The 288,358-nt window shown below is 38.8% G+C and overlaps 14 protein-coding genes across 25 annotated transcripts; 7 read left to right on the forward strand and 7 right to left on the reverse strand.

Moving 5' to 3' along the window:
• The first annotated feature begins 4,849 nt into the window (after positions 1-4,849).
• On the forward strand, positions 4,850-7,452 carry LOC139940544 (carbohydrate sulfotransferase 3-like). The gene has a single exon (XM_071936851.1). It carries the CDS (start codon positions 5,164-5,166, stop codon positions 6,526-6,528), a length of 1,365 nt encoding a protein of 454 aa, XP_071792952.1. The 5' UTR covers positions 4,850-5,163; the 3' UTR covers positions 6,529-7,452.
• Positions 7,453-24,956: 17,504 nt separating this feature from the next.
• On the reverse strand, positions 24,957-27,816 carry LOC139934554 (carbohydrate sulfotransferase 3-like). Its single transcript, XM_071928817.1, has one exon. The coding sequence runs from the start codon at positions 27,413-27,415 to the stop codon at positions 26,258-26,260; it is 1,158 nt and encodes a 385-aa protein (XP_071784918.1). The 5' UTR covers positions 27,416-27,816; the 3' UTR covers positions 24,957-26,257.
• Positions 27,817-45,563: 17,747 nt separating this feature from the next.
• On the forward strand, positions 45,564-47,624 carry LOC139940702 (carbohydrate sulfotransferase 3-like). Its single transcript, XM_071937071.1, has one exon. It carries the CDS (start codon positions 45,613-45,615, stop codon positions 46,927-46,929), a length of 1,317 nt encoding a protein of 438 aa, XP_071793172.1. The 5' UTR covers positions 45,564-45,612; the 3' UTR covers positions 46,930-47,624.
• A 6,902-nt stretch (positions 47,625-54,526) lies between these two features.
• LOC139941768 (carbohydrate sulfotransferase 3-like) lies at positions 54,527-58,296 on the reverse strand. Its single transcript, XM_071938386.1, has 2 exons — positions 58,130-58,296; positions 54,527-55,608 (listed from the first exon to the last, which is right to left on the reverse strand). The coding sequence occupies exons 1-2, from the start codon at positions 58,294-58,296 to the stop codon at positions 54,537-54,539; spliced, it is 1,239 nt and encodes a 412-aa protein (XP_071794487.1). The 3' UTR covers positions 54,527-54,536.
• A 4,259-nt stretch (positions 58,297-62,555) lies between these two features.
• LOC139940575 (carbohydrate sulfotransferase 3-like) lies at positions 62,556-65,869 on the reverse strand. Of its 2 annotated transcripts, XM_071936909.1 has the most exons (2): positions 65,806-65,869; positions 62,556-65,290 (listed from the first exon to the last, which is right to left on the reverse strand). In XM_071936909.1, exon 2 carries the CDS (start codon positions 65,235-65,237, stop codon positions 64,029-64,031), a length of 1,209 nt encoding a protein of 402 aa, XP_071793010.1. In that variant the 5' UTR covers positions 65,238-65,290; positions 65,806-65,869; the 3' UTR covers positions 62,556-64,028. The 2 variants fall into 2 exon arrangements, with proteins under 2 accessions (XP_071793010.1, XP_071793001.1); XM_071936900.1 differs by lacking the exon at positions 65,806-65,869 and having other exon boundaries at positions 62,556-65,462.
• A 1,044-nt stretch (positions 65,870-66,913) lies between these two features.
• LOC139934581 (B9 domain-containing protein 2-like) lies at positions 66,914-74,152 on the forward strand. The gene is made up of 4 exons (XM_071928864.1): positions 66,914-67,052; positions 68,546-68,669; positions 69,156-69,281; positions 71,990-74,152. Exons 2-4 carry the CDS (start codon positions 68,582-68,584, stop codon positions 72,298-72,300), a joined length of 525 nt encoding a protein of 174 aa, XP_071784965.1. The 5' UTR covers positions 66,914-67,052; positions 68,546-68,581; the 3' UTR covers positions 72,301-74,152.
• A 472-nt stretch (positions 74,153-74,624) lies between these two features.
• Positions 74,625-105,576, forward strand: LOC139934590 (cation channel sperm-associated protein subunit gamma 1-like). Of its 2 annotated transcripts, XM_071928876.1 has the most exons (24): positions 74,625-75,005; positions 75,978-76,182; positions 78,159-78,481; positions 79,565-79,805; positions 80,585-80,882; positions 81,739-81,813; positions 83,584-83,688; positions 84,736-84,801; positions 86,498-86,648; positions 86,971-87,085; positions 87,881-88,045; positions 88,903-89,030; positions 89,381-89,585; positions 90,214-90,351; positions 91,578-91,695; positions 93,066-93,178; positions 94,568-94,708; positions 96,190-96,346; positions 97,604-97,763; positions 100,464-100,646; positions 101,577-101,679; positions 102,430-102,574; positions 103,108-103,194; positions 103,888-105,576. In XM_071928876.1, exons 1-24 carry the CDS (start codon positions 74,965-74,967, stop codon positions 103,977-103,979), a joined length of 3,555 nt encoding a protein of 1,184 aa, XP_071784977.1. In that variant the 5' UTR covers positions 74,625-74,964; the 3' UTR covers positions 103,980-105,576. The 2 variants fall into 2 exon arrangements, with proteins under 2 accessions (XP_071784977.1, XP_071784985.1); XM_071928884.1 differs by lacking the exons at positions 100,464-100,646; positions 101,577-101,679; positions 102,430-102,574; positions 103,108-103,194; positions 103,888-105,576 and adding an exon at positions 99,076-99,144.
• Positions 105,577-107,519: 1,943 nt separating this feature from the next.
• On the reverse strand, positions 107,520-192,437 carry LOC139934604 (ubiquitin carboxyl-terminal hydrolase 34-like). Of its 5 annotated transcripts, none has more exons than XM_071928927.1 (76): positions 192,243-192,437; positions 188,768-188,858; positions 187,888-188,455; positions 185,651-185,701; positions 184,784-184,933; positions 183,463-183,530; positions 182,719-182,911; positions 181,839-181,897; positions 181,375-181,453; positions 180,172-180,390; positions 179,195-179,351; positions 177,503-177,633; positions 176,278-177,128; positions 175,075-175,331; positions 174,087-174,208; positions 172,997-173,124; positions 171,104-171,193; positions 170,710-170,808; positions 169,822-169,904; positions 169,215-169,369; positions 168,273-168,386; positions 167,812-167,911; positions 166,834-166,996; positions 166,172-166,298; positions 164,909-165,208; positions 163,716-163,901; positions 162,423-162,551; positions 159,419-159,628; positions 158,355-158,423; positions 157,374-157,451; positions 156,729-156,815; positions 155,679-155,870; positions 155,339-155,447; positions 154,150-154,274; positions 152,831-152,971; positions 151,763-151,959; positions 150,262-150,382; positions 149,794-149,977; positions 148,765-148,928; positions 147,267-147,479; positions 146,025-146,081; positions 144,159-144,236; positions 143,157-143,251; positions 142,235-142,398; positions 140,949-141,154; positions 139,892-139,945; positions 139,156-139,260; positions 138,812-138,952; positions 137,893-138,006; positions 137,651-137,731; positions 137,271-137,353; positions 136,413-136,494; positions 135,354-135,440; positions 134,477-134,551; positions 134,062-134,256; positions 133,081-133,230; positions 132,032-132,136; positions 131,522-131,669; positions 130,770-130,867; positions 130,131-130,212; positions 129,494-129,579; positions 129,062-129,145; positions 128,464-128,570; positions 126,900-127,077; positions 126,213-126,370; positions 124,437-124,515; positions 122,893-123,019; positions 121,658-121,765; positions 120,890-120,994; positions 119,608-119,729; positions 118,638-118,761; positions 117,754-117,833; positions 115,904-116,041; positions 114,042-114,176; positions 112,525-112,723; positions 107,520-111,941 (listed from the first exon to the last, which is right to left on the reverse strand). In XM_071928927.1, the coding sequence occupies exons 1-76, from the start codon at positions 192,289-192,291 to the stop codon at positions 111,427-111,429; spliced, it is 11,154 nt and encodes a 3,717-aa protein (XP_071785028.1). In that variant the 5' UTR covers positions 192,292-192,437; the 3' UTR covers positions 107,520-111,426. The 5 variants fall into 5 exon arrangements, with proteins under 5 accessions (XP_071785028.1, XP_071785004.1, XP_071785020.1 ...); XM_071928903.1 differs by having other exon boundaries at positions 166,157-166,298; XM_071928919.1 differs by having other exon boundaries at positions 185,651-185,704.
• A 111-nt stretch (positions 192,438-192,548) lies between these two features.
• Positions 192,549-199,278, forward strand: LOC139934655 (galactose mutarotase-like). 4 transcript variants are annotated; one of them, XM_071928995.1, is made up of 8 exons: positions 192,549-192,630; positions 194,124-194,323; positions 194,955-195,109; positions 195,581-195,790; positions 196,882-196,963; positions 197,328-197,469; positions 198,348-198,522; positions 199,143-199,278. In XM_071928995.1, exons 2-8 carry the CDS (start codon positions 194,137-194,139, stop codon positions 199,218-199,220), a joined length of 1,029 nt encoding a protein of 342 aa, XP_071785096.1. In that variant the 5' UTR covers positions 192,549-192,630; positions 194,124-194,136; the 3' UTR covers positions 199,221-199,278. The 4 variants fall into 4 exon arrangements, with proteins under 4 accessions (XP_071785096.1, XP_071785087.1, XP_071785105.1 ...); XM_071928986.1 differs by having other exon boundaries at positions 192,603-192,699; XM_071929004.1 differs by lacking the exon at positions 192,549-192,630 and adding an exon at positions 192,835-192,972.
• A 3,497-nt stretch (positions 199,279-202,775) lies between these two features.
• Positions 202,776-225,597, reverse strand: LOC139934646 (uncharacterized). 2 transcript variants are annotated; one of them, XM_071928964.1, is made up of 13 exons: positions 225,491-225,597; positions 224,233-224,968; positions 219,130-219,277; positions 215,757-215,893; positions 213,838-213,973; positions 212,849-212,950; positions 210,391-210,521; positions 209,774-209,880; positions 208,495-208,651; positions 206,980-207,084; positions 205,708-205,866; positions 203,776-203,871; positions 202,776-202,912 (listed from the first exon to the last, which is right to left on the reverse strand). In XM_071928964.1, the coding sequence occupies exons 2-13, from the start codon at positions 224,500-224,502 to the stop codon at positions 202,844-202,846; spliced, it is 1,617 nt and encodes a 538-aa protein (XP_071785065.1). In that variant the 5' UTR covers positions 224,503-224,968; positions 225,491-225,597; the 3' UTR covers positions 202,776-202,843. The 2 variants fall into 2 exon arrangements, with proteins under 2 accessions (XP_071785065.1, XP_071785074.1); XM_071928973.1 differs by having other exon boundaries at positions 225,402-225,491.
• Positions 225,598-225,752: 155 nt separating this feature from the next.
• On the forward strand, positions 225,753-235,314 carry LOC139934634 (uncharacterized). 2 transcript variants are annotated; one of them, XM_071928941.1, is made up of 2 exons: positions 225,753-225,968; positions 231,085-235,314. In XM_071928941.1, exons 1-2 carry the CDS (start codon positions 225,891-225,893, stop codon positions 233,035-233,037), a joined length of 2,031 nt encoding a protein of 676 aa, XP_071785042.1. In that variant the 5' UTR covers positions 225,753-225,890; the 3' UTR covers positions 233,038-235,314. The 2 variants fall into 2 exon arrangements, with proteins under 2 accessions (XP_071785042.1, XP_071785050.1); XM_071928949.1 differs by lacking the exon at positions 225,753-225,968 and adding an exon at positions 228,308-228,468.
• Positions 235,315-235,481: 167 nt separating this feature from the next.
• LOC139934673 (uncharacterized) lies at positions 235,482-260,306 on the reverse strand. Its single transcript, XM_071929027.1, has 16 exons — positions 260,185-260,306; positions 257,330-257,449; positions 256,207-256,282; positions 254,349-255,570; positions 252,236-252,378; positions 251,791-251,873; positions 250,767-250,900; positions 249,559-249,652; positions 248,671-248,807; positions 247,898-248,094; positions 245,283-247,078; positions 244,423-244,505; positions 243,718-243,854; positions 241,906-242,078; positions 239,872-239,956; positions 235,482-239,047 (listed from the first exon to the last, which is right to left on the reverse strand). Exons 2-16 carry the CDS (start codon positions 257,368-257,370, stop codon positions 238,898-238,900), a joined length of 4,551 nt encoding a protein of 1,516 aa, XP_071785128.1. The 5' UTR covers positions 257,371-257,449; positions 260,185-260,306; the 3' UTR covers positions 235,482-238,897.
• Positions 260,307-260,465: 159 nt separating this feature from the next.
• LOC139934680 (lactoylglutathione lyase-like) lies at positions 260,466-266,971 on the forward strand. The gene is made up of 6 exons (XM_071929039.1): positions 260,466-260,644; positions 261,486-261,568; positions 262,548-262,688; positions 263,322-263,392; positions 264,135-264,224; positions 264,746-266,971. Exons 1-6 carry the CDS (start codon positions 260,576-260,578, stop codon positions 264,835-264,837), a joined length of 546 nt encoding a protein of 181 aa, XP_071785140.1. The 5' UTR covers positions 260,466-260,575; the 3' UTR covers positions 264,838-266,971.
• A 12,692-nt stretch (positions 266,972-279,663) lies between these two features.
• LOC139941109 (uncharacterized) lies at positions 279,664-280,353 on the reverse strand. The gene has a single exon (XM_071937582.1). The coding sequence runs from the start codon at positions 280,351-280,353 to the stop codon at positions 279,664-279,666; it is 690 nt and encodes a 229-aa protein (XP_071793683.1).
• Between the last annotated feature and the right edge of the window lie 8,005 nt (positions 280,354-288,358).

Consider the following 288,358-nt stretch of genomic DNA (forward strand, 5'->3'; position numbering starts at 1 on the left):
TACTGGCTATAGTCAGGACCGTAAAAAAAGTTACACTGCTGATCCGTTTTTAGGTAGGAGTCACGTCAGCTTGACCCATTTCTGGTTCATCTTTACACAGATTCCGGGCAAGCTACATTGACACAGAAGTGTGTGGGGGGGGGGGGGGGGTAGCAGGTGGCAGCAAGTAGAAAAGGAGTGACGGATGCTCATTGCTTTCGATTTGGACACAGTTCATTGCGCAGAGATAAGTGTATACTGAAAACATCCTATGTGTGTATTAATATCACACCTGTGCCGTCGGGGTGATTGTGTCTTCTGTTTGTTCTTGCGCTGTAATCGCAACTGATCATCTCGTCTGGCTATATCCTTTCGTCAACCGTTCATCTTCAGACGTGTATAGGGCTAAAACTTGCTTCATATAGGAGAATGCCTCGGAGCATAAATTATGTCCTTGCTCCTTTGCTTAAAGGCACTGGACACTATTGGTATTAACAAGCAATGGAGAGCTGTTGTTAGTATATAACACATTGTGAGAAACGCGCTCTTTTTGAAGTAACATTAGTTTATGTGAAAGAGTTTTCACTCGAATATTAAAAGACCTCGGGGATGAAGTATATTTTATTGGGCATCTGCAAGCACACAAATTTGTGCAACAAGGATGTTTTGCTTTTGCAACTTCAATTACCCATTGAGTCATAATTTTCACAGATATGTTATTTTATGCCTACCAATAATAATTGGGACACTGGTCTTTGACAATAAACCATTAGGCCACAACCAAAGGTGTCCACAGTGCCATTGAAGAGAGCAATGACAGAGAATGCAGACCACCATCAGTTGCAGGTTATAGAACTTACATATTGCTTTTCATTTTGTGTTTCGATAAAGCAAAATTAATTACTTATTATTCATAAATAGCTCAGACAGTTTTGCTATTCCTATTGGTGGAGAGCGCGTCACGTGGGTGTGTATAAACCTTTTTTTATGACCAGTAAAAAGTGTTGAAACATGGGCGTGACACGCGAGCTTGCACCTGTGCTTATAAGACAGTTTCTTCATTCCTATTGTTCGAGAGCAATGGCCGGGACAGTTTGTGCCACATCAAGCGATACGCGCGACGCGCATTCCCTTATAAAGAGTTGTTTACCCGAGGGCCTTACCATTTCATAAGCTGGAGGGCTAGGGGTGTTGTGTTGAAAGAAATAATTGAACAATTATAATTTTTTGCACTTATTTTACTTTTTGACCAAAAAGTGTTGATGTTTTTTGACCGAAAAGGTCGTTGAATCGGTTTTCAACTAGTGGTTTATACCTTCCGAGGCCTGGTTCTTGATAATTTACCTCGACTTCGTCTCGGTAAAATTATCAAGAACCAGGCCTCGTTAGTAGTGTGTAAGGCGTATATGACCTCCTTTTTTTAAGGTGGATCATGATCCACAGGTCGTGTGGATCATGGCGCGGGTGGGTCGTTGTAAGTAGATTGCCAGATGGGGGTGTGACGAAGACCCCCCCCCCCCTTTTTTTCACAGTAAGACGATACAATGTTGAACTTTGATATATTATTATTACTATTATTAATATTATTATTTTTTTATTACGATCAAGTATGAATTTCACATTTTTCGACCCAAAGAACTAGCGTAAATAACACCCCTCGACCAAGAGTGTACGAGTCCAGTAGTTCTGTTGTCGTCTGCTACGTTTTCATCGTGTTCGAACTTGCCCTCAGTTGTCGGACCGTCCAACAAAGACCCGAGCGGAAAACCCAATTATGTGTACGTACCATGTTATGCTCTGTACGGACTAATTAAATTGACGCGTATATTTTATATCCTAGGTTTCTGAAAATGGTCATACCCCCCCCCCCCCGTTTTATGTGAAGATTAAACGTTAAATTAATAGTAATGGAGTAAAGTGTGACAATAGAAACTAATATTATCCTAATCTGTAACCATTATTGCCCGTGGCCTTCAGTTCGTGTACACAACCCGCGATGACCCTTGATCACTAACCCATCTGGTAGTCAATATATGACGTCACAACTGATTGGTCTACCAGCCAAACGTGTCAGTTCTTGTTCCCCATACCGTGGAGCTATCTTTGTTTTCTATAACTCCATGCCCACATCATGTACCACCATCGCTCGGATAGGGTCTGTTTACCTTTGCCAAAAGGGACTGCAGTGAAAACAAGAATACAAAAACAAACACAAAGGTTATCACTTTTTGGACCAAAAAACAACAACACATTTATTCGGTTTATAACACTCCATTAACATCTGCTTATAACCGCCACAATACTTAAATTAATTGTACATGATGACCCCCCCCCCCATTTATGACAAGAACTTTGAAATCTGTCGACTGAACTTCGTTCACATGGGGGTGATTGATTGGACCCCAGCGACCCGCGCCTGCCTATTTTGAAAACTTAAGGAAAGACATTAACAGTATATTTATTTTGTTATTTGTTTTAAATTTTGTTTATTAATTTATTTAGTTCATTATTATGTTTTTACTCATCATGTTTTTTTTTGTTTTTTTTCCTTGTTATGTGTGACGAGTTCACTTATTCAAGCCCTCATAGTATTTACAGTTGATAGAATATTATGCTTTAACAAACTTCCGTTTATAATACTGTTCTACTTGGGCGTGTAGAATTAAAGAAAAAAAAAACTTTCATCATTTAAACATAAAAAGTTTAGCATTCTTTATCGAAAAAAATTCAGTATTTTCGTTGGACGTCTCCCGCTGTCCTCCTCTTCATTTTCATAAGCACTATCGTCTGATGATAAATCACTACCGTCGTCTTCCTTCTCCGACTCCTCTTCATCTTCTAAATCGTCGCCATCCGTTGATTCGTCACTATCGTCTTCACATAATTCCTCCTCCTCCTCCTCCTCAACTTCTTCGCTTTCAAAAATATTATCATCTGTTGATTCATCACTATCGTCTTCAAGAAACTCCTCCTCCTCCTCATCTTCTTCATTTTCATGGCCATCATCATCTGTAAGTCCATCACTAGCACCATCTTCACGGTCGTCCCCCTCCTCCATCACGTCTTCATTTTCAAAATCATCATCATCATCATCATCTGTTGATTCATCACCATCGTCTTCATGAAGCTCCTCCCACTCCACGTCCTCGTCTTCAGAATCCTCCCCTTCTGTGGATTCGCCACTAGCATCTTCGTGGAGGTCTCCCTCCTCCTCCTCCTCCTCCTCCTCCTCCTTATGATTTTGAAGGTGTTTCTTCAAATTGTTTGAAGTGGAAAACACCTTATCACAAATAGGACAAGCTTTTGATTGGCTTCCGATACTGGGGTGCTTGTGTGTCTTTCGGTGTCGTTTCATATTGTCGCTACGCGAAAAGCTCTTCCCACAAGTCGGACACGAGACCTTTACCTGTACGGGTCTAAGCAAAGTGTTTAGACGCTTCGACTCCATGTTAAAATCAGTGAGATGATCCAAGACGAATGATATAGTCTTCAAAGTGTACACCGACCACCAGAAAACTTTAAATAAGTCGAACCTGTATGGGTCTTACAACTTAAGATTATAAGGTAGCATGGGCTCAGGTCGTTGTCAAGTTCGTTTGTCGATTGTTTCGATTGCTTGACAACGACCTAACCCCATGTTACCTTTTAAAAAACAAAAAAAACATGATGAGTAAAAACATAATAATGAACTAAATAAATTAATAAACAAAATTTAAAACAAATAACAAAATAAATATACTGTTAATGTCTTTCCTTAAGTTTTCAAAATAGGCAGGCGCGGGTCGCTGGGGTCCAATCAATCACCCCCATGTGAACGAAGTTCAGTCGACAGATTTCAAAGTTCTTGTCATAAATGGGGGGGGGGTCATCATGTACAATTAATTTAAGTATTGTGGCGGTTATAAGCAGATGTTAATGGAGTGTTATAAACCGAATAAATGTGTTGTTGTTTTTTGGTCCAAAAAGTGATAACCTTTGTGTTTGTTTTTGTATTCTTGTTTTCACTGCAGTCCCTTTTGGCAAAGGTAAACAGACCCTATCCGAGCGATGGTGGTACATGATGTGGGCATGGAGTTATAGAAAACAAAGATAGCTCCACGGTATGGGGAACAAGAACTGACACGTTTGGCTGGTAGACCAATCAGTTGTGACGTCATATATTGACTACCAGATGGGTTAGTGATCAAGGGTCATCGCGGGTTGTGTACACGAACTGAAGGCCACGGGCAATAATGGTTACAGATTAGGATAATATTAGTTTCTATTGTCACACTTTACTCCATTACTATTAATTTAACGTTTAATCTTCACATAAAACGGGGGGGGGGGGGGGTATGACCATTTTCAGAAACCTAGGATATAAAATATACGCGTCAATTTAATTAGTCCGTACAGAGCATAACATGGTACGTACACATAATTGGGTTTTCCGCTCGGGTCTTTGTTGGACGGTCCGACAACTGAGGGCAAGTTCGAACACGATGAAAACGTAGCAGACGACAACAGAACTACTGGACTCGTACACTCTTGGTCGAGGGGTGTTATTTACGCTAGTTCTTTGGGTCGAAAAATGTGAAATTCATACTTGATCGTAATAAAAAAAAAATAATAATAATAATAATAGTAATAATAATATATCAAAGTTCAACATTGTATCGTCTTACTGTGAAAAAAAAGGGGGGGGGGGTCTTCGTCACACCCCCATCTGGCAATCTACTTACAACGACCCACCCGCGCCATGATCCACACGACCTGTGGATCATGATCCACCTTAAAAAAAGGAGGTCATATACGCCTTACACACTACTCTCGTTGGGATTAAACCACTAGTTGAAAACCTCTTCACCACACATTGATTCCCTTTTTAATATTAAAATGACGGGATGCGGTGTGTGGGCTGCGCCTGCAAATTAGTTTTTGGATGGTTGTGTACACTGTAAATAAAACCAGCTGCGACACCTTATGCTTGGTAATTACACGATATCTTCCAAAACGCCGTAATTACATGTTATTGGTATCTTCTTAATTTACACTTATTACAAATCGCCATGTTAGCCGGTAGTGGTGTGCTGATGTCACAGTTTGTATTTGTATTTCGTTCTGTGTGAGAAAAACGTTGTGACCTACCTCCATGGTTCAACTTCGACTTTTTAAGTGAGACCACAAAAGATCACACCGGAGACGATGGTCTTCTGCCTGGATCTTAAAATGGCTCTACAAATCTCAGCTTCTAACAATCGCAAAGTATTTATAGTTGGAGTAGCAGGATTTTTATCAGCAACGTTGATATTTATGCTCGCTGGTGGTGCTACGTGGCTGGATGATGCAGTTTTCAAACCTCAAGTACGGCAAGGTGACTACGGGAGCATGAAACTCGACCGAAACAACGGACGTCACATTAAGCCTACCGTATACCGGGCTGTATCATCGGGAGTAATTGGTGATGGGGAGATCAAGGTGACGGAACCCACCACATTGCGAGACGAAACAGCAATTCCTCATATCGATTTTCCTCAAACCCAGAACAAACCCATGACAACCGAAGATACTCAGAGCGGTGCGAAGATTATTATCTTAGCATCAATGAGAACTGGATCTTCCTTCGTTGGTGAGATGTTCGGCCAAAATAGTGACATTTTCTACCTTTTTGAACCCGGCCTTGCACTTCAGACCACTCTCCATCAACGAGGTGCTGTATTCTTACAGCCGCTTCACATTGATTTGTTGGACAGCATTTATCAATGTAACTTGACTGGTTATGAATATTATTCAAAATGGTTATCGAGGCAGGTTCCGAAACAAATTTTAAAGAAAGCCCCCGCGATGTACAGAGTGCTGTGCTCCAAGTCCAACAATTCTTCTCACTGTGGGAAAGTTACACCTCAGCATTTCATGCAAATATGTATGGATTTGAAGAAAGTTGCGATCAAATCAATTCGTATCTCTGATATTGGAAGTCTGTTACCGTTGATCAAAGACAAGAGGATCAATCTGAAAGTGATTCATCTCGTTCGTGATCCGAGAGGGATGATCGCTTCGCGGGTGCTTGCCATGAACGAAGTCAAGAAAACGACGGACAAAGTGGAATCATTTACGGACGGAACGAGGGCAGCACTTACCAATTATTGTTGGAACAATTTGCACAACACGGACGTGGGGAAGAACCTGCCCAAATTCCAAGACAACTATTTACTCCTGAGGTACGAGGATGTCTCTTTGGATCCACATGAAGCGGCTCGACGCATCTATAATTTCACTGGTCTTGGTGCTGTTCCTGGGAACGTGTCCAGGTGGATTCAAGAACACACGAGTGCTCACGTAGCCGGGACTTACTCCACCTCACGAGTGTCAAGTCAAGTCTACCAATCTTGGCGCTCTAGTCTCAGTTTCCCAACTGTTAAAACCATTGAGGAAGTTGGAACCTGTTCTCAAATGATGCAAAAATTTGGTTATCTCCCAGCTAAAGATCAAGAACATCTGACTAATCTAAACATCTCCCTTTTATTTGACAAAGTGCCGGATGTCAATCGGGATATGTACGTTTTATGATTAACTTCGTGTAGGAATCGTTACTGACTGTGTTTAGTTTAGGTATAGGGATATATGCTTTAAGCTATGTTGTACAAGTTTTTTTACGTAATAATCTCACAGTTAATGTTTACAATCATCTGACTAAAACCTAAACAGCTCTCTTTTATCTGACACTCTGCCTGTTCTAAAACAGGATCTTAAAGTCACCTGGAAGTGGTATTTTGTCAAAATAAAGCTTTTGTCACTAAAATATGTGTTTTGATGAGTGGAATATGAATAAACAATTAACTAAGGTTTAAAAAAATCAGTTTCCATGTTATTTACAAATTTGAAAAAAGCCCGACCCGAGAGGGCGCTGTTCGTGACGTCAATCGAGGCGCGATGAATCGCATGCAGTGCCAAAACAACATAGTGACGCTTGGCGCAAGCTAAAAACATGCCCTCAAAGTTGAAACAATACCTGATTTTTGTTCACGTTAGGCAAATGCTCCGTTAGGTTCGTTATGTCTTTCAGGTACCTTCTTCGACTTCCCCACTAGCTGGACAAATTATTGGGATGACGTAATGTTTTAGAAAAGAACTTTTCTGTTCATGTCAAAATGTGCAGTGTATTCCGGATTTTAGAAGCACGACGGCTCGAATGAAGTGTTTGCTGCACAACGCTGGAAAAGACGTCGGACTGGACAACTTGGCAAACTGACACCATCTTTAGTTGTTTTGCTTCATCCAGCAGCAATACAACTGGTCGACATTGCCGGAAAAATGCAAGAAAAAAACTTTTTCAAAATGTACAAACTAACGACTAGGACTTGAATGTACTTGCCCGTACTTGTGTTCGATGTTCGATCGAGGCAAAGTCTTCCTCGATTGACGTCACAAAAGGGGTAGGCGGAGTCACCCCACACAACTTTATTTAATTTTTTAAAACTTATAAATCGTTTAAAAAATGACTCAAAAAATTATTTTATTGTTCAGGAATATATACTCTATTTCCAGGTGCCTTTAAGTTCACCTTCATGCAAAAGCGGTTTTGTCTCTTCATTTTTCAATTGACACTGACATTTAATTTCCGACGTTGATGCATGCGATTCCGTGAAAAGGTATGACTGTATGATTGGTATGTTTTGTTTTAAGGACTAGTTGGTAAAGCCCCAACATGTTGATACAATAACAACTCTGTGAAAATTTGTCTTCAATTGGTCACTCGAAGTCGAAGTTGCAAGAAAACAATTAAAGACACTGGACACACTTGGTAATTGTCAAAGACCAGTTTTCCCACTTGGTGTATCTCAACATAAAATGCATAACAAAACAATAAACATTTGAACTCAATTGGTCGTCGAGGTTGCGAGATAATAATGGAAGAAAAACCACCCTTGTCACACAAAGTTGTGTGCTTTCAGATGCTTGATTTTGGGACCTCAAATTCTAATTCTGAGGTCTCGAAATAAAATTCGTGGAAAAGTACTTCTTTCTTGAAAACTACGTTACCTCAGAGGGAGCCGTTTCTCACAATGTGTTTTACTACCAACGGCTCTCCATTGCTTGTAACTAAGTATGTTTTGATGCTATAAAAATTATTTTGAGTAATTGCCAATAATGTCTATACTGCAAGACAAAACTACCATCGTTGCATATAGAATTAATAAATTGTGTGCTTTCAGATGTCAGAGATCCAAATTATTGTCATTAGTTTGTTTTTTTCTTGGGGGAATAATAATTTTCTCAAAAACTCTGCAGAAAGCTGGTGCAACTTTGAACGCTGTTCATGTGGATTGTTAGTATTGGTGCAAGACGTTTCACGTTTTCCTTTCAAGCACAGCGCGGCCAACTCACCAACAGCGCCTGCACCGACTCACCTGATGAGTGGACTAAGTCACTGGACGCTAACTATACATGTATTGGTAATGAATCAAAATATAAGCATACAAACTTACTTGATATCAAGCAGTTGGAGAGCTGTTGTTCAGACATGTAAACATTGTGAGAAACGGCTCCTTCTGATGTTACATGAGAAAGAGGTTATTTCTCACTCAATGTTTAAAAACTTCAGGCCTGAAGCCCTTTTAATAGGCATCTGAAAGCACACAAGTTTGTTCAACAAGGGTGTTTTGTCTTTCATTGTTCTCTTTCAATTTCGTTGACCAAATGAGTCACAATTTACATAATTTGTTATTTTATGCACAATGTTGTGATACACCAAGTGAGAATACTGGTCTTTGACAATAGGCCTATTACCACTGACGCAAAAGATTGCTTTATATATACACATCGATTATTAGTGAAACTGTATTTCTGCGGAGCTTTTGGTTTCGTGGCAAACATAATAAAAATGCCACGGTTAGCCTTAATTGGCTGCCCATTAAAAAGTATATAGGCCTACTTAATACACGTCTTGTTTTTGAGAGGAAATTGAAAAAAATTGTTTTTATTTTTATTTTCAGAACTTCCTTCTCGTAGAGGGTATAGAGTAAGTGTAATGCGAAAGACCAGCCCCCCCCCCCCCCCGGAAAAGAAAACAGTTGAAAAGTTTCGAATGGATATGCGTGAACATAATATCAATTGTTTGGTGTTTTAAACGTTTACTTTGGCATGATTATGCATTTGCAAATCGTATTCAGTCGTCGTCTTAGCCTGTTTCACTCTACTGCAGGTGGAAAGCTCTATCCAAGCTGTCTGTTGCCAATTACTCTTTGGAAAAATAATATTATTTTAAAATAAATACAAACAATCTGTGAACACAAACCACAACTAAAAATAACAAAACCAAAAACAAACACCATAAATTAGACAAGCAAATAAATAAATAAGTAAATATTAATAGTTAATTAAAAAATATAAATAAAAAGTATTACTAAATAAATGCATAAATAACTAGACATTAAGTGTTTGTGAACAAACACGAAGCTGTTCCGTGTTGTTTTGCTTGGATTATGTGCTTCATTGCCCAAGGAATAAATAACTGAAAAAGGTTTCAAAAAAGTTGTGTAGCTCTTGTTATAAAGTCTTACTTCCCGGTTGACCCGTAAGTAAAGGTCAACGTGGGCCCACAGCTACCAAAGATTAGTCTGCAATGCCAAGGAGTCTATAAAATCGGTTGTGTATATCTTGATATATAGTCCCACTTCAGGTTGACCCAGAAGTAGAGGTCAACTTGGGGTCACAGTTTTCCAAAGCTAATATTTATTGCCTTAGAGTCTATAACTGAAGTTTGAACATTAGCTTTGTACTTTTTTAGATATGGGCTCTGTGGTGTATTTACGTGGAGAAATACTTAAATGTCAGAGTAGCCTAGCACACAATAGCTGCCATTTTGAGAAGTGGTTTATTCACATAACCTTTGACCTGTATACATACATGGACTGTGCACTACATATCTATATATTCATGAGCCGTTCATAAAGTAGTGCCACAGTGATACATTACACTTCCTCCTCACTAATTATGAAGTGATGTAAATGTTCAGCAGTTTACTTTTAATTATTCATAAAGTTCTGGAAATACACATGTAGTTTGTTGCACTTCTTATATCAGGATAGTAAGAATTCTTGTTTTGTTTTGCATGGCATTTCTTTTGTTTTCTTTTAACATAACACTGAACTAGAACTATCAACTCTAATTTGGAGTAAATATTTTTAAAACAAACATGAGAAATAAATCAACTGTTTAAACATGAGTAATAAATCAACTGTTTCACTCCACTTTGCTTTGTTTCTGTTCTTAAGACTAAAGGTTCAGTTTATCTGGAGGTTTGCGTTGACGTGATGGATAGCGATGTTCACGCACTGGGGACCTAACTGGCACTGGAGTTTTAGGGTTTTGTGTCTCTTCGTCATAAGAGGGTTGCGTGCCTGTTGATGGAGTTGTCGCTATCTCTGGTGCTAGTTCTTGTGGTTGATCAATGTCAGGGGTAACACCTGTATCAGAATCCAAAATCTGGTCGATATGTCTGCGCCAAATCATATCTGGCCCTACGCGCACTTCATACGACAGGGGACCGTTTCGAGAGTGCACAACACCAAGAATCCACTTTTCTCTGCCTCGATAATCGCGAACTGAGACTGTCTGTCCAACCTGAAGCTCTCGTGTTGTACTAGCGGATCTATGTGCAGCTGTCTGGTCCGTTTGTTTGTCACTAACACGGCGGCGAATGTCCGGTTTCAAAATATCCAAGCGAGATCTAAGCTGTCGCTTCATGAATAGCATAGCAGGCGATTGTCCTGTTGTACTGTGAGGTGCACTTCTGTAAGCAAGAAGAAAGTTAGCGAGTTTTGCTGATGTTGATCCTTTCTCCCCCGCCATAGATTTTAGAGCTTGTTTAAAAGTCTGTACAAATCGTTCAGCCAGCCCATTGGTTGCTGGATGGTATGGAGCAGATCGGATGTGTTTGATACCATTGCTCTTGAGGAAAATTTGGAATTCCTCAGACGTGAACTGGGGCCCATTATCGCTAACAAGCTGTTCGGGAACTCCATTGCGTGAGAAAATGTCACGAAGAATATCAATGGTCTGAGTTGTGTTCGATGATTTGGTACATACAACCTCTGGCCATTTTGAGTGTGCATCCACGACCACTAGGTACATTTGTCCAAGGAACGGTCCGGCATAATCAATATGGATGCGTTGCCATGGGGTCGTTGGCCATTCCCATGTATGGAGTGGTGCTGAAGTTGGATTACGCTGAACTCTTTGGCATCCAGAGCATCCTTTGGCAATTTGTTCAATATCATGATCAATCCCAGGCCACCAAGCATAGCCTCGTGCGAGTGTTTTCATTTTCACAACACCGAGGTGCCCTGAATGTAACTCATCAAGGACTTTCTTGCGTAGCTTGGACGGAATTACGACGCGTAGTCCCCACATAAGGCATCCCTCATGTACAGAGAGTTCATTTCTGCGTGTATGAAATGGTGCAAGGACGGAGTCGTGAATGTGAGGCCACCCTTTCATGGTATACTCACGAGCCTGGGCGACTGTCAAATCATATGCTGTCTCTCGAGCAACTTGTGAAGATGTCACTGGCAAAATTTCGAGTTGTGAAACATAGAGAAGATTATCTGGGTCACTGTACTCATGAGTGACCTCTGGCAATGGCAATCTCGACAGTCCATCGGCATTACAATGCTTCGCTGTATTTTTGTATTCAATGTCATAGTCATGACTCCCAAGAAATATCGCGTATCTCACCAATCGTGACGCGGAAGTCGCAGGAATGCTCTTTGCAGGGTTGAATATGGATGTGAGCGGTTGATGGTCTGTAACCAGCGTGAATTTCCTTCCATAGAGATAGTTATGGAATTTTTTAACACCGCATATCAGTGCTAAGGCTTCCTTATCAATCTGTGAATAGTTACGTTCTGCCGAAGATAGTGTGCGTGATGCGTATGCGATTGGCCGCTCAGATCCATCTTGCATAACGTGAGACATCACAGCACCCAACCCATATGGTGAGGCATCACAAGCTAACTTCACCTGTAGATCTGGGTTGTAATGTGTCAAAACTTCCTTAGAAGTGATCAGAGTTTTGGCCTTGTTGAATGCATTTTCACAGTCTGCAGTCCAAACCCATGGTTTATTCTTCTCAAGCAGTCTGTTGAGTGGGTGCAGTATAGTGGCCAAATTCGGTAGAAAGCGGTGGTAGTAATTGATGAGCCCAAGGAATGAGCGCATTTGGCTGACATTGGTTGGTTGTGGGGCATTGTTCACTGCGTTGACCTTGTCCTGAGTCTTATGTAGTCCCTCAGCGTCAATCTCATGCCCACAGAAGACAACGCGTTTCTTGAAGAACTCACACTTTGACTTGTTGAGTTTTAATCCGCGGTCATCAAGAACATTGAGGACTCGCTCGAGGTTGTGAAGATGCTCTCTATCATCACGACCTGTCACAATCATGTCGTCAAGTATGCACTGCACACCTGGAATTCCTTGGAGGATTTGTTCCATAGTACGCTGCCATATGGCTGGGGCGGATGCTACTCCAAATGCAAGGCGATGCATCTGAAAAAGTCCCTTGTGTGTGTTGAGTGTCAACAATTTACTTGACTCATCCTCCATAACCATGTGTAGATATGCTTGAGTCAAATCAAGCTTGCTAAATCTTTGTCCACCTGCGAGTGTTGCAAATACATCTTCAATTTTAGGCAAGGGGTAATGGTCAATCTTTAAGTTCGCATTGACTGTAACCTTGAAATCACCGCAAATTCGAACTCCGCCGTTTTTCTTTGGAACTGGTACGATAGGCGTTGCCCATTGACTTGTGGCAACTGGAGTTATTATATGTTCACGTTCCAGTCTTTCTAGTTCCATCTCAACTTTAGGTCGCAGTGCATATGGCACTTGTCTTGCTTTGAGAAATATGGGGGACGAATTGTCTTTGAGCGTTAGTTTCCCTTTAATGCCTTGTAACTCACCAACTTTATCACTGAATAGCTTCTCATGTTTCTTGAGCAGCGAGTTGAGGTGAGTGTCTCTCATATCCATGGAGGAGGTTCTCATGGCTAAAATACTTGGCCAGTCCAATTTTACTGTAGCGAGCCAATCACGACCGAAGAGGGGAGGACCACCTCCTTTGACAACGTACAGTTTCTGTGTACAACTCTGTTCTTTGTACTGGACATGTACTGTCAGCAATCCTGCAGGGGAAACTCTTTCTCCTGTATATGTTTGCAACTTTACTTTTGATGGTTGCAGAGTTACTGTCGGTAAGAGTTTTCGATAGTCAGCCATTGAAATGATCGAAATGGCAGATCCTGTATCAACTTCCATGGTGATCGGGATATTGTTGACTTTCGGTGTGACCCATATCGCTGTGCTCATGTCACACCGAGAATTTACATTGTTGATATTGACTCTTCCGATAAAAATTTCATCATCCTCCTGTTCATCATTTGGAATGTTCTCCATGACTTTTGTTGACTGCGCCTTCCCCTGGTAAGTATGCTTACGTCTGTTTGTATTAGGTTTGAACGTTTTGTTCGAAGGGGTCTGTGGTGGCTTTGAACGACATGCAGGCGCAATGTGGCCTGGTTTCCCACAGGAATGGCAAGTTGCGTCTTTAAATCGACACTGATCTGGGCTGTGATTTGACCTTCCACAGCGGTAGCATGAAGCTGAAGATTGGGAGCGTGATTTCACATTAAATTTGTGAACAGTAGAATCAGGTTTTAACTGCTGACGAAGCTCAACTGCATCCTTAGCAGCTGTTTCCATTGCAGTGGCCATTTCCAAGGCTTTGTTTAGTGTTAGTTTTGCCTCAGCGAGCAGTCGCTTCTGGATACTCCCTGCCCGTAACCCACACACAAATCGGTCACGGAGGGCATCATTCAAATAGTCACCAAAATTGCAATGTTCAGCAAACCGTCGAAGTTGAGCGAGGTAAGTACTGACGCTCTCACCCTCAAGTTGTTCTCGCTTGTGGAAACGAAAACGTTCAGCGATGACAAGTGGCTTGGGTGACAAGTGTTGTGTTAAAATTTCAACTAACTCCTTGTATGTCTTTGTGGATGGCTTGTTTGGCGTAGTTAAATTTTTCAAGAGCCCATACGTCTTTGGTCCAATAAGGCTGATAAGTGCAGGCACTTTCTTGGCTGCTGGGATTGAGTTCACATCAAAATATTGTTCAAGCCTTTCAATATATGTGGGCCAGTCTTCCTCTGTCCCATCAAAGGGATCAATTCTGCCAATCATTGATGAAGCCATGATCTAGAATGGTAGCTCAAGTTCACAGAATTACATGTAACAGCAATCGGCAATGCGTACGCCACACGAGTAGAGATGAACTGTCAGATTCAGTCTATGTGTATATGTACATACCCTCACTGGTGTTGTAAAACGGATCAAGATTCACTCCAAATTTCCACATTTTATGCAGCTACCCTGGCGAATTTGTACATTAAATTTGTACTCTTAAGATCACAATACTTAGATCTTTAACATAGCAGGCTAATAATCCCATCCTCGTCGCCATGTTGTGGTGTATTTACGTGGAGAAATACTTAAGTGTCAGAGTAGCCTAGCACACAATAGCTGCCATTTTGAGAAGTGGTTTATTCACATAACCTTTGACCTGTATACATACATGGACTGTGCACTACATATCTATATATTCATGAGCCGTTCATAAAGTAGTGCCACAGTGATACATTACAGGCTCACTTCCGGTTGACCCGGAAGTAAAGGTCAACATGGGGTCAAAGTTGTTTCAAACTAATCTTGAATGCCCAAGGAGTCTATAACTGAACAAAAATTGATAATCTGTTGTATAGTTCTTGAGATATGGTCCCACTTCCGGTTGACCAGGAAGTATGGGTCAACTTGAGGTCACGGTTTTTTAAAGTTAATATTTTATGCCTAAGGAGTTTATAACTGAAAATATTTTGAAAATCTGCTGTATAGTTCTTGAGATATGGTGACACTTACGGTTGACGCGGAAGTAGAGGTCAACTTGAGGTCACTTGAGGTTTTGTCAAATTAATCTCCAACCCCCAAGGAGTCTTTAAGAACAAACAGTTGAAAAGTCGGCCGTGAAGTTCTTGAGATATGATGCTGCAAAGATTTCCTAATTAATATGCAAATGAGGGTCACTGGTGGTTAATTAATAAATAATCTTAATATGTTTTATGATAGGAATTAAGCTAAACATCCTAACGCTTCCATTTGATATTATTTTACGTGTTTAAAAACACATATTAATTTGTAAGATACTCCTTTATTTTCCTACTCCTGCCGATAGGGGGCGCTCTTATAAGACATTTCAATTGCACGACTTCTGCACCGTAATGTCTGTATCTGACTCTGTATTTGTATGTGTACGTCGCAGAGACCAAAACTGTCATAAAATGTCAAGCTATAATTTCCCCTATAGAACACGGCCCAGTTTTATGGCTCTGTCTGCTTCAACCAAACTCTGCCCATTTATTATACAACCACCATTCTTCGCTTACTTTGCAGGCGCTGAAATATCTGTGCAACTAGTTCAAAGCAAAGATTACATATGATAAGTTTCACCGCGTACAAGCAAAAATATCCCTGCTAAGCTGTGAAATATGCTTTATGTAAGCGATAATATCCGCGCTTCTGATGTGTCAATTCTTTGCTTACGCAGTGAAGCAGAGTCAAATTGGACCAGTTTCACAAGATTTCCCATCATGTACTAACAATCTTTTTTGACTTTACATGTTTGAAGTGTAGGCCTTACCAAACCTACTCACAGGGCAAAATTACATGGTTCTTATGACCACCAAAGTCTGCGCTTACGATCACCATTTTCCGCTTACTGTGATGTGCAAGCTTGGAAAATAATGTGCGAGCTTGGAAGCACACAAACAAAAGAAATCCCTGCTATAAGCAGTCTATTTCGCTTGACGTAAGCGTAAAAATCAATGCTTCAGCAGATTACTGAATCTTTTTTCATTAAGCAAGTTCCCATCATGACTCGACTAGTCGAAATAAAATACAGATTCTCAAGATTTGTGCCGCTATGTGCCGTAAAGACAATATTAATTATGTTGCGAATGGGTGACTAGTGAATTTTACTACTCGACTAGTCGCACCTCAAACCTGACTACGACACTTGTCGAGATAAAATACGGATTCTCAAGATTTGTACCGCTATGTGCCGCAAGGGCAATATTAATTATGTTGCGAATGGGTGTGACTAGTGAAATTTACTACTCGCCTAGTCGTACCTCAAACCTAACTACGACACTTGTCGAGATAAAGTGCGGATTCTCAAGATTTGTGCCGCTATTCCGCAAGGGCAATATAAACTAGACATTAGGTGTTTGTGAACAAACACAAAGCTGTTCCGTGTTGTGTAGTTCTTGAGATATGGGGGTCACAAAGTTTATTTTAAATGCCTGAGGAGTCTATAAGAGTAACAAGTTTGAAAATCGGTTGTGTAGTTCTTAAGATATGGTCTCACTTCCGGTTGACCAGGAATATAGGTCAAATTGGGGACACGGTTGTTCTAATTTTATTTTTGATGCCTAAGGAGTCTAAAACTGAAAAAGATTGAAAATCGGTTGTGTAGTTCTTAAGATATGGTCCAACTTCCGGTTGACCCGGAAGTAAAGGTCAACATGGCGTCACGGCTAGCCAATGCGAATGTCCAATGTCAAAGGAGTTAATAACCAAAACAAAATTGAAAATCGGTTATGTAGTTCTTGAAATAAGGTCCCACTTCCGGTTGACCCGGAAGGAAAGGTCAACGTGGGGGTCATGGTTTTCAAAGTTAATATTTAATGCCTAAGGTGTCTATAACTGAAAAAGTTTAAAAATCGGTTGTGTACTTATTGAGAAATGATCTCACTTCCGGTTGACCCGGAAATAAAGGTCAACATAAGGTCACAGTTTTCTAAGTTAATGTTTAATGTCTAAGTAGTCTATTACTGAAAAAAGTTTGAAAATCGGTTGTGTAGTTCTTGACAAATGGTCCTACTTCCGGTTGACCCGGAAGAAGAGGTCAAAATGCAGTCACGGATTTTCCCCAACAAAATTTAATGCCTAAGGAGTCTATAACTGAAGAAAAAAATTAAATCGGTTGTGTAACTCTTGAAATATGGTCTCACTTCTGGTTGACCCGGAAGTAGAGGTCAAATCGGGGTCACGGTTATCCAATGCAAATCTATCATGCCTAAGGAGTCTATTACTGAAAACAACTTTGAATTCGGCCGTTCACTTCTTGAGATATAGTGCTGCAAAGAAAAACTCATTAAAGCTTCTAATTACCATAAATTATCACGTGATGACGTCACAGTTTTAAAATTGTGTTTTTCATACTAACAAATTTCATAAGGTACACGATGGTGTGTAACTTACCCCAATCCAATGCCTTTTAAAAAAACCTATTAGAACGTACATCATTTTAACGAAAACCCTGAACCATCGTAGGATTCCAATGTATGCCTATTGGTTGTGTACAAATCCAATGGAGTATGTCCACCACACGGTTAGGAAAAAAAATAAACTGCGCCAATAAAGTATCTAAACACTTACAAATAGTCAGATTTATCGGAACCTGAATTAGTATGCCAAAGAATAATTATTCATTTCTATTCACCGTTAATTTCTGCACATTTTGACACATCTTGTGTTGCGCTACGATGTTGTTTAGTGGATTTATGGACACTTGAGTGGCTTAAGGTCGAATTTCAAAAGTTGCAAAAGCCTCTATTCACCCCAATTCCAGAAGGGAACTCACATAAGCATCACACTCAGACAAAATCAAGACAAAAGACACAAACTCGTTTCGTTTACTTGACCATGAAATTTATGGCCGTATCTTTAACTCTAAAACTGCTGATATCCTGTCCTCAATACTTGGTGTGTCCTCCATCACTGTTAACGGCAAGGAGTCGTCTTCTCATACTCCAAACGAGACATCTGATCTGTCCCTGGTCAATCCCCTGCCATTTCCTGATCAGGATGCGTCGCAATCCCTCGAGAGTGGTGTCAGGCTTGATGGACTTGTTCACTTTCTACTGCTGCAGAAGCCACACTCGGGCGGCCACTCCTTGGCAGGTTGTCCACATTTCCCTGAGCTTGGTAGCCATTCCACCATTTTACTGACCGTCGCTGGTGACGTTCCAACTTGATGAGCTGCAGCTCGAATCGACATACCGGCTTCTATCAAACCAACGATCCGTCCTCTTTCCTGTTTGGTCAGTTGAGCCATCTTTCCTGTTATCTTGAAACACCTTTCCCTGTCTTACCATAATCAGGGATTCTGGCTCTTAACCCATTTTGTTGTATGCCTCCCATCTTTGACCCCTTTGCTTGGTTACTGACAATTATTGCTGATGTTCATCGCAACCGATTTATCCAAAACGCGACAAACAAATCATTTATAAAGGGCGGGCAAAAGAAACGCTGATCTTACTCGTCACAATACAACGATTTAGCTTGAATAGGGGCTTTTGCAACTTTTGAAATTCGACCTTAAGCCACTCAAGTGCCCAGAAATCCACCAAACAACATCGTAGCGCAACACAAGATGTGTCAAAATGTGCAGAAATTAACGGTGAATAGAAATGAATAATTATTTTTTGGCATACTATTTCAGGTTCCGATATATCTGACCATTTGTAAGTGTTTAGATACTTTATTGGCGCAGTTTACATCGATGCCATCATCAGGACAGCGTGGTAGACTCCCCTCAAGTAAGTCCTCAATGCAAACAGGTCCACACTGTATTGCAACCACCCATAGAGACAGTGTACAACCACATGAAAGCAAATGCACGCAGTTTAGTGACTACATCCAGAAGTACTACGTTGTACCGATGACGGCAAGATTTTAATTTATTCGTTAATGATAGACGTCCCTTGATTGGTTTTAATGAACGGAAACCATTATTTTTAGAATCAGTGTATTTTTGGACACAAAATATCAAATTCAGGAAACAAACAGATAAATAATTTTGAAGTTATTAAGTTTTTGACCATTTAAATGTTGACATTTGAAGAGCCATTGTGTTTGTGCACAGACACAAAACGTGCAATACATGACGTCATGGTGATGTCGTCCGGATTTTAAGGCCATGGAATAGTTATACAGTACCCACAAAGTACAAAATTGAAGAAAAAAATTGCGATCGGACGTATAGTTTGTGAGATATGGCAATCTAAAGATTGGCTAATTAAATATTCATGTCGTTATAACTTAGTTAATTAATTATTTAATTTATGCAAATTACATTTAACTACAACTTCAAGACCTTAGCTTTAATATGATATATGGTCTGACTCTTTTGTACTAAGCTAAGTATTTTTTTTCGAATTGACAAAATGCGTGTACTAATCCAATGGCTTTTTGAGAGAAGGAAAGAATAATGATAATAATAAAAACAAATAAAAATCTTGATAAGAACAATAGCTGTTCCGACTGAAAGTTCGGAACAGCTAATAAAAACAAATAAAAATCTTGATAAGAACAATAGCTGTTCCGACTGAAAGTTCGGAACAGCTAATTATGTTGCGAATAGTAGTAAGCAACACAACTGGTTCACCAATATAGTCGGGACAAATTTTTAATTATGTTGCGAATGGATGTGACTAGTGAAATTTACTACTCGACTAGTCGCACTTCAAAACTAACTATGACACTTGTCGAGATAAAGTACGGATTCTCAAGATTTGTGCCGCTATGCCGCAAGGGCAATATTAATTATGTTGCGAATATTAGTAACCAACACAACTGGTTCACCAAACAGGTAGTCGGGACAAATTTTGTAGTCGATGTGTGGACACGATTATAACGGAGTAGAGAAAAACAGTAGTCGCGACTCAAATAATAACTTGTAGTCGCGAGTTTAACACTAAAGCACACTAGTCGCCCCTGCGTACTTTTGTCTCAAGTAAAGCACGGTTTTTCCTGCGAACGCAAATCAAATTTTTAAGTCACTGTTTTCGCAGTGAAAGTTTCGCAGGAGTTGAGCACAATTAGTCAACTGTAGCAAACTTTTTGATGCGAATTGTGACGTGAAGAACACATTCCATGCTAAGCTGTAAAATACGCTTAGCGTAAGCACAGTTCCCTGATTACGTAAGCGCTGCGATTCTTTCCTTTAAAAGCCATTGGCCCAGGACCAAACTACATAATAGCTTTTTACACAAAAAGCAGCTTAACGAATGCCTCATGTTCAAGTTGTGAATCCAGGTGTTCTGCTCAATTTCTGCAATTTTGTAAAGCAAAATGTTTTGCCTGTTTATTATAAGCAGCTCTATAAAACTGAGCCACTCAACCACCAGAGAAACGATCAGCATAATAAAATCTCTGCTTTTGTATTCCTGTCAAGGAGTTTTTGTTTGTCGATCGTGGTCTAGTTTCCGAAAGTAACGCGAAACACTGGAATTAGTTTAGGCAATTGGTCCTCGGCGCAAACAAGGTGACTTTACCCGTAAATCATTCCAAATCCCGGGCGGTCTATTTTCGTCGTCTACGCTCGTCGCCTGAAACGAGCCCGGTGTCATGACAAAAACTGTCCGCTGGCAATAAGTGTCCGCTCATTAGCTTATTGTGTTCTGATTGGTCAAGCGTCCACGACGTCACATTGCTTATGGAAGCTTGCTAAATAGTGTCCGCGGTTAGCGTGCATCATCATAGCGTGCCTTTTTAACCTTTTAGTTTTAGTTTTATTTATTATTTTTTTGTAACGCTTTCCTGCTTGTGTTTGAATATAATATTCGTATTATTTATGATCATTTGGCACTTTCACAATTCGTACTTTTAACCTTCACTTTTTAATTACTTATTAAGTAAAATAGTAAATACTAACCATGACATACTTTTGACGGTCTTGTCTTTACTTGAACGCTTTCTTCGTTGTATTTTATTGTAAATAATTCGTAAGAACATTTTAGCACTTTCACAATTCGTACTTTTTAAACCTGCACTGTTTTCATGATAAGATACTAATCTTGACATACTTTTGAGTGTTCTGTTCGTTTATTTTTGGGGGCTTGTATTTACTTTTAATATAAATCAGCACTGTGCAGCACGGCGCCCGGACACTTTTTGTTGGGCGGACACTATTTGTCACGTAATACATGCCAAATAGTGTCCAGGGTCTACTGCGCATGCTCAGCGGACACTTATTGCAAAGATTATTTTTCTTGAGACGGCTGAGAAGCTTCCATGTCAGTCAGCCACTTCTGTTGAAGTTCTACCGAGCGGTGATTGAGAGTGATCGTTTGGTGGGGCAATGCAACAGCCGATGACCGGAAGCGTATCAGCCGGATCGTTCGCACCGCTAGTAAAATCATAGGTTGCCAACTTCCATCACTTGATGAACTGTATCTCTCTCGAGTTAAAAAACGAGCCCTCTCTATAGTAGATGACCAGTTTCACCCAGCACATTCCCTCTTTCAGCCCATGCGGTCTAAGAATCGTTTCCGTTCAATTAAACCTGGATCCAACCGTACTTTGCAGAGTTTTTATCCAACTAACCATGACATACTTTTGACGGTCTTGTCTTTACTTGAACGCTTTCTTCGTTGTATTTTATTGTAAATAATTCGTAAGAACATTTTAGCACTTTCACAATTCGTACTTTTTAAACCTGCACTGTTTTCATGATAAGATACTAATCTTGACATACTTTTGAGTGTTCTGTTCGTTTATTTTTGGGGGCTTGTATTTACTTTTAATATAAATCAGCACTGTGCAGCACGGCGCCCGGACACTTTTTGTTGGGCGGACACTATTTGTCACGTAATACATGCCAAATAGTGTCCAGGGTCTACTGCGCATGCTCAGCGGACACTTATTGCAAAGATTATTTTTCTTGAGACGGCTGAGAAGCTTCCATGTCAGTCAGCCACTTCTGTTGAAGTTCTACCGAGCGGTGATTGAGAGTGATCGTTTGGTGGGGCAATGCAACAGCCGATGACCGGAAGCGTATCAGCCGGATCGTTCGCACCGCTAGTAAAATCATAGGTTGCCAACTTCCATCACTTGATGAACTGTATCTCTCTCGAGTTAAAAAACGAGCCCTCTCTATAGTAGATGACCAGTTTCACCCAGCACATTCCCTCTTTCAGCCCATGCGGTCTAAGAATCGTTTCCGTTCAATTAAACCTGGATCCAACCGTACTGTGCAGAGTTTTTACCCCACAGCTGTTCGTGTTCTAAATGACAGGTTTAAATCATGAATGTCTATTTCTGATTTTAATTATATCGTACTATTTTTATCTTTCGTATTTAGCCTGTATATTGTAATACTTTTCAGAGTTGTTTATATTATATTTCCATCTTGTAAATGGTTAATTTTTAGTGTAATTTGTATATAACATAATATTTTTAGACACGCAAAACCTTGTCTTTACTTGAACGCTTTCTTCGTTGTATTTTATTGTAAATAATTCGTAAGAACATTTTAGCACTTTCACAATTCGTACTTTTTAAACCTAATCTTGACATACTTTTGAGTGTTCTGTTCGTCTATTTTTTTGGCTTGTATTTACTTTTAATATAAATCAGCACTGTGCAGCACGGCGCCCGGACACTTTTTGTTGGGCGGACACTATTTGTCACGTAATACATGCCAAATAGTGTCCAGGGTCTACTGCGCATGCTCAGCGGACACTTATTGCCAGCGGACAGTTTTTGTCATGACACCGGTCAACTCGGTCCCAAACCAACTCGGTCCCAGTCATACGTTGACAGTTTTTTCACTAATTTCTCAAAAACTACAACACCACAGCAAGTAATATTTTAAGGGAAGCTTTCAACTATCATTATCTTCAAACTGTTTAAGTTTAGTGTAAATCTGTGGACACGATGGTGTGTCGTCGTCGTCAAAAACCCCTATTCAATTACGCACGTTCGTTTAAACGAAATCCCTAAACCTTCGTACTTTGTCGCGTGCAAAGTATATGGGCCCGGAATTCGGTTAGATTGTTATGGGTCCTGAACGATGGTAGGAAAACAGAATGAGTAGACTTCGTCTTAAGAAGTCACAACTCATGATAGTTACATACTGTATGGCATTTACCATAGAGAATGTTTAACAATAACATGGAAGTGACTGCATCCAGTTATATTCAAACGCGTAGACTCATCTCAAGAAGTCACAACTCATGATAGGTACATACTGTATGGCATTTACCAAAGATAATAATATTTAACAATAACATGGAAGCGACTGCATCCAGTTATATTCAAATGAAGATTACGTGGTTAATTAATTAAGATTCTTAATTTTTTTACATTTAGAGTAAAGCTTATGTTCTAAGCTACAATTTGGTATAATAAACTCACTCTTTCGTATTATGGTTTGGGAGATTAGGCTTAAAGAAATATAAAAATAAAAATCACGACAGAAACAATACCTGTTCCGACGGTAGGTCGGAACAGCTAATTAGAAAACAACATGTAAAAAGAAATAAAGCAACAAATAATACAATATATATGGATGGATAAACATAAAAATAGGTCAATAAATAAATAGACAACTTGATAAATTAACAACACAAGCAAAAAAAGGTTAGTCAAACAATCTCCTTTTCCAACATAAATACTCTTACATAAATAAATGGATGATTAAATATGAATACAGCAATCAAAACAACCAATCAATTAATAACCAAACAATAAAGTAAACCAGAAATTAGACAAGCAAATAAATAGTTAAATAAATTTAATTAAAAAAATGATTTATCTATCTATCCACCCATTCATTTATAATGTGACGGCTCTGTGCAGGATAGTGAAACAGCGCCCTCAAGAGTCCGGAGGCGACGGCGACGGCCGACGGCGACGGCCGACGGCGACGGCCGACGGCGACGGCCGACGGCGACGGCCGACGGCGACGGCCGACGGCGACGGCCGACGGCGACGGCCGACGGCGACGGCCGACGGCGACGGCCGACGGCAACATCATCTAACCCTACTATAACATCAGCCTTACATGTCCGTAAGGCACAATGAGGTGCCGGGTGAAATCCACTTAATGCCTCCAGCCCTCCACATAGGGGATTGTTGGTTGCCATTGCCGATGATGATACACCTCGCGAAGCAGTCAATGGAAAGAAAGATATGTAACTATATAAACTAAGACCAGCCAAAATGCTCTCTCAATGTAAAATAGAATGAAAAACACTCGTTTTGTCCGCCAATACCACTATCAAAAAGAGCCATATGGCGGAAAACGGATACTTTTAACTCGATTTAGAGTTAAGTTTTTTTCAATTTCACTCAGAAAGAGTGATACAGATTGACTTTCACTCTCAACAGAGCGAAAATACCACCACTCGGACAAGAGAATGAAATTTTCACTCTTTTACATTTAGAGAGTAAAATTGCCACATGTACAATATGTGACTGGTTTCCTGTTCATCGTTTGCTTATATAGCAGCAATTGTTAAGCAATATTATGTTTAAGCTGCAAAAAATGTGCCCATTGAATACCATAAATTTCCGGATTTTTAGTGGTGAAATTTTGCTGGTCTTTTGTATGATTTTCAGCCCTTTGTATAATATAATCCACGTATTCTGTAAGTGGAGGAGTTGGCTCCAACAAAGTCAAACACAAGTTTGTCAACTGCCTCCTCAAATAACACACAGGTATAACATTTTCAAAACTGGTATTGATCAAAACTAAACGAGGAAAAATAATACTTTTTAAAAAAGTGTAGCCCAAACCACAGACGAATTACCCTAAACTTAACCCAGTCAGTATGGTTTTTCAAAGGCATAATCCCGTTTGACATCCGACACATTGTCAGATAAAAGGGAGATTTTTTAGATTAGTCAGATGTTCTTGATCTTTAGCTGGGAGATAACCAAATCCTTGCATCATTTGAGAACAGGTTCCAACTTCCTCAATGGTTTTAACAGTTGGGAAACTGAGACTAGAGCGCCAAGATTGGTAGGGCCCCCCCCCCAAAAAAAAAAAAAAAAAAAAAAAAAAAAAAAAAAAAAACAAAACGTTTATACATGTTGCTATTCAAGGCCAGAAGAAGGAGTAGTAGTCTGATATAACAAAACAGAAAGTCAATAATCAATAATGTGAATTTGTAAGCGGAAAATGACACAATACGGCTCTTTCCAACTGTATTGTGTATCCTCATAATATTATAATATAATAAGCCCTTATGCATATATATATATATATTTTTAAATTGATTATTGAGGTTTTGCAGCTACGCGGAGGTGTTGTAATGATCCCAATCGACACGTGATGCTAAGTGACAGCAACACCTGCAGTGGTTTATTTATAATGTGCGTGTTGGGGGTAGGATAATGAATGAGGCGGTTTAGGTGCACTTGGTTTATTTACACAATACAACAACTGCAATACAATCTGTTGCCTAAATAAAGTTCAGATATAAGCGTTCAAAAACGTTAAACCAAACTATTATTGTATATCGTTAGCCCGTAAATATTTTTTGGTAACCTTTATTTGGCGACTGGACACACAAAATGGCGGTCGCCACACGCCCCATGTTTATTTGTCCGCTGCCACTTATTATCGCGGTTACCAACCACGGTGCGCCTCGCCCCCGCAAAAAGTTTATATTTTGGCCTTTAATGTTGTTATTTAATACCAATATACATCATAAATAATAGGCTAATGTCTTACTTATAAGAAATTCACAAACTTTTGCCAAAAAGTTGATACATCATTTTGCTACTGTGCAAGGCCTTCCATCGGCCTATGTCTCAAATTACACTCACAGGGCCCAACTTTATATAGAGCTTAGTAAACTGTCTACACAATTGCACATTAAAGACGAAGGTAGGCTAGACTAGCCAACAAACCGTGCCACCTGATCAATTTGTGACTAGTTTCCTGCTCATATTGTGCTAGCAGCAATTGTAAAGCAACAATCTGTTCCAGCAGATCTATGAAATTGGTCACAGATCTGCTTCCAAAATTCTTTTGATTGGATTTTATAAACTTCCGTTATTTTAGTGGTGAAATTTTGCTGGTCTTTTGGTACATGATTTTCAGCCCTTTGTATAATATTTCATCCACTTATCCTGTAAGTGGAGGAGTTGGCTCCAACAAAGTCAAATAAAACACAAGTTTGTCAACTGCCTCCTCAAATAACACACGTGTATAACATTTTCAAAACTGATAATGATCAAAACAAAACGAGGAATAGAACCTTTTAAAACGTGTAGCCCAAACCACAAAGAAATTTCCCTAAACTTTAACTCAGTCAGTATGGTTTGTCAAAGGCGTATATATCCCGTTTGACATGATCCGGCACATTGTCAGATAAAATGGAGATTTTTAGATTAGTCAGATGTTCTTGATCTTTAGCTGGGAGCCAAATCTTTGCATCATTTGAGAACAGGTTCCAACTTCCTCAATGGTTTTAACAGTTGGGAAACTGAGTCTAGAGCGCCAAGATTGGTAGACTTGACTTGACACTCGTGAGGTGGAGTAAGTCCCGGCTACGTGAGCACTCGTGTGTTCTTGAATCCACCTGGACACGTTTCTAGGAACAGCACCAAGACCGGTGAAATTATAGATGCGTCGAGCCTCTTCGTGTGGATCCAAAGAGACATCCTCGTACCTCAGAAGCAAATAGTTGTCTTGGAATTTGGGCATGTTGGTCCCCACGTCCGTGTTGTGCAAATTGTTCCGACAGTAATTGATAAGTGATGCCTTTGTGTCGTCCGTAAATTTTTCTAATGTGTCTGCCGTTTTCTTACCTTCGTTCAAGGCAAGCACACGAGAAGCGATCATCCCTCTCGGATCACGAACGAGATGAATCACTTTCAGATTGACCGTCTTGTCTTTGATCAACGGTAACAGACTTCCAATATCAGAGATACGAATTGATTTGATCGCAACTTTCTTCAAATCCATACATGTGCGCATGAAATGTTGAGGTGTCGTTTTCCCACACTGTACCTTTTTTTTAGACGAAATATCTGGCTTGGAGCAAAGCAGTTTGTACATATCCGGGGCTTTCTGTAACAAACTTCCCGGGACCAGCGTCGATAACCATTTTGAATAATATTCATAGCCAGTCAAGTTACACCGATAAAGGCTGTCCAACATATCAATGTAAAGCGACTGCGAGAATATATCACCTCGTTGGCGGAGGGCAGCTTGAAGGAATGTGCCGGGTTCAAATAGGTAGAAAATATCACTGTTTTGGCCGAACATTTGACCAACGAAGGAAGATCCAGTTCTCATTGATGCTAAGATGATAATCTTCACACCGCTTGGAGTGTCTTCAGTTGTCATGTGTTTGTCCTGAGTTTGAGTACAAAGCGGGAACTGTCTGGAACTCTGAAAACCAATGTGAGGAATAGGTTGGTAAGTGGTACCATCCAGCCACGCAGCACCACCAGCGAGCATGAATATTGACGCTGCCGATAAAAAGCCTGCTGCTCCAACTAGGAAAACTTTACTAACGTTTCTAGAAGCTGAGAATTGTTGAGCCATTTCAAAATCCGGTTTCAATCAAAAAAAATAAATAACTAGAATTTAGTGTTTGTAGAAACAAACACAAGGTGTTCGGATATCGTCAAGGTCAGCGTTTGAGTCAATGAAATAAGTGTTGTTAAAAATGCAAAGATGTTACGCACAGTGAATACGGGTGGGTTTTACGCACAGTGAATACGGCTGGGTTTTCGGAGTGAATAACTCGACTGCCTTGAGCAAGGCTACATGGTTCGTTGAATATAAAGGGGTTGGTTGTGGCGACAACAACATTTTTATCCTTTTGACAACCATCATATATAATGTAACTTCACGGCTGATGGTTGCACTTTGGTATTGTCACTTTTCAACTCGGCTCTACGTGCTGTCTGGTACCTTCCATACATACATTTTGTTGTGAAGATTTTAATTGTGTAAAGGCTTATAGTTTGATGAATAATATAACGAAAACAAACTTTTATCCTTTTGAACTGAATTCATGATTTATTGTCTCATTCTTCTCACGTAGCTATTTAGTAGGGTCAAAACGTGAGGCCAGTAACACTTTTTTGCAAGTACATGTACACCATGTAATGTTAGTTGGACGCAGTTTGCTAACAGCCATTTTCCTTTTTTAAATAAAATCAGTAAATTAATCATTTTGCTTGTTACATAAAATAAAATTGAAGAGGATGCCTGAACTGACTAATACAATCGGAGTTGGACGAGGTGTAGACTTGATTCAAGTCTTAGATTGTGTAATAGATGTTAAATTTGCATCGGGGATAAAGAATATTAATTTTGGTTTTTACCCATACACCGATGTGTGTTACCACTGTATACTCAGTACTTTCCCGAGTCCTGTGAAAAAATATCACAGGCATGTTACTCGGATGGGATTCGAACCCACGACCCTTGCAATTCTAGAGCAGTGTCTTACCAACTAGACTACCGAGGTTGCCCGGCAGCTAGAGGCAGTTCGAATCCTATGTTTTGGCAGCGGGTACCGCAACGATATAATAGATGTTAAATTTGCATCGGGGATAAAGAATATTAATTTTGGTTTTTACCCATACACCGATGTGTGTTAGCACTGTATACTCAGTACTTTTAGATTGTGGTTATTCTTCTGCATCCCAGGCACAAAAAACGCCCCACATTATTAGCGATCACGCGGGCCCTAACTCGCAATCTCAAATTGCAACGTGTGCAGGCTGTGTATAAGTAAACTGTTAGTCGACTTGGTGAGGCAAATTATTTCAGTAAGTGGACTTAACATTTTATCTAAGTCGACTTGGTGAGATAAATTATGTTATTAAGTCAACTGATAGTTTTGAGTAAGTCGACTTAGCAAAATAATATGTCGGTTAGTAACTGGTTCCACGAAATAAGTCGTCTTGATGAGATAACGTATGTCGGTAACTCAATATGTTGGATGGCACTCCTGGAGCTCCGTATGTGACCTTTTGCCAGTCAAAACTTATCAATGGAAAATCACGCCATGTGCACGCACATGGCACTGGCGTATAATGTGTAAACAAGTCTGAACAAGCTATAGTCGCGAGGGGTATGCTGCGTTGGGCATAAACACTTAAGCCAAGAAAATATACAAATGCTTACTTTTGAACCGTAAGACAAGTTCAAAATGGGATTATGTCTGCGATGCGTTTACGGAGTTTTGAATGATGATTCCGATGATGTATTAATTGTAAGAATTCCCTGTGTATATCAGAAGTTATGATTTTATATTAATAAAAAAAACTTTGAATGACCATCATTCAAGAACGGTTGACGTCATCATGACGTAACTTAAACGGTTTCCTCTCCTAATAAATACCTATCTATGTGTGAAGTTTCAAGTTCATACGGGTTTGGAAAAGGTGCTTTTGTTAGCGGACAAGGTATTTTTGGGTTGGCCGAACAAACTTAAAAATACACTAGAGATAAAATTTTTGTTAATTACAAAAATACGGTGTTCGGTTGGGCGTTACGTGATGACGTAGTTCAAAAACATTGAACCATAAAGATGACTTTTTCTACAACGTGTCGTTAATTTTTATAGTTAAACTTGTGTCACAGTTTTTAACGACTCCTTTTTTTCTTCACAAATGCAATATTTTTGTGTAAGATTGGCTTTAGGTTTTAATTTGCAATTTATGGAAACCCTTTTGAAATTTAGCTACCTCCGCACGGGATGATGTACACAGATTTGATAATCAACAGCGCCCTATTTTGTTGGACAAACGAGAGCTCTGTTGGGATTCCCCCCAAAACGTTTTCGCCATATGATTTGTACACATTTTAACATTGTTTTATTGTAATTTAATACCTGATGACGTAATTAGGCCTGTGGTGTCTTAAAAACACAAAGGTTCAACTATCTGTTGAGTTTCAAGGTTCAAATCGATCTCAATCTTGAGTTATGCCGTAGATCAGCTCAAAAGTTGTTTTTTTTATGAAAAAACACGAAGTCGAACTTATTCGTTGAGATACAGCGAAAAGCAAATGTCTTTTTTCAACATTAAAACCTTGTCATGACCTAATCAATGACGTCATCATTCCAAAAAATGGCGGTTTCATCTACTCACTATTGTCTATGACATAGCAAGTTTTAAGTTTGTACAAGCTTTACTTTTGTTTAAAAGCTCAAAAGTTGGGTTTTTTTTTATGTAAAATACACGAAGGCGAACTTTGACCCAGGGTAACGACCGGAAGTTAAGGTCATACGATTTTTGGCGTTAACTTTTCAAATGTTGTCCAAGTCTTTATCTATCCGATACCCAAGTATGAACATCATAGCTATTATATTCGTTGAGATACAGCGAAAAGCAAATGTCGTTTTTCAACTTTAAAAACCTTGCCATGACGTCATCAATGACGTCATCATTCCCAAAAAGTGGCGGTTTCATCTACTCACTATTGTCTATGTACATAGTAAGTTTAAGTTTGTACAAGCTTTACTTTTGTTTAAAATTGCTGGAGAAGGTTCGCAGGGAAAGAAGAACACGAGGAAAAAAAAAAAAAAACGGAACAATAACAATAGTTGTTCGGCTGTTGGCCGAACACCTAAAAAAAAAAAAAAAAAAAAAAAAAAACGAACAAAAACAAGAGGTCTTCGGACACCTTAATGAAAATCTAGATTGTTTTATTTATTTGTTTGTACTAAAGTTTTGTTTAATCCGGCAGTTTATTTTAGCAAGACCACTCCTAATTGCTTGGGCCTTATACTTTAACCATTCTGTTTTCTTTGAATGTTTTGTATTGTAACATCCATGTCTGTGCATGGAGGTAGAAATAGATTAGTTTACGTAACGTCCTTTCCTACTAAAAAAAGTTTAAAAGGGCTTATGTTATTCCAGAGATTTTTTTTCTTCAAAGTATTTAAATCAGAATAACTTGGATAGTTGTTTTAACAAATAATCAAAACAATTGATGATTATGCTAAGTTCAAGAAGTAATAGATATTGTAATACTGACGTGAATTCCGTGGGCCCAAAACGCCCTTCACCCGGGGGGAGTGGTCGATCGATGTAACGTCTCGATTCTTCTCGGTGTTTAACCAAAACATGTCCAATGTTCGTCATTTTGTACTGTTGTTTTCTCAAATAATTAAAAGTCCCATGAATCACTGAAGTAGGTGGCCATCTCAGCGAAACTTCGTCTTCAATTCCACATTGACCACTAAGCCATCAGAAGGGTAACATTTGAACAATTTGACGCCGAAGATTGAGAGGAAATCGTTTTCGCAGCGTTCTGCATAAATAGAGCTTTACAGGTCTAAATAATAGAGCTATATAGCTCTATGCATATCACGCTATGGCACAGAGTACAATAAACTTGGCAGCATGCCACCAAATAAATTATGCCTAATACACTACACGTGTACGCCACACGTGTTACGCACAACCAATGGGGAAATTTCGTAGTTCTTTATACATGAGATTATGAATTTTCAAACTCGATTTTGAACCAGTAGACGAGATCAAAATGGGATCATGTCTGCGAGGCATTTACGAAGTTTTTAACGAACTTTCCGATGATGTGTCGATTGTAACAACCCACCATGTAGATCAAAAGTTATGATTTTTTGAAATAATAAACTTTGAAAATTCATAACTCAACAATTGATGACGTCACCATAACGTAACTCAAACGGTTTGCTCTCCTAATAAATATCTAACTATGTGCGAAGTTTCAAGTTCATACGAGCTTGGGAAAAGTGTTTTTGTTAGGGGACAAAGAAGATTCAGAAGAAGAAGAAGAAGAAGTATCAATAAAAAAAAACCGAACAAAAATAAGAGGTGTTCCGGGCTGTTGGCCCGAACACCTAAAAAAAAAAACGAACAAAAACAAGAGGTCTTCGGACTCGAGTCCGAACACCTAAAAAAAACATCAACAACTGGTTTAGCGGGTTTCCCATTCAAGTACTGACCGGGCCCGAGGTTGCTTAATTTCACTGATCGGACGAGAACCGGTGTGATCGACGCAGTACGGTAGTAGTCAAAACAACAATGTATTTTTGACGAAAATACACAAAAAAATCTTATTTGAACCAGAAGACAAGGTAAAAATGGGGTCATGTCTGCGAGGCCTTTACGGAGTTTTTAACGACCTTTCCGATTATGTATCGATTGTAAGAATCCGTCACGTGGATCAAAAATAATGATTTTTTGAAATAATAAACTTTGAATTTTTATAACTCAAGAATGGATGCCGTCATCATAACCTAACTAACACATTATTCCACTCCTAATGCATATCTAACTATGTGCGAAGTTTCAAAATCATACGTGTTTGGAAAGTGTGCTTTTGTTCGAGGACAAGGGACGAAGAGAAGAAGAAGATGAAAATCTGGATTGTTTTATTTATTTGTTTGTACTAAAGTCCCATGAATCACTGAAGTAGGTGGCCATCTCAGCGAAACTTCGTCTTCAATTCCACATTGACCACTAAGCCATCAGAAGGGTAACATTTGAACAATTTGACGCCGAAGATTGAGAGGAAATCATTTTCGCAGCGTTCTGCATAAATAGAGCTATACAGCTCTAAATAATAGAGCTATATAGCTCTATGCATATCACGCTATGGCACAGAGTACAATAAACTTGGCAGCATGCCACCAAATAAATTATGCCTAATACACTACACGTGTACGACACACGTGTTACGCACAACCAATGGGGAAATTTCGTAGTTCTTTATACATGAAATTATGTATTTTCAAACTCGATTTTGAACCAGAAGACGAGATCAAAATGGGATCATGTCTGCGAGGCATTTACGGAGTTTTTAACGAACTTTCCGATGATGTGTCGATTGTAACAACCCATCATGTAGATCAAAAGTTATGATTTTTTGAAATAATAAACTTTGAAAATTAATAACTCAAGAATTGATGACGTCATCGTGACGTAACTCAAACGGTTTCTTCTCCTGATAAATATATAACTATGTGTGAAGTTAGAAGTTCATACAGGTTTGGGAAGTGTGCTTTTGTTAGAGGGCAAGGGACGGAGATGTATTTTTGAAGAAAAATATGCAATTGCAAAATTTGACCCTCCGGTACGAACGGAAGAAGGGGTCATACGATTTTGACGTTAACTTTTCAAATGTAGTCCCAGTCTTGATCTATCAGATGCGTAATTATGAATATCATAACTGTAAAATTCGAAGACATATAGCGAAAAGCAAATGGTCACTTTTTGAACCTAAAAACCTTGTAATTCGACACCTGATGACGTCATCATGACGAAACTAAAACGGTTTCATCTACTAATGAATATCTAACTATGTGTGAAGTTTCAAGTTTATGTGAGCTTAGCAAGTATGTCTTTGTTAGCGGACAAAAACCACGGAGAAGAAGACGAAGTAAAAAAAAAAACAAAAAAAAAAACCCGAACAAAAACAAGAGGTCTTCGGACTCGAGTCCGAACACCTAAAAAAAAAAAAAAAAAAAAAAAAAAATAGATATAGTGTTTGTAAAAACAAACACTAGGTGTTCGGCTGTTGTTGGGTCAGTGTTTGAATAAATGAAACAAGTATTGTAAGTATCCCGTCAAATTACAAAGAAATCAAAACCAAAGCGTTTTCTCGATGTGTAAAGATTTTATGGAAAAAGCATCAAAAAGTGTACATTTCAACCTAAAAGCCTTTAAATAATGCCTTTTCAAAGCATTTTACAGGCTCTTCCAGTTTAAAAAGGTCAACAAGTTAAGAGAAGGTCACCAACATACCCATTTTTGTGGAATACGTGAGGCCCTTTTATATGATGTATAGATTGTCAAAATAGATTTTGTGTTTGAGGACACGTGAACTGATGAATAATGGCGACTGGAGAAGAGACTAACTAACCAGAAAGGAAATGTTTGTTGAAAACGCCTTGAAAACAGACTACGTACGTAAAGCCCTTTCATATCATGTATAGATTGTCAAAATAGCTTTTGTGGTTGAGGAAATGTGAACTGATGAATAATGACGACTGGAGAAGAGACTAACTAACCGAAAGGGAAATGTTTGTTGAAAAGCCATGAAAACAGACTACGTACGTAAAGCCCTTCCATATCATGTACAGATTGTCAAAATAGCTTTTGTGGTTGAGGACATAGGAACTATGCATAATGACGACTGGAGAAAAGACTAACCGGAAAGGAAGTGTTTGTTGAAAACACCTTGAAAACAGACTACATACGTAAAGCCCTTTCATATGATGTATAGATTGTCAAAATAACTTTTGTGGTTGAGGATTTAGGAGCTTAATGCATAATGACCACTGGAGAAGAGACTAACTAACCGGAAAGGAAATGTGTGTTGAAAACGCCTTGAAAACAGACTACAAAGGAGGCTATTTATAGGAGAAGAAAAAAATAAATACAAAAATAAACAGTACAAATTTTGGTCGCCACGTGGTCTCCCATCCAAATACTGACTGGGCCCGATTTTGCCTCAGTGACCGGACGAGAACCGGTGTTATCAACGCAGTATGGTCGTAGATAAAACTAATTACTTTTGAAGAAAACTGACATTATGTTGAGAACGCCTCGAACGCAGACTAAAACGATCAAAACGTGGTGCAGAGCGTGACTATGCTCCTCAATGCACCGCATACTTACACGTGGTGACCGCAATGCACCGCATGCTTACACGTGGTGACAAAGTACATGTACATGTAATCGTAAAATCTTTACGCGCAATCAATGGGGGAATTTTGTAGTTCTTTATACATGAATTTTGATATTTTCAAGCTCTCTTTTGAGCCGGAAGACAAAATAAAAATGGGGTCATGTCTGTGAGGTGTTTACGGAGTTTTAATTGCCCTTTCCGATGATGTATGGATTGTAAAAATCCCTCATGTAGATCTAAAGTTATGATTTTTTTAAATAATAAACTTTGAATGAGTGTATCTCGTCAACTGATGACGTCATCGTGACGTAACAACGTTTACATCATCTACTGGTTATTGTCTACCTGTGTGCAAAGTTTCAACTTAATGCAAGCTTCGCAATTATGCTTTTTCTTGCGGACAATTGACAGCGAGAAGAATAAGAAAACCCCCCCCCCCCAAAAAAAAAAACTAGATATAGTGTTTGTAGAAACAAACACTAGGTGTTCGGCTATTGTTGGGTCAGTGTTTAAATCAATGCAAAAAGTGTTGTTAATAGCTCGTCAAATTGCAAAGAAATCCGAAAAGGATTTTTTTGAAAACGCCTTGAAAACAGACTACGTACGTAAAGCCCTTTTATATGATGTATAGATTGTCAAAATAGCTTTTGTGGTTGAGGACATAGGAACTTATGCATAATGACGACTGGAGAAGAGACTAACTAACCGAAAGGGAAATGTTTGTTGAAAACACCTTGAAAACAGACTACGTACGTAAAGCCCTTTCATATGATGTATAGATTGTCAAAATAGAATGTGTGGTTGAGGACATAGGAACTTATGCATAATGACGACTGGAGAAGAGACTAACTAACCGAAAGGGAAATGTTTGTTGAAAACACCTTGAAAACAGACTACGTACGTAAAGCCCTTTCATATGATGTATAGATTGTCAAAATAGCTTGTGTGGTTGAGGATATTAGGAGCTTATGCATAATGACGACTGGAGAAGAGACTAACTAACCGGGAGGGAAATCTTTGTTGAAAACGCCTTGAAAACAGACTGAAGCGAAGCTATTTATAGGAGAAAAAAAAATTAAAAACAAAAATAAATAGTACAAATTTTGGTCGCCAAGTGGTCTCCCATCCAAATACTGACTGGTCCCGATTTTGTTTAACTTTAGTGACCGGTGTTATCAACGCAGTATGGTCGTAGATAAAACCAATATTACCGTTGAAGAAAACTGACATTATGTTGAGAACGCCTCGAACGCAGACTAAAACGATCAACACGTGGTGCAGAGCGCGAAATGCTCCTCAATGCACCGCATACTTACACGTGGTGACCGCAATGCACCGCATGCTTACACGTGGTGACAAAGTACATGTACATGTAATTGTAAAATCTTTACGCGCAATCAATGGGGAATTTTGTAGTTCTTTATACATGAATTTTGAAATTTTCAACCTCTCTTTTGAGCCGGAAGACAAAATCAAAATGGGGTCATATTTGGGAGGCGTTTACGGAGTTTTTAATGCCCTTTCCGATGATGTATTGATTGTAAAAATCCCTCATGTAGATCTAAAGTTATGATTTTTTGAAATAATAAACCTTGAATGCGTGTATCTCGTCAACTGATGACGTCATCGTGACGTAACAACTTTTGCATCATCTACTGGTTATTGTCTACCTGTGTAATTTCAACTTAATGCAAGCTTCGCAACTATGCTTTTTCTTGCGGACAATCGACGAGACGAAGAATAAGAAAAACCAAAAAAAAAAAAAAACACGAACAAAATCAAAGAGTTGTTCGGTCTGTTGCCCGAACACCTAAAAAAAAACGAACAATAACAAAGAGTTGTTCGGGCTGTTACCCGAACACCTAAAAAAAAAAAAAACGAACAATAACAAAGAGTTGTTCGGGCTATTGCCCGAACACCTAAAAAAAAAAAAACCGAACAAAATCAAAGAGTTGTTCGGGCTGTTGCCCGAACACCTAAAAAAACCTAAAATTTAGTGTTTGTAGAAACAAACACAAGGTGTTCGGATATCGTCAAGGGCAGCGTTTGAGGCAATGAAATAAGTGTTGTTAAAAATGCAAAGATTTTTTTTTCTCGATGTGTCTTATGGTAATTTAGCATCAAAAGGGTTGTTGCTCAAACAACTAACAATTAAAGGAACACGTTCCCTTATGAGGCGCCAAGTGTAAACTTATTATTTAACGCAACTATTTACAACTATCTCACCAAGTCGACTTACAGAAACTAAGAAGTTGACTTAACAGCCTGAACACGCGTTGAGATGTGTGTGTATCAAACCTTGCGCACCACTATGAGAGCACTCTTTTTCCTAGTCTTTATATTGATTTTTAACTTTACGTTTGCGGGCTAAAACTAAATGTAATACTGTAATGCCCCTTTAAATGATGTTTGACCAGGCAAAGATATAAAGTAGGTTCCAACGGTTACAAAATATTAGTATGATTAGCCCGTGCTTAGCCCGCTCATGGGGGTTCCATTGTTTGTGATTAAATTTACTTCATTATCATTATGTTTGACAACTTGGACCGAGCACCTCTGGGTCAAAAGATGTTTTGGAGTTTTCTTAACTTTACAAAATTATGATGTCACTTAACCATTGCTTCGTCCTTCGGATGGGACGTAAAGCCGTTGGTCCCATGTGTTATGTAACGTATATAAAAGAAACCCAGTGTACTTATCGAAAAGAGAAGGATTTCGCCCCGGTGTTCCCGGTCCGATCGGCAGCAAAATTGCGCCACAGCACCTTGTAAAGCATTACATGGTGCTACCAGAGTATTAGTATGATTAGCCCGTGCTTAGCCCGCTCATGGGGGTTCCATTGTTTGTGATTAAATTTACTTCATTACCATTATGTTTGACAACTTGGACCGAGCCACTCTGGGTCAAAAGAATTACGGATTTATTTTAAACACATGTCATGACACGGCGAAACGCGCGAATACGAGGGTGGGTTTTCCCGTTATTTTCTCCAGGCTAAATTTTCACAGGTTTGTTATTTGATATAGAAGTTTTGATACACGAAGTGTGGGCCTTTGGCAATACTGTTTACCGAAAGGGTCCAATGGCTTTAAGTCATGTTTGACGCCTTGGATCGGGCACCACTAGGGCAGGAGATGTTAAGGAGGTTCCAAACGATACATAATTAGTATGCTTAGCCCGATCGTGGGTTCCAGTATTTTCTTATTTGATGTAAATAACATTACATGCGTTAAAGGAACAGTTTGTCTTGGATCGGACGAGTTGGTCTATAAAAAGCGTTAAAAATACATAATGGTTGGAAAGATGTTGTAAAATGATCCACACAAATTTGCCTCGAAATTGCGTGGTTTTCCTTTTACTTTGCGAACTAACACGGTCGGCCATTTTTGGGAGTCATAAAAAACAGGATCTATGGAAAAGCTGAAAATAAAAACCATGACGAAATATACCATTGTTATTCAATAGAGACGTATTGTAGTCACTTTGGTTGGGGAGTGAGGAAACTAGTAAAACACACATAAATCACAGTGCTGGCTGGGACATAATGTAATGCACCTGGCAAATCTATGCATGGATATTCTTTAGAAGGCTTCGTTTGTTTGAATATATTCACATGGTTCGTTGAATATAAGGGGGTTGGTTGTGGCGACAACAACCTTTTTATCCTTTTGACAACCATCATATAATAATGTAACTTCACGGCTCATGGTTGCACTTTGGTATTGTCACTTTTCAACTCGGCTCTACGTGCTGTCTGGTACCTTCCATACATACATTTTGTTTTGAATTTTTTTCATTGTGTAAAGGCTTATAGTTTGATGAATAATATGACGAAAACAAACTTTTATCCGTTTGAACTGAATTCATGATTTATTGTCTCAATCTTCTCACGTAGTTATTTAGTAGGGTCAAAACCTATTTTGCAAGTACATGTACACCATGTAGTGTTAGTTGGACGCAGTTTGCTAACAGCCATTAACCTTTTTTAAATATAATCAGTAAATTAATCATTTTGCTTGTTACATAAAATAAAAGTGAAGAGGATGCCTGAACTGACTAATACAATCGGAGTTGGACGAGGTGTAGACTTGATTCAAGTCTTAGATTGTGGTTATTCTTCTGCATCCCAGGCACAAAAAACGCCCCACATTATTAGCGATCACGCGGGCCCTAACTCGCAATCTCACTTTGCAACGTGTGCAGGCTGTGTATAAGTAAACTGTAAGTTGACTTGGTGAGATAAATTATGTCAGTTAGTGGACTTAACATTTTATCTAAGTCGACTTGATGAGATAAATTATGTTATTAAGTCAACTGATAGTTTTGAGTAAGTCGACTTAGCAAAATAATATGTCGGTTAGTAACTGGTTCCACGAAATAAGTCGTCTTGATGAGATAACGTATGTCGGTAACTCAATATGTTGGATGGCACTCCTGGAGCTCCGTATGTGACCTTTTGCCAGTCAAAACTTATCAATGGAAAATCACGCCATGTGCACGCACATGGCACTGGCGTTTAATGTGTAAACAAGTCTGAACAAGCTATAGTCGCGAGGGGTATGCTGCGTTGGGCATAAACACTTAAGCCAAGAAAATATACAAATGCTTACTTTTGAACCGTAAGACAAGGTCGAAATGGGATTATGTCTGCGAGGCGTTTACGGAGTTTTGAATGATGATTCCGATGATGTATTGATTGTAAGAATCCCCTGTGTAGATCAGAAGTTATGATTTTATATTAATAAAAAACTTTGAATGACGATCATTCAAGAACGGTTGACGTCATCATGACGTAACTTAAACGGTTTCCTCTCCTAATAAATACCTATCTATGTGTGAAGTTTCAAGTTCATACGAGTTTGGAAAAGGTGCTTTTGTTAGCGGACAAGGTATTTTTGAGTTGGCCGAACAAACTTAAAAATACACTAGAGATTGAGAGTTTGTGAACAAACTCAAGGTGTTCGGTTTCCGGGAGTAAATGCCTGGATTAAAAAACAAATATTACACCTTGCTTTGTTCTCAAGATTTGTAATAAATGATTCAAATTACAAAAACTGTCAAAACCACATGATTACGTCATCTAGTAAAAGTGTATGTTTGGTGACGTCATCTGTAATGTTTGTTTTAAACCAGACCTTTGCCAGACTTGTATGGTGTGATGGTAAAGCATCAAAGGATGTTTATTTCGACCTAAAAGACAATAAACCACGCCCTTTCAAATCATTTCACAGTCACTTCCCGTTTAAACAGGTCAAAAGGTCAACGAAAGTTCACCAACATATCCATTTCTGTCAAGTACGTAAAGCCCTTTCATATGATGTACAGATTGTCAAAATAGCTTATGTAGTTTAGGAAATATGAACTTAGGAAATATTGACTGACGACTGAAGAAAAGACTGTAAGGGGCATGTATGTTTTAACCGCCTTGAACGAAGACTATTCTTCATGAAGCTTTTTCGCGCTCTATTGATAATATTTTTTTAAAAAAAGTGAAAAAAAAAAAGTGGATAAAAAATAATGATTTTTTGAAATAATAATTTGAATTTGTATTACTCAAGAATGGATGACGTCATCATGACCTAACTAACACATTATTCCACTCCTAATGCATATCTAACTATGTGCGAAGTTTCAAGTTCATGCGAGTTTGGGAAGTGTGCTTTTGTTCGAGGACAAGGGACGAAGAGAAGAAGAAGATGAAAATCTGGATTGTTTTATTGATTTGTTTGTACTAAAGTTTTGTTTAATCCGGCAGTTTATTTTAGCAAGACCACTCCTAATTGCTTGGGCCTTATGCTTTAACCATTCTGTTTTCTTTGAATGTTTTGTATTGTAACATCCATGTCTGTGCATGGAGGTAGAAATAGATTAGTTTACGTAACGTCCTTTCCTACTAGAGAAAGTTTGAAAGGGCTTATGTTATTTCAGAGATTTTTTTTCTTCAAAATATTTAACTCAAAATAACTTGGATAGTTGTTTTAACAAATAATCAAAACAATTGATGATTATGCTAAGTTCAAGAAGTAATAGATATCGTAATACTGACGTGAATTCCGTGGGCCCAAAACGCCCTTCACCCGGGGGGAGTGGTCGATCGATGTAACGTCTATATTCTTCTCGGTGTTTAACCAAAACATGACCAATGTTCGTCATTTTGTACTGTTGTTTTCTCACATAATTAAAAGTCCCACGAATCACTGAAGTAGGTGGCCATCTCAGCGAAACTTCGTCTTCAATTCCACATTGACCACTAAGCCATCAGAAGGGTAACATTTGAACAATTTGACGCTGAAGATTGAAATGAAATCGTTTTCGCAGCGTTCTGCATAGCTATATAGCTCTATGCATATCACACTATGGCACAGAGTACAACAAACTTGGCAGCATGCCACCAAATAAATTATGCCTAATACACTACACGTGTACGCCACAAGTGTTACGCACAACCAATGGGGAAATTTCGTAGTTCTTTATACAAGAAATTGTGAACTTTCAAACTCGATTTTGAACCAGAAGACGAGCTCAAAATGGGATCACGTCTGCGAGGCATTTACGGAGTTTTTAACGAACTTTCCGATGATGTGTCGATTGTAACAACCCATCATGTAGATCAAAAGTTATGATTTTTTGAAATAATAATCTTTGAAAATTCATAACTCAAGAATTGATGACGTCATCGTGACATAACTCAAACGGTTTCTTCTCCTTATACATATCTAACTATGTGTGAAGTTTCAACTTTATATGTGCTTGGGAAGTGTGATTTTTTTAGCGGACAATCGCCGCTAATAAGCAGAATGGACGATCACTGGAGCGTGCTCTGCTGCACCGCTAATACACGTGCAATGTTTATGCACATACCAATGGGGATTTACGTTGTTCTTTAGACGTGAATTTTGAAATTTTCAACCTCTCTTTTGAGCCGGAAGACAACATCAAAATGGGGTCATGTCTGTGAGGCGTTTACGGAGTTTTCAATGACGATTCCGATGATGTTTCGATTGTAAAAATCCCTCATGTAGATCAAAAGTTACGATTTTTTGAATTAATAAACTTTGAATATTCATAACTCAAGAATTGATGACGTCATCATGACGTAACTCACACGGTTTCTTCTCCTAATAAATATCTAACTATGTGTGAAGTTTCAAGTTCATACAATGTTTGGAAAGATGTTTTTGTAGGGGGACAAGGGACGTACAGAAGAAGAAGAAGAAGAAGAAGAAGAAGAAGAAGAAGAAGAAGAAGTATCAATAAAAAAAAAAAACCGAACAAAAATAAGAGGTGTTCCGGGCTGTTGGCCCGAACACCTAAAAAAATCTGAAGTATACTCTATTATACAAATATTGAGTGGCTCAGAGTGGAATGGGAGGAATATTATCGCAAGGTAAAATTTGGACTGTTCCATTTCACGAGGCTCCTCGTGAAATGGAACAGTCCAAATTTTACCTTGCGATAATATTCCTCCCATTCCACTCTGAGCCACTCAATATTTGTTTTATATAACTGACAAATAGATCCTTGTCATTTGATGTATTTTAAAAGTATAGCCTCACGAAAAAAACAAGTTACTGACAACCAAAAACCATATATAGCGCCGCGTAGCGGCAACAATGCACAAATCGGATCACAACCTTTTGCACAGGTGCTTCTTTGTCTTAGCAGCGGCGCGGCGGCGCTGTACTCCTCAAAAACATTGGGAACAAGGATGATTTTAACTGTTGAATGGGAAATGCTATTCCCCATGGGCGAATAGGTCTTTTTGATCGCCGTTGCGGATGGGAGTAATAGTGAATGTCACGTGTGAAGTAAGTTCCACCAATAAAATGACAAGGATCTGTAGGTCAGTTATATAATACTGAATCACCGTTTTTTGCTCACTAGAATCAGTCATCCCCAGCACACACAATTTGTATTGATGAGTGTATGCACTAAACAATACGCCTCTCTTAATACTCAAAACGAGGCGATGGGCGCAGCCACTGAAAGCGATGGGGGAAGTGCGCTCATAGCCTCATTTTGGGTAAGAATTATGACGTCATGCATAAGTATTAAGAGAGGCGTATATCCTCTAAAAGGCGCTCCCGCGACCGGCATAATCCGCGCGAGTCCACTGAATTCCGCCAGCGCACCCCATATTACATAACACGAAGCATGAATATATTGCGTGTACAGCGTATGTACACGTCATGTACATGTACGGTTACATTACATTGTACATGTATGTGAGTACCAATTAACCCACACCTGTGACGTCATGCTATCGTTAAATCGCTCCATTTTTTTGAACGAATGGCGCGATGAGTACAGCCAAGGGCGTCGATCGCTACTGAAAAGTGGGGGGTGGGGGGCGGGCTAAATAATACCTTACATTATTTTCACCCATACCATTACCTTTACGTTAAGATTCTGTGTTACACGTCTTCCCTACCTTTTGTTTTACAAGGAGGCGAGTTACAGGGGGTGATTATTAACAATAACATCATCCGATGGAAACCGAGATTCTATCAAATTCAAACATCGTATGCACAGTCTTTTTTAATTATAACAACATCGCGAAAAGTTATTGGGTAAAATTCTGAGAATTCTTTATGTTTTGTTTCCTTTCTTTTTCTTTTATTTTAAGATATTTTACCTTCAAATTACCTACATTTTTTTACCGCGTAAGTATCAGCTGACCTGAGCCGAAATTCCCGTCCGGCGCAATGGCTCAACGCAACCCCTCTCTTTCACACCATTTTAAAACATTTTGATTTATAGGGCCTTTGTATTTGCTATAGCTGTCTTTATTTAATATGTTTACTTGTATATACTGTTTTTGTGAACGTTATTGTCTTTGAATCTTGGCCGAATAAATAGTATTATAATAATAATAATAATTGTCTTTAGAATAGCTGACCGTGCAGTATGTTGTTCTTCTCGAAGTTTGGAGTCGAGTTTTGCACATTGATATCAGGTTGGATTCTTCAATTTAAGATTTTCAGAAGCAAGGTTGTGATTGGACACTCATGTTGTCTAAATTTATCTGTGCTCTTCTTCTTGCGAAATCCCTTTGACACAAAAGCCTCATCTCAACAGTGGGCAAGCCGAGTAAGACTTTGCGGAGCACTAGCGGTTGGTTGATATCCATTTTGCTTCTTTGACAACTGAGCCAAAACTGCTCGGAGCTGCTCCTATGGATTTTAGTGAATTATTTTGTGCCTTGTGTGATTGTAAAATAAAGGTAAAACATTTTGCACGCACGTGCACACACAAACTTCCGGATGCATCATGTACCCAAACTTATATCGTCTATTGTCTGTATTAAAGAAACGGAAATAGGCCCCAAATACCATTCTGAGCGTGGTCCATCAGAACCATGATCAGAATAAAGATGAAATTGAAGAAGACATTTCACCGTTTGTCCGCAATTCTTTTATTTGAACAAACATTGTAATAATATCAAGAAAATTATGTATTTTTTATACTTTGTTTAATATTTTCTAATGACAGTCAATAAAAAAGTGGGGGACATCTGATGCTGCCCCCCCCCCAGTCTGAACCCCCCCCCCAGTCTGAAAAGCGGGGGGGGGGGTGCGTCCCCTACCCATCGATGCGCTTGTGTACAGCACCCATTGGGCAAACGGGTCAAATTGTCCACATCGCACCAGTCGTGCAAAGAGCAAGGAATAAAGTAAATGACGTTTTTTTTACACCATTTTTCTTAACACAGGTTATAAGAGCTGCGCATGTATTACAACGAAATGATCGTTAAGACTTCCTACAAGTGAACAGTATTAAACTTACTTGGAACACAACGAGCAATATAGTACAAGAGATGTTGATAAAACAAAGTGGGGAACGGCTCCCTCTGAACATGGAGGTAGTTTTTGAGAAAGAAGTAATTTCTCGCACATAATTTCTTACACAAAGTTGTGTAACGATGTGTTTTTTCTTTCATTATTATCTTGCAACTTCAATGACCAATTGAGTCTAAATGTTTCAGAATTATTATTTTATATGCATGTTAGGATATTCATTCCTCCATGGATACACCATCTCCACAGACACACCATAGAGAAAGGTACACCAAGTGGGGATACTGCTGTTTTAAAGGTGTCCAGTGCAGTGAAATCATTGCTTACAAGGCATATTGCTTTTAAAACCACAACCAGTCGTGGTTCGTGCTTCGTGGAGGTGATGATTATTTTGTGTTATAAAGCAAAACAAACTAGACATAATTGCATTTGTGCACAAATGCATAGCTGTTTCGTCAATAAATTTTCAAATTCTCAACTGAATTAGATTTTTTGTGTGTCTTCAAAGCAGTTAGCCCAATTTGGCATATGTTTACCATATGTTTAGTTAGCAACTGATGACTTCAAGGTGCAAAATTAAAAGAAATGTTCTGAAGGATTCTAATAAAAAACGAACAAAAACAATAGCTGTTTCGCTGCGCTACTACGAAACAGCTAATAATACGTGACATTCTTGTGGACCATGCCAGCAAGTTTTGGACTTGCTATGCTCCCATGCGATCATGGAGCAATACATCTGGGCCCAATTTCATAGAGCTGCTAAGCACAAACATTTGCTTAGCATGAAATGTCTTCCTTGGATAAAAACAGTATTACCAACCAAATTTCTATTTTTCACATAATATTGCTTGTTACTAGTATTCAGCTGTTGTTTGCTAATCCTAAAAAAACGCGTGAAAATTTGGCTGGTAAAAGAAGAAACATCATGCTTAGCAAATTTGTGTGCTTAGCAGCTCTATACAATTTGGTCCTGGTCCTTGCCCCACCAGCTGGTTTAACTTTACGATATCTTTTCACACTTCGCTTGATTACACATAGGCTATTACATAATGCTCTGTTCGCAGGTTTGCTGATTAAATGCCGAGTGGACAGATAAACAACACAGCTTGCAAACGTGGTTCGGTGAAGAAACTGTAAATAAATAGTAAACTTGCAGTACACGTGTAAATCTCTTTTGTGTGAAGGTTGGCTCTGATTTTGAAGAACGTGCTGCAGGTGCTCGTTCGGTGTGTTGAACTCCAGTTGTAACGTAACAGTGATCACACCCGAACCGTTGCTCTCTGGAGTCTCTAACCACATCTTGAAATGGCTCGTCAAATCTCAGCTTCTAATAATTGCAGAGTATTTCTAGTTGGGGTAGCAGGTTTTCTATCATCAGCGTTGATATTTATGCTCGCTGGTGGTGCTGCGTGGCTAGACGGTTCAGTTTACCAACCCCATGGACGTCACTTAAGGCCTACCGTGAACCGGGCTGTATCATCGGGAGTTGGTGATGGGGAGATGAAGGTGCGAGGACCCACCACATTGCGAGACGAAACAGCTAATCCTCAAGTCGGTTTTCAGAAGTCTGGACAACCCCGACTTTGTACTTCTATTCCCAAACCCAGGACAACCGAAGATACTCCAAGCGGTGCGAAGATTATTATCTTAGCATCAATGAGAACTGGATCTTCCTTCGTTGGTGAGATGTTCGGCCAAAATAGTAACATTTTCTACCTTTTTGAACCCGGCCTTGCACTTCATACCACTCTCCATCAACGAGGTGCTGTATTCTTACAGCCGCTTTACATTGATTTGTTGGACAGCATTTATCAATGTCACCTGACTGGGTATGAATATTATTCAAAATGGTTATCGAGGCTGGTTCCAGAAGAAATTTTAAAGAAAGCCCCAGCGATGTACAGAGTGCTGTGCTCCAAGTCCAACAGTTCTTCTCACTGTGGGAAAGTTACACCACAGCATTTCATGCAAATATGTATGGATTTGAAGAAAGTTGCGATCAAATCAATTCGTATCTCTGACATTGGAAGTCTGTTACCATTGATCAAAGACAAGACGGTCAATCTGAAAGTGATTCATCTCGTTCGGGATCCGAGAGGGATGATCGCTTCGCGGGTGCTTGCCATGAACGGAATTAAGAATGTGACGGACAAAGAGGGATCATTTACGGACGGAACGAGGGCATCACTTATCGACTACTGTTGGAACAACTTGCACAACACGGACGTGGGGAAGAACCTGCCCAAATTCCAAGACAACTATTTACTCCTGAGGTACGAGGATGTCTCTTTGGATCCACACGAAGCGGCTCGACGCATCTATAATTTCACCGGTCTTGGTGCTGTTCCTGGGAACGTGTCCAGGTGGATTCAAGAACACACGAGTGCTCACATAGCCGGGACTTACTCCACCTCACGAGTGTCAAGTCAAGTCTACCAATCTTGGCGCTCTAGACTCAGTTTCCCAACTGTTAAAACCATTGAGGAAGTTGGAACCTGTTCTCAAATGATGCAAAGATTTGGTTATCTCCCAGCTAAAGATAAAGAACATCTGACTAATCTAAACATCTCCCTTTTATCTGACACTCTGCCTGTTCTAAAACAGGATATCTACGCTGTGTGATAAACAAACCACTCTGGGAACATGCGCCATTTTGTGTTTTGACACTCGTAAGTTCACCTTCATGCAAAAGCGGTTTTGTCACTTCAGTTTTCAATTGAAACTGTTATTTAATTTCACTTTGATGCATGTGGTTCAGTTGAAAGGTAGGACAATAATAAATGACATGTACTTTTTGTTTGAAAGACAAGTATCCTCGCTTGGTGTGCTCCAACATGTGGGCAACATATAAAATTGGTCACTCGGAGTCGAATTTGTAAGAAAGCAATTAAAGACAAAACTAATAAACTGTGTGCTTTCATATGCCAGAGACCCAAATAATCTATTTGTTTTTTGGGGGTAAAAACAACAGATTTCTTAAAAAGTATACACGTCTATTTTTCGAGTAGGGTAGTTGACAAAGTTGTTTTTTATTTACCGTAAAGGATTCGGGTACTTAACTTTTTCAAAATGTCCACAGATTTACATTGAAGATAATGATAGTGGAAAGCTTCCCTTCAAATATTACTTACTGAGGTTCTGTAGTTTTTGAGAAATTAGTAAACTGGTCACAAAATAATTTTTGTCTCAGGAAGACGAAAATTAAATCCCATTAACCAGTTATGATTATACCATAATCATCATAGCATATCATAGCATAACTGGTTAATACTACATACTACTATCATAATCTTTAAACTGTGTAAGTTTAATGTAAATCTGTGGACATTGTGTTTTGTGTTAGGAAAAAGTATATATACCCTTTAAGAACACCTCTTCTCGTATAGATGGTATAGAAATAGAGTAATATTGTAACATCATTTACAGGCACTGGCCACCTTTCGTAATTGTCAAAGACCAGTCTTCTCACACTTGGTGTATCTCAACATGCATACAATAACAAACCTGTGAAAATTTGAGCTCAACAATTGGTCGTCGAAGTTGCAAGAGAATAATAGAAGAGAAAAACCCTTGTCGCACAACTTGTGTGTTTTCAGATGCTTGAATTCGAGACCTCAGCTGAGGTCTCGAATTCAATTCATTATTTTAGTGAGAAATAACGTCTTTCTCAAAAACTATACTTCAGAGGAGGCCGTTTCCCCCAACGTGTTTACACAAGCTCTCCATTGCTCGTTACCAAGTAATTTGTTATGCTAACATATATTTTATAAGTAATTACCAATAGTGTCCCCTTGTATAATGCGAAAGACCAGCAAAATGCCCCCAACAAGTTGAAAATCTTCGAATGGAAATTCTTGAACATATATAAATGTTTTGGTGTTAAAATGTTATGGATACTTTGGCATGGTTATGCATACATGAACAAATCGTACTATTATACTGTAGACCTTATTTGTATACAAAATTACACTGCAAAAATTGAGGTGTTCAAATTGACTGCCGACAATATTTGTAAACAAAACTACACCACAAAAACGGAGGTGTTAAAATTGAAACCGTGTTGTCACATTACAAATAAGAGGAAACAAAAGTGTACACCATGATGGTGTTAAAGCCATTGGACACTTTCGGAACAGATGTTTTTTTCTAAAGTTCAAAGATTTACAAATAACTTACAGGGTTTACAGAAGGTAATGGTGAAAGACTTCCCTTGAAATATTAGTCCATAAAATGTTTTACTTTTTGAGAAAACATTAAAACAATATCAATTCTCGATATCGAGAATTACGGATTTATTTTAAACACGTCATGACAAGGCAAAACGTGCGAAAACAAGGGTGGGTTTTCCCGTTATTTTCTCCCGACTCCGATGACCGATTGAGCCTAAATTTTCACAGGTTTGTTATTTTATATAGAATTTGTGATACACTAAGTGTGGGCCTTGGACAATACTGTTAATGAAAGTGTCCAATGACTTTAAACTAGCATTTTTATTAAATGCGATTTTATTGTTATTATTTTACCTCCTGGTGTTAAAGGCACTGGACACTATTGGTAATTACTAAAAATAATTTTTTAGGATAAAACCTTACTTGGTAACGAGTAATGGAGAGCTGTTTGTAGTATAACACATTGTGATAAACGGGTCCCTCTGAAGTAACGTAGTTTTCGACAAAGAAGTAATTTACCACGAATTTGATTTCGAGACCTCAAAATTAGATTTTTGATGTCTCGAAATCAAGCATCTAAAAGCACACAACTTCGTGTGACAAGGGTGTTTTTCTTTCATTGTTATCTCGCAACTTCGATGACCAATTGAGCTCAAATTTTCACAGGATTGTTATTTTATGCATATGTTTAGATACACCAAATGAGAAGACTGGTCTTGAACAATTACCAATAGTGTCCAGTGTCTTTAAATTTGATTCTGTCTTGGGTGTATAATATGTCACAACACCCGTGATGTCCATTAAAAAAAAAACTTTTTGCAGTGTACGCAAAATCTGGACCAAATTTTATAGATGGGAAAGAAAGAAGCACCAAACCAACAAAAACACTCATTTGCCCGGGAGGGGGGGGGGGACAAGTAGAAAAACAACATTATGTCTTGATAACTTGCACCACGGTCTCTTTGGTATATCAATATAATCGTATTTGAGAGATTTCGAGAAGTACATTTAGAAACGCTTGTGTCCATGTACATGTACATCACAACGCATTGCCTTTGGACAGCCATAGGACTTAACCGAAATCCCATTTTATTAGTTTTAGATAATATCAGTCTTTAGAGAATCCACAAAGGAATTGTGTTCACAACAGAAAAAGTATATGCTTTAATTAAACTCTTCAAATTTGTGTTGGTTGGTAATTTTGACTATTCAAGCATACGTCATAGTTAACATAGTGACACGTCCAGGTTTCTGCTCTTCAGATTGTGCACTCTCTATATGTAAAAGAGTATTTAAAAAATAACTCGTTTTGCCAGCCATACCACTCTTGCAAAGAGCCATATGGCGGGCAACTCACTTTTAGAGTGAAAGTGGGTACTTTTAACTCGAGTTAGAGTGAAGTTCGTTCCGATACCGCTCGAATGCCAATACAAGAGTGAAAACCACTCGTTTTGTCCGCACTACCACTCTTTCAAAGAGCCATATGGCGGGCAACTCACTTTTAGAGTAAAAGTGGGTACTTTTAACTCGATTTAGAGTGAAGTTCGTTCCGATACCGCTCGAATGCCAATACAAGAGTGAAAACCACTCGTTTTGTCCGCCCTACCACTCTTTCAAAGAGCCATATGGCGGGCAACTCTTTTTAAAGTGAAAGCGGGTACTTTTAACTCGATTTAGAGTGAAGTTCGTTCCGATATGGCTAAAAAAGAGTTAATCATTGTTTACATTAAAGACACTGGACACTATTGGTAATTGTCAAATACCACATACCAGTCTTCTCAGAAAATATGGCGCGCTAAAATCGTGACCCTTGAGCTCTTTCCGAGGAGCGGTGACGTCACTGCCACTAAACATCCTGTTCAAAAGTGTGATCGGGGCCGGATTAAGCACTGGTGTAAACGTGACAATGGATCGTGATCTACGGTCGTAAAAAATGCAGAAACTCAATCCACCTTTCTGGATCTAGTGTAAACGCGGTGTATCTCAACATATGCACAACATAACAATCCAGTGAAAATTTGAACTCAATTGGTCGTCAAAGTTGCGAGATTATAATGGAAGAAAAAAACATCTTTGTCACACGAAGTTGTGTGCTTTCAGAATCAGATGTTTGATTTCGGGATTTAGTAATTGAGGTCTCGAAATCAAAGTAAAATTTTTTAGTGGAAAATTCCTTCTTTCTCGAAAACTACGTTACTTCAGAGGGAGCCGTTTCTCACACTGTTTATATACTAACAATTATTTTGAGTCATTGCCAACAGTGTCCTGTGCCTTTAAGAGAGCATGTTATCGTTTGAATGGTCATTAAGTGATGATTGAAACAAAATGAACCCCTGGTACTTTCAAAGTTTGGTTCGGTGAAGACTATGGTTTAAAAAGTTCTTGGGTCGTGTTGAATTCGAATAAAGTTATATGTAGGCCTACACAAACTGTTGTGGAATATTGTTCGCTTTAACCATGGAGGTAGGATTAATTTAACTATCTGTTGTAGTCTTTGTAATACCCCCAGGGGTTTGACCAATCAAAACATCGTCTGCATGCTGTGTCCACACACCTCCATGGTCTACACGAGTAGGCCTATTGCTTGTGTATGTACTTGCATGTTATGTTGGTGTAGGATTTGAGCCTCGTCGGAATTTGGCATACGTATCTCTATGTGAATGAATGTAGGTCAAAGGTGAAGATACATGGCGACTAGAGGCCAGTCTCTGGCGTTATTCACGAGCCTCGAAATATGACGTAAGATGTTCAGGCTAGATCTATGACAGCGTGCAGAGCCGAATCTATGACCAATCAGTCAGGAAAAACCGTTAAGAACGTCTTGCAACAAGACTATGACACGATTCGCGTGTACATTACATTGGTGTTTTTAGCCATTTAAAAGAAAATTCATGTGTAACGGATTCCATTGGTCATTTTTTCCCTCCATGTTTTGTCAAACAGTATCTTAACGACTCCACAGAGCAGTCCTTGCTGACAATGTACATAACAAACACCTGTATCAAGCGAGGAAATAATTAGCACTCATATCTATTGACATTCTTCCTCCATAGATAAACCGTAAAGATAAACAAGATGATATAAGTTGGTTTTAATTATCACTAAACTATCGCTATCCCCACTATCGAACAACAGCGGGCGCTGCAGGGAAAACTTCCAGACTAGTTCAAACATGGAGCTATAAAAAGCTGAACCATGCCTAAACCATTGAGGCCCAATTTAACGGCTCTGCTTACCGCGTAAGCAAACAAGCGGCGCTTGCGGAAAGCAGGGAATTCCGCGATCACAAAAACACACACAAATTAATTAATCCACAATGTTTCGACTTTTGAAGTCCCTTCGTTCGAGCTCCTTCTCTTCCTTCCTCCATGATAACACTAAATACGTGTAAAGCAGCTATGTACACATGTACAATGTATATTTGGTTTGCGGTAACACCATGTGTGTATCTACTTGCCAGGTAGAGTTGTTCTGGGGAACTGTCTTGCTTTATTCTACTGCCGTGGAGTAGATAATCGGAGGTTCGGGAGACTTCTCAGTTCTAAAAAGAACTGTCCTGCTTTTAACTATTACCAGGGCGGATGGTATAGAAATTAGACTGGACTACTACTTTAGCTTATAAGATCGTAATTAACTGTACTGCCGCGGAGTCAGTTCTGAAATAGGTCTCAACGTTTCGACTAGCTTGCTCTAGTCATCGTCATTGACATGTACACATACGTACGGTACACATGTACACATACGTACAGTACACATGTACACATACGTACGGTACACGTACGGTACATGTACGGTACATGAGTACTTTCCGAGTGTTGTTTGAGCCACACGCACGAGGTTGAAAACACGACCGTACTCGTGACTACGCTATACTGTTCTCGCTGTATGTAGCCTTGAATCAATGTTTTGTATGACAAAGCAAGACCCCAGCAGCCTTCGTGATGACGTCATGCAGTTCCTCCATGCATGGAGCTCCATGCTTGTGGGAACTGCTCAACGTATAGGTGGTATTTTCGCGATCCCCAGTGGTGAGTGCCAATGAATGGGTCTGGAAAAGTCGTCATATTTAAGTATGACCAAAAGGGTAAAATCTTTCGGGGTTTTATGTGACATAAATAAAGTACCATTCTACTTTTAATCGAAAAGGAAACCGCAACAGATATCGCTCCAATCTCAAACAGAGAAGGCTACGAAAGTTTGCAGAACCAAAATATGAATAGTATAGTTTTTACACTTACTATATCATAATGAAGTCGTATAGTGCCAGCGGAAAGGGGGTGAACTTTCTTTTTCACAAATATTTGTTGGCAGGCTCCTACCCTTTTTCCGGCAACCGACACCCAAAATGGCGGCCTCCACACGCCCCACAATATAGTGTTCGGCGCAAATTATAATCTCGCGGCTGGCATGTCAACCACGGTAGGGCTCACCAAAAAAATATAACAGTATATAGTTTGACAAAAATTGCTATCAAATTAATAGCCACATAATCTAACTGATGATTATATATGCTTCAATCCAAAACAACAAGTACAATTATACATGTTTATACGTGTATTTTGCTACTCGAGGCCAATAGGTCTGCATATGTGGACACGCAGTCAATAATCAATAATGTGAATTTAGAAGCAGGACACACAATACGATGGGTTGTAATGATAATCCCTAATCCATATTTTTGTGGAATTGATTATTGCGGTTTTGCAGCGACGCGGGGGTGTTGTCATTGAATTTCAATTTCAATTTCAATTTACTTTATTATCCACGATGGGAAATTCATTTCGGCCTTTTATACATCAAATTTACAAAAACGATCCCGATCGACACATGGTGCTAAGGAACAGCATCTGCAGAGATTTGATTCTGTGCGTGTTGGTGTATAATGAATAATGCCTTTTGTTCTACTTGGTTTACAATAATGAACTACAACGACTGCAATTCAATCTGTAACCTAAAGTTTTAATAAGTAAAGTTCAGAGTAAAAGTTACAATATAAATAATAAGCGTTCAAAAACGTTAAATAAACTATTATTGTACGTTGTAAGACGTAAATATTTGTTGGTAACCTTTATCTGGCGCCTGGACACACAAAATGGCGGCCGCCACACGCCCTATCTGTCCGTCGCCACTTATAATATTGCGGCTACCAACCACGGTGCCCACCCCCCCCCCCCCAAAAAAAAAGGTTTTTATTTTGGCAAACAATGCCAAATAATGTCAGTTAATACTCATATAATATTATAAATAATAGGCTAATGTCTTACTTATAAGAGCAAACTTTTGCCAAGACAGTTGATACATCATTTTGCTACTGTGCAAAGCCTTCCATAGGCCTGTTATGTCTCAAAATTAAACACAAAGGGCCCAATTGTATAGAGCTTCAGCAAACTACAGCAAAATTGCACATTATAGACGAAGGTAGACTGCAGCCAAAATACCTTGCCACATGATCAATTTGTGACTAGTTTCCTGCTCATATTTTGCTAGCAGCAATTGTTAAGCCATATTTTATTCAAGCATCTCTATGAAATTGGTCACAGATCTGCTTCCAAAATTCAGTCGATTGGATTTCATAAATTTCCGGTATTTTAGTGACGAGGAAAATATAGAACCTTTAAAAAAATATATAGCCTAGACCACAGAGAAATTACCATAAACTTAAAGTCACACTATTGGTAATTGTCAAATACCAGTCTTCTCACTTGTTGTATCTCAACAAATGCGTAAAATAACAAACCTGTGAAAAATTTAGCTCAATTGGTCATCGAAGTTGCGAGATAATAATGAAAGAAAAAAAAAACCTTTGTCACACGAAGTTGTGTGCTTTTGGATGCTTGATTTCGAGACCTCAAAATCTAATTCCGAGTTCTCGAAATCAAGTTCGTGGAAAATTACTTCTTTCTCGAAAACTAATTACGTTAATTCAGAGGGTGCCGTTTCTCACAATGTTTTATACTATCACCATCAACAGCTCACCATTACTCATTACCAAGTAAGGTTTTATGCTAATAAATTTTTTGAGTAATTACCAATAGTGTCCACTGCCTTTAACCATGACAGTCAGTATGGTTTGTCAAAGGCGTATATATCCCGTTTGACATCCGGCACATTGTCAGATAAAAGAGAGATGTTTAGATTAGTCAGATGATCTTGATCTTTAGCTGGGAGATAGCCAAATCTTTGCATCATTTGAGAACAGGTTCCAACTTCCTCAATGGTTTTAACAGTTGGGAAATTAAGACTAGAGCGCCAAGATTGGTAGACTTGACTTGACACTCGTGAGGTGGAGTAAGTCCCGGCTACGTGAGCACTCGTGTGTTCTTGAATCCACCTGGACACGTTCCCAGGAACAGCACCAAGACCGGTGAAATTATAGATGCGTCGAGCCGCTTCATGTGGATCCAAAGAGACATCCTCGTACCTCAGGAGTAAATAGTTGTCTCGGAATTTGGGCATGTTGGTCCCCACGTCCGTGTTGTGCAAGTTGTTCCAACAATAATTGATAAGTGCTGTCTTTGTGTCGTCCGTAAATGATTCTACTTTGTCTGCCGTTTTCTTGATATCGTTCATGGCAAGCACCCGCGAAGCGATCATCCCTCTCGGATCACGAACGAGATGAATCACTTTCAGATTGACCGTCTTGTCTTTGATCAACGGTAACAGACTTACAATATCAGAGATACGAATTGATTTGATCGCAACTTTCTTCAAATTCATACATGTGCGCACGAAACTGTCATGTGTCACACTCCCACAGTGTACCTCAGACGAAATATCTGGTTTGGAGCAAAACAGTTTAAACATATTCGGAGCTTGCTGTAACAAACTTTTGGGGTCTTGCGTCGATAACCATTTTGAATAATATTCATAGCCAGTCAAGTTACACCGATAAAGGCTGTCCAACATATCAATGTAAAGCGACTGCGAGAATATCTCACCTCGTTGGCGGAGGGCAATTTGAAGGAAAGTGCCGGGTTCAAATAGGTAGAAAATGTCACTATTTTGGCCGAACATCTGGCCAACGAAGGAAGATCCAGTTCTCATTGATGCTAAGATAATAATCTTTTCACCGCTTGGAGTATCTTCAGTTGTCATGTGTTTGTCCTGAGTTTGAGTACAAAGCCGGGATTGTCTGGAATTCTGAAAACCGAGGTGAGGAATACATTGGTAAACTGTACCATATGGCCCCGTTGCACAACCAGTGAGCGTAAATATTAACGCTGCCGATAAAAAGCCTGCTACTCCAACTAGGAAAACTCTGCAACCGTTTCGAGAAGCTAAGATTTGTCGAGCCATTTTAACAGTTTCGGAAAAAAACAAAGGTTCGGGTGTACTCTTTTAGTGGTCACACTTACAACCGAAGTTCTATACACACCCAACCACGTTGTTGCTCACACTAGGAGAAACAAACCCAAGCGATTATGAGCGATGAGCGATGTTGTTTATCTGTTAGTATAGCCTGGTCCCCTGACGGACGGGCATTAGTTTTACAGATCCAGCGATATTATTGGTTACAAAATACATGTATTACAGTACATGTACATCCATGCAGTGATATTTTAAATACTATGTATCGCGCACGTAGAATTTGACTGCAAAATTAATGCGAGATCAAATGTACATCCGTACCTGGGTATTTTTTCAACTGGAGTGCTGTCCTGTCCTGTCGGCCTGCTCACAGAGGCGCAGGTAGAAGAAAGGTACAGGTCGGACGGAAACCAACAACCTAGGCTAGATCCCCTGCCTGTGATGTGACAATACACACCACCATCATTAAAAATTTGCAACAAAACCCTATTTTGCAGATGTTAAAACAAAATTGTGCAGATTCGTGATCATTACGACACCCCCGCGTCGCTCACACCCCAATAATACTCAATAATAAACAAAGAAAATATTGATTAGGGATTATCATATCATATTTGAATACACAATACAGTTGGAAAGAATATTCTTTCCAACTGTATTGTTTGTCCCGCTTATAATTTCACATTACTGATTATTGACTTTCTTTTGTGTTCCCATTAGACCTATACTGGCCTTGAGTAGCAAAATACATGTATTAAAAAAGCCTCGGCAAGAGTATGCCCTTCTAATAAAAGACATTTTCTAAGTACATGTATATTGTAATGTTAGTTTTGTGTTCATCAGTTATATTACATGGATATTAATTTGGCAGCATTTTTTGTCAAATTATCTACCCTCGTACTTTTTGGGGAGCCCTCTCGTTTTTGGCATGCCAGCCGCGAGATTATAAGTGGCGGCGGGCAAATAGTTGTGGGCCATGTGGCGGCTGCCATTCTGTGTGTAGCTTGCTGGAAAAAAGGTTGTAAAATGTACCAACAAATATTCACGGGTTTGTGAAAAAGAAAGTTCACCTCTTCTCCCGCACCATTCGACTTCTTTATGAAGCAATGTACAACACTAGTTTATGGACGCTTATAACTACTTCTATTGTAACCTTGACTCTGAACTTTACTTATTAAAAACTGTAGGCTACAGATTGCACTGTTGTAATTCATTATTGTGACAAAATAAAACAATGACATTTATGATTTATGGACGTGGGTCGTTGATCATTTACAATAATAGGCAAAGATCAAACTAAGGCAGTGGGGAAAAAGAAAAGTAACTAACTAAAATAATATGCCTAATACTTGTGCCGGCTAATGGGTTGCTATAACATGTAAGAATTGGTAAAGCAAAATACAAAGACGGTGATACACAGAAGAAGAAAAAAATAAAAGTTCACAGATTTAAAAATAACTTACAGGGTTTACAGAAGGTAATGGTGAAAGACTTCTCTTGAAATATTATTCCATGAAATGCTTTACTTTTTGAGAAAACATTAAAACAATTATCAATTCTCGATATTTATTTTAAACACATGTCACGACACGGCGAAACATGCGGAAACAGGGTGAGTTTTCCCGTTATTTTCCCCCGACTCCGATGACCGATTGAGCCTAAATTTTTACAGGTTTGTTATTTTATATAGAAGTTGTGATACACGAAGTGTGGGCCTTGGACAATACTGTTTACCGAAAGTGTCCAATGGCTTTAAATAAGAGCAAATGACATCATAATGTTAACCTACTGCCCCCCCCCCCCCCAACTGAAAGCCAGCCCCCTGTGGCCCCAACTGAAATATTTCTGGCTACGCTGCTGCATTCCCCCAAAAATCTTCAAAAACGAAACTGCAATGTACAACAGAAAATTAATGCGCGCAGGACTTCAGCAGAAACATTCCCACTTTAGTTCAACTGCAGAACTAGAGAACTTCCATCAACTGATATTGATGTATGCAGGAAAGAGATTTGCTTATTCACCATCACCAGTGTACAGAGTGCTAGTCTTGGTGCAAGACGTTTCTCGTTTTCCTTTCACGCACACCGCGGCCAAATCACCAACAGCGCCCGCTCCGACGCATCTGACTTAGTCCACTCACCGCCTAGCCTAAACACTGACCTATCAGTGAGCCTGAACGTCTGACGTCATTCTTCGAGGCTCGTGAATAACGGGGGAGACCGGTGTGGCGGTTTCAACTTTCCGCCGTGTTCAGTTTTCCAAATGACCAAATGATAATCTTCACACCGCTTGGAGTGTCTTCAGTTGTCATGTGTTTGTCCTGAGTTTGAGTACAAAGCGGGAACTGTCTGGAACTCTGAAAACCAATGTGAGGAATAGGTTGGTAAGTGGTACCATCCAGCCACGCAGCACCACCAGCGAGCATGAATATTAACGCTGCCGATAAAAAGCCTGCTGCTCCAACTAGGAAAACTTTACTAACGTTTCTAGAAGCTGAGGTTTGTTGAGCCATTTCAAAATCCGGTTTCACTAAAAAAAAGTATACTCTATTACTGAATTTGCTCACTAGAATCAGTCACCCCCAGTACACACAATTTGTATTAAGGAGTGCATGCACCAAACAATAGCCTCTTAAAAGCGCTAGCTCCAGCCGACATCTACGAACGTTTTGACCGCACCATGCAACTAATTTTGTGGTGTCACATCCGAGTCGTTCCTGACCACTACATCCTTTGTATAGTTGTTGTTATTACAGAATTGAATGACAAAGGAAACGAAATGTCGCACTCTTGTTGCCTGATAACAGTGCCCTTGTGGGAAAACCAGGTCGTTCTGACAATCCTGTTTTTACTGTCTCGAGTAAAATTTCGGTGTGTCAGACGCCCAAAATATTTCACAAAACTATGACTGGAAAAACTATGTACACTCAGAGTTCTCAATAACTTGAGTTCTCAATAACTAAAAATCGTCGAGGCTGACAACAGTCCTCTCCTCGGGAATCTCAGATGGATTCTTACACACCTTAATTTTTCTCCCGTGAAATTAGCCCAAAATCCCGCGATAAGGTCTCGTGACAATAAGGCCTTTTAACACGACCTCCCTTTCGAACCAAAATCTCCGATTCGGAACCGGTTCCCAATCTTAAAGGCAGTGGACACTATTGGTTATTACTCAAAATAATTTATTGTCATCAAACCTCACTTGGTAACGAGTAATGGGGAGAGGTTGATAGTATAAAACAATGTGAGAAACGGCTCCCTCTGAAGTGACGTAGTTTTCGAGAAAGAAGTAATTTTCCACGAAATTTATTTCGAGACCTCAAGGTTCGAATTTGAGGTCTCGAAATCAAGCATTTAAAAGCACTGAACTTCGTCACGTGACAATGGTGTTTTTTCTTGCATAGTTATCTCGCAACTCAGACTACTAATCGAGCTCAAATTGTCACAGGTTTGTTATTTTAAGCATAACAAAATGTTGAGATACACCAAGTGAGAAGACCGGTCTTTGACAATTACCAATAGTGTCCACTGCCTTTAAACACAAAAGAGCTATCGGTCCGATTCGTTATTTAGTCTCAAAAAAAGTTTGGTAAACTTTACCCTATAACAAAACTTGAACACAATCAAAAGAAATGTCATGTCATATTTGCGGCGCTTTTGGCCATCACTATAAAATCCTTGTTACTCGTGTGCTCTAGTATTAATTAAGTACAACTGCAAACTGAGGAAAACCACAGTAATTCTTTAAAGTTCATATCACTCTAAATAAAAAAAAAGACACTGGTTCTGGGTTTTTGAGGAGATTTTATACATTTTGGCTCAGTTTTGGAATTGGAGAAGTGCCTCATAAAAACTGACGGCAAGTCGGTGAGGCAAGTCGGTGAGGCAAGTCGGTGAGGCAAGTCGGTTTTTTTTTGGGGGGGGGGGGTGAATTAGAAAAAAATCCAAACGGCTGACACGCACAAAAATTGACGAGAAATCCGTAGTTTAGTGGTCTGAAAATATATCTGCTTGGTGTTCAAGAGGTTGAGAGACCTTTTAAATAGTTTTTGAGTACTGATTAATATTTAGTATTATTTTAACATTGGTTACTGAGAGGTTATTAAATTGTACACAGTGGTGCACCCTCATTGACGATCCTGCTTTTCGTTGTGTGTCATAGAGGGCGCTATAATCTACTGTTTGGGATGCGGAAAGTCTACTATCGGAAAGTCTATACTATCTGGATCGAAACGGAAATCAGACAGATCAAACCGTATTCAGTTCGAGACGTTCAGTGACAGAGAACACTGCAAAAACTGGGCTGTTGAATCGACACCATGATGGGTATTGTCACATAATTTTAGATACACAAGAGAGAATACAAATAAACATCGTAAGGTGTTAAAATAACACATGTTATTGTGTTGGCAGAAATTAGTGTCATTATAACACCCTAGTGGGTTAACTTTGGATTTTCTTTTCTGTATCTAATGTGACAACACCTGGTGTCGGTTTTACCACCCCGTTGTTTTGTAGTGTGAGATGTGTATGGTATACCATAATGTGTATAGATCACAACTTGTTCAGTTGGAAATGACAGTTATCGTGTTTGGTTTGCATCGAGTCCGTCTCGGGAGCATTTCATGTTTTTCTGTACATCAAAATATTGTCAATGTCGTTGTGCATTTCAGTGAGAAGTTTGTTTTTCTTTACTTCCTCGGGGTACTTTTGTAACACAAAACACGATAATATCCACAGATCTACATTCAACTTACAAAGTTTGAAGATTTAATGTGAAAGATTTGTTCCAGATTTAATTAAACTTTTTAACACAACAACAATGTGGTTACATTTGAATAGTCGTGTTCCTTAGTGGGTTAAGTAGTGTGTGCACCAAGTATCGTGTTGAGATTTGCCATGGCAACGATGTTTCATAACATCGTAAACACTGTATTACTTAAGTACAACAATGGTCCATTATTAATTTACACATGAGTCGTTTAGAAAACACCATCTGCATTAATACTTAATGCCTTCATTAAATGAGGCATATAGGGCATATTTGGTAATTGTCAAGGACCAGTATTCAGCTATCCCAGTATATTTAAAGGAACACATTGCCTTGGATCGGTCGAGTTGGTCTTGTAAAAAGCGTTTGTAACCGTTTGTTAAAAATTGCATATGGGTAGAAAGATGTTGTGAAAGTACAATATAATGATCCACACAAACATGCCTCGAAATTGCACGGTTTTCCTTTTACCTCGTCGACTAATGACGGTCGGCTATTTATGGGAGTCAAATTTTTAGCTCCCATAAATGGCCGACCGTGTTAGTTAGCAAAGTAAAATGAAAACCGTGCATTTTTGAGGCAAATTTGTGTGGATCATTGTATTCTACTTTTAAAACATCTATCCAATCATATGCATTTTATAACAAACGGTTACAAACGCTTTTTATAGACCAACTCGTCCGATCCAAGGCAACGTGTTCCTTTAAGCATAACATTACAAATCTGTGGAAATTTGGACTAAATTCGTCATCGAAGCCGACAGAGAATAATGAAAGAAAAACACCCTTGTTGCACAAAATAATGAGTGTGCTCTCAGATGACTGCAGCTGAAGTATTTTGTTATTTGAGGAAGAAATTACACCTCCTTCTAAATAAACTATACTTCAGAGGGAGCCGTTAATTTCTCACAATGTTTTATGTCAACAGCTCCCCATTGCTCATTGTTATGCTAAAGTAATTACCAGTAGTGTCCAATGCCTTTAAAGACCCTGTATACACCTTTGGTAATAATTTTATTGTCCAAGACCAACGTATAAATATGAATAAAATAACAAACCTGTGAAATTTTGAACTCAAACACCCTTGTCGCACAGCACTGTGTGCTTTCAATTGCCTCCTGAGGTCTCGAACTCAATTCAAATAATTTATTTTAGTGAGAAATTACCTCTTTCTCAAAAACTGCGTTACTTCAGGGAGCTGTTTCTCGGGAGCATTTCATGTTTTTCTGTACATCAAAATATTGTCAATGTCGTTGTGCATTTCAGTGAGAAGTTTGTTTTTCTTTACTTCCTCGGGGTACTTTTGTAACACAAAACACGATAATATCCACAGATCTACATTCAACTTACAAAGTTTGAAGATTTAATGTGAAAGATTTGTTCCAGATTTAATTAAACTTTTTAACACAACAACAATGTGGTTACATTTGAATAGTCGTGTTCCTTAGTGGGTTAAGTAGTGTGTGCACCAAGTATCGTGTTGAGATTTGCCATGGCAACGATGTTTCATAACATCGTAAACACTGTATTACTTAAGTACAACAATGGTCCATTATTAATTTACACATGAGTCGTTTAGAAAACACCATCTGCATTAATACTTAATGCCTTCATTAAATGAGGCATATAGGGCATATTTGGTAATTGTCAAGGACCAGTATTCAGCTATCCCAGTATATTTAAAGGAACACATTGCCTTGGATCGGTCGAGTTGGTCTTGTAAAAAGCGTTTGTAACCGTTTGTTATAAATTGCATATGGGTAGAAAGATGTTGTGAAAGTACAATATAATGATCCACACAAACATGCCTCGAAATTGCACGGTTTTCCTTTTACCTCGTCGACTAATGACGGTCGGCTATTTATGGGAGTCAAATTTTTAGCTCCCATAAATGGCCGACCGTGTTAGTTAGCAAAGTAAAATGAAAACCGTGCATTTTTGAGGCAAATTTGTGTGGATCATTGTATTCTACTTTTAAAACATCTATCCAATCATATGCATTTTATAACAAACGGTTACAAACGCTTTTTATAGACCAACTCGTCCGATCCAAGGCAACGTGTTCCTTTAAGCATAACATTACAAATCTGTGGAAATTTGGACTAAATTCGTCATCGAAGCCGACAGAGAATAATGAAAGAAAAACACCCTTGTTGCACAAAATAATGAGTGTGCTCTCAGATGACTGCAGCTGAAGTATTTTGTTATTTGAGGAAGAAATTACACCTCCTTCTAAATAAACTATACTTCAGAGGGAGCCGTTAATTTCTCACAATGTTTTATGTCAACAGCTCCCCATTGCTCATTGTTATGCTAAAGTAATTACCAGTAGTGTCCAATGCCTTTAAAGACCCTGTATACACCTTTGGTAATAATTTTATTGTCCAAGACCAACGTATAAATATGAATAAAATAACAAACCTGTGAAATTTTGAACTCAAACACCCTTGTCGCACAGCACTGTGTGCTTTCAATTGCCTCCTGAGGTCTCGAACTCAATTCAAATAATTTATTTTAGTGAGAAATTACCTCTTTCTCAAAAACTGCGTTACTTCAGGGAGCTGTTTCTCACAATATGTTTCATCAACAGCTTGTCTATTGTTCGTTAATACCAAAGTAAGTTTATATGCCAACAATTATTTTGAGTAATTGCCAATAGTGTTCAGTGCCTTTAATTATTCCTTCCAGCAACTTCAGGATTCTGTGACCGGAGAACAAGTCCTCGCCTATGGTGATTTCCAATGCCTTGAGATTGGGCGCTTTGGGCTATTACAACTGTTTGTTGTTTAAATTAAATATAATTGGAAATATATTTTAAAAACAATAAAAATGATAATATCCCTTGATTATGTTTGTTTTATGTAGTTTCATGACAGAGCGTGGTCCGCTCTTTTGTAGAAACAAAGTGTTACTGGGTGTATTTCAAGAGACAATTTGTTGTTGATGATAAATCACTCCTCACATTGTTTTTGTTTTTGCACGAACAGCTCTTTGACAACAACAAAAACAAGGAGCAATTCCAAAAAGCAACATTTGGAGAGATTTTGAAGGCAAGATGCCCCAACATTGATCTTTTCACCTCAGTCCATAACCGTCTGTCCCTCCCGGGGGTTATTAGATTTATATAACCCAATCTTACTTAGCTCTGATCAACAAACCCAAACTACTTCAGCTTTAATTAGTCATAATAATACTAACTTCGACTTTCCCCTTCCAACATACTTCTTTCGCAAACAATACCAGACTACTGACAATAAAATGCGCCGAAGAAAGAGCCTTGAAATTTTGAAGATTAGTCTTCAGTCATGACATCACCTGTGACCCAAATGATAATTTTGAATTAATTTCATGAGTATTTCTAAATAAAATTTAGTGGAGCCTAAACGAAACAGCAAGGAACTATAGTCCTTGTCCTATATGCCTGAACTAAACACAACACTATCAGTCAGATGGATTGTAAGCTACATAACGTTTGTCATATAAAGTACATATCCTGATTGACATCCGGCACTTTGTCAGATAAAAGGGAGATGTTTAGATTAGTCAGATGATCTTGATCTTTAGCTGGGAGATAGCCAAATCTTTGCATCATTTTAGAACAGGTTCCAACTTCCTCAATGGTTTTAACAGTTGGGAAACTGAGACTAGAGCGCCAAGATTGGTAGACTTGACTTGACACTCGCGAGGTGGAGTAAGTCCCGGCTACGTGAGCACTCGTGTGTTCTTGAATCCACCTGGACACGTTCCCAGGAACAGCACCAAGACCAGTGAAATTATAGATGCGTCGAGCCGCTTCGTGTGGATCCAAAGAGACATCCTCGTACCTCAGGAGTAAATAGTTGTCTTGGAATTTGGGCAGGTTCTTCCCCACGTCCGTGTTGTGCAAATTGTTCCAACAATAATTGGTAAGTGCTGCCCTCGTTCCGTCCGTAAATGTTTCTACTTTGTCTGCCGTTTTCTTGATATCGTTCATGGCAAGCACACGAGAAGCGATCATCCCTCTCGGATCACGAACGAGATGAATCACTTTCAGATTGACCGTCTTGTCTTTGATCAACGGTAACAGACTTCCAATATCAGAGATACGAATTGATTTGATCGCAACTTTGTTCAAATTCATACATATGCGCATGAAATGCTGAGGTGTCATTTTCCCACACTCAAATTCAGACGAATTACTTGACTTCTTGGAGCAAAGCTCTTTGTACACACTCGGGGCTTTCTTTAACAACTCTTCCGGAACCTGCCCCGATAACCACTTAAAATAATATTCATAACCAGTCAAGTTACATTGATAAATGCTGTCCAACAAATCAATGAAAAGCGGCTGCAAGAATACAGCACCTCGTTGATGAAGAGTGTTATGAAGGGGGAGGCCGGGTTCAAAAAGATAGAAAATGTCACTATTTTGGCCGAACATCTCACCAACGAAGGAAGATCCAGTTCTCATTGCTGCTAAGATTATAATCTTCACACCGCTTGGAGTATCTTCGGTAGTCCTGGGTTTTGGAATAGAAGTACAAAGCCGGGGTTGTCCAGACTTCTGAAAACCGGTGTGAGGATTTTCCGTCACCTTGATCTCCCCTTCCTCACCACCGCCACCAACCTCCGGGGGCGATACCGCCATGTAGACGGTAGTTATAGGCATAACTTGACTCGCACGGTGTTCTTGTGGCTGATTCATAACAGCAGAACCATCCAGCGATGCAGCATTTCTGGCGATCAAAACAAAACACGCTGTCGATAAAAAAACAAACATTCCGATGACAAAAACCCTGAAGTTCTTGGCGATTTCTCGAGCCATATTTAAGATTCAATGCCAACTTATCAGTTCAAGGGATAATAATTTTGTGATCACCATTTCCAACTCAATCCACGGTTGTTGAAGCCAGACCTTCTTTGTGCAAGAACGTACCGTGAGGACTATACGTCCTCTGTTTGTGTCTTCACAATCCAAACAGACCAACGTCAGAGTGTCGACTATCTGTATACATTCAGCAATGGAGGAAGGAAGAAACATCAATTACACTCACTCACACTGCGCCAGAGGTGTTGCTTATCTATACAGTAAATCAACATTGTTAATTTGATGCTTAAAGTAGACCTCATGACAGCATATAGAGCAAAATAATAGCAAATAGCTATATTATGCGAGCAAGATGTCGGTACTGCACTTAGCCATTACATGATAATCGGCCTAATTAAACCCCGAAGATACATACATCTCAGCATTACAGAGCCTGTTGGCCTACCTACTACGCTGTTTATATTGAGCCTGATGATGTAGAACAGAGGCTAGGCAAGTTGACGTTCATGTAGCACTTCCCGGGAAGTGCTACATCCCCCCTTGTGGATGGTTCATCCATCATTAATGAAACAGAGACAGGACGTTCATTATAACACGTGTCACTTGTCGTAAAGCAATTCTGACACGATGCAAAGCCTTGATTGAAGGGCCTAATTATAGCAAAAACGAAATTCGTGAGATTATTATTAATAAAAGTGAGTTCCATATGATGGTAGAACATCATTTTTATTTCCTATCGCTTACAAAATCACGCCGCACGGAAATTCTCCGTTCCGGCATACAATGTACGTTATACGGTACGAGTTGACTTGGGTACGAGTTGACCTGGGTACGAGTTGACCTGGGTACGAGTTGACTTGGGTACGAGTTGACTTGGGTACAATATTTTGGGTACGAGTTGACTTGGGTACGAGCTGACTTGGGTACGAGTTGACCTGTTTCGAAAAGGGAAGTAGGGTAAGCGTTTTAGAATGCTCAGCTTCAGAGAAAGGCGCTCTGCCCAAAGACACAGACCTCGAAAGTGATCGTGGTATAGTACTCATAGGCCAGTGCGCGCTCTAGTTCTTATATGGTGGTACTGTACTCTACCGGTGACACTGGTGGTGGGATGGGTCACGGGGATATTTACTAGACTGGACCCCTGTCATAGAGTTATATATAAGAACTAGAGGGCGCACGAGTGATGCTTCGTGCACAAACGCCACGGGACCGCAAGATGACAAGCGCGTCATTCTGCACGCGCGTTGAATATGAAATACACGTTTGAGGTTTTTTTTATTGAACGCTCACGCGATGCTGTTTGTTCAACTTACAAAGTGACCGCACAAACACACGCTGTGAGATAGCTGTTTTGTCAACTTAGAAAATGGCCGCCTGCTCGCATACCGGGGCGCGTATTATAGGCCAGTGCGCGCTCTAGTTCTTATATAACTCTATGACCCCTGTTATTCACGAGCCTCGAAGTGTGACGTCAGATGTTCAGACTAGGCAAAAAATGTGTTCAACGTATCTGTCAACCAATAGAGGGCGTGCTTTACATCTCCGACTGAAAAATTGTTTACATTCAACGCGATACAACAGCCAGCAGGTAAAACTCCAATATTATATCCCACCCATTACTCTGCCTAGTTATAAAGTTAATAAAGGTCCATGATTAGAGAAATGCAGCGGAATAACGCCGTTTGTATGTTGGTAAGTCAGCCAGGGTCCGTTCTTTCTGTACACATTAAAAACGAAAAAAGTTGACAATTTTCAAATGTAGAGTGTGTTGTGAAGTTGTGTTCACAGTGTTGGTCATGTTTGTGTGTGGACAAGTCGACCTTCTCACATGGACTGTGGAGGTAGAACCTCTCACCTCAGACTCAGAGACTCAGTTGATCATCTGATCGAGGTAGAATTGGATCATAAGATCTAAGATGGGGCTCTGAAAAGTTTTGAGCTAAAAAAAAAGGAAAAAAAAAGAAAATAAAGACAGGAAGGAAGCCATATGAAGATTAAGATTAAGAAAACATCTTTATTAAATTAAATTAAACTTTAAAGGAAGGTTTATTGCGATTCAGAACCGCAATGCGTTGTAACCTGTAGTTTGAGAAAGTACAAGCATTACAATATTACTTGCTGAAAAACACACTAAATGTTTGGCTTACAATTAACCAACTAAAGCTGAGCTGACACAAAAGGAAGACAGCGCCTTAGTCTAGTGCACAGTGGTTTTGAGCCATGGAGTTCGAGGGGCCTAACTCAAGCAATTCTTTTTTTTAGATTTATAATAATATTAGGGCCTGTACTGTAGTCAGATTTATGTATTTCACACTAAATCAACCCGAGTTCCTTTACAACTTAAAACATACGTCATAAAGAGTCAAATGAGAAAAAAAGAAAGAAAAAAAGACATGCACAGGGTATGTACATTACATGTTACCCTTATGTAATTAAAACAGCCGAATGGTACATTAATTTAAAGCCATTGGACACTTTCGGTAAACAGTGTTGTCCAAAGGCCCACACTTCGTGTAACACAACTAATATATAAAATAACTAACTAATAATATATGAAAATTTAGGCTCAATCGGTCATCGGAGTCGGGAGAAAATAACGGGAAAAACCCACCCTTGTTTCCGCACGTTTCGCCGTGTCATGACATGTGTTTAAAATAAATCCGTAATTCTCATGGAATAATATTTCAAGAGAAGTCTTTCACCATGACCTTCTGTAAACCCTGTAAGTTATTTGTAAATCTGTGAACTTTTTTTTTTTTTTTCCGACAGTGTATAATGGCTTTAAAGCCATTGGACCCTTTCGGTAAACAGTATTGTCCAAGGCCCACACTTCGTGTATCACAACTTCTATATCAAATAACAAACTTGTGAAAATTTGGGCTTAATCGGTCATCGGAGTCGGGAGAAAATAACGGGAAAACCCACCCTTGTATCCGCGCGTTTCGCCGTGTCATGACATGTGTTTAAAATAAATCCGTAATTCTCGTTAATAAGAATTGATATTGTTTTACTGTTTTCTCAAAAAGTAAAGCATTTCATGGAATCATATTTCAAGAGAAGTATTTCACCACTACCTTCTGTAAACCCTGTAAGTTATTTGTAAATCTGTGAACTTTTTTTTTTTTCCTGTACCGAAAGGGTCCAATGGCTTTAAAGCAGATCTTTTATTTTTTTCCTTTGGACAGAGCATTTTCACCCGATGATGTAATGAGCTAGACAGTATGGCAGAGGTTCATGTTATTGGTGAGATCATCGGGGCAAGTGGATTTCCAAACCATAGTCTTTTTTGTAAATGGGGAATACATGCAGGTAAGTTTTTCAATTCATCTTCTTCTTTGTCTTGCTCCTCTTGCCCATGCCCAGGCCGAGGACACTGCCGTCTGGGCAGCAACAGTGAAGTTACTTCAGTTGTGCCTGGCCTGGGCTTTCTTTTTACCTTTTGTCAGTGAAGCCTAGCCCCTGGTTTTCACATATTTTCCTTGAGGCAGTCTGCCCAACAACTGACAAGGTCACTTGCCCAGCCCCAAGGTTGAGTTCATAGAGTTGTCATGATCTTGTGGCATATTAAAGCCACTTTTCGAACCTCTGTGAATAAAGGCTTTGCAACAAAACATTGAATACATGCCTTGAATTTCATTCCTGAAGGGACACAAACTTTTCTCTGGTAAGGGGTAGTTGTATTGAACCTTTGCACAAAGGGCACCACAGCAAAAGCACCTGAGGGGCACCACGGCAATTGCTGTGGATGCTGTGGGTTGTTTCGAGGCCTGACACCATTCCTTCCATTTCTTTTAGGTGGTGCATGGAAAGTAATAGCTGGAGCTAGAGAGGGGCAGACCCAGGTAGACCTCCCTCAGAATGAGGCTTTCGCTGCCTGGAGTCATCCTATCGACATTCATTTTGCCACCAAGGGTCTTCAAGGTACGTTGGTTGTCAATATTTTTCTACTGTCACAGAAATTAGGGATCTTTCAACTAGGCCTGGGCGACTAGTGAAAAAAGCAAAGCCCGCATTTTCATAAGTAAATTATATTGTCGTGAATAGTCAAGAGCGACACAATTGGTTCACCAAACAGGTAGTCCCGTCTTTTTTTGTAGTAGCCTGTAGTCGTGGCAGCCAGATTAACCGTGTATTTGAAAAACATAGTCGCGACTCAACTAAGAAATCAATAGTTGCCACTACGACACTAGTCGCCAAGGCATGCTTTCCAACATGCATGACTATAAGGACCAAATTCAAGGCTCAGCAGAGTTTTGTAAAAGTTAACTGATGCAGGCTTAAATGCAAATAGCCACCTTGAATTGCGTGCTTGAGTGGCCATTGGGTTTTGGCAGTGCTTCGTGTTGTAATGTGTGGCTCACTAGCCTACAGGAGTTCATGAAGTGATTATGTTTTAGTTTATTGTGGCTGGGCAGTCATAGTGTTACCTTTACTAATCGGTTTCACGGTTTCATAGAGAAACAGAAGGTGTTATGGATCCAATAAACTATTTGATTATACCTCATACATATTCATGACCGAGAGTTGAGTTCTTATTGGTCCATTCATCATCACGTGCCAGGTGCTACTTTTGCTAATTACCAAGCGCGCACGCGAGTAGTCACACACATGGGAAATGCACATGACAAGTAGAATAGCGCCCGGGCGCTATTCTACTTGTCATTCGCAATAGACTGTGCAAGTCTCGCGCAGTCTCGCGCGTATTTGAACTTCCGGGACCTTTATTGTCCCAACCTTTACGTTGGGGAGATTTTGTTTCGTCCATTATTTTAGTTTAACGTACCTTATGACCATAGAAAAATACATATGTTGTTGTAGATGTAGTACTAGTTAACAATAGAAGTACAAATAAATTCAACAAAATAACGAAGAAAAACCTATATTTTAACTTGACTTCAGGTCAAGTTACTTGACAAAAATTAAGAATTTGTGCCCAACTCCGATCGAGAAACTGGGTGAAAAGCCTTTACATTGGTCATTTAAGCGTCAGCTTCCTGTTTAAACTGCGTCACGCGATAATCTAACGCCCTCGCGACCATTGTGCAACCGCGTAAAACCCAGCTTTTGATAATTTCACAATCGGGCGTAGATTTGCAACAGGGGATTCAAAAAATTTAAGATCAAATAAACATCCTTGTCCCAGAATTTTCCTTTTGTCTATACATAAACTATAACCGATTAATTGCACAAATGCTTAACAAGCTAAGACTAAATTGAACAAGCTCTAATGAGTATTTTTGTTGTTCAAATTCGGTATTTTTAATAATTTAAAGCCTAGATTAGATTTGATTTGATTTGATAACAAACAAGTTTTTCATTTGTCAAGTTTTCTCGCTCCGGTGCGCGCGAGACTGGCACAGTCTATACCATTGTGGGACAGGTCAGCCTGGGCGCTATTCTACTTGTCATTCGCATTACCTGTTACGATCGTGGTACTGTTTTGTATACACGCACGAACATCGCTCTTTAGCGGCGACATCCAACACATGAACAAACTTATCATGTGCATTTTATTTCCCAGTCGTCATTTTTCCTTGCTCCAAATCATGCTCCGGTAACTGAATATGTATGATGTATAGTAGAGGATTCTCGGTATTGGAAGTTGGCTCTTAGTATTGGAAAATGACCAACTAGTTCCCTCGGCTTCGCTTCGGGAACTAGATTGTCAACTTCCAATACCTTGGGGAGCTAATATCACCCTCATAATGTCACCCTCAAACCATGGTATATTTGTTTTATTAGCAATCAACAAATTGCCTGTTTATTTAAGCTTTGAACTGGACCATTATAATGACTCTTTCAGCATTCTCCCTCAACAGTTGTCCACTGGTCACATGTCTTCTTCTGCTTATCGAGTCCACACACCAGCTAGAATGGAACATTGTGTTTCAGCCAGAACTGAGCACAATCTTTGCATTTTAGTTATTTTCATTAGGTCGCCAGCCTCGCATTTCTGCTCCAGCTGGAGACATCTGAGTTGTTGATCCATAAACTAAGTTCATAACAACCATAGACACTTGACTCCCACCCAAAAGAAATAATAATCTCAGAAATTCTAACAAACTTTGCTCAATCAACAGGTACAAAAACAGCCCAATTCCATCTCTAACCACACTTCTCAACAGTTGAAATTTTTACTACTTGTTTTTTTTAATGGAGCTGGAATCCAAGTATTTTGTCCCCCTTTTTATTCGTTTTCCTTTTTGTACATAATCGTTATTCAATTTATTTGTCTGTAAAACACTTCCTTTTTTTATTCTGAGGAATTCAAATTTAAGTGATCAATCAAGCACGTCGTTGTACCAGACAAAATTCAAATCTGACACGCAAACGGCTCATTAATTACTCACAATTGGTTTTAAAAAGGCAAATCTTACCTGTTAAAAGTGCAGCTTACCTCTTCGTCTTTTCATTTCATGTCATTTAATTCGCCAAACATTAAGTCCAAAGACAAACAAAATATTTTGTATACAATGACAAAATTGTGCCTGCCAAATTGAAATTTATTGACAACTGAAATTATTGTGCAAACAATTATATTAAGGCATTACAATTGTCCAGGTTTATGACAATTTTCAAAAATAATTTTTGTTTACACATTTTTTTTGTAAATTCAATTGAATTATTAGGATGGCCAAAGCTGAAGTTTGAAGTGTACCATCAGGATGACTATGGACGCAATGAACTCTATGGGTACGGCTTCTGCCATCTGCCTACATCCCCAGGCACACACAACATTGAATGTGTTACATGGCGTCCCACAGGCACCTCCAGAGAGCAGATATCGCAGTTCTTCATCGGCGGTGCCCCCCAGCTACGCAATCCTGACCTGGTGCACAGCGCTGAACGATATGCTTTGAGCACTTCAGCGATGGGAAAAGTCCACTTGCAGCTCGGCATTATCTTCAGGAACTTTGACCGGTACGGTGTGGAGTGCTAGGGATTGAAGGAGCACTCTCACCCAGTAAAGATACATCCACTCGGACCTGGAATTACATAAAGGCCAAGGAGGTCATGACCTCTGTTGCCCATGGTCTTGACCTTGGTGCCCCTTCAAAAATTTCCCATTGACTTTAAGAATTTCAAATGGAAGTGCCCTTTGCAAAATAAACTTGCCCTTTCAAAATGTTTAAAAATGAAACTCCAGGCCTGATGACTGTTATTAGCAAGATCTGAGGAATTGGATTCACTTTGGAGGTGAATTTTAGAGATGAAAGGCTAATGAAGCATGGACTTCATCATCATCATTTGGACCTCGGTCGACCATCATCATTCTTGATAAAGACAGTTAGTGGTGTAACTACCTGGCAGCAAGCAAGTTCTTCAGACATTTTTGTAGTTCATGAGGGTTTTTTAACTCATAGACACTTTGGAACTACTGTGTTTTTATGCTGTTTGCCAGTAGAGAAATCACCTAACATCACAAGGCCAGACAGCCACTTCAAAGTAAGGGCCACACTACGGATTTACAGTAAAACAATCAAACGGTTCTAAAACCAAAGGTACACTTTGCCTTTTAAGCTCAACAAAATGATGCTCACAAGAATAAGGCTTCATGCTTAAATACCATTTTACATACTGCAAAATGTAACTGATAATCTGCTTAGTTTTGCCAAGCAGTAAAAGTATAAACAATATTATTTTCTGCTAAGCTGCTCTGCAAAAATGGGCCTATATAATGTCTTGTTACTGGACCAGGAATATTTCTGCAACATATTTTATTTATTTCTTGTTTGATATTAGCTTGACTTTATTAAGGAGTAGGTTTGGAATTGTAAAGCATAGGTGTAAACTGTAAAGTTCTCACAATAATCTGTCTGTAAAACACGAGTCAGCAGGCTGGTTTTATACTGCAGTAGGCAGTGTCTTACCAACATCATCATCATCATCATCATCAGTTGGCTGCACAGCAGGCGGACTCAAACTTTTCCCATTCTCTCCCGTCTTGTGCTATTCCCTGAATCTCAAACGGGGAGAGCAGAAAATCCAGGGAGACTAATCTTCCGATGTACTCGGGGTACAGAAGCGCGGACGACCTTGACCGCACCAAGATGCAAATTTAACATGTACTATATTGTTGCCGTACCCGCAGCTAAAAACATACTATTCTAACTGCCTCTAGCTACCGGCAATCTCGGTGGTCTAGTTGGTAAGACACTGCTCTAAAACGGAATATTATTTCTTCATCATCTTTTCCACACAGTTATCTTCGAGCCTACACAGGTCACATGTTACGTGTGAGAGTCCCTTGGTGTCTTTACCGAAAAACATGAAAAAAATAAACACATTTTCTATTTGTATGACTCAAAAGAGTCATATACATGTAGGCCAAAGGTTGTCAGGCACAAAGTGTACTTCACCAAAAGCAATTTCTTGTACAATTTAGTTACATGAGTGTGTGTAAAGCACTGTATACTCGGTACTTTCCAGAGTCCTGTGAAAAAAAACCAGGCATTTTAGTCTGCATGTGTAAATGTAATTACTTGTAGTGTATTTCACAGAAATGCTTATTTAAATATCCTCATTTAAGAATTAATAGTAGCCTTTGTTTCAACTGTTTAAAACAAAATATGGAAAAACAAATAAACAATTTAAATTCAGAAATGAATGGTCTATCAGGTTTTTAGAGTACTCTAGTGCAACACTGCCTGAAAGAAACACAATGTTAAACAATAAATTATATTTTATGTACCGTTATGGGTTCATTTTGAATTAGAGTTAGAGTGATGAAATAGAAATATTGTGTATAATTTATTTGAATGTGTATTCAAAAGCAACAATAAATCACTATGAAATTGCAGTTAAAGTTTGTTTTTCCTGGAATATTTTTTTATGAGCTGTTGGCCAAGATGTTTCTATTTTCACAATTTGACTCCTTAAGTTTCTATTAATACTAGAAAATCATGTCATGCAATCCTTGTTATACATTCTGTTTACATTTAAATATGGACATCACACTGGGATATAGTAGGATTAAACAGCCCCCCCCCCCTATCCCGCCCCACCCACCCACACAACTGAAACAAAAAAAAGAAAAAGTGTGCAAACTATTGGACATGATTCAAGTCCCGTTCTTGTGCGAGAGGACCTAGGCATAAAATCCGCCGTCGATATGTAGCAGAGTTTTCTGATGGGACTGAAAATAGAGAGATTCTCACGGGATTGGGACTTGAGTCAAGTCTAGCAAACACTGTGCCAAACAAAAGAGTACTGGAGTAGAGAGTGTAAGTTTACAAACACCCACACCGCCGAAACAGTCAACCAATCACGAAGGTATAAAACTTTGCTTGATGGCGGCATGCAGCACATCTTTTCCCTAAAAAAGTGTCAAGATGTTTGCGTGTAAATACGTTTTTCATACGGACGCATTGTATTGTATTATTGCGGATTGAGCTTGTAGAGAATTCAAGAGATATCGACGATCCATGTAGAACCGGTTTTTAATGTTTGTTTGCAGCAAGTAGGCCTAATCGATGCCCATTAAAAAAAAATGTGTCAACGAACAAAGAATAATCATTGTTGTAACTAATGGCATGCATTGACGTACGGGAGTAAACACAAGGATAGTGACTGATTAATCCTAGCTACCGTAAAATTCTAAAGGATGGCAACTGCAATACTTTCATCTTGTCTGATAAAAATGAGGTAATGTACAATTTAAATATAATTAATAAATCGCACAGTCGCTAACAAGGCACTACACTAACTTTCCGTTACACTGGCAGAGTGGCAGTGGTGTGTGTGTCAGCAGCAGGTAGTAGTCAGCAGTCAGTGGTTGTCACTGTCAGATTCACATTACCACTGCACTTGCACTTGCAGCAGAGTGTAAAAACTGTATCAATATCACCTCAATATCATAATCATGTATATAAGCAGCAGTGTGTTCTCATATTTATTTGCATTTTCCCTGTTTATTAAATCGTCATGTAAGTAAGTCATGTTGTAGTTATTAAATTTAAAGTATAGACCTGGTCGTATTATATAAAAAATATTTAAAAAATATATTAATTCAAAATAAAATTAAAAGCCTGTCATTCCATGAATCCTCTTCTTCAGCATGTTCAGAGGTCAATTTCATAGAGCTGCTTAAGCAAAAAATCTGCTTAAGCACGAAAATAGCTGGCTTTTTTTACACATGTTACAGGCCAAAATGTCATGCCATGTACATTGCTTGAGACTGGTATTTAGCTGTTGATTACTTAGCATAACAATTGAGTGGGGTCTTGGACAATAATCTGACTTTACTAAGCAAGGAATTTTTTGCTTAAGCAAACATTTTTGCTTAAGCAGCTCTATGAAATTGGGCCCAGGAGTTCAGCCTTATGATATGAATGTCTCAAATAACCCACCGCACCTACAGTAATTGCTGATGAGGTGCCCTGGGCTTTTGCTGTGGTGTCCCTTTGCAAAGTTCCAATACAAGTTTACTACATTTTCCTCATAGAAGTGCCCAGAGGAAAATTGCTGTGCCCCTTCAAGTTCAAGAGTTAAGTTTAAGACGTGTTAATATAGCCTAGGCAACCTGTATGAACTATGACTGTGACATTGACAGAGTTACTAACTTCCCAATGTTTGCCAAAGACAAGTTTGTTATCATTTGTTTTTACTTTCATTTAGCTGGAGTATGACACTCACATTTGTTGCGATTGCAAGTCTTTTAATGGACTACACATTAGCAGTGTGCCAGTGGCAAGTTGAAGTAGCCAGACAAGACAAACCATTCACGAGGAGTGCCTTTGTACAAGACAGACAGCCACTAGTTTCAATGTCAGAGTTCTTGAGCAATATTTCTGTTGCCAACATGGGCTCGTCGGATGCAATGGTAAGAGTCCTAGGTCGCTATCATAATGATCAAAGCAGGCCTTTACAGTGGCTGTGTATGGAGTCGATGGACTCGCACCCAGTTACTGCACATGAACGCTGGCCATTGATCAGGTATAGCCAACGTGCATGCAAGTGCAATTGGGTATTAAGAGTTCATATAGTTACAAATAGAGGCCTGCTATATGATCATGGACACAGTTCCCATTTAAAAAAAAAAATTAAAAGTTCAATTTTTTTCTGTTCAGACACAGAATACTCACCCACAAACAATTAAAAAGATAAAAGCAGTGTTGTCAAGGCCCATACTTCGTGTATCACAACTTATATATAAAACAACAAACCTGTGAAAATTTAAGCTCAATCGGTCATCGGAGTCGGGAGAAAATAGTGGGAAAACCCACCCTTGTTTCCTCACTCTTCGCCGTGTCATGACATGTGTTTACTATAAATCCGTAATTCTCGTTGTCAAGAATTGATAATTGTTTTAATGTTTTCTCAAAAAGTAAAGTATTTCATGGAATAGTATTTCAAGAGAAGTCTTTTACCATTACCTTCTGTAAACCCTGTAAGTTATTTGTAAATCTGTGAACTTTTTTTTTTTTTTCTGTTCCGAAAGTGTATATAATGGCTTTAAACCAGGTGTAAATAAGAATCTGCGAGGGCTGGGATAGTATTGTGTTAGATTCACCCCTTAGTGAAAATTTAAGCAGTTTGGGGTTGGGTGATGTTGAGAAAATATGAAGAATGGACTAAGTATGCCTGACGAGAAAGGGATTACATGCCATTTTTTTGTAAAGAGCTTTTTTCTAAGTTTTGTGCATGCTATGAGAACCACTTTCCTGCTAATTTTTATGTTTATATCTTCATTTACTTGCCTGGACCACAGGTTCAAGCTAAAGTTGAATCTTTAAACCGATTTCTGCTTTGGTGAAATGAATACACTAATTAATGGAATCAATGTGTGGTGAAGAGGTTTAAACCTAACAAGGCCTGGTTTTTGATAACTTTACCGAGACAAAGTCAAGGTAAATTATCAAGAACCAGTAGTTGTAAACCGATTCAACACACTTTGATTCCCATTCATAATACCTTTTCGGTCAAAAAAAATCAACACTTTTTGGTTAAAAGGTAAAATAAATGCAAAAATTATAATTGTTCAATGATTTCTTTCAACAAAACACTCCTCCAGCTATGAAATGGTAAGGCCCTCTTGTAAACAACTCCTTTAAAGGGAATGCTGTGCGCGTAGCGTGTATCTCGTAATGTGGCACAACTGTCCCGGCTGGTGTCTCCACAAATAGGAATGAAGAAGCTTTCATAAGCACAGGTGCAAGCTTGTGTTCCACGCCCATGTTTTTTACCACTTTTTACTGGTCTTAAACAAAGGTTTCTCACACCCACGTGATGCGCTTTCCACCAATAGGAATAGCGAAACTGTCTGAGGTATTTATGAATGATAACTAAGACAGCCCAAAAAGCCCCAAACCATGTCAGAATAAATATTATAAATGGTTGTTTGATTATGGGTACAATTTCAGAACTTCAAACTTATAATAATTATAGGAGAAATAGCAGCTTCTCCCCACCCCCCCCACCCCCAATACTAAGTAAAGAATCAAATTTAAAAAGTATGGGAAAGCTAAAATTAGCCACACTTATGTAGCTGTCAAAAACAATAGGTCTTACGTTTGAAACACTGATTATTTTCACGGATTGATTTCTAAGAGTTGAAAAAGAAAACAAAACTGACGACGTGAATACAAGTTTTCACTTTTAAGGGGCTTGCCTACACAAAAGTCTACAAAAAATGTATATATATTTTTTCATAATTGGAAGCAAATATTTATACATTTTACCTAAAGACTCATTTTATATAACAATATATAAACAAAATACATTGATTACTTTAAAATATTATTTGTGGAATGTTTTCGATGTCATGTTTGCCTATTTGTTTGTCTACTCCCCATGCAGGACTATTTGTCATATCCATATTTGTTATATCTCCAAGTATACTGCAATGGTTATCCATCACCTAGCGTTGGCAGAACGGTAGCAGCATCCGGTATAAATCCCACAGTAACTTTGACTTACTCCGAGCAGTCGTTTGAAGGAAGTTGCTCAAATGTTTTAGAATACACCTTGCGTGGCGCTCTAGTTAGCACCAATGATAGCAATCCACTAGCTGTCTTGAGCAATCCAGCCTGGCTAGTGCCTCTGTTATTTAACAGCCACACTAGATCGATACCAATCTGTGTGAGGACTGGAAGCACAGGCTATGATGTTGAGCCAAAAAGGTAATACATTCTTCATTGATGATCATATAGTTAACATAGTGTTCCATCTATATGAAACATGCTTCTTTGCACTCAATTTAAATACACTACAAACAAATTCTGTTCAAGTCTTTAAACTATATTTAAAGTTAAATAGACAGTACTTCAAATGGGAATGCCTCAAACCCCATATAAACAGTACAATTTCATTTTACCACAAAGCTACATGTTGGTTTTTCAGTTCTGATTAACCCTAGCAGTTCCCTGTATCAAATATGAGTAATGCTCGACCTTTTTTACAGGAATTGCAAATAAAAATCGTAGAAACAAATGGCTGTAGTCAAAGCATAGTAAATTTTCAAAGCTGACTTCAAACTTTATTTGTTGGGCATCACAACTTAAATTCTCACAAAGAACAGTAAAATTTCATTTTACCACAAAGCTACATGTTGGTTTTTCAGTTCTGATTAACCCTAGCAGTTCCCTGTATCAAATATGAGTAATGCTCGACCTTTTTTACAGGAATTGCAAATAAAAATCGTAGAAACAAATGGCTGTAGTCAAAGCATAGTAAATTTTCAAAGCTGACTTCAAACTTTATTTGTTGGGCATCACAACTTAAATTCTCACAAAGACGTGTTGCATTGTAATAAAGACAAATGCATTTTAAAAACACAATCCGGAAAACTCCCCATTATTTTTCACATAATTTATCAGGATTTTCCACTGATGGGCCCTGTGTCTTCAGATTTTCATGATGGAGAGAGGCTAAATTGCTATCACAGAGAGTCGGAAAACCACTAAAATGCAAAATCTTGCAATTCTGTAATTCCAACCCAAGAGAACATCTATTTAACATTTTCATTTCCGTACAATCTCACGACTGCTTTTAAGCAAGCCTTGAATTTCACTCCTGAATGGGCGCAGCTGGTGAGGGGCATTGTATGAGAAAAATATAAATTTGTATTGGAACTTCGCAAAGGGCACCACAGTAAAAGCGCAGGGCACAATTGACAATTGCTGTGGGTGCCGTGGATTATGTTGAGGTCTGGTTTGATTTCAAATAATAATACTGACTGTGGTTGACAATAACAATTCTCATAGGCATACTATCAGCTTGGATGGTTTCCATGAGGTACATCCCAACGGCAGCCAAGACTCAACAAGTGTCTTAGGTACAAAGGTACCCATGGAGAACATCTCCAGGAAGCTGCTGGCTGGAAGGCCCTACCAAGTTGGTCCAATCGCCAGTAGTACACCTACAAATGTCTTTGGTGCTGGGATCCCTGACTCGTCAGCTGTGATTCTCAGTAATGATGACTTGATGTCGTTTGAAGCTCTCCAGGTAAAAGACTTGGGTTCTTTTAAGAGGGGGTGCGGAGAAGGTGTTTGCCCTTTCAACAACAATTGCATTTTGTTTTCTGCTTTTTTTTCTTTCATCAAAGCAGTGAAAACTTACATAAAAAATAGTTAAAAAACAGTCATAATAATTGTGAGATATAATAAAAAACATGCAAACTTTCCAAAACAAATGCATCTTGTTCCACCATGTAAACTCAAAACAAGTTTTATAATCACTAAGGGAGGTATTGTTTTTTAAGTAAATACTATTTTCATTCAGGTTAAACGAACTTGAGCTCAATGTAGAAGTTAATTTTACTGTTTATATTTATGTTGGAATTGAGCACACAATTAACAAATTATTTGTTTTTTCTCCCTGTGTAATAAACCTCTAATTTTTAGTTGTTCTTGTAGAGCTGCCAACTCTCCCATATTCTGCAGATTTTCCCCTAAAAATAAACAAATCTGTCCATGTTCTGATGAATAAATTTACCAATCTCCCTGATTGTGTGACCTCTTTGTTGAATGTAATTCTAAATATCTTCCTGATTGCAAGATGCGAATGTTGGCAGCTTTGCGCTTAAACACAATAGTTTATATTGACTCTTACATGTACATTACTTATCCAAAAAGGTTGGAGTATTGTACACTTGTTTTTACTGTTTTTATGCAACAAATTTTCAATCATTTTGCCAATTTGTGCTTGAATGAAAAATTATCTGTAACTCTGTATTCATCGATCCAATGAGAAATCCGATAACACACAATATTTTCCTCTTACAGATTTCTTTGCCAGATGAGGATGATAATTTATGCACCAGCCTTCCGGTTAGTGGTCCCCTCATCAAGCATGTCTTAACCCTTCCAGACCGGATTCTCTTTAGTACGATCAGCGGTTTGTACGAGGCGTTCGGACAGTACCAAGATACGACCATGCCTGCGGGGATGTTAAGGAACACCCCAGCTCGATGCTATGAATGGATGATGGCCCCTACTCAGAGCAGAACGGCTGAAGTGTACATACTAGCTCTAGGAAAATCTGATGACAAACAAAAAGTCTTTGCTGCTCGCGTCCAGTCAGGTATGTATCTGGGGCCATGGTTGGCTCGTGTGTAAAGCGCTCGCCTCACACCACGGTGGCCCTGGTTCGATACCCGGCCAGGGCCATATGTGAGTTGTGCGTTTGGTTCTCTGATGTTTCACAAGGGTTTTCCAGACCATCCGAAGGGGCCCTTGCATACCTACTTCTCAAACACAAAATAGCTGCTACCTTTGCAATTCAGCTCTTCGCTGCGAGTCAGGATGATTAGCCTCCCAAATTATTTCTCAAATCCCTCCAGGAAAATTCTTAACTTTGATGGGGTATATAGATTGAGAGGTCAAGTACAACTAGAGAATTATTTTTGAGAGATTTCAAAGTAAGAATCTAATAAAAATAATATTAATAACATGCATTTATAGCATTTAAAGCAATCGCACAACATCGGTAAACAGCCCACACTTCATTTATCACAACTTATATATAAAATAACAAACCTGTGAAAATTTAGGCTCAATCAGTCATCGGAGTCGGGAGAAAATAACGGGAAAACCCATCCTTGTTTCCGCACGTTTCGGCGTGTCATGACATGTGTTTAAAATAAATCCGTTATTCTCGATATCAAGAGTTGCGACAAATTGTGTAAATGTTTTCTCAAAAAGTAAAGCATTTCATGGAATAATATTTCAAGGGAAGTCTTTCACAATTACCTTTTGTAAACCCTGCAAGTTATTTGTAAATCTGTGAACTTTTAATTTCTGTTCAGAAAGTGTCTAATGGCTTAAATACAGGGCGCAAACGAGAGCTTAATACAGGGTTTCTAACACTGAAAACAAAATCTTCTCAGATGTGGCCCACCAAATAAACTAGTATTTTTTCTATATTTTTGTTGCCTCAGGCATGATGTTAGATTTTCAGGAACTGCTGGATGACAGTGGAGGAGGCGTTTGTAGTGTTTTAAATCAAACAGAGAGTAAGTGTGAAACAATAATAATAATGGTGTTTTTATATTGTGCCATGCCTGTCATAAGAATGATTTTATGAGACCATAATACAATACCTTGAAAGAGATATTTGGTGAGATGTTGCATTGCTACCAGACCATATGCCAGAAACACCGGGGCAAACCTAGACTTCTGGACAAGTCGTTTAATGGTCTGTTACTGTGAGATAGTCCAGTCGTGGTGGTAATGGTTCAGGTTTCCGCGATCGAATACTGTTCTCGCGCACGAAGCTGCTGGCTGCCGTCCACTTCTCCCCCATATGGGACTGCACATCAGCACGATCCAGCAGTAGTTGCGGGAATCGTGGAGAGAGTCGAAGCGCTTTCACCGCAACAGACATTTAACGACTGATCCACAAGTCTTGGGCAAACCCCTTTCCTTTATGATAAGTGTACTGGGTTCTATTACGTGCATTTCACAAAACACAAGACTTATATTTACATCCCATCCAAAAGGATGAAGCAATGAGGTTATTAAAGTGTCTTGCTGAAGGTCAAAAGGGTCATGAGCGGGACTTGAACCCACACTTTGTTGATCAGAAACACTGGAGTAATACAACATGCTGTTGACTTTATATGGCACTGGATTATGAAGGACTGGAATCAGTAATTTAATTATATTTATAGATTCAAGAAAATGATCAGTTTCTCATGTAAGGTATTGGAAATTGGCTATTGACTGTTTATGGCACTGGATTTAAATGACTGGAATAAGTAATTTAAATATTTCTTATTTAGATTCAAGAAAATTATCATTTTCTTATTTAAAGTATTAAAAAAAAAAAAAAAAAAAAAATCAGCCAGCGATAATTGCTATTTAATTAAAAACTAACAGTGAATCATTGTGGGGATCCTGACATCATTTCACAACCATCAGCCACATACTGTGTACACATAATTTTGCATGTTAAACATGTACATTGTGCACTGTCTGTGGCTGTTGTAGGTCTTTTGTTTTGATACAGCATTATCTGAAACAAATTATTTCAAAGAAAAAAACAAATTTCTGCAAGCAAGTTAGCCAATTTTTGCTTTTAATGAACAGAATTGTGTTGAAAAGTTAGAATCGAATAACACAAACAGACTGTTAACTGTAGCCATACACTTCCAATCTCCTCGTTTGTTCGATCTGTTTTATTTTTCTGGGGATAAGAATGCTATCAACAGTTATTTTGTACTATAAGTTGTAAAGTTTCAGAACTTTTTGGGGTTAATATGCTTTTTCCATTTATGCATCAACTCTGGAATCATCTTCCTACTCATTTTTGCTGATCTCCTTTTAGCTTAAAGGAACATTACAGAATTGGTTTTGCTAGCAAAAAAGTTGCTGGCAGTGTAAGCACTTTATGTAATCCACCATATACATAAACTGACAAACCTGTAGAAATTTGAGATCGATCAGCCATCTGGGTCATGAGAGAATAGTGTAAAACCGATTACAAATGTTGCATTGCATCGATGCCAAAACAAGTGTGAAGTTAGATTTTTTATTTCTCATCAAATATGAAATTTCAGACAGAACTATTTCAAGGGATGTTTTCTACTATCATCATCATTAGACCATGTAAGTTTTATGTAAATCTGTGATCTTTACGATTTTTGTTTCTTACCATGTCTGTACCGTTCCTTTAATGTTAATAAGTAAAAACTGTCTGTACAGCGTTTTGAAGTTTTTAATGTGAGGCGCTATATTACGATAAATTATTATTATTATTATTCCATTAATGTTCTTTGTAAAAGGTACTTCTTGTGAGATTGTTAGCGGCACTGTCAGTGGGACAAAAGATCAAGAGTTCTTGCTACTTCTGAAAGGAGATTCAAGCTACTACATTGTGACGTATAATGGTAACTTTTGTTAAAAAAAAACTATTTTTGTGAATTTTTACGCACAAGCCAACCATGGCCCCAGATACATACCTGTTAGCCACTATGTGATAGTAATGCAGTTTAGATTTTTTATAGTGTTACGATTTCTCCAAATATAAAAATCACAACTTACAAAAAACAGGCCTGTGATTCATCTTTGAGAGGGCAAGCCCATTTTTTAATTTTTTTTCTTCAAATCTTAAAATATATTGGAAACTTCTGAAGAGGCACGATGCCAAGACGAGGGGCAACAGAGGCTGTGGACTCCGTGTAGTTTTTGTTCTGAGGTAACTCTGAAATAACGTAGTTTTTGAGTTAGAGGTAATTTCTCACTCAAATAAAATACTTCCAAGCCGAACTAAATCAGAAGCTTTTCATTGGGCATCTGAAAGCACACAAATTTGTGCCACAAGGGTGTTCTTTCATTATTCTCTTGCAACTTCGATGAACAATTGAGTCCAAGTTTTCACAGATTTTTAATTTTTGTTTGTATATGCACATATCAGGGTACACCAAGTGAGAATACTGGTTTTTGACAATTACCAAACGGGTGTCCAGCGCCTTTTTTAAACATCTAGTTTTTAAGAAGTATTCTTACATAGTGTGCCTGCCTTGTGGACCCCATTGCCCATCGGTATCTATTGTTTATAACATCTATCTCTGTAGTCAAATCAGCTGTTTCTCCTTGTTTCAACCCATACAAGTTCACATTTTTCATTGTGAATGTCTTGTAATTTTGGTATCACACCTGTCTGAACCTTTTATAGATGCTTTTATCCACAGACTGAACCTTTTGGTTATAAGTAGAAACATTTTCATTTTTCCTCCTCAGTTTAGCATTCTCCATCTCTATTTTAGGTATTAGTGTATTTCTTTGGTGTGTACTTTTTATTGAATTTATGGAGATTAAATAAAATAATAACAATAAAAAGCACCCATTAATTAACTACACGTACATAAATTTATGATTTGGTAAACAAATCTTGAAAATTTTAATTTTTTTGAGATGATGTGTTTAACTTTCAGGTGGCACCCCTTCACGTCAATGGACTGTTCTGAGAAATTTCTCCAGTAGCCAATTAGCGAATGAAGGTAATTCTCTGGTTGTGATTCGGATTGTACTATTGTTTTTAAAGCCATTATACACTTTCGGAACAGAAAAAAAAATAAAAAATCACAGATTTACAAATATAGACAGGGTTTACAGTAGGTAATGGTGAAAGACTTCTCTTGAAATATTATTCCATTAAATGCTTCACTTTTTGAGAAAACATTAAAACAATTATCAATTCTCGTTAACGAGAATTACGGATTTATTTAAAACACATGTCATGACACGGCGAAACGCGCGGATACAAGGGAGGGTTTACCCATTATTTTCTCCCGACTCCGATGAACGATTGAGTCTAAATTTTCACAGGTTTGTTATTTGATATAGAAGTTGTGATACACGAAGTGTGGGCCTTTGGACAATACTGTTTACAGAAAGTGTCCGATGGCTTTAATAGGTAGTACTTCATAAACAATAGTGTTATATGAAGTTCAATTCCTCCATCCTGACCACTCCTTATCAATCCAATCTCATTTTCAAATGTGGAAGTTCATTATTAAGGGCAGAACACATGTACAATTACAATTTGTGACAAGTTATTTCCTGTTGAATTGGGTGGGTTCAGAATTTGACATGGTTTGAAAAGTATTCGACTGTCATAATTTATATTATGGTTCGAATATGGATTGCTAATGAGAACCATAATTAATATTTAATTAAATAGTTCTTCCTGGGTAATACCATGCAGTCTTTAAAGGGATCCATTTACTTGATGAATTGTGAAGCTGCAGCAATGAGCTGGTTTTAGTTAGTCTGCCCCCCCCCACACCCCGGCTTGTATATCCCTGCAACCATAGACCTCCTATTGTTCCTCTTTTGTTATAGGTCCCCTCTGGTTTGAATGTTTATCGTAACCTACTCACTCACACACACACAATTAAAAATGGATCATGACATTCTTTCTGAAATTGTACAACCTGCTGCAAAACCTAATTTCATTTTTCATGACCGCTAAATTGTAGTTTTGTTCCACCTCTAAAGACACTGGACACTATTGGTAATTGTTAAAAACCAGACTTCTCACTTGGTGTATGTCAACATGCAAAAATAACAAACCTGTGAAAAATTTTGCTCAATTGGTCGTAGAAGTTACGAGATGATAATGCAAGAAAAAACACCCTTGGCACACGAAGTTGTGTGCTTTCATATGCTTGATTTCGAGACCTCAAAATATTTTCTGAGGTCTCGAAATCAAATTCGTGGAAAATTACTTCCTTCTTGAAAACTACGTTACCCCAGAGGGAGCAGTTTCTCACAACGTTTTGTACTATCAACCTCTCCCCATTACTCGTTACCAAGTGAGGTTTTATGCTAATAATTATTTTGAGTAAATATCAACAGTGTCCGATGTCTTTCATAATATCCCTAATCTCACTACAGACCTCAAATTCTTATTACCCGCTGGTGGCTTCTTGCCCATAACCATTGCAACTGTGCATTTACTTTTTAACTTTCTTTTGGCTTTGTTTGTTGGTTTTTTTTTAAAGGTTTTTTTTACCCCTCCCCTTTAATTTTTAAAACTCCTGGATCCTATCTTTACTAATTATTCCTAAAATGAAACTGCAGCATGTCCATTTTTACAAATTAAGTTAAACATCAACTTATAATTAACCAGAAGGTATAACTTAAATTAAAAAATTTCCGATAAATGCTTATTAATTTTTTCCTTTCATCTAGGTACAGGTGATAATGAAGTAATTCTCAACGCTGTTGAGCAGGCAGAATCACTAGTTGATAGAGAGACCATCCCATTGCACCTGAGGGGAGTAACATTCAGTGGAATCATCTCCTCTCAATTGTTTCTATGGGGACGGAAACTTCTCTACAGGTAGCAGAACAAACTGCTAAGTGATTTTTAATTAATACTAATAATACTAATATTATAGATCTTAAATTTGCATCGGGGATAAATAATATTAATTTTGGTTTTTACCCATACACCAATGTGTGTTACATAGCACTGTATACTCAGTACTTTCCCGAGTCCTGTAAAAATATCACAGTCATATACTTTTTTCAGAACACAATCTGAGTGGACAAAAATGACGAGCAAGAACTGGCAATGAGACCTAAATTTACCCCTTTTGTAATTTTGTTATTTATTAAATTTTATACTTCTTCATGAAATCTTATTTCTACTTTTGTTTCAGTCCAAACGCAGGAGAGTGTCTTCAAGTTATCTCTGAGTACACATCGGACTCTAATATCACATTGTTGACGTTCACACATGGCACAGGGTTTGCTTTCATGAATGAGCAGCATGAGGTATAGGGTTGTTTAATTACTTCACAAAGTTAACAAACTTAAAAGTAAATGTAGATCTGAGATGGTAAGCGTGCCAAGAGTTATTAATATCAGTACTGTTATTAAGTACAGAGTAGCCCCATCAGTGTAAAAACACTGTTCTCCTTGGGGACCCTGTAGAAAAAGCAAAACACAGAACAATGGGAAAACAAACAAATAGAACAAACCCCATAAAAGCAACAACAGCACACCACCCGGATGGGCCTAATTTCATAGAGCTGCTAAGCACAAAAATTTGCTTAGCATGACATATGTTGCATTTTGCTTGTTACTGGTATCAGCTGTTGTGTGCTTATCCTTAAAATCACATGGAAATTTGAATGGTAATCCTGTTTTTATTAAGGAAGAAATTTCACACTTGGCAAATTGTTGTGCTTAGCAGCTCTATGAAGTTGGGCCCAGGAACAAAAGCAGAGAAAACTTGGAAATCTTGGATATGTGACTTTTTGTACCACCCCAGCCCCCCTCCCCCCCCCCCTCTCAAAAGAAAGGGAGATTTATAATCCTTTCCTTATATTTGTATTTCTTGTTTTAAGGATGAAACAAAAGTAACATTTCTGGTAACTTTAAATTTACTTCATTAAACTTGTGGGCCTTTTTTGTAGTTTTAACCATTTCAAACATAGGTACCATATAACGATTATTATAACAAAAACCCATGTTTTAGTTCAAACTACTTGGTGAATATTTAAAAACAACTTTATTGTTGTTTTTTGAACTAAAGAGTCAGTTTTGCCAATTTATCCCATAATGTAGGTTTGGTATGGTGTGGCAGCAGAGACTGTTGTTCTCAAGCTTTTGAGGCCCTCGTCAGGATATTCTCTTTATTCTTTCCTCGGTGGACAAATCACACCATCGGACTTCCACGAGGAAGAACAGACACTCGGTATCTTCTTTGATGCAGACAATCAATTACAGGAGGCAAGTGCATAAAAGATGTCCCTGGTAGGACATCATCAGTAACCCTGTTTAATAATATTAATAGTAATAATAATAATGTGCCTTGAACACCCAGCAGGTTGGATATGTGCGCATTACAAGTCTTATTATTATTATTATTATTATTATTATTATTATAATAACCAGTTTTGATATAGTGCTTTTCACACAAGAAGGGCGTCTCAAAGCACTTCCAACATTATTACCCCTGGACACTGGGCCTCAATTCATTCCTTAAAACCATCTCAGCTTCTTGGGAGTATACAGCATGTGCAACATTAATTATGCGCTACTCGGCTAAATCAATTACAAGAACCATCTCTGCCCTCACAGGTACCCATTTATCCCTGGGTGGAGAGAAGCAGTCAGGTGCCATGACCGGGATTTGAAAACCCTTACTCTGCTGAACAGAAGCACTATAGCTTGAGTTCGGTGCTCTTATCCGCTCGACCATTTTAGTTTTACCCTTACACCGAAGTGTATAAGCACTGTAAGCACTGTCAGATAGATCTTTTCAGAGCGCTTTGTTCAACACACTTTGATTCCGGTCTTGTAAAAATAAATTCTGGTCCAGTACAAATTTTGAGCTACGAGCCCAGCCGTCGATTTCACCAAACTCTTCCTAACTTAAGATTAATCTTTAGACTTGGGACGAGTCCCAACCCTGCACTGTAGCATGCAGACCTAAAGATTGATCCTTAAGTTAGGACAAGTTACTCGTCCTAAACTCAAGTCTAGATTATACCTAGCGTTTCGTGAAATCGTCTGCTGCCAGTCTTGTAGAATTTCAACAAATTTGATCGCCCTGCCATAGATTGGTTTTACAACTTGTGTTTCAGATTATAGCTACAGTAAACAATAGTACAGAGAAGTTGACGATCATCAAACGAGGTCTTGAAGTAGCTGATATAATAGAACATGAAGAATGGCTTCTAAGGAAGGAGGAGTTGAGACAAGATGACACCGGGTGAGTAGTGTTGGCGTCAGACTTAATAAAGCTAGCAAATTTTATGTAAAAATATCAACTAAAAGCCCTCCCAGCCATGTTTAATAATTTCCTTCCAGTTTATAGTCATGATTATAACACATAAGGGACACTGTTCAGGGACGCTGTTTCCGTGGCAGACCACAAACCACCTAATGTGGACATCTTGTGCTGGGACTCTGGCCTGCAACGGGAGGAGCTACGTACATGCAATGGGAAACCAACGTGTTTGAAGGGCCATCATCTGATGCTCCACATTATTCATTAGTCCCGATTGCAATTATTAACACTAATAAATTGAGAGATTTTTTAAATTTTCTGTCCTTCATCAGTTCCTTTGAGATGCCACCCCCATGCCCATTTGAGGTGCTTCGGTTTGAGTTCACCAACATCCAGCCGTACTCCAGATTGAAACAGTATAAGTTGGAAGCGCCGTATGTTTCATTTAACGACAGGCTTCATACGGCGGAGTCTTTGAAGGTCTATCAAGCCATAGTGCACGTTATGAAATCCCTGGATGAAAATGCTCCTCTGGAGGTAAACAATTTATAAGTTGGGGAGGTGGTGCTTTCTGCTCTACCAGCCGGGCTTCTGATGGATGATATACCCAAGCCTACATCCGTATATGGGCTGTAGGCCTAAAGGAGAAAACCCTATTTTATCCTCAGGAGTAGGTGGCAACGGCCCCCAGAAAAAGAGTTGATTGCCAGCCCACACCTTGAAGTGGCCTTCAGGCCTTGTGTGTCTGGCAACTTGCATAAAATAAAATAAAAAGGAAACAGAAAACTTGCAGGAATGAGAAAATTCAAGTTTTTTCTTCTTTCTAAATTCAGATAACTTCATGTCTGCCTGGTGACAAAGACGCTGGTTCAAGTCCTGCCCGAGTAAATTTGTCTTTGTTTAACCAAAAAGTATTACAAATTTACCCTTACTTTCCCTTTATTACTTGCTATGTTACCATGAAGTTAACAGAAACTACTAATGTGTTTTATGTGTGTGCGGAGGATAAACAATTTCTTACATTTGTTTTTCTCATCTCCTCTTCCTACTGCGACTTTCTTATCACCTGACAATTTTGTTTACTCCCCCCACTCCGCAAGTATGTGGTACTAGGAGGCCGTTCCCAATTTGTGCAATTCCTGGCATTCAAACTTCTTAATTTCAGGTGAATGAGTTGACCAGGTTTGATCCCGTGAATGCTTGGCGTCAGAGTAAACTTCCACTGATGCCCTACAATGACTACATCTTCAGGAACCATCTACTAGAGTCTCAAATAGCTATATCCCCATTGGAATATCTTAAGGTACTGGCATACCCTTCCTAATTTGACAATTAGGGGCTTTAGTTTTAATTTTATCGCGGTTTTTGTATATATCATTTGTGTATTGCTTTTATTTTTACTTGCCATTTTTTTTTTTAATTTTCATTACAATTTTGAAGTGTGTTATGTATAGTACATGTATATGGATGGTTATCCTTTTTATGAGGGCACATATTTTTTAAGATAGTTTTTTTAACACTTTTGTCCTACCCTGGATGGCCTCTGCTTGTTATAATTGTATTGTCCGAAGAATTAAAATAAAATGAAATAAAATGATTGTACTAGCAGTGGTGTATCTATACAGGCTGAGTCAAAAAGAAGTTGACTGGGATTGGTGATGTTTTCCAAATTAAACAAATGACCATACAAAGTTCAGTCAAGCATATATTTAACAAGTACTCTCTCCTGCTTATTAGACAAAAGAATGAAAGAAATTGATCATTTTTAAGAGGAGTTATGTCTATTTTAATCAAGGTACTCATTTTGCAAGCTTTCCACGGAATACTTGACAAAACAAATGAATGACTTTTTGTTACTCTTTGCTTCTTACTCTATGATTAGAATCAGTCAAGCATTAACATTCCATTGACAGAAAACTTGAGTTACTATTCCATGGACAGAAAACTTGAGTGCTTTCAGTAAAACAGGCATAAAACTTCTCTTAGAAATGATCAGGAAAGAATGCATGGTTAATATCGACAAGTGTGTAAAATGAGTGGGAAGCGCCACTGCCGATGATGTCAATGTTTTTGTCACAAGGCCAAAAGTTAAATCTTCACAGATACGCAGACAAGAGGGTACATTTATTGTGGACTAAAACAGTAGAAAGGTTTCAAAAACACAACTTTGCTTTTAATTTAACAATTTTTTTTATTTTTTTTATTTTAAAATGCGTAAATGGTGATGTTAACGTTCAGTAAACCTCTGAAATGTAACATTCTATTTGTTCAGTAAGCTTCATCTCAAAAAGAGGATATTGTTGTCCAATTATTCAAGAAGTTTTACTAGTAGTTAGTTGCCAAAAATTTTAGAAGGCTTCAGCTTTTGAGAAAGACTCTTCTGATGCCTCTAAACAGTTTTTTTAATTGTTTTTTCTTACACTCTTAGACATGATCAGAAGCATGAGTTCATTTTCTTGAACATACAAACCATAAGTATAAGGTATCAAATTAACTGTAGTAAAATGGCTGAATTTGTTAATATTGCAGTTAAATGATGACATTGATGTTGAGGCAACTTCTGTGATGCCGGAGGAAATCTTTCTGGATCGTTGTGAGACCTTTAGGTTCGCAGTATACCTCACCGCTACAATTGCTCAAGGAAACGGTAGGTTTTTAAAAAACTTATTTTAATTTTTTTTTTTTTATGAGAGATCGCCTAACATCACAAGGCCAGACGACCACGTTAAGGTGAAAGCTACACTTAAAGCCATTGGACACTTTCGGTAAACAGTATTGCCCAAAGGCCCACACTTCGTGTATCACAACTTATACATATAATAAACCTGTGAAAATTTAGGCTCGATCGGTCATCGGAGTCGGGAGAAAATAACGGGAAAACCAACCCTTGATTACGCACGTTTTCACCGTGTCATTACATGTGTTTAAAATAAATCGGTAGTTCTCAATGTCGAGTATTTATAATTGTTTTAATGTTTTCTCAAAAAGTAAAGCATTTCATGGAATAATATTTCAAGAGAAGTCTTTCACCATTACCTTCTGTAAACCCTTTAAGTTATTTGTAAATCTGTGAACTGTTATTTTTTTTCTGGTCCGAGAGTGTCCAATAGCTTTAACTGCATTGGGTTATTGATTCAAATTAACTTTAGTGAGGGGCCATTTACCACCTACTCCTAGAGCTGGAACAAGATTACCCTCTTTAAAGTCTGTAAGAATTTAGGCATGGGTATCATTCACTAGAGCCTGGCTGGTAGAGCAGAATGCACTCAACTTTTTACAATCAACTAGTCTGATTACCTTTTGGCTAACACCATTTTTTATCGAGGTTATACATCAGTGCCCAAATTCTAAGAGCTGCTTAAAATAAGATGCTTAACTTAATGTTCTGCTTAGCAAAACTAATCATGATACCAGTCACAGATATCCATTATGGCTGACAGCCTTAAACTGTTAAGTAAAAATGTTTAAAATTTTGTTGTGATTAATTAGATCTATGAGTTGGGCCTGTATTTGTTTTCAGAGTAGCCACAAGTTAAAGACAGTGGACACTATTGGTAATTGTCACTTGGTGTATCTCAACATAGGCTCAAAATAACAAACCTGTGAAAATTTGAGCTTGATTGGTCGTCGGAGTTGCAAGATATGAATGAAATAAAAAACACCCTTGTCACACGAAGTTGTGTGCTTTCAGATGCTTGATTTCGAGACCTCAAAATCTAATTCTGAGGTCTCAAAATCAAAATCGTGAAAAATTACTTCTTTCTTGAAAACAGATAAAACTTTGTTACTTCAGAGGGAGCTGTTTCTCACAATGTTTTATACTATAAACGGCTCTCCATGCTTGTTACCAAGTAAGTTTTTATGCTAAAAATTAATTTTGAGTAACTACCAATAGTGTCCACTGCCTTTAAGCAACAACTCATTACAGCAATACTTTCCATTTTTTTCCCTAAAGTTTGTTCTGATGATTTTCTCCACTTTACAAAGTTTTGACTTTCTTGCTTCATCACTTTACAGGCACATCCTCTCTAGATGACCTGCGGCTTTCAGTGCTTGTGTCCGATAACAATCTCCTCCAAGTATCCACCAACAGGGAGGTATTTCATCTCAACAATTCCGTGAAGTATCAGGTAACAATGGACTTCAGAAAAATACTAACACCCCCCCCCCCCCACTAAGAAAAAAAAAGAAGAAAAAAAAAAAGAGTTAATTGGAGCCCACACCTTCATGCCTTTGTGTGTCAGGTGATTAGCCCCCCCCAAAAAAACTGTGGTCCATAATTCTTTTTTTTGCTAACATGAAATTTAAAAGCTTGGTTTTTGAGCATTATGTTGAATGAACTGAAGAAGAGAGAACAATTGGGATTGAATGCAGTAATACAAATCCAAACATGCATTGTGCACATTTTATTGGTATAATTATATGACCACACTCACACACCTACATTCTCTCTTGTATTATGCAATAAACACTTACCTGAAAGCAAAACTAAAAAAAAACTGCAAAAATTTAAGTGTATTTTTTTCTTCAAGAAAACAACAAATAATGATTTTTTTTTACGGAATTTCCTCCATGGGTATAGATGGACCTTTTTTCCCCAGAGGAAACTTTTCGCCCCTAAGTAGATATACACAATCTGGCCCTTTTATACTATTGAATGTAAACAGTACAGTTTTGTTTTATATTTCTGGTTGTAAAATCAAGGATGCCTCATAACTAAATCATTGTAGCTAGCAAGCCTGAGGAAACCTGTAGACAAGGATGTTTGCAATGTGACCAAGAAAAACCAGCGGAAGTGTTCTTGTTTTTTTTCTTTACGTACAACCCAAAGCTTGATGTCCTATTCCAAAAACATCAAGACAAATATTGACAAATCATCTTGCCCAAGACCCACAACCGGGACTAGAACTGACATTACCTGCTGATCAAAAACTTGGGAGCTTGTCTGAGTCTATAGGATTTGAGGCATCTCATGGTGAGGTATCAATATATTTGGTTTGTGGTAACACCATGACGTGAACCCCTATAAATAAGCACACTTCTCTCTTACTTCTTCAGTCTCCTGATGATGACTAGAGCAAGGTAGTCGAAACGTTGAGACCAATTCAAGAACCGACTCCGCTGTAGTACTGTTAATTACAATCCTTTAAGCTAGGGTAGTAGTCCCAGCCTATTTCTATACCATCCGCCCAGGTAATAGTTAAAAAGCAGGGCAGTTCTTTTCAGAACTGAGAAGTCTCCCGAACACCCGAACAATCTGCTCCGTGGTAGTAGAATAAAGCAAGACAGTTCTCTAAGAACAAACTCTACCTTGCAAGAGTGCACACATGGTGTGACCGCAAACCAAATATCTATTGTCTGAGTCTGTTAGTAGCTTAACTGCTCCGGCCATGACACTATTATCAAATAGCTATGGATCATGCAGGCACTTGATGACAACACTACTTATTTTAGATTAAACTTGAATTTTATGAATCTAACAAAATATTCAAATATTATTTGTTTGTTTATTCTTTGAGGTGGATCTGGCAGATAGAGGAAACCTGGGTAGCCAGTCAGTGCCTGGTGTTGGTTTAAGACCAGTGTCAGTTACATTCAACGTATGGAACTCTCCCTTCAACTGTTTCACTCATGATGTTTATAGCGGCAATCAGTTACAGGTAATGTACAATGCTATTCAGGCTCGATAATTTTTCCTACAAAGGTTTGATTTTTGATTTCTTTTCTTTTGCTATTGGGAAAAATAACAAAAAGTGTGTGGTTAAATTGTTTGAAAAGTGTTGAAGCCCACACTACATGTATACATGCCTTGAAATCACCTGCGTCACCCATGCAGCAATTGCTGTGGTGCCCTATGCTTTTGCTGTGGTGCCCTGTGCTTTTGCTGTGGTGCCCTGTGCAAGGTTCCTGTACAAATTTACATTGTCCTCATAGGGGTGCCCCTTACAAGAGGAACATGACGAGGGCTACGTTCAAGGCCTGTGTGTAGTAGGGCACACCCTGTACTTGATAAAATGTTGCTGTGTTTTTTTTTACAAAGACAAAATATCTTGCCTGTTATTGCTAACTACAAAATTGCTTCATTTAGAAATTGCTTCCTAACAAAATCATGTTTTTACTTTACATGAAAAATTTTGTAAAATTAGGAATGTGTACTTTGGACCTGAAACAATGTAAATATATTTTTTCTGTGCTTTTTAATTACAATGCAATTTGAATATTAAAACGAAAAGTGAAAATTGTAATACCTGAATAAGCCAAAGAAACAAAGGAAGATGCATGGTTTTTGAATTACACTACACAAGTTTAGTTTTAAAGTTGCTATGTCAGATTTTTGGCCGATTTGACCCAAGTTTTGATTTAAAATTCAATAGGTATTTTGATGGGGGTCGAGAAAGTTACAAGCTTTCATTTGAGCCATTGCTCGAAAAAGTCCGCCAATTGTTAGTAGCAGTGAAATAAAGTGCTCAAAATTATGCTCAACGTTTTAAATTTTTGCCATGGATCCTGACCATTAAAAGCAAAAGTTAAACTTTTTTTCATTAGAGCGGGTGATACTCTTTGAAATACCCTTCACTCAAAAAATTTGGGGCCAAAAATATATTGGTAAATGTCAAAGACTAGCCTTCACAGTTGGTCTATCTCAACATATGCATAAAATAGCAAACCTGTGAAAATTTTAGCTCAATCGGTCATCGAACTTGCGAGATAATATTGAAAGAAAAAAAACACCCTTGTCACACGAAGTTGTGTGCGTTAAGATGGTTGATTTCGAGACCTCAAGTTCTAAACCTGAGGTCTCGAAATCAAATTCGTGGAAAATTACTTCTTTCTCAAAAACTATGGCACTTCAGAGGGAGCCGTTTCTCACAATGTTTTATACCATCAACCTCTCCGCATTACTCGTCACCAAGTAAGGTTTTATGCTGGTAATTATTTTGAGTAATAACCAATAGTGTCCACTGCTTTTAAAGGAAGGTCCTAATGTCCATGATGAATATGATGTTTGCAGTGGTAATGTGTTTCTGTTTTGGGTATGAATGAATATACCCCTGGAAGTAATACAAGTAAAGTTTGAGAAAGCTCTAACGCGGTAACAATTTGGCACATTTCAGGAGCTGTGGTTTTATTTTATCCACAGGGAACCAAAAGTCTAAGTGTTCAACTGGGTTGCCCTTCTGGTAGACATCTAGTCTTTGACGTTGATGGAACATTCCAACAACTACGGACGTCGTATGCAAGTATATATGACTGTCCGATACCAGATCCCAAGTATCCATGCTTCTATTACAAGCAAGGTAAGGTAGATTCGTGATGCCCCTTTGCACCAGTCAGGCACTAATGTCTTGGAAAAATTGAAATGGCGATGAAAGTGAAGACAACTGACACATCAAGGCTTGGTGTCAGTGTGATTTGATGTCTTAAAGAGCAAGGGAAGAGCAAAATTCAATTTTGTGATGCACTCCATTTCCAATAGAGTTCTCATGTGGGTTGGGGAATAATGAAAAGTCTCTACCCTCACATTAAAATGGTACAACTTGCTATTGTATTCAATACCATTCCAGTGCAAAATTTGTCAATTTCCAAATAATATGGGCTTACTGAAAGCACAGAGTTGGTGCTTACGGAAACAGGGAATTCTTTGCCTACAACAAGCGTATTTCACAGGGTTAGTGGCGAATTTTGGCTACTGCGCATGCATACTCCACGTTACCAAGCACTCTACGCTTGCAAGGCTAGCGGAGAAATTCGGTCTTGCACGTAAGCGGGGAATCCTGATTGTACATGCAGAATTCTGAGAAAATCTTTTGCATAGGGGTATTTTGGTTCATTCATGAATTTCAATAAATCAAAACGGCAAAGAATTTGAAGTGTTGGCTGTTAAAAAATTCCTCCTTGGAATACGAAGACCATTAGTTATTATTTGTCGAAATCCAATGATGTCATTTTTAAAATTTCTCTCTGAAAAAGTTGGATGTTTTGGATTTCAACATATTTTGCACTGGAAGGGTATTGAATACAATGACAATTGATCAGTTGGAAAATGAGTTCATCACAAAAATGAATTTAACATTTCCCTTCCTCTTTAAACGTTGTGTACATGGACAAAATCTTGTAGGCCATAACTAGGTTATTTGAAAGCTCTTCTTTTCATCAATCGAACTAATCTGGCCAGATTTTAGTATTGGCATGAAGTGCCGGCTTTTGGCTTAGCGAGGCCATTTATATTATTGGCTGTATACTTCTTCAACAAATAAGTCAACCATTAGAGTAAAAGAAAGTTCATCAGTTTTGGGGTCCCTTTTGGCACCTTTACTACATCGAAGGTAACTAGAATTGATATAATGATTACTCAACCCATGTCAGTTACTGCTTTAAATTATGAACCCAAAACCTATTTTGAAAATAAAAATGCTCCTATCGCCATTTTCAGAAGAATTTTTGTTCTTCTTTTTGATTTTGTCTCATTCTGTACAGCGCTTTGATCTTTTTGTAAAGGCGCTTTTTTTAATACCTTTTATTAATATGACTTATCTGTGTTTGTCACATTGCAGAGTTTAGTCCTGTTTTCCGCCTGTTGGATCTAGCAACAGGGAGATCCAGTTTGTTCACTGGGCAGTATTCAATGATTGTGATTGGTGGGAGTGTGGACAATCCAACCAATGCAGAATACTTCAACAATCAACAGATCGCTCAGTATAATGTACAAAATGGGTAAGCCATTAATCCATTTTTCAAACTATTTCTGTGACGCCACTGATGAAAGTGTGGATTATTTTTACGAATCTACACTCAACTGTAGACTCGTAACGAATCTACACTTAAAGGATTCGGGTACTTTTTGTAACACAAAAAACAATAAACCACATTAAGCTTACACAGTTTAAAGATAATGATAGTAGAAAGCTTCACTTATAATATTTCTTGCTGAGGTGCTGTAGTTTTTGAGAAATGAGTGAAACAGTACCCAGAATACGATTTACTTCCTAAAATAATTTTCGACTCCTGAGAAGAAAATTGTTTTCATGACTTGTTTTACTCATTTCTCAAAAACTACAGCACCTTAGCAAGTAATGGCTTTCTACCATCATTATCTTCAAACTGTGTGAGTTTTATGCAAATCTTTGGACATTGTCTTTTGTGTCCAACAAAAAGTACCCAGACTTTTTAACTAAAGATTTGTACAAACTACAGTGACTACTATAGGCATAGTTCAACTTGATGATTGAAAGATAACATGATGTAAAAAACTCAGCTTCAATTTCCAAAAAAAATTTCAAGTTAAACAATTTACTTTAGTAAAAACTCACATGTAAATTGATCAAAACATTGCACTTGATAATTTTGCAAGCACTGGAAAATATGCTTATAAATTTTGCGACATAATTATAAACGTGACCAAAAGTCATTTGACAAAAGTACAAAATGTGGGGGAAATAGTTTGTATCAGAGAATAGACTCTAAAGTGTAGATTTGTTACTACAATGTACATTCTATACACGAATCTACACTTTCTCGTCCATTCTCCTTAATATAACGTGCTGCACTGCATGGAGTCTAGGGGTCCACCCACTAAATAAATTCACATAGTTTAGGAGCAAAATTGGTTGTCTGAATATATAAAAAAAACACTCATTTGAAATTGTTGTCACAACTTTCTTTCCACTTAGAAGTTATATAGCTAACATATGAAATCAATTTATTTTTAGTTGCTGACAAGGAATGAACCAAATTTTGCCAAATAAGAACTCAGCTTGAGCTCCATGTAGGCTTTGGTACATGTAAATTGACTGGAAAATTGTTATGCGACTAACCATGGTTTTGCCATGTATACCTAAAAGTTTAAGTTGCTGACAATTTATACGTATCCTGTTGGATACTCATTTTTAAGAGCTGGGTGTTGCATGTAGAAAATTTTTTCTAATTTTTTTAGTTAGAGGAAACTTTTGAATTGTGACTAGTTAATTTTTTCTTTGTCCTTTTTGTGTAATGTGACTGACCGCTTTCACAACGTTATATCATCCAGAGCACACTAAAAGCCCACAAAGTTTTTATAATCATCACTTCAAAGCCTTGGGTGACAAGTACAAATCAGTCTACAAACTTAGTGGGAAGAATATCTCACACAGAACTACTAGCACCAAGATCAAGAAATGACACAGAAAAGTGTAAGGCGACTGACCATGGAATCGCCCTTTCAATAGACCTTATGCACAGGACGTCATTTCAGTAGGGCGCCCTCACCTAGAGGTCAAAAGGAGGTTGTTCATTGGCCAATCATGTGCGCCGCGCGTGCAAATCTGTGCGTTTTGATTGTTTCGTCACCGTTTTTCCACTAAGATGGCCGCTGGATGACGTCAATGCATAAGGTCTATACATGTAGCTACATATAGTTTCGTGAATTGCAAAACGATTGATGTTATTTTCTTCCACTAATGTTTTGAGAAACCTGTTTACTTTGAAGTATAATGTAGTCATGGAAAAGTATATCCTTTTTTTATTTCCCCCCCAATTTGAATCGAAGAAGCATAATCGAAGCATAATCGTTCGGACAAAATTATCGCCCCCGATTTTTTAGGATATCTTAAAAACGCAGCCACATTTTGAAATTAAATTTTCACAGGTTAGTATTACTATATATATTTATCTTTTTCTTCCAGTACGCGCTAATCCACTAATCAGAAGCTCGAACTACTAGGGGGATACAAACATATATGCTACGACCTCTGTTTTATATCCTACTTCCTCTGTTTTTATTACACAGTGCGTATTGTGAAATGTCATTTTGTCACGCTCCGTATACGGACAGTGCAAAAATTACATTCTGAACTTTGTGCGCGTGAACTAACACTCCTAAGTTTTAAATTTTGCACGTTGCAAGTGGGACTGGAAGATAAATTCATTATCACACTTGCGCTTGTGAAATACGAAAAAATATAGCGCGTCTGCGTCCCATATCCAACTCGGTCTTCAGCCTCGTTGGATTTGGGACGTAAGCGCTATATTTTTTTGTATTCCACTCGCGCTTGTGTGATAACTTATAATATTTATATAGGGTTAAAATAATCAAACGGCTCCCTCTGAAGCAACGTAGTTTTTGAGAAAGAAGTAATTTCTCACTCAAATATTAAAAGAATTCAGACTTGAAGCATTTTATTTTAAACTTGTGCAACAACTGTGTTTTTTCTTTCATTATTGTCTTGCAACTTCGATGACCGATTTAGTCAAAATGTTCACTTGATATTTTAAGCATATGTTGGGATACACCAAGTGAGAAAGCTGGTCTTTAACAATCACTTAAAGGTGTCCATCCAGTGCCTTTAAGTATTGAGGTCTACACTATTTTTCTTCTTCTTATTCTGACTTCTTACTAATTTCCCCAACATGTTTCACCGTTCCTCCTCTCTTTTCCAGATCGGGACCTATCATATGGAAACCAGCCGATGTAAGAAGTCACGGTAATGGTTCAGTTCCGATCTTCACTCATGAATACAGTGGGATTCTCTGGAACTGTGAGCAAGGATCGCCATGCAGCAGTGTTCCTATGAACTTCCCCTGGCCACCAGAGTACTACTTCGTCATCCAAGTAACAAACAGGTACTTATATTCAGAAATAATGCCTTGATCTGGTGAATCCCACGTTGTGCTTTCTTTTTAGGTGTTCAGGCCAACAGCCCGGAAGACCTCTTTTTTTTGTTAGTTTTTTAAATTTTAATTGATACTTCTTCTTCGTCCCTTGTCCCCTAACAAAAGCACCTTTCCAAAACTCGTATGGACTTGAAACTTCACACATAGTTAGATGTGGCTAAAAACTAGAGTGCTTGCTATGTGAACCAGAAACACCGGTGTTATAACCCCTATACATGTACCCGGTACTCTCCATGATAATTGTTCTGGGGTCGATTTTACAAAGAAAGTGCTAAGGACTAGTCTTAGGACCTTCAGTTATTAAAAACTTAAGGCTAGTCCTAAATTAGGATGAGGAGTAACCAACGTTCTTACTTGAGATAAGACTATAGTCCAAGGTGAAATCCACCCTTAGGTACTTTTACATATGGCCTATTATAGTACACAGGAGCTACGGCTTAATACATGTAATATCACATCCAAAGGACAAAGCAATAATGGGAAGTATATCCTGCTCAAGGACACAAGTGGCACGACTGGGACTTGAACCCCGCACTCTACTTGTGGTCATAAACACCAGCTGTCGATTTCGCCAAACTCTTCCTAACTTAGGATTAATCTTAGGACTTGGGACGGGTCCCAGCTTTGCACTGTAACATGTAAACCTTAAGATTAATCCTAATTATTAGGACTAGTTACTCGTCCTAACTCGATATAATCCTTGGCAATTCATTAAATCAGCTCCAGCAGTAGTCTTAACCACGCGACCTTGTTGACAGACATAGACAAAGTTCTTGTTTTGTGATAACATTTGCACATTCTAAATTTTCGTTCTTTGGACAACTTACTCAATTGAGATTGTGGTTTTGTGTTTCCTTTCTCCTCCCCCCCTTTTTATAGAGATGTGGACTCTGACTCAACCTACTGTGAATATACCACGCAGTTCACGATAAAAGTGCATGGATTAGAACTCAGTAAAAATGATTTAGTGATCATAGTTGGGGTAAGTATATAACTAGCGGTCGCAAAAATCCCAAAAGTGGGTCTTTTGAAAAAAAAGGCCAGTCTCAGGGAAGCGTCCTCAGAAAAATCAAAATGAAGATTTTCTTTGTATGTAAATCAATGTTTTGAAACAAATGTATGTAAATGGCTCAATAACAATGATGTTGCGATCATGATTGGGATATGAGGTACAACTTTAATAAGCTGTTCTGTGTAGCAACCCGTCTCAACATGTGCACATCTGCAGCATGGCTTGATGCATGAAGTTTTCAAGCTTCTTGCTCCAAAACTGGCAAACATTTGTGAGCAATTTTACAAAACAAATATCACGCATTTCATCGTTCCAAAGCATTTCTTACGAAATAAACTATTAATTCCAGGCATGATATTTTTAAGACAAATCTGAAAAATGTCCGCTAGATACCCCAACTGCCTGTAACCTCTAGCTACCACCATATATGGGGAAGGGATCAAGCTTAGCAAGCAGGGAAAGACATTTGATGTTTCAAAACATTCATTTGTAAATTTCTTTTTTTAAATCTCATAGGGGGTGGCAAGAGTTCCGAGAAAGGTTCAACTATTGTCATCTCGGAATTACAGCCATGATATTTTGATCCTTAGAAAAAGTTATGAATGTTTTTTTTTTGTAGCATTCCGACTGTCCTACATCTCAATAAAACATTCCTACTCTTGATTTGATTTAACTTCTAGGGTTTTATTTCTTTTTCTTGTCGTAATGAATCCTCTTTAGTGGTCTTTGGGAATATCGTTGTTAATCATCCTGATCTTTGTATGCTGCAATCGAGCCAAGAGAAGACCAAAGAGGAAAACTCGTCCCCGTAGGAAAAGGAGTAGAGTAGCCCCGATGCCAACCATTAGGGAGTCAGAGTTATCAGGTAGGTAGAGGACTTGTTTGGTTGTCTGTTTGTTTGTTTGTTTGTTTGTTTGTTTGTTTGTTCGTTTGTCGGCAAACTCTGACAAGGGGATATAAACACCACCATGGCTGGCAACAGCCAATCTCATACAAACATTGGTTTAAAGTATATGGTAAGGAATTGCACAAATAAAGACATAACGATTCAGTAACTAGTGGACAATACTTGTTTGTTTGTTTGTTTGTTTGTTTGTTTGTTTGTTTGTTTGTTTGTTTGTTTGTTTGTTTGTTTGTTTGTTTGTTTGTTTGTTTGTTTGTTTGTTTGTTTGTTGTTTGTTTGTTTGTTTAGATAATCTTTCCCTTTCAGGGAACTTGACAAACTCCCACAAAGGGATATAAATGCCAAGCTGGCAAAAGAAAATCTGTCGGTCTCATACAAGCACTGGTTTAATGTCTCTGATTAAGAATTGTACAAATCAAATTCTAGACTAGATACTCTCGCATCGAACATGGAACTGTTTTGTAGCGACTGTTTTTTATTGTTTACATTTCTAGATGACAGCGAGACTGATGAGGAAGTTCTCAATATAGAAGAAGGTTTTGGTTTAGGGGACATCTCGCGTGTCAACGTCAACAGACCTGGTAAGACTATAGATTATTTCTGTTTAATTGTTTCTCCATTTTACTTTGCACACAAACCTATCTTTATATATTCTGTATTTGTCTGCTGTTGCAATTTTTAGGTGTTACCCCTTTCTCGCGTAGCTCTTGGAAATTGTTTTGGTTTGTGAACTTTATGTCAGAAATGTGTTTCCAGGGTTGCCAAAACACACCGGCAGATCAAGTCTTTTAGCCGCTGTGGTCTCAAACTAGGACAACATCCTAACACTTGTCTGCTAAAGAAGGAAAAACACAATTTTTCTTTTTTGCATTTTGAGATATTATTACCACCTTCCTTTTTAGTTTTATTATCATATTGTGTTCAACGTAATCCTCTTTGAGTTAAACTGTTAATTTAAATTAAAAAAAAATGTTGCTTTTGTTTTTGGTGTAATATGTCTCATTTTGGTATTTGTCGGTGGGCATTTCAAAACAAGCCTTTTTGGCTTCTGTAAATGCCCCCTTATTGGTTTGCTCTGTATCCATTACATTGTATTAGTTTCATTTCATATTTGTTTTCGTTTGCATTTACTATTTTTCTCAATCTGTTCTTGATTGTCTTTGACTTAAATTATTGCTGTAAATTTGTTTATTGATCTCATTTTCACCAACATTGAAATAAATAATGTTTTGAATTGCATTGAATTGACTCACAATTCTATTTTCTTGTTACAGGTGTTTTGAACGACCCATCCAGAAGTTCCCATCAATCAAACCTTCAGGTTCCAACCATCATCCCAAGACATGTAACATCTGAAAGATTATGAAAACTATGAAAATAGTATCAGTCTTTTAACAGCCTCGACCAAAACTTGACTAGTAGAAACTTTTTGAGAGAATAGAAAAAAGTCTTAACAAGTACAGTATCCGCTGCTAAAACATGTGATTCAACCTTGCCACTGGAATAGCTCAGTGCCATAGTAGTATAAGACAACTTCTCCAGAATGGGCAATGGTCTTGAGTTCGAATCCAACTCGAGTAGCATGCCTGTGAATTTTATCCACAAGACTTGGGAAAGTACCGAATAATGGGTGCTGATAATGCACTTGTTGTGTAAAGACAAAAACCAAAATGATTCTTTATACCTGATGCAAAATGAACATTATAAATCGTTGCGGCATGTTACCAATGCTAAGATGTAGGTTCCAACCACCTCAAGCCATTTGGCTAGCTCGATGGCCTACATGTAGAAGTAAAACATCTGCACCAGCATAGCCAAGGTCAGGGGTTTGAATCCCAGCCGAGTAATGTGCACAGGTTTTTTTTAATAATAGTACTTAAAAAAATTCAAAGGGGGAGGAGGGGCTTGTTTTTTTGAATCAAATTAAAAACAAAAACAGGAAGGAAACTTTACACTTGTGTCTAAATAATAACTAAGGATTAGTCAAATAAGTTACAGTGATTTCATTCAAGTTGATCTAGGTATAAGCTTCAGTTGAGGGAACCAACTTTTAATTTTTTTTCTTTCTACAAATTGTTTTAAAAAGTGGTATTTGACCCAAAAGAGTCTTTCTAAACAGATCTTCTTGATTGGTAAGTAGTTTTTCTTTATGAAAATGATTTTTATCTGAGATAACAACTCCACAATAAAAGAGATTCCGAAGTTAAAGACACCTTCAAATACTCAGGTTGAAGTTTGATATCCTTTAAAGCCATTATACACTTTCGGAACAGAAAAACAATTAAAGATCACAGATTTACAAATAACTTACAGGGTTAACAGAAGGTAATGGTGAAAGACTTCTCTTGAAATATTATTCCATGAAATGCTTTACTTTTTGAGAAAACATTCAACAATTATCAATTCTCGATATCGAGATTTACAAATTTATTTTAAACACATGTCATGACACGGCGAAACATGCGGAAACAAGGGTGGGTTTTCCCGTTATTTTTTTTCCCGGCTCCGATGACCGATTGAGCCAAAATTTTCACAGGTTTGTTATTTTATATATAAGTTGTGATACAAGAAGTGTGGGTCTTTGGACATTACTGTATACCGAAAGTTTGCCCTGCAATCATCGTTTTCAAATCTTATGTTCAATATTATGCAAATTCTTGTCGATGCTGATTCTCAAAGGGAATCTTGAATTTAAAAACAGTTGTATAGAGTGTACATATTATGCTTTGCCAGTGTTAAGAATTTGAATAAAATGTTGATGGAATATCACTTATGTCTCATGGACCTTTTTACGTGTTTGTCATTTAAAAAGTCTTAGTCCCTGACTTTAATGTGTATGATCCTGTTGGTGGGCCAGGGTTTGCCCTTAACTTTTTCAGCTACTAGCCAGTAAGACCAGTTAGCTTGTCATGTCACTAGTCCACCAGCATTTTCACTGGTTCATATTTTAAGGTTTTCTTTCAAAAAATTTCCATTAGCTTTTGTAGTGACTATCGTTGGATCAGTTACCATGGTTACATACGTAGCTTTTCAATTCACTAGTCCATCCACATACCTTTTCACAAGTTAGTCCATTAATTTGTCAAATGAAATGGTGATGCTTTCCAACACAGAACTAAGCAGCCGGACCACTTGGAGTGAATTTTACCTGGTCCATGTATTTGAACTAGAACTTGGGCAGGGGACCACTGTTGGGGAGAACACTATGGGTGAAGGGTCACTCTAAGTAGTGAGAGTCTTAAATGTGCAATAAAAACATCCCAAAGTGGCCCAGACTTTCCAATGCACTCATTCTGGTAATTTTGTTTTCCATTTGCAGGGGCTGCCTCGCTTATGAACTATTATCTTTTTGGGGTGAATAAATTGAAATGAAAGAGCTGCATCCAATAGTGAGTTGTACAACAAAATACGCCCTCGTGTGGTACAGACTTTCCAGTGTATTTATTCTGGGCCGATTTCACAAAGCAATAAAATTCATCGCCAGACAAAATATCCAGTTACCATATAGCGATCTGGTTTGTGACATCACACTGAGCAACTACGATTGATTTGCAGTTAAGATCAATCTTGACTCTTTATGAAACCAGCCCCTAATACTTTTTAACTCTCAGACTATTGGTGTTTCTCAACGATGAATACATCATCATAACAGGGGGGGGGGGGGGGGTGGCTTATTAGCAGGCAGCTTTACATTGATGTTCTAACATCAATTTATGTGAAGCTATTCTGCTCGCAACAGTATAGTTGTTATCAACTCCTGTGAAACATTCGCTGCGAAAACAGCCATGTGACATCGAAACTTGCTTTGCATTTGCAGGATGAATGAAATAAAAAATGTCCTATGCACTGTTCATGTACAAGTAGAATAGAGAACAGGTAACCTCACAAAACAAAAGCTTCACAACTGTGTAAATATCCAACCGCATGCCTCAGGCACAATCATTAGTTCTTAATTTAGTTGATGAAGAACAACCACATGGTCAATATTGTCATAGCTTACAAACAATATGCAAAATGCCTGAACAACAGCTGTAAAGATCCATCACAGCTGTGTATCAACCACTCCGAAACTTTGTGTCTACAGAATGAATGAAGATGGCAATATTGTTCTAACTACATTATAGTATTTTGGAAGTTGGTTGACGGAATAATAATTAATATGAAATCACACAAGTAAAAAAAAAAAATATTTGGAGGCTGTTTTATGGCCAAATCTTTTAGCTAATGGACAGTTGCTGGGGAAATGTACAGGGATTCAAAGTTAATTAAATGTATTCAAATTATTTGGAAGAAACCCAAGTATCCTTGTCCAATAATTACAATGATTACACAACTTTAAAACATGAATTAAAGACTTTAAAGCCACTGTACACGTTTGGTAATTGTTAAAGACCAGTGTTCTCACTTGGTATATCCCATCATAACCAAAAAATAACAAGCCTGTGAAAATTTTGGCTCAATTGGTCATCGCTGATGCGAGAAAATTATGACAGAAAAATCACCCTTGTTAGACGAGGAATAAAAGACTTCTAGCTAGAAGTCTTCTATTATTTTAGTGAGGAATTACCTCTTTCTCAAAAAATAGTACTTCAGAGGGGGTCGTTTCTCACAATGTTTTATACTATCAACAGCTCTCTATCACTCATTACCAAGTAAGTTTTTAAGTTAATATTTGTTTTGAGTAATTTCCAAAAGTGTACCTTCCCTGTAAGACCCTTTTAATGCTACCCTTTTTAAAGTTTCAGAAATAAGGCAGAGAAGAAACGGCTTCACCTATTCAGACCTTTTTATACACAGCGGAATTTGGTTCTTTTTAAGTTGATTGAAAACTTCTTTTACTTTCTTATACTGCATCCATCTTTTAAGAACTCAAATAATTGAATTTAATACTGTTTCAGGCCTTAAATTTGGAACGCTCAATCTATGAATTTTAAGACTTAAAAAAAAAAAATAAGTTACACAGAAACTCGACCTGACAAATGCTCTCATGTGTTGGGTATCTCGGCTTACCAGCTTGGTCAGACGACAAACACGACCCAAGAAAATAGAAGCAAGCCACAATGTATTAACTCAAGGCAATTTATTCAGTCATTTTTTTTTTTTTTTGGCTTCTTTTAAAATAAACTTTTTTACATTCTAGCATAAGCTGATTACTTTACATACAGATAGTTATATGTTGATAAATGCTGTTTGTGACTAGCTCTTTTTTTCTTTTTTTCTTTCTTTTTTCTTAATAAGACACCAAAGATATGCAAACTGGGGCGTGTCTGCATCCAAAGAACCAAAGCTTTACAACTAGTCATGGGTCCTAAAAGAGAACACCAACAATAAATAGCAAATTCTAACGTCTGGTATTATTACATATGCCGTCATTAATACTCTAGGCTCCCCCCCCCCCCCCCTCATTAGAAAGGACAGCACCATACAGATGTAATTCCGAACTGTTTTTCGTCTGCGGCAAAAAAAAAAAAAAAATTGTCATCAAGATCATAAAAACCTACACAGCGCCTCAGCAAAAATCAAGTTTGGTTGTTAAATTTGTTCGTAAAAAAAATGGATTAAAATTAAGGTGTGAAGAACAATTTACATTGATTAAAGGACTTTAAAAAACCAAGTTAATTTTGCCACTGATTGGTATTTTTCTTTTAGATTAGAAAATATTAATTGGTTTCCTAAGAGGTCGATGACTTAATTCAGCACCACGGTAACAAAAATAAGAAATCAATGTCTTTGGGATATCCCTTGTAAAATAAACAAGGAATTAAAATGAGAGACCAAAAGAAAACGAAGAAAGAATGCAAATTGAAGTGGACGTTTACAGTACTGAATACAAAAATAAGGAAACTTAACCCCAATATATAGGGCAGGATATTAATGGGTCAGTTAACGAAGAAGGGTAATAACGATTCTTAATCGAAGGCTCAGCCACATTTACTAAAACTAGCAAGTATGAACAAGTTCTACACTTCAGGGCAGCTCCACAATTGTCATGATTGTGCTCCTCCCACCCCCCAACACTCTCAAAGCAAACATAAGAGGGAACAGACCCCACAAACGATGTTGATATTGGCCAAGTCACATCACTGCTGCATTTGCTGTTCCAGGGGCAAAACAGGGCAAAATTCACAAAATGGTATGGGATGAAAATGTAACAAGAATTTTGAATTTCAAAAAAGGCCCTCAAATTATCCAGAAATGATGTTATTATAAGAAACAAAATAGTTAAAGTCAAGCTGTTTGACATTGAAGGCACCCCCCCCCCCACCACGACCAAAATAAGACATTTGGTTTCCAGCAGCAGAGGGCGCTGTTGCAAATGTGTGGCTTTGACTATTGCTTGCATTATATTCTTATTTATTCGCCCTAAGAATTTTGTTTATTTATTAGCCTGAAAAGCCTATAGCGAGTGTACATCCCTCGTCCCGTGTCAGCCCTTGTGCTCCATTAAAGGTCCCTACTATTGTCCATGAGCCAAGTCTCATGCTGCCAATTGTTATCGATATTTGTATGGGTGGGGTTGGGTTGGTGGATGGGAGGGAGCTAGGCCCTATTTTATGGCTCTGCTTACTGTCGAATTCTGTGCTTATGATTACCATTCTCCGCTTGCAGGGCAATTTCTGCGCTAGCTGTGTAAGCGTAGAATTCATAGTAACATGGATAACGCATGCGCACGAGCCAAAATTCCCTGCTTACCCGTGAGATACGCTTGACGTAAGCATGGAATTCCCTGCTTCAGTAAGAGCGAATTCTTTGCTTATGGTAAGCAGAGCCATGAAATTGGGCCCTGTTGATTCCGTTTGTCAAATATGATAGTCTGCCATTTGAATAGGCAAATAATTCAGTAGGAATTGTTACAAGAATGGCAAATTCAAACCCTTAAGGAAAAATTAAGGTCAATCAGATTTCTCGGCTCATCACTTTTTACTTTAGTCTTTTCTGTAAGCTGCCATTGGTGTAGCAACAAAGTTTTATAAAATAAAATGCAAGTAACTATTTATCCATCCATTCTATAACTCAGTCACAGGGATATGTTTTACGTCTAATTCCGTACGACCATCCAAGCCACGATTTAAAAACAAATTCACACCGGCTCATCACAAATAAAATAAAAACTTACAATGTACCGTAGATCTCAGTTTTGAAAAAAACAACTACTAGTTCAAAGAATTGGCACATAATTAAAAGGATGCTAAAGTCGTCATCGAACTTTGGTTTGTGACTGAAGCATATAAGCACACACTTGTTGGTTGTCAATCTATCTGACAGTATCAAACAATCTCAGGAACTTTCAAATCCATTTGTGCGTAGTCAATTTTATTTGGCTCACAAGATTTTACAAATGATACCGATCCCAAAACGCTGATGCATTACGTTGCAAAGTCCAGTGGCTATAACTGCCGAACAAAGAACTTGTTAAAGGCACTGGACACTATTGGAATTACTTAAAATAATTATTGGCATAAAAACTTACTTGGTAACAAGCAATGGAGAGCTGTTGATAGTAAACATTGTTAGAAACGGCTCCTTCTGAAGTATTACATGTAGTTTTTGAGAAAGAGGTAATTTCTCACTCAAAAACATAAAACACTTCAGCTGAAGCCTTTTAGTATGCATCTGAAATCACCCAAAGTAACGCAACAAGGGCGTTTTTTTCTTTCATTATTTTCTTGCCAGTTCGATGACCCATTGAGGCCAAGTGTTCACAGATTTGTTATTTTATGCATATCTTGGGATACACCGAGTGAGAATGCTGGTCTCTGACAATTTACCAAACCAGTCTAGTGCCTTTAAGTTATTCTCACAGATTTCTCAGCAAGGGAATGGTCTGACACTAAGAAATCAAACGGTAGGACCATGGTAAGAACTCTCACTCTAGTGACGGAGACGGTAAACTAAAATGATTTCTTATTGATGCACATTTAAAGTGTCTGCTGAGAATAAGTCACAATAAATATCTATTCACAGCCAAGCCTCTTTTCCCTGCACAGATTTGAAGGACAGCATTTTTTCAGTATGTACAATCAGAGGGCAATTCATCAGTATATATATTTTTTTCCCCCATTGATTTTGATTCAATCGTGATTTTGCATCTTTCCTCATCCAACCCGATCCAATCTAGAAATACACATCACAAGCTCAATGATTCAGTACTGTCTGAGTCAACTTGTGATTCACTGAGTGATTTCACACAGTATTTCACAAAAGTGATTCACTGCAAAAACCCCAAATAATGGCTTGTTCAAGCATTGAAAAAACTTTCTCATGATTAAACCAAGTCAGCACTTCTCAGACAGATTTTTACTGATTCCTCAAAACTCGTTCCAACATTTCAGAAACTTCAATGAGTTATGTCCTGGTTATTCACTGATAAGTTTTTATTAAGTATTTTCATCAAGTGATTTCACAAAGCCTGCTCCAGGCACAGTGATTAATAAGCAATTTTCACTGAGTGAGTTCACAGAATGAGTCTTTCACCCATAGATTTCACAGGGTGTTGCACACTGAATGGTCTCATACAGACTGCCCCAGTGATAAAAGAACTTCATGAGGGGTTTCACTGAATGAGTATTTTCACTGATAGATTTCATTTTCACTGAGTGATTTCACACAGCCTGTTTCAAACAGAGTAACCAATCAGTGATTTTTTACAGAGTGACTTCACTGAATTGTTATTTCCACTGATAGATTCACAGAGCATCTTTTCTTTTTTCACCGAGTGATATCGCACAGCCTGCTTCAGACTTAATCAGTGATTTTTACAGAGTGACTTCACTGAAAGAGTATTTCCACATTTTCCTTTTCACCGATTGGTTTCAGACAGCCTGCTCCAAACACTTCATCAGTTGCTCGATGCTCCTAGCAAGCACATCCACAAAGTTCTGCTGCCTCAACGTCGAGTTTGACAACCTTCTGACAGGCTCTTTAGAGTCAGCGACTGCTACACTCGCGGTACTGGTGGATGGCACGTCTTGACTCGGCGTCTCGTTCTTCGCTTCCTGTTTCTCTTTTTGGGGGGACTTTGGTCTCTCACTCTCTGCCGTCTTGGCATCCGACGAGAAAGTCTTATCCCCTTCAGCATCCGATGACGGCTGCTTACCCTCTTCCACTGTGTCCTCTTCCACACCGTCTTGATCACTGCCATCATGAGGGCTGGCAGAATCTCTCGTCTTCTTCTGCTCGGCTTCGTCAGTCTTCGACATGGTGACTTCATCAGAATCCGTCTTCTCTTGGTCTTTAGTGGAAGCTTTGGGAGAATTCCTCTGTTCTGTCTCGGCACCTTCGGGACTCAACTTGATTTTCTTTCTGGGGACGGCCTCCGAGTCAGTATCTTTGATAACAGGAGATGCCAATAAATATTATCAAGCTGCGAAGATGTATAAACCTTTCTGATTTACTTTTTCATGAATCGTAATTTACAAATACTATCAATTAAAAAACGATTCCGCGAAGCGGAGTCTTTCTCAAAGTCTAAATGACAACACAAAACACATACAAACAAGCAAACCCATACGAAATTCATCATTCAGAGTAAGTAAACTTAACATCAAAAACATTGAACATCGCGTTGGAAATTCACCACAAAAAAAATAATAATAATAAAACAGTTTTAATTACAAACAAATTAAAATAACTTTAAAAATGTAAAAAGTCAGCCCAAAATTATTGCCCCCAAAAGAACAGCTGGAATTTTGTCAGAAGATGATCAGAGCATACTGATCTTTTCAGAAAATCCCCAACTCAATTAGAGATTATCATAGTGTTACCGCAAACCATACTGTATCCTATTTCCACCATGCAAAATTTGAAATCTTACAGAATCTATAGACTTTAGTAACTTCGCAACAGTAATACAAATTTTTAAATGTTTTTTTTAAAAACAATGAAAACCACCCAAGGATCGTCCCAATTACCTCGATCACTTTCCTCACCGTTGACCTCCTCCTTCTCAGTGACCTCTGGTTCCGACCTTTGAACTCTACTGACCTCGGCTAGCCTGGCTTCTCTGTCTCTTCTGCAGGCTGCGAGGATGTGTTGGAGGGCTGGTGGGAAGTGGGGATTCATGGCCCGAGGGGGCACCACAGAGAACATCAGGAGAAGGGCTCGGATGTCCTGAGACACAATAGAGGAAAACAAATCAATTAATGCAGGTTTCAAATGCAAGTATACACATAATTAGCCCTATATAGGACTCTTCCTCTGTACACAGATACAGAGTCCTAACTTTTAAGACCCGTTTCTAGGGGGGGGGGGAATTTTCAAAGCTTCGTAACTCAAATCTTACCTGCAACAAGCCACTAATTTCAACAGATTCACATTCTATGGCGGCATACATTTTTCTGCGGTGGGTTTTGGTTGTCATATATTCTTCACAAATCCGTAATTTTTGTGAAATAATTCAGCTCCCAATGTAAAAAAAATTCCCATTCTGGTCGTTTTCTCAAAGTGTTGTCTGCTGGTGTGTACGCGTATACATTCGTGTGCAAGACGCAAGATGCAAGACGCATGAATTCTTGGTCACCGTATCTTGTCTACTGCACCGCGTTAACATGAAAACGCAACGCAAGACTTGCGCGAAGTGCGTCTTGTGTACACACAGCAGACTGTGAGAGTTATCAAGCTTTGAAAAAATTCCACCCCAGAAATGGACCCTGATATCCAGGACGTCACTGTAGTTCAATACGAAAGTATAAGACCACCAGGGCTAGCACATACATGTAATATGAACTGGCGATGAGCTAACTCGAGTCTATCCCCAACGAAGGTTTGTGTGACCAGAACAGGGAAATATGTCCCTCTTTTGACCACTCACAGGCCCCTCAAGGGGGATATGCTCGCACTTATGCCAGTCAATATGTGTTTTATAACACACCTCGGTCTAAATATGAACTAGAACAGCGAAGCTGCCATGCCGATCACCAGATAGAACCAATGACTGACAGAAAAACCAATCATTTGATCAACTGATGGTCAAAGGGGTGGGGACTTTGAAAAGTATGAAGTTATGACATTTAAGATTATCATTGCTTTAGCTCATTCAACTGGAACCAGTGATCTTTCAGTTTTATCTTCTCATATTATATACATATAAGTAGCAATATTTGATAAACGTTTTGTACTCTTCAGTGATGCACTCTTTGGAGTTTTATTGTTTCATATGCATCTTTATGTAAAAAGTATTATTTGATATAGGTTTCAAGTCAGGAAATAAGGAGTTATGCCTATTCAATTTGTTCATTGTTTCAGCTCAGTTTTCTGTTTCCCTAGATTCATATTTTTTAGATGCTGTTGACTGTTCACATCATAAGAGGCCGCTGCTACCAGTAATTTTGTGTAGTATACTGCCCGGTTCTGGAACTGTTTCCCACAAATATTGCGGGCGATGTCTTGGCACGCATCTGGTTCACGGTGGTGCTAATCTGATACTTACCCCATTGAGTTTATAAGCCATGAGCTTGAGTTCATCTTGCTTGTAGCGATCAACGTCCTCCGTCTCCCCAAGTATGCCACAGATGATGGAGTCTACCACCGACTCCCACGTATTGCACAGGATTTGTTTGTACACCTGTCGTAAAAAGAACCAGATCATAAGTCATCTTAGGTCAACAATCTACTTCAGCAGAAAAGGCTGCTTAGCAATTTCATTTGCCTAACGAAAAATAGCAGGGAATCTGTCACCACTAGTGTTAAATACACAGTATATTTTATCTTTTGGTATATTTTTATTAATATTATCACATTGTGATTGAAAGGTCAAATCGCATGACAATTTACAAGATAAACAATAATTATAAATTGGAAAATACCCAAGAAAAATGTGAAAGAACAAGAAAAAGGAAAGTATACACATTGCACATACATGCAGATTCGTCTTACAATGAACAAGTTAAAATGACATATAAGTATGCATACACACCACAGTTTAGTAATCATCGTTATAATGAACAAGATTAGATAAAGTGAAATATAGGTGTGTCTACACAAAGTGCAACACTTCTATACAATCAAACCAATTGCTAGTGGCCACGAATGGATTCTACCGTGACCAAAACTATTGTCACAATGTCCTCAATCTATTATTACTCCATCCAGATAATCAGATGGTGGCCACTGACTAAAGACCAACTTAAAGGCAGTGGACACTATTGGTAGTTACTCAAAATAATTATTACCTCTCCCCATTACGAGTAATGGGGAGAGGTTGATAGTATAAAACATTGTTAGAAACGGCTCCCTCTGAAGTGACGTAGTTTTAGAGAAAGAAGTAATTTTCCACGAATTTGATTTTGAGACCTCAGGTTTAGAATTTGAGGTCTCCAAATCAACCATCTAAACGAACACAACTTCGTGTGACAAGGGTGTTTTTTCTTTCACTATTATCTTGCAACTTCGACGACCGATTGAGTTCAAATTTTCAAAAGGTTGGTTTTTTATGCATATGATGAGGTACACCAAGTGAGAAGACTGGTCTTTGTCAATTACCAATAGTGTCCACTGGCTTTAACTTTAAGTAACCTAACCGAAAACATTACACAACAATGCTACCAAACAGCAAAGTTAAATAACATTAGTATGACCACAAAATGCAATATTATCAATCCTCAACTTGAAGAAAGCAGTCATTTCAAAGTTGTTACACACACAGCATTTTATTACAGGAAAAAGCAATGATCTGTACAGTGGGGAAAGGAACACAATTTAAAACAATAATTTTGATGCAGATCTGAAAGAAATTTTCCATACAAAATGAATACAACATAATGCAACAAAATACAACAAGAAATGGCACAGAATGCAAATGGAAAAGTTACATCAGCTGGATTCAAAGCACAAAAACTGCCAAACAAATACAACATGCAATCGAAAAAGGAAAAGAATACGATACAAAGCTACAGAATACACTGCTTATTCCACTGTACAGTGGCTTACATTGTAACATTCTCATATTGTGACATCGCTTCATCAAAGAAATGGAATCCATAGGAAAATACAGAATACTATTAAAAAATACTCTGCAGAACACTCTCAGAATATTCCACAGAATACTCTACAGGATACTCTAAGAGAATAATCGATCAGAATACTCTAACAGAGAATCATACAAAATATTCTAGCAGAATATTGTAACAGAATACTTTCACAGAATACTCTAATAGAAAATTCTACAGAATACTCTAATAGAATATTATACAGAAAACTCGAATAGATTATCCTACAGAATACTCTACAGAATACTCTAAAGAGCACTCTACAGAATACACCACAGAATACACCACAGAATATTCTACTCACCTTAGGGAAGAATATACAGAAGAATGAGTTGATATCTGGGTTGTTGAAGGATGTCCTCTCATCTAGTAGGATGCCATCCACATAGTCATGGAATGTATGAAGGCTACATAGAAGCTGCACACCAGTCTTATCGCTTCCCTGTCAGGAATGGACAGGAGAAAAACAGAATCAAGACAAAGCAGACATGGACTCTCAAATACCGTTAGTCAGTTTTCATTCAGATATTACAAGTGAAACAGAAGCCCCAACAACTGTAAATGAATGCATTTGCCTTCATGTCTCATCATTTTCAAGCCGACAAATGTGCGCTCACACAGTGCGATTTTGCCCATGTAATTGAGTCGGTACTTTATATAGAAGAAGAAGCACTTTACCAAGTGTGTGTGGTATCTTAAAGTCTGATACTTAATGGTAAGGATAAGTTTTGATTTTAATCACAAGACTAAAACCAAAAATTAAGTCTCCAAGGAACAAGTAGCTTAACATTTTGAATAATTATTATCTCATATAGAATCAACACATGATGAGCAAGCCCCTGAAGTCAAAAGAGTCAGCTACAATCCCAGCCCTATCTCCAAGGGCCCCCGCCCCCTGGCTGGCCTCCCGCCCCCTGGCTGGCCTCCCGCCCCCTGGCTGGCCTCCCGCCCCCTGGCTGGCCTCCCGCCCCCTGGCTGGCCTCCCGCCCCCTGGCTGGCCTCCCGCCCCCTGGCTGGCCTCCTGCCCCCTGGCTGGCCTCCCGCCCCCTGGCTGGCCTCCCGCCCCCTGGCTGGCCTCCCGCCCCCTGGCTGGCCTCCCGCCCCCCTGGCCTCCGTTCAATAGTGGCTCTCATTACGCAGTCTGCGCTTAAAGGGTAGGTACACTATTGGTAGTTGTCAAAGACCAGTGTTTTCACTTGGTGTATCCCATCATAACCATAAAATAACAAGCCTGTGAAAATTTGGGCTCAATTGGTCATCAAAGTTGCAAGAAAAAACACCATTGTTTGACGAATTTGTGTGCTTTCAGATAGGAATTAAAGACTTCTAGCTAGAAGTAATTTACTACTTAAAGCCATTGGACCCTTTCGGTTCAGAAAAAAAAAAAAAGTTCACAGATTTACAAATAACTTACAGGGTTTACAGAAGGCAATGGTGAAAGACTTCTCTTGAAATATTATTCCATGAAATGCTTTACTTTTTGAGAAAACAGCAAAACAATATAAATTCTCGTTAACGAGAATTACGGATTTATTTTAAACACATGTCATGACACGGCGAAACGCGCGGGAACAAGGGTGGGTTTTTCCGTTGTTTTCTCCCGACTCCGATGACCGATTGAGCCTAAATTTTCACAGGTTTGTTATTTGATATAGAAGTTGTGGTACACAAAGTGTGGGCCTTGGACAACACTGTTTACCGAAAGGGTCCAATGGCTTTAATTGAGAAATTACCTCTTTCTCAAAAACTACGATTCTTCAGAAGGACTCTTTTCACACAATGTTTTATACTATCAACAGCTCTCCAGTGCTCGTTAATATTTGTTTTGAGTAATTACCAAATGTGTATCTTCCTTTTAAGCTGGAAATAACAACATTGAGTGGAAGGGGGGTGGGGGGAAGGTGTGTGCTTTGTCACCAAAAGCAAATACATTGTTGAAATGATTTTGAAGGTTTGCATGGTGAAGGTACAAGAAAGTGACACTGCGTGTGACACCTTGAATTGAATCTCTGAAATCATTCTGAGAAGAACCGGAGATATCAGTTATAGAGCGTCGCTGCAGTATAAATGGTAGAGTGAGAGATGACGCGTGTTCCATCAATCAAATGACAAGGATTTGTGTGTGTGGTATAAAAAGAGTGTGTTTAACTATACCTCAGAATGGTAGATGAGTTTCCACAGCTTGGCAAACCAGTCAAGCTGAAGGGGTACACCTTCAAGCGCCACCAAACCACCTGAAATAAATAATAACACAAATAATAATCAAACTCAAGAGCAATCTATCTATAACCAAACAAATTCTGAGGCGCTGGGAAAAAAAAACTTTTAAAAAGCTAACACTACAAGATAGTTAGATAATCTAAGTATACAGGGGATGTAATTCAGAGCACATTAAAGAGAGATGTGCACACTAACACAAACAAGTGGTTAAACAAAATATATATAATCAGTCATAAGCAATGCTGAACAAGGTTTTAAGAATGCTTTTGAAATTAAAATATTACAAACAGCCAATATGCACACACGGACGTTGAAGCAGATGATCCAAAGAACAGATAAATACTGCTGCAGCCAATTGCACAAAACGCTAGGATACATGAAATCCTATCTCGAGTTAGGATGGTTCCAATGTATCCTAATGTCTACGGTTACAGAACTTAACTCGTCCCAAGTCCTAAGATTAATCATAAGTTCGGGAGAGTTTGGTGAAATTGATGACTGGAGTGTAGCTGACAAACTATGTCACTTCAGAGGAGACCAATCAAAACACTGCTCTTGCATAACACGAAACGCAACTGGGACACTATCTCACGTGTCGTTTTTAAGCACAAAGAACAACTATCGTCCAATCATTTGACTCCTTTGACCCCAGTGGAGGGCGCTTTTTGACCCCAGTGAGGGCCCTTTATGACCGTGTGAATACACATGCAAGGGGTCTACCCAAAGCTTACGTCACTGCAAGTTTATCTACTGAAATCACTGGGCCTGTAAGACCAGTGTAAGTCTACAGGGGGCCAGTCTAACTGACTACTACTTACTGAGGTTGATGGTATCCTCTGTGAAGAGGTTGACGTTGAGGGCAGTATGACAAAGCGTCTCTACGAGCTGATGATATGGTAGGAAGTACTCCCTCAATGCTGCGTCGTACGCTGGATCCGAACCCTGTTAATGCACATACAAACAATTTTAACCGCTATTTTTTATTATTTTATCATAAATCTTTTTCCCTCCAACTGTCTGACCATTCCATATCATCCATAAAGTTTGGGATGATAGATGCACTATGCCCGCCTGCCTACAATACAATACTGTGTGATGAATACATCTACATAGTACACAGTTAACCCACCTACTTACAGACCATTGTTAAAAAGGGGCTCAAATGTCAAAGGGCTCAAAGGTCAAATTCAATTTTGATGTGCTCTCATTTTCCAATAGTCTTTATGAAAACAGACAAACGTCTTTAAACTCACTTTGAAATGGTGCAATTTTATTTGATATTAAATTTGTAACAAGACATCATCGCACATCAACAACAAACAAATAGGTACAACTCAAAGAGGAATTTTTAGCGCCAGTCAAAAGTTCAAGTTCAATGCCGTTTTGAATGAATATCAAACATATTCAAGAATGAACTAAAAATTCTCAGCACAAAAATGTACAGATCCTTTTTCAAATGTGACATAATCGAGAGCTTAAGGATTTTTACACAAATTGCACATGTGAGGGTAAATACTTGAAATTTGTTCCCCATTTGCATCCGAACTCCAGACTTGAAATGACCCACGGCATTCACAGCAATTGACGTGGTGCCCTGAGCTTTTATTGAGTTGCCCTTTGCAAAGTGTCAATACAAATTAACAATATCCTCATAGAAGAGCCCCTTATCGGGTGAAAATTGCAGTGCCCCTTCAAAAGCAAAGTTTAAGACCTGGAATTCCATCTATTGGAAAATGAGTAAATCACAACACTGAATTTGACCTTGGAGCCCCTGGTTCAAACCCTTACATGAGACGTCTCCAGTTGGCTGGGATGAAGGAACATCTGAAGCTCAGGTCTTAGAGGTCTGATGCTGGTCTTGTTCGGGGCAGGCTTTGGCATACGTCTTGGGAAGTACGGACCCGTGGACACTGATACATGCAAACAAAAATACAGGTTTGATATGAATATTGTAATAATAACGCAATCATTTTAGAGCGAGTAAGGTCACAAAGTTTCTGCCTATAATTTGAAAAAGGGCAACCATAACACCATAAAATTAAATGGCGATATAAAATGTATGCTAACATTTAACATTTGTCTGAAGTCTGAAAAACAACAAAAAATAAATGAATATTTATTAAAATAACCCTTCGATCCTACTGACTTATCACTCAATATCATTGACTGTAATTTGGGATGATAAATAAACTACGCAGCCTGCAATATGACATCATTTGGTGAACAACACAGTACACAGTACACAGTCAACCCTTGAACTGTCTGGCCATTCAATATCATCCACTATATATAGAATGGTTTATTAAAAAATGTCATAAGCAGCCACATGCTGAATTGCAACAATTTACAATAAAAAGAGTAAACAATACAAAATTTGAATGATAGATAAACTATGCCAGCTAGCAATATAATATCATGTGGTGAATGCATCTCAACAGTACACAGTCAACCCTCCTACTATCAGACCATTCAAGACCATCCACAATAATATTTGCCAGTCTGCATTATAACATCACATCCTGTGTTAAATGCACCTACACAGTAAAATGTCAATTCTGTCCTAAGTAGTACCCACCTTAACAAAACAATTATTGTTTATTAAACAAAATTAAATTCCTTTTTTGCTTTGAAGTATTACCCAAGAGCAGTATTCTAGGTGGCTGAATATCCCACGACACCAACAGCAATTGCAGTTATGCCCTGTGCTTTTGCTGTGGTGCCCCGTTGTAAAGTTTCCATACAAACTTGGAATTTCCACATAGAAGTGGCCCTTACCAGAGCAAAAATGGCCATGCCTCTTCAAGGACGAAGAATGATCGTGTAACGTCAAGTGAGCGCACACCACACATTTATGCTGGTTGAATTTGGGCACCCTGTTAATCCAGTAGCTAGGCTTATCTCACATTATTGATTCCAAGCTTGTAAAAGGGAAAACATAAATTTTGTGGGGGGGGAAAAAAATGGGGAAAAAAGAAATATGACAAAAATTGGCCAGATAAAAGTGGATTTAAATCTGCTTTTAATCTGAGATTTCACAGGTCTGCAAATTTGGATTTGGCAGTAAACTTACATGGGATGTTATTTGTCTGAAAGTGGTGATGAGCGTGCAGGATGATGGGTACCAGTCTTTGTACACATTCCCTCGGGTAGAGGGTTACCAGTTCATTCAGTAGAGCTGCAAATCAATCGCAATAAAATGCAGAATAAATAAACTTTTCAAAACTCCATGATCTGTAAGATGACAAAAACTAGGAGCAGATACAATAATAAATACATACACATGGAGTAGGAAATAGGAACAGCTCAATTCAACCTCCAAGTCACAACAACGAAAGCATTGAAGAAAAAGAGCATTTTACTATCGCATATCATTCATGTCATTTTTATAAAACTGCGCAGGACCTTTAATCAATAGTGCCTTTTGAATTTTTTTGTATCTGCTTGTTTTCAGAAATTAGATTGTTCGTATTTTTCAAGATTATCATGACATGGTGTTACTGCAAACCTTACTATATTGACCCAATTCACCTGACGTCATCATCAGAGTAATGTTGGTTGCACCATATTGGTGGGCAATGTCACTATGCGTTTTTCAGTGAAGTGCGCATTTCAGGCGACGCGGCGTTTACAAGTAAACCTATTGACCACCAAAATGGTGAGCGTGGCACAGTCAATATAAGATTTTTCAAGTTTTTATCAGTTAAAAATCGTGACGATTTAAATTCACTTGGAACGATTGACAGGAATGTGAGTCACTGCCAACCAGGTAGTGACACATCACCACACAAGCCTCTTGACATTTGTACGCTCGGTCTGATCCACAGCAAGGTCAACTTACCAAGACTTTCTTTCCTAACATTATCCGGTGTGTAGCAGTTGAGTAATGTCAACAACTTCTGGGCAAATTCCAACCGCTCCTGCCACTGTAGTAACGACTGCTTCACATCTGTCAAAACACAATTGTTTATAATCTGAGCTTATAAAATGACCCCTTGCATATGATGTATTATTCTTAGGCACCTTATCAAAACTTTTCCCCGGACAACTTGTGGATGGGTTTTCCCGAAACCATTTGGGAACAACTGCTGGCTCCCAGTAGATAGCAAATCTAAAGTGTGTGCGGTTTTACCAACATTAAACAAATGGCGCATAGAACTTTCCTGAAAACATTTCCTGGAGTTTATACAGAATGCACAATATTTTGTTGAGGGATAACAATTTAGCTCCGGGAAAACTTTTCTGTAAGTTATCCGGGAAAAGTTTAGATAAAGTGCCTTATTACTCTATCCTATCTAGAATAGAGGCTAAACATGTGTTGGTCGTGTTGTCGGAGTGTTTTCTTTCCTCGCCTTCCACCTCTAGGAGCCCCGTTTGAATCCTGTCTGGGGCCAAGTGGGACTGAGTGGATTGGGTTTTCAGCCCCTACCAGCCTGAGTGGGTTTTCAGCCCCTACCAGCCTGAGTGGGTTTTCAGCCCCTGCCAGCCTGAGTGGGTTTTCAGCCCCTGCCAGCCTGAGTGGGTTTTCAGCCCCTGCCAGCCTGAGTGGGTTTTCAGCCCCTACCAGCCTGAGTGGGTTTTCAGCCCCTACCAGCCTGAGTGGGTTTTCCCCTGGAATAATTCTATAGGGTTTCTAGTGAATGGAATGGAATCTTTTCTTGCAAAGAGGGTAGAGGCTGATATTGTGTTTGAAAAAGCAATAGGAGCGTCACGGCAGCTCAGGGGTGGATTTCACAAAAGAGTTAGGACTAGTCTTATCTCTAGTTAGGACCAGTTACTCGTCCTAACTTAGGACTATCCATGCAATTTGTATATCTCCTAGGACTAGTCCTAAGTTAGGACTAGTCCTAACTCTTTGTGAAATTGACCCCAGGGCTGTGTACTCCCCAGGAAGCTGTGAAAGGTTAAAGGAATACTTTTGGCCCAATGACCAGGGCACTAATGTAAAGCGCATTGATATGTTATTGTAACACATGCTACTTAATTACTATTAATTATCATTACTGCGCTACCCCAAACCTCCTCAGCCAAAGAGCGTAAGAAGAACAAGTGACTGTACATTGTCTGATTACCTACCCTTTCTATCTCTGTATTTGACGGCACATTGTAGAGTCAATAGCGTGATAGAGAGAAGCTCGACCAGATCTCCAGTGACATGGCAGGCCGTTGCCTCCTGGTACATCATGTGTAGTGTGTTGAATGCCTGCAAATCAACAAGAAGACATCAACCATGTTGGAAAGACTACACAAAATGCACACAAGGCCTGAAGGCCACTTCAAGGTGTGGGCTACAATTTTTTTTTTTTCCAGAGGCCGTTGCCACCTACTCCTAGGGCTGAAACAGGGTTACCCCTTTTACAGTCCAAACGGATGTATGTAGGCTTGGGTATCATCAGTGCGAAGCCTGACCAGTAGAGCAGAAAGCACTACCTCCCCAATTTTACGTGGCAAGTGTCAAGACCGGGATTCAAACCTACACTCTGTTGATCAAACACCAGAGCTTAAATACGATGCCCTGGCCAGATATTTTTTATGGGTTAGGGCAAGGCGTCAGATACTTCATGGGTTAGAGCAAGGCACCAGATATTTCATGGGTTAGGGCAAGGCGCCAGATATTTCATGGGTTAGGGCAAGGCCCCAAATATTTTATGAGTTAGGGCAAGGCGCCAGATACTTCATGGGTTAGGGCAAGGCGCCAGATATTTCATGGGTTAGGGCAAGGCGCCAGATACTTCATGGGTTAGGGTAAAGCGCCAGATACTTCATGGGTTATGGCAAGGCGCCAGATATTTCATGGGTTAGGGCAAGGCCCCAGATATTTTATGGGTTAGGGAAAGGCGCCAGATAATTCATGGGTTAGGGCAAGGCGCCAGATACTTCATGGGTTAGGGCAAGGCGCCAGATACTTCATGGGTTAGGGCAAGGCGCCAGATACTTCATGGGTTAGGGCAAGACGCCAGATACTTCATGGGTAAGGGCAAGGCGCCAGATATTTCATGGGTTAAGGCAAGGCGGCTTTTTTGAGAAAGAAGTAATTTTCCACGAATTTGATTTTGAGGCCTCAGATTTAGAATTTGAGGTCTCGAAATCAACCATCTGAAAGCACACAACTTCGTGTGACAAGGGTATTTTTTCTTTCGTTATTATCTCACAACTTCGACAACCAATTGAGCTCAAACTTTCACAGGTTTGTTATTTTATGCATATGTTGATATACACCAAGTGAGAAGACTGGTCTTTGACAATTACCAATAGTGTCCAGGGTCTTTAAGTCTCTTGTTCAGTGGTGGGCAATAAATCAAGGCAATCCACCAAGGGCAAGTGGATCAACAAAATTTGTCTTGTTTAATTATGGGTCATTATTTCTGTAGTGTAGCCAGGTTTCCAAAATGGCCTTTTGACTGTGTTCTTTCTCTACAACATTTGATACTCCTCATCATTTACTATGTCTCAGATCAATGCACTGGGTGGCACAAAGTATTTTGCTCAGAGTGCTGGGCAAAAATTGTGAGTCCTGGGCAGGCCCGCCCAGCACCATCCAGCTACAACACTGGTTAAGATGCAACTCAGCACTTTGAGACATCTTCTCATGAGTCAAAGAGATTGTTGTTGATACTTACATCCGCCAGTCTGCTGAGCCCATGGTATGTGATGACGCCCAGTCTGTCTTCATCATTCTCTAGTAACACGCGGAATGCACTGCCAAGAACAAACATCAGACACTCAACATTAAAGTAAAATTTAAAACTTGCCATGGTGGAAATTCAATCCAGCAATTAATACATGTAGATGTTAAACTTGCATTGGGGATATAAGAATATTCTATTTGGTTTAACCCATCATCGAAGTGTGTTACCACTGTATACTCAGTGCTTTCCCGAGTTCTGTGAACAAATCACAGGCATATTACTCGTGTGGGATTCGAACCTTTGACCTTTGCAATTCTAGAGCAGCGTCATACCAACTAGACCACTGAGATTGCCTGGTTCGAATCCAGCAAGGTTTGCTGTAACACCATGTACTATACCGTAATGGCATCCTAATTTATATTTATTACTACTATATATTTATTGTTCTACTCATCTATTTGATCAGCAATGAAACCAAATTATGAGTTTGGGTAGGAAGTGCCTGGTTTTGGCATGGAGTAACACAAACAGCCTAAATTAAAGAAGCAATCCTTAAAATGAGCTGTTTATCATACAGTAGCCATCTTGCTCTTTTCCCCTAGGTACACTATCCATTATTAAACTATTTCTGTGACGTCACTCGTTTGTTGAAAGTGTTGATTATTTTTTACGAATCTACACTTAACTGTAGATTCGTAACATAATCTACAGTTGAGTGTTTATTACAAACTTAAGTAGGCCTAAATAGTTCAACTTGAAAATTACTGTCTTTCCAAACTGAAAGATACATGTAGCATGAAGTGCAACAAAACAAACCTGAAAATATGTTAGCTTTCAATTTACAAAAACATTTTCCAGTTTAGAAAAATCACTTTAGTAACACAATTTATGTTAGCTAAGCAAGCTGACGTTGTACCTGATAAAATTGCAAGATGCCTATATTTATTTTGAAAAATGATTATATAATGTCACCAACCGTCGTCGCTTAAAAACTAGTGTTGTTACTATTGAGAAATCAAATTTATTGAAACTGTTACATAACCAATAAGGGAAATCAATTAAGTCAGAGAATAGACTCTAAAGTGTAGATTCGTAAATACAACGTACGAGCCGCTCGCCTTCGGCTCGTACATTCTATTCACGAATCTACACTTTCTCGTCCATTCTCCTCAACAGAATACTGATTCTTAGTACACGAAAAAGGCGCCAGACTATTTCTTTCCTCGCAGCTTCATTCTGGTTACACTCCATAAAGCTGTCAAGCACAAAATTTGCTTAGAACAAAAAAACAATATGCTCAGCAGAGGAAAAAATGTGCTAAGCACAACATTAGAACAGAAAAGTTGTGCTTAGCAGAGAACAAATATGCTTAACATAAACAGTTTACCAGCCAAGAGGCCATCCAATGCATAATGTTTAACTGGTTCCCTGCATATTTTTTTTTACTAAGCACCATTTTCTGATTGACAGCTTGATGAAACTGGGCAAGTAAACCATAGTCAAGTGGTTAGACTGCAGGACTTGCAATATGGTTGTGGGTTCGAATCCCTCAAGCTGCTTTCACAATGACTAGAATAATTATTGTGGTCTAGTTATAATCATATACGTTGAAGCAGAAACCAATGTTAGAATGAAAGAGAACGGCTGATGCCAGAATGCTGTTTATATACATGTACCCCTGTGGGACTTTGCTGAGTTCCCATCAAGATCATCTCAACAAACAAGTAAATAACCAAATTGGGCCCAGTTTTCTGTTCTGTGTCTGACCTGATAAGGGTTGTCCAACAGGAGCTTCTTTCCAGGCATTCCAGGTAACACTTGAGCGTCATTCTCTTGAATTCCTGGATCTGTGCACTCTCCTCGCTCGTTATATCCGGCTGGCGGGACACAAACAGCTTCATCATGCGGAACAGCTCATCCACAACCTGAAGGTCAGAAAGAGAAAGTTTCCTAAATGTCTCAGTAACAAGGAAAACATACTTTTTAAGAGGAGAAAATAATCTACAAGGGAAACTGACTGAAGAAAGATATTGGCAATATAGGGGGACCACCACTATTAGGGCTAGTCAGCTCAGTTGATAGAACACCAGCACATTTATCCGTAGGTCGCAGTTCACATCCCGCTTTGATCAAGCTATTATGTTCTACCCACAATTAGCTATTAAGCTCAGGAACTTCAATGCAAAGTTCCTAATCACATTAGCAGGGAAGTAGATCAACAGACCCCTCGTAAACACTGTGAACCGAAAACAAAAGACAAGACACACATAAAGGTGCCATGCAAAACTATAAGCAAGTGACCTCAAAGAGGGCGCTGTTCAAGTTGGTCACATCATGCCCAAGGGGAGTCCTTTGTTGGCAAAGACCCCTACTTCCCCAGACAGCCTTCAGTTCTTACCGTAGGGTACTACACAGCCCAAAATGCCACTATCCCAAATAACTTTCAGTTCTTACCATAGGGTACTGGCTAGCATAGGGAGTGAGAAACCTGAATGCCCACTGCATGTTCTGATGGACAGCCAGAGCTCTAGCAAACTGAGGCGACTGTTGACAGCAGAGACGTAGGAGTCCGTAGTAGGCCGGCAACATGATCCTGTTGAACATCACCACCTCCTGGTCGTCATGATCCGCTCTGAAGCACAAAGAAAAATAGGAAAAGGAATTAGTGTAAGGGTTGAACATAACCTGTAGACCATGTAAGTCATGCATGTATTCAAACATTTTGGGACCACTTTAGTCCAACGTACACTGCTTTGTCGCATAAAGAAAACAAACTCACACACTTTTGGGGGTCCAAATGTTCGAATCGCTCAGTCAATGGACACCAATGTCATGTGTGACAACTGTCTGCCACACTCATCACTTGGGAGTCAAATTGCACATGAAATCATGGTAAGCAGTTTAACACCCGCCACTCTGTACCAACAAGAAGACACTAAATACTAACCCCCGAAGCTGTTGCTACATTCTTCAGTAGCTCCTGTTAAAGGCAGTGGACACTATTGGTAATTGTCAAAGACTAGCCTACACAGTTGGTGTATCTCAACATATGCATTAAATAAAAACCTGTGAAAATTTGAGCCCAATCGGTCATCAAAGTTGCGAGATAATAATGAAAGAAGAAAACACTTGTCACACGAAGTTGTGTGCGTTTAGATGGTTGATTTCGAGACCTCAAGTTCTAAACCTGAGGTCTCAAAATCAAATTAGTGGAAAATTACTTCTTTCTCGAAAACTATGTCACTTTAGAGGGAGCCGATTCTCACAATGTTTTATACCACCAACCTCTCCCCATTACTCGTTACCAAGTAAGGTTTTGTGCTAATAATTATTTTGAGTAATTACCAATAGTGTCCACTGCCTTTAATGTATATGGGAACCAAGAGTACCCACTCCTCAGACTACAGAGACAGTTGCTATGTCAAACGGTTCAGGGTAAGCTTTTGTTGGGCAAACCCTAGTTCAATTATGCCACACACATTAATTCAAATTGCATTTAGGCTTTCCAAGTCTCTGAAATAGCAACTGTCTCTATAGTCTGAGGAACTCAAATTCTAGCGTTAAGTTGTGACTAAGCAAGACATTACTTAAATCTAACTCACAAAAGGCTAAAAGGTTAAAAACACAGAGCGAGTGCAATAGACAAGCACCCCTAGGAAGGTTACAGAATTGGTAAGAAACAAAAATGGTTAAGATCACAGATTTACATAAAACTTACACGGTCTAATGATGATGACAGTAGAAAACATCCCTTGAAATATTTCTGTCTGAAATGTCATATTTGATGAGAAATAAATAATCTAATTTCGCATTTGGAGTTTATCGTACAGTGAGCGTTTTATTCATTTTTGTTTTGGCATCGATGCAATGCAAAATTTGTGATCGGTTTTTCACTAAACTTCTACAGGTTTGTCAGTTTATGTATATTGTGCTTACACTGCCAGCATCAGTTTGGATTTTGACTTAAGGATCCTGCCAACGAGTTACAAATGTAAATGTAATTGAAGACAGCACTTACAGGATGTAGTTGTACGGCAGGTGTTTGACTACAGTTGGATTGCTGATGATCAACTCTACATTCTCAGGAACGTCCACGCAGGCATTGTACCAGAACTGGAGCATAGCCTAGGCAATCGGGAAAGAACAAAGGCATAAATAGAATGAGCCATTGCAAACTGCTTAACAACCAAAAGGACCTTTGGTATAAATGCAAAATAGTTAATGGTGTGGCATTTCGACTCTAGCAGAGTCTTTCTCGAAGACTCTGCTAGGGTCCAAACGTCAAGACCAAAATTAATGGTCTTACGTTTAACTACTTTTCACCAAAAGGAAAGGTAACGATCCAGTTTTTGGTCAATAGACCTTATGCAATGCATCATCCCGCTACCAACTTAGAGGTAAGCCAATGATGACACAATGGAAACGCATAGCTGTGCATGCGCAAAACACAGAATGAGCCATTGGCAACCTCCATTTAACCTCCATTTTATTAAGGAAGAAATTTCATGCTACGCAAATTGTTGTGCTTACAGGCTTTATGAAATTGAGCCCAGGGCTTCACAAGGCTCATTCCTGAGTTATCGCTAGTTTAGTTTTCACAATCCTCCCTAACATACCTGTTTATTGTGGTTGCATGGTATCGGAGGCTCAGACAACTTGGGCTGGTACAGGTTCCAAAGATCCATGAAATACTGGGAAAACTGTCAACAGAAAGAGCAATATCAAAAAATATGTTAATAAGTGTGTCTGTTAGGTGATTCTCCACTAAGGCTAAGTGTGGATTCTTCTGCTTACCATAAATGTCGATTGTTCCCTTACAGAGCCAGGGAAGTTACACTTAGGTTTATGCAACTGTTAACAGTGGTATTTTGCACATTATGATCATCTTTGACATACAGATTCCTTGCTTATCTGTGAAACAAATTTGCTTCAGCGTAAATTTTTCTGCCATCCTACTAAGATTTTCTTACAGTAAGCAGAATTGAAGGGAAAATCGTATATAGTACGGACAGAGTTACACCAAGTGGAAGTCTGGCTCCCTGACTTACCATTCTCTTCTCTATCCTACTGATGATACAGTGACTGAGTACAGAGAAGTAAGCAACCAGCTTGGTGGTCCCATGGATAGATGCATCTAAGGATAGATAATAATAAAACATAAGAACTCTGGGGTTTACTTTGATTTTTACTTTGACAAAATACCATTATTGTAAAGTCATTGAAAAACACAAAAAAGGTTATCAAACTTATCAAACTATACAAACTATACAAACAAACAAGTAATAACTACAACGTTCTAAACAGATCTGAATATTTTGGGCGGTTGTTCTAAAGTTTGAGCCAGTGCAGCCGGAAGAACCATGGCCAACTGCTTTCAATGAATATGGCTTGCAAAGCGTTTAGACATCTTCTGAGTTTGCTTAGTCTGCAAATCTTAGAAAAGAATCTTTAAGACTCTTAATGACCCCTCCCTCCTCACGCTGTTCCACTCTGACACACATCAATGCAACAACATTCCAGGTAAAAATTAATTTTGCGAGACTAAATTTACCAATGGCGGAAAACCCACAAATAATAAAAACTTCTGGATATTTTTGAACTGGTTCAAAACAACACAGTAAGGTCTCCATCGACTGTGGCATTTCTTTTGCCCAAACTGTGAGACACATAAAAGGTTTGACTTACCAACATAATGCCTTGCTCTCGGCAGGTGTTTGAGTAAGATTGAGTAGATCTGCTGAAGGATTACCACGGCTTCTGGATTCAACTAAACAAAAATTCACCGAATAAATAAATGTAATCCAAAGCAAATTTTACGTAATAGTACAACAAACAGCATTACCTTATCACCTCCAAACTCGGAACATATTAATAATGTCAAACTTGCAGTAAATTTGTCTTTGTTTAACCTTAAAATTACTTCAAATTTAGGCAGTCGGATTTCCTTGTGGTTTATTAGTTAATAAAAAGTCGTACCCCCTTTAAGGTGATCCCTCTCTTGCTGCTTCACAGGCTGTATCTAAAGCTTGGATGTGATCCCTAGCTATATATAAGGCAGTTAAGATTTGAATGGCTTCGGACAGGCACCCCAAACAAATATATTGACAAATTAGGAAGGCCACCAACATTGGGCTGGACAGCTTAGTTGGTAGAGCGCTGGCATGTTAACCTGGTGGTTTCAGGTTCAAGTCTGGATCAATTTGTCTTTGTTCGACGCAAAATCCAATTTATTTTTAGTCATTTGCACAATTCCTCTACCTAACTTCTCTCAAGTGCACATTTTTGGACAAGTAAACCAAGTCCGACTACTCCCCAATGACTTACTCGAATCTCCTTCTGTGGACTATGAACTGACCGAGCTGAGCGGAAGGACTGTCTGAAGTGAGCGTCAGGAACCAAGGAGATCAACAAAAAGGCAGCGGCTGGTGACAAGAGAAAGGTATCATTGATGAAATGGATTAAACTTATTCATGCTTAAAGGCGAGGTCATATATTGGTAACTACTCCAACAATTAACGTCCATAAAGAATGACTTGGAGAGAAACACTACAGCTGGTAATATAGCTTTTCAACAAAAAATTCAACAAAAATCCTTTTATTTGAACACTTGGCTCATTAAATTTCGTTCAAATAATGAATGCTCTGTTGAATCAGCATTCAATATCAAAAACAAAACCGTCATTTCGGCAAAGAAGGTATGGAAGGATTTGAGAGGGAAAGGGTTCAGCCAACTGTTCAAAAATCAAAACTGAAAACAGAGAAGAGACAGAGATGAGAAAGGTAGACCTGAACTCCGCTCAAGTTTAGACATTACCCTACTCCATGTGCCCAGAATACACAGTTCAGGTGACCATACGTTCCAGTAACATGTGACACTGGAGTGAGCTTTCCACAGTGCATCCGCTACTCCCCATCCTTGGATGCTTTTAAGAAGGCTCTAAAAACGTATCTTTTTGAACAATGACTTTATACTTAGCTGTTTTCTAAAGGTTTTTTTTAGACTCTGTTCAGCACTGTGTAACCAGTTTTGAATGAGCCGAAGAGTAGTGGGGTCAGAGGTGAAGAGTCTCACTTACCATTCCTAACTCTGACATTATTATGGGCCAGTAGGAAATGCTCCACCCACGTCTTGACCCCCTGGAGCACCCAATGATGAGCCAGCTTATTCCTGGGGGTTTGAGCGGCCAACCAATCCAGAACTTGAATCGGGTTGAACTCTGACACCTAGGATGTGTACAAGAAAGAACAAAATGCAGTTTATTACGACTTCAGGACAAATGTCGAGCATTTCCTTCCTGAATGCTTTCACATAGGACTTGGAAAAGGACTTGGAAACGTCATGTGTATACAATACTTAGCACACAGCAATGTTATGGGTAAAACACAAATAATATAAAACAACAAAGATCAACAAACCACCGACTAAAAAAAATAGTTAAAAAAATGCTTCTCACCAAAGATGAATTTTGGGAGTGATTTTGAAAGATTGAATAGTTTTTGAGGTCCGGGTGTGCTAAGGTAGATAGTTTCATGTACATGATGCAACAGAAATAATGACCTATACTGAAAAAATCTAAATAGCTCACCTCCCATATTCTCTGGAGTATGATGGGTGTAAATGGAGGTACACCTGGTGGTCCTCCTGCCGTCTCTACCAACATGGACAGGATCTTGAAGAAGGGCTGGCCAGCCTAGAAACAAACAACAATACAAGTATGAGACCACATCACAAATCTCTATAGACTGTATTGAATATAATTTTACCGTTCAAATATCTGACCTACAAGATGGCATCTGTGCGCATGTGCATGTGCCGTAGAAATCAAACCGGGAATGTTGCATGCTGCGTGCTTCGATGATGTACGCGTTTAAACGCCCTTACAGTTTCCCTACAAGATGGCAACTTTTCGTAGCAAAAAGGAGTTATTCAATACGGTCTATTACAAAAAACATTCCCCAAAGTATCACATTTAAAAAAAAGATTTAAAAAATAAATAAATAAAAAAATCCCTGTAACAAATACGATTGATGAAAAAAACTAGGCCCAACTTTTTAGAACTGCTTAAGCAACAAATAGAGCTACACAGTTTTTTTTAGCTGAGCAAAAATGAGCAGGATACCAGTCACACATGAAACACGATGAATGATATTTTGGTTGGTGACCCTATTCTGCTAAGCATAATGTGCCGAAGCAGCTCTATGAAACTGGGCCTTGTTAAGTTGACATTTTAAATAATATTGACGTCTTACATAGCGCACGCATCTACCAACAAGGTACTCGAGGCACTTTAGCGTATACACTTATACACAAAGAGAGGTTACTGAAAGCTATGAATTCTAAGAACCAATTATGTAGCATCCTATATGGGTTTACAGGGCGTCAGCAGCCACAGCCAGGAACACCGGGGGAATACCCTTCTCTTTTCGGTAAGTGCACTGGGACCATGGTTTTACATCCAAATAAATAATAACCTCAAAGTCTACTAACTACTAACTACTCTGTTAAAAAAAAAAAAAAAAAAAAACCTAAATAAAACCATAATTAAGTCCAAATGGAATCTTACATCAAAACAAAAAGTAAAACCAAAATACAATTGTTTAACTCTTTCATCTCAGAGAGATATTCGCATCCTACCTCCGGATTGAGTTTAGCGATGGCATTGAAGATCATGGCAACAATCTGCTCGGCTAGTCTAGGCTGGAACCTCGTCAGGCTGATGATGAGATTACGCGTCTGCTGGAGATTGATGCAGTCTCGAATTTGTTGAAACAAGAACGGGAATCCCTGAAGAAAAACCCCCAATAATACACACATAAATAAGTCAAATAATCCATGTGCAGGCACAGGTTAAGCTTTACCAATTGGAATGTTACCTATGGTCTCGGTTAAATATTAGCCCATTGCAAACGCAGCTTAAAGGCCATGTCACACGAGGCAATTTACAGGCAACCAGTTCCAGGCAATCTCCAAGAAGAAAAAGCCACTCATGTTTGAATGTTCACATATTATTCTTGGGGTTCGTAAAGACATTGCTTGAAAAATGACTCATGTGCTACCAAAGTGTTCTTGTAGCATGCACTGCAGTTGGTTGCCTCAAAGTTGCCTGTAAAAGTTGCCTCATGTGACAAGGCCCTTGCCTGATGTGACAAGGCCCTTAGAGTACACAAGCATTTGAGAGAGTCTCTGTGTCACATACAGGTATTTTTTAAATTACTTTATTAAATGAGAAATCGCCTAAAATCACAAGGACAGACGGCCACTTCAAGGTGAGGGATAACAGTAATACTTAACTGATTTGGGCCATCAACCCGAATCAACTGTCACCAGGGGGCACGTTGCTACCTACTCCTGGTGCTGAAACAGGGTTACCCCCTTTACAATACATAAGGATGTAGGCTTGGGGTATAATCGACTAGGAGCCTGGCTGGTAGAGCAGAACAGACTGCCTTCGCAACTTTTTACAAAGAAATTTTGGTCAAGTGTCTTGTCAGGGAAACAAGTGTCTTGACCGGGATTCCAACCCACACTCTGCTGCTGACAACACCAGAGCTTGCGTCCGGTGAACTAGACCGCTCGGCCATGACACGCCATGGTGTAAAAGGTTTCTTCACCTACCTTGCCAGCAACGAGAACCGCATAGTCCGTCTGCGACAGCATGAGTTGTCGATCAGTTCTTGAGGAGTCTACCAGGTACGCTATGAGTGAGATCATCTTCTCAAGTGACGTCGGTTTGTACTTGTCTTCTGTCAGCGAGATGATGTCATCCTCATCTTCATCATCTTCATTATCATCGTCTGAGACGACTTCCACCTGAGCGCCGTAAGGAAATCAATTTTAAAAGGTCCGTAGTTATTTGGTTTTTGAAACCTTTATTCCCTTATTTTTGCACTGACATATTAAAATAAAGCCATTTATAGCATTTGTGTGTTCCATTGGAAAATTCTTTTGTTGGGTAGGTACAGGCTCTACACTCAGATTGCTAGAAACAACATCAAGCTAAAGTTACTTTGTTTAAAAAAAAAATACTTACATAATCGGCAGCTTTGGTTCCGAGATAGAAATTGGTCATGATTGAAATAGCTTCTACAGATGTAAGGAACTGTGCCTGAAGAATAAACGAACAGATATTAAGTTTCGACAGATTTTATTACAAAAACTATTTTAAAAATCTACACATTATAACAGGAACACTATTAGAATTTATTACATAATTTTTCAATACAAATTGGCTATTTCTTCTTAACTTGAGACGAACAACAATAAAGAATTTAAGAGAGGTTAGCTGTAACACCATGTGAAAATCTCTTTTGAGTAGTGTTGATTCTGGAAATGATTTGATCAGTATGCTATGATCATCTTCAGGAAGCGTGTTCAGAAAATGCTGATCTAAATGTTGAGTTGTCAAACACCGATTCCTTTCAGAACCACCACTACTCAAAAGCGATTTTCACATGGTGTTATCGCAAACCTCTCACAGTTAAACTTCCCCCATGCAAGGTTTCTAACTTTAAAGCCATTATACACTTTCGGTAAACAGTATTGTCCAAGTCCCACACTTCGTGTATCACAACTTCTATATAAAATAACAAACCTGTGAAAATTTAGGCTCAATCGGACATCGGAGTTGGGAGAAAATAACGGGAAAACCCACTCCTGTTTTCGCGCGTTTCGCCATGTCATGACATGTGTTTATAAAAAATCCGTAATTCTCGTTAACGAGAATTTATATTGTTTTAACGTTTTCTCAAAAAGTAAAGCATTTCATGGACTAATATTTCAAGAGAAGTCTTTCACCATTACCTTCTGTAAACCCTGTAAATTATTTGTAAATCTGTGAACTTTTTTCTTTTTTTCTGTACCGAAAGGGTCCAATGGCTTTAAGATAAACATTTAAGATGTTCACCAACCTCATCTTCATCAATCTTGGCGAAGTCGTAGAGGACCGAGAAGTACTCCGTCAGGTGTTTTGACTGTGGACGTACACCATGCTCAATCTACATGCAGAAAAAAATCAAATATATCAGCAGGCGTGTAACATGTTAGGGAGTAATGCAGTATTTAGTAACTGGAGGTTACTTGAGGTTGAACCCCAGGCTAACCACAGGAAACCTCAAAGAACCTGCAGGCTATCCTTGAGTTACCATCAGGGCTTTTCCTCATGCTGGTCCTTTGTTTTGGAATAATCTGCCTCTTAATATCCATAACATGTCTTCTATTCATAAGTTCAAAGAGGCCCTCAAAACCCACTTTTTCACAGCTGCTTTTCATTAATTTTGTGTTTCTTCCTTGCGCCATGAGCATCACTTGTGGTGGATACCGCCGCACTATAAGTGTTCATATTATTATTATTATTATTATTATTGTTATTATTACTATTATTATTATTAATATTATTGGCATGATTCACTCTTCCTCCCTTCGTTAATTGACCACAGGTTAGTTTAGAACAGTTTTCTCATATCCCCAAAACAAAATGAAATGTCAATGAGATAGTGATAAAATTGTGTGGCCTTTATGATACATTGTTTGTTTGTTTGTTTGTTTGTTTGATTTCCATTTATACAACAACAAAAGTACAGGCATATTGATGACATTCTAATTTAGCAGGTTTCATGATAAAGAAACAAAGAAAATGAAGGAGATAACAGACCAAATCTCACAAACGAGGAGCAGATGTAGAAAATGCTCTGTCCCCCAAAGTTCTTTTGAAACAAGGCTCAACAAGCTTAGGGGCTCTAGACAATCCTAGACCAGGACAAATGACAAAGGGAGATTGAATGAGGATGTCCCCCATCCAACAAATAATCTTAGGTCTTTTTTTCACAGAGCTCCGGAAAGTACTGAGTATACAGTGCTTTATACACATCGGTGTAAGGGTAAAAACTAATTATATTATCCCTGGTGAAAAACTAACATCTATTAACTTTTATGAGTTACACAACTGAGAGTGAAAGACTGGAACTCACGATGGAGAGTAGCTTCTTGATGAATCTTGTCACGCATGAATAATTGCCAATCTCATCTGGAGGAATATCCACCTCGTCCTCCCTGCCCGAGTAAGAACAAACCAATCAAATTAACTGTAAGTCGCAAGGTATTCTTACTTGGGCATGTCATCCTCAATCAGGTACGATAGTGTTAAGAAACAAGACAGTGTCCGGATAAAAGGCTTAAGGCCAAGTCACACAGGCCCCAATAACGAGAACGAAAACGATACTGATAAAAATGCACACCCTCGATTGGTTAAATGAGCGTGGGCGTATTCTGCAGAGAGCATTTCAACCAATCGAGGGCGAGCATTTTTATCAGTATCATTTTCGTTCGCGTATTGGGGCCTGTGTGACTCGGCAGTTTGGCAGTGTAAGCATGTAAGCAAACAAAAAATTGCTTAGCAAAGAAATATATTGCTTAGCAGAAATAGGTTACCCTCCAAATTACAGTACAGTTTACATTGATGCAGTTAGTACCCCAGTCAATGCGTGCTTCTGCCAAGCAGAATTATCTGCTTAACAGCTTTATGAAATTGAGCCAAGATAACTGAAAAACCCTATTCTTTAACATTGTTGCTGCAGCCAAAAGCCATAGCCAGAGTGGATGTCGCCTGATTGAGATGGGGTCCTTGAATATGTAAACTTTAATCAAACTTAAAGGTAAATGAATTATACGGAATAGGCACAGCTGACAAAATAGGTGCATCAAGTGTGAAATGAGCAAGGGGTGACGATGGGCTTAATATTCCCCTGGGATTTTCTGGGGGATGTATTTCCTCTCTAGTGTGAAAGAAGCTTCAGAATCCCCTCGTCTTTCTCGAACTCATGACTTACCCATCTACAATTGGATGAAGATACAACGGAGCGTGTTTGTCTCTCAGTTGTCTGATCACATGAACACAAAGTCTCTGGAACAACTGAATAAACAAAACAACACAAAACAAAATAAAACATTATGGCGGCAACTTCATTATAGACAACTACACACTTTAAGACAATCTGCTTAGCTAACAAACTTGCTAAGCACACAATAAGCTTAGCAGAAAAGGGTGACCAGTCAAATAACATTTTAATGTCCTTTGTATCAAACTAGTTCCCCACTTCACCAAATTAACAAAACGATCAAAAGGTAGCCACTAAGCAACGCCTGTGCACTGTACGCACATGGATGTCACCATGACAATGACCCCTGACCTAGCATCCTAACAGCTCACCTGTCTGCATGTTTGAATGGGACACTTAATCAGAATCTGCTGTGGCCACCAGTCATCATTAGCCATGTAGTCCAAAAACCACTGCAAGTAAAATACAGTCAAAATACAAGGTTACAAAAAGAAGAAAAAAATTAATTCTCTCCACCAGTTCATAAAATTAAACACAAAAGAGAAATAATAAAACCTGCAAGATTTCTGGAGAAGATTACATTGAGGAGGAAAATGAATGATTTGATACTGACCTCACAGGCTGCTTGGCATGTATGGAACTGTTTAGTCATAAGCTCCATCCATTGTAACATGGTGGGTTTCTCTCTGGCGTGAATTAACGTCTCCAAGACAAAGGTTGTCGTCAACTAAACAGGAAGGAAAACACTTCACTATTAACAACAAGAATTTCTACTTCTATTTCTGGATTGTAGTTGCTTCCTGCCTAATACAGCAACACATACACAAGGCCTTGCGAATTATTTTTAATTTTTATTTTTGTATTATTTTTTATTACCTTCATTGCACAGATACATGTACATAAAAAATGACATTGGTGCAAAAGGGAAACCCCGAACAGGCACATAGTCCCACTAAATGGAGACCCTTGTTTGCACATCAAAACCAAAAGACAAGGGACAAACACAACTACAGGCAAACAACCAAAGAAAAAAAAAAAAAATACTATTAAAAAAAACCCCACAAAATCAAAGAAAATGTAAGATTATCTACATATTATCTACATTCATGAGAATACTTTCACTCTATCTGATGAGGCAGGAATCAAATTTGGCGAAAAATCTGCAGGACTGCTGGGATTTCAGCTCAATTTTTTTCGCTGGACCAGAACATTCACAAAACCAGAATCGAAATGGGAAAAAAAACTGTACCCAGTGTAAACTGTTTTTTATATGTACTTGGAAAAAATAGTTAACCGCCGGACGTTTGGACCCTAGCAGAGTCTTTCTCCAAGGCTAAATGACAACACAACAAACATGAACCAGTATATGTACTTGGGGTACAACTTTCATTCAAAAAATACCCACCAGAATTTAAAGATACTCATCTAACTTACATATCAATATTTGAACAAAATGCGGTGAGGTATTATTATTCAAACAATCTAAAAACACAAGAATGCCGGACATGTTTCTAAGTAGCTTTCTCACTTACCTTGGAGGCCATGAGTTGCACTTGTGAAGGGTCTGGAAGAGTTGACGGCAGATAACTACACACCTGCCACATGAAGTTCATGTAGGAGTGATCAAAGATTGAACGATCTCGAAGGTAGTTCTTGTTGTCTTGCCAGATCCACTGCAAACATTAAAACCGATCAACAAAACAAATAAATTCCCCGCAGTAAACAAAATAATCTAGTGAATTGGTGGCAACAATGAAAGATTTAAGGAAATGGGAAAATTCATCTTCAGCAAAAATGACATCGGTTTTGCATGAAGGAATCTTACGAGTGTGGAGTGCTAATATAAGCTTTGGGACATCATTGGTCCTCTACATACCTCAGCAAGTTCTTTAGGTAGCTCTATGACAGGCTGGGCTGGAGGTTCTTTGTGGATATCCTCTGGTAGACATCGCTCATAGAATAACATATAGGCACTGTGGGTCTGCAGATGTAAATAATAACCATTACAGAATAACATATACATATTTTTTCAGTATCTTTTTGCTCAGGGGTGCAAATCAGAAGCCATCCAACCCAGGTTTACGATTCATCTTGTAAAGAGTTATTACTAATAAAAAAGTCTGAAACTTGGATAAAAAATCAAAGATATAGGTTGAAATGATGCCATCTCTACCTTTTGGCAACCCCTGGAGTTAAAGGTTACAATAAGCTTTTGAGAACATTAACCAAAGTTCTAGAGAAGTAGACCAAAGATCAGGACTTCTTTATTTGTGGAAAACAAATAATTGTCTGATTTTCTTCACCAGGTCGACATAAAAAGACTGAATTCAGATAAAAGTTTGAAGTATCTCATCCCTGGTTTACAACACATCTTGTGAAGAGGCAGCAAGGGGATCCCCTGCACGAGATGCGACTTCAACTTAATTGCAAATATCAAGTTATAAACCACAAAGGAAACTGACTAAATGGTTTGGGTTGAACAAAGACAAATTTATGAAAGCGAGATTTGAAAGACCTCTTGGTTAACGTGCTGGTGCTCTACCAGCTGAGCTTTCATGGGTCCACCCAGGCAAGATTTTTGATAATAAATGAAAAGTCCTGTTTATATTTACCTTTTCGAATGAGAAATCCATGTACTTGTCTGTGACTGAATCATAAGTCTTGGTCTGGAAAGATGAAGGTGTATTATTTATTTATTTATTATTTATCTACCTACTTCTTATTTAATCCTGAGGGAACCTTTCCTTTAGCACAGCGAAAACAAACATTCATCAATATCAAAATCTAAATCAGAATAAACACTTTTATTTGAGTTAGAGTACAAAAGTAAATGAAAGTTGAATCAGGAAAAAGTAGGGCAAATGGGAGAAAAACAACAAATCTGGGTACCCAATGAAAAGAAAAAGAAAAAAAATTACTGAAGAAAAAACTGAATAAGTTGCACCGAGATATAGAGAGTAAAAAATCCAAGTAAGACCTACAATCCCGGCCACAACTCGTTGGGCCCCCCTGCCCCCTTTCAATGTTGGTTCTCATTGCTGCACGGTCTTCTTCGTTACAGTCGATATTGAGCGGGGGAAGGGGGACAGGACAGAGAGTGGTTTTTTTTGTCAGCGGGAAGTGGACAGAGAATGGTTATTCTAACATTTGGAATGGGTGGCCAAGCATTTTTGCCGAGATGTAGGTGCGAGAACATGCACCACACATTAAAATCTCAAATGCTTATAAATGCATACAACTAGCTATAAAGAGGAAGGTAAAGAATATTGAAACGGAGCCAAATATCATAGAGTGATCAAGCATGGTGTCTGCTAAGCAGATACCAGTCACAAATTGAACATATTACATGGTAGTTTGGCTGGTAACCTTTTTCCTGTAAGCATAATTTGTTTGTGCTTAGCTACTTTTGGGGGCCTGGGTCAATTTTTCTTAAGTCCCTGTTTGGGATCATTGCTGTCACTATTTTCTTGGTGATCGCAAACCGCAAATCCATTGCTTGTGTGACGTCGCTGATTTTGCGTTCTCACTTAAGTCACTGCAGTTGTTGCAATGAGTAAAGATTTAACAAAATCATTATCCAAAGATCCATTGCTATGTTGCGATTGGTTTCGACGTTTGTAATGATCAAAACAGTGAAATCAGCCCCAGGTGTCTCTCACAGATGCTCACCGTCATTTCACCACCGAAGCACTCTCCAGCCAGCTGAGTGGAATCAAACGGTTTGACCTCGGCATCGTTGAACATGTACCATCTATCATCGGAGCTGTGCATACGATCCTTGATGAAGCTGTAATAGTGACCCCCGTCCGCCGTGCCGGTGTGGACCGTCACGCCGATCAGGTTATAGATGAAGGAACTATCGTCAGATTGCTTGTCTGTTTACACACAACGGGAAAAACAATTTGATAGATAGATAATAATAAGAACAATAATAATAACAATAATAATAACAATAATAATAAATTAGTCATTAACAGTTTTTATATCGTTCAAAATAACAATGAAGTCTGAAAGCGCTTTTGGAAAGTGAAAGAGAGAAACCAGGACTATTGAAGACAGAAATTACAGAAAATATAGAGAAAAAAAAAAAGAAGTTGTTTAACATTTGGCTTTGGTGGTGGCAGCAAAAGGAGTGAGTCAATAGTCGTTGATTCATTCTTTGAGATATTGAGGAGCTACACTATGTTTGCATTTGAATGTCGTAACTAAGCGTTTGAATTGATAGATAGAAAAAATGGTTTCAATTAAAAAACTGTCCTCGCAGCACAAAAGGCTGAATTACAACAATTTTACATTGACAAAAAAATACAAATTGATATTAAATAGGAGGCTGAGTAGAACTGTATTAATTGAGCCACATTTTTACATTTCAAATTTGTTTGTCTCAGAGATCAAAATCTTGTATTGCCTCCTCGTACACATAAAGTGCACGACAACTTTGCTAGAGTATATAGGCATAATTAGACCTTCAAAAACAGTAGGATTACACGGATCTGACCTACATGTACACATGGTTAAGATTCTAATAGACATTTTAGACTATTCAAAGGCAGTGGACACTATTGGTAATTACTCAAAATAATTATTAGCATAAAACCTTACTTGGTAACAAGTAATGGAGAGCTGTTAACAGTTTAAAACAATGTGAGAAACGGCTCCCTCTGAACTAACATACTTTTTGAGAAAGAACTTATTTCCACGAATTTGATTTCAAGACCTTAGAATTAGATTTTGAGGTCTCAAAACCAAGCATCTGAAAGCACACAACTTTGTGTGACAAGGGTGTTTTTTCTTTCATTATTAATACGCAACTGGCTAATTCAGTGTTGAAAAACATCCCTGTTTCATTTGAAAGATTTACTAATGAAAAAGCAAACGGCGTAGTAAAAATACAAGCTAACTGCTCCTGCTGGCCAGTCACTAAAAACAGTTAAGGGCGAACCCTTCGTGCCTACCTTTTTCGGAGCCCATGAGGGCAGCCTCTGTGTAGCCCGCCATGTCCAGCTTGAGAGGGAATGAGAAGTGGGTATTGACTTTCTCTTTCATCATAGTCACCATATTGAAGGTATAGCGCATTGTGTTGAAGGATAAGATCTTGGGTAAGGTCTTGAAGCATGCCCTGTTGGGGAGACACATACATCAAGCAATTAAATGAAGTCACCATAACCCAGTGGTTAGATCGCAAGACTTGCAATCACAAGGTTGGGGGTTCGAATTCTACCCAACTTACAGCGCAGTGAATAGTTGTCTATTAGATACCTTGGCATTCATATTTACCTTGCGGGAGTTAGCCGAGTTCCCTTAACAGGAAGATCATCTTAACCATTATGAGGTGGTAAACCATTATAAGGTGGTAACTAATTGGGTCTCAAAATTCATCACTGCAATAACTATCTTTCTGAAAGTTTGTATATACTCAGCGCCTTGAGTACCTTGTTTGGTAAAATAGATACGTGCGCTATATAAGACTTCGTTATTATTATTATTATTATTATTATTATTATTAACAATTCAGACGAGGCAATTCAATAGCTAACCTGCATCTACCTTACTACCAACACTGTAAACACCTATCCACAGAACAACCTACAGATGAATAATAAGCTTGTAACTTTCAAAAAAAACAAAAAACTACATGTACTATCTAAACATTGAAATAATGGCAATTCCACCTTTTTACATGTGTTTTATAGCCCCATGTGTTATAGATTCCAAGGAACTTCTGGGAACAGTATCCTCAATGCTAGAGAAGTAGATCAAAAAACAACCACAACTCATGAAACTATTTTGTGTATGATGTGACCACAACCCTCGCTAGAAGGAAGATATTGTTTATACAGGTTTGATGCGTGACTAAAATTCAAATGAGGCTCTTACCGTTTCTCTGCTCTGACTTTCTTGCCGCACTGTGAGCATGTGTACATGTTGTCTCCCTCGAGGGTGTCTTTGACGGTCACTTCATCTAACGATTCCTGTGAGACAACCAACAAAATTTAGGATCTTGAAACCCTCATCAGTTAAACCTGTCTCATCAAATGTTTCCTCTCTAAGGTATTTTGTTTATTTTTTTGCAGTTTAGATTTTAGTCAAAATTGGCAAAGTTTACTTTACCGATTGCTGTTTCAGATGCCCGCAATGTTTGCCGCTAAGCTCAGTACTGAGCACACAGTGCTTGGTACACATTGGAGTAAGGGTAAAAAAAGAAACTATATGAGCTCATTGTTTGCATGATAAGTCACGGCTAGTTTTTCTGAAAATTAGGGTACATGTAGACTCCATTGCACTGAATGTCACATGTTGCTACTGCCTGCCCATGATCTGCCATTAAGGGACCCAAATCGTTTGTAAAGATATTATAAGAAAGAGCTTTTCCCACTCATGTGAAAAGGTTCCATAGTGGATTCTATGTTATAAACAAATTCACAAATGGGAGATAATTCACCAAGTAGTTTTAAAGGGTCGGTCTATGTACTTTTAGTAGAACAAAAAACACAATGTCTACAGATTTACACCAAACTTACACAGTTTGAAGATAATGATAGTAGAAAGCTTCCCTGAAAACATAACTTGTGAGGAGCTGTAGTTTTTGAGAAATGAGTAAAACAATGTCATGAACATAGTTTTCGTCTCACTGATCATGAGACGAAAATTATTTTAGCTTTTAAAAACGTATTTTGATGACATTGTTTTACTCATTTCTCAAAAACTACAGCACCTCAGCAAGTAATATTTTAAAGGAAGCTTTGTATTATCATTATCTTCAAACTGTGTAAGTTTAATGTAAATCTGTGGACATTGTGTTTTGTGTTAGAAAAAGTACCCAAATCCTTTAAGGAAAATAGGTGAATACCCAGCGATAATACTAGTACGTTTACTCACGTAGAGGTTCTTCATGTCAGCAACTTGGCATCTGACTGTACAAAACTCTTCTGTTGTACTACTCACATGAAGACAGTCCTGGGAATATAACATCAAAGCAAGACATTAATAATGTACCTTCCCTTGCACACTAAACCATAAAATTGATGACAAGTTATTCTGTGATCCACAATAATTGAATCTTCAGAATTGAGTGTTACTGTTCTTCTGTCAATCACATATACATACATACATACATACATACAAAAATGTTTTATAGACCGCCATTTCATCAAGACCACAGCGGTTTGTGATGAAACAGAGAAACAAATAACCGTAGAGACAAAATGCAAGTTGAAATCAAACAGCCAAACAATCATTGTGGGAACAGGTGTGATTTCAGATGCTTCTTGAAAATATGAAGTGATTCAGCAGAGCGCAGAGTTGGGGGGGAGACTATTCCAAAGTTTAGGGGCGGCAAAAGAGAAGGATTTTTCATAAGCTGAAGCAAGAGATCTGTGATTTAGTTTGTGTTCAACGGGACGGGTAGTGTCGTTTGATGACCGCAAGCTGATTCTTCCTGGGGTGTACAAAACCAAGCAGGATTTTAAATATGCTGGGCCCAGATCACACACACATCAAACCAAAGTGTTGTTAATTTTATTCCAGAAAGGGACTTGAGATTATGGAGCCACCTTTTAATCTCCATGAACTATGGTCCGATGCCCGAACCTGATTACATGGGTTTCCCCTCGTGGGATTTTCCTCCAGCATCTAAAACTGACATTTCTTCATCATCCTCTCTACAAATGTATTTTCAGACCTCCTTGTCACAGTGCTAGGAGCTTTAGAGGATCTCTTGGTGTCATTACCAGGGCCCAATTTCACAGAGCTGCTTAAGCATAAAAAGTAGCTTATCACAAAACATTTCTGCTTACTGGAATAAAGTTAAACAACCAAAACACTGTTCCACGTGTACCATCTGTGACTGGTTTTCTGCAAATATTTGCTTAGCAGAAACACTTCAAGCAAAGTGTTGTGCTTAAAGACACTGGACACTATTGGTAATTGTCAAAGACCAGTCTTCTCACTTGCTGTATCTCAACATATGCATAAAATAACAAACCTGTGAAAATTTGAGCTCAAGTGGTCGTCGAAGTTGCGAGATACATGTAATAATGAATGAAAAAAACACCCATATCACACGGAGTTGTGTGCTTTTAGATGCTTGATTTCGAGACCTGTAATTCTGTATCTGAGGTCTCGAAATCAAATTTGTGGAAAATTACTTCTTTCTCAAAAACTATGTCACTTCAGAGGGAGCCGTTTCTCACAATGCTTTATACTATCAACCTCTCCCCATTACTCATCACAAAGTAAGGTTTTATGCTAATAATTAATTTGAGTAATTACCAATAGTGTCCACTGCCTTTAAGCAGCTCTTTGAAATGCGGTGCGAAATGTAAGCTTGGGCGATATCGATTTATTTTATTCACGATATATCGCCGACAATATATCGCGATATTCGATATGATCGCGATTAATGAAATTTGACATCATCAGTCTTAAAACTCCAAGTGAAAGTTGTAGAAGAGACAGTCCTAGTATAAGAGAGGTGTTCTAATGACCTATTCTTCTGGTTTTACTCCAAATCTATGGGGTATCAGCTAGCAAATACATCGCGATATTTAATCGATATATCGATATATTGCAATTATCGCGATTATCGCGATATATCGCGATATATCGCGAAAATCGATATTTCGATTAAAACCAAATCCATCCGATATCAAAATCGTGTCCAAATTAATATCGCGATATTCGATAATATCGTGATATCGCCCAAGCTTAGCGAAATGTTTAAAAAAATTATAATGATTAACTTACCAGAGAAACAACATTGTTCGTCAGCTCCCCCTTGAACAGATTACTTACTAAATCATTCTGAAATTTAAAAAAGATAGAAAGAAACAAATTCACATGATGTTGCAAATTTGCTGTTTTAAATATGCTATACCAGTGGGCACAACTCTTTTCAAAATTACATTTTTTAAACTTCGCAAAGTTGGTACAAGAGCCAAGCACTTTCAGAACTCTTTTTATTTATTTTTTCAATCACTAGCCACTTAATACTGCATCTCTTTGGAACTCCTTGCCTGTTGCATCTGTTCCTCCATCCTACAATCAAGACTGTTTTAAGAGGAACATCACGGTTTTTTTTATTGCAATGTTTTCTTCTTGTACCCTTTACCAAGAGTGGCTTTTCGCATCATTTGTGGCGAAAAAAGAAAGGGCCCTGCTGGGGGACATGGACCTCCAGATATACAGAGTGTTGTGGCCGAGCAGATAAGAGCACCAAATTTAAGCTCTGGTGTTTTTGTTCAGTAAAGTGTGGGTTCGAATCCCAGTCGTGACACTTTTGTCCTTGAGCAAGACAGGTAACTATAATTGCTTCTCTCCACCCAGGGGTAAATGGGTACCTGTGAGGGCAGAGATGGTTCTTGTGATTGATTTAGCTGAGTGGCGCATTTGTTGGACGAGGCTGTATACTCCCCAGGGAGCTGAGATGGTTTAAGGAATTATTTAAAGGAACACGTTGCCTTGGATCAGTCGAGTTGGTCCTTGAAAAGCGTCCTGTAACAGTTTTTTATAAAATCGGTATTGTTAGAAAGATGTTATAAAAGTAGAATACAATGATCTACACAAATATCCCTCGAAATTGCTTGGTTTTCTTTTTACCTCGTCCAGTAACACGATCGGCCATTTATGGGAGTCAAATTTTTGACTCCCATAAATGGCTGACCGTGTTAGTTCGCGACGTATAATGAAAACCGTGCAATTTTGAGTGATACTTGTGTGGATAATTATATTCTACTTTGTAAACATCTTTCTAACCATATGCATTTCATAACAAACGGTTTCAAACGCTTTTTATAGACCAACTCGACCGATCCAAGGCAACGTGTTCCTTTAAGGCCCAGTGACCAGGGGTAATAATTTGAAGCGCTTTGAGACACCCTTCGGGAGTGAAAAAGCGCTATATAAAACTTTATTCTTATTTTTATAATAATTATTATAACTCTGCCGCGTAACCTCCTTCCAAAGAATTCCCCCCCCCCCCAGACTTACAAGCTGTGGCGTCATCTCCTCCATCTTACTGATAAGATCGGTGAAAAACTCTGTCATGTCCTTCTGCTCCCCAGTGTTCAGGGGCTGCTTGTCCATGGTGTAGACCTTACAGAAGCTACGTGGGTTGTAGGCTTTCCTCTCGCTGTCTTGGAGGAAGGCAAACATTCTTTGAAGCTCCATCAGGATGTTGGCGTGGTGAGTGTCATCTGTTATCTGGAGAATAAACGGTGTAGTGGCATTTTAGGAAACAGTCTTAGGGTCTTTTCACATGACAGCAATTTAGCAGGGGTCCCCTGCTTAATTTGAGCATGGTTGTGAAGTTTTTGACAGTCTTAAGCCCTTTCACATGACAGCAATTTAGCAGGAGTCCCCTGCTTAATATTAGCAGGGGTCCCCTGCTTAATTTGAGCATGGTTGTGAAATTGTACAGGTTTCACTTTGTGTGAAAGAACAACAATGTATGAACTGTCCAAGGTCCCTAGTGAAATCTTTTTAAATTTGCCGTCCCGTGCGGCCAGTTGAAACATTGATGTCGTTTCACACAAACTGTATTTTGTAACATATTGCGACTTTGCTAAATTTCAGCAAGGGACCCTTGCTAAAATTGCTGTCGTCTGAAAAGGCCTTTTAAGATAATTACCTTTTAAAGAAATTGTGCAATTTTTATCTAATAGCCTACTTGATATAAAGACAATAATATGGTAAGCATCCTGCCATATAATTTCATCTGAAGTGCCCCTGTTGTTTAGAATAAATCACCATGAAAATTTGAATCCCAATATATTGCTCAAACTTCCATGGTGTCTGTTTGTGAATGCTGTGGCCACAGATGCGGCTGGTACCCCGTCAACTCCCTTTACCAGGATGGAAGCAAGTGTAAAAACCTGAGTTCAGTGTGCTTGCCGCTCAGCAACGACACACCAAACCTTAAGTTCAGTGCGCTTGCCGCTCTGCACGAAACACCAAACCTTGACTTCAGTGTGCTTGCCGCTCTGCACGAAACACCAAACCTTAAGTTCAGTGCGCTTGCCGCTCTGCACGAAACACCAAACCTTGACTTCAGTGTGCTTGCCTCTCTGCACGAAACACCAAACCTTGAGTTCAGTGTGCTTGCCGCTCTGCACGAAACACCAAACCTTGAGTTCAGTGTGCTTGCCGCTCTGCACGCAACACCAAACCTTGAGTTCAGTGTGCTTGCCGCTCTGCACGAAACACCAAACCTTGAGTTCAGTGTGCTTGCCGCTATGCACGAAACACCAAACCTTGAGTTCAGTGTGCTTGCTGCTCGACAACGACACACCAGGCCTTAAATTTCACCTTTGAAAGGACAAGGCCATTTCCATTTTGCAAGTCCAGGGAATACTTTTTAAGGGGCACCAAGGCCAAGACCAGGGCAATGGAGGCCACTGTGGCCACCGATAATTACAGACCTGACATACCACATGTATTAAACCAAGAGTTTCAGTGTTTTTCAAGATCATTTGTGTTGGAGCCTTACCATGGCACTGAGAATGGGTGCACGGGCCTCTGGCATCATGAACAGCTGCTGCATGCAAGATGCCATGTAACAAGTCGCTCCGAGGTTGGTCAGACCAACATAGCCACAGGAGGACCGGCCGTCATCCTGAGGCCAGTACTGCCATGGGTATGGGCCATGTGAACCTGCAGAAAGAAACAAACACCCAGAAAATGTTTGAATTATTCTCTCCTTTTCTCTCTCTAGTCGACCGAGGTCGGAATCACGTTAAGATTTGCAAGTTCTTGTTCATCCATTTATTATTTCAGAAAAAAAGTACCAGAAACAATTACTACAGTCAATTTAAAGCGTATTTCCTAACTTGTATTTGGTCATTACAGTTGCTATGTTACATGAATCGAGGCAAGCTTTTGTGTAGTTATGTAAGAGACAGTGAACACCCATACACAATTCAAAATGAAAGTCTGAGAGAATTGAAATTGAAGCGGTAACTTGCGACTAAGCAAGTCATTGTACAAGACTTTATTCAACTCGCAAATGGTTTATTCTCTGCCCAGAGCCCAACACATTGGTATTTCAACCTCATTCTGGTGAGCATAACTATTTTGTGGTAAGCTTCTTTTTGTGCTTAAAGACACTGGACACTGCTGGTAATTGTCAAAGACCAGTCTTCTCACTTGGTGTATCTCAACATATGCATAAAATAACAAACCTGTGAAAATTTGAGCTCAATTTGGTTGTCGAAGTTGAGAGAGAATAATGGAAGAAACAACACCATTAGTGCACAAGTTGTGTGCTTTCAGATGCTTGAATTTGAGACATCAGCACAGGTCTCGAATTCAATTCAAATATTCTAGTGAGAAGTTACTTCTTTCTCAAAAACTATGTTACTCCAGAGGGAGTTATATAGGGATGGTACCACCACAACTCTCTGTTGGTTGTAACCAAGTAAGTTTTTACGCTAAAAAATATTTTGAGTAATTACCAATAGTGTGCAGTGCCTTTAAGCAGCTCTATGAAATTGGGCCCTAGAATGCCAAGTGTACCAACCTGGTGTGTGTTGCTGCAGCATGAGTCGATGCAAGCAAGCATAGCTGTCCTGACATCCTCTTGCAAGCTCGATCAGTAAGTCATAGTTAGCCAGCCGACTGCCCTTGGATTTACACTTAGGGAGATTGCGTTCCTCCATGTTGGCTACAGCAAAGAGACACTCAAAGACGTTGGCAAGAAACACCTGGGGGGGGATAGAGGGATGTTGTGATTTGAAATTCTGGACTTCCTCTTGAATGGCATTTTTTTTTGTCGGATACTCTGCACTTTGAAAGTGATCTTTATTATTATTCTTATAAATCGTTTTCTCTAAACAGACCCCTTGTAATGACGTCACTAGCTCAAACAGTGCCCACACTGAGGTAACATGTACGCTATGTACTTCACTGAAGGATTTGAAACTTTGTTTGGTGGAAGTATAACTTAGAGACATATGCGGTAACTAAGACCGGTTCTTTTCAGAGTTACCTGTCCCTCTTTGCTAAACTTGAAGGGTGGATTGTGTTTCATGACGGCCGTGCAGAGTTTGAGCAAGCCGGTTAATGCTAAGTCCTCAATAGTGTTATGTCTCTCCTCCAACACAGGGCGGCTACAGAGGGATGTAAAGAAAACAATCATATCAGGTAAGGAAATACAACAACTTTAAAGGGAAGGTACACACTTGGTAATTGTCAAAGACCAGTCTTCTCACTTGGTGTATCCCATCATAAGCATAGTATAACAAACCTGTGAAAATTTAAGCTAAATTGGTCATCAAAGTTGCGAGAAAATGATGAGAGAAAAAAAACACCCTTGTTGGACGAATTTGTGTGCTTTCAGATAGGAAAAAAAGACTTCTAGCTAAAGGTCTTATATTATTTTTGAGAGAAATTACCTCTTTTTCAAAATCAATGATACTTCAGAGGGAGCTGTCTCTCACAATGTTTTAAACTATCAACAGCTCTCCAATGCTACGTTACCAAGTCAGTTTTTAAGTTAATATTTGTTTTGAGTTATTACCAACTGTGTACCTTCCCTTTAGATGGAATATTGAATTGAACATCAGTATTTCTAAACGTCCCAAAGAGAAGTGTTGCAGAGTTTCCAACATTTCCATCTTGCAATCAGGAATATTTTGTACATCAGGGAGATAAGTAGGAAATACCTTATGGACAAGTTTGCGGTAACACCATGTAATGACTATCTCTATTGAGTTGGGGTGGTTCTGAAAAGAACTGTTGGTTTCAACTCAGCGGTTGAAACCAACGGTTCTTTTCAGAACCACCCCAACTCACTCTAAAAGAGATCATCATTACATGGTGTTATAGGGCAAACCTTTCCATATCAGGGAGATATTTATAATAACATTCAACATAATAGGGGAAAAGGTTTCAACTTGTTTATCAGAGGATGAACACATTGGGGTATTTTCAGGAAACTTTCTGCACAACCAGGCCAGGAGATTTGGTAGCGCTAGTGTTAGAGTAAAAACAAAGCTTGGCTGGATTTAACCGAAATGTACGCTGATTTTCAGGGGCTTTACAAACGTGCATTGATACTACCCCTAACAAATTTGGATTCTTTAATAATTATGGAGACAGGAAAAATCCATGTCGCCACATTAACACTTGTTTTTTAGTTCTTCATGAACCAAACTTTGCAGAGTGGCAGTGTTGATCAAGATCAGCAGTTACTCACTCAAAGAGTTATTCTAAGATTTGAAGGTCCAAAAGCAGGATCAAAATTTTAGGAGGTAGGTTGTAAAGATGGCATTTCCATCTTTTGAAGACCTGTACCGTCCAAATTTCAAGGAGCCCAGTGGTGGATCTCACAAATAGACTAGTCTTTATCTTGAGTTAGGACGAGATACTCTTCCTAACTTAGGACTAGCCATATGTTTTTAATATCTCCTAGGACTTGTCCTAAAGTTAGGACTAGTCCTATCTCTTTATGAAATCGACCCCAGGCTTAAGATATCACTCCTGCGTACCTCTGAATGCCTTCTGCTAGATGTCTAGCGATGGTGTTGACATTAATAACCTTCTTCTCTTGGTCCAGACCAGGGGAGCTACTGCCGCTACCGATGGACCAGTCATGCTGTCTGTCGATGTTGTCCACAATGGAGCACAACAGCCAGAAGTAGTTCCTACAGCCGGGACCGTAGTCGTCTACATTCTTACTGTAATCCTATAATGGGGATTATAAGTGCCATGTGTTGCTTCAATCGATCAATTTCAAAAGGATTTGAATATTTTTATCAGGAATGAAACATGATACATTGCAAAGGCCTTTGTAGATTAAACAGGCCTTTGCTTTGAGAAATCAAGCCCTGGTACCTGAACTCCATGAGGGAATAAACACTTAGTCTCATCTGCATAGACCAGGGGCAGGAGCTGACTATTATTTAAAACCAATACTGGTAAATACGTTTTACCTGCTAAAATAATTTTCATCTCTTGAGACAACAAATGTTTTTGTGACATTGTTTTACTTGTTTATCAAAAACTACAGCACCTCAGCAAGTAATATTTTGAAGGATAGCAAATTTCTACCATCATTACCTTCAAACCATGTTAGATTAATGTACATCTGTGGACATTGTGTTTTCTGTCCTACAAAAAAAGGATCAAAACCATTCAGCAAAAAATATTGCTTAACAAATTTTTGATTAACGCAACTTGATAGGAAATCATTCAGAAATTGTACATGGGGAGACAGAGTTTTGGCTGGTAACCTTTTCTGGTAACCAAAATTGTTTTGTGTTTTCTTCTTTTTGTGCTGAAGCAGCTCTATGGAATAGACCCTTCCCATCGCGCATGCGTACAGACCCTGCTGGTTTGCAAACGCCATAGAGTTGTGCACTAAGCAGACGCACAATCGCGTCTGCATCATGCAGCCATAACCCATGTAAAAAACAGCGCGATGCTCCCTCATTTTTGCCAACCACAATATTGTTAGTGCGCACGCGCTTTGTGCAATTTACATATTTCATGAAACGGGGCCTAGTCACTATTTCATGTCAGAGGCTTGAGAGGCTTGACCAGCTTCTTTGACTCACCTTCTTGGGGCGTATACTCTGAGCTTGTGAGAGGAAACTGAGGAGACTAGAGAGCAGAGCCCATGAGAAATGCTGACATGGGAGGCTACTTCCTTCACACAGTCTGTAGAGAGAGTCGCAAACCTCTCGTCTCACGTACACCTTCAGATAATAGTAATAATAATAGTATTTATTATTTAAAAAATACTTTCCATGTCACTTAAAGCAATCGCACAACATCGGTAAACAGTATTGTCCAAAGGCCCACAATTCGTGTTTCACAACTTATATATAAAATAACAAACCAGTGAAAATTTAGGCTCAATCGGTCATCGGAGTAGGGAGAAAATAATGGGAAAACCCACCCTAGTTTCCGCAAGTTTCGCCGTGTAATGACATGTGTTTAAAATAAATCCGTTTGAGAATTGATATTTGTTTTAATGTTTTCTCAAAAAGTAAAACATTTCATGGAATTTCATAGGGAAGTCTTTCACCATTACCTTCTGTACACCCTGTAAGTTATTTGTAAATTTTTTTCTGTTCAGAAAGTGTCCAATGGCTTTAAGTCATTAAGAAATACAGATACATTTATTAACGTAGAATATAAGAACAATAATAATAATAATATAATTATATAATATAATTTTTAAAGAGCGCGCATATCCATCGCTCAGTGACGCTCAAGGCCGTTTTAAAACAAACAGTATTTTCCTGCAAGGTATGTGGGACTCGGTTTTGAATAATGAGATCTACTCCTTTTACATAGCACCATGTAATGGTTTACAAGGTGCTGTGGTGCAATATGCTACCAATCAAACCAGGAACGCCGGGACGAACCCATTCTCTGTGCACTGGGTTCTTTTACATGCATTATACAACACACAGGACCATCGGCTTTTACGTCCTATCCGAAGGACGAAGCATCATGGTTATGTGTCTTGCTTAAGGACAAAGCCATCTCGAACCCACACTCTGCTGATCAGAAGCACCAGAGTTTGGATCTGGAACTCTTAACCGCTAGGCCATGAAACGACATATTATTGAGGAGATTAATAAAAAAAGTGATTCTTGAAGGTGGTTTTTCAAAGAAGTTTTACAAATTTCCAGCGTATTTGCAGTTCGGATTGCAATCGGCAGACTAATCCACAAGCAGAGGGCAAATATTATCAATGATTAATCGCCTTAGTCTTTAGTTTTTAGTGTTGCTGTTAAGATAGCACACCAGAGGATGTCGAGCACAGAGTGCGTGTTGTTGACTCTGGATTTACTTTTATGGAGCATCTAATACTAGACAGTTTCAAACATTTGGTGAGTTTGTTTTAAATAATGTTGCTGCGTACCTCACTCGTCTGGAGCACCAGTCTCTGCAGCCACTTGTCAAAGAGTTTATTCTGGCAGAGTAGTACCCTGACTTCAGGGTCGCTGTATGCCCAGGAGACCAGTAGCTTCATGGCATAGTGGATCACTGAAATGAAGAAAAAGTCTATTATTCATGAGGTGTTAAAAGGCACTTGACACTACTGGTAATTACTCGAAATAATTTTTAGCATATAAACTTACTTGGTAAACATGCAATGGAGAGCTGTTGAAAGTATAGCACATTGTGAGAAACGGTTCCCTCTGAAGTAACATAGTTTTCGAGAAAGAAGTTATTTCCACGAATTTGATTTTGAGACCTCAGAATTAGATTTTGAGGTCCCGAAATCAAGCATCTGAAAGCGCACAACTTTGTGACAAGGGTGCTTTTTCTTCTAACATTAACTCGCAACTTCAACTACCAATTGAGTTCAAATTTTGAGTTTGTTATTTTATGCATATGTTGAGATACACTAACTGACAAGACTAGTCTTTGACAATTACCAATAGTGTCCAGTGTCTTTAATATTACACTGACATGCTACTTTCTAATTGCAAAAAAAAAAGGAAATGGGGCAATCACATTTACCTTTTTTCAGTTTTCTATGGCAAAGTTTTGAAAAGGGAAAAAAAAGGAAATCAGCTGATCAGCTGAAAAGTTTCATGCCTAAATACAGCATTGCTTTCTAGTGGGTTTCATTCAACAATGAACACATCTTGAAACCATGGTCATTCCCAAATTTGCATCGGGAATAAAGAACATTATTTGATTTACCCTCACACCGATATATTAGCATTCTATACTCAATACTTTCCTGAGCTCTGTGAAAAAAAATCAAAGGCACTTTTACTCAGGAGGGATTCAAACCCACGACCCTTCAATTCAATTCAATTCAATTCAATTCAAAAATGGTTTATTAAAACATGACTCGCAGTTAAAAAACTGTGTCAACAGCACATGTCAACATCATAATATGTTAAAAAAATTACATCAATTAGAAGTTACCAAAGAAAAGAACATCTTGCAATTCTAGAGCAGATTTCCACACACTTTTGTGTAGAGTTACTACAAATAGGACAAAGATTGCCGCCACCTCTTGGCCAGTAGGCCTTGGTATGTAGTTTGAGGGTCAAGCTTCTTGTTTCTGTAAAGACCCAACCTATAATCCTTACCCCAGTATCCAGCACGGACTTGTACAGTATCAGACGGTGCAGCTGCTTCATACAGAACGGTCATCAGTCTGTCTAGAACACCTTCCTCGGACATCAACTCCAACAGTTGCTGAAAGAAAATAGATTCATAGATGTTACAATTCAGGAGGATCACAGACTCTGTGGATCATCAGAAATACAAAAACTACAGATTTGGACACAATGTTGGCTATTTCTTTCTCCCTTTGGTGATTACCACACTTCTCTCCAGACAATTGACAAGCTCAAGCAGATTTTGAAACGAATCCTAAACTCAGGAGAAAATCCTAAAAAATCACTGTTACATTGTATATCTTCTTACCTGAGATAGTTTGGTGGTGATGCCACCCACGTCAGCGCTACTCTGTCTCGTCCTGCGAGGACACTTATGCGGGGCTTCTTCACTGGAGGAATGCGCCTCAAAGACGTCATCTTGTCCCTGATCTAGGGGGGCCTGCTCGATGGCAAACTCATTGATGAGCTTCAAGATGCACGCCAGGCAGTCTTGTTGCCACTGTCATAAAAAAAATGCAGTTAGGATTATTTCCCCCTCAAGAAATTATAACTTGCTTAGTAAATAACTAAGTAAAGTCTGTACCGGCTGGTGATAATATTCATTTTTCTTGGCATTAAACACCTGAGAATATTTCTATTCCCCCCTAAAAAGGTTGCTAGTCCTTCGCAAATGACTACCCCGCTCTCGCTAGTACCCATGTAGTCCTCGGTGGAGAGAAGCAATCCTGATTAAGTGCCTTTCTCAAGAACACAAGTGTCGCGACTGACCAGGGCAGGATTTGAACCAACATTCTGCAAATTACAGAACTCGAGTCAACTCCCTAGACAAATTGGCCACGACACCCAACACTTGTTGAGTGTTAATTTGTTAAACTTTTACTCTTTATACACAGTTGTGTTCAAGGGTGGGTATTCGATTGGTAATTAAATAAAAAATTAATGACCATAACAACTTACTTAGTAAGAAGCACTTAACAATTTCTTCAAAGGAATGTGGTTTTAGGGAGAGGGATTTAAAAACATTTCAATCTGATAGACTTTTCTGCTTGAAACTTAACTTAGATTGTGCATTTTAATTATGTTATTAACAAAACAACAAAAACTCTCCAAATTTTCGGCAATATCTCAAAAATGCTTAAACCCTTTGAAATGAAACTTTTACAGTTTAGATTTAGTGTATAAATTTAGATTTATATAGGAGTAAAACAATCGAGTTGTTTCAAAAATCACAGGTATACTTTTCCTTTAAGCACTGTATACTCAGAGCTTAAAAGTCCTGCCAGGAACAAAAAAAAAATGAAAAAAAGGCACAATTCTTTGGGGGGAGGGCTGGGAGGAATCTGACAGAATGACATACCAGGTTCCAATGCTGTCCATTCTTAGCTTCCAGGTTTCCAGACATGAAGATGTTAAACAGGTGTTTCAGACCTCCACTCTCAACAAACTGAAAACAAGAAAACATCCAATGCTGTGACATAAAACTCTGTCAAATATCTGAACCTAAATTATATAGTCGGCGAAGCATCCTACATGTTATGGAAATAACACAAGAACTTTTCATAAAGAAGACAATGAAGAAAACCTCTAATGGGAAAACCCACTGGAGGGAAGGGGCTGAAAAACACTGGTCATTATCAACCGTTTAAACACCCCACGTGATGCGCTCTCCACCAATCGGAGTAGAGACACTGTCTGGGGTATTTATGAATGCAAAATAATTGTTGTCTTACTGAGATTGAGACGAAAATTATTTGTGTGACTTTTTTTTCTTTTTCTTGTTCTCATCTCTCAAAAACTACAGCACCTCAGCAAGTAATGTTTGAAGGGAAACTTTCTACTATCATTATCTTCAAACTGAGTAAGTTTAATGAAAATCTTTGAACATTATGTTTTTTGTTAAAAAAAGTACCAAAATCCTTTAGCGACTGGGTTGGTGGATTTCCACTGTTAATAGACTGAGCCTAAGGCCCAACCCCGTTCCATTTTTGTCTTTATTATTTACCATTACGTTCCATGACTCTCTCCCATCATCTGATCCAGCAGTTGACAGACACGGCTCGCTTTGACTCAGCTGAATACCCTAAGACAGGAAACAATTATTCATCGTTCATTCTAAAATGACAAGTCCTCTTTTTAGATCTCCGAACAAAAGTCATTGATTAAATCAGCAGAGCTGATAAACACAATTTATAATCTTTTCATGAGAAAATTAAATTAGCAGTGCAAACTGCTTTACCAACCAAACAGACCTATGGTATAAAAGCATAAAAAAGTAGTGTCTTTGAGCGTTCCAGAAAGACTCTGGGTCGAAACGTAAGACTATTTTTTGTATTTATATATAGAGCACAGGTTCCCTAAAAAATATTCTTGAAAAATAAACTTAACAAGTAAACGGCCAACTTAGAGAAACACAATGTAAATGTGCCTGTGAATTGGAAGTCTGAGGGAGACAAGGAAGGGTGCTTGCAATGAACCAGAATAAATGCATCGGAATCTATCACCTCCATTATCAAAAAGTGACAAATTATAACGATTTGAAACATTAAAGGCAATGGACACTATTGGTTATTACTCAAAATAATTATTAGCATAAAACCTTACATGATAATAAGAAATGGGGAGAGGTTGATAGTATAAAACGTTTTGGGAAATGGCTCCCTATGAAGTGCCATAGTTTTCGAAAAAGAAGTAAATTTCCACGAATTTGATTTCGAGACCTCAGATTTAGGATTTGAGGTCTCGAAATCAAGCATCTGAAAGCACACAACTTCGTGTGACAAGGGTGTTTTTTCTTTCATTATTATCTCGCATTTTTGACAACCAATTGAGCTCAAATTTTCACAGGTTTGTTATTTTATGCATATGTTGAGATACACTGAGTAAGAAGACTTAGTCTTCGACAATTACCAATAGTGTCCAGTGTCTTTAAATTATCATAACAATGAATTTGACATTACAATCACATTGAGTGATGTGAACCCACCTTAAGATCAATGGTGCCAAACTCAGACGAGCTGGGTAAAGGACTATGGTCACCTCTTCCAACGCAAGCCTGAGTTGAAATTTCAAGAAAAAGAAAGAGAAAAAACATTACAAACTTTGATGTAAATTTCAAGGCAGTGGATTTAGACCATTAACCCATACACCTAGATGCAGTTGTATTTGTGTCTGTGCGATACAAAATTATAATAACCAATAAACATAAGAAATCCAATTACACCAACCGCGCACCATTTGCTGCAGTGTCTTCGGTGCCTAGATTATGCACAAAAAGACACCGCAATTGTTAATTTTTTCCATAGAGGGCGCTACCAATTTTGTTTCGTCGGATTGATCTCTTTTGAGTGATTGGTGGTTCTGAGATTGAGAAGAAACTAGGGACTCATTGTTTGAGTGATTTGCCTGTGGTTATTTTTTCACAAAACTCAGGAAAGTACCGAGTGTTAGGGTAAAAGGAAATTATCTTCTTTATCCTCAATGCAAAACTAACATCTATTAAGACTATTTTTTATAATGTTCTTTTTCTTATAAGGAATGTTCCAGTATTATAGGGATTCAATAGTCACTTTTTTTTTTCTTTTCAGATGGTCTCCCTATGACTGGAAAAAAAGATACATGACCACATCACTCCCATCCTCTATAACCTACATTGGCTTCTTATCAAACAACCCAACTACTTCAAAATTTCACCATTCTCAATTTCGAGGCACTCCAAGGCTCAGCCACACTCTACATACAAAACCTTTTGACTCCCCGTACTACAAGACCAGGTCTAAGTATCACCAGCAACATGCTCCTTGTTCCCCGGTCTCATTTAGCCAGCTACGGGGACAGCGGTTTTTCCAACACAGCACCCAGGCTCTGGAATTCGCTTCCTGAAAACCTCAGGGAAATACACAGCATCTCCCTCTTTCAGCAGCAACTGAAGACATAACCTGTTCACACTTGCTTTCCGTACCACTTGAGAATTCCCTCTTTTCCATCTTGACCGACATCAGATTCAGTGTGCCTTTACAAATGCTGTGATATTAATTATGACAAACTTACCAGAGACTTCCCACGTTTCTTGCGGTCCGGTTGGCCGAGAGACTCAACAATCTGGAGTGAGTAGAGTAACTTATGCGTGTTGCTGACGTCAAGAAGCTCTGGCCAGTTGGCTTGGGTGGCTGACGGGGTAGCAGAGATGTCCTCTTTGGTTGCTGCTTTCTTATCGGCAAGGACTTCTGCCTGGTCATCCTTTAAATCTTTGTCTGCTTCCTGTTGATAACAAGACAAAGTTTTTTTTCAATGATAAATGAACTAAGCCTTTTTATCGAATACATGTTTACTAACTGGTTGTATTAAAAAAAAAAAAGTTTTACTCCTAATGTTATAATTCTGTTCATTAGTTTTTAATTTGTTCCTTACTAATATCATGTTCAGCGGCCTAGAGCATGTCAACATGATTAAGGCGCTATACAAGTGTTGGTATTATTGTTATTATTAAAGGGACACGTTGCCTTGGATCGGGCGAGTTGGTCTTTGAAAAGCATTTGAAACTCATTTATTATCAGGCATGCAACTGCCCGATGAAAAAAAAAGAGGAAACTTTTCGAGACCCACAATGGTACCCTAAAAAGTGTTGAGGTTTTTTATGCTCTTAGGTTCATTGTTAGCATGTAAGACAAAGTGGAGTGTTTTATACAACTAAAATAACATGGAAAAAACACCTTGCCTATGTATGCACCGTAATTCGAAGGTGGCAAAGCATTGGGAGTTGATTAAGTTGAGGAAAACTAACTATTGTTGTCCAGGTAATTATGAAATTTGCATAAAATTATTATCCCCCCCCCCAAAAAAAAAAAAAAAAATAGAAAAAAAAAAAAAAAATCGTTTTTTTTTATTTTTTTTTTTTTTTGGGGGGGGAATAATAATTTTATGCAAATTTCATAACTACCTGGGAAACAATAGTTACTTTTCCTCAACTTAATCAACTCCCGATGCTTTGCCACCTTACAATGGTCGGTGCGAGCCACTTGTCCCCGCTTGCCGTCGTTAAATCTCCCTCTTGCACACCACACAATATGCCATTCCTGGCTTGTCCACTTTCCGGACGGTTTCGGAGAGCAGTTTACCGTCTACGTCTTTTTTTTTTCCCAACCAGAACCACTTCCAGGTATTTTTTACTCCTTTATCTATGGCTTTAATTTGGCCAGGTACCACTCGGTCCCGCTCTAAAATATAATTTCTTTTGGATGTCATTTTGACGGACGTTTGAAGATGCGACTGTTTCGTAACGCAATGTGAGACAAGCACACAGTATACATGTACGTTTGCTAACTAACTCACACACACATACATGTACAACACGTGTATACTATTGCAAAACAGCGGGACCAGACGAAGACACGACCTTAGACTCATTTCAAGGCTGTATAATAACTTGGTTTAGCACACAACTCGCCCGCGCCACGGGGTGCGTTCCACTGTTCCAGATTTTTCGACCGTAAACACGGCTATTAATGACCGCACGCAGTGTGTAAACGTATGCATTGCTTGCTGTGGGCTTTATATTGACCATGCAGTAGAATGGATTGCGTACCGAGGCAGAGGCCAGACCATGCGTTACGATGCATTGTTGAATTTATCTTAAGATCGCGCTAACCGCGGAATGTATTTTTTTAGCGCTAATCATATTTTTAAAAACGCGGAATTCCGCGGAAACGCGGAAGAGTTGCATGCCTGTATTATGAAATGCATATGGTTAGACAGATAATTTAAAAGTAGAATATAATGATCCACACAAAACATGCCTCGTAATTGTATGGTTGTCCTTATACGCCGTGATATCAGACCTTTTCCCAGTTTTTATATTGCACTCTGCGTATCGTGAGTGTCAATGCACCACGCTCCGCATACGGTCAGTGAAAACATTACATTATAAACTTTGCGCATGCAAAATAAAAAACAACAACACAACCTAACCTCATTGACTTAATGAGGCTGAAAGATAAATACGCCTGCTTGTGAAGTACAAACAATAATAGCGCTTCTGCGTCCCATATCCATCTTGGACTCAGCCTCAGTGGATATGGAATACAGAACACTATATTTTTCCATATTCCACTTGTGCTTGTGTGATAACTGCATCTGCGTCCCATATCCAACTCGGTTCATTAGCATTGTTGGATATGGTATGCAGAAGCGCTACATCTTTCTGTATTCCACTCCACTTGTGTGACAACTAATAATGAATATGAATGCATCTGCACAGCACATAGTGCCTACACATAGTCAGCCCACCGTGTGTCTGACCATTCAACATCATTCACTGTATTAACTTTGTTTTTTTTTACCCATACACCGATGTGTGTTAGCACTGGTCCTGTGAAAAAATATCACAGGCATACATGTATTACTCAGGTGGGATTCAAACCCACGACCCTTGCACCTCTAGAGCAGTGTCTTTACCAACTAGACTACCGAGATGGCTCGGTAGCTAGAGGCAGTTCACATCTTTTATATATCATTCACTGTGTTTTTGCACGACATCAACTATCCAAGAGTACGTTATGATATTATGTGGTGAATGCATCTGTAGTACACATTCAACCCTCCTACTGTCTGACCATTCAATATCATCCAGTGTGGGTTGATTATAGGGTGCATTCGATTAGCTTCCCTGTGTCGACGCCGCGGTGCTCATTCGGGTGAGCCCCTGACAAGAGCTAATCGAACGATCACTCGCCCTCTTGTGGTGACGTCATGCACCTCGGGCCAGCCCCAAGTGACCCGTTCCACAAGCAGGGCACATGGGGCTGACACGGTAGAGCCCCTGGAATGACATCGAAGCTATTTGAGTATAGCGGTGGCAGACTGGGGTCAACCCGGGGAAGCTAAGTGAACACACTCATAAACTACACAATCATCTCCATTCCTCAGCACCTAAAGAATGGGTCTCATATCTCAAAAACAAAGCTCTGCATATGCATATTATAATTAGCATTATTATTATTATTTTTATTATTATTATCGTTATTATTATTATTTTCTAGACAGTTTCTGTACTTACTGATGGTGAGACGAGCACTTTGAATTTATTAAGCATGTCTGAGCTGGTTGGAAGAAGCATGAGTAGATGCCAGACATTACGAGAGAGCATCTGAGTCCGCCCTAAGAGTTCTTGAGCTGTTTCCACATCCTGGAGAGGAACATAAATGAGGAATGAGGCAGGGGGCAAGACACGATTATTGATTAATAATCGATTATTGATTAATTAATGTAATACTTGCATCAGTTAAATTGTGTGTCTCAAAAAAAACTAAATACTTTCGCAAATGGCTGCCGAATAAAACAAATATGATTCTGGGGGAAAAGGTTTAGATGTATGGATAGCTTATGGACTCAGCTTTCATGACACCAAAAAAATAATTCATGCTTGGGTGAGCACTGCTTACTGAAGAATGAGTTGCCTACATCTTGGAGTGAATTGTGTAAGCTCCAAAGGACTTACCTCTAACAAATTGGAAGGCTAAATACTGCGCAACCAAATTTTCATACCCTTTACAATAGTGAGCAGTGCTCACCCAATCATGAATTATTTTCAGAACATTTTGGTGTCATAACCTGTTCCCCAGAATCTTTTTTTATTTTTATTTGGCAGCCATTTCAAAAGTGTAAAGTTTTTTTTAAACAACCTGTAGAGAACAGTTTTGGGATTTTGAGTGCCAGGGATGAGACTGGATAGATGTGAACATTTCTGATAAAAAAATGGCCTGGGGGTTTGGGTCCCTCTTGTTTTAGACCAAGAACCTTTCAGATGTTGCTGCAGACTTACTAGATAAATCCATTGTTCATGGTAATGTGAGCATGCTCAGAACTACCTACACAATGGCAGTTTACCTGGTAAGTCTGCTGCCACAGAGGACAAGTTTGGGTAGCGACCATTTGTCAACCACTGTCAATAGTTCATGGTTACCTACGCATGCAATACATCCTGGGTACCAGGCAAAATCGCCCAATGGTCGACTCTAGTCCCTCGCTCAAACTTGATGTTAGCGTTCCATAGTCGGGAGGTTTACCGACTGTGTTCATCACAAGAAGTACAAAACTACAGGTTTGGACACAATGTAGACCATCCTCCCCCCGACCGCACTAAGTGTTTCAGAATGTCATTCTTGCCAAATGAAGGCAAAGGCTAACAATCCTGAGATCGGGAAAGCACTTTCTCCATGCGAGACAGGTGAAATGCCTTACCCAGAAAAGAGATTTTACAAAACTTAGTGATGAATGTCAAGAAATATGACTTATGACAATAATACTTCATTTAAGTGTTTTTTTTTTCTTTTACATTTTACCAACTCACCTGTTTTTCCCCCTGCAGTTCATTTAGCTGCTGTAACAAATGGAAGAGGCAGCCAAAATGGGGTTCTTGTAGGAGCAGCATCATGGGGAGTTTGGCTTGAGGAGGTGGGGGCAGACACGAGGCCGGCTGGTCCATACCATCTCGTTTCCTCTCCCGTCGTATTGCACCAAATGACACAAACACAAGCTGCAAAACCACACACAACCACATGAAGTTGTTAACCCACAACAAACGACATAGTTGACAAACATAACAAGAACATGAATTAAATTAATTTTTACAAATTCAAAATTATGTATGCTGTTACTTACACATAGTTTAGTAGTTATGTTTCACTTATATGTATAGTAACATCACACACAATTTGGGATTTGTAAAAACAAATCTTTTAATTCATGATCTTCAACAATCCAGATAACCTTATTTAACGACATAACAAGAACAGTTTTTATAAAAGCTAATCCACACCTCAAACTTGCCAATAAGCCCAACCTTTTTAAAACTGTCTGGGTCAACTATAGGAAAATTGGAATTCTTGAGATTTGAAACCAATGTTTGTTGGCAGTTTTGATTTTAGGTTGTTTAAACAATGAACAAGATTTGTCGGATGTGAAAATTCCTGAAACACGAAGCACGGCTTCTGACTGGCACCCCAAACAAAGATATTGTGGTTTATTATTTGATATCTGAAATAAAATGTTGCATCCCCTATAAAATTTGTTTTTCAGGTTTTCTTTTGTCCCACAATTGTTTCGCTTTGACTATTCTGAATGGCCCCAAGATACTTAAGCTCAACTACCACAACTAGTCCAGCATTCTCCTGAAGACGAGCAATGTACACTGTCCGAGACCACAACGGCTCTTTTCAGAGCCAACACTCCCTCAAAAGAGATATCATACATGGTTGTACCAAGTTTACCATTTGGTATTTATAGTTACTTCTTTTTCATACAGTTAAGCCCAGTTCATACTTTCTGCGAATGGGAATGCAAATGAGATACGAATGTTGACATCACAGGTTTGACAACGAAGAATTCGTGACAGTTGAGCTGTCCTCAACTCTTCCGAATATTCACAATTCACAGAGTTGTGATGTCAAATTCTCGTCAAATTCGCATTGCATTCGCATTGCATTCGCATTCGCAGGAAGAATGAACCGGGTTTAAGTCATCCATCTAACAAGTCATGCTCACCTGAAGATCACAGAATCCCATCTCTTTCAGGTTCTTCTCATCGAGGTCAGGGGTCAGCTCATGACCAACGGAGATCATTCTGACCGGCCTTTGACCCTGGAGCGAGGACGCCGACAGGGCCCCCGTCAGACCAGCAAAGCCCATTGCAGGGGGCTGCTTCTGCGAGGGGGCGTCTTCTTGTTCTGGGCAGGCCTGCTGCTGTTGCTGTTGGTGTTGCTGCTGTTGGAATTGCTCGCTGATGTGCGTGACCTCTGCCCTGAGGTCAGCAACGAGGTCGGATGAACTAAGCTCTACTGTAAACTGAGGGTAAGAAGGTTCAAAGACAAATGATCACAATGTTAATGCATATTTTAAAACCGCCTTTATAAGAAACAGTGAAGTTTCTTATACCTTGGACAATTAGATGCTGCTAATAGAATGCATAAGACAAAAAAACATGAAAAACAATGGAGCTATCCAGGGCTTAATATCAACCTATCTTTGAAACTTTGCATGGTGGGAGTTTAATCAGGCGAGGTTTTTCGCAGTAGCACCATGTGTGGTTCTCTTTTGAGTAATTGTGGTTCTAAAAAGAACCAGTGGTTGACAACACAATGTTTCCATCAGTATGCTCAAGCCCAACTACCAGTTTTTCTCCATGGCAGTACTTAAGCAGCATCCAGTAACAGAGTCTGGCATCCTCCTGAAGACGATCAGAGCATACTGATCAGAACGTCGATGATGATCGGAGCATACTGATTGAAATGTTGAGTTGTCAACTACGATGCTTCCTCAGAACTCAAAAGAGATTCACACATGGGGCTGCCGCAAAAAAATCTCACCTGCTCCAATATGATAATATTCATCAAAAAACTTCTCTGGGTTTTGAATGATAACTTTCATTCATTTGACTACAGGGTTCTTTTTTTCAGACAAAATTTTACAAATGATCTCCCTAAAGAAACAATAATATTCACTTGTATGATCAAATTACAGGGATGTGATAAGCTGTTGAGAAAAAAAACTGAACCCTGAGCGCAAAGCATGAAAGCTTGCGAGCATGAAACCCAATATAATCATTTATCTTTGGTTTTAAAAGCCCTACTCTCCAATCTGGGGCGTTATTTTATGTTTATATCTCCATTTCTTTAAGAATTTGATCTTTAAAAACCGGAAATTCCTTCTTTTTTTAGGGCAAACAAACAAATTCTGTTTAAAAACTGAGAAATCACATCCCTGAAATTTTAAGCGTCCAACAACTGTGTTTACATTTTGATGAGTCACCTTTTCAGTCATGCCAGCCAGCTGGCACACTACTCTCAGCGTCTGTGAGTGCCCCTCCAACAAATGTCTCTTATGATTCGTGATTCCTCGTCCCTGTAGCTGCCACTGACGAAGATGGTATGCATACCTGCCAAGGATGGAAACAAGGATAGTGAAAAGGTTTTTTTTTTTCCTGGAGAAGGAATTTTATTCAAACTGCTTTTATATAAAAAAAAAATACACAAACTATTTGTTAAATCAACTACTTCTACAACATACATGACATACATACATACATACATACATATACATGTAGGGCATTTATATAGCGCCACTACGTCAAGAACGCAGCACATTAGATAGGGTATAGAGAATGTTTGATACACTTCTTAAATGTTCGAAGAGAGTCGGATTTCCTAATTGAGGGGGAGAGTGCATTCCAGGTGTGTGGAGCAAAATGTGAGAATGTGCGACTTGAGGCCGACTTAAGAACAATATGTTAAGAAAAATGGCAAATGGCAAAACAGGAAGATTTTTATGAAGTGCATGGCATTTAGTTAGTGAAAAGGTACCTTTCTAAATAATACTAATAACAATAGTGGATTCTCATATAGCGCCCATATCCGTCACTCAGTGACGCTCGTGGTGCTTTAGTATGGCTATGTAAACCTCTTCTTTCTTACCTTTTCCTGAAGGCCTCAAGATGTGTCTTAAGGAGGATCAGTCCTCTCTGTAGCACCAAGAGACTGGAGTCTTGAGAAGTATCCAACTGAGCAGACGCCTGAGACAAACTCTCCATGCAGCGCTTTATAAACTCCTCCTCCTTCTCCAAGGAACCATTACCAGCTGCAATGGACCAATCAAAATTGGGTAAAGGGTCATGAATATTTATGGGTTAAGGCAATGTCATGAATATGTATAGATTTTAGATGCGATCAAGCTAAATGAGTTGTTTGTTGGGGATAGCAATTAAACAAAAAATAAAACAAGCCAAAACAGGCCAGCTGGGATGAAATTTTCAACAATATTTGTTTATGTTATTTTTTTATGCCAAATCTATTTTATTTATCTTGGCAACTTCCTTCCTGCTAAATAACATTAAAAAAGGGTTAAAATCTATTTTCAACAAACAACTCGACTTAAAACCATTTTTTCTCAGTTTTATTCTCTCGCATGGCTTGGTGGTTTCTACTCTCATAACTTTTGAGCCAATGATTTTATTATGGGGTTTTAGCAGTATTAAAGCATAGTTTATGCTCTTTTCAAATGTACAAAGGAAAACATACCTGGGTTGATAAACTACTCATTTTGCTTGATTTTTAACAATAAGCTCCACAGCCATAGCTGGGAGTCATGAATAGACCCAAGCACTGCTAAAACATGGCTATTGTCTTCTCACGGTCTGCAAATTTCCGGAACTATATACAACTTTTCAACATAGATATGATGCGTGTCTAACCACACATGCATCGCCTGAAATGCGCACTGCAAGGTAACACATAAAGACATTGAGGCCCAAAATGGTGCAGTCAAGATTGATTTGTAGGTGATGACATCAGGTGAAATGGTTCAATAAAGTCATCAGCATCAACACAGACTAGTCGAAAAGAATATACTAAACATGCTAACTAATAATTTTTAGAACAAATTAGTTGACCAACCGTTGATGTAGTAGGAGTTGATGTACTTGATTGCAGATAAGCTGACGTCAGTATTCTTGGCTCGCAGAGCAATCTTCCATAGATGATCAATTCCAGGCATCTAAAATACAAGCATAAAATTATGAAACTTGAGGGCTATCATAAACAATGAGTGTGCTAGTCTAGCTAATCCCCTCAGCTGCTGAACAAACTGACAGACAGAGGCAGCCTTAATGCTCTATAAAAACTGGTTACTATTATTATTACAGGTGGGCCATCATTAGATCATGAGCTTTCTAGTCTTGCTTTAAGCAACACATCTACTGGGAAAACAGACAGACAAACAGACAGGCATAATGGAAATACAAACATGATATACCTCTACGGGCGGGCTATCATAAGAAGACGTTGCTTGCACACCTACTAGGGAAACAGACAGACAAACAACCAACTACAATGGACAAACAAACAGATAGATATACCTCTACAGGCGGGCTATCGTAAGATGACGAGCTTGCTAGTCTAGCTAAGCTACACAGCTGAGTGAAGAGGTTAAGACCAGTCATGCTAATACTCTCTGGCTCAAGCTGGGGCATCTACAAAGACAAAGTAAATCCACTCCGATTAACGTTCAGAATTCATAAGCTGCAAGACACCTTGGTATATGAGCCACTTATCTTAATTTTTTACCAGAGCTTTCACCTCACAAGGTATCAAAATTTCTACATTCATTTCCAAATGTGAAAACTACAACTTCAAATGTAACACACATGTCAAGTTTACAAAGAATTTGTTAAATAACTATTTGACATTTTCAGTGGCAAAAGAAATCTCGAGTTCATTTACGGAAATATTATTTTGTGGATTTTATGTACGTTTCGATTGTTGAGATACATGTTAGAATATCAAGATTAGTATCCATCTAGAAGAATTGTGGTTCACAACAAATAACCTCACACTAAAATATAGGAAACTACTTTGCACACCAAAGTTTCGTTTGCTTACTGTTTTTTAGTTGTTTATAGAACTGAATAAATAGAAATAAACTGTGTCAACCATATCTCAAAAAGGCTAATAATTACATCAGAAATGATTCCGTCTCTCCCACAATTTTTTTTAATTTTGGCGGCCATCTTGGCGGCCATCTTGGATCTCTAGTTTATCAGTTGTTTTCACTGTTAACAAACTAATTGTGTTTACATGACCCTAAAAGGCACCCCAAAACATTGGTGTGGTTAAGAACGGGTGGTGGGGGGGGGGGGTGGGTGCGCACGGGTGGCTTCTGTACATACCCCCTAAAATGTACAAGTTTTGCAAATAAGAAGTTTGGAGTACCCTATATATTCAGATATTTTGATATTTTGTTCCAGGAAAGAAACTAAGGTGGGGAGAGGGAAGTTTAAGAGGGGGGTTTCTTAACATACCTTGTTGAAGAAGATATGCTTGAAGGTTTCCAACCCGAGTGCATGTTGGTCTTTGTTGCCAGCCTGGTTGAGGAACCAACTCAATGCTTCATCACCACATTCCGGGTCTGTGGCCAGACACGTCCACAGGGTGTCCACTTGGTCAAGAGTTAATCCTAAAGTAGGCCAAAATAAAAGTAACATTTTTATGCAATGAAATTATTTACAATTGATTAACCCTTGTACAATCAGTACACTTTTAACAGAAGTGAATTATTCAAAAAAAAAAGATGCGTAGTTTTTAAAAAATAAAACAGCTTGTGTCCACAGATTTACACTAAACTTACACGGTTTAAAGATAAAGATGGTAGAAAGCTTTCCTTAAAATATTACTTGCTGAGGTGCTGTAGTTTTTTGAGAGATGAGTAAAAACAACACGCGTATTAAGAACTCAGAATTATTTTCATTATTAAATTTAAAAGAAATTAAACTCTGAAGATAGGTAGATGCATTATTCCTCAACTGTTAAGAAAGTGAGAAGACTTTTGGAAAACAGTCCAAGTAAAAAATTAAAGAACAACAAAATTTGAATGAGAGATGTCAAATTTCAAAGTGTGTATTTACTTACTGAAGTGATCAGGTGAGCCTAGAGTAGAAAATACGCATGTCAGGAATTGTAGTCTCGCTTGTACCTCAGTTGTATGTGTATAGCTGTTGAGAAATGACAAAGGACTGGTGTTAAAGCCATTGGACACTTTCGGAACAGCAAACAAATTAAAAGTTCTTAACTTACAGGGTTTACAGAAGGTAATGGTGACAGACTTCTCTTGAAATATCATTCCATGAAATGCTTTACTTTTTGAGAAAACATTAAAACAATATCAATTCTCGAGAGCGAGAATTACTGATTTATGTATTTTAAACACATGTCATGACACGGCAAAACGTGTGGAAACAAGGGTGGGTTTTCCCGTTATTTTCTCCGATGACTCCGATGACCAATTGAGCTTAAATTTTCACAGGTTTGTTATTTTGTATATTAGTTGTGATACATAAAGTGTGGGCTGTTTACCGAAAGTGTCCAATGGCTTTAAAAAAGGACAAGTCTATTGGGCTGAAACAATATGAATCTTTGTAATGGTCGCACAAATTCAGACGCAAACAGGGTTTCTAAGAAATCAGCAGCCTCGATCCAAGCTTTAATGGTTTCATAACTCTACAGGGCCCAATTTCATGGCTCTGCTTACCGTAAGCACAGAATCGGCACTTACGGAAGCAGGGAATTTTGTACTTCACGGGTTAGCGGCGAATTTTGGCTTCTGCGCGTGCGTACTCCCGAGTTACTAGGCATTCTACGCTTACATGGCTAGCACAGAAATTCGGCGCTTGCACGTAAGCGGGGAATCGTGATCATAAGGGCAGAAATTGGCGATAGGCAGAGCCATGAAATTGGGCCCAGATCTTTCCGAGTAATAATAAAGTATCAGATTAGGGTAAGAGAAGAATAATCACTCACAGTGTTCTGTCGGGGCGTTCACCACTTCTGACCTGGCTGGTATAATGAATGAGATTACTGAAGAATAGTTCCATCATATGAAGCTCTTCCTCTGCCCACCTACATTGCATCAATCAAACAGGTAACCAGTCATTATTTCCATCTATTAAATCTTTGTGGTACCACCTGCTAAAATAAAAGATTCGAACTGCCTCTAGCTACCGGGCAATCTCGGTGGTCTGGTTGGTAAGACACTGCTCTAGATTTGCAAAGGTTGTGGGTTCGATACTATATTTTATAAAATCAACAGCTCTCCTTTACTCATTACCAAGTAAGGTTTTATGCTTATAAATACTATTTTGAGAAATTACCAATCGTGTACAGTGCCTATAAGACATGAGGTTTTGAAACTTACATGGTGATCCAGTGAGTATTGTAGTTGTTACGATATTGTTGAAAGGAACCAAACAGCTTCGGCAAAAGACGTAGAGAAACAACTTCGGACCTGCAGATCAAAATTGCATAAAAAACATAAATAATTCATATGAACAAAATAAGCTTGGGCGATATCGATTTATTTTATTCACGATATATCGCCGACAATATATCGCGATATTCGATATAGTCGCGATTAATTAAATTTGACATCATCAGTCTACAAGCTCCCAGTGAAAGTTGTAGAAGAGACAGTCATAGCATAAGAGAGGTGTTCTAATGACCTGTTATTCTGGTTTTACTCCAAACTTATGGGGTGCAAGATGTCTCAGCTAAGAAATACATCACGATATTGCGATACTTAATCGATATCGCGATATATCGATATTTTGATTAAAACCAAATCGATCCGATATCGAAATCGTTTCCAAATTAATACCGCGATATTCGATAATATCGTTATATCGCCCAAGCTTAGAACAAAATCCAAAGAATAATGTACATAGCAGACATGAAATTTGGTTGGAAGTAGAAGGGCTGGTCTACATGTACACATAATTAGTCTTTAATAAACATTTCAGCCGTCGATTTCACAAAGAGTTAGGACTCGTCTTATCTCGAGTTAGGACGAGTAACTCTTCCTAACTTAGGATTAATCTTAAGGTCTGCATGCTACAGTGCAGGGTTGGGACTCGTCCTAAGTCCTAAGATTAGTCTTAAGTTAGGAACAGTTTTGTACCCCCGTTTGATTCCCAGACCAGAGGTTTGCATGTGGAATGAGTTTTCCAGTCCCTACCTGACTGTGTGTTTCCCCTTGTAGGGGGTTTCCTCCCCTGTCTAAAAGTGAAATTTCTTTATTGTCTTCTTTACAACAAGTTGGTGTGATGTTTCCATTAGTATACTCTAGAATACAAACATTGAGTGGCTCAGAGTAGAATGGGAGGAATAATATCGCAAGGTAAAATTTGGACTGTTCCATTTCACGAGGCGTATCGCAAGGTAAAATTTGGACTGTTCCATTTCACGAGGCGAAATTTTACCGAGCGATAATATTCCTTCCATTCCACGAATTAAAGCCACTCAATATTTGTTTTATATAACTGACATATAAATCCTTGTCTTTTGATGTATTTTAAAATCACAAGTTACAAGTTACTGACAACCAAAAATCATATAGCGTCGCATAGCAGCAACAATGCACAAATCCGACCACAACCTTTTGCACAGGTGCTCCTCTGTTTTAGCAGCGGCGCGGTGGCGCTGTACTGCTCAAAAACATTGGGAACAAGGATGATCCTAACTGTTGAATGGGAAATACTATTCCCCATGGGCGAATAGGTCTTTTTGATCACCAGTGCGGTTGGGAGTAATAGTGATTGTCATGTGAAGAAAGTTCCACCAATCAAATGACAAGGATCTGTATGTCAGTTATATAACACTATCTAATTCATATTAATTTTGGTTTTACCCATATACGCTGGTGTGTGTTAGCACTGTTTACGATGTACTTTCCAAAGTTCTGTGAAAAAATAATCACAGGCACAGAACTCCAGAAAGTACCGAGTATATAGCGCAAACAACAGCAGTCAGTGTAGAAGTAAAACCAAAATTAGTATTCTTTATCCCCGATGCAAATTTAACACCTATATAGTTCAGATTCAAAGCTACAATCCAAAATGCTTGGGACACCCATTCCTAACAATTTCCTGTGCACTTCCCATTCTGAAAATAAAATTGTCCCTCGCCCCCCCCGCCCAATGTTGACTGTAACTCAGAAGACGATCGGCAATTGGAACCAACATTGAAAGGGGGCAGGGGGGGCCTAACGAGATATGGCCGGGATTGTAGCCCAAGTTCTGCCCTTCTCTTTTACCTGTTGCTCTTCAGATTCTCCAGACAGCCTTCGACAAACTTCATGCGGATTTCTCTTTCAGGGAACCAACAGACAAGCGAACATAGAAGTTTCTCCGCCTCCGCTGCTAGTCCCTCTGCGAGATGGATCTATGTATGATATGGGTGAAAAAAAAGTTAATGACAAATATTTTTTTCTAATCACCAAGACCCAAATGAGGAAAACAGCAACGCTGATAAAACGTTAAAAATTTCAGGAGAAAAGGATAACTTCAAACTTGTTAAAATTATGCTCAAGTGCTGTGAGCACTTCCGTGGATACTGGATCTATAGAACATGTCATTATTATTATCACTTTCATCCAGCCCCACTACATGTTCACTTCTACAAGTAAAACGAACAAGCCATGCCATTAGTTCGGAAGCGCAAGCTGCAAAGTAGTTTAAACATGGTCAACTTTATCTGCATTTTGGTCATTACAAGGGTCATTAACCTTCACTCTCTAAAAAGAGCAAAGCAAAATGGCAAGCAAAATGCATCAGTTGCTACTCTTTTCCTTCGACGGCTCGCTGCACTGAGAGTCTTGTATGAGCTTTTACCACCGCCCCGGGAGCCGTGCTTTGGGGTTTTACTTCAAAGTTCTGTTGGTAATCACCAAATGCTACTCAATATCAGCCTTTAGTGTACACAAAATCTGTTCAGTCAAAATATTTTGCTATGCAAAATTGCTGGATGAAATTATCCCCTGGAATCTCAATCCTCCAAAATCCTTTTCTTTTACTTTTTTATTTATTTTAATCCTTCTGACAATAAAATTAAAACAAGCACAGGCTCTCCAGGGAAGGGCAACAGTAAAAAAAAACTGTCTTTGAAAAAGAAATACTCTTGACTTTAAACAACAAATTGTTTACACAATTTCAGAAAAAAAAAAAATCTGGGTATTTAAGGTTCAAAGCGCAAACAAAAGGGGGCACTGAAAGAGTTAAAATAAATAACACAAGTAAAATAATTTTAATCTCTTTTTTTTTTTCTTTTTTTTTTTCCCCCTTCAATATGGAATGAGGCATAACAAAACATCAGTACACAGACTTTGCAGTAAGCATAATCCTTACAGCATGCTCATCCTGTACTTGGTCCCACAGTAACGTGTGCCCTCTTTTGCAAACTTCCTCAAAGTTGAAGTCCACAAAGGGAGTAGATGGGTCCTCTCTCTCATTGTGATTGGAACACGTACCTGTGAGGGTTGACAAAAAAATCAAGTTCCTGTTAAGACATATGGCAGTATTCATTACTCAATAAGACCAATAGAGTTCAGAATGTGCCACCTTTAAGTACAAATTCATCAATATTGTGAGGCCTTTTCCAAACAGTGGTTAGGGTTTGAGCTCAGGCTCCAAAATTAATTTTGAAAATGTAGACTTTCCGTTAATTGCCCGAAGTTTCAACCCATAATTATGATATCAAAGTCTTATATAGCGCACGTATCTACCAACAAGACACTCAAGGCCTTTAGTATAAACATTTGTACAGAAAGAAAGGTTATTGAAAAGTTATGAATTCTGAGACCCAATTGTGTAGCACCTTATAAGGGTTAACAAGGTGCTACGGCGTATACAGCAGCCACAGCCAGGAACACCAGGCCAAGCCCCTTCACTTTTCCAAAAGTGCACTGATTTCTTTTATGCGTTACACAACACATGGGACCAATGGCTTTACGTCCCATCAGAAGGACGAAGCAATGGTTAAGTGTCTTGCTTAAGGAACAAGTGTCACAGCTGGGGATTCGAACCCACACTCTGCTGATCACAAACACCAGAGTTTGAATTTGGTGCCCTTAAACGCTCGGCCACGACACTTCCACCCATAGCAGAGTCTTTCTCGAAGGCTCAACAAAACACAAATGAACAGGTGTAACAAAAACAAACGGTCAGGTAGAAATATATAAAAAGAAAGAGCGAGAAAGGCCGAAAATTGCACAGAAGACACAAGGAGCCAACAATAAATAGGGAGACAAAGGAGGAAGGGGTTGGAGAGAAGGGGCTGGTTGAACCACAAGAAGTTTTTCCAAAGCAATTCAGTAACAACAGATTACACACTTACTAGACAGTCTACTTCGATACACAGGTCCCATATCAGGCAGGTGATGATGATGGCGATGACGATGTGAGTGTGGATGATGATGATGATGTATTGAACTGAGATGAGCGCTGAGTTGCAAGAGTTCATCAGAGCAGACAGAGTCTTCCTCTTCTTCTTCTTCCCCGTCAAAGTCGGCCATGTTCTTCTCGGACTTGGCGCTGGCCTGGGAGCTGCTGCACGAGCCTTCGTCTGCGCTGATCAGCTCGTCCATTACATTGCTGTAGAAATGAAAAATTGTTAACACCACTCGATGAAAAAAAAAATCCCCTAAGGACAAGCTAGTATACTAATACTAATACTAGGTTCTTATATAGCGCTATATCACACCCCTAAGGGACGTATCAAAGCACACAGTATTTTTCCTGCAAGGTTTGTGAGCTACATTTTGAAGTATGAGACCTATTCCTGTAAAGCACCATGTAATAGTTTAAAAAGTGTTGTGGCGCAATATGCTGCCGATCAGACCATGAACAAGGCGGCCAACCCCTTCTCTTTCCGATAAGTGCACTGGGTTCTTTCACGAGAGTTACATGTACACAACACACCAGATTAATGGCTTTACTTCCCATCAGAAGGAAGAAGCATCATAAAAGTGGCTTGCTTAAGGACACAGGTGTCGCGACTAGGACTTGAACCAACACTCTGCTGATCAGAAACACCAGAGCTTGAGTCTAGTGCTCTTAACTGCTAGGCCACGACGCGCATTTTATACTGTTTTGCAGCTTGCAATATTCTTTTAGATCGTGTTATTTATCCAGTTCAGCCACATACACCACATACAATTTCTTCCCTTGACCTTGTTATCTCAACAATAATTTAAAAAAAAATAATACAAACGATTCCCCAATCCACATAATTTCTCCTTGACCAAGTTATTATATCTTCAGCAATCACACTTCCTTCAGAAAGCATCATTTACAAGTTCTAAATTTCAAGTCAGTTTCAACTAAGAAATATTTGAATAGTAAAGTGATGCTTTGAGGCAGGCCTGGAATTTCATCTCTGAGCGGGCAAGGCCATTTTCATTTTGCAAAAGGCACTTCCATTAACAAATCTTAGGAGCAACAAGGCCAAGACCAGGGGCAACAGAGGTCATTGCCTTGGTGTAATTCCAGGCTTGTTGAGGTGCATTGTTCAGCGTTTTACTCCCAGTTCTACACTTACCCCCGTATTGTATGCCGATGAGGAAGATATCTCCTACAGTCATAAATCTCAGTTTCTAGTCCTCTATTCCTAACGTAGTAATCCTCGGCCTCCTGAGCTTCTTGGGGTAGCTGCCCTCGATCAGACTGCGGGGATGGGGGCAAGGAACCCATGACCCCTTCACATCCTATCCGTGTCCTTTCAATCTCAACATCGACTGCGTCTCCGTCTCCTTCTTCCCCCTCCTCGGCCTTCTCCTCCTCTAAGTCTCCGATCAGCAGCTGCTGTTTCTTCATTTGTTCTCTCCTCGGCCGGACCTCCGCGGGGAAGAAATGTCTGTGCTGGACGCCGCTCTCCTCGGAGGAGGCACTATCGCTGATGTCTCCACCAACAAGGCACTTGCGTAACTGACTGCGCCGACCGAGCATTGTAGACCTGCAGCAGGGATGTCTGATCCCCGTTTCATCATCGTCCTCTTCCTCACTTCGCATCTCAACATCACTCTCCTCGCTGACGTCCTCATACTCGCTTCCCAGCTGTGTGCCGTGTTCCTCACTTTCTTCAGTCACGTCACTGTCACTCTCTGAGTTCTCTGGACTCGTCACCATGGCCTCATTCTCAGAGTCAATGTTATCCGAGTCATGCTCGGTAATCGAACTCTCCGACCCCTCTTCAACGAGTCTCAGTTTCAGAAGTCTTTTTCTTCGACGGCTCGCTGCACTGAGAGTCTTGTGTGAGCTTTTACCACTGCCACGGGAGCCGTGCTTTGGGGTTTTACTTCTAAGTTCTGTTTGTAAGTTTCCATCGGTTATTATCTCCTCTCTTTCTGTAGCGCTTTGAGAATCTACTCTAATGACATCTATACTTTCCTCCTACAGGAGATTGTTACAAACAAGATACATGTATTAAAACAAGAAACATGTGTTCAACTATTTTGGTAATCAAATAATAAACAACGAGGGAAACTGACTAGGTAATTCTTCAATGATTTGGGAACAAATAAAAGTTGTAACAAGCAGGATTTGAACCAATGACCTACAGATTGATGTCCCGACGCTCTACCTCGAATGTTGACAATGCAAATTCGCAATGAACAATTCAGAAGAGTTGACATTCTCTCAGCTCCTACGAGACATCGCAGCGAAAAAACAGCTGCGACGTCAAAATTTGTTTCGCATTCGCAATCAAAGGAAGTATAAATTGGGCTTAAGAAAAGAAAAACCAAGAAACAAAGCTCGAACAATACCTCATGTGTGTTACTACAATGAGAGGACTGATCCTCCAAGGCACTCCGAATAGTCTCTTCTACATTATCCTCATCATCATCTTCCAGCTCGTAGATCTCCACCATACGACTATTGTTGCTGTTCATCCCACCTAGGTGACCAAACACAAATAACAGGTTAACTGCATCAATCTTATTAACTCATTCAGTTGGGAAGGGCAGGGCCCTTTTTCATAAAGCTATTATTGCCTAACAATTGTCTGCCTAAGCAGAAATGAGCAGGCTACCAGTCAAAATGCACATGTGACATGGTAGCTTGATTGGCAACCTTATTCTGGTAACTGAAAATTTGTTGCGCGCTTGTGGTAAAGCACCTCTATGAAATTGGGTCCCGGCAAAGATTGGTTGCACATGGAATTATGAACTCTCATAGCGATTCTGCGAGTGCACGCCCTCCCTCTGTATTGTATCTAAGGTTTGCGTGCTTGTGTAGAAACTGGGTGAGAGCTCATAAATCAATGTACAGCCACAAACCTGCTTTGATCGAGATGACATTGGCCCTTTACAGGCATGAGAATGGGTAATGATAAAAAAAACAGGAAAAAAATTAAGTTGATTGAAAATGTCAACATTCTATCATTTTTGTGTGCGGAGCACACAACACGAGCGCGCAGCGCGAAGTCCCTTACGGCCGGGGTCCAGGGCCCGCTTAAGGGCCCTGGGAGCTCTGGGTATTTTAGAAGCTCTGTGGTGGTCTCTGATGCATTTCTGACACCTATTTTTCCAGGTAGAAGTGAGCTACTTTTGTGTAATTTTTCCTTTTTTTTTTTTTAATAATAGGTTTAAGGGAAAATAAGGAATGTAAAGCTCAAACAATTTGGGGTTCGCCTGCGATTTTGTTACAACTCCGGAAAAAGAAAGGGAAAAAAAAAATAAAAGTAATAATATTTTTATTTTTTAGACGATCTTATATCCCTTATTTCTGCCCTTGAAAATGTTTTTGTTCTCACCAACAACCATTTTTATAGGTTCTTGATTTGAAATTCGGTTGTGTAAAAGAAATTCTTTTGCAATTAAATGTTTGTGATTTTAACGATCCGTCGGCGACGTACACAGTACACATGGTGCAAACACGTGCATTGTTTTTTCAGTAGACTTTCAAAAGTCTCCACACGTGTTATCTTTGCTGCTGCAGCAGCGAGCGCATTACACGCAAACATTATTGAACCGTACCACTATAAACGAAGCGAGGAATGAGGCAAGTTTATACATCTGTCGCTGCTGCCGCATGCATGCGCGATGCCAGGAAGACCACAAGCCGTAAACTGGGCCAGTTGCTTGACGGCAATTTATTGTTTAGGTGCCGTTTTTTAATGAACGCCGTACGTGTGGATCCGCGATAATAACAATTACAAAGGTAAACTGACATTGTCTGATTAGAGAAGAGGGATTAGAGAAATCCAAATGTATACCCCCAAAAACCTACCCCCCGAATATTATAGCAAATTCACATCGAACTCGGAGACCACAATTTTGAAAGGAAAAAAACCGGAATTCCGGTTTAAACCGGAAGATTCTCATGCCTGCCTTTAAGCACAGTAAGATGTTTTGGTCAAGTATGAAAGTTGCCCGAATCACAATGCATCGCCCGTGCAGTAAATTTGTAAACAGAGTAAATGTTTAATTTTCTGTCCTGTATTTTGTCAGACTCACCCTTGTCTGGTCCAATTTCTAAGTTGCTTCGAAGCAGAGGAAACTCATGATGCGAGTGTCTGGTATCCGGTCTCCTTAGTGTGGTGGCACTCACAGCGCTACTCGACACCGCGCTGGTCCATATGCACTTCGTTATGACTTGGGAAAGGTATAGCGTCTGCAAGCAAAATGTATATTTAAAAAAATTTAAAAAAATCATGACTTTACCTGATTAAATGTGGAATAAAGATTGGAACCCATTTTCAAATTAATCATCAAGCTCTTCGTATGAGCATCACAAAATGCCTAGGCGTCGCTAGTATTGTTAATTTACTTGATCAAATTTTGTCAGTACAATATTTCAACAAAAATAACATGAAACAGAAAATTTCTTTTGAATAACGAAGTTGGGGTGCTATGTTAACATAGGAAACATTGAACAATTTCATATTCGGGCATGACCGTTACTTTGACTTCTTTGTGGAAGTGGAAGTAGGTTAAATATTGAGGCCACTATGGGTAGTTGTGTACAAGCCACTTGTCACTGCTATGGTCTGCAAAGGGTTCAACCAATGACTGGACCCACACATCACTGTACAGCATGAGCTGTATATGTCATGTCCAAATTAGCAGCAACAGCTGTGGCTGTTGCTAAGGGCTCTACTTTAGGCATGCTATACTTCAATACATTTTAGCATAACGATCAAGCCGTAGCTGTAACCAAAGCATGGCCTTAAATGTGTAAATAGTAGAGAGTGAAGCCCGGTTCATACTTTCTGGGAATGCAAATGCGATACGAGTGTTGACGTCACACATTTGCAACGAATAGTTCACAGCAGTTGATTTTTGCTAAATTCTCTTGCGAATATCGCTGCGAATATCGCTGCGAATATCCCTGCGAAAAACAGAGTTGTGACGTCAAATTCACGTCAAGTTCCCATCGCATTCCCAGGAAGTATGAACCCGGCTTCATTGAAAACCATAACTAAGCAAGTCACCTGCTCTGTGTGTTCTGCTGGGTGCAGCCTGGAAACAAGCTTCAGCAGGTGGAACAAGGGTCCTGCTTCTAGATTCTTAATAAGATGAGGGAAGAGATCGTGGACGTAACGGCCGGAGTGCTTCAGCTGGGTGGCTGCCCAGATGGTATCGATGTGCTTGGTGGTCAGAGCGCCCTCTGCTGCCAGGAAGTTGAGAATGATCTGACATTGCTTGATGATCTGTTGCAAACAAAAAAAAGAGATTGAAATATATACATGTGGCAGTCCTCAAAATAACCCCAGCACCCACAACAATTGCAGTGGTGCCCAGTGCTTTTGCCATGGTGCACGTTGCAAAGATCAAATACAAATTTATAAATTCCTCATAGAAGCGCCCCTTAACAGAGGAAAATTGCTGTGCCCCTTCAAAAAAACAAAATTCAAGGACTGATGTAGTTTTCTTTATCAATAAATGAAGATGAATTTACATTCTACATTAGTGTCTTGACAGAGATAACGGTTTTACAAAGTCTCTTTTCAATCACTCTAATAGCACCTTGTAGAATTCTACAGCTTGAAAAGGACACCGAATGTAAATATTTGTAGCAGTACTGAGGAATCCGGGGCAAATAAAAAAGAAGCTGACCTAAGTTTCTGATTGATTAAAAAAAATAAAAAACTGACACTCAAACCCAAGTGTCGCACATACTATATATAAGCATTCTTTCCTGCTTATCTGAGATATGACTGAATGAAAAAAAAGGATAACTTCTTAGAGACGTTAGGCCGGTTTTACTGAAAAGCATTCATATTTGTAGTTGTCCGTGGAATGTTAATGCTTGACTGAATCTAATCATCTGAGTAAGAAGCAAAAGGGTATTTATTTGTTTTGTCAAGTGGACAGCATGCAAAATGAGTACCTTGATTAAAATAGACACAACTCCTCTTAGCATGCTTAGAAATAATAAATTTCTTTCATTCTTTTTCTGATAAGCAGGAGATATTGCTTCCCAGGTTGTAACTAATTTGGGTGTTATTCCTGGCTACACGGCAGTTAACGGTTGTATGGCTTCTGACTGGCACCCCAAACAAAGTTATTGACAAAATAGGGACACCGCCAATAAAGGGCTAGATAGCTCAGTTGGTAGAGCGCCGGCACGTTAATCTGGAGTCAATTCTTTGTTCAACCCCAAAAGTCAATAAAATACTCTCGTTAAACCTTACCTCCAGATGCATATTTGGTCCAAACAGATGTTCGACAACCTCCTTCTCAAGCAGCCAGGCAGTCAATTGGGAACCAACACTGGATATAAAGAGACCAATCAGTCATTAAACCAAACCAAGATTAATCAGACAAGGAAAAAAAAAAAAAAAAAACAGATTTCTGGTTTTTGGCTTGCAGTAACCTCAATTGATATTATCTACTTAAAGCCATTTTGACTAGCATGTCTTGTCAGCAAAAAGTAGATAGTACACATGGTAATCGTAAAACACATGGTAATCGTAAAACCACACATAAATACACGACCATGAAATACATATAAATAACCTTGCTCTTGAGTTTTGTTACTGTACTGCTTTCATTTGTTTCTCTGTTGTGCATTACCTTCAACAACAAGTTTAATTTTAAACCGTAATTTTTCCAAACCTTGTCCTCCTGTAAAAGTAAAACAAATATAATCACTTACTTGTCAATGTCTGCCACAGACTCGTTGTTGCATACTTCGTTAAACATGTGAATCTGGCTCTAAAATAATAACAACATTGTCAAGTCAAAAACGAAAGTGAGATTTGAAGCTGAAAATTTTGAAAAGCACTTAATAGAAACGGGAAAAAAATTCATTTGTGACTGGTTCTATATTTAACTTGCAGAAGTTTTTTGACCAATGTTTTCTGCTTAAGCCTCTCTATGAAATTGGTCCCCAAGTCCAGTTTCAAAAGCTGCTTAACAATACAAAGTAGCTTAGCAGAATCAAATTATGCTGAACAGAAGAAGGTTAACAGCCAAAATATGATTCAATAAATAAAACAAAACAAATAACAACTGCTTCTACTCTTGCAATGGTTAAAACTATGATTGCCTCGGTGATCCCCGGAGCGGAAAATAGAACGCGCAAAGGATTACCCTGGATATCGTAACTTTTGACATAGCACTCAAAGCAGTTAATCTTTATAGACAGGGCACGGCTAGAGTCAACCATCACAGAAAACTAAATAATAAATAAATAAAAATAAGATTCTGTAAGTTATCACACAAGCGCGAGTGGAATACGGAAAAATATAGCGCTTCTGCATCCCATATCCAACGAGGCCGAGGCAGAGTTAGGCAGTGTTGGATATGGGACGCAGACGTGCTATTTTTTTTTTATTTCCAGGAGCGCGTGTGTGATAACGTATTTATCTTCAAGGAAACTTGGCGCGTGACATAGAACACACAAGACGCATGTAGTGACATTAGCCGTGCAATATAGGTTTTTATCACCACTCCATTCTGCCAATCAGATTGGTGGATTAGCTAGTACTTGAAGATAATTTTTAATATCATAATTTTTTTGGAATCCTACTCACGGTTATCTGACTGAGGCCAGCGAGCCTCATGGTCAGTGTGGACGACATGAAATACTTGAGAGCTAACTCCAGGCTGTCCCGATCGAAGGACAGAGGCGCTTCCATTGGCTCCTTGATCGCACTCCACATCATATCCGCCATACTACGGGCGCTGGCGCGTCGTAACTCCTTATCAGGAAGCCTACACAAATATCTAAATAGGGGGAATCACAACAAATTTGACTTATCTAAAACTTATCTTAAATGCAATGTAACATTTAAACTTAAGATTAATCTTAAAATAGGACTAGTTACTCGTCCTAACTCGTGATAGGATTAATCCTAGCGTTTCGTGAAATTGGCTGCAGGTACATTATTTCTAAATTTCCATCCCCCCTCCCCCTTACTCATCTGATGACAGATAAGTTGGCATCAACATCCAGCAATAGTGTAGTGTATTCTTTATGAAGATTTGGTCGCTGACATCGACTCGCATTACACTGCTGGAGGGAGTTCCCCACTGGGAGTATTAGATTTTTTTCTAGCCGCACAGTCTGGTCCTCCTTGCATTTTCATGAGGCAAGTCTCACTTTACAAACAAAAAACTAAAAACAGTAAATTGACTTGTCTCCTCAACAAAATACCCTTGTGACTATTAAAAACAAGAAAACAAGAAAACAAAATAGACTGGCTCCTTTTATGAATATGAAATCTGCGGCAGCATAAGAGGGCCACAGAATGATGAGATTCTATTAGGAACAATACCTGATCACATGCGTCCTTAACGGGGCGACAAACTGCATCACGGCATGGAGATGAAGCCACAAACGAAGCTAAAAATGCAAAACAAGAGCCACATTAAATATCAACATTGATACACACGACACCTTCAAGCGGTGCGTAATTTTCAAAATCAAATTATCTGCAGAGATGAAATGCTATATCTCGCTGTCAATTATTCTCCGCAGGGAGACAAAACCGACATTGAATTCAGTATTAAAATCATAACATATCACAATACACCCTGTGCATGGGGCACTATCCCTCACACAACTCTCAGCTAACAGGTTTTCTTTCAACCTCAGTGAGGGCGCTGTTTTTGAAATTCAGACGCCGTGCGCAAGGGGTCTATTTACTTTGCAAGGTTTCCCCATAAACTAAAGAATCTCTATTTGCTTATCATAACACAGGACGTGACAATTAAGTAACAGTCTACAGTTTGCGAAGCTAAAACACTGTCACATTAAACTTCCAATCAACAACAGATGACTGGACAATCATTTTTCTATGATATTAAGTTGTCATGAAGTGTCAAGCACTACAGAGCCAAGAGTGTCACACCAAGATTCAAGTCTTTACTGGACAATCTGAAGTGAAGCACTTTGAAACCATCTTTGATGTACATGTAAGGTGCTTTGTGATGATTGCTCATTAAAGTCTCGAGTGTTTAAAGGAACACATGGCCTTGAATCGGACGAGTTGGTCAATAAAAAGAGTGTTTATAACCGTTTGTTATGAATTACATATGATTAGAAAGATGTTTTTAAAGTAGAATACAGAGATCCACACAAATTTGCCCCAAAATTGCACGGTTTTCCTTTTCCTTTAACTTTGCCATGGCCCGACCGTAGACGAGGTAAAAGGAAAACTGTGCAATTTCGAGCCATATTTGAGCGGATCATTGTATTTTACTTTTACAACACTGTATTTTACTTTTACAACACTTTATACTCATATGAATTTTATAAAAAGCGGTTACAAAAGCTTTTCAAAGACCAACTCGACCGATCCAAGGCAACGTGCAAAACTCTTAAATAGCATCCCATGTACAACAAATATAGTGTTATATTCCGCCATGTTGATCTTAATTTTTTTTTAAATTGTGTCATGCAATATGTTTAATCAGTTTTTCACTATTTACTCTTGACCCAGAAGGCCGATCGATCTCACTCTTCTACAGGTTTGGCAGTTTATGTATGTGGTGGATCAGATAAAGTGCTTACACTGCCAGCAACTGTTTTGTTAGCAAAAAAAACCAATTTTGTAACGTTCCTTTAACTCATTTCCGATGTCTGTCTGAACTTACATTTGCCACGATGGCAATGATGGCATGGGCCAGGGAGAAGGGAAGTGTATCGGGTGTAGCTGCCTCGAAGCACTGTCTCATGACAGCAAGCCCGTTACTGTCACAGAAGAAGCACACATTACGCAGCAGGTGGATCGGCACATCCAGATCCTAATGTAAACCAAAAGAAATGAAAGCTGATAGGACGAGTGATGCTTTAACGAGGGATCTGATCTCCTTTGCTGCCGAGAGGGGGGCACTCCCAAAATTAGCAACAATTTTCAGGGTAGCATGTAGGGGTACATGTACGTAAAGGGTAAAAGGGTAAAGAGAGGACTTGCAAATGTGTAGGCTAGGGATCTCTTACAAACTGATAGCGCTGAGCAAAAAAATTGACCGTTTTTAAATAGGAACTCTTCTCTTTAGGTTTCATGCATTCACATATAAATGAATTGATAACATTTTGTGTGAAAAGTTCAGTGGCAAACCCTACACACAAAAAAAACTTTAATTACCGAACATAACTTACACTACCAAATATTTGATCAAGTTAAGAAATCAATGAATCAAAATAATTAATTTTTACAAAATACAAAATAAGGCTAATTGTAGTTCTCACTTTAATAAGAAATACCCAATCGTTTGCACAAATCCACACAATTCTTCACTAAGACACTTGAAATAATAATACAAAATTGAATAACAACAAAAGTGCAAAAAAAAAACGGAAAAAAGAAAGAAAAAAAAAAAAAGAAAAAAATTAGTGAAATGATCCTCCCAAATCCCTGGTGTGTCCCTGGGCAGTTTATTTATACAACTCCCGGACTAAATATAGCCGATTGTCCCGTCCTGCCTAATCAATGCAGCATATGTTTCTTGCCAACTTACATTCATATCGCAGTAATTGCCCAGGGCCTCCGACTCCTGAGATGATGTTTCCTGCTAGAGATACAAGCAAACAGGAACAAGGTTGTTACAGGCACACAAATATCTTGCCCGGTCTCTACTAACAAGCAAATGGGCAAGTCAATTCCAATCACAGAAACAGCTTCACATGATTGAGGAGGGGGGGGGAAGGGGAGGGGAAACCTCAAACCCAATACAATGGTTTGAGTAAGAGATGATGGAGATATATATTAGCATTAATTCAGATGTGCAAGTGTACTTCTTATTTATTGCAATAATATACAAATAATGAATGTTTATGAGTCCAATGGTGCAAATACTTTCATGAGTTGAAAAGATGGAATGAGGCGGAGACGGGTTGAATCTTTCAACAAATAAAAATATTCTCACTATTGCACGAATGAAAAACATTAATTATTTGTTTTACATGTATATGTAACATCCAAGGAGATCATTTTGATTGGAGGATACAACTTTCAAAACAAACAAAGGGTAGGCCTACAGTATTTTATTGTGATATTTCTTTTGGTTCGGCTTGTTTGGGGTTAACAGTGACTAAGTGCCTTCAAGTACTGCTGCGCATTTCGAGACGTGGGTGCCGAAATGTAAACTGTGCCTTGCATTAACTGGACTACTACATTAGCAAAGACACGCGCACGCAATGATGCGGTACGCATCGTGCAAATGAAAATGCATAGTGAATGGGACGAAAAATGCACGGTGAACGACGTAGCATATTGTACGTTTATTTGCTACCACATGTTGGACAATCCTCCAATCAAATGGCAAGGATCTGCTTGGGTGTTAACATCATCGGTGTTAACATCATCAGTGTTTGGATTGGAATGATTGCTCATCTGACAAGGAAAGCAAATACAAATACATGTAGATGTAAATTTGACCAGTCTGACAAACAGACCAGTTTGACAGATTAACTTAAGATCAAACCCAGTCAGCTAATTAATCACTTCAAGACATGTACAGCATTTTATGTTTGTTTGTTTGTTTTTTCTAAGTCATCAGTCATGTTAGAGAAAGCAATTGCTCAATAGAATAATAAAAAATGCTTAAAGCGTATTAATTTGCATAAATTACTATTTACTTTTGAGAACAGAAGGGAAATGTTATACTTACTGACCTGAAAGATTCCCCATATTTACATGTAGCTACAACAATTTGAGACTTGACTGTGTCCCAAAAAGTAAACCTCTAAGGAAGTTTCAGCCAGGGGAGGCACAAGGCACAGATGCATGATTTTTGCCATTTAAAAAAATCATCGATAATGGTTCTTTTGGAATAGGATTTCTCTGCTCTTCAAAACAGTTGAACAAAAAAAAAGTTTACAGCGGAGAGTAATTTGCGAAAACAATTGAATTTTGGAAACACAACAGGCTGTAAATGGCGAGTCAAAAAGAAGTTGACTGGGATTGGTGATGTTTTTCAAAACGAACAAATGACACACAAAAGTTCAGTAAAGCATTATGTTTAACAAGCACTCTCTCAAGCTTACTAGAAAATAATTCTGAAATAATTTGTACATTCCTAAGAGGAGTTATGTCTATTTTAATCAAGGTACCCATTTTGCAAGTAACACACTTCTTAAAATTGAAACACATGTAACTTGCATCTTGTACACTAAACAAACCGATCCATATAACAACCCCTTCATCCACAAGAAGAGACTGGCAGGCCGGATACTTCAAGGAGGCAACAGAGGCAATAGACCGATCCATTAAGCTCAGCCCCATTGCATATTGACCAATTACAACGCAACGAAGGTCCGACATTTAGGTCTGACATGCGTGCGCGTATGCTTAGCGCGCGCGGCAGAGTTGTGCAGAAAGGCATTGGAGAGGCTCACGTGTTCTTGCTCACACGTGCGTTGTGGGCGGAGCCTAATGGATCGGTCTATTGCCTCCATGCCCCCTGGTCGTTGCCTTGGTGCCCTTGAAATGCTACAGTAGAAATTTATAATTTCCCCATAGGGTGCCCTTTACCAAGATGAAAATGCCCTGGTGCCTTTGGCCTTTCAAAAACGAAGCATACAGGCCTGGACTGGCGCAAGTCTCTCTCCATATTTCAAACATTGGGACCTTTTTAAGTGCAAGATAGTTGTACTCATTCACTTGTAAAGTAACATACTTAAGAGACCTATGATTCACAAAAGCATTAGTACAAGCGCAATGTTTGCAGACAGTAATAAATAGAAAACTGCTTACCTCAGCAAGACCATGGTAATACTGCTTGTGTGCTGCGTACATCGGAAAATTCATCTGGAACACTTTGGCAACAAACTGCAGCAGCTTCTCCTCATCTTCTAAACTCCATATTTCCACCTCCAGCTCCTTCGGCTGCCTGTTCCCTCGATCCACTTCCATCTCTTCCTTGGAAACATCTTCAGAAGACTCCCCTCTGCCAGGTTCATCCTTAGAGTTTGAATTACCCGCCTCCTCTTCGTCGTTTGTGTTAGCATTTGCATTCTTCGACTCCGAAGAAGGTTCTTCTGATGTTCTGGATGGCTTTGGGGACGCAGGTTTCTGGGAGTCTTCCTCGTCTTTTTGTCCAGCATCCTCCTCCTTGGAGACGTCCTCCTTGGATGAATCCTCTTTAGTTACCTCTTCCTGTACCTTTATGGATGGAGTTTTATCTTGGGTCTCACCCTCTGCAGTGTCTTCCAGTGGGTGCTTAGGGTTTGCAATGATGTTGATTGCGAACCTTAGGATAAGCTGCACCAAATTGTTGAGCCTCTCAAAGTTCTTGTAGTCCTTGAAGAGGCAGCTGCATTGCCTGAAACACAAATCAAGATGTTCATGACTGAGAGGAAGGAATCTATAAGTGAAAATGTAATCCTTCCATACACAAAAGTAGACTTTGAAAATGTGCTGTGTCATAGCCAGGTCCAAACTGCAAATTGCAAATATGCACCCAACTTGCGCCTTGAGCGAGACATTTAACCTTATTGCTTCTAATAGATGTTGGTTTTTCCCATATGCTCCACATTGCTTCTCATTACCATGAATTGAATTTTACCTGTGCAGTAGAAATTGGTGATCTGATTTATCAGCATGAGAGAGAAAGAAAGTGCAAATAGAGACTTACCTCTGACCCCAGGTTTGAGAAAACTCCAGTAAAGTCCAAACATCTTTCTTTCGTACTTCAAATTTGTCACCGGCTCCACATGTCTCAACATCTGGTAGGAAAAAACAGAAGATTCGTTTAATAAATTCAAACAATGCAGTTTTTCTACAAGGTGGTTTTGTTGGCTTAGTGGTACGTATCATCACACAAGGAGCACCATAAGTGGACTGGGTTTTCAGTCCCAACCTGACTTTGCAGGTTTTCCCTTAAATCATTTTCTGGATTTTCCTCTCACATCATAAACTGAAACTTCCATCCTTGTCTTCTCTCCATTGGGTTCTTGGTTAGTACAGTGTGTAAGTTCACTTTTCTGAGAGTCCTTGGCTTCACAACAGAATAAATAAAATGAAGGGGGAAAGTGTGAAGAAGAAAAAACTAATACTGCCTATTTCCTTTGCAGGCCTGGAATAAAAACTTTGAGAGGGCAAGGTTATTTTCATTTTGCAAAGGGCACTTCCATTGGACTACATGTAGTACATCAATGGGAAACTTTGAAACGGGCACCAAGGCCCAACCAAGACCAGAGGCAACAAAGGCCATGGTTTGTGGCCTTTGCGCAAGAACTCCAGGCATGTCTTTGTTTTACTGCTGTACACCCAGCTTTAAGTAAAAGTTTGAAAGAACTTATACCAATGGTCGAGAATCGATCATAATTATAAAATCTTCAAGTGTTCTGCCATCCAACATGCCTTGATTGAAGGATAGGGTTAATGAGAACTGAAGTTGAACTTTTTATTAATTATTCTGAAAAGTGTTTAAGACAGTAGCCATACAGAGATGGAGATCTGGGGGGAAACAAACTGTGACAGTTGCAGCAATTTACATGTACCAGTACATACATATTGTTGTTATTATAACTTTGTTTTAAGAATCTTTTGGTGAAAAAAGGGAAAATGAAGCTGACATTTCAATCTAAACACAGGAAGAGAAACTAATTAAGGACCCTTTTTGAATGCAGAGATCTGGTCACAATGAGATGGATGGGGAATAGGGATGGGGGTGATTGGAGGAAATAGTCAATGACTAAAGTCTGTCTGCAACTTTGGCAATTTGTGTAAACAGAATTGTGCTTTTTCATCATTGGAAAAGACAGCCATGTTTAGGAAGTAATCAGAACTGACATGCTTTGTAAGTTAAATGAGACCATCCTGTATTCCTTCTTAAATAAATAGTAAGAGTAGGCAATGAAATGATGAAAGGCTGTTTAAAACTGACAGGATTGTGGCCATGCAATTAAGGACCGTGTCAGGGCGAGGTTCTATTTGTCGCAAGGTCATGACCCTTCTCATTTTAAATGGCCTTTTAAGAAGAAGAGAAAACTGAGTCACCACTCTCTAATTCCCATTTAGTACATTTCCTTTAAAAATACCCAAAAACTTTGAAAAATTAGAACAAATCTGACAGTTTAGCCATAGCTCGCTGAATTTTTATCTATGTTGAGTGCTAAGCAGCTCCTCAAGCAAGTTCAGAACTTGTGTGCTTATTAAATAACTTTCTCTATTGTAGAAGCAGTGGTAAACAAAGTTGTAACAATGCAATTTTTTTTTAGTCAGATCAACATATTATGTTCGCATAGTGTTACATGTATTAACCCTTTGGTGCACAGATTAACTCTATTGTTAAAAAAAAAAAACGTTCTTCCATGTTTTTCTCGAAATTTGTAATAGCGCCCCATATTGAACATCACATCAAATGAAAGCTTAACAATGTTCTGAACAGCCCAATGAGAGTGGTATATTTCAACCTGTTTTTGGTGGTCTCTAGTGACCACCTTATGCACCAAAGAGTTAAAGGAACACGTTGCCTTGGATCGGTCGAGTTGGTCATTGAAAAGCGTTTGTAAACGTTTGTTATAAAATGCATATATATGGGTAGAAAGGTGTTGTAAAAGTAGAATACAATGATCCACACAAACAATCCTCGAAAATGCACGGTTTTCCTTTTACCTCGTCGACTAACATGGTCGGCCATTTATGGGAGTCAAATTTTTGACTCCCATAAATGGCCGAACGTGTTAGTTCGCTGAGTAAAAGGAAAATCATGCAATTTCGAATCAAATTTGTGTGGATCATTGTATTCTACTTTTAAAAGATCTTTCTATCCATATGATATATTTTATAACAAACGGTTACAAACGCTTTTTATAGACCAACTTGTCCGATCGAAGGCAACATGTTCCTTTAAGGTAATTAAACCACCAGCAGTTTGCTCAAAGGGAAAGTCAAACCTCAGATTAAAAAAAAAGCATCATGATGAGCATGCATTTTGCTTTATCTCAAATCACACTTTGACCATCATCCACTACTGAATAAAAGATTGTGTATGTTGCATTGCAGAAATGACGGCAGAAATATCACCAGACAAAAATTTGCAACAGCCAGACACCACTTGATAAGAGATTGATTGGATTTTTTAAAGGATGTTGGGCCATGGTTGGACTTTTTCTTTCCCTTCTTTCTTTAAATATTCCTTGTGATGAACTGGCTGAATGAATCACTGAATTTTGACCTTTAAAAAGAAAAATTCAAGCACACAGTTCATCGCGCAGACAGAACTCTCTTGAGTCTTGGGCGATTCCTCTCTTGCACAGCAGTGTCTAGACCACCGAAGACCCCAATTTTTTTTGTTCATGATTTTGATGATTTATAATACGGGATGGTAGTTCAACAAAGTGCCAATATTAAATATGCCTCTCTCTCCTGTAGTACGTATACATTCTGTCAACCTTTTTGAACAGGTAGGTATGGATATAATTTATAATAAGATATAATTTGGGATACTTTGACCTACATGTAAATTAAAGGGTTATGAAGTGGTGGCTGGGTGGAATTTTACTACTCCTAGAACTAAGGCTAAGCGAGGTTCATTCCGCTATCAAACCTCATAGTTCTAGGAGTAGAACTGCCAGCGCCGGCCGTCAGGAGGAGGGTTAACAGTTACGCTTTTGCAACTACTGTACTGAACTAGCGCATTGTGTGGATATCATGGGATGGCTTAATTTTTTAATTGTTTAGTGGTAGGCCTATAGCTGTAAATTAAAAACTGAATTATCTTATGATCTACACTTATAGTTATACAGTTTATAAATTACATAGGGCTGGCTGGCTTGGCAAAATCACTGGCCATGCCCATGGCAAGCATTAGCATTGAGCATGGCCAGCCACTGTCCACTGCTGGGAAAGTAATCTCAATCTGTGATTTGTGAAACTAAAAAAGTAAATTTGTTTTGTTTTAAAATCGTTGTTTCAAGTACAAGTTTAAAATAAAGATTGTTTTATAATGGATTTTGATAAACTTAAACTAAACAACAAAACTAATCCAAAATAAAAACAAAACATGATGATTACAAAAGCATTCCGAGAAAAAAAAAATACCCTGATTTTTGTCCATTTTCTTTCGTTAAAAAATGAAACAAAAAACGGGAAAAAAAACTTACATGATGACAGCAGCCGGAATACCTCCCGGCAAGTTTCACAGCCTTCCATTTCAAGCTCTAAATAATACAGCACGGCCTGCACATCACGCTGTCTTCCTTGTGGACCACAAACATTCACAGTTGATTAACAAAAGCAGATAAACTTCACATGGCACAGGCTTACGGCTCACTTTTCGTGACTTTGATGCCCGCCATTTTGGCTCGATGGAATTCTGGGATTGCTAGCTTGCTAGGCTCCACGTCGTGCTAGATGCGCGCGCTGACCAGCAATGTGGTGTACAACTCTGAACGCACGAGCAAAAGACTACAACACGTATACAATGTGCATGGTTTGATATGGGATGGGCATATCATGCAGAGGCTAGCTCTAGGCGGTAGCTGAAGAAAGGTGGGTGTGCGTGTTGTGTGCATGGGGATCTTGAGAAGTTGAGTGTCTTCGGAAACAATTGTTTGTCAGGTGTGTCCCCTTTATAAACCAAGATCAGAGATAGTTGTCGGCCCATGCTTGGCCTAATGAATAAGTTGCTGAAATCAGCCAGGGTAGTGCTCAGTGCTAGCATGGAGTCTAGTGCTGCCACTCGACTGCAACATGATGTGCAACTGAAGTACCCTGGACTGCACTGCCCACTGGCACTTGTTTTTTGTATTGTAACTTAAACTACTGCACAGGCCAGTACTACAGTGTACAGGCTCAGTGCAGTAGTTAACACTCACAACTCGGAAGTCAGAAGTTTGTTGTGTTGTCTAAGTAGACCCTGTGACTGGGGCGCTAGATTCTGTTATGCGAAATTTTGACAGGGTTTATATCACGATTCAGAATCGCAATGCGTTGTTGGAAGGCATGGGGCAGTTTGCTATGCAATGTATGTTGTCATGCACGACTCGCGCACGCATCGCCTAGTGTGGGTTCAACAGCGCCCTCGCTATTGGCGATAGACCTTATTATTGGTAATTTTTCGAAATTTTACATTATCGGTCATTTGACCGATAATGTCAAAATTTCGAAAAAAGGAATCTAGCGCCCCAGTCACTGGGTCAAGGGTTCGGGTGTGTTTAGCTGTTTACTGGTGGTGGTAGGATTCTCCATGGTTCACTGGACTTTGTTGTTGTAGCCCGCCCATAGGCCTTATTCAATAGACCGATCCATTAAGCTCCGCCCCATTGCGTATTGACCAATCACAATGCAACGAAGGTTGACAAATAAGGTCTGACATGCGTGCGCGTATGCTTGGCATGCGCTACAGATTGTGCAGAAAGGCATTGGAGAGGCTCACGTGTTCTTGCTCACATGTGCGTCGTGGGCGGAGCCTAATGGATCGGTCTATTGTTGGGCTGTGACCCGTGTGTCTTTTAGGCAGTGGACACTAGTGATGGTAGGCCCCCTAATTACTCAAAATAATTTTTAGCATAAAAACTTACTTGTTGGTAACTAGTAATGGAGATGGAGAGCTGTTGATAGAATATAACATTGAGAAACGGCTCCCTCTGAAGTAAGTTTTCAAGAAAGAAGTAATTTTCCACGAATTTGACTTTGAGACCTCAGTCAGAATTAGATTTTGAGGCCACAAAAAAAAGCATCTGAAAACACACAACTTTGTGTGACAAGTGTGTTTTTTATCTCCCAACTTTGATGACACATTGAGCTCAAATTTCCACAGGTTTGTTATTTCATGCATATGTTGAGATACACCAAGTGAGAAGACGGTTGTTTGACAGTTAACCAATAGTGTCCAATGTTTTTAATTAAAGTTGACTTGTCGCTTCAAACAGTTGGGTGTTACTAAATTTTAAAATGTCACATTATGGAGTATGGCTATTTATATTTGACTCAGGCTTGTTTAAAAAATGTTGATAATTATCTTTCCCCTTTTATTTTGGAAGGGAGGATTTGAAAATGTCAATAACACAAGAAGATTATGGTCATACCAAGGATGGCCGCCTGGTGGTAGAGTACACCCTGAAGAATGGAAATGGAATGGTGGTCAAAATCATCAACTTTGGTGCAGCTGTCACATCCATTCTGATTCCTGATAAAAAAGGAAATGTTGACGATGTCGTTCTGGGATACAAGAACTTTGAAGGTGAGGCTCGGCTTGTGTGAACAATTTTTCACTATCATACAGAGTTTATTCAAGTCACTTATAGTTTGGTTCCAAGTCTCAAATCACTTGTAAGAGTCAGAGTCCGAGTCCAAGTCATAGGTCTCTTGGTTCCAGTCTATCCCAGGGCACTCAGGTTCAGGCATGCAACTCTTCCGCGTTTCCGTCGAATTTCGCGTTAAAAAAACAAAAATCAGCGCTAAAAATAAAAAAAAATAAAAATAAATATATATTTTAGATTTTTGTTTTTTTACCTAGTATGTGCCTGGCAACAACAATGTACAACTACAATTGTAAAATAACCCTAGTACATGCTAACAGAGCATAATAATCTTCAACATTTTCTAGGGTACCATTGTGGGTCTCTTTTTTTCAACGGGCAGTTGCATGCCTGCAGTCAAAGTAAATGTCCAATTCCAGAGTCACTCGGTTTGAATCTGTGAGTAAAAGTCAAAGTCATGAATCACTCGGATTGTATCTGAGTAAAAGTCCAAGTGCGATGTCACTCAATTTGAGATTCAAGTCTTAGTAAAAGCCCAGGTCCCAAGTCTAGAAATCTTGCTTCTCTAGAAATGTTGCCTGATTTGTAAAATTCTCTTCGTTGTTCTTCTAGGTTATGAAACGGATGCCTTCTATCTAGGGATCATCGTTGGTCGACATGCGAATAGAATAGCCAAAGGAAAGTTCACAATTGATGGGCAAGATTACCAGCTGGAAACAAACAATGGACCGAACCACAACCATGGAGGGTTCAAGGGCTTTGGATTGGTAGGTCATCTTTGAATATTGAAATATTAAAATTATACTTTTCATTAGTGTGAAAATATTTATGAACTGTGAACACTACATAAGTAATTGTTTACAACCAACATCAGTGGCGTGTCGTGGCCAAGTGATCAAGTTCACAGGACCCACCGTTTGGTTTTGTAAGCAGCAGAATGTGGGTTCGAATCCCAGTCATGACATTGTCTTGTGTCCTTTAGTAAAAAGCTTCTAATAAAAAGTTACTTAGTAAAAAGTTTTCCTCCCACATCAAAAATGTTCTCTTCTCCCAATGTAGTTATTTGCTATGAAGTGATTGATTGAGTTCACTTTGCTGAGAGTTCTTAGCTTCACAACTATTATTAATAAATGAAATGGCATTACTCACTAAAGATAAATTTTAGATTTAAGTGCCTTGTATCCTATGGTAATTTGGCACTATATGAATCCAGTTATTTTTCTTTCTTTCTGGACAAGATGCTATGGAATGCTTCAGTAGAAGGAACGTCTCTCAAACTGACGCACATTAGCCCAGACGGTGAACAGGGCTACCCCGGCCAGCTAACCACTGAGGTCGTTTATCAACTGACCAATGAAAACTCTCTCGATATTAGTTTTTCGGCCGTCACGACCAAAGCAACACCAATCAACCTCACTAATCATTCTTACTTCAACCTGGAGGGGCATGTAAGTAATTCTTGGCCTAATTTTATAGAGCTGGGCCCAATTTCATAGAGCTGCTTAAGCACAAAATTTTGCTTAAGCAAAAAAATCTTTGCTTTGTAAAATCAGATTACCGGCTAAGACTCCACTCAATTGTTATGCTAAATATTAGTCACAAGCAATGTACATGGCATGAAATTTTTGCCAGTAACATGTGTAAAATAAGCAAGCTATTTTCGTGCTTAAGCAAATTTGTTGCTTAAGCAAATTTGTTGCTTAAGCAGCTCTATGAAATTGGGCCCTGCTTATTAGCGGCTGATTTTGTGCTTACTGCATGAGTTTCCATTTCATAGCATGGCTGACTTTAAGCACACGGAAAGGCATGCTAACCTCCCAATGCTTACTCTATGAAAATGAATGACATCACAATGCAAATCTGCATTGAGCATCCACGCTGGTGCCTTATATTCTTGGTTACCTGTGAAATGTGCTTTAGCTAAGCAAATTTTCTGCTCTAGGTTGCGCAAAACTTTGCTTACTGGTAAGCAGCGTCATGCGAATTGGCCCCTATTCATAAGTGTGACGTAACTCCGCTTTAAGCCACACCCCTTTTTACACAACTGGCTCCACTCCACTGACAACCACAAGCCCATAGGAGTTGCATTGAACTCATTTTTTTTTAATGTGTTCTTTTCAAGTTCCTATAAAGACTACATGTATAAACATCTTGGAATTAAATTACGGTCATAAGAAATGTTCTTAAACAATAAAATGGGAGACTTTTGTTTATGCAAGCTAGCTTTGAAGTTAACAGTAGCGAAAACTTTTGGTGTATAGCAGATATGCATGCAAACAACTTTCCAACAGGATAAACAATGAAGAAAGCAAAGTTGAATTGCTCGAAACACCTGTTCGGTTGGTGATTTATTGTCTGGTTGAAGGGTTGTCAAACAGAGTTGCCAGACTCTAGTTCCTGTGTTCAGAAAAAAACATGGAACGTAACATTTATCTGAAAAGAACATAAACCACTACAGGCTTCATTTGCAACAACAAAGAAACCACTAATTAAATAATAATTGTCTGTTCTTCCTTCTGTTTTTGTTTTCCTTATTAAGAGTGGTGGAACAATTTATCAACACAAAGTCAGTATAGATGCCGATAGCTACATTCCTGTAGACGACACACTCATTCCACTGGGTAAAATATGCAATTGTTTCTAAATTTTCTTGAAAAATGAAAAGATTTTTATTTTATTGTGTCCTATTACTTATAGGCCCCCTGCTAGGAATCTCTTGTGGCTTTTTTTCTCAAGCTGGACTTACGCTCAGTCGAAATGACAAAGCCTTATAATGGAAAGCACAGGATTGCTAGAACTGAGCCAGCAAATTTTAAAGAGCTGCTTATATGCAGAACATTTATCACAAGTTGAACATGTGACAACTGGGTCTGGGGGTGTAAGGGAGGGTGCGGTTAGCCGTACGTGCTGGATGCATTTGGAAACCAGTGTTGTGGAAGTGGAGTGGCTCCAATGAAACTTACCGCCAAAGTTTTTTTCTTTTAGGTCAACTGGAGTCTGTGAAGGACACAGTGTTTGATTTGAGAGAGCCTATTCCTCTCATTGATCGTATCCAGGATGCACCGGGCGGAGGTTATGACAACAGTTTCTGCCTCAACTCACCAGGGATGAGCCATCCTTCAGCAAAGTATAGCTTCTTAAATTTTCTCAAATATTATACAAGAATCTTAAAATCATCCACAACTCTAGTTTTTTTTCTAGTCTGACTTTTTTTGATTTGTTGTGCCCCACACAAGTGAAAGTTGTAGTCGATCAAAGATGATGACTTTATAATGTTTAATTAGTCTGTGTGCGTAGGAAAAAATGGCATTAACATTTACATTCAACACATAATTTGTTATCATTTGTTTACATCTTTCAGAAGTAGTTAAGATTTTTCATAAATTGTACAGAAATCAGGAAAAATAACTGTGTTCAAAGAGTTGATATGACAACACAAAATTAAGTAAATTTATTATGAAGTAAAGTCAATTGGAGCATACTGATCGAAACATCGTTCTGTTACACAAATGGTTCTTTTCAGAACCACCACAACTCAAAAGAGTTTTTCCCAATGGAAGGTTTCAAACCCTAGAGGTCCTGCTGAAATTATAATTATTTTCTTGACCAACAAACCTATTCTGCAATTAAAAGTTCTCATATTATGTATGGTACAGAGGTCAGACTGTAGGATTTGCAATCACAAGGTTGTGGGTTCGAATCCTACCAAACTAACCACTGATTTCACTATGACTAGAATACGTTTTGTCGTCTATTTATTGAATCACAATATCTTGATTTGCGCAATTCATAATCATAAAGTTGTTAAACCAATGTTTGTATGAGAGAGATTGGCTGTTGCCAGCTTGAGTTTTTATCCCCCTGTGGGAGTTAGCCGAGCTACCTTGACGGGAAGATCATCTAAACAAACGAAACAAACAATTAATTACAAAGTCTTTGAAAGATGCGAGGATGTGAGTTTTGTAGTCCCTTGGTTTGATGGCAGTTAACTCAATTTAATTACAGGGCGTACCATCCCGAGACTGGTCGTTCCTTGGAAGTCTTCACCACACAGCCCGGGATTCATTTCTACACAGCTAACTTCCTGGATGGTACCCTAGCAGCTAAGCAAGGAGCAAGCTATATGAAGCACAACGGTTTCTGTCTGGAGTCGGGGAACTACCCTGATGCTATTAATCAAGTAAGTACTCTGGACTCAATTGTTGCATCATGCAGACGACATGACGTAACCCACTCAAACCCCTTGCCCCTCCCCCATTTATCAAAACCAAGTCGTACAGTTCCCGCTCTTTCCAATATGCAGCAGTTCAGTTATGGAACAGTCTTCTAGAGGTTGTCAAACAGGCTGAGACATCGAAACAATTCAAAACCTGGTTCAAAACTTATTTGTTTACTTTGAACAATAATTGTTGATTTCCTTTTACAGCGCTTAGTGACCTCACGGTGATATGCGCTATATAAAAAATGGTTTTATTATTATTATTATTGTTATTATTATTATTATTATTATTATTATCATTATCATTATCATTATCATTATCCTTATCCTTATCCTTATCCTTATCCTTATCCTTATCCTTATCCTTATCCTTATCCTTATCCTTATCCTTATCCTTATCCTTATCCTTATCCTTATCCTTATCCTTATCCTTATCCTTATCCTTATTCTTATCCTTATCCTTATCCTTATCCTTATCCTTATCATTATCATTATCATTATCATTATCATTATCATTATCATTATCATTATCAATCATTATCATTATTATTATTACACATTTTTTGTCTTGTTAATTGCAGCCATGTTTTCCTTGTGCTATTCTGAGGCCAGGAGAGACGTACCAACACGCAACCTCTTTCAAATTTTCCTGGGAGTAGAAAGTACATTTCCCTGAAAATATTGATAAATCATCAAAGAGTTGTGGACAAATTGTTTCTTAATTTTTATGACTATACTGCGATATTGCTGTCTCTTGACTATAGGGGCTCCCTTATTTAAAGGGCAACATTGCCTTCAGATTTGGGCGAGAGCAGAAGTCTCCCGCGAAGCAGCAATCTAGCGAGAGATCAGTTGCGAGAGAGCCATTACGCTATCAAAAAGACAAGCGTTTAATGACTTGTATATGAGTCTAAGTTCATCACTGAATAGATAACACGGAAATTATTTTACAACCAATTGGCTTAGAACATTCACAACAGTCAACCCTTGTTATAAAAAGAACTATTATAATGAGATTCTGCTTGTAGGGAGGTCATTCTAAAGTTTTTAATCTCATGTTTCTTTCTTTTGCTGTCCTCTTTTAAGAACGTTCCTGTTATAAAGAGGTTATTGTGGCTGGCTCTGGTGTGCCCCACTTAATTTTCTTGAAGTTTATTTGCTGGGTTTGCCCTGAATAAAAAGTATTGGTATCTGGTAAGACAATATTTTTGGCTGAATCGAAATGAATTCAAGCTGTGGCATTATGTCACGGCAGAACATAATCATGCTGTCTCTTGTGTCAATTAGTCTGAGAATAAAATAGCAATAAACAACAGGGTGACTGACTGGGTAAATAGGAAAAACTTTTTTTGGGGAAAATGATTCGATCTTGAAACCTCCAGGTTTACCTGCAATGGCTCTGCCATTCTCTAGATAGCTCTGCTGGTACAGCGTTGGCACATAAATCTGGAGGTCACAGGGTCAAATCCCATACTAATATTTTTTTCTTTTTCAACCACCCCCAAAATGAAGCCAGTAAAAATTTTAATTGGATACAATCACAAGATTTCCATCACCACAATTTTATTTTATTATAAAACTCAGCGAATTTTACGTCAACATTAATATTCAAAAATACCATTTGCTTGTTGGGCCTTTATCAATGTATACAAAATTGTGTATTTGATTCCATCTACATAGTACTAATAATACCACTACCAGTAAGTGTAGTACTGAAGGCACTTGACAGAGACAATATATAATTAAAGGGGCACGTTGCCTACAGATTAGGTGCTATGCGCTAAAACAAAACCAATTGTTTTGCATTGATAATAGTTTGAGAAAGGTATGCTAAAAGTAGAATATAATGATTCAAATTAATATCCCTTGAAAGTTTTTTGGTAATTTAATGTGAGAACATGGTGTGCTATTTTGTGGAACTAAATTCACGACTCCACAAAATTGTGGGGCATATGTTTCACAGAGTAAATTTCAGGAGACGGGTTTCACATCTATTCAAACACCACTTACTTATTGAAAAACTCTGTAAATGTTTTCCGCACAAACAAAAGGATAAGCAATTCCAAACAGCACAATTTTGAGAGATTTTAAGACAATGTGCCACTTTAAGTCCAGTTTGTGCAAAATTAATCTCATTCTATCTCTATCTATCTTCAAATCAGTACATCCCTCCAGAGGAGCAGTGGAGACATTCCAACTTGACCTACTCTAACAACGATTCATTATTTGGTAAAGCTACAGTGTCACTTTTTTTCCTTCAAAATATTATATTGAAAGCTTTGCGGTCACGAACACCATGTAATGACTATCTCAACTGAGATATTGTTAACAAATTAAATATTGATGTTGTGGAAGATTTTTATATGTTTATTTTTTCTACAAGATATGATAACAAACTTGCCAATTATAATCATTTTGTTTGAAGTTAACTTTAAAAAAAAATAGATATGAAAAAGTAAAATTGATCGAGTTTACCAACTGTTACCTGTGTCTTGTCAACATGATATTTTGCTAATATTAAAATAAAATAAAACTTAAAAAAATAATTTAACATCTTATTGACACCTGCTCATAAAAATACCTCAACTTAATATTTCTGGTTTCTGTCCGAGTCCAGTGATAATTTAAAAATGTATATACTTATATATTAAAAATATCTTTTCAACAGCCACAGTACTTTTATAGTCTTTCATTAAACAAAACTTACAATACTTTTGTTATTTCATGTGTGTAGTGGGTTCTAAAAATTTATTACGCTAAAATGTTGCCAATTATAAACACAGCTTTACTCTGTCAGGGCAAGAAGTTAGTTTTCTATTATTTTCTGATTAAATATAAATATTTGAAGGAAGACCATCTGTGAATTTTAACAACACAAGCATTCAATCATGTTCTTGCTTTGTTAGTGTGTTCACAAGCTGTAGAACCGGCGGATCAGCTGAACCCATAAGTACGCAAAATAACTCTCTCTGAACTCAATTAAAACCAGTCTTGATATTTGACCTTCTGGGGAGGGGCGTTCTATTTATCTATAAAGCAACATGGAATCTTTGACTTGGGAGGTATAGGCTGTTTAAAATCTGAGACACAAAGTTTTTTTAAAAGATCTTAATGATCATCAAAAAGCGCCCTCTTTTGGACAACTTCCTTCAGTCGAAGGACATACATATGTACATGGACGCGTGAGGTGGAAATAGCTACGTGATAAGTCGTAAAAATAATCTTGCGTTCACAAGGTCACATCACACGGCACCGCGAGACCCAACACAACCCATAACAACATCCGCTATACAATCGTGTACAAAAGATGCTTGCTTTCACTATGGGTGCACATATTCATTTTGGTTTTTACCCCATGGGTATGTTACGCAACTTGTCCTCGTCACTTGTGAGGACCTAAATAAAAGATGAAACCGACTGTGGTTTCGGCAATAAACCACCCTCGCCGATACATTGAAACCGACTTTAGCCCAGTGTCTGTCCATCTCTGTCCTTACTCTATGGTCTGTACGAGCTCTAAGCCTATTCGCCAGCAAGCATTAAATAAATGGCAACTGGGATCTGGTTAATAACTGGTGTGGGTATCCCGTACAAACAATCTACAGTGGGGATGGTGCACTCAAATAAGAAACAAAACAGAAGTCAAAAGGCCTAAATTAATAGTCTGTAACCATTTCGGATTACATGACACTACATGCAGCACAGTAAAAGTTTTCGCAATCTGTATTCGCGTCGTCCGTGGATTGTAGCATTCAGGTCTGTAACTATAGTACAGTATTTAGAAATGTTTGGGGTGTTATAAAACAAATATTGACTGCTTCGCCTCGGGAAAATAGAACGCTCCGGGGATCACCTCGGGAGTCATAGTTTTAACCATTGCACGAGTAAAAGCAGTCATTTGTTTTATAGCACTCGAAGCAGTCAATATTTGTATACTAGCTCACATGAAACAAGCTAGCTGGTGCGTAGGCGAAAGACATTAGCAATTGATTGTTGGTAAGCCCTATAAAGGTAAGCCTGGAATTCTTGTAGACCAAAAAGGCATGTGATGACAGACTGGGGGATGGGCATAATAGTTAGGCTATCGTCTCTGCCATTTTGAAGGTTGTCTACACTCAGATGGTTTACAATGTCTGGTTCCCAGCAGTTCCACGCATGCATGGTTGGTTGATCTACCTCCATGGTTGTACTACAAAGAATACATTCATTGCAATTTGACTCCCAACATGGTCCCGCAGGAAGGTGGTAAATTCTTGTCATCAAGGGATAAGTTGTTTCCGTGTTATTTACGAACCATCGAATTCCCATCGATAAGCTCACGGAGATATGCAATGCAGCCCAGCTTTCCTTGCTGCATAGAGAAACAAAAACTACCGTGAGCACCTTGTAGTTTTAACAAGCCAAGATAAATAAATACCCAACTACTAGGAATACAAAATGAAAGTGAAACGAAGGGTTAAGCTGAGTAACAATGGGGAATTTTAGCTGTTGCAAACTGCTTACCAACAAAATTACACAGGTTCAAATTATTTAAAAGTAAGCCAGAAAAGGAATAAGCCAGAGATAGATTAGTACTCTACCTAATTTTGAGATCTATCCACAATTAATAATATTATCAAGTTAAATTAAACGAGTTGAAGTTTGCCAAAATGGAAAAACTCCAACCTGATGTGTCAGATTACAAATCACTGAAATACTTTTTTAACTTCCTCATTTGATTTCGTTCTTTAAGCAATAAGCAATTTTAAATAACATCTTCCTACAAAACATATAATTTTCAATATTATGACGAAACCTGTTCTTTTTACTTACTTCTCACTCATTATTTCTTATTTTATCTTCCTACTAAACACTATTCTGCAATATTATGACGAAACCTGGTTTTTTAAAACTTATTTCTCACTCCTTATTTCTTATTTTATTTCGCCAATTGAGATTAAAAATAATATTTGTCGGCAAACCATAACTGCCTTTTTCCTATTGTTCTATTAGTGCTATGATAACTTTCTCACTTCTCATTTCAAGGATTTTATTGAAAACAGTGTTTTACTAGGTTGTTTTTTTATACATGTACATATATCTATAAGTACAATTTCAATATTGTAACATTCTAGTATTTTGGCCTGTGGGTCACGAGTTACTATGTAAATAAACCTATATCCAATGCAGGAAAAAACAGTGGTATATGTTACGACTTGAATTGTTTTGTTTTACCTCAACCAAATAATTCTGATCTGGTTTCTCCATGTTGAAGTCTAGTGTGTCCAGGTAGCCAGTGTCAATTCCAATGGTTCGGTCAACATCTCCTGCCTACACAGCAAAATCAAGTTTAAAAGTTGTCTTGTTAAGTCATTTAGATTTGAAGAAATCCTTCCAGTGAAACTTGTGAGCCGGACCCCGGTGATTCCACGCCGTATCAGAATTTACGGCTACGGCTATCCTGTTGCTAAGAATGTTGTTAAGGATGTCCTGTACATCAACACATGATGACGGTGTAAATCTAGCCATATCCTAAGCTGCTGGTGGGCTAAAGGTAAAATAAACATGGCGTCTTGTGTATTTGTACAGAGTGCACACACAGCCTGACCTTTTGATGAATGCAAACGGTCCTTTGTATTTACATCGAACATAATGACCACCAATAAATTTGTCAGTGGGCCTGTATGAACTTTGTTTATAAGTTGTACAATCTTTGAGTATTCTGGCAGGCACAATATTGCAGGTCATATGAGAAAGTTGACTTTTTGTGTCATAATTTCCACAAAAATCCAAGAATTATGAAAGTAAAAGCTGGACAAGTTTTGAGAGGTGCCTCTTTAATCATATCAAAAGTTGATAAGAATTAGACAGTGCAAACTCCATAAAATATAAGATTTTATGTTTTTTTCCATTAGGCTGTGTACAAATCGTGCCTGCAGGAAGTCCAGGCTCTGTGGCTCTTTTGCAATTATGTGATGTCACAGGTCACATCGTCTATACACACAATAGGGTAATTTTTAACTGCATTTTTCATTTGTGGTTTATTTCCAAATTTACAGTATAAAATTGTCACTAATAATAGTCCTAACATTGCTATCAAAACAGGATGTTAAAACAACACATTTTCTGTTACCATTTTCCCTTCCAAATTGTGAAAAGACATGCTGTAGATTTTACAAATTAATTTAATAGTGTTGAGCAACAGGGGAAAGACAATTCCACCTCCTCTTGTTGGCTCGGTATGTGCACCCAATTCTAGCTATGTTCTCCTAGATATTTTATGGAGAAAAACAGCATAATTTTGACATTTTTGAAAAGTGACAATTTTTAGAAAAGTTGCTACCAAAAGTGAAAAAAATTTATTTAAAAATGCACCTGTTACTCTTATTTAAGTTGATTTTTGAGGTTGAACAAAGAATTGAATAGAGTGGGATTCGAACCAACAACCTCCGGATTAACGTGCCGGCGCTCTACCAACTGAGCTATCTAGCCCTATATTGGCGGTGTCCCTATTTTGTCAATATCTTTGTTTGGGGGTGCCAGTCAGAAGCCATACAACCGTTAACTGCCGTGTAGCCAGGGATCACACCCAAATTACGATACAACCTGGGAAGCAGGAACTAGGGGATCACCTTAAGGGGATGCGACTTTTTGTTTCAGATATCAGTATAAACCACAAGGGAAACTGACTGGGTAAATTTTGAAATGATTTTTGGGGTTGAACAAAGAATTGACTAGAGTGGGATTCGAATCAACGACCTCCGGATTAACATGCCGGCTAGTCAATTCTTTGTTCAACCCCAAAAATCATTTCAAAATTTACCCAGTCAGTTTCCCTTGTGGTTTTTATTGATATCTTATTTAAGTGCTCAGAGAATGAAGCGGTTTTGAGTTTTGAAAAGCAATTGTGACAGCTTTCCAAATGTATCTAACTGTCTATTTTGGGGTCACTACTTCCTTTGCCAAATGTATTTCAAATTCAGATGATTAGGTCTTCCTCCACGGGTGTCAAAGTATTTCCATTTTGTGAAACTCTGTAAATTGTTTAGTTTTTGTGGCGCGAAATACCTCGGTCTTTTCAGTTCACTGCGAGTTTTGTCAAGGAACCTCGGAAGCAGCCTAGTCCGTTTTAGGTTGTATTGTTTGAAAGAAATAACATGAATTTACCTGAATGAATATTCTTTTCATATTGAGCAGCAAGGTTTCCATTATCGTACCAAAGTAGCTACGTAAACTCGTAATGTCATGCCTTTGGTAACCCCGGAAGTGTTCCATGATACTCAACCCTTTCTTGTCCGCAAACGAAAGCAGTTCCTTGAAACTTATCTGCGGAATTGAAAGTGTTGATTGTGTATAGGTTAACAAATTACTGGTAAGAGTTCGTGTTGCAACACAGTGGAAAAAGATATCTGTATAATGAGTTGCACTGGGTTTCACGACGTTTCGATCAACGCTCTGATCATCTTCAGGAGAAAGTCAGCCTCAGAAGCTGAATGCTGCTTCAATAGTGTGTGATTGTAGATCAGCTTTTACTGTTTAGTACTGGTTTTTTTTTTATAAGTAACAGTGTGCTGAGAAAATGATATGGTGCGCAAAATAATGATATGATTAGATGATCATTGGTGAAAATGTGCAAGTGAAAGCTAGACTTAGTGGTTTGCATAAAACACCAAGAACATCTCAAATGATTTGCAGTATGTCTTTATTCATTCCCATCAATGACCTGGTGAACTGGGTCTTACACGGGAATGCATGCTTCTAATAATATAGTTTTTAAAACAATAATTCAATTCACACCCTCTGCTCTAGTTTTAAATAAGCCACAACCAAAATGTGAACATTGAAACCAATCCAGTGGCTACCTTTTTGTAAGAACAACGTAATGCCAATGTGTTGCAAGTAAAATACAGTTTTTGTTAAAAGGCACTCTACACTTTTGGTAACTGTCAAAGACCAGCTAAAAACTTTCTTTTGATCAACCCTTTACTCTGTTTGAATAACTTGTATCTTTTTGATTTGTGCCAAGTCTGTACTGTAATGTTCAACACAATATCATGTTCATAATAACATCCGCAAGGAGTGTCAAGTTGACAGATTTGGCGCGTTTTACAAATTGCCATCTAGGGAGGTTTCTGCACGTTACGCGAGCAAAAACGTGAACGTGAACGTTTATTTTGTTGTAAAAATCTCACGTTTTAGGCAAACGTCCCCGTGAAGTTATCAATTACCACGTCAGGCACGTACGTGCATAGAGAAAGGACCAAATATTTTTCTGTGGTCCTTTCTCTATGGTACGTGCAGACGTCAAGCCCAAAGTGGTGACGTCACCTAGAAACGACACAATTTTCGGACGTTCACGTTTAACGTTTTTGCTCGCTTAACGTGCAGCTAAACCTCCCTATATTATTAATATTTAGAACGAGAGCCGATTGTGCTTACTTGGTTATCTTCCGTTGTGTCTAATCTCTTGAACAGAGCTTCAGTATCTCTAAAGTCTTCCCCAAATAGTCGCGCCTTGTCCTCATCTGTAAACTTTGAAGGTTTCTGAATGAGAAAAGGATAAATAATACACAAGAGATGACGTTATCTTCTTGGTTTGAAGTCTTTGATCCAGAAGCTTAATTTATTAACACTAAGTGTCTTGGGGTTGTCCAAGACTGAGCGTTTAATATCTATTTATTTTATTTTAGTTTATTTTCCAAATCTGTAGACATTGTACACATTGGTCACAAGTTGGACAGGGGCTGTCAAGCTAAAACAAAAGTATAACAACTGTCCTCAAGAGAATGAAAAAGGGATAAATATTACACAATATCTTCTTGGTTAGAAGCCCTTGATCCAGAAGCTTGATTTATTAACACTAAGTGACTTTGGGTTGTCCAAGACTGAGCGTTTTATATTTATTTATTCTATCATATTTTATTTATTTTCAATCTTTAGACATAAAATATGTATGACAATGATTACAAGTTGGACAGGGGCTGTCAAGGTTAAAACAAAAGTATAATGTCATCAAGAGATGTGTAAAACTAGACCCCTGCCAACGATCAAAATATATTATCTATTTATTTAAAAGGTTTAAGTCTCGTATCAATGTGTCTTCATAGGGATGAATATTTGAGAATACGTGGACAAAAACACCCCCCCCCCCCAGTTTTTATATTTACACGTAACCGCTATGATGTTTTATTATTTGGGAGTTATGGAACACCACAGGTGTTATTGTAACGGGTGATCACAGGGTCAAAGGCATTTATGACATTGCATACCAGTGACACTTAAAGGCACTGGACACTATTAGTAATTATTCAAAATATTGTTGTTGTAACAGCTTGGTGTCAAAGAGCAATGGAGAGCAATGAAGAGCTGTTGATATGAAAAATTGTGAAAAATGGGTCCCTCTGAAGTAACGTATAGTTTTTGAGAAAGAGGTAGTTTCTCACCCATAATTATATTAAAAGACTCCAGGCCTGAAGCCCTTTATAGGGATGAAGGCACACATTGTGTGCAACAATGGTGTTTTTTCTTTCATGGCCCTCTTGGTTTTTCTTAGTCCCATCTTTGATGACCGAGTTAAAATTTTCACAGATAGATGCATATTTGAGGGACACACCAACTGACTATGGTCTTTGACAACATTACCAAAGGTTTTCTATGCATGCTGTAATGGACTGCCCAAAACGTTATACGGTTTAAATGTAAACAGATGCCTGGGAAATAGAGTTTCGTTCTGACCTCGGGCCTTGCGGGTTTTTAACAGGATAATTGCTAAAAATTACGATTCTTGTGCTATTAAAATCCATGTTGTGACCAACCGCGTGCAGGGCCTTTTCGTGTACTTTAGATAAGGTTATAGCAGCACTATAAAATGGAAATTGCACGGGTAAGCATGAGTTGGGCCGCTACGCAGCTCCTATAACATTGGGCTTTGTAGTAAGACAGTAAGGTCTATACCTTATGCATGGCAGTATTAAACTCGTCTACGCTGATGGTTCCACTCTCGTCGATATCACACTCATCCAGTACCTGCATGAATCTTGACATGGACGCAACAAGTTCACCGTGTTCCTTTGCAGCACTCTCTAGTTTTCTTATTTTATCTGCACGTTGACTGCAAAAAATTTCAATGCAATCAACATTTTTTCCCATTATTGGTAAAAAAAAAGGGAGGATAGTAAACAAATTAAGTACAATTATTTTAGTTGAATGCAGTCAACAACAGCTCAAGAAAATAATAAATTAAAATGAAATGAAAAAATATATATTATGAGCGCGATTCAGAGTAAACCGAAAAGGGGGCATTTACAGAAGCCAGAAAGGCTTATTTTATATATTTTTTAAACATGAACAATTTAACTCAAAGAGGACGTACATACTTAAAGATGTATTATTATATATAAAAACTGACAACAATGAGGACGGAGTTATAAAGATAAGGAACGGGCAAGAATACATACAAGAAAGGAAATGGAAAACCAGCAGTGTTGCAATTAATGCATGAGTGATTTATAGTTTGTTTGTTTACACCGAGGTGTAATAAAGCACCGTTGTCTCCGTACTTTCCCAAGTTCTGCGCAAACAAATAAAGGCAAACTACCCCGGGTTGGGTGCCACTACTTTTGCTGTCTAACCATAGAGCTAGGATGGTCTAACCACTTATAGACCACCGAGCTAGCCCGATGTATTGAGGCAGTTCGAAGAAGCGGGTACCAAAATGATTTAATTATATATAAAAGATGTGTATTTTTGAATATGGGACAAAGAGTATAAGTCAATCAATCACTAATAAAACATTTATTTCCACTGCTGCAGAAGGAGGCATCATCCTTAAAGCCGAAGCGTGTGATAAATGTTCCCGTTATACAACAATACAAAACAAAACAGGATAAACATTTTATGAATTCCTCGACGTCAAAACAGCAGTCTATAAAACTATAAGAAGATTAATTTATCTTCCTTTTAAAATTTTAACGAAATTCACAGGGCAATGGGTTGAAGCGTTATGACTGAAAACGCTTACAAAAGTTTATCATGCCGTTTTTGTTTGCATTAAAAGTTCCGCGCACAATAAATTCATATGTAAAAAATAAAATATATAAAAATAAAATGAAACTGTTAAGGTAGATTTAAACCATGGTTAAACAAATTAGTTACAACAAATTGAATTCTGTATATACCTTACGCAAAAATTTAAATTATTATTAAAAATAATTTATATGTATTTCTGAATTACTTGGCAAGTTTTGTCTCGGGATGTGGGATTCTCTCAGACTCAATGATTCGGTCTTTGAATCGTTCCTTCAAGGCATCCTTCATGAGTTCTTTCTCTCCTGCAGAGTACTGCAAAGGATTTTTAAAAAAACAGTTTTAGAAACAGAATGATTAAATTTCAATACTTTGGTTTCGATTTAAATATAAATGCTCAAAGGATTTGGGTACTTTCTATAGGACACAAAACACAATATCCACAGATTTACATGTAACTTGCATAGCTTGAAGAAATATTACTTCCTGGCTTTTGAGAAATGGGTCTAACAATGTCAGGAAAATAATTGTTCGTCTCAGTGAGTATACTGGTAAATATGTTGTACATGTTAGAATAATGTTTGTCCCCTGAGAAGAAATTTTTTTTTTGTGTGACATTGTTTAAATCATTTCTCAAAAACCACAGCATCTCAACAAGTAATACTTCAAAGGAAGCTTTCTATAATCATCATCTTCATTATATTAAGACTTTTTTCAAAGGAAAGTTTGAAGTTGTGATTTAAAAATAAAAATGAGAATGCAGTATACGAGTATGAGATGGCGAGTTGTTCAAAAGACGAGGTGCAAGTTTTCAAATATACATACCAGAAGAATCCCAATCGTCTTGTCATTCCTTTTGCCAAAACGTTCCCGGGGATCCCACAACTTGGGTAACTCTGCTAATCGTTGAACCTTCTTCAGAAATGAATCTTGATGTTCCATTGACAGATACCAACCTAAAAAGATCACAAACAATTGGGCACAAATAAATATACTTTAATCATTTTGGGGTTGAACAAAGAAAACTATAACAGAGCGGGATTCAAACCAACGATCTATATTTTGGCGGTCTCCCTATTTGTCAAAATCTTTGCCATACAACCGTTATGCTGTCGTGTAGGGGATCACATGCAAGTTTACGATACAAGAAAGGTATATCGCCAAATTTTTTTAAGCATTCCCCTCTTTCCCCGTTCAGCATTTCATGGTGTTTTTAAAGCATGACTCGCCTTTGTCGACCCACACCCCCACCCCGCCATGTTTGGATAATACGTCAGTGAACTGAAAAGGTTACGGTTTAACAATTCAGAAAGACTATAAAATACCAGGAAAACTGTTTTAAAAAACATCACTGCCTTTCGAGTGTGAACTTACGATCTTTCCACATTGCCCTTTAGTATTTATACGCCATTGTAAATTGTTATTTAATGTTGACACGATACATGCATGGAGTGATTTGTCATTTCTGTTGTCAGACTATACTAGTTTTATTCTTATCACGATCGAATTACGACCTCAACATTCTATCATGAGTGCCTTCCCGGAACCTAATGTGCCATTTTGGTCGCCGTATACAAAGATAAGGTTCCATAGCCACGTAATCCTATTTTGCTTTCGGTGCTCCTGGAATTGGAACTGACTTAAATGTCAGCGTTAAAGACCCTGGACACTATTGGTAATTGTTAGAGACTATAGTCTCCTCACTTTGTGTATCTCAACATAATTATGCATATAATAACAAAACCTGTGGAAATTTGAGCTAAATCGGTCGTCGAAGTTGCGAGATAATAATGAAAAAAAAACCCTTGTCACACGAAGTTGTGTGCTTTCAGATGCTTGATTTCGAGACCTCAAATTCTAAATCTGAGGTCTCGAAATCAAATTCGCGGACAACTACTTCTTTCTCGAAAACTACATTACTTCAGAGGGAGATGTTTCTCACAATGTTTCATACTATCACGCTCTCCCCATTACTCATCACCAAGTAAGGTTTTATGCTAATAATTATTTTGAGTAATTACCAATTGTGTCACTGCCTTTAAGCTGGTGACACACTCCGTCAACATTTAAAGATAAGACAACTATACTTGATGAGCCACAATACATCTAAAAGTATTGGCTGCTTTGGTCACGTTTGGGGATTGTCTGGTAAAACTGCCTTACAAACTAACCACTCTCAAACTAATTATTTAGTTTGCGGTGAATAATTTTTTTTTTTTGAGAAATTGTCTTGCGGAGTAAATTTTCGGAATTCAGGAGACACCTCAGTTCTGAAAAGAACTTGTTAACTAAAACATAAACCTGGGTAGGTAGGCATCGGAAGGGACTTCTACTTTCGCTTCAGTGGATCGAGTGAACGTCTCATTGTTAACTTCACTTATACCGCGGATTTCTTTTAATTTGTCTCAACTTTTCGACAGAGCTTGTTATAGTTATCACTCTCAAATCAGGCATTCAACTGTTAACTCCCCGCCCCCCAAAAAGAGGACATTACAAAATTTCAGTGGTTTTGTAAAGAGAACTTTTTAAAAAGAGGAAAAGTTGTACACTTGTCAAGCTAATACTTCACATAGAATAGTCACAGATGACACATACAAAAGGAATTTACATTCCCACTTTTTATCATGGACTGAGCCCAAAGATTTCAGAAATACAGTTTCAATTGCAATGAAAACATTACATCAATTACTTTCAGAAAACATGTATATTGATACATCCAATAGTGAGAACCCATAGGGACTAAAAGCCCAATCCAAAGGTCAATGTGCCAGAGTTTGGGATTCGAACCGGGTCCACATATATATGTGAAGGCAGTACCACACCCGCCGAGTCAACTTGAATGCCAGAACACGGTAAAGTATTTTGCAGATGATCGCAATCGCACGGAATTATTTCAAAAAAATTACTCATAATCAACATTTATTTTTTGCATAAAAACTTAGTTGAGTTTTTAACGAGCAATGTAGAAATGTTGAACGGCTCCCTCTGAAGTAAAGTAGTTTTGAGAAAAAAGTAATTTCGCAATTAAATAATAAATTACTTCAGCCGAAAGCCTTTTATTATGAAAATGAAAGCACACAAAGTAATGCAGCAAGGGTGCTTTTTCTTTCATTTTATTCAGGCAGATTCGATGACCAAGTGATCCAAACTTTTAACAAATTTGTTATTTTATGCGTAAAGTTCGATACATCAAGTACTGCAGGGTCTTTGACATTTACAAAACGTGCCCATAACAGTGCCTATATTTTACTACTTAAAAATACACATGACTAGAAAACCTTACCATCAAAGCAGTGAATTGGGTAGTTACATAGCATTCCTCCGTCCACAAAGTAGTCATGCGTTTTGTTAACTGGATGGGTTACTTGTACTGGGCAAAACACACCTGTATAAAATGGGTGAAATAATATACTACTAAGTACACAGTGCCGACACATGTCGGTGTATGATGGGTAAAAACCAAAACTAATATTCTTCATCCCCGATGCAAATTTAACATCTATTATAAATTAAACATCTACTGTGAACTAGTATAAGCAATACATTTTGCCTTTTAAAAGTTATGTATATCTTGTTGAAGATTTCAATCGATGTTCGCTTTGTGAGATTTTATGACCAATTGGGTGAGAACCGTGTCCTCTCCGGACAAATAAAACATAAGAAAACAGATTTTACACAAATATTGGTTGCAAATGGAACATAGGCCGAGCAAATCACGAGGTAAAATTTCTGAACTGTTCTATTTCAGGGACCAATTTCAGGGACCAATATCACGGCTCCTTTACCGTAAACAAAAAAAATCTGTGCTTGCAGAAGCAGGAAATTCACGTTACAGGCATTTCAAAAAATACGCTTGCATGCAACAGATGGCGCAGAAATTCAGCGCTTGCACATTTTAGCGGAGACTGGTGACCGTTGCAGAATACGGTGATAAGCAGAGCCATGAAATTGGGTCCAGAGGCGAAACCAAGTGAAATGGAATAGTAGTCCGGTGAAATTGAAGTCAATATATATTTCTTCTAAATTGTTTGAATAAAATGAATTCTTTAGTTACTTTATACATTGTATATCTCGCGCACAAAACCTTGTCATTTGATATGGCTGAGAATCGAGGGGGTAGTCATAACACAGACACATTTATTTTGACTGGCCTGACGAGCTATTTGTTTAAAGTTATTTATTTATCGAGATCTGTGCATGGAGGTAGAAATGTAATGGTTGGAAGGGGTGTATGTGGGGTGGGGTGGGTAGGGTGGGGTGTTAAAGACCAACCTGGAATGCAAGCCGACATTCGTACAGCCTTCCTGATCGGCATATCTGGTGTTGTTTTAACATGACAGTATGTACAGTCCATACTGTTCATATTGGTTACAGTGATGCACAACTCACGCTTGGTTTTACTGTACAGCTAAGGTAGAAACGTTAAAAAAACATCATACCAAGTTAAACAACTTAGGAATTGACTTTATTATAAGACTTTGGCCTAGAACAGCTCAAATCTTGCTAAGCAAGAAAAAGGTCTACTAACGAATAATTGTAATGTAATGTTAAATGCTTGTGTGTGTTACAAAGGCACTTGACACTAATGGTACACCATTAGTAATATACTCAAAATAACTGTTAGCATAAAAACGTCACACATAACTTGGTAACGGTTGCATTTTGTCTCATTTGCTGTACTCGTTATTTACATAAATTATTAAGACTGTGTCAGTACTTCTGTCAGCAATTTTATGGTTAAATACGCTGATGACACGACTCATGTGTGTGGATGAGACATCGTGCTGAAATGAAGTGCATTCTATCGTTAACTAGTGCTCTGAGAACAATCTAGAATTAAATGTCAGCAAAACAAAGGAATTTATTGTTGATTTTCGTAAGAATCCTGCAGCTATTGCTCTGAAGTGGAAATAGTGAAATTTTTAAAAATTTCTTGGTGTACATTTATCATCAGATTTAAAATGGGGATGTAATGCCGATTCCATTGTTGAGAAAGGTCAGCAAAGGGTTATTTTTCTTGAGACGGCTGAGAAGTTTCCATATCAGTCAGCCACTTCTGTTAAAGTTCTACTGTTGAGTGTCTTACAGAATGATCAGCCGGATCGTTCGCACTGCAAGTAAAATAATTGCCATTGCCAACTCACATCACTTGATCAACTGTATCTCTCTCTTTCGAGTAAAAAAAAAAACACGAGCCCCCTCTATTTAGATGACAAGTTTCACCCGGCAAATGACCTCTCCCAGCCAATGTGGTCAAAGAATTGATTCCGTTCAATTAAATAATGGTTCTAATCATATTTTGCCCCACAGCTGTTCGTATTCCTAATTATGGATTTTAATCAAAATGTTGATTTCTGACTTCTTTCATAACGTGCTGTTTTTGTCTTTGTATTTCGCCTGCATAATTATAACACTTTTCATAAATGTATATAGATTCGATGTATTTTGTATAATTGTAAATTTGTAGTCTGCATTTTTGTAGGCCTATGGCATATTTTTAGACACACAAAACCAAAATGCATTTCACTGTACAATTATATTTTATCTGTGACAATAAAACATTAATAATAATAATAAAATAATAACGAGCGATGGAGAGCGGTTGATAGTATTTTAAAACCATTGTGAGAAACAGCTCTCTCTGAAATAACGTAGTTTTTGAGAAAGAGGTGGGCCTAATTTCTAAGGCAAATAAGTTAAATAACTCCAGGCCAGAAGAATTTTATTGTGCATCTGATGAAAGCACACACATTTTGTGCAACAAGGGTGTTTTTTCTTTAACTTCGACGACCATTGTAGTCCATTAGTTTTCACAGATTTGTTATTCACATGTAGGGATACACCAAGTGAGGGTACTCATGGTCTTTGAGAATTACCAAAGGTAACCAGAGCTCTTTATTACTTGGTGGACACTTTGTTGAGCGCCGTTTTCGAGTCAATTGCCTAGTGAAATGCGCTCCATGCTTCAACCTCTTGTTCGAGTGGCGACAGTTTTGCTCTTTTGTGAGTCGGTCTGTGTCACTCTTTTTGAGTGGTATTTGAATGAAGTTCACTCTGAATCGAGTTGAATGTATACCCTTATTTACTTTAAACAAAACTTTCCGCCATACGGCTCTTTGAAAGAGTGGTTTGGCGGACAAAATGAGTAGTTTTTTTCATGGATAAGAATTGGATTGTCATTTCTACTATACCTCTTCAAATGTCAAGTCAGCATTGCCCATTTTTGCCTTGACTTTCTCACCAAACCATCGATTTATCTTCTCGCCGGGATGGCAGCCGTAATGCAGCAACATGTTCGGTAGAAAACTCAGTACGCCAAACCTTGCATCTGTAATCATGAATATTCATATTAGTTAAACTATTTATGTGACGTCACTCTATTGATGAAAGTGTAGTGAGGTCTCGAAATCAAATTCAAATATTTTAGTGGAAAATGACTTCTTTCTTGAAAACTACGTTACTTCAGAGGGAGCCGTTTCTCATGTTTTACACTATCAACAGCTTTCCATTGCTCGTTCCTAGTAAGCTTTCACGCTAACAATTATTTTGAGTAATTACCAATAGTGTCCAGTGCCTTTAAAACATCATTCTTGTTCAACAAAATTCACAAATTTGTTGTTAACTTGACATTGTGCTCGATATTGTTGCAAGCACTTAATAATAAAGTACGCCTATATATTTTGCAAAATAGTTATATAATGTAACCAACCGTCTTTTGACAAAGACTTTAGGGCCTCCACGAGATTGGTTGAAGTCAGAGATTAGACTCTAAAATGTAGTTTCGAGGCTATACAGTGTACTCGCCTTCGGCTCGTATAGAGATAGCTCTATGATTCTATGAATGAATCTACACGTTCTCGTCCATTCTCCTGAACTGAATGCAATAATCGTCTATACATGATAATTCCGAATAAATTGACCTCCTAAAGCATATATTGAACGCCCCCCCCCCCACACACACACCAAGCCTCCTTTTATAAACTATGTTTTTCATGAGAAATGACAACTAAATTTTACGTTCAAGTCATTAACAGACCCCAATTGTGAGAATATGGTGCTCCACAACAGTGAAACACATTAATATGGAGAAAACACGTGAGACAAAACTTGGTCACAGTTTAAAAAAACAAGACATCCGTTTTGTGCCTAGCACAAAAACAAAGTATTCGGGATGACCTAAAGTTAAACGCAGCACTTTCATGAATATTATACAAAAGATATATAGAAAACAACATTGCAGCTTCACCTTCGGCCTGAACATTCTAGACTTTGTGTCAAATTGACATAAATTGAATTTGAGGTAGGAAATGCTGGCCTCCAAAATATACTGCACCCACTTACTTATTAAACTGCCCTGGAAAAGGGGAAAGGATCTTGGACGGGAGGGTGACAGATTATTCAGCTCACTTGAGCCCAGCCCGGCAATCTATGGTTTTACCGTCAATTAAAAGGTTGTAAAGGTCCGCTATTTGGTTCGAGCCATTTTATTACAAACAAAACAAAGACAAATACAATAGATTGGCATCTGACATCGGAATGCTATTGACAAGAAGTTGAATATGGGCAGATGTTTTATATGGAGCAATCTAGCGGTGGAATGTTTTAGAAGGATTCAACGTGGAGTTGGTTACGTCACTGCACCCAACAAAGGGTCGGGCTAACGGTTTTTATAGCACATTGTTTGCAAGGAGGTAAATGAAGAGCCGCGGACTTTGCATTGAAGTCGATTGACTTGTAATTTAACGGTTAACATTCTTCTAATATATATATATTGAATGACTCAAAAACCTGCCACGGTGCTGTCGGAGCTCTTTTGCTGTCTATAGGCAGAAAAACATTGCAACTCTCTCCTCAATGAAGCAAGCTGGCAATGGCATCAATTATGACTATCAAAAAAGGCTCCAAAGCTATGCTGCACGCATACTTTTTTCTCAACCCAAATACACCACACACTTCTCCGACCGTATACTTTACCTCTTACACAACGCACCATCACCTTCAAAACACGCAAAAAGCAATCTCAAAGGAGTCAAACGAACTTCTTTCCACGGAACACCACAAAGCCTAAAAAATTTGTCTTCGCCCCAGCAACAATCTAATAATTCCTCGCACTTACAAAACGGCGATCCTTTTCAGTTGTTGGTCCCGGAGTCCAAAATTCAAAACTAATCTGTTCTCTTCACGCCCATAAACTTTCCATTTTGATTATTTTCAAGCTTTGTTCACATTGATGACACCACCACTGTGACGTATGTAGATCAATGGTAAGGGAGGTATATATTCAAATTATGTGACGAGTTAACCCTGTGTGCTCATGGAGAAATAAGAACTTATTCCTCAATAACCTTTGCTGCTGATGAAATGTCCCGACTGTTTAATGACAGGACAGAGAATAATGCCGGTGTCGCATGCAATTATGTCCTCTTTGCAATAGTATCCGGAGGACATTATTGCATATGCAAAAATGTTCGCCGGACGGTTTTGCATACGCAATCGCGTCCGCCCGGACGCTGCTGCATAATGCAATTGTGTCCGCCCGCACACATTTGCATATGCAGTTGTGTCCGCCCCGAGCAAAACCGTCCTTTAAGTAAATTAAACGCCCTTGGTCGACGGAACATGTTCACCATTTTTTTACAAGCTTAAGTGCATGCCATGAATGGCATGGGAAATGTTCGGCCGTTGGGTATTCGCTGCAATCATACGTGAATATTCATGCTGCATATACGTAGGTTCAGTGCATGCACGCTCGCTTACGCACACACATACATGTACAAGTCATGTACATGTCCACCGGACGGTTTTTGCATAGCCCCGGACACGATTGCATATGCAAAAGTGTCCGGTGCGGACAGTTTAGCATGGCGGACACAATTGCATTTGACACCGGTGCATGGTGTAATCATTGTTAGCATTAAAAACTTCCAAAAGAGCAATGGAGAGCTGTTAAAATAGTATAAAACATTGTAAGAAACGGCTCCCTCTGAAGCAACGTATTTTGAGAAAAAAAGTAATTTCTCACTAAAATGTTTGAATTGAATAAGAGACCTCGGCTGAGGTCTCGAATTCAATGCATCTGAAAGCAAACAACTTGTGCGACAAGGGTGTTTTTTCTTCCATTATTTTCCCGCAACTTCGACGACCAATGAGTCAAAATTTTCACATTGTTATTTAAAGCATTGAGATACACACACAATGAGAAGACTGGTCTTTGTGACAATTACCGAAGGTGTCCAGTGCCTTTAACTACAGGAACAAAGGAAAGAACAAAGATGTATTTACAAAGGATGCAACAAATACAATGTTTGTATTCTACTGTTTGTAGCGTATAATCAAACTGGTTATTAGAGCCCCAAACCCGCATTCATCGTGGTTCAATTTCATAGAGCTGCTTAAACACAAAACGTGGCTAAGCAAAACAAAACTACGCTGACTAGAATAAGGTTACCAGCCAAACTACCGTGTCATACACTTGGTGACTGAGTGGTATCCCGTTCATTTCTACTCAGCAGAAAATTGCTAAGCAGCTCTATGAAATCTGGCCCGGCGTCTGTATATACTAACCAAGAAACACTTTCCCAATATCTCCACAAAGGAATTCTTCAATGTCATGTGAATTGTAACCGACACAAACCAAAGCGGTGATCATGGCCCCAGCGCTAGCCCCAGCGAACCGAGTGATTTTACTCCAGTATCCGAGCTCTTCAAGAACCTGTGTAAATTATGGATAAAAGTAAACAATAGAAACAATATGTTTAGCTTTAGGTTACTTTTGGAAACCAAATAAATAAACAATGCTGATGTTATATCTTGTTTTTAATGTTAACAAAATAAATTGTTTAGATTTTGTAATATCATAAATCATTGGGAGACCAAACAAATAAATCGTGCTGGCAACCTTTATTAAGGTTGATGTTATGATTCATAACTCTACGACCGTACGGAGACCAATTATTCACCCGATCTAAAAAATGTATCAACTTGGGGCACAATCGCCGTCAACATCAAGAACTTTGGCACGTGTAACACCTTTTTCACACGAGAGCAACTATAGCAAGGATCCCTTGTAGCGTGGTTGTAAAAGAAAAAAATGTCATCGTGTGAAAGGACAACAACTTGTGTATACTGTCGTGAAAGGACAACATTTGTGTTGTCCTTTGTAAAATTTTATCGGAGGCTGGACCTACGAAAAATATTCCGCTAGCGGAAGTTTTGAATTTTAGAACATGCGTAAAATCATGGAGGTAGAAATCTCCCTGGTTGAACGATCTTGAAGGAAACAGCATAGCCGAATTTTACCTCCGTTCAAAATTTATATTAATGACAACACACATCTTTCTAAACTTGAGAATCTACTGGTTTTTACATGTATAGTCTTTTCACTGAGTTTTTTTCCCTTCTCGTTTAGACAACAATGTCAAAATTCCGAAGTGTGCCTGCCGACCCGTCATGCACGCAATAATCTATGCAGAATTTGTGTTTGTTCCTGACTTGAGTAGGCCCTACTGGCTGCGACGATTAAAGAGAGATAGGGCCTTACTTTTGGGAATCACTCCAAAATGAGCACCTACATAAATGCAGCTGTTGATTGTGTATAACATTTCTTAGAAACAATTCCCTTCAAATAGGTTTTAGAGAATGGGAATCAAAACACAAATCTGAGAAACGTTCCTGCGTGAAACGTTTCTCAGATTGAGTCTTTATTTCAATTACGGATTATTTTTCCTGCGTGGACAAAACCAATATGAAGCATTTGTTTCTTTAGAGTTAGAACTGGCACTGCTCATTTATTCTTTCCTGCGTGGACAAAACCAATATGAAGCATTAGTTTCTTTAGAGTTAGAACTGGCACTGCTCATTTATTTTTGTTTACCAGAAAAATATAATGCTTTAATTTCTTTTGTAGCCGAGTACAACAGTATTATGCCTATCATTATATTGACATAGCATCAAATTGAACCTTTACTTTTATACGACATTCACCGCCAGGTGTATGGCACATTATCACCGAAAATGAAACCACAATGAAGCACTCAGCATGCTCAGCGGGCCTGCTTGCGTAAGCAAAGACCCTGCGCTGCTGGCGGGGGCTGATCCTTTAGAATGAGGTCATTCCGGTTTCAGACAGAAAAGCTTCTTAGAATAACAGCAGACGGTGAACAACACCTATACCCTTTTGATAACAAACACAATGCAGAGCAGTACTTGGCCTTTATGGCTCACCAATGTTGAAGCTTTACTCTTTGAGACATGAACTTGAAGGGACACGGTGCCTTGGATCGGGCGAGTTGGTCTATGGGGGGATTAGCGTTCGAAACCGTTTGTTACGAATTGCAATGGTTAGAAAGATGTTTTTACCAGTGGAAAATAATGATCCACACAAATATGCCTCGAAATTATGTATTTTTTCCTGTTATTTTTACTTTACGAACTAACACGGTCGGCCATTTTGGGGGCAGAAAGGGAATGTTATGCAAATCAGTACTGTACTGATCAAGCAAACTTGATTTAAACTCCTCACAAAAGGTTCCAAAAAGGGTAACATAAACATGTACGGTATAGAGAGACGAAAACTATTTATACAAATTTCCATCCCATACAACCTTCTTCCTCTCAATTATTCTCTCGGTCAAGTGGAAGAGTTTAGTGTCTCTTATCAGGAACTGTCTTGTGACGTGACCTTTATGATCTGAGGGTCAAGTTGGAAGTTAAACTTCAGTACAAGGAGAAATTCCTTTGTCACCGAAATAAACAAAAGGGCAAGTCACACGTTCATTTAAGCACGATTTAAGCATTTGTACAGCGGACAAAACTGACCCACGGTAAACCGGGTATCATCGACCACGACCCTCTCGATTGTTGGTTTGGTTCATCTCATTGCGTATTGTCCGCTGTTACTTCACGAACCTCATACTTCACCCCTATTTCAGTGCCCGCTGAAGTTTCCGATCCGCGCCAATTTCGGGTCATGAAACCTACCATCTATAATACTATACTGAACTCTAAACTTGCTCTAAACTACCTTATAATGACAGTTGATGGCATTTTTTCCAACAAAAAACACAATGTCCACAGATTTACACTAAACTTACGCAGTTTGAAGATTATGATAGTAGAAAGCTTCCCTTGAAATTTTACTTACTGAGGTGCTGAAGTTTTTTGAGAAATGAGTAGGCTCCAAGCATTACATTTATAGACCCATCTCTGTTTTATCAACATTTTCGAAGTTAATTATACTCCACTCATATGTGTTTTATTAAAAAATGACCTTTTGACAGAATCGCAGTTTGGCTTAAAGGGAAGGTACAAAGACCAGTCTTCTCACTTGGTGTATCCCATCATATGCATAAAATAACAAGCCTGTGAAAATTTGGGCTCAATCGGTCATCGAAGTTGCGAGAAAATGATGAAAGAAAAAACACCCTTGTAAGACGAATTTGTGTGCTTTCAGATTGGAATAAAAGACTTCTATAGCTAGAAGGCTTTTATTATTTTAGTGAAAAATAACCTCTTATTATTAATCAAAAACTACATTACTTCAGAGGGAATCGTTTCCCACAAAGTTTTATACTATCAACAGCTCTCCAATGCTCGTTACCAAGTCAGTTTTTAAGTTAATATTTGTTTTGAGTAACGTACCAAACGTGTTCCTTCCCTTTAAGACGTAACCGCTCAACAAACTTATCTACATCTTATGTTATTAACAAATAGGTAATGATCTAGATGTAAAGCATTTATCCGTCGACATCTTAAAGGCAGTGGACACTATTGGTAATTACTCGAAATAATTATTAGCATAAAACATTACTTGGTAACGAGTAATGGGGAGAGGTTGGTGAGAGACGGCTCTCTCTGAAGTGGAGTAGTTTTCGAGAAAAAAGTAGTTTTCCACGAATTTGATTTCGAGACCTCAAGTTTAGAATTTGAGGTCTCGAAATCAAGCATCTGAAAGCACACAACTTCGTTTGACAAGAGTGTTTTTTCTTTCATTATTATCTCGCAACTCCGACGACCAATCGAGCTCACATTTTCACAGATTTGTTATTTAATGCATATGTTGAGATACACCAAGTGAGAAGACTGGTCCTTGACAATTACCAATAGTGTCCACTGGCTTTAATGGATTTATCTATAAAACATTTAATTCTTCCCGACCTCTTTCGGCCTGTTGTTAGTTTTACATCATGGTCGCGGTAAAGTTGACGTGGAGGTCAGTTTACTTTAGCATCCCCGTTGGATTGGTTGTTGTCATTCTACAGAAAAGTTGTGGTAGTCAACGGATCATGTCTGTCATTTTGTTTGTCCATCCATAGGCTGTGGAACAAAAGCTGGTGCTTCACCCGGACATAGATGTTGCCATTTGTTTAAGATTCACTTTCGCAATACCGTTGTAAAATGTACACGTGCTTAAATTTGATTATATAACATGTTGAATTATTCACTATGACATTCTGTAACATTGAATAAACGTACATCTTATAATCTTATTTGTTCCGACACAGCTTGCCAGACCGCGCTACTTCCTTTATATTATGACAGGTGACCCACTGGGCGATAACAATGGTCTGTTCCGTATTCACCTGTTATAATCATCCCAATAGTCAACTGTAACATTCAAGTTGGGACCGGTAATGTTCTACTATACAGTTGGGACGGAACATAGGGTAGTTATACTTCTTTTAGATAAAATATAGAGAACGGACGCACTAGGCGATGACAACACAGTAACAGCTTCCCGGTCAACTGTTAACGAATTCAAGTTGGGACCGGTGGTATTCTAAAGTTGGGACAGAACAGAATATATTGGGTATTACTTCTTTTGAGATAGAATATAGAGAATGGACGCACTAGCCGATAAAAACACAGTAACAGCTGTAGAATCATCCCAATAGTCAACTGTAACATTCAAGTTGGGACCGGTTGTTCTATTGGGACAGGACATTGGGTATATGGACGCACTAATAGGCGGTAACAACACCGTAAGAGCTATCATCCCAATAGTCAACTGTAACATTCAAGTTGGGATCGGTAGGCCTACCCGGCAGTGTTCTAAATAAAGGTGGAACAGAACATTGGGTATTACATTAGTATAAACAAACGTAGTATAAACAAATGTAGAGAAGTGGTCCTTTCTCTATGTCCCTTTGTTTGTAATGACCTCGGTTTGCACTGTATGAGACCCTTGGTAAGAGAGGGGGTACCTTACCACTCTATATTGCACCGTGGATATATGTCATTGTATTTCACCAATGGTCTATATACAATTGGTTCACTATTACCATGTAGAACCTATTTGCTCTTTATGGAGGAAGGTTTTATTACTCTTACTTCATGCATTATATTTATTTATACATGGGCAAATGCTCGATACAACCCTCCATCCATCTTGTGAGTGTGAGGCATGTCAGTAACTGTCCATGAAAGAAGAGGTAAAGGGAAAAACGCGCTGGAAAAAAGGTGAAAGATAACATTCTTATAGAGTATACTTTTGCACACAGAAAGTGAAGACAAAAAGAGAAAAATCAAAACCCCCAAAAGAGGAAATCATCTTATTAAAAGAGGAAATCTCACAATCACATGCCTGATGCATGGAGGAGAAGTTTATCTTCCTCCATGATGAAGTAACCAGTTAAAATTATTTCTTAATATAAATACTTATGTACTAACCCGAATTGCCCCTGTAGCAGAAAGACCCTTATTTCCTCCACCCTCGAAGACGATATTCTCAAAAGTGAAGTCGTAGCCCCCGAGCTCCACTGCCTGGTCGGCCGTAAGAATCGGCGAGCGCCCAGCTGGTGATGTTACTGCCGCCGTCGTCAACGCCATGTCGGAACTGTCACCATTGCTGAAGATGCCACCAGCCTTCTTGTCTTCAGCTCCATTCACAGCTTTGTATTTGCCGCTTGATTTTGAGGATTTCAATTGCTGGCTCGTCATACTTTTTGTTCCAATCCGTTGAGTGCTTTGAGTAAGTTTGCACTTGTATTAAATCTGTGAAACCATGTAGTATTGAACTCCGTTATCCAACACGTTCACGGCACTGGTCATGCTATTCGGGTTGCACGTGTGTTTGTATGCGCTGCATGAAGTCCGTATGTGACAGCCTTTCTCACTAAAGTGTGAAGACATACAACATACAGCTAGCTACGTATGAACGCAAAAGAACGGCCCTGATTTGTAGTAGTCTCTGTGCAAGACGATCTCGTCACATTGCTGGCCGATTGGTTACTGTATTACCAACAGAGGGCTTTACCAAGCAGGGCAATCTGTCTTCTCCGAAGGTTCTATCCTCCACATAGGAAACTAATGCCGTGTCCGAAACGACGACTTCGGCTACAGCTACGTCTAGATCAGCGCGTCTACCAGTGTTGAAGAATAGGCAGGAATATCCTTAAGGCCTTCTCTGTAAGGGGGAAAAAAACATGAAAAATAACCGTAATGTATCTAAATTTTGTCGAACCCCTGTGCTGAAAATGAACGTTGCCAACAATTACTGTCAAATAAAATAAAACGTGGGCCGAAAGGCTTTGCACAGTCAGCTTGGACAACATGCCACTGCCGACTACACTAGCCGGCCATGCTTTTGCTATTGATGTCACACGAGTCGCTTGGAGCCAGGTCGAGTTGTCTCCGGTCCCATGGAAGTCTTTTCCAGCCATCCGAGCACCGTATACTGACCGGTCACTCGTTCCTGAATCAATCAGGAACAGTTCGGACTCAGTGTATGATGCTTTGCGTGAGACACCGTCTCTGCCTGCCATTTAAATGATTTCTTTAAACACAACACCCCTCCAGCTATGAAATGGTAGAGCCCTCCGTAGCCCTGGCGGCCTTACAATTTCGTTTTGTACTACAGTGACGTCCTGGACATCAGGGTACATTTCTGGGGCGGAAAATTTTCACAGCTTCATAACTCAAATCTTACCTGCAAGAAAGCACAAATTTCAACAGATTCACATTCCATGGCAGCATATGTTTTTCTGCGGTGGGTTTTGATCGTCATATATTCTTCACAAATCCGTAATTTTCATGAAATAATGCAGCTCCCAACGTTAAGGAATTCCCATTTTTGTTCGTACTCTCACAGTCTGCCGTGTGTATGCAAGACGCACGACGCGCAAATTTTGAATTGTGTTGTTAACGCTGTGCAGTCACGATACGGTGAGCAAGAATTCATGCGTCTAGCTTGCATCATGCGTCTTGCACGCGAATGTATACGCGTACGCACGACAACAGACAAAACTGTGAGAAAACGATCGAAACGGGAATTTTTTAACGTTGGAAGCTGCATTATTACACAAAAATGACGGATTTGTGAGGAAAGTATGAGGACCAAAACCCACCGCAGAAAAATGTATGCCGCCATGGAATGTGAATCTGTTGAAATTAGTGGCTTGTTGCAGGTAAGATTTAAGTTATGAAGCTGTGAAATTTTTCCGCCCCAGAAACGGGCCTCAATAGTTAGGACTCTGTTCCTGTGTACAGAGAAAGAGTCCTATATAGGGCTAAGCCCTCCGCTGCCCTTGCGTAAACAACTCCTTATAAGGATATGCTGTGGGCGTCGCGCGTATCGCGTGATGTTGCACAACTGTTTCAGCCGTTACTCTCGACCAATAGGAATGAAGAAACTGTCTTAAAAGAACAGGTGCAAGGTCGCGTGTCACGCTTATGAATTAACACTTTTTACCGGCCATTCATAAAAGGTTTATGCACACCCACGTGACGCGCTCTCCACCAATAGGAGTAGAGAAACTGTCTGGGGTATTTATGAATATAATTTTATATACGCTGATGGTACGTAATGAAAAATTATCCCAACGAAAGGCAGGGAGGTATACGTAACTTTTGAGAGCGAATAACAATAAACAAGAATTATAAGACTATAATAATCACAACTGGAATAATGTATGTGCTATAAGCTTGCTACTATCACCAGTCTAGACCCAGTAACTGGAGCGCTGTAGGGCCTATTCCTTTTTGGAATTTTGACATTAACGGTCATGACAGATAATGTCAAAATTTATGACCGAGTGTCAAAATTTCGAAAAAAGGCAATACAACGCTCCAGTATCTACCACCAGTCAAGATCACATCGGTTTTTAGTTGCACAACAACAATGAACACGTAGCATACACAGTTCACATGGCGTGATGATAGTACACTGACGTATTAAGGTCAGTGTTCTTTATCTACCCATTATTTCTACCTCCATCGATCTACTCCATTAGTTTGACATTTGCACCCGTTCCAAGTTATGGTTTATGTTGGGATCAGCGGGTAATTCACCGAAAACATCATAAAGCAAGCATTTTCGCAAGGCTTCAACAGGCCACATTATTTTTGTCGTACTTTCCAGTTGAATGTGTGAAACTGTGAAACTACCAAACAAACCCGCCCGGGCCCAAGTCGAACTTTCGTCAATTTCCTTCGGCGCGTCGTTTGATCACTCCCATTGTTATCCACTAAATGTTTCTGTTCTCAAAAATTAATACCTCGTTTCGTTAATCAAAGTGCTCTGGGCTGCCAGTGTCAGATGCAATTGTGTCTGCCATCCAATACTGTCCGCTCGGGGCACTTTTCCATATGCAATCGTGTCCGGGGCTATGCAAAAATAGTCCAGTGGACATGTACATGTATGCGTGTAAGCGAGCGCGCATGCACTGAACCTACGTGTATGCAGCACGAATATTCAATCACGAAAGAAGATTAACTTTGGTTTTTACCCATACACCGATGTGTGTTAGCACTGTATACTCAGTACTTCGTCCCAGGTCCTGTGAAAAAAATATCACAGGCATGTTCGAACCCACGACCCTTGCAATTCTAGAGCAGCGAATACCCAACGGCCGAACATTTCCCATGTCATTCATGACATGCACTTAGCTTGTAAAAAAAATGGCGAACGTGTTCCGTCGACCAAGGGCGTTTAATTTACTGCAAGGACGGTTTTGCACGGGGGCGGACACAACTGCATATTATTTGCAAATGTGTCCGGGCGGACACAAAAGCATTATGCAGCAGCATCCGGGCGGACACGATTGCATATGCAAATATGCAATAATGTCATCCGGATAGTATTACATAGAGGACATAATTGCATGCGACACACCGTCTAGTGTCATTAGCGAGCTTTATTCATAGAGCTCTATAGACCTTTTCGCAAATACTGGGGCGCGCGCGTAAAGCTTGGAATTAGGTGCATTGTGGTCTAGCTGGTAGCAAAACTTAATTAATATCTATACCACAATGCACCTCATTCAACAGTCTGCGCTTGCGCATTGGTATTTGCGATAAGGTCTATGGCTTTATTTCATCAATTTGTTGTGCGCCCTCACTCACAAGAAAGTACCAATCAACTTCGCTCGGCCCCAGCGGCCAGCGTATTTTTTTTCCTAGGACGAACGTGGGCAAATAACATAAAATGTTCCAACACCTTTAAATAACGGCTATTCAAATTAGAACAAATTTGACAGTTACTTAAATTGGAACATTTTATGTTAATTGCCCACGTTCGTCCTAGGAAAAAAAATACGCCAGCGGCCGTCTATCTATCCAGAGGTAAGGCAAGGCGCTGGGACGAGCGAACCTTCGCTCGGCCCCAGCGGCCAGACTATCCATCCAGCAAGGCGCTGGGGACGAGCGAAGAGCGAACCAATCAACTTGATTGGCAAATTAATTGGCACTAGAGGGCGCATGTTAAAAAAGCTTATCTGCCGCGCGCGGGTGGTCGAGTCGAGCACGATAAAAGACGTGCACTGCCTTTTGTGTGTGCAGCTTTTAAAGTTGTTTGTCGTTGAATTTTGAAGAATCCATTAATTGTTGCCTGTCATCAGCCGCTTCGTAAAGTTTAGCAAAGAGGTTCAATTGTACGTAGTGAGTACAGCCAGTACATTTTCAGTTCAGGTAAGAAGAGTGGCATGGATGGCCATGGCATGGGGGGGGGGGGGGGGGGGGGCTTGCAGTTGCACTAATATATCGTAGCGTCATACGTTATCGACCCTCATATGTTTTCGGTCCCCATCTTTGATTCCCGTTTATCGCGAAATTGTGCAAGACAGAAGGTGACAGAAGCTATGCAGTTTACTCACGGTCTGTATTTTCATCAGGCTTAATCATGCTGAGAATAAAGTTTCCTGTCGCTGGTTATGCCATGGTTATGCTCAAAGTCAAAGTCAAACATTTATAAAATGATTGATTTTTGGTACTAATCACTAGTGCATTATGTTAGGATAACTTTCCGTATGGCGCCACCACTTTTTCACTCATTTTTACAAAAAGGGATATATCAATCAGGTAAATAAGTTCCTAGATTATTTTATATCGAATGAAAAAGTGGTGGCGCCATACGGAAACTTTTCCGCATGTTATTATGCCAACATTCAAATGAGTCAAACTCAAAGAAACATAATCCAACCTCGAAAGTTCAAAGTGTGAGTGCATCAAGGGGGGGGGGGGCGGTGGGGGGGGGGGGGGTGGGGTGTTTTACTTTCATGCCTTATGATATCTCTGGATTCTATAAAGTAGCCATAATGCCTTAGGACAAAAATGTAATTAAATTTGTTAAGTAGTAATTGAATAATATTTCTGATTTATTTTGCACGCCATACTAGCTTCTGAATATTCAATAAAATACCAACCAATATGAAAGGTGTGAAAACATATGACGTTGCTCCAGTGTCGTGCATGCATTTAAGCACTGTTAATGGCGGACTGTCTCTCGCAACGTAAAACCCAAACTTTGAAAATTTCAACACACCATGAAGTGAAAGTGTTATTGTTAAAAAATTGGACAGATGATTTGAAAAAAAATATTTAGTTTTTGATTGTGAACAATTTTCCTGTTATCCTACTGAAAACACATGACACCAGGATATTTATAATAAGGAAATCAATGTGTGGTGAACAGGTTTTCAATTAGTGGTTTTAACCCAACAAGGCCTGGGGTCGATTTCACAAAGAGCTAAAATTGATCGCAACTGCAAATCAGTCGTAGTTGCTTTGTAAAGTGTGATGTCACAATGCAAATCACTATGGTGACACTGAAAATTTGTCTTACGATGGATTTTATTGCTTTGTGAAATCGAGCCCAGGTTCTTGATAATTTTTCCGAGACAAAGTCGAGGTAAATTATCAAGAACCAGGACTCGTCGGGTTTAAACCACTAACACTAGTTGAAAACCGATTCAACACACTTTGTTTGTGAAATGTGATTCCCATTCATAAAAATTAATAAGGGAATCAATATGTAATGTGTGGTAAAAAAGAGGTTTTCATCTAGTGGTGTAAACCAGTGCCGAGGCCTGGACTTGACGAGACGAAGTCGAGGTAAATTATTAAGAACCAGGCCTCGGCGAGTTTAAACCGCACTAGTTGAAAACCGATTCAACACACTTTGATTCCCATTCTGATTCATAAATACCTTTTCGGTCAAAAAATATCAACACTTTTTGGTCAAACAAAATAAATGCAAAAATTATAACTAATTGTTCAATGATTTCTTTCAACACAACACCCCTCCAGCTATGAAGTGGTAAGGCTCTCGGGTAAACAACTCCTTATAAGGAGATGCTGTGTGCGTCGTGTGTATCGCTTGATGTTGCACAACTGTTTCAGCCGTTGCTCTCGACCAATAGGAATGAAGAAACTGCCTTATATTTTTTATAAGCACAGGTGCAAGCTCGCGTGTCACGCCCATGTTTCAACACTTTTTACTGGTCATTATCAAAAGTTTATACACCCCCATGTGACACGCTATCCACCAATAGGAATAGCGAAACTGTCTGAGGTATTTATGAATACCTTTTCGGTCAAAAACATCAACAGTTTTTGGTCAAAAAGTAAAATAAATGCAAAAATTATTATTGTTTAATGATTTCTTTCAACACAACACCCCTCCAGCTATGAAATGGTAAGGCCCTCGGGTAAACAACTCCTTATAAGGGAATGCTGTGCGCGCCGCGAGTAGCACGTGATGTGGCACAACTGTCCTGGCCGTTGCTCTCGACCAATATGAATGAAGAAACTGTCTATAAGCACAGGTGCAAGCTCGCGTGTCACGCCCATGTTTCAACACTTTTTACTGGTCATTAACAAAGGTGTATACACACCCACTTAACGCGCTCTCCACCAGTAGGAATAGCAAAACTGTCTGAGGTATTTATGAATATTAAATAATGACTAGACTCACTAGGCTTGGGCCCACTTTCATAAAGTAGAGCTGCTAGTGCTAAGCACAAAATTTGCTATTCACTTGTCACGCTTGTCATGCACTTTTTAACTTCAATAAAAACAGGGGAAAAATTTCAGTTAATATTTTAACTAAGGGCGGCGTGCGGAAAATCATCCAAAACAGGACTACATTAACTTTAACTAACCAAATTTCTAAAAATGGCTTCACATCGTACGTTGTCACAGCCCTCCCAATAAACAGCTCAATGGTAAATCTGCTGCCACCTTGTGTCTAAAAGTATCCATCCATTGTTGGGTGAACTAACGAGAATGCCATTCCTTTTACTTCAGGTGTCAGGATTGCTCATCAAGATGGCCGAAGCTTCACTACCTACTGAGACCACTTGCAAGATAAGACATGTACACATCGAATGCCCAATCTGCCTGAATCGGTTCATCGATCCAAAAATTCTGGACTGTCAGCACAGCTTCTGCTTAAAATGTCTTCAGGAACTTGTAGACAAACAGGATCCCAAGACGGATATTATTATTTGCCCAGTGTGTAGAGAGAAAACTTTAATCCCAGATAAGGGAGTGTCGGCTCTTCTCAACTGCTTTTTCTTGAGCTCGCTAATTGATGATGTCAGCAATCTGGAAGGGTTGAAAGAGGACATTAACCCTCCTGTCTTAACATGCGTAGGATGCGACGAAGGTCTTAAAGCCTTCTCACGGTGTGTTGAATGTGATGCGACTTTGTGCACGGCATGTCTGGAAAACCATGCAAAATTAAAAATGAACAGGCATCATCAAATCGTTGATGCTGTCAGCTCGTCAAATCAGCGACCCAAAGACAAGGACAAATCTGAATCTCACAACTGCCGGAAACACACTGACCAGGAACTGTGTTTTTATTGCGAAACGTGTGATTCACTTGTGTGTCTCAAATGTGCGGTGTTCGATCATCGAGCTTCAAACCACAACCTCTCTGAAATCAATGATGCCGTGAAATCTTACCGTCAAGCTGTTGATGATGCGTTGGTGAAGTTTGAAGAGTGTTGCAAGCAATTTCAGAAAGTGGATGACTCTATCAAACACTCACAGCATAGGTTACAACTCATGGTCGACCGGGCTATTCGAGATATTGTTGCGAGGGAGGAAGAGGAAATTACCAAGATAAGAAACGTTTCCTGTCTCCTTCAAGAAAGAGTCACTCAAATCGGTCAAGAAAGAGGTGGGAATTTTGATAGCATACAGAGCAGCAATAGCGACATGATGAGCCGTGCAGAGAAGATCATAGCTTCAGTCAATGACTTGATGCAGCAAGCTGATGACTTTGAGCTGCTGGACCTCAAGCCAAAAGTTATGCACAATTTAGACTTCCACAAAGAGCTTCAGTTTCAAACAGTGCAGCATAGCAAGTCATTCATCGGGTTCAAAGGTCATGATATCGTCACTGATGCAGATCTCGGTGAAATACTAGAGGAAGAGAAGTGGGAGGTAAAGACAGAGTTTTGTAACGAAGGGGAAGGTGAGGGGGAATTCGAGTGGGCAGGGGACGTTGCTTGTTTTAGCAATAGTGACATTGTTGTTTCTGATTCAGAAAAGCGTCTATTGTCCACATTTACATCAAAGGGTTACAAGTCTACAGATGTTCATAGAGGAACAGAGGATGGCCAAATAGAAGACCCTTGGGTTGTTGCTGTGACCTCTAGTGACCTGCTTCTGGTTATTGATGGATATGATGTAAAGGTTTATGATAAAGAACTGCAATATATCCGTCAGTTCAGACCCTCACAGAATCAAGTCGAGGAGCAGTCGGAGAGTCTACTTTGTGGTATTGCTGTGGACAAGAGAGACCGAATTGCTGTGGCTGACTGTAAGAGAAAGGTAATATCTCTCCATAATGTCGATGGATCCATCATTTCCACAATACATCATGAGGATATTAATAGCATCTACTTTCTATCTGTAAGCAACAAGGAGCACCTGTGCTTCACAGACCACGAAAACATGAAACTAGTTTGTTTGGATTTCATGGGAAACGAGTTGTTCAATATCAGCACTTCCATTGACGGCAGACAAGCATATCCTGCTGGTGTGTGCTGCGACGATGCTGGAGACATTTATGTGTCTATTGATTACGGTGACTTTACAACCGGCGAGATACATCATTACAATGCATCAGGTGAGCACATCAGTTGTGTAGCTCGTGGCTGTTACAATCCCCAAGGCATGATGTTTACTCCTACCGGTGACCTCGTCGTGGCTAATCAGCTCTCGGTCAAGATCTTGCATCGTGTGTGAGTGTCAATGATGTCACGGTCGAAATACAAAACTTTTAAGTTTTATATTGGTTTTAATAAGAGAATAAAAGGATAGCGACGAGTTCTTAAACGGCCGTTTAAATCCGGCGATGCCTCTAAAAGGTTTTATACGGCAGTTTAAGAACGAGTCACTACTCTTTTATTCCCATTCATTAATGCCTTTCTGATGTGCTTGAGCTCTGTACGTCCGTGTGTTGCATTTTTATGTACCTACGTCGAATCAAACAGCTTTAAAACTCAAGAGATCCTTTCATTCCTTTATGATTTAACATTATTATCATGTCACTTAAATGAAAATAGAGACGTGATATCGATTGATGATATCCTTCCTAAAAGCATTGATATAATTTGGCAGATACTCCAGATATTGCCATTGGAAATATGAAAAAATGTGAGGCGTCATCTACCTAGACATGCCAGTAAACAATTTTCAGTAGGTGAAATACAGTATCACCATATTTATATTTTATAAAAAAAACTTTTTAAAGGGTATGTATTTTTTTCTAACAAAAAACACAATGTCCACAGATTTACACTAAACTTACACAGTTTGAAGATTATGGTAGTAGAAAGCTTCCCTTGAAATTTTACTTACTGAGGTGCTGTAGTTTTTTGCGAAATTAGTAAAAGTAATAATTTTTGTCTCAGCTTTAGCATGTAAAAACATATTAACCAGTTATGCTATGGTTTTGGTATATCATAACTGGATAAGGGGACTTTACATGCTAAAATAATTTTGGTCTCATGAGACCAAAATGATTTTGTGACTTGTTTTACTCATTTCTCAAAAACTACACAACCTTAGTTAGTAATATTCGAAGGGAAGCTTTCCACTATCATTATCTTCAAACCCTGTAAGTTTAATGTAAATCTGTGGACATTTTGAAAAAGTACCTGAATCCTTTAAGCGCTTGTATACTTCAGGTATTCTTTTCTTATATAAACAGCTTGTAAAAAGCATTTATTAAACAAGCGGGGCAGAAACTGCGAGATTAAGAATGTTAACATAACTCTTTTAATTTAATACCCGGCTCATTCAAAGTTGCATTTGTAAGTGAACACTCTGTCTTGCTTGTACCAAGTCCTCCTGTCAGAGAGATTATTCAAGGGATATAGTCATCAGCCATGACAAACAGGCTGTTAAAGACACTCAGGGACACTATCGGTAATTGTCAAAGGCCAGTCTTCTCACTTGGTGTATCTCAACATATATGCATAAAATAACAAACCTGTGCAAATTGGAGCTTCAATTGGTTGTCGAAAAAAAAAAAAAACCTTATCGCACGGAGTTGTGTGCTTTTAGATAGTCGGTTTCGAGGCATCAAATTCTACATCTGAGGTCTTGAAATCAAATTCGTGGAAAATTACTTCTTTCTCGAAAATTATGTTACTTCAGAGAGAGTCGTTTTTCACAATGTTTTATACTATCAACCTCTCCCAATTACTTGTCACCAAGTAAGGTTTAATGCTAATAATTATTTTGAGTGATTACCAATAGTGTCCAGTCCACTGCCTTTAATGCTGAAACAAGTTTTAAATTGTTACTTCTTTCTTTTCATTTGTCATTGTTTATTATAAATTGAGCATCGTCTCATAAAGCTTATAAGACTAACACTTTCTATGTTTAGACATAATCTAAACAAGCACACCGGCCACAACTTCTATCACATACGGGTCAGCAAATTGTACTTTTATTTCAACAATTTCGCTTTCAAATTAATGTAAAGGAACACTACAGAATTGGTTAGAAGAAAAAAAATGTCTAACATCACAGATTTACATAAAACTTTAAATAATAATAATAAGACTGCTGGTTGTTACACGGTCTTATGATGGTGATAGTAAAAACATCACTTGAAATTATTTGTCTGAAATGTTGTATGCGATGAGAAAAAAATAAAACTACTTTCTCGTTTGGATTTTTCCGCTCAGTGAGTGTTTTTTTTGCATTCTTGCAAAATGTGTTATCAGTTTTTCAGTATTTTCTTGTGACCCATATGGCTGATCAATCTCAAACTTCTAGTGTGTCAGTTTATGTATATGGTAAATTACATAAAGTGCTTACACTGCCAGCAACTGTTTTGTTTGTGAAAACAATTCTGTACATGCCTGTGCTTTGTGAAGTAAAATTATTATTCTATATTTACACCTGCATTGATGGTAAAGAATGTCGCTAGTGGTCATCTGTTGGTCAGAAGTGATCCTTTAAAAATGACTCAAACTACATTTTGGGTGTACATGTACACAGATTTGGTGAGTGGGCACCTTCGGATATAGACTTAAATCAAGTCCCAATCCTGTGAGAGTCCTTTTATTTTACTTTTGACCACAAAATCTGTATTCATTTTGATGCCGGATATGCTGAGGGACCTTTCGAATGAGAACAGGACTTGAATCAAGTATATTTCCGATACGGTAAAGTGACAGATATTTTTACAAAAAGGGAAAAAAATAAAAACAATTGTTTAATTGTAAACCCCACAAATACGTACCTTGGAGTAAGGGCCGGGCAGGAGTTCATAAAGAGTTGAGACTAGTCTTATCTCAAGTTAGGACGAGTATTAGAACTTGCCTTAAGTTTTTAATATCTCCAATTGTAAGGCCTAGTCCTAACTCTTTGTTAAATCGACCCGGAGCCCACAGAAGGGCCCCCTGGAAATGTTTAGGTAGGCCCTACTGCACTTTCGTTGTCATTTAAATATTTCTAGGCAAACAAGTGTGACAATACAAATGCCCCACTGAGATAGGAGTTGCTACACCAAGTCCTTTTTGAGTTATTGTTTTAGCCAAAATGAGCTTAATATTTATCTGAGGCGATCCAAAAACAATAGGCTTCAGGGGGATCCCATGACCAATCCACAAACCAAGTTTGGAGTTGATACGCCAAGTCCTTCTAGAGATATCGCTCGGACAACATTAACTTTTGTTTTAGCCATAACGAGCCTCATACTTATCTGAGGGGGTCCAAAAACAATAGGCTTCTGGGGGATCCACTGACCAATCCACAAACCAAGTTTGGAGTTGATACGCCAAGTCCTTGAGATATCGCTCGGACAAGGATGATGTGCACACACATACGCACACGCAAGGACAAGGCAAACACTATATGCCCCTTCGGCTGGCTTCGTCGGCGGGGCATAAAAATATATTTCTCAAGGGCCAGGGGAATATTGTAATTATTATGATCTCTGGTGCAATCTACGACATTTCAGAAAGCGTTATAAACATTTTGTGGTTTTCCCCAATTTTGAAATAAGAATATGCACATTGCAACAAGTCGTCAAGAGTACCGGATTAAATGTTCAATTTTATTCTCACACTTGACTCTGAAGGCAAACATTCCCAGGGTATCCACTTCCCGCTCTTTTCTACACGAGCCAAAGGACCATTATGTAATGCTAAAATAAACACAAACAAATCCACTGCGTTGACATTTCTCAGATCCAGTCTCGAAAACAAATGATATCCATATTTATCTACATTGTTTGTACATAAGAAGTAAAAAAAAGAAAGCCATTTTATTTTACAGACCTTAAAAAAACATTGATTGGAAGCAAGCCCGATCACTTCTATTAACAAATATTTTTTAGAAGAATCAGAGCGTTCACTTATAAACTTATTATTAGGAAGGGATATGTCAAATTCAATTTTGTGATGTACCTATTTCCTAATTTGAGTTTCTATCTTTCTGTTAAAGGCAGTGGACACTGTTGGTAATTAATAAAAAAAAATGATTAGCATAAAACCTTACTTGGGATGGGATGGGAAGAGGTTGATAGTATAAAACATTGTGAGAAAAGGGCTCCCTCTGAAGTAACGTAGTTAAACAGCTACCTGAGCGGAATGTTTTCAACAGAAATGGTATTTTTACTTGTTTATAATGCACCATTTTAATGTAATTTTGATATGTGTACACTTCTGAACTTTTTCGTAATTATCGATTAAAAAATCAGGCCCCTACCTAAAGGTTTTTTGAAAAACTAAAAACACTTCTGCCGTTGAGAGCGGGCGTCAAATGACAATGCCGCTGACGTCATTTGTGGGAGTTTGCTTTGTTATACATCCACGCTGCAACAAAGCGGCTTTATCTACTTATGACGTTTTGAGAGTGATTACGTAACGGGGCTTTTCGCAAATCTCGCAGAAAAGCTCTGGACAAGGGCATACAAAATGATTGTTTTTTTTACACAATTGAAACCTATTTATAATCATATGACTCAATTTCCTGATTCATCAAAAACATTTTAAGTGGAATTCAGCAAAGTTCACGACTTGACATTTTCGTTCAAGCAGGTCTTTAACGTAGAAAGAAGTAAATTTTCCTCAAATTTAATTTCGAGACCTCAGAATTTGATTGAGATCTGAAAGCACACAACTTTGTGTGATAAGGGTGTTTCTTCTTTCATTATTATCTCACAACTTCGACGACCAATTGAGTTAAAATGTGTACAGGTTTGTTATTTTACGCTTATTTTGAGATACACCAAGTGAGAAGACTGGTCTTTGACAATAACCAATAGTGTCAAGTGTCCTTAAAATGGTGTACATGCACATTGTAATTGTATTTGATACCATTCCAGTGCAAAATTTTTGAACATCCAAAATCTGAGATAAATGTGTCTGAACATTTTTGTGCATTGATGTTTTTGTTAATAGCTGAATTTTTGAGAGCAAAATTTTTAAACATGGAAGTCATTAGATGTCAACTGCTAATGGAGCTTTACAAACCAATGAGGATTTTTTCGTCGTTCACAACGTCAGATTCCAAATGCCGTTTTGATTAACTATATCAAAAGTCAGGAATGAACAAAATTAACATTCCCGTACAAAAATTGTACAGACTCATTTTCCTAAGAATGATGTCATCAGGGCACTATTTCAAGTCCCTGCTTAACACATATAAGCAAATAATTTGCTGGGAATTCAGCGCTTATGTCAAGCAGAACACATTTCATGGGTTAGCAGGGAATTTTTGCATTAGCGCTAGGACAAAAAGCGGAAAATGGTGACCATAAGCACAAATTCGGCGGTAAGCAGAGCCACGAAATTGAGCCCTGGTTTTTGGGATGTTGACAAATTTTGCGCTGAAAGGGTATCATGTACAATGGCAGTCAGACCATTTGAATATTAGTTTAGAGAGTAAATTTTCCGCACTCACATAGGACTTCTGTTAAAGGAACACGTTGCCTTGGATCGGTCGAGTTGGTCTTTTTGAAAGCATTTAAAAAATTAAAACCGTTTGTTTTTAAATGCATAAGACCCACACAAACATGCTTCGGAATTGCAGGGATTTCCTTTTATGTCGCGAGGAAACACGGTTGCCCATTTATGGGCGTAAACAATTCTGATAAATAGCCGACTGTGTTAGTCGACGATGTAAAAAGAAAACCACGCAATTTCGAGGCATATTTGTGTAGATCATTGTATTCTACTTTTACTTCTTTCCTATTACAGTGTATATGCATTTGATAACAAACGGTTACCAACGCTTTTTATTGACCAACTCGTCTGATCCAAGGCAACATGTTCCTTTAATCTATGGGAAAATGAGTACATCAAAGAAAGTGAGAACATCACAAATATTTCCCTTCCTCTTTCAGTATCTCTTTCGTCAGAACGAAAAACTACGTACAGAATCTGTTATTCAAAACAATGTAAACAACACATATATATAAAACCATGTTGTTTTCATGAGTAGACTGTAATCAAGGTATAAAAAAATGAAATCTGTTTAAAACATTAATTAAGAGTTATGAACAAGAGTTCCACCAAACCCATCTACATCATCAACGTAATCCTCAAATTGCCTTCTTTTTAAAAAAGAAAAACATTTCTGGTAATTATCGTTCTTCATCGGACCAATAATAATCTTGATCCTCATCTGGGTCAGAGTCAGAAACAGGGGTGACTTCAAACATGTCGGCCATCTTGCTTTTCATGGCATTTGTCAGCGAGGCACTACCTGAAGATTTTGCAATTCCTCTGGTGACCTGATGGAAGAGAAGAAGAAGACGTTGGATATTTATTTATGAGATATTTGTTCAAATTCTATTATGAAACACTTACATGTGTCTGTAGCCCGTTGTAGCACTGCATGCTTAGATATTTTAAACCAAAATACAGAAAAACAATTATGAAAAAATTGGAAAAGTGGCCAAGCCAGAATTTGGTGATCTTCATGAAGGGACAAATAAAGCGTTTGAATGATCAGATGGGGCGTGTTTGTGAGGGCAACTATGATATGCCATCTTTGGTTTTTGAAATATCAAGGGTGTGCAGTAGATACGCACTTTGTTTGATGCAATTACTAATAAAATAGGCCCTAATTAACTGACTTTTTTGTATAGACACTGGACACTATTGGTTATTGTCAAAGACCAGTCTTCTCACTTGGTGTATCTCAACATATGCATAAAAAACAAACCTGCAAACATTTGAGCTCAATTGGTTGTCCAAGTTGCCAGATAATAATGAAAGAAAAAACGACCTTGTCACACGAAGTCGTGTGCTTTCAGATGCTTGATTTTGAGACCTCACAATCTACATGTAATTCTGAGGTCTCAAAATCAAATTTGTGGAAAATTACTTCTTTCTCAAAAACAAAGTTACTTCAGAGAGTTGTTTCTCACAATGTTTTAAACTATCAACCTCTACCTATTTCTCATTACCAAAGTAAGGTTTTATGCTTATAATTATTTTGAGTAATTACCAATAGTGTCCACTGCCTTAATTATGCTCTTATTCTCATCTATTGTTTTAAGTTTTGGCAGTAAGTATTGCAAGGAGTTCCACATGATAATAAAGAACATAGTACCTTATTTGAGGTGAACGACCTCTGCGTGAATCCACGGGCTTTCTTCTTCTTCTGCAAACCATGGATATATTGATCAATGTGCTTCCTGAAAACAAAATCAATTTGGTGGTCAACTTTAGGTCCAACTCAGTGGGGTCGTTAAAGCTGTAGGTCCTGTGCGTTTTGTAATGCACTTAAAGAACCCAGTCGATCGTTACGAGAAGGGGTTTGCCCCGGTCTTTGATTGGCTGCATATTACGCTAGAGGGGCCTTGTAAATAATGGTGCTATCAAAAAGAAAAAGATATCTAAACAATTTTGTAAAAAAACATAGCCCCACATTCCTTGGAGGAAAAACCTAAAACGTACTTTGGTCTACATGAAATGGTGCTAAAAAAAAAAAAAACGTGTATATGTACATTATGTAGTTAGAAACACATTAAAAATTTAAAATGAAGAAGCAACAATGCTTAAAAACTTTCTTTGGGAAATCAATATTCACCAGAAAGAGAATTATGACCTTTGACCATGGGCAGTACTTTGATGAGATAATAGGCCCTATTCCTAGACTTGTGGACAAGTCATTAATGGTCTGTCACAGTGAGAGAATCGAATCATGGTGGAGGCATCAAATACTGCAAAAGCTGCAGCCTGCCAACTACTACTCCCCAATGGACCGATCCGGCCTATCAATCAAACTGTGCGCGTTCACCCATTTGACCAATCACAGCAATGATTGAGGTCAGACAAACTCGGTCACGCGCGGCAGAATCGTGCAGAATGTCATTGGGAGTGTTCGTACACGTGTCTTGCTCACGTGCCCGGTGGGCGGAGCTTAGTGGAAAGCCGGAACGGTCCATTAGCTGCACAGTGCGAGAGCAGTAGTCTCTCGAGTGTCGCGTGAATCGGGGGGGGAGAGTCTGAACGCTATCAACGCAACAGACATCTAAAGACTTGTCGAAAAGTCTAGCCTATTCCTTGCATATACACTACACATAATAGTGATAGTAACCATAGTAATAAAGCATTTACATAGTGCCTTTTATGCAAGGCCGCAAAGCACTCACAAAAAATACACAAATCAGCATCTATATTTACATAAAGTACATGCAAAATTTATCAATGCAGCAAAAACAAATCAAACATTCAATACAATTACAGGATTTTAGTAGAAAATATCAATATCAACCTAAAACAAGCGTGAGATTTGGTACTAAGTAAAAGTAGGAACATTACTTAAAGACACTGGACACTATTGGTAAATGTCAAAGACTAGTCCTCACATTTGGTGTAACTTAACTTATGCATCAAACAAACCTGTGAACATTTTAGCTCAATCGGTCGTTTTTTTCACAATGGTTTATACTATCAACCTCTCCCCATTACTTGTTACCAAGTAAGGTTTTATGCTAATAATTATTTTGAGTGATTACCAAGTGTCCACTGCCTTTAACCGTGAAAAAGTTTTTTTTTATGCAAGTCGCCAGACACACAAGGCTGAATTCCAGGGCTAGGCTGTTGCCACCTACTCCTAGGGCTGAAACAGGGTTACCCCCTTTACAGTCCATATGGATGTAGGCTTGGGTATCATCAATCCGAACGAAGCCTGGCTAGTAGAGCAGAAAGCACTACCTCCCCAATTTTAAGAAGTGTCACGACCGGGGTTCGAACCCACACTTTGGTGATCAAACACCGGAGCTTGAATCGGGTTCTCTTAACCGCTCAGCCATGACAGGGCTGACCTACAAAGACCTTTTCGCAAGTACCCATTGCACAAGCGCAAACTGTTGAATGAGGTGGACGCTGGTCTTGCTAGCGATCAATCTTTTGATCATTATCTAGACCAGCATGCACCTCATTCCACGCCTAGCGAGCACATACCGAGCATTTGCAATATAAAGGCTTTAGAGGAATTTTCAGGCTATTTTGTTTGTCCAAGTGAAAACATAAATCGAAAATCAGACTCCAGTTCGAAAAATATTGTGCTCGCTCCAATACCAGCACCACAACGTCCTCGCAAAGATTGCAACTCTGAACCCCTTGTGTGTGTACTTACCTGTCAATAGAGGGCAGCAGACTAGGACTAATGAGGTTGGAGTATGGTGTTTTCTTATCCGATAGGGGTAGCACCCCCTGATGGCGGACGCTTGGCGTCTTGAATCTTGCGGACCCAGGAGTCTTTCCAGCTGGGCCTTCTTCTTCGTCTATCTCCCATTCTCCTAGTGGTATCTGGACAACAAAAAAAAAAAACACAATCCAATCTGCTGCACTTTTGATCGCGTGAGGGCACTCTCAACAGAATTTGTATCACTTCCGGGGTATACGCAATTCGTCCTGCTCAGTTTTAATTGGCGTTCTGTCACTTCTGTTGAACACAGTTTTAAGTTGCTTTAGAGGTGGATTATAACGGCTCCTTTAAATGTCTTACTGTCCATGATGAATATGATGTCTGTGATGGTGATGTGTTCCAGTCATTAATAGCTGTTTTGGGTATAGTCCTATCTATTAAGGCCTGTTTCTGGGGCGGACAAATTCATAGCTTTATAACTCAAATCTTACCTGCAACAAGCCACTAATTTCAACAGATTCACATTCCATGGCGGCATACATTTATATGCGGTGGGTTTTGGTCCTCATATATTCCTCACAAATCCGTCATTTTCGTGAAATAATGACGCTCCCAACGTAAAAAAACTCCTGTTTGATCGTTTTCTCAGTGTTGTCTGTTGCCATGCGTACGCGTATACATTCGCGTGCAAGACGCATGATGCAAGATGCATGAATTCTTAGTCACCGTATCTTGACTGCACAGCATATACACGCAAATGCTACGCAAGATTTGCACGTCGTGCGTCTTGCTTACACACGGCAGACTGTGAGAGTACGAACAAAATTGGGAATTCCTTAACGTTGGGAGCTGTATTATTTTCATAAAAAATGACGGATTTGTAAAGAATAACTGACGATCAAAACCCACCGCAGAAAAATATATGCTGCCATGGAATGTGAATCTGTTGAAATTAGTGCTTTCTTGCAGGTAAGATTTGGGTAATGACGCTTTTAAAAAATTTCGAAATGGGCCCTGATATCCAGGACGTCACTGTAGTATAATACGAAAGTGTAAGGCCGCCAGGACTAGAATGTAAGTACCCCCCGGGAAGTGATACTTATAATGTTTGAGAGCGCCCTCACGCGGTCAAAAATACAGCCCATTGAAACCTAAATAACATCAGTTTGAGTAATATTATTCTTCCAATTTCATTAAATTTTTAATGACAATAAAAATAGTAAGTATAGAAATAAAATGTACTGGTGTTTATAGTGTGCCATGCCTGTCACAAATTACACTCCTCGAGTTGAATTAACTGATGGAGCTTGTTTAGAATGATTTTACGAGAGAGGAAGCAACCATAATACAACACCTTGAAGAGATACAAGGTGAGGTGTTGAGTATGCTGCCAAACCATGCTAGAAACACAGGAGCAAGCCTCTTCTCTAAGCGATTCCTGTACTGGGTTCTTTTACGTGATTACATAACACAGGTGACCTACGGCTCTATGTTCCATACTAAGGACAACATTTCTCAAATGCCGTAGACACAAATGTCAAAACCAGAACTCAAACCCACGCTCTACTGATCAGAAACACCAGAGCTTCTCAAGTTTGATGTGCTTGACCACTTAATTTTCCTGTCAAATATTTCCTCTGTCAGAAAACTGTTTATAAAATGAGCGTTTCAAAGATTAACAAAAATTTGTGTTAAGCTCTCCAACTATTGGCACCATTTTCAAGCGAGTTGATCAACCATTTGAAATCATTCAATTGGTCATGTATGGTGGCACCAGTACACTACTTCAACTTCAGTTACCTTGAGTTTTTTCTGTTTCTTGAATGGCGTGGATTCAAAGATGTCATCCTCATACCCTCGATTGTGTTGCTCCACCAGGTCCCTCAGCTGTCGTTTCCTCTTCATTGTACCCACCTTGGCCGTTAGAGCTATTGAAGCTGCAATATAAGGACACAAAGATAAGTTACCAGAGAAAGGGTGTATGTAATTACTGCCCAAAACTGTGCTTCAAGAAAACCGAGTGTGAAGGTTCGATTGGTTTTCTGCCATCCATAAGTCGATATAGGAAGGTTAAATTTTGCATGAGAATGGGGAAAACATCTCTTTGGGGTATTTGGTTGCACCCCTCCTACCCCCCCCCCCCTAGCTACAACTCTTTAGATTTGACTTTGTTACAGCTTCAACAAGCATGATATTTTGTTGTTAGAACAGCAGACGGAAAATTTTCAAGTACAAAGCCTGATGATCTACATGTACACATGGAGTAAGCTAAAATAGACTTTTCAATCAAAACATTTCTGTGTTGCCGGAAAAAAAAATTAAGTAGAATGAATGTCACGGCTGCTTTGGAGCTACGCATCTTGTGTACATAATTTTTTGGGGTAAATAATATCTTCACACTCTGAAAGACAGTCTGCTATATGAAAGTATTTGTTCACAAGGACAATAAAACTAACTTTTGTTCTTTTAGAAAACAATTTTAAAAATGAACGAAAAAATACTCACTTTTTGCTTGATTCTCCTGCTGTTTGGATTGCTCTTTTGTTGACTTTGTAGCAACAGAATTTGCAGGACTTAATCTTGTTGGACTGGTATAGAGAAATTTAAAAAGGGGGGGGGGAATTTAATTGGAATCAAATACCACCATGATAAAAAAAGAAACAAAATTAAAATTACCAACATAATGTACTTTCTGAGAACCTAATGCTGATGATACTTGTACTGCTAATTATCTACTATTGCTGCCTAAGTTAGAGAACAAGGTGGAATGGAATTCTACTTTAGCTTAGCATCAGAGGAACTCTTTAATAAATATCTTCACTTCCCCAACATAAGACAAGCTGGTCTCGCAGTCTAATTGTTCAGATTGTTATTTTTATTGACAGTTATAATAATTATTCTTGTAAACTTGTTCTATCAGCCACTTCTGCGTTTTCAATTTGTTTTTATTCTATATAAAGGCACTGGATGTCCACTTTTGGCAATTTTCAAAGACTAGTATTCTCACTTGGTGTATCCCAACATACGCATAAAAAACAAATCTGTTAAAATTGGGGCTCAATTGGTTATCGGACTTGCAATATAATAATGAAAGGAAAAACCTAGTGTTGCACAAAACTGTGTGCTTTCAGAGGTCTGACGTCCTTCTCTGATTCCAAATATTTGAGTGAGAAATTACCTTCCTCAAAAACTACGTTACTTCAGAGAGAGCTAATTCTCACAAAGTTTTATACTATCAACAGCTCTCCGTTGCTAGTTACCAAGTAAGTTTTCATATACTTTGAGTAATTACCAAATGTGTCCAGTGCCCTTAACAAAAACAAATTCTTTTTAAATTCACAAAACAAACCAGAAAAATAACTCACCGATGTGAAAGTTCAGGCTCATCGATTTGCCAAATGCTTTCTTCATTTCCGTCTTCGACGCTCGGTGTTCCGTTTGACGGCCTATCCCTAGTTTTCTCATTTTGTACCCTTCCTTTTTGCATGGCGTTAGTCTTGATAGGTGATCCAGATATTTTCCCCTGGTGGAGCCTATTCCTACTGAGACCATCGTGGCTGTCTCTTTCAGATACTTCATCAGTTGTTTTGGAGTGAGTCTTTTGATGCCAAGCTGCTGCTTGGTTTTTACTTTCAGCTAAATGGTTTTGAGTGGTCTTCTTAGTTTCAGAATCATTCTCAGCTCTCTGACAGTTTCTCCTGGGTTGATGCCTCTGGATGACCACTGCTTTCTTGCTCAGTCCGCGATGGACAGGTTGCTTCTGGTGTTTACTTGTGTTGTCAGTATCCTCTGACGAGGTTACGGAGCTTGTGAATCGCCCTGTTGAAGTTCTTAAGGGTACCACACGTTTCTCACGACATTGGTCATCTTCTGATGTCTGGACAGGTTTTCTCTGGATCACCTTTCGGGAACGACTGCCCGATGATTTTTTTGAGTTTTTTCTTAAAGAATCAGAACTCTCCGAGCACTTAGTCTCGTCATCTGAGCTTGAAATATTGATAACCTTAGACGGATTCTCACTGTCGGGGACAGTGGTTGTTTCTGTGGTAGTCCCGTCTGTGTTGTAGTTAGGATCCTCTAGGGTGCCGTAAACTCGCCTGTGGGGTTTACCCCTGGTCACCCACGTCATGTTGACGCTTTTTTCTCCCTCTTCGCTCCAATTACTCACCGACTCTCCCGCCGTCGTTGAGGTTTGAGTGAAGAGAACTCTTTGAGGGTTGTCTTCATCACTGCTCAAGTCATAGACATCCGATGTGCTGGATGAATGACTGACCTTGATCCTCTCGGCGCTGGATGCCGATATCCTGACGGTTCTTTCTCTCATCTTGGCAATGCGCCCTTGTTTATGCTTCTCCACTACTGCCAAGATCTCCTGCTGAAGGTTCAACGTCGATGGTGCTACATCTGCCTTAGAGGGATGCTTTGATTGAAAAACTTCTGGCACAGATTTCTCATCACACAGCCCTGTGTCTGAGGACACCCGACTGTCAACACTCCCTTGTGACTCGCTGCTCCCCTCAACACCATTAAGCGTTTTCCCAGAAAAGTCGGACCTAGCCTGGGCGACTTCCTCTTCTGTTCCTGGGCTTACTTGATAATAAAGTGGTGAAACCGGTGCCCCACTTGGATGCCGAGTGCTTCCGTCCACAATCTTCCTGACTCTGTTTTTTCGCGGCGGGGGCGGTTGCTTCTGACAGTCCTGCCGACTTGACGCATGCATCGTAACTATTTCATGACTTGGGACACCTCTCCTTGACTCATCGATTGGTTTCACAACAACTGAATTATCACTCTCAGCAATGCGTTGCTTGGGAGGTCGACCCTGACCTCGTTTAGGTTTGCCTTTTCTCTCAGAGCAAAGTGTACCATCGTCTTGAGGTGCATCTGTATTATCAGATGAAGCTGCAGTGTTCCTAGTTATCCTGAGTGCCCTTCTGGCCAAATCACTCCCTTTATTCTTTCGGTGTTGCTGACTTTTACCGGTTGGTACCACTGCGGTCTCAGTATCTGTGTCCAAACACGAGGTACTCGTATTATCTCCCTCACTCTCCAGCTCTTGGTAGTTGCTTTTTTTAAGTTGTGTTTTGTGTTTCTTTTGTTTCGACATGTCCACCGCCTTCTCTTTCTTAATATAATTGCGTGTCTTTGCTCGCACTGCTCTCTGAATTGTAAAAACAAATATTGAATATTTAATGTCGACTGTACATTACTTAGATAGATATAGATTTGGAGGGGGGGGGGGGGGTGGGAGAATTTTATAAAAATATAACTATTCAGTCTAACTAATAGTACAATGTCAAAACAACAATCGGAGATTCTTGGAAAGGTTTCCAGTTATTGTGCCTTGAATAAGATTTAAGATTGGAAATTTATAAATGCGATTAAATCTTTAATTTAATATCATCGGGCATGATATTTGATCCTTGTGTTCCTTGGGAAAAAAAAGTAGGAAAATCTTGTTTGGCACAAGGACTGACCTTCTTGTTCATAATGAGTAGGGGTTTAATGGACTTTTCAGGCCATTTCTGATTGCTCAGAGTCTAAAATCAGACTAGAGTAGGAAGAATATTAGGCCTGGGTGACGAGTGAAATTTACTACTCCACTAGTCCTGCCGCAACCCAAGAAACATTGCAGTATAATGTTTGCTGCAGGCACAAAATATCGCTAAAAGGATTGTGTGTCACTGATGTCTGATTATGTTTCATAAGTAAATTTTACTGTCATGAATAAGCGACACATTTGGTTCACCCAACGGGTAGTCGCGACTAATTTTGTAGTAGTCGTGGCGGCACACTTAACCGAGTAGTAGAAAAACAGTAGTCACGACACCACTAAGCAATCAATAGTCACGACTACGATACTAGACGCCAAGTCTTAAGGAATATTATGCCTACACTGTATGTCATTCAGATATATAATATCTCTGTTAGTAAACAAAAATGAAGGACTTGAAAAGGCCTAAAGATCAAGGTCGCTTACCGGTCCAATTTCAAGAGAATCTTGCAGACTGATCTTGGAAGCAGACACAGACGTGAGGTCTTCCGTCCCTGAGAGGATCTCAACAAAGTCTAGGGAGGTGTTGTGACGGATGCGCTGGCCAGTCCAGTACGCTAGGGGAGGCTTGAGCAGACGACCGCTGCTGGATCGGTGCAGGTCCTTTACGCAAAGATTCTGAGCTGTGTGGAGAGGAATACATTGAAAGGGTTAACCCTCCTACTTTCTGACCATTTAATATCATCCACTGTGGTGTTTTGAAGGCTAAATGCACCAGACTGGCAGAAGGTTTATTGAATACCGATTGACCATATGAAAGTATTTAATACATGAAGACATGGTAATACATGGTTGTACTCGCAAGTTTACTATTGACAATTTAAAAATCATTCATATTTACTTCTTACCATTTAAAGGAACATTACAGAATTCGAAAGAAAAAAACTTGTCTAAGATCACAGACTGACATAATTAAAACTTACACGGTCTAATGATGATAGTAGCGAACACATCCCTTGAAATACTTGTCTGAATTTTCATATTTGATGAGAATTAAATCAAACTAAATGCAAAATGTGTTATCAGTTTTTCACCATTTTCTCATGACCCAAATGGCCGACCAATCTCAAACTTCTACAGGTTTGTAAGTTTATGTATACGGTGGATACATAAAGTGCTTACACTGCCAGCAACTGTTTTGTTAGAAAAAACAAACATTTCTTTAATGTACCTTAAAATTGGGTTATAAAACCACTTACGTGTCAATTCAACTAGGTTTTTCTTCTTGACTTTCTTGATAGAATCGTTGAAGGTTTGCTCAACGAGGATCGGCACAGGGGACAGTCCAAGAGGCTCCTTCTGATGGGTCGGCTCGTTGGATTCCATTCCTGATTCCCTGTTGAGAAGAAGAAACATTCCTTATTGTTATTTTATTCAATAGTCGACCATGATCATGTAACCCATGGACATACAGTACATGATAAAAATAATAATAATAATAGTATCTATGTATACAGTGCTTATTACTTTGTTTCTAAGCGCTATAGTACTGGAGTCCTTGAAGAACAATAGTAAAACAAAGGGTCGATTTCACAAAGGAGTAAGGACTAGTACTAACTTAAGACTAGTCCTAGGAGATTTAGAATTTGAGGTCTCCAAATCAAGCATATGTGTGACAAGGGTGTTTTATCTCGCAATTTCAACAACCAATTGAGCTCAAATTTTCACAGGTTCGTTATTTTATGCATTATGTTCAGATACAGTGTATTTAAACAAGGTGCTATACTTGAAACTTTGCATGGTGGAATTCTGATCTAGTAAGGTTTGCAGTAACACCATGTAATGATAATCTCTAATTAAGTTGGGGTGGTTCTGAAAAGAACTCAAAAGAGAACCACCCCAACTCAGTTAGAGATAATCATTAAGGTATTCCTGCAAACCATACTAGAATGCTCTATACATAAAGTAACACAAAAATGATGTGAATGATGTGTATTGTGACGATCCAAACAAGTGCATTAGAGCCTTATGTGGTCGTTCGCCACTATAGAGGCAAGACAGCTCAAGACAGACAACACGTCAATCGGGAGGTCACTGGTTCAAATCCCACTCTAGTCATTCTCAACAAAAAGAGTCCGAAAGCTTACATTTTTTCTGAATCAAGGAAGTGATCATACAGCAACTCTTGCCAGTTTGGAGGGAAGCCTTTTTGAAAACTGCGAACAAATTGTTCCGAAAATCCTGAAAAAAAGGGGGGGGGAAACATAAGATATGAAATAACCTTTTTTATAAAAACATCTAAAGTTTTTGAGCTTTTATGACAGAGAGTCAATAGAGTCTTTCAAGTTACTCAAAGAGTCCATGGCCCAATTCAATAAAGCTGCTTAAGCACAAAAATAAGCTAAGCACAACAAAATTATGCTTACCAGAGTAAGGTTACCAGCCAAAATACCATGTCACATGTACCGTTTCTGACTGATATCCTGCTAACTTCTACGAAGTAGGAATTTGTTAAGCAAAATTGTCTGCTTAAAGCAGCTTTATGAAACTGGGTTCTGGACTTGATTTTTAAAAACAATTTCATATTGGTGAAAGTGAAAGAAAAATAAAGGTACAAGGCAAAGGTTGATCAGTGAAATCCTGAAATCTGCTGCTTATTCATAAATGAGCTTTCACTCATACATCAGCACCAAAACCACAAAAAAAAAAAAAAAAAAAAAAAACTATTTCCACAAGCTGACACCAGCCTTGGTGTGTAGTGCGCATGCGCTGAAACAACATTTTTTTAAATAACTAACACACAAGCATCTATAGATACATTGGATGGTGTATGTTCATGGCGATGGAAAGTGCCTGGTTGGGCAAATTTGTGTCGCCACAAACTGACAAAAAACCTTTGTTACTTTTTTGCTTATTAATTTAGGGTGAAAGGCCTCAAGTCCACACTGTAAGAAAACTAGTTTAAAATACCCCATTTTTTGTGTGGAAATACCCTTGTATTTTGTAGGATAGCTTGATTTTAAATTATATTCAACTTCAGAATTTGGTTTTCTTCGATTGATACTTTTGACTGGTACACTGTACTAGTGTACCAGTTTGTGGAATCAGTGACATTAGCGAGCTTTAATTGGTGACGACGAATGGTTCTGTGATGTTAATGATGTCATTTTGCGTCATCTGCACATGTGATGGCTTTGAGGACGGTCGTCCCTAAAATTGTTTGACGGTAATTGGGATGAATTTGCATTGTTCTGAAAACGACGAAAGTTTGGCTGAAAACTGCTAACCATCGCAAAACCATCCGTCATCAAAAATGAAAACTCCCTAGTATGACCTGGGAGAGGACAAATCTTACCCTGTTCCATGGCTAGTGTTCGGTCCATCTTGCCTGAGAGACGATACAGGGTACCAGACTTTGTGGCTAGTAAGCGCGGTTTGATCCGCTTGCTGATGGCTGTGCTGTGCCAGAACTGGCCTGCATCGTCTCCACTGTTGTAATAAGACACGATGTGAATAATGGTCAGGTTCCGAATGGGCAAGGCCATTTTCATTTTTCAAAGAGCACTTCACTTTTAAAGGGGCACCAAGGCCATAACCAGGAGCAGCAAAAGCCATGGCCTCCTTGTCATTCCAGGCCTGACATGTACCCATCTCTACTTTCAAGATGCACATTCTTTTCAGGGCCTAACTTTATAGAGTTGCTACTTAAAGCTCATAAAGTAACCAACCAGAAAAGGTTTAAAGTTCCCAAGGAGTTGCTATTCAACACAAAACACAATATCCACAGATTTACATCAAACTTACACCGTTTGAAGATAATGATAGTAGAAAGCTTACCTTAAAATATACAAGCTGGGGTGCAGTAGTTTGTTTACTCATTTCTCAAAAACTGCAGCACCTCGGCAAGTAATATTTTTAAGGGAAGCTTTCAACCACCATTATTTTAAACTGTGTGAGTTGAATGTTAACCTGTGGACGTTGTTTCATGTCCTACAAAAAGTTTCCAGACCCTTTAAAATAAAGTACATGAAGAATTTAATCAAGGTCAGCTAAAGTAACTTATCTTCAAATATGCGCTAATCCTCCAATCAGATTCGCAGAATGGAGTGGTGATAAAAACCTATATTGCACGGCTAATATCACTACCATGCGTCTTGTGTGTTCTATGTCACGCGCCTTCGGCCGCGTTGGATATGGGACGCAGAAGCGCTATATTTTTCCGTATTCCACTCGCGCTTGTGTGATAACTTATAATATCACATGTACAATCTGTGACTGATATCCTGTTTATTTTTTGCTTAGCGGAAAAAACATTCTGCTAAGCATCTCTATGAATTTGGCCCAGATTACTGAGTAGTGTACACAGAAGTAATACTCACACTCTGTGACCCTCAACACACACGCCTTCACATTTGGGCACTGGCTTGACGATCCATCGGTTGATGATCGTTTCTGGCTTCTTCTACAACAAAATAAATGAACAAAACTTAACAATTTATTGCTTTCAGAAATCCAACTGATAAATTGACACAAAAAGGACATAAGCAAGACACTTGACCATGATTGCTTCATAAACATTGGGGAGGTTTCTGCTCTAATCAACCAGGCTTCTTATGGTTGATACCCATGCCTATCTGTATGGACTGTAAAAGGGGTAACCCTGTTTCAGCCCTAGGAGTAGTCGGCAAAAATAGTTGATTTGTTGCCCACACCCTGAAGTGGCCTTGTGTGTCTGGCACCTTGCAAAAAAAAGAAAGGTCTTTAAGAGTGACTACCAAACATATACCTTCCCTTTAAGACAAGTGGGGTTGTCTGGGGATTTACCTTGGGTATCCTGGGCGTCTCGTCAGAGGTTGAGCTTTTGTTCCGCTGCCGTCCATCACCATGCTCTACATGTACTTCCTCAGGGTCGTTTATCTCTTCATGTATTGGTTCGTCCAGTGAGCAATTATCATTATCATCCACCACTGTTGGTTGTTTGCACAAGACCACAGAAAAAAAACAAATCATTTCAAAATAATTAATAACTTGCTTTGTTTCAAAATATCAGTCTTTCCTAGCTACAATTTGGGAGAGAATACACACAAACTTTCAAAACTGATCAAAGTCCAAAAGATAATGATCAAAATACAGAATCAGCAGTGACAGTAATTTTGACAAAAAGGTCTGAACTTTCATCAAAATTTAAAGGATTTAGGTGCATGTGCTTTTTGGTAAAAACCTTCCCTTAAGCAAGTCACAAAAATAATTATTGGCTCAGTGGAGAGACGAAAATTATTTTAGCATGTAAAACGTATTTACCAGTTATTATTGTGACATGGTTTTACTCATTTCTAAAAAAAATACAGCACACCTCAGCAAGTCAAATTTTAAGCTTTCTACTACCATTATCTTCAAACTGTGTGAGTTGTAAATCCTACAAAAAGTACCCAGACCCTTTAAAGCCATTACAGTGTATACACTTTCGGTAAACAGTATTGTCCAAGTCCCACACTTTGTGTATCACAACTAATATATAAAATAACAAACCTGTGAGAATTTAGGTTCAATCGGTCATCGGAGTCAGGAGAAAATAATGGGAAAACCCATTCTTGTTTCCGCGCGTTTTGCCGTGTCATGACATGTGTTTAAAATAAATCCGTAATTCTCGCTAACGAGAATTTATAGTTTTAATGTTTTCTCAAAAAGTAAAGCATTTCATGGAACAATATTTCAAGAGAAGTCTCTCACCATTACCTTTTGTAAACCCTGTAAATTATTTGTAAATCTGTGAACTTTTTTTTTCCCCCCCTGTACCGAAAGGGTATAATGGCTTTAAAGAGGTATGCATTATCTTTTGGTAATGCAGGGCTCATCAAATGTTTTGGGGAATATCCTCAAGAACGAAGGGCTTATAGTTCAAAATGTTGACAGGACCGGAATTAATTTCACAACACCAGAATCAACATGACTTGAACTAGCACTGAGGTCACATCTTACTCATTTGTCATGCTTTTAAGTGTACTTCGAATCTCAACAGAGTTGAAAGATACTTAAAATTAAATTCATTAAGCAACATTTGTTTTATTATTAAATATTAATATTCAAGTAAAAACACACAAGACCACCGGGCTTGTCTGGGCCCAATTTCATAGAGCTGCTTAGCAGCCGATTTTGTGCTTACTTTGCCGTTTCCATTTCATAGCACTGCTAACCGTAAGCACACGAAAAGGCATGCTAATCTTCCAGTGCTTACTGCACGAAAAATGAATGACGTACAATACAAATCAATGGTAACGCACGATATGGCTGCCTAATTTTTCTGCTAACATGTGAAATACGCTCGCACCTTAGCAAACTATTCTGCTACAGTAAGCACAAAAATTTGCTTAGCATTTAGCAGCTCCATGAAATTGGGCCCAGGGTCCAATTTCATAGAGCTTCTAAGCTCAAAAATTTGCTTATAAAAGCATTATGATATTTCTTCCTTTATAAAAAAAAGATTACCAACCAAATTTTCACATGGTTTTCAGAAAAAGCAAACAGCAGCTGAATAACAAGCAATATGCAACAAATGGCAATTGGAATGGTAATCCTGTTTTTATCAAGGAAGAAATTTCATGCTGAGCAAATTTTTGTGCTTAAGTAGCAGCCCTATGAAACTGGGCTCAGGTCGTGAGTTTACTAAACACTATCAGAAATCACTGGCCTTGGGCCTATGGTGCAGTGTTAATTTTGAGCCTTGTAACGATTGAAGTTATAGACCGTCAAGAACAGTATTTGCAGTGCTAAAGAGGTAAATCAAAGAGCATGAGTTCTTTACGTCTGAAGAAAACATCATCTTTTGATTTCACCTAGCAGACAAAAAAAGGGTCTGGACTGAATAAACATAAAAAAGCTGAACTTCTTATATCAGGTCCGTTTTTTTATACGATTATTTGGAAACATTATCACTTACCCTGTTCTTCCATCCCTACATCAGTTGGATCTGATGTCTCTGACATTTCCTTCCCCACCGTAGTTTCGTCCTCTCTCCTCTTGCCCAAGTCATCTTTGGCTGCCTCGTCCTCACTTTCTTCTTCCTCATCATCTGGCGATTCTCTTTCCATTCTATCATCATCCTCATCGTTTCCATCCTCACTGGTTTCTTGGGCGCCTGCCACTCTTCCTTCATACGGAATCTCTGATCTGAGACTTTCTTCTTCAAGAGCCTGTAGACTCCTGATCAGACCTCCTGCATAACGTTTACTTCCCTTTGATCTAGATTTCAGCCGATCGCGCCTGTGATTCACAGGTGTCTCGTCAGACAGTGAGACCTCCGATACCTCAGGTGTCACCAGGGGGGACAAAGTCAATACTTGAGTAGCTTTAGGAGTCTGGTTGGAACGACCGTCAACGTCTCTCATGCTGGACTGCGTACTCCTCTTTGATTCTTGATGGGGGCTTGCCAGGTTACAGTCTTGATGAAGTCCACGTTGTTGCACTGACCTCTTTTGACCCTTATAAATACCGGCTCCAAAGTTGTCCTGATGGGATTCCTCCAAAGTTGGTTCTGGATCCTTATCAAGCCGCAATTTCGCTTGACTAGTCCTCATGATAGCACCCGAGACATTATTACCGTCTTCATTCTCATAAACCAACCTGTGATGTGAAGTTGTTGGCGTAAACAAATCATCAGGAATCTGTCTTCCCTGCTTACCGACAGCGCCCCCACACCTGGAATGTTCATCAGGGGCTCTTTCCTTATCAGGGGAAGCCAGCTTCTGAATGAGACTGTGCAGGTTGGGTGTCCTCTGTCTACGATTACTCTGTCTTTGTAGACCCTGATGAAGACGAGGCTGTGGAGATAGAACTGTCCGATTACCCTCCACGATAACCACTTCATCTTGAGGTGAATCCCAAGAATTACTCGAGTTGAAACTGGACAAGCTGCCCTCGGGCGTTCTTGTTAACAGTTCCTCTCCGATCCTCGGGCCTGCTGAACTTCTTGCCTTGGGCAGTTCCTTTTCATGTTCCACCGGTTGTGAGTCTTGGCTTTGGGCACACTTTGCTGGCATTGACTTTTTAGGAGTGACAAGTGGAATCTTGAACCTCTTGGCCTTTGTTGAGTTCCTGCTGCCACCGTCCCTCGAGACGGATTTTTTAGGGCTTTGTTTCACCGTCAGCCCCTGCAGAAACACCTATACAAGATGGAATTAGATAAACCTTTATATAACGCTTATTTACAACAATCCATAATTGCTTCATAAAAAGTTGGGAAGGTAGTGCTTTCGGCTCTACCAGCGAGTCTCCTAGTGGAAGATACCCATACATCCTAACGGACTGTGAAGGGGATTACCCTTTTTCAGCCCCAGGAGTAGGGTGGTACTGTACCTGTGTAACCCTGGTGAATGTTGATTTAGGCCAACAGCCAAAATCCGTTAAGTGTAGCCCTCACATTGAAGTGACTGGCTTTGTAATGTTAGGCGACGTCTAATAAAGTACTAATATTAAGGTCAATACATGTAGTTACGCTATTATCACCAATTTCTCATAAAGAACTTTTGGAAGAAGAAAAACAAACTTCAAAGTTAAAAAAAAAAAAAAACCTGTAGTTCAGCAGTCCACACTTTCAGACAACTTACATGTACTAGCAAGGACTTAAAAGAAATGATGTCGGCAGAGTTAAAGGTACATGTAACAAAAGCAACTTTAACTTAAATGTTTTCAGTGCAGCCAAAATGATTGAACTTCAACCTGAATTCAGATAAATGCCTTGGCACAACTTATTAAAAAAAATTGTTTTTAATTCCATGATTGTTTTAGCGAAAACTTGCCTTGGCCATGGGGCTCTGCTGATAGAGTTTCTGGAACTGATCGACGTAGTACATCGGAACTGGTTTAAGCAGAGAACTGTTTGGGAAGAAGAGAGAAATAATAAGAAGACTCGAATAAGAAGTTTACAAGCCACCATCATACATCTGACCTGCTACAACCGTATGTCCCAGCGCGTTCCTTACGCTCTTCCTCAGAGAACCTCTTGGCCGAACACCGCACCGTCTCTAGAGCTGGTTCAGGTGCATTTTCTGCTAATGCTCCAAATCTATGGAACTCATTGCCATCACATCTTCGCCATGCAACTTCACTTCCACAATTCAAAAAACTACATATTTAAGATTCACTTAACCCGAAATCCTTGACCATTTTATTTCACTTTACACTGGAGCATCTTGAGTTTGGACTTCTTTGTTGCATCATCTGTAGGCCCTTTGTAACCTTGGGAAAAAAGGGGCTCATGTAATTGCTAATATGAATGTATGGAATGTATGATGTGTTTTTAAACACTCTCTCTACTACAGAACTCTCACAGCCATTGATGCGACATGAAACAACTGATGATTGGGCCTAACTGTTTAAGTGCAATACAATTCAGCATCAAGTTTGTTTCTTTATCAAAAGTACAATGATGGCTTTGTTGAGCGCAAACAAACATCTGCATGTAAGTTTTTGAAACTGCCTCCACAAATACTGGGCCCTTCATGTTGTTTACTTTGTGCTCAATAGCTCTGTCAGACTTCTCAATTTTGTGATTAAAAACATGTTTCTTGCATAAGGGCAAAAGATGTTTTTCCAAACCAAAAAATGTGTTTTTTATCTAAACCCTAGTATTTTAGTATGGAGTTTTTTTTCTCTGAATAAAATGAATTTAGAAACTCGTTTTTTAAGTTCAAGAGATCATTTAATACAACAAAATATTCAACTCATAATGATTAGAAACTATATCAATTATATAAAAAGAACTTGCAAGTTGAATTTAAAAATCAGGAAACTACATGTATGTGGAGGTCAGAAAAAGAGAACATTCTGCAATGTGGTGGTCTTGGAATCAGAAATGACGGGCGGGTTTTACGGCAGCCAACTTGTCCACTGGTGGACAAAAAACCCTGAATATATACAGACCTTGTCCCGGCAGATGAGCGTTGGTCAGAATCCGTTTCCATTGTGTGTCAGTTGAATATTATCCCACTTCGTTTTAGATGCTTACGATGTTGAGATCTTCATCTTGGCTCAGAGATCAAACTGTTGATGAGAATTAAGATTGAGAAAAACATTTCTTGGTTAGATGAGGAAGTTTTTTAATAAATTGCAAGATCAGATATTTTAGTTAGGCCTCACTTTAACACTCAACCAACTATAGTTAGGACTATATCATCGTCAAGATGGGGCGGAACATCATGCTAGCTGGGAAATGTTGCCGAAACCAAGAGTGAAGGAAACATGGTGAGAATTAGACCCAGTAACTGGGGCTCTGTACTCACGTACTCATCACTTGACATATTTATTTTGCATCTTCGTACTAGAACCCCACAGGAGGTCACGATACGGGATATTATTGGATGAACCTCTCGCTATGATTTTCTTGTTACCCAACTACAAAAAATGCCTCAATCAAAATACCCAAAAAGACCAAACCAAATGCAAAAAATTGCTAAAAATCACCTACTCTACAGACAGTGCTACATGTACCATGGAGGTAGAAATAATGACATCACATACACTGTATTCTACAGACCAGTGTCTTAGCCAGGAATTTGGAAAGTGGGAGTGCAAACTGAAAAAGTGGGAGTGCAACCTTAAATCACTAGAAAAATAGAAACGTGTGCGTAGCCCACAATACGAGCGCGCACCGCCAAGTCTGTCTCACCCCCCCCCCCCCCCCTCTTAAGGGCCCTGGAAGCTCTGGCTACTGTATGTGCTCTCTGGTGGTTTGATGCATTTCTGGTACCTATTTCTGTGATAAGTAAACTATTTTGATTTAATTTGTGTATTGTTTTGAACTTGAAAATGAGAGCCTTTAAAGCACAGATATTGTAAAGGTGATCGACGTCTGCTACTTAACTCTATGAAATGTTTCTGGGTCAATGTTAGGCCAGTTCAAAGCAGTTACTTGGACCATGGAGCTGTGTTTGGACCCATTTGTCATGAAATGATTCAAAAGAGATCAAATAATGCAGTACAAGTTTGCTGTCAACAACATATTTTTTGCCATGTGTTACTCTTAATACAAAGTTTTGCTTAAAGACTAAAAAAAAATGAAGAGGTATTGAAGAAGAAATTAAGAGTTATCATTTACTAATGTTAGTTTTGTTTCCATTCTTGTCCATTCGATTTCAGAACTATAGGCCTAAGGTCAAGAAGCTGATAATAGTTTTTGTATTTATTTTAAACAAATCAATTAGTTAATGTAAAATAACGATTCACACAAGTATTTGCAACCATCAATATGCCAAGAGTGATTTACATGTACCATAATTGTTTGCTTAATTTAAACTGACTGATCATGGTAATTAATATTTTCCTTAGTATGTGTTAAGGTTTCATAACGTTTAAGTCTTCCAGTCTGTGGAGAATAAAGAACAAACAGTTACGAAAGACAGTGCCATTTAAGTAGTTCCACTGGGCAAAAAAACGTACCATGCATTGAAAAATAAATTTAGGAGGTCTACAGCAAAACTGACTTGAGATTTGAAAAGAATCATGAACCAGTTTTTGATCCTTTTGAGCGGAAAATAAACATTGTTTTGTCAACTGCATTAACACCCATGAGATGTAAACATTGAAATCCAAAAAAGTCTCGATGTTTCAAACAAACTCTACAACGAACAAACGATGTGCCCTTGAATTTCTAGAAGGAAAAAAGATCGTCATGTTTGCCGCCGTCGAGTTGGGAAAAACTGCGGAACCAATCTACAAAGCAACTGCAGAATGTATGCGGTAAAAGGTGCACTGCACCGCGTGTCACACAGTTACTGATTCTGACGTCATAGTAGAAAAATCCAGAGCGCGATGGTTTGTAGGATCGTGGAGATGAGATTGGTACCTAAAATAATTGAAACGAAAACGCGTGTGAATTCGCCTCTATCATACCACGCGTGCATGGAGTTCATGCTGCCTGCTGATGACGGTCGATGACGTGTAATTTGCACGTGCGTTGTGTAATGTGTGTTTTGTGCGTTGTGTTTTGTATAGTCGCAATGTGGTCAGGGTTTTCGAGGCAACTTCGAGTGATTGTTTTATGGTTGCGTCGTTGAAATTTTGATTCAAAAAGCAGGAAATCTGGTAAAGCCAAATCTAATCTTACTCACTGCTGTTTTTAAACTGTTCAACAACAAAAAAATAATAAAAGAAGTTCAGTAATTTTCACTAAAATCATTTAACAGCACGGCTTCACCCAAGCCGTGCATCAAATTTTTGCCCGTGTTTTCACCCCAACTGACCGTGCTAACACGGCGTGCACGGCTCGCTAGCTAACACGTTGCTACAGACGCAGTCCTGCAAATATGTAAGTTGTTACAAATAAGTCAGTTACCATACCGACTTGGCTGTAAAACATTGTTTGTCCTATCTTTATATCATTATCATTGTTTTGGGGTTTATTGTTTTGTTTTTTTTGTAAATAAAACTTAAAATTTTAATTTTATTTCATATGATTATGAATATGAATTATGAATATATGATTCATGAATATGATTTAGATGGACACATAACGAATGAAAAAGTTGTGGCACGATACGGAAACCCTTCCCTCTCATGCCCCTCCCCTACCCTAATAGTATATAGTGATGGCTTCAAACGTGAATTTATGACAGCTAGCTGCACAATCAACTGGATGTGTATATTTTGTATTGTAATGCATTTATTTATGTCACACAATTGCCAATTGAATACCAGAGACGAGTGTCAACTCACTGTTGTGGCTTTGATTTGAATTATAACATCACAACATAAATGAAATGCTCCGAAACGGCACTTACCCCTAAAACAATGGATTTAACAGTGACTCTTCTGCGTTGAATACTTTTATAAGCGATGGAATAAGCAATTCCTAAATTCTCAACTCCAGAAATCCATTTTCAAACAGTTTTGTATGGGCATAGCCGCGCCAGTCAGTGAATAGACTGGCCCCTGTACACCTAACAGTGTATGCACATACATTACCAAGGGCACTTGGAAAGGAAGGGCAGGGATCCTTGCAAAACAGGGACATTCAAAAACAATGGACACATGAGGGCGCTAGACAAGGTCCCCTTAAAAATTAAAAGTAAACAATGATCGCCATCTCGCATTTCATCAAGAGCTCCCCTCCTTGCATCTAGCTGCCCGACAAAATAAGAACCACGCCTTCCTCTTTTAAATTTCATCAGAATGGCAGTCAACACCATCACTCAAGATGACATCACTTCAAATTGTTCTTTGCCTGACCAGAGTACAAAAGTGAGATGGTATTTGGGAAAGTTGTTGGTTTATCTTGTGTCGTGACATGATTTTGTTGATTTGTTTTAACCTGCGCTAGACTAGGCTAGAGCCTAGACCCAGTAACTGGGGCGCTGTACTCCTTTTAAAACAATTTTTGAGTACTAACAGATGAAGTCAAAAATGCTAGTACGACAGATGAAGTCAAAAATTGTTTTAAAAGGAGTACAGCGCCCCAGTTACTGGGTCTAGCTAGAGCCATAAAATAAAAGTGAGCTATTAGGACCACCTACTTTTTGGTAATTTTTCCAAGACACCCAGGGCAAGGAATATTTGGAAAAGTTTCCGTATGGCGCCACCACTTTTTCATTCGATATGAAATAATATAGTATCTTATTTACCTCAATGAGATATCCCTTTTTGTAAAAATGAGTGAGAAAATGGTGGCGCCATACGGAAAGTTATCCGTGACTCCCATAAATGGCCGACCGTGTTATTGGACGAGGTAAAAAGAAAACCACGCAATTTCGAGGCATATTTGTGTAGATCATTGTATTCTACTTTTACAACATCTTTCCAACCATAACAAACGGTTACAAAACGCTTTTCAAAGACCAACTCGACCGATCCAAGGCAACGTGAATCTTTAATTTCTTGTTCATTGACATTATTTTAAAAAGAAAACCACGCAATTTCGAGGCATATTTGTGTAGATCATTGTATTCTACTTTTACAACATCTTTCCAACCATAACAAACGGTTACAAAACGCTTTTCAAAGACCAACTCGACCGATCCAAGGCAACGTGAATCTTTAATTTCTTGTTCATTGACATTATTTTAAAATTTCTGCTTTTCTAAAGGACTTCATCATGCAGCAGACAATGATCCGAGTGAAAGACCCAAGAAAGTCCTTGGACTTTTACACACGTGTTCTGGGCATGAGGTAATAATCAAATCAACATAAACAGGACATTAATATAAAACGTCTTTAACAAGAGGATGTAAAGCGCTGGTAAAGGAAAGAAGAGAATGCCAGAAAGATGGGAGGGGCAGACTGGAGAGACTGACAAGTGGAATCTTCTGAACAAGATCTGTCTGACAGTTACTTTTGTTTCTCTCAACAGTCACTGACTAAAGCCCGGTTCATACTTCCTGCGAATGCGAATGCGATATGTTGACGTCACAAATTCGCAACAAATAACTCGCAGCGGTTCAACTCTGCTGAACTCACTTGTGAATATCGATGCGAAAAGAGGGTTGTGACGTCAAATTCACGTCAATTCGCTTCGCATTCGCATTCGCAGGAAGTATGAACTGGGCTTGACAATATTGTAAATGCATCGTTGGAATAATATTTCATATTACATCTTGCTGCTAACCAATTCACATTTTCTAGACAAGTACAGCAAACACCGATGATTAAATCTTGCTTTACAAGTTAAATAAAACTTGTCACGTCCAGTGCCTGTTTGCCTAAAATTTAAGGGGTTGTTCCAATATATACATTTTCTTATTGCCATTTTATGTATGAGTTTTAAGGCACTGGACACATTAAGTAGTTGTAAAAGACCAGTCTTCTCACCTGGTGTGTCCCAACATGCATAAAATAACAAACCTGTGAAAACTTGGACTCGATTGGTCATTGCAGTTGCAAGAAAACAATTAAAGAAAAAAGGTTTTGTGTCAGTGAGACGAAAATTATATTTAATAAAAGTATTTTCGTGACATTATTTTACTCATTGCTAAAAAACTACAGCACCTCAGCAAGTAATATTTTAAGGTAAGCTTTCTCCTAGCATTACCTTGAAACGGTGTAAGTTTAATGTAAATCTTTGGACATTGTGTTTTGTTTTACAAAAAGTACCGAGATCCTTTAATAGTTAAATGTATATTGAACTGTGGAGAATTTGTTTCCTTTCCAGGCTATTGAGGAACTTTGACTTTCCCGAGATGAAGTTCTCATTGTTCTTCATGGGTTATTGTAAGGAGGAGGACATGCCCAAAGATGAAGCTGAGAGGATCAAATGGACCTTCAGACAACCTGCTACGATTGAACTCACTTAGTAAGACACCAAACTCTTAGGGTGGAGAAGGGATGCTTTCATAAAGCCTATAAGCACACACAATTTGCTAAGCACAGGAAAGTGTTGCTTAACAGAGACAACTCATTGGTCTTCGGTGTTGCGAGAGAATAATGGAAGAAAAAAACACACTTGTCACACAAGCATGACAAGGCGCTGCTTTATATGCCTTGAATTCAAGACCTCAGCTGAGACCTTGAGTTAAACACTTTATTGAGAAATTACTTCTTTCTCAAAAACTACGTTACTTCAGTGTGAGCCATTTCTCACAATGTTTTATACTACAAACAGCTATCCATTGCTCAGTACCAAGTGAGTTTTTATGCTAACAATTACTTTGAGAAATTAATTACCAATACTGGTCAAGTGCCAAAAAGCCCTTGCTTGCTCATAATTTATTTTCTGAGTTCGCCAGTTGGGTTTTGAAAATTAAGTCTTGTTCAAAATGTGTTAAGGCATGAATGGTAAAGTAATGTTTGGAATGATTGCAGGTAGGCCATTTAGTAAGACATGTATCAACATTGCCCCTCCAAAGGTTGAAAAGCAGAAGTAAAGAAACCAAAAACTGTTTCAAATGTGACTGAATTTTTTTCCTTTTGTTCTTCTTTATAACAGCAATTATGGAACAGACGCTGATGAAGATTTTAAAGGCTATCATAGTGGCAACAAAGATCCCAAAGGATTTGGTATGTTTTCCCCCTTTTCGTTCAATCATTAATGGTTTATTCTTAAGTTTAGAATCCCCTCATCCCCTGCAAACGTTTGGTTTTTGAAGTTTAATTTTAAATGAATAAAGTAAAATAATACAATAAAGAAATTGCTGATATTGACACACTTGGGGTTAGGTAGCTCAGTTGGTAGAGCACTGGCTTGTAAATACATAGGTAACAGGTTCACACACCACTTCATAAATTTGTCTTTATATTTGATATTTTAAATATACATTGGCATCCCCTTAAAATAATAAGGTGATCCCCTGGCTGCCGCTCCCCAGGTGGAATCGTAAACTTTGGTGTGATCCATGGCTAAATGGCAGTTACATTACAGGTTGTATGACTTCTAACAGGGCCAAATTTCATATAGCTGCTAAGCAAACAAACTTGCTTAGCATGAAAGTTCTTCCTTGATAAAAACAGGGTTACGAAGCAAATTTCCATTTGTTGCATATTGCTTGTAACTGGTAATCAGCTGTTGTTTGCTCATCCTGAAATTTACGTGTACATTTGGTTGGTAGTCCCATTTTTATCGAAGCAAAAAATGTTATGCTAAGCAAATTGTTGTGCTTAACAGCTCTATGAAATTGGGCTCAGTCACCCCCAAACAAAGATATTGTATTTTTTTTTACCGAAATTGGCTTCAAATCGTTCACAGCTCTGACGTGAAGTGATTATTATAGTAATATCGCCTCCGTTTTGATTTTATTTTAAGGACATATTGGGATATCAGTTCCTGATGTTGAAGCAGCCTGCAAGAGATTTGATGAGCTTGGAGTCAACTTCATAAAGAAACCAACTGATGGTAAATAAGTCTGCATTTTGATACATGCTTGATAGGGGGAGATCCACATGGGACGTAACACAGACAGAATCAAACAATTAGGTTGTAGTTTTATCATTTTGTTAGGGACCGAATGCTATGGTCCAAATCCCAAAAGGGAATTAATTAAGTGGTTAAATATTTTTAACCTAGTTGTGACCTTCTATTTTTTCATCAGATTTTAATGTCACATTTTGATGTTATGTTTAAGACTAAACTCTTAAAGGAACACGTTGCCTTGGATTAAGTCAATAACAGACAAGGAAACGGGTGTAACGTTGCGTCAAATACTCGGGTCGTGGTTAAAAACAAGCAAAACAACAGAGCTCTCGTACGAGATCTCGCATGAAACAATGACATCATATTCTATAAATAGATCACTGAGTCTGCATACACTACAGGCTGCTTATGAAAATTTGGTAATAAACATTCTGTATATATAAAGTAATGAACTGAATATTGAAATGAAAATGACTGCTTATTATATTTTGTTGTCTTTGAAGGGAAGATGAAGAATATTGCTTTCATTACGGACCCTGATGGCTACTGGATCGAGATCCTGTCTCCAAATGACATGGGAAGTTTACTGAAGTAGGAACTTCTCCAGTACTGACTGAATCCCCGAAGAAGCTGATGAATGAAGTATCATCTGCTACTTCAATGAAGACGCTAACTTTGACATGGGTTAACACCTTAGTGGTGCCAAGTAGAAGAAACTCCCCCGTGGTGGTCCCGAGCGGTTAAGTGCGCCGGACTCAAGTTCTGTTGGCTGAGTCATCAGGGTGTGGGTTCGAATCCCTGTCATGACACTTGTGTCCTTGATCAATACACTTAACTATAATTGTTTCTCTTCACCCAGGAGTAAATGGGTACCTGTGAGGGCAGAGATGGTTCTTGGAGTTGATTTAGCTTTGGTGCGCTTATATACTTTGGTCGTCAGACTGATACTCCCCAGGGAGCTGAGATAGTTTCAAGAATGAAATACTGAGTGGCCCAGTGTCTAGAAGATAATAATATCTGAAGCGCAATGGTCATTCTTTAGATTTGCACCATATAAGAACTGATATCATTATTACTTAAAAATTAAAGCAATAATATCTAGGTCCATTCTAGAGCTTTTTACAACAGTGCACTTTACTTTGTGGTCTGGTTATCACCTAGCCAAATAACATTCCTGTAATCTTTCTCAACTCCCTGGGGTTTTTCTCAACTCCCTGGGGAGTATACAAATATAATATCAACAAACATAATATCAACCGGATCTATCCTCGCAGGTACCCTTTGATCCTCCAGGGGTGAGAAGAAGCAGTTATAGAAAAGCATCCTGCTCTGGGACAAAACTGTCACAACCAGGATTTGAACCCACAGATCATGCCACCAAGGTTATTTTTAAAGTGTTAAAGTGCACAAAACCCACATGAGTCATTGTCTTCAGCAAGCCTTAATGGGAAGGTACACGTTTGGTAATTGTTAAAGACCACTCCAGTCTTCTCACTTGGTGTTTCCCAACATGAGCATAAAATAACAGGCCTGTGAAATTTTAAGCTAACTTGGTCATCGAAGTTGCGAGAAAATGATGAGAGATGAAAAACCTTGTTGGACGAATTTGTGTGCTTTCAGATGGAATAAAAGACTTCTGGCTGGAAGTCTTTTACTATTTTTGTAATAAATTACCTCTGTCTCAAAATCTATGCTACTTCAGAGGGAACCGTTTCTCACAATCTTTTATACTATCAACAGCTCTCCAATGCTCGTTACTAAGTCAGTTTTTAAGTTAATATTTGCTCGGAGTAATTACCAAATGTGTACTTTCCCTTTAGAAGAACAACCCCAATGGGCAAGTCAAATGGTTAAACTACCACTCGATAACTATCACTCAATAACTACTACTCAATACAAATGCAATTATACAAACTAAAAAATCACTAATGTGTGACTAGTACACACTTTTAGAAGAAGAGAATATTGTCAAATGAGGTGACTTCCACTAAAAAGATGGCTACATGTCAAAGTGGATGATGGCGAACCCTTCTCAACTGCGCTTCTTTTATTTAAGAGCAAGGGGCTGTTTTTTACCCCAAGTTTAAGCAACTCGTTCAAAGCTGGTTTCTTAAAGACACTGGTTACTATTGGTAATTGTCGAAATCCAGTCTTCTCACTTCGTGTATATCAACATATGCATAAAATAACAAACCTGTGAAAATTTGAGCTCGATTGGTCGTCGAAGTTTCGAGTTAACTATGAACGAAAAAAAACACCATCCTTGTCACACGAAGTTGTGTGCTTTCAGATGCTTGATTTCGAGACCTCAAGTTCTAAACTTGAGGTCTGGAATTCTAGACCTCAAGTTCCTCGAATTCTAGACCTCAAGTTCTAAACTTGAGGTCTCGAAATCAAATTCGTGGAAAATTACTTCTTTCTCGAAACTACGTCACTTCAGAGGGAGCCGTTTCTCACAATGTTTTATACTATCAACCTCTCCCCATTACTGGTTACCAAGTGAGGTTTTATGCTGATAATTATTTTGAGTAATTACCATTAGTGTCCACTGCCTTTAAAAACAGCTTTATGTATATTTTACCCGATTGGCACAATATATGCTTCAAATCATAATATTTTTAAATCACTGTGAATTTCCTCTGACTTGTTTGTCACTTTAATTAGGAACAGTGTAAATCCATATTATAAAAAAGTGCCTTTTGAAATTTTTGTTATTGAGTTAACCAATAAATTATATAGCTTAAAATTGAAATAACTCTCCTGCTAATGTTTTTGTGGTTATTGTTGCTACGTTGATCTAACATAATTATCAAGGTTGGATAGAGTCTGATCTGCGGCACATGGCAGTGTATAGTATATTCCAAGGAAATATTTTTAATAAAAAATGGTGGGCTAGAAAATCGTTTTATTTAAATCATTACAAATTGTGATTCATATATCATTTGTTTTTATACATAAGAATGTCCTCTTCATAAGTGTGACGTGGTCCTAATTCAACTGTAACCACGCCCATTTTTCACTAAGTTCCACCATGGAGGTAGAACTCCCAGAATTCTTCCTCCACGGTTCCACTGATTTCGGAAGCACATAAAGGAATTGCATTCAGCTACGTTTTCATTGATGGCATAAACGTTTAATAATTGGTTAAGTAATTCAGACTGCAAGATGTTTTTGTCTTGGGGTTGACAAACAATGAGTAGACCAATTCTTTTCGTATTATTAGTTAGTCCGCCCATGGACAGGTACATTGTCTTTATCCGCAAGGATACCTCCATGATTACATGTACTTGCTTTTCAGAACCCGTGATTTCATTGGATACAATGATTTCATTGGATACGATGATTTCGTTGGATACATGGGCAATGACGTAATACAGCTTTCTAACTCCGTGTTTTGATTGGTCCGAGGTGACGTTTGGCAGCTGCATGCAATTTCGGTCGTCTGCATAGCTAGAAGTTGATTATGGAATTGAGGGGGTTGATCTAGGCTAGAGGCCACTCTGTGGCGTAACTTAAGAGCCTCGTAGAGTATGGACACTGGAAGTTCAGGCTAGTCCGCGAAGAGAGCATGAGTATGGGGCGCCGTTTGTCCATTAATTGTTTGACACTTTTAAGGCTTGTTTTTACCATGGTTTACAGCAATTAGATGTAAACCATAGAAACTGTTGGCAAATCCTGTTATGGTTTACATACCAGTAAAGTATTTGTTGTGTCTAAGTTTATGGTTTACAAACCATGAACATACAAAAAACATTTACAAATCGTGGTTCATAAACCAAGAAAATTTACGCATCTTAAAAACATGTTTTATAAACCATAAAAAATAAAGCATCAAATTCATGGTTTACAAATCATGGTTTACAAACCATGAAAATTGAGACATCTAAAAACATGGTTTATAAACCATGAAAATCTAAGATAAAAATCGTGGTTTACAAATCATGGTTTATAAACCATAACAAATGAACCATAAAATCATGGTTTGTGACAATGGTTTATAAACCATGAAAATCGAGACTTCTTAAAAAACATGGTTTATAAACCATGAAAATTGAGACTTCTTCAAAAACGTTGTTTGTAAACCATAAAAAAAAGTGCACTTACAAATCATGGTTGACAAACCATACAAATGTGCACTCACAAATCATGGTTTACAAACCATAAAAAATGTGCACTACAGAAATCATGGTTTATAAACCATAAAAACGTGCACTAAAAGCCAGCAATATGCAATTCACCTATGGAGGACGGAAAGTGGACATCTGCTTTTCTGGTATCAGAATTGCAGAAAAGCAGATTTAATGGGTTTTTGTAGCAATTTTTTCTCCTTTTCTACTTTTCTGCTACCTGAAAAGCAGATTGATCGTTTTTTGAAAAGCATTTTCTACTTTTCTACTTTTCTGTTACCAGAAGAGCAGGTTTTACTTTTTCTCCATATGTTGGCGGACGAAAAGTGGCCTTTTGCTTTTCTAATATCGGAATAGTAGAAAAGCAGATTTAACGTTTCGTGAAAATGCAATTTTCTATTTCTCTGCTTTTCTGCCACATGAAATCGGTCAACGTTTGCAACCGGTGATGAAATTTTGGGATATCCGAATTTTGCGTCCGGTCGGTGCAGGCCTACTTCAAAACCTATGATTGTGTAGATTGTTGATATTAATTGTTGTTATTTTCTAGTTCACACCACCGTGGAGGAATAAATTACACTCATCAGCGGGTTGACTGACTTGCCAAACATTTTTAGAAGAGTACCATTTTATACCCAGATAACATACATACATTGGGCAATCAGTTATTCCAAATTATTACATTATTGCAATCAAGATTTATTAATATCTACAATTTTTGGGGTATTTTATAGCAAAAAAAAATCTCAACAAATTACATTACTTTGTCATTTTTTAATTGTTTCGACAATCTTAAGACATCCTGTGCTACAGCTTTGACACCCTGCCTTGAAAATTGCATATTATGACCAATGTCGGTTCAATGCCGGCCCAATGGTGGCCGTTACCAAATCAGTATTGGCACAACAAAGTTGTTTTATACCATTATTTGCCAAAACGGTGTGCCACTTCGAAACCAGTATTGGCTTAGAAAAGGTTTTCTATACCATTTTGTCAAATGGCGTGGCGCTAAAAAAAAAAGTATTGGCCCAGAAAAGATTGTCTATGGTGCAGCTACAAAACCAGTGTTGGCCCAATAGAGGTTTTCTACCATTTTGCCAAAATGGTGTGCCGCCAACAAACCAGTAGACAGATGACAGAAAGTAAAACTTTCATTATCAGACGAAAATTCAACCAGCATTTTAACTCGTAAGTTTTTATTAATAAAATAAAAATGCAAAAAGTATATCAAATATATACAATTTAAATGAAATTACTTTGCAATAAAAAAGTTCATTACAATAAAGTGTAGTTGTCCATGATAAACAAAAAACATAAAAAAATGAAAAAACAGCAGCAATTAATAAATCAAATTAAAAATGCTATGTAAAAACCGCTGCTTCGGCACCACCGCCGCCCACGACGACGGCCCCGTCGACGACACCAGCTTGTGGATGGAATGTTATGACGGATGGGGTACCTCCATCGACATTTACGGGGGCAGTGATTCCGCCGACAACAATCGGTGAGTCTTTCATAATACACCAATATTTGTAAGTTCCGTTAGCGCGTCGCTTGCTGGGCTAGATAGCGCGCCACTGCATAGCGTCTGTGACGATCTTGGGGCCGCCGTGCCCTTAGGCCATTTTTTTTTTATTACTTGGATTACGGATTTGTAAGCTACAAAAAACGGGCGGGGGGCGGGAAAAAAAAAAAAAAAAAAAAAAAAAAGGGGGATTACGGAATTTCGAGCCCAGAAAACGGGCGGGGGAAAAAAAAAAAAAAAAGGAAAAAAAGAACAAAATGCACGCGGGCGGCTTCTAAAACACGTACATATATACACAATTTATGTAGATAAAAGCAACCACTCACTGAAAGAATGTCGCCAGTGTTTTAGGCCAAACAAAATGTTCGGTTTCTGGTTACTGACCGGCCCTTACTTTTACACCGCGACCCTAAATTATTCACATTTTCGGCTTGAAAAAAATTTATTCATATTTTTTTTTTAAACCGTGTCGAACAAAAAGTCAGACTTTCACCAAATTAACAAATGTTAGAACAAAATTGAAATAAAGACAAATTTACCGATATCTCCGTGATTTAAGGCCCATAATTTATTACTAATCCACGGACGTACACCGGTTCCTAGCTCACGAGTGAACGTTGAGCGCATTCTAAAGATTTGCAAAATGGGCAGATTGCGCGCAATTTTCCCGAGCTACAATACTAACAAAGCACAAATCTGCAGATTGCGCACCTTTTATGCTGGATCGCCATTCATCTGCCAGTTAAGCTGAGCGCACACACGACACGCTGATGCTCTGCCCAAATTCGCGCACACAGACCATTTGTTGATGCATCAATTGATTGCATGAGTTTGGGTCGTGAGCGGTCGATGCTCTCGTGGTTGTTACTAAATGGCCAAACTGTATGCACTTGGGCAAATAGTATAGTCTATAAACGGACTCACACTTTTGTACGTGAATGCATACCATTGGTCTGGTTTCCATCATACATCGGCCGCGATTTTTTTTTCTCCGTTGACACTGACTCACGCCGCGGTTTAATACATGTACATGTGCATGTACATTGTACAGTACATGTATGTGTACATGTAGGAGTCTCGTTGTATGAAAGTGTTGTGTATTTATTTATTTATTTATTTTTTTTCCCCCTACAAAATTAGATTTTTCGGGCGGGGAATTTTTAAATTTTTTTCAGAAACACGATTTTTTCGGGCGGCGATTCCCGTAATCCAAGTTATTAAAAAAAAATGGCCTTAGCGTTGCAAGAAAAAATTTGGTAGGGCGAGTTTGTGGAGTTAGGGTCCCTTTTGCGCATTAAGACTCTTTGAGCATTAAGGATTAACCTTTAAACAAAATTTGCCTCCCATATTGACCTAGCTCTACTTCCAGGTCAACCGGAAGTGGGACAATATCCCAAGAACTTCACACCCTATGTTCAAACCTTTTTTCAGTTATAGCTTAACAAACAATACAGTATCGGGCACATGGTGGCATGTACTAGCCTTGCTCAAGGCAGTCGCATTATTCGCTCCGAAAAGACGCAGCTGTAAACCCACCCGCCGTATACCCTGTGCATGGTGTGTGCGATCACACCGAATGACCCACCCGTATACACACTGTCACATCGCACGAATACTGTTCACACAAGTCATCGCACTCGTACACCACTAACCGCATGCGGAGGCCGTCAGGCCGACAGCCTTGTCGGATCTGTATCTTCCCGTTTTAATGTGTTGTATTGAAAAAATTCCAATAGTGGACGAAATTGGGGGGGGCTCGAGGATATGCTAGTATGCAGCTCATGAATATGTATATCGTTCGTCAGACCTATCAGACAACACAGGATGTGAGGCAAATGAATTATTCATTTTGACGTCCAATCACGCACTTCCCTTATCACGACCTTTGGACCCTATCATGCGTCCGTGGTGGTGGTGTGTCAGGTAAACATGTCTCGTCTTTCGCGGGCATTATGGTAATGAGCTGACCGTGGGAACTCTTCGCTTATTATAGTAATGAGGTCAGTGGCTTCAACACAGATCCTACAAGGCTGTCGGCCTGACGGCCTCCGCATGCGGATAGTGTACGGGGGCATCGTGTCGTGCGATGTTACGCACAGTGAATACGGGTGGGTTTTACGCACAGTGAATACGGGTGGGTTTTTATACAACGGCGGTCTTTTTTTGGAGTGAATAATTCGACTGCCTTGAGCAAGGCTAGGCATGTACCGGCGTCGAGTTTCGATACGGTGCCGTTAATTATGATGATGATATTGAGCCAGAATTGGGCCAGTGCTGGCCTTCTTCCGGTCAAGCGTCATGTCCTTGCTAGTAAAGTGCCCACACTGGGCCAATGTCGGTTTTATAGAGGCAAACTATTTTAGTTAGGACGGAGGTTTGCCTGTCTTGGCCAATATTGGTTTTGTGCGGCACACTGTTTCGGCAAAATGATGAACCTTTAATGGGCCAATGCTGGTTTTGTAGCGGTGCACCATTTTGGGAAAGTGGTAGAAAACCTGCAATGGTCCAATACTGGTTTTGTGGCACACCATTTGGGAAAACAGGCAGATAACCTCTCATTGAGCCAATACTGGTTTTGTAGCTGCACACCATTCTTGTCAAAATGGTGTCATATAGAAAACCTTTTCGGGGCCAATTATGCCAATACTGGCTTTGGCAAAACGGTAAAAAAATATGTTCTAATTACTAAACCGACTTGATATTTAAAAAGGAATTAGCCCATGCAAGTTATTGAAGCTGGGGTGGATTTCACAAAGAGTTAAGACTAGTCTTATCTCGAGTTAGGAAGAGTTAATCGTCCTAACTTAGGACTAGCCATACGTTTCTTATATATGTCCAAGGACTATGTCCTAAGTTAGGACTAGGCCTAACTCTCTGTGAAATCGACCCCTGATGGTACCGGCATTTTGAGAAACCGAATACTATTAATAAAACAAAATTCTAAAATGTATACCTCCTTTATTATTCTATTGGTTTTTACATTGATTTATTAATTTAATTTTTAATTTGATTTATTCATTGCTGCTGTTTTTTCATTTTTTTATGTTTTTTGTTTATCATGGACAACTACACTTTATTGTAATGAACTTTTTTATTGCAAAGTAATTTCATTTAAATTTAATATATTTGATATACTTTTTGCATTTTTATTTTATTAATAAAAACTTACGAGTTAAAATGCTGGTTGAATTTTCGTCTGATAATGAAAGTTTTACTTTCTGTCATCTGTCTACTGGTTTGTTGGCGGCACACCATTTTGGCAAAATGGTAGAAAACCTCTATTGGGCCAACACTGGTTTTGTAGCTGCACCATAGACAATCTTTTCTGGGCCAATACTTTTTTTTTTAGCGCCACGCCATTTTGACAAAATGGTATAGAAAACCTTTTCTGGGCCAATACTGGTTTCGAAGTGGCACACCGTTTTGGCAAATAATGGTATAAAACAACTTTTTTGTGCCAATACTGATTTGGTAACGGCCACCATTGGGCCGGCATTGAACCGACATTGGTCATAATATGCAATTTTCAAGGCAGGGTGTCAAAGCTGTGGCACAGGATGTCTTAAGATTGTCGAAACAATTAAAAAATGACAAAGTAATGTAATTTGTTGAGATTTTTTTTGCTATAAAATACCCCAAAATTTGTAGTTATTAATAAATCTTGATTGCAATAATGTAATAATTTGGAATAACTGATTGCCCAATGTATGTATGTTATCTGGGTATAAAATGGTACTCTTCTAAAAATGTTTGGCAAGTCAGTCAACCCGCTGATGAGTGTAATTTATTCCTCCACGGTGGTGTGAACTAGAAAATAACAACAATTAATATCAACAATCTACACAATCATAGGTTTTGAAGTAGGCCTGCACCGACCGGACGCAAAATTCGGATATCCCAAAATTCCATCACCGGTTGCAAACGTTGACCGATTGCAAAAAGCCACCACCGATCCCTAAAGTTGACTGATTGCAAAAAGCCACCACCGATCCCTGAAGTTGACCGATTGCAAAAATCCACCACCGATCACTAAAGTTGACTGATTGCAAAAAGCCACCACCGATCCCTGAGGTTGACCGATTGCAAAAAGCCACCACCGATCACTAAAGTTGACCGATTGCAAAATTCCATCACCGGTTGCAAAAGTTGACCGATTGCAAAAAGCCACCACCGATCTCTAAAGTTGACCGATTGCAAAAAGCCACCACCGATCCCTAAAGTTGACCGATTGCAAAAAGCCACCACCGATCACTAAAGTTGACCGATTGCAAAAAGCCACCACCGATCCCTAAAGTTGACTGATTGCAAAAAGCCACCACCGATCCCTAAAGTTGACCGATTGCAAAAATCCACTACCGATCACTAAAGTTGACTGATTGCAAAAAGCCACCACCGATCCCTGAGGTTGACCGATTGCAAAAAGCCACCACCGATCACTAAAGTTGACCGATTGCAAAATTCCATCACCGGTTGCAAAAGTTGACCGATTGCAAAAAGCCACCACCGATCTCTAAAGTTGACCGATTGCAAAAAGCCACCACCGATCCCTAAAGTTGACCGATTGCAAAAAGCCACCACCGATCACTAAAGTTGACCGATTGCAAAAAGCCACCACCGATCCCTAAAGTTGACCGATTGCAAAAAGCCACCACCGATCACTAAAGTTGACCGATTGCAAAAAGCCACCACCGATCACTAAAGTTGACCGATTGCAAAAAGCCACCACCGATCACTAATGTTTACCGATTGCAAAAAGCCACCACCGATCACTAAAGTTGACCGATTGCAAAAAGCCATCACCGATCGTGAATATGCATGGCTAAACCATCACCGATCATGAATATGCATGACCGATCGCTAAAATGGACCACCGATCGTGTTTTATCACCGCTTGCTAAAATTGATCACCGATCGCATAGGACCACCACCGATGACAAATTTGATCACCGGTTGCAAATACCATCACCGATGATTAAATGCCTCTTTGGCGTTCCATAGAAGTAGCCTACTTTTGTGATGACCGCGCATGTGGCCGCGGCATCTCAAAGGAAATACTCTGGCGGAGGTTTCACGGCTACCATCTAAAATAGACTTCAGGGATTCTTTCTTTACAAAAAAACACGGTCAGTCATACATTTTCCCGTGTGGTTTATTTCAAATGAAGCGGGTGACACGTTTGTTCAATAAACTGAAACATTCACGGGCGGTCCTTTGAAAAAGCAAATGGCCACTTTTCGGCCACCTTCTACCTAGGTAAAATATGAGTTTTCCGGTATCTGAAAGGAAAAAAGGAAATGGCCACTTTTCGGCCGCCCGAGTAAAACCTGCTTTTCAGGTGGCGGAAAAGCAGAGAAATAGAAAATTGCATTTTTACAAAACGTTAAATCTGCTTTTCTACTGTTCTGATAGCAGAAAAGCAAATGGCCACTTTTCGTCCACCAGAGTAAAATCCTCTTTTCATGTGGCAGAAAAGCAGAGAAATAGAAAATTGCATTTTTACAAAACGTTAAATCTGCTTTTCTACTATTCTGGTAGCAGACATGCAAAAGGCCACTTTTCGTCCGTCAGCATTAGAAGAAAAATTAAAACCTACTTTTCTGGTAACAGAAAGTAGAAACGTAGAAAATGCAATTTCACAAAACGTTCAATTTGCTTTTCTGGTAGCAGAAAAGCAGAAAAGCAGAAAAGTTCATATAAAACAACCATAAAATCTGCTTTTCTGCTTTTCTGATACCAGAAAAGCAGATGGCCACTTTTCGTCCTCCATATTCACCGTGTGTGTCAATGCTGTGCTCAATGCACCGTGTGTGTAATGCTGATGCAATAATAGCTCTTTGAATGCACCGTGTACAGTATGCCATGTGGCCACCATGCCGCAGTGCTCGGGACCGGATGTCAGGGTGGGTGGTGAGCGGTATGGCTCTTGAGGCCAGCGTAGTCTGGTTCCTAGACGACTCTTGTTAACATGGGGGAAATGGGAACCGATCAGAATTGGGAAGGAGGTTTATTTGAGACGATCGTATAGGTTTTCATGGTTTATAAACCATGATTTGTGTATGCACCTTTTTTATGGTTTGTAAACCATGATTTGTTAGTGCACATTTTTTATGGTTTGTAAACCATGGTTTGTGAGTGCACATTTTTTTATGGTTTGTAAAGCATGATTTGTGAGTGCACACTTTTATGGTTTGTAAACCATGATTTGTGAGTGCACATTTTTTTATGGTTTGTAAACAATGATTTCTGAGTGCACGTTTTCATGGTTTATAAACCATGATTTCTGAGTGCACATTTTTTATGGTTTGTAAACCATGGTTTGTGAGTGGAGTTTTTTATGGTTTGTAAACCATGATTTGTAGGTGCACGTTTTTATGGTTTGTAAACCATGATTTGTGAGTGCACGTTTTTATGGTTTATAAACCATGATTTGTGAGTGGAGTTTTTTTATGGTTTGTAAACCATGATTTGTGAGTGCACGTTTTTATGGTTTGTAAACCATGATTTCTGAGTGCACGTTTTCATGGTTTATAAACCATGGTTTGTGAGTGGAGTTTTTTTATGGTTTGTAAACCATGATTTGTGAGTGCACGTTTTTATGGTTTATAAACCATGATTTCTGTAGTGCACATTTTTTATGGTTTGTAAACCAAGATTTGTGAGTGTGGTTTGTAAACCATGATTTGTAAGTGCACTTTTTTTTATGGTTTACAAACAACGTTTTTGAGATGTGTAAATTTTCATGGTTTATAAACCATGTTTTTTTTTAAGAAGTCTCGATTTTCATGGTTTATAAACCATTGTCACAAACCATGATTTTATGGTTCATTTGTTATGGTTTATAAACCATGATTTGTAAACCACGATTTTTATTCTTCAATTTTCATGGTTTATAAACCATGTTTTTTAGATGTCTCAATTTTCATGGTTTATAAACCATGATTTGTAAACCATGAATTTGATGCTTCAGTTTTTATGGTTTATTAACCATGTTTCTTAAGATGCGTAAATTTTCTTGGTTTATGAACCACGATTTGCAAATGTTTTTTTGTCTGTCATGGTTTGTAAACCATAAACTTATACACAACAAATACTTTACTGGTATGTAAACCATAACAGGATTTGCCAGCAGTTTCTATGGTTTACATCTAATTGCTGTATACCATGGTAAAAACAAGCCTTAAAAATGCCAAACAATTAATTGACAGACGGCGCCCCATACATGAGAGAGGTCCGTCGACATCATAACTTTGCCAGCCGACAATCCTTCATTAAAGGAACACGTTGCCTTGGATCGGTCGAGTTGGTCCTTGAAAAGCCGTTTTTTATAAAATTCATATGGGTAGAAAGATGTTGTAAAAGTAGAATACAATGATCCACACAAACATGCCTCGAAATTGCACGGTTTTCCTTTTACCTCGTCGACTAGCACGGTCGGCCATTTATGGGAGTCAAATTTTTGACTCCCATAAATGGCCGACCGTGTTAGTTCGCACAGTAAAAGGAAAACCACGCAATTTCGAGGCAAACTCGTGTGGATCATTGTATTCTACTTTTAAAATATCTTTCCAACCATATGCATTTTATTAAAAAAAGGGTTACAAACGCTTTTTATAGACCAACTCGTCCGATCCAAGGCAACGTGTTCCTTTAATAAGTCTGAGGTGATCTCCTTGATGAAACCTGGGGAAAACCTGCCCATAGGAGGGACCGTTATCGTTATCCAAAATGTAAAGCTCCCGTCAGTTCGAACCTGAGATGAAAGGCAGGGGGAGGAAATCAGTGAGCTTACTTGATCCCCCAAGTATTACATCAAACATGAATACAATTAGAGGTATCCGGAATCATGCAAAACAATCAACAGGGGGCCTAGCTACTACACTCACCTGATAAAGCCATTGCTAAGTTAAATTCTTCACGTATGATCTCCAAGACTTTAGAAACTCCTGCCTCGCCCTGTTAAATATTATTATTTTCACTAAAATGGAGTATCGGACACGTTTGGTCATTGTCAAAGATCAGTTTTTGTACTTGCATGGTGTAACCCAACATACGCATAAAATAACAAACCTGGAGGCCTATGAACATTTGGGCTCAATTGGTAAGCGAACTTGCAATAAATTAATTGGGAAAGACAAAACACCCTTGTTATGCTTTCAGATGCATAACAAGGCTTTGGCTGATGTCTTTTATTTATGATCTTTTTGTCCCTTTTTTAGTGAGCTATTACCTCTTTCTCAAAAAATATGTTACACCAGAGAGAGTTCAAGTTCAATTTAATTACGCTCAATTTTTTACCAGCTTACTTCTGACATGATACATTTATTTACCTCATCAGATTGAAAAATACAAGGCTGCCCACAGCTTCCAGCAGATACAATAAAGCAGAAGTGAAGAGGAATGGCTAGCTGAAAACATAGACTGCACATAATTATCAGATGAATCCAGTGGGGAAAGAGTACCGCAAATTAGATGCCCTTTCCGAATTAAAGTTGTTGTTGCATCATATTATACGTTTGGGAAAAAAGGGCCCTCATCTTCCTCTTTTTGGAAAAATCCGGACAATCAACTGTTTTTATTTTTTATATGGCCTAACGAACAATTGAATAAAGGAGTAACCAACAAATGAATAATTATTGCTACTTTTGTTGGGCGGCAACCTTTGCCCAACACGGTTGCCCAACGTTGGTTCAAATATCAACTGACTACATTATTGGGTAACATTTTAACCAGCATATTGGTGAACAAACCTGCCCAACTATTGGTCAAAAATTATCACCCAACAGTTGGGTAAAATGATTTGACCAACTTGTTTTGTCAAACTGTTTGCCCAACTATTGGATAAACGTTATTGCCCAACCACGGTTGGTTAAGTTATGCCCAATTATGTAGTCATGCAGTTGATATTTGAACCAACGTTGTGCAAAAAAGTTGGGCAATTTTTGACCAACTGGATTTGCAGTGTATAAATGGTATTTACACACGTACATCGTAAGCCAGTCCCCACAGGACTGGTCGGCCGATGAAGACGGCTCTAGCCCCCAGGCCAGCGCCTTAAGACATCAGTGCCTTTTCTTACTCATCCGTCAAGATACACCTCTATGTTGGACCCACACACTGCCTCCACCACCTCATCAGACAAGCCGTACTTGCATCTTTTAAACATGAAAATGTAAACAACCAGGTCCCAGTGTTAGTCCACTCTTATGTAACAACTCCCCAAACCTGCTGCTACAAATGTACTTGAATAAAGAGGTCTGAAGCAGTGCTTAAATCTTTTAAACATGAAAATATAAACAACCAGGTCCCAGTGGTTAGTCCACTCTTATGTAACAACTCCCCAAACCTGCTGCTACAAATGTAATTACTTGAATAACGAGGTCTGAAGCAGTACTTGCATCTTTTAGACATGAAATCATTAACAACCAGGTCCTAGTGGTTAGTCCACTCTAATGTAACAACTCCCCAAACCTGCTGCGTGGGGGATCGTCGCGAATCGTGGCAGAATGTTCCGAGAGCACGAGAAAAGTTCCGAACCACTGTAGAGGTTAGTTTTGTTTAGTTTTTTTTTAAGGAGTGCCCCCTGAAAAGACAAGCATAATATCCCATAGGGATAGCTAAGAGCTTGTTTCAACAGACCATTCCACGATAAAAAAAAAAGAAAAAAAAAAAAGGAGATGATGGTTATTGGACTATGCCTCACTCACTAGAAAGTGATGAGAGACACAGCAACTAGCATCACCTGCAATCATAATTGCCGTAAAACAGGACGTTACTTAAGGTATTTATTTACTCTACATTTGAATGACTGCATGCCCTGGGTAGTAATGTCTGAGATAACCGATGATGGTAGGCTGTTCCAGATCTTCACAGCTGCAGGAAGAAAAGCCCTGTCAAAACTTCTTAGAGTTCTTGATGCAGTCATACCCTGAGGGACCGGGGATTGTAGAGAATATCTGTTGAGTAGCAAAGATTGCCTGGTCAGTCGAGCTGCAGGTTGCCTTACAGGTGGGACTAGCGATTTCAGCAAGGTGTGGCACTTGATGCACTGCATCCTATATAAACAGGAGGCTGCTGCAACATTTCTTCGATGGGATAAACTGCTAAGATTATGCCTCAGTTGCTCTTCCGGGCCTAATCCTATTAGGCGACATGCTCTCCTTTGGATTTTATCAAGAGCCGAAAGGTGGACTGTGCTAGCTCCCATCCAGGATAGAGGTGCGTACTCCATCTTGCTTCTGATGTACGTCTTGTAGATGGTAACAGGACCAGCCTTATCGAAGACTGGACCCAATCTGCGAAGCATTGAAGTACGCTGACCAGCAGTGCGAGTGATGTTCTTCAGATGTGTCTTCCATTCCAGTTTACGAGAAAAACTAACTCCAAGAAGTTTCATCTCTGGCTTGTCACTGACAACCTGGCCTTGGAACATGATAGGTGGATGATTTTGGATGTCCTTCATGTTGGACACAGTGAGACATTGACTCTTGGTAGGCTCAAATTCAACTTTCCAAGTCTGACCCCAGATGTTTATTCGTTCCAGGTCTTCTTGTAGTTGATAAGCAGCAGACTCTCATGCTTGATCTTGTTTCAGGAGGTGAGTTCTTGATGGATGTGAATATTGTAGTGTCATCAGCATAGGCAAGAAGTTCTGAATGGCGGATCACATCATGTAGATCTTCGATGTAGATCAGGAACAGAGTAGGGCCAAGAATACTGCCCTGGGGAACACCGGCATTGATCTCATAGCAGGCTGACTTCTGCCCAGCAACCACTACCTCAAGATGTCTGTTAGATAAATAACTCTTCATCAAGTAAGCAGTTGGCCAGTGATTCCAAATAAAGTAAGTTTTTGAAACAGCCCATGATGCCATACTCTGTCAAAGGCTCCTTTTATGTCCAGGGCGACCACTCGAGCTTCACCTCTCTCGTTTAAGGTGCTGGACAATCGATGAGACATAAAGGTGAGGAGATCAGGGGCAGAGTGGAGGCTTCTGAAGGCAAATTGGTTGTCTGATATGAGGTTGTTATTCAAACTGATATTTATTCAAACTGATATTTATTTCCATACTTCATGAAAACAGAGTACAAACAATGTTTTTAAGGAATAACCAATAAACAAAGCTATTTAATGAGGGTGAGAAAAATCAATACATAGAGTATGGAGGCATCATCTGGAAGCCGAGGCTTATGTAGGGATGCCTGGGGACAGACAATAAACGGGGACAAGAACGAACGGACTGACAAAAAGAACAAAGACAGACATGATGAAGACAACAATGATGAGAACACTAATCTAAACATGAGAAGAAAATGTATGCATTTGTACAATTCGTTTTTACAACAATACATAGCAATACAATATTGTCCATGTCCAACTTGTATATTAATCAAGAAGAAATTGCACATTATTTTAATATATAAAGGTTCATGTATATGATAATACAGAAACTGCTTTAAAAACAACCAAGCTTCTTTAACTGTTCCCTTTTTCCACAAATAGAAACGATAATACCACACCAAATTGTCTTGAGCCATTAATGAAAGCTGAACTTTGATTCGTTGGAAGGATGAAATCATCTGCTCTGCAACTTGGCCTTCTATCTTGAACACCCATCTGTTTGTATCCAATGGAACAGGCCAATGAAAGAATACAAAAAGGAAATACATACTTAGTTGAATTTAATAAAATCATGTAGAAATTATGAGATGAGTGGCTGTGGCAAATATTTGTTTTGTTTCAAGGCAGGGTAACACACAAGTACATGTCAGAAGACTACACATTCATTTCTCATGTGTTTATTTTGAATAAAGACAAACACAACTGTTAAAAAAATGATTGTTGGTATGCCAAAGCTTTCCTTCGGCTTACATTGTCTGTAAACGTGCCTCAAAGTTTATAGTTGTAATTCTCTTTTTAAGCTATTTTATGATACAAACCTACTTTTTTATGAATATATGTACATGTATTCAGGTTTTTAATTGAATTGTCTGTAGTTCCCATTGCATTGTGTATGGTTGTGTAGTTTCCCAATGACTTGTGTATGGTTGTGTAGTTTCCCATTGACTTCTGTATGGTTGTGTAGTTTCCCGTTGACTTGTGGATGGTTGTGTAGTTTCCCATTGACTTGTGTATGGTTGTGTAGTTTCCCATTGACTTGTATATGGTTGTGTAGTTTCCCATTGACTTGTGTATGGTTGTGTAGTTTCCCATTGACTTGTGTATGATTGTGTAGTTCCCCATTGACTTGTGTATGGTTGTGTAGTTTCCCAATGACTTATGTATGGTTGTGTAGTTTCCCATTGACTTGTATATGGTTGTGTAGTTTACCATTGACTTGTGTATGGTTGTGTAGTTTCCCATTGCATTGTGTATGGTTGTGTAGATTCCCATTGCATTGTGTATGGTTGTGTAGTTTCCTAGTGACATGTGTATGGTTGTGTAGTTTCCCATTGACATGTGTATGGTTGTGAAGTGTCCCATTGACTTGTGTATGGTTGTGTAGTTTCCCATTGACTTGTGTATGGTTGTGGAGTTTCCCATTGCATTGTGTATGGTTGTGTAGTTTCCCATTGACTTGTGTATGGTTGTGTAGTTTCCCTTTGACTTGTGTATGGTTGTGTAGTTTCCCATTGACTTGTGTATGGTTGTGTAGTTTCCCATTGCATTGTGTATGGTTGTGTAGTTTCCCATTGACATGTGTATGGTTGTGAAGTGTCCCATTGACTTGTGAATGGTTGTGTAGTTTCCCATTGACTTGTGTATGGTTGTGGAGTTTCCCATTGCATTGTGTATGGTTGTGTAGTTTCCCATTGACTTGTGTATGGTTGTGTAGTTTCCCTTTGACTTGTGTATGGTTGTGTAGTTTCCCATTGACTTGTGTATGGTTGTGTAGTTTCCCATTGCATTGTGTATGGTTGTGTAGTTTCCCATTGACTTGTGTATGGTTGTGTAGTTTCCCATTGACTTGTATATGGTTGTGTAGTTTCCTATTAACTTGTGTATGGTGTGTAGTTTCCCATTGACTTGTGTATGGTTGTGTAGTTTCCCATTGACTTGTGTATGGTTGTGTAGTTTCCCATTGACTTGTGTACGGTTGTGTAGTTTCTCATTAACTTGTGTATGGTTGTGTAGTTTCCCATTGCATTGTGTATGGTTGTGTAGTTTCCCATTGACTTGTGTATGGTTGTGTAGTTTCCCATTGACTTGTGTATGGTTGTGTAGTTTCCGATTGACTTGTGTATGGTTATGTAGTTTCCCATTGACTTGTGTATGGTTGTGTAGTTTCCCATTGACCTGTGAATGGTTGTGTAGTTTCCCATTGACTTGTGTATGGTTGTGTAGTTTCCCATTGACTTGTGTATGGTTGTGTAGTTTCCCATTGACTTGTGTATGGTTGTGTAGTTTCCCATTGACTTGTGTATGGTTGTGTAGTTTCCCATTGACTTGTGTATGGTTGTGTAGTTTCCCATTGACTTGTGTATGGTTGTGTAGTTTCCCATTGACTTGTGTATGGTTGTGTAGTTTCCCATTGACTTGTGTATGGTTGTGTAGTTTCCCATTGACTTGTGTATGGTTGTGTAGTTTCCCATTGACTTGTGTATGGTTGTGTAGTTTCCCATTGACTTGTGTATGATTGTGTAGTTTCCCATTGACTTGTGTATGGTTGTGTAGTTTCCCAATGACTTATGTATGGTTGTGTAGTTTCCCATTGACTTGTATATGGTTGTGTAGTTTACCATTGACTTGTGTATGGTTGTGTAGTTTCCCATTGACTTGTGTATGGTTGTGTAGTTTCCCATTGACTAGTGTATGGTTGTGTAGTTTCCCATTGACTTGTGTATGGTTGTGTAGTTTCCCGTTGACTTGTGTATGGTTGTGTACAGTGTTGTAGCTAGGACATTTTTAGTGGTGGGCGCAGCTGAATTTAAACTTGGTCAGAAATTGCGAGCAGTGCGCACGTACTTTGTTGTAAGGATCGTTTTCAGGGCTAAATATTAACATTCCAATCGTGCCAAATGCACATTATGTGAGATTCAAGAATCACAATTTTTAAGTATAATGATAATTGTTATTACAAAAATGTGGTAATACAAAATAATTGTGATGCATTTGTTGTGAACGGACTGTTTTTTGAAATATTTTCTGCTGTTTGCAGCGATGAAGTTGAACTTGAACTTTGAAGGTGGAGTAACTGTCTCGATAGTCTCAGGTACAGTTTCATTATCAGCACTAACTGAAGCTGCACGAGATACTTTTATATCATCTTCCAATCTTTTCCCGTTTTGCAAAAAAGTTGTCCAGCTTACCGTACGTTGCGAGGCCATCTTAAAATTTACACATATCTCATTCAAGTTAAAAACCCAGCGCGCTGTCACACGTGTGGACGAAGCGAACGTGTTTACATGCCTACATCCGCGACACGCGAACTCGTACACTAGACTTTACACAGCCCTTGTACTGTTGTGTGGCGATACTGTTTGTATGTACATGTTATGCATGAAATCCCCGCGAAAAACCCACGACTAGACTTGTAGTGCACTCTATGGTCCACCACACTTTGAACACCACATGTACATGGTGTACATGATTCATGTACATGTACATGGTACCAGCACACACTGCGTCCGTATGTACTGCTTGCTGTCAGACTGGCCTTCTATACAATGCACTAGCTATAGTTCGTTTCAATAAAAACGTCGGGGCACATTTCACGAAGAAAACTTCACTGCAAGAGGCAAGTTACGTGTGAAACACGTCTGAGATTTTTATTACTCGAAATTCCGGCTCAAAAAATTAAAAACTGCATTTAAAATTACATAACTCGAAAAACATTACATTTTAGTCTTGCAATGTGATAAAAATCTACAAAACTTTTCATTTTTTTAAAATTTTTCGGGAAATTTTGTGGTGGGCGGCAGTCTGTTTTTCAGCTGAAGTGCCAGGCGGAAATTGTCAGTGCCGGGCGGGCCCACCCACCGACGCCTACCGTGGCTACAACGCTGGTTGTGTAGTTTCCCATTGACTTGTGTATGGTTGTGTAGTTTCCCATTGACTTGTGTATGGTTGTGTAGTTTCCCATTGACTTGTGTATGGTTGTGTAGTTTCCCATTGACATGTGTATGGTTGAGTAGTTTCCCATTGACATGTGTATGGTTGTGTAGTTTCCCATTGACTTGTGTATGGTTGTGTAGTTTCCCATTGACTTGTGTATGGTTGTGTAGTTTCCCATTGACTTGTGTATGGTTGTGTAGTTTCCCATTGACTTGTGTATGGTTGTGTAGTTTCCCATTGACTTGTGTATGGTTGTGTAGTTTCCCATTGACTTGTGTATGGTTGTGTAGTTTCCCATTGACTTGTGTATGGTTGTGTAGTTTCCGATTGACTTGTGTATGGTTATGTAGTTTCCCATTGACTTGTGTATGGTTGTGTAGTTTCCCATTGACTTGTGTATGGTTGTGTAGTTTCCCATTGCATTGTGTATGGTTGTGTAGTTTCCCATTGACTTGTGTATGGTTGTGTAGTTTCCCATTGACTTGTATATGGTTGTGTAGTTTCCTATTAACTTGTGTATGGTGTGTAGTTTCCCATTGACTTGTGTATGGTTGTGTAGTTTCCCATTGACTTGTGTATGGTTGTGTAGTTTCCCATTGACTTGTGTACGGTTGTGTAGTTTCCCGTTGACTTGTGTATGGTTGTGTAGTTTCCCGTTGACTTGTGTATGGTTGTGTAGTTTCCCGTTGACTTGTGTATGGTTGTGTAGTTTCCCATTGACTTGTGTATGGTTGTGTAGTTTCCCTTTGACTTGTGTATGGTTGTGTAGTTTCCCATTGACTTGTGTATGGTTGTGTAGTTTCCCATTGCATTGTGTATGGTTGTGTAGTTTCCCATTGACTTGTGTATGGTTGTGTAGTTTCCCATTGACTTGTATATGGTTGTGTAGTTTCCTATTAACTTGTGTATGGTGTGTAGTTTCCCATTGACTTGTGTATGGTTGTGTAGTTTCCCATTGACTTGTGTATGGTTGTGTAGTTTCCCATTGACTTGTGTACGGTTGTGTAGTTTCTCATTAACTTGTGTATGGTTGTGTAGTTTCCCATTGCATTGTGTATGGTTGTGTAGTTTCCCATTGACTTGTGTATGGTTGTGTAGTTTCCCATTGACTTGTGTATGGTTGTGTAGTTTCCGATTGACTTGTGTATGGTTATGTAGTTTCCCATTGACTTGTGTATGGTTGTGTAGTTTCCCATTGACCTGTGAATGGTTGTGTAGTTTCCCATTGACTTGTGTATGGTTGTGTAGTTTCCCATTGACTTGTGTATGGTTGTGTAGTTTCCCATTGACTTGTGTATGGTTGTGTAGTTTCCCATTGACTTGTGTATGGTTGTGTAGTTTCCCATTGACTTGTGTATGGTTGTGTAGTTTCCCATTGACTTGTGTATGGTTGTGTAGTTTCCCATTGACTTGTGTATGGTTGTGTAGTTTCCCATTGACTTGTGTATGGTTGTGTAGTTTCCCATTGACTTGTGTATGGTTGTGTAGTTTCCCATTGACTTGTGTATGGTTGTGTAGTTTCCCATTGACTTGTGTATGATTGTGTAGTTCCCCATTGACTTGTGTATGGTTGTGTAGTTTCCCAATGACTTATGTATGGTTGTGTAGTTTCCCATTGACTTGTATATGGTTGTGTAGTTTACCATTGACTTGTGTATGGTTGTGTAGTTTCCCATTGACTTGTGTATGGTTGTGTAGTTTCCCATTGACTAGTGTATGGTTGTGTAGTTTCCCATTGACTTGTGTATGGTTGTGTAGTTTCCCGTTGACTTGTGTATGGTTGTGTACAGTGTTGTAGCTAGGACATTTTTAGTGGTGGGCGCAGCTGAATTTAAACTTGGTCAGAAATTGCGAGCAGTGCGCACGTACTTTGTTGTAAGGATCGTTTTCAGGGCTAAATATTAACATTCCAATCGTGCCAAATGCACATTATGTGAGATTCAAGAATCACAATTTTTAAGTATAATGATAATTGTTATTACAAAAATGTGGTAATACAAAATAATTGTGATGCATTTGTTGTGAACGGACTGTTTTTTGAAATATTTTCTGCTGTTTGCAGCGATGAAGTTGAACTTGAACTTTGAAGGTGGAGTAATTGTCTCGATAGTCTCAGATACAGTTTCATTATCAGCACTAACTGAAGCTGCACGAGATACTTTTATATCATCTTCCAATCTTTTCCCGTTTTGCAAAAAAGTTGTCCAGCTTACCGTACGTTGCGAGGCCATCTTAAAATTTACACAGATCTCATTCAAGTTAAAAACCCAGCGCGCTGTCACACGTGTGGACGAAGCGAACGTGTTTACATGCCTACATCCGCGACACGCGAACTCGTACACTAGACTTTACACAGCCCTTGTACTGTTGTGTGGCGATACTGTTTGTATGTACATGTTATGCGTGAAATCCCCGCGAAAAACCCACGACTAGACTTGTAGTGCACTCTATGGTCCACCACACTTTGTACACCACATGTACATGGTGTACATGATTCATGTACATGTACATGGTACCAGCACACACTGCGTCCGTATGTTCTGCTTGCTGTCAGACTGGCCTTCTATACAATGCACTAGCTATAGTTCGTTTCAATAAAAACGTCGGGGCACATTTCACGAAGAAAACTTCACTGCAAGAGGCAAGTTACGTGTGAAACACGTCTGAGATTTTTATTACTCGAAATTCCGGCTCAAAAAATTAAAAACTGCATTTAAAATTACATAACTCGAAAAACATTACATTTTAGTCTTGCAATGTGATAAAAATCGACAAAACTTTTCATTTTTTTAAAATTTTTCGGGAAATTTTGTGGTGGGCGGCAGTCTGTTTTTCAGCTGAAGTGCCAGGCGGAAATTGTCAGTGCCGGGCGGGCCCACCCACCGACGCCTACCGTGGCTACAACACTGGTTGTGTAGTTTCCCATTGACTTGTGTATGGTTGTGTAGTTTCCCATTGACTTGTGTATGGTTGTGTAGTTTCCCATTGACTTGTGTATGGTTGTGTAGTTTCCCATTGACATGTGTATGGTTGAGTAGTTTCCCATTGACATGTGTATGGTTGTGTAGTTTCCCATTGACTTGTGTATGGTTGTGTAGTTTCCCATCGACTTGTGTATGGTTGTGTAGTTTCCCATCGACTTGTGTATGGTTGTGTAGTTTCCCATTGACTTGTGTATGGTTGTGTAGTTTCCCATTGACTTGTGTATGGTTGTGTAGTTTCCCATTGACTTGTGTATGGTTGTGTAGTTTCCCATTGACTTGTGTATGGTTGTGTAGTTTCCCATTGACTTGTGTATGGTTGTGTAGTTTCCCATTGACTTGTGTATGGTTGTGTAGTTTCCCATTGACTTGTGTATGGTTGTGTAGTTTCCCATTGACTTGTGTATGGTTGTGTAGTTTCCCATTGACTT

Source organism: Asterias amurensis, chromosome 1 (genome assembly GCF_032118995.1).
Source record: "Asterias amurensis chromosome 1, ASM3211899v1".
Taxonomy (NCBI): domain Eukaryota; kingdom Metazoa; phylum Echinodermata; class Asteroidea; order Forcipulatida; family Asteriidae; genus Asterias; species Asterias amurensis.

What these genes read in the sequence shown, in the direction of transcription:
- LOC139934590 (XM_071928876.1), top strand. Translation starts at nt 74,965, where the DNA reads ATGGCAACTGCAATACTTTCATCTTGTCTGATAAAAATGAG. An exon ending in TTGAGACAAGATGACACCGG is followed by an intron (nt 89,031 to 89,380) that starts GTGAGTAGTGTT and finishes GTCCTTCATCAG; the next exon opens with TTCCTTTGAGATGCCACCCC. An exon ending in ATGAAAATGCTCCTCTGGAG is followed by an intron (nt 89,586 to 90,213) that starts GTAAACAATTTA and finishes TCTTAATTTCAG; the next exon opens with GTGAATGAGTTGACCAGGTT.
- LOC139934673 (XM_071929027.1), bottom strand. Translation starts at nt 257,370, where the DNA reads ATGGAAACGGATTCTGACCAACGCTCATCTGCCGGGACAAG. An exon ending in AGACGCCCAGGATACCCAAG is followed by an intron (nt 251,874 to 252,235) that starts GTAAATCCCCAG and finishes ATTTTGTTGTAG; the next exon opens with AAGAAGCCAGAAACGATCAT. An exon ending in AGAAACAGAAAAAACTCAAG is followed by an intron (nt 242,079 to 243,717) that starts GTAACTGAAGTT and finishes TTTGTTGTCCAG; the next exon opens with ATACCACTAGGAGAATGGGA.
- LOC139941109 (XM_071937582.1), bottom strand. Translation starts at nt 280,353, where the DNA reads ATGAAGGACATCCAAAATCATCCACCTATCATGTTCCAAGGCCAGGTT.
- LOC139934581 (XM_071928864.1), top strand. Translation starts at nt 68,582, where the DNA reads ATGGCAGAGGTTCATGTTATTGGTGAGATCATCGGGGCAAGTGGATTT. An exon ending in TAAATGGGGAATACATGCAG is followed by an intron (nt 68,670 to 69,155) that starts GTAAGTTTTTCA and finishes CATTTCTTTTAG; the next exon opens with GTGGTGCATGGAAAGTAATA. An exon ending in TGCCACCAAGGGTCTTCAAG is followed by an intron (nt 69,282 to 71,989) that starts GTACGTTGGTTG and finishes TTGAATTATTAG; the next exon opens with GATGGCCAAAGCTGAAGTTT.
- LOC139934680 (XM_071929039.1), top strand. Translation starts at nt 260,576, where the DNA reads ATGGCAGTCAACACCATCACTCAAGATGACATCACTTCAAATTGTTCT. An exon ending in ACACGTGTTCTGGGCATGAG is followed by an intron (nt 261,569 to 262,547) that starts GTAATAATCAAA and finishes TTTCCTTTCCAG; the next exon opens with GCTATTGAGGAACTTTGACT. An exon ending in CATAAAGAAACCAACTGATG is followed by an intron (nt 264,225 to 264,745) that starts GTAAATAAGTCT and finishes TTGTCTTTGAAG; the next exon opens with GGAAGATGAAGAATATTGCT.
- LOC139934604 (XM_071928896.1), bottom strand. Translation starts at nt 192,291, where the DNA reads ATGGAAGGCTGTGAAACTTGCCGGGAGGTATTCCGGCTGCTGTCATCA. An exon ending in AACTGCAGGGGGAAAAACAG is followed by an intron (nt 162,552 to 163,715) that starts GTGAGTTGGTAA and finishes GTTCCTCTCCAG; the next exon opens with GATGTGGAAACAGCTCAAGA. An exon ending in CGGTTCTCGTTGCTGGCAAG is followed by an intron (nt 133,231 to 134,061) that starts GTAGGTGAAGAA and finishes GTTTTTCTTCAG; the next exon opens with GGATTCCCGTTCTTGTTTCA.
- LOC139941768 (XM_071938386.1), bottom strand. Translation starts at nt 58,296, where the DNA reads ATGGCTCAACAAACCTCAGCTTCTAGAAACGTTAGTAAAGTTTTCCTA. An exon ending in GGTTTTCAGAGTTCCAGACA is followed by an intron (nt 55,609 to 58,129) that starts GTTCCCGCTTTG and finishes TCAGAATTCCAG; the next exon opens with ACAATCCCGGCTTTGTACTC.
- LOC139934655 (XM_071928995.1), top strand. Translation starts at nt 194,137, where the DNA reads ATGTCAATAACACAAGAAGATTATGGTCATACCAAGGATGGCCGCCTG. An exon ending in ACTTCAACCTGGAGGGGCAT is followed by an intron (nt 195,791 to 196,881) that starts GTAAGTAATTCT and finishes TTCCTTATTAAG; the next exon opens with AGTGGTGGAACAATTTATCA. An exon ending in ACCCTGATGCTATTAATCAA is followed by an intron (nt 198,523 to 199,142) that starts GTAAGTACTCTG and finishes TGTTAATTGCAG; the next exon opens with CCATGTTTTCCTTGTGCTAT.
- LOC139940702 (XM_071937071.1), top strand. Translation starts at nt 45,613, where the DNA reads ATGGCTCGTCAAATCTCAGCTTCTAATAATTGCAGAGTATTTCTAGTT.
- LOC139934634 (XM_071928941.1), top strand. Translation starts at nt 225,891, where the DNA reads ATGAGGACCAAAACCCACCGCAGAAAAATGTATGCCGCCATGGAATGT. An exon ending in AAATTAGTGGCTTGTTGCAG is followed by an intron (nt 225,969 to 231,084) that starts GTAAGATTTAAG and finishes CTTTTACTTCAG; the next exon opens with GTGTCAGGATTGCTCATCAA.
- LOC139940544 (XM_071936851.1), top strand. Translation starts at nt 5,164, where the DNA reads ATGGTCTTCTGCCTGGATCTTAAAATGGCTCTACAAATCTCAGCTTCT.
- LOC139934554 (XM_071928817.1), bottom strand. Translation starts at nt 27,415, where the DNA reads ATGGCTCAACAATTCTCAGCTTCTAGAAACGTTAGTAAAGTTTTCCTA.
- LOC139940575 (XM_071936900.1), bottom strand. Translation starts at nt 65,357, where the DNA reads ATGGCTCGAGAAATCGCCAAGAACTTCAGGGTTTTTGTCATCGGAATG.
- LOC139934646 (XM_071928964.1), bottom strand. Translation starts at nt 224,502, where the DNA reads ATGACGAGCCAGCAATTGAAATCCTCAAAATCAAGCGGCAAATACAAA. An exon ending in CTGCTACAGGGGCAATTCGG is followed by an intron (nt 219,278 to 224,232) that starts GTTAGTACATAA and finishes TAATTTACACAG; the next exon opens with GTTCTTGAAGAGCTCGGATA. An exon ending in CCCAATTCACTGCTTTGATG is followed by an intron (nt 210,522 to 212,848) that starts GTAAGGTTTTCT and finishes TGATCTTTTTAG; the next exon opens with GTTGGTATCTGTCAATGGAA.